At 33.9% G+C, this 288,358-nt stretch overlaps 14 protein-coding genes, 3 long non-coding RNA genes and 1 other non-coding gene across 31 annotated transcripts; 6 read left to right on the top strand and 12 right to left on the bottom strand.

Moving 5' to 3' along the window:
* Window positions 1–14,909: 14,909 nt before the first annotated feature.
* Window positions 14,910–15,865, bottom strand: LOC108475462 (uncharacterized). The gene is made up of 2 exons (XR_001869978.2): window positions 15,645–15,865; window positions 14,910–15,331 (listed from the first exon to the last, which is right to left on the bottom strand). It is a non-coding gene; the product is annotated as an uncharacterized LOC108475462 (long non-coding RNA).
* A 9,045-nt stretch (window positions 15,866–24,910) lies between these two features.
* LOC128290607 (uncharacterized) lies at window positions 24,911–26,010 on the top strand. Its single transcript, XM_053026324.1, has 3 exons — window positions 24,911–25,393; window positions 25,480–25,831; window positions 25,913–26,010. Exons 1-3 carry the CDS (start codon window positions 24,911–24,913, stop codon window positions 26,008–26,010), a joined length of 933 nt encoding a protein of 310 aa, XP_052882284.1.
* Window positions 26,011–33,148: 7,138 nt separating this feature from the next.
* Window positions 33,149–34,115, bottom strand: LOC108475841 (uncharacterized). Its single transcript, XM_017777814.2, has 3 exons — window positions 33,830–34,115; window positions 33,690–33,748; window positions 33,149–33,576 (listed from the first exon to the last, which is right to left on the bottom strand). The coding sequence occupies exons 1-3, from the start codon at window positions 33,893–33,895 to the stop codon at window positions 33,330–33,332; spliced, it is 372 nt and encodes a 123-aa protein (XP_017633303.1). The 5' UTR covers window positions 33,896–34,115; the 3' UTR covers window positions 33,149–33,329.
* A 5,553-nt stretch (window positions 34,116–39,668) lies between these two features.
* Window positions 39,669–43,209, bottom strand: LOC108474740 (uncharacterized). 3 transcript variants are annotated; one of them, XM_053025914.1, is made up of 9 exons: window positions 42,671–43,205; window positions 42,512–42,578; window positions 42,029–42,057; window positions 41,722–41,930; window positions 41,082–41,200; window positions 40,816–40,926; window positions 40,660–40,735; window positions 40,326–40,479; window positions 39,669–40,087 (listed from the first exon to the last, which is right to left on the bottom strand). In XM_053025914.1, exons 1-9 carry the CDS (start codon window positions 42,869–42,871, stop codon window positions 39,932–39,934), a joined length of 1,122 nt encoding a protein of 373 aa, XP_052881874.1. In that variant the 5' UTR covers window positions 42,872–43,205; the 3' UTR covers window positions 39,669–39,931. The 3 variants fall into 3 exon arrangements, with proteins under 3 accessions (XP_052881874.1, XP_017632240.1, XP_052881875.1); XM_017776751.2 differs by having other exon boundaries at window positions 40,816–40,911; XM_053025915.1 differs by having other exon boundaries at window positions 39,949–40,087; window positions 40,665–40,735; window positions 42,671–43,209.
* Window positions 43,210–63,029: 19,820 nt separating this feature from the next.
* Window positions 63,030–70,687, bottom strand: LOC108476294 (importin beta-like SAD2 homolog). The gene is made up of 21 exons (XM_017778466.2): window positions 70,319–70,687; window positions 70,003–70,178; window positions 69,738–69,908; window positions 69,444–69,554; window positions 69,258–69,335; window positions 68,749–68,945; window positions 68,605–68,665; window positions 68,309–68,383; window positions 68,029–68,106; window positions 67,851–67,913; window positions 67,650–67,733; window positions 67,394–67,569; window positions 67,044–67,083; window positions 66,792–66,935; window positions 66,485–66,604; window positions 66,177–66,392; window positions 65,758–65,928; window positions 64,645–65,320; window positions 64,143–64,357; window positions 63,836–63,965; window positions 63,030–63,363 (listed from the first exon to the last, which is right to left on the bottom strand). Exons 1-21 carry the CDS (start codon window positions 70,455–70,457, stop codon window positions 63,206–63,208), a joined length of 3,279 nt encoding a protein of 1,092 aa, XP_017633955.1. The 5' UTR covers window positions 70,458–70,687; the 3' UTR covers window positions 63,030–63,205.
* Window positions 70,688–77,017: 6,330 nt separating this feature from the next.
* On the bottom strand, window positions 77,018–79,395 carry LOC128290292 (uncharacterized). The gene is made up of 3 exons (XR_008279992.1): window positions 79,313–79,395; window positions 78,602–78,677; window positions 77,018–77,239 (listed from the first exon to the last, which is right to left on the bottom strand). It is a non-coding gene; the product is annotated as an uncharacterized LOC128290292 (long non-coding RNA).
* An 8,798-nt stretch (window positions 79,396–88,193) lies between these two features.
* LOC108474717 (uncharacterized) lies at window positions 88,194–90,928 on the bottom strand. The gene is made up of 9 exons (XM_017776718.2): window positions 90,569–90,928; window positions 90,365–90,478; window positions 90,200–90,268; window positions 90,089–90,108; window positions 89,948–90,000; window positions 89,685–89,715; window positions 89,451–89,529; window positions 88,566–88,705; window positions 88,194–88,408 (listed from the first exon to the last, which is right to left on the bottom strand). Exons 1-9 carry the CDS (start codon window positions 90,747–90,749, stop codon window positions 88,388–88,390), a joined length of 708 nt encoding a protein of 235 aa, XP_017632207.1. The 5' UTR covers window positions 90,750–90,928; the 3' UTR covers window positions 88,194–88,387.
* Window positions 90,929–92,161: 1,233 nt separating this feature from the next.
* LOC108475267 (BTB/POZ and MATH domain-containing protein 6) lies at window positions 92,162–94,142 on the top strand. The gene is made up of 6 exons (XM_017777241.2): window positions 92,162–92,334; window positions 92,405–92,534; window positions 92,610–92,782; window positions 92,911–93,202; window positions 93,499–93,665; window positions 93,771–94,142. The coding sequence occupies exons 1-6, from the start codon at window positions 92,304–92,306 to the stop codon at window positions 93,923–93,925; spliced, it is 948 nt and encodes a 315-aa protein (XP_017632730.1). The 5' UTR covers window positions 92,162–92,303; the 3' UTR covers window positions 93,926–94,142.
* On the bottom strand, window positions 94,031–96,151 carry LOC108475650 (autophagy-related protein 8i-like). Its single transcript, XM_017777635.2, has 5 exons — window positions 95,388–96,151; window positions 95,239–95,294; window positions 94,665–94,717; window positions 94,435–94,553; window positions 94,031–94,332 (listed from the first exon to the last, which is right to left on the bottom strand). The coding sequence occupies exons 1-5, from the start codon at window positions 95,425–95,427 to the stop codon at window positions 94,244–94,246; spliced, it is 357 nt and encodes a 118-aa protein (XP_017633124.1). The 5' UTR covers window positions 95,428–96,151; the 3' UTR covers window positions 94,031–94,243.
* Window positions 96,152–121,041: 24,890 nt separating this feature from the next.
* On the top strand, window positions 121,042–123,017 carry LOC108476119 (S-adenosylmethionine synthase). The gene is made up of 2 exons (XM_017778214.2): window positions 121,042–121,409; window positions 121,615–123,017. Exon 2 carries the CDS (start codon window positions 121,625–121,627, stop codon window positions 122,804–122,806), a length of 1,182 nt encoding a protein of 393 aa, XP_017633703.1. The 5' UTR covers window positions 121,042–121,409; window positions 121,615–121,624; the 3' UTR covers window positions 122,807–123,017.
* Window positions 123,018–132,221: 9,204 nt separating this feature from the next.
* Window positions 132,222–147,140, bottom strand: LOC108475975 (squamosa promoter-binding-like protein 1). 3 transcript variants are annotated; one of them, XM_017777997.2, is made up of 10 exons: window positions 145,485–147,140; window positions 145,019–145,200; window positions 143,210–143,850; window positions 142,652–142,726; window positions 142,456–142,563; window positions 142,248–142,365; window positions 134,645–134,786; window positions 134,333–134,483; window positions 133,210–133,848; window positions 132,222–132,921 (listed from the first exon to the last, which is right to left on the bottom strand). In XM_017777997.2, exons 1-10 carry the CDS (start codon window positions 146,105–146,107, stop codon window positions 132,466–132,468), a joined length of 3,135 nt encoding a protein of 1,044 aa, XP_017633486.1. In that variant the 5' UTR covers window positions 146,108–147,140; the 3' UTR covers window positions 132,222–132,465. The 3 variants fall into 3 exon arrangements, with proteins under 3 accessions (XP_017633486.1, XP_052881872.1, XP_052881873.1); XM_053025912.1 differs by having other exon boundaries at window positions 145,019–145,183; window positions 145,485–146,748; XM_053025913.1 differs by lacking the exon at window positions 133,210–133,848 and having other exon boundaries at window positions 145,485–147,138.
* Window positions 147,141–154,390: 7,250 nt separating this feature from the next.
* On the top strand, window positions 154,391–155,530 carry LOC128290647 (uncharacterized). The gene is made up of 2 exons (XR_008280430.1): window positions 154,391–154,698; window positions 155,323–155,530. It is a non-coding gene; the product is annotated as an uncharacterized LOC128290647 (long non-coding RNA).
* A 5,589-nt stretch (window positions 155,531–161,119) lies between these two features.
* On the top strand, window positions 161,120–164,516 carry LOC108475921 (pto-interacting protein 1). Of its 6 annotated transcripts, none has more exons than XM_017777918.2 (8): window positions 161,120–161,377; window positions 162,162–162,254; window positions 162,451–162,719; window positions 162,812–162,938; window positions 163,092–163,365; window positions 163,655–163,787; window positions 163,877–163,963; window positions 164,067–164,516. In XM_017777918.2, exons 1-8 carry the CDS (start codon window positions 161,266–161,268, stop codon window positions 164,202–164,204), a joined length of 1,233 nt encoding a protein of 410 aa, XP_017633407.1. In that variant the 5' UTR covers window positions 161,120–161,265; the 3' UTR covers window positions 164,205–164,516. The 6 variants fall into 6 exon arrangements, with proteins under 6 accessions (XP_017633407.1, XP_052881870.1, XP_017633408.1 ...); XM_017777919.2 differs by having other exon boundaries at window positions 161,122–161,377; window positions 162,463–162,719; XM_017777922.2 differs by having other exon boundaries at window positions 161,242–161,377; window positions 162,146–162,254; window positions 162,463–162,719.
* Window positions 164,517–164,956: 440 nt separating this feature from the next.
* Window positions 164,957–168,855, bottom strand: LOC108475920 (probable receptor-like protein kinase At5g18500). Of its 5 annotated transcripts, none has more exons than XM_017777917.2 (8): window positions 168,121–168,855; window positions 166,916–167,555; window positions 166,717–166,821; window positions 166,450–166,572; window positions 166,195–166,365; window positions 165,903–166,032; window positions 165,598–165,810; window positions 164,957–165,396 (listed from the first exon to the last, which is right to left on the bottom strand). In XM_017777917.2, the coding sequence occupies exons 2-8, from the start codon at window positions 167,533–167,535 to the stop codon at window positions 165,271–165,273; spliced, it is 1,488 nt and encodes a 495-aa protein (XP_017633406.1). In that variant the 5' UTR covers window positions 167,536–167,555; window positions 168,121–168,855; the 3' UTR covers window positions 164,957–165,270. The 5 variants fall into 5 exon arrangements, with proteins under 5 accessions (XP_017633406.1, XP_052881866.1, XP_052881867.1 ...); XM_053025906.1 differs by having other exon boundaries at window positions 168,396–168,855; XM_053025907.1 differs by having other exon boundaries at window positions 168,401–168,855.
* A 3,439-nt stretch (window positions 168,856–172,294) lies between these two features.
* Window positions 172,295–174,708, bottom strand: LOC108475922 (uncharacterized). The gene is made up of 2 exons (XM_017777923.2): window positions 174,511–174,708; window positions 172,295–173,204 (listed from the first exon to the last, which is right to left on the bottom strand). Exon 2 carries the CDS (start codon window positions 173,201–173,203, stop codon window positions 172,511–172,513), a length of 693 nt encoding a protein of 230 aa, XP_017633412.1. The 5' UTR covers window position 173,204; window positions 174,511–174,708; the 3' UTR covers window positions 172,295–172,510.
* A 2,029-nt stretch (window positions 174,709–176,737) lies between these two features.
* LOC108476436 (novel plant SNARE 13) lies at window positions 176,738–180,056 on the bottom strand. The gene is made up of 10 exons (XM_017778660.2): window positions 179,606–180,056; window positions 179,266–179,358; window positions 179,089–179,182; window positions 178,795–178,832; window positions 178,458–178,555; window positions 177,929–178,008; window positions 177,796–177,852; window positions 177,621–177,713; window positions 177,460–177,534; window positions 176,738–177,081 (listed from the first exon to the last, which is right to left on the bottom strand). The coding sequence occupies exons 1-10, from the start codon at window positions 179,683–179,685 to the stop codon at window positions 176,986–176,988; spliced, it is 804 nt and encodes a 267-aa protein (XP_017634149.1). The 5' UTR covers window positions 179,686–180,056; the 3' UTR covers window positions 176,738–176,985.
* A 10,520-nt stretch (window positions 180,057–190,576) lies between these two features.
* On the bottom strand, window positions 190,577–193,297 carry LOC108474798 (rRNA-processing protein fcf2). Its single transcript, XM_017776815.2, has 6 exons — window positions 193,099–193,297; window positions 192,505–192,760; window positions 192,359–192,419; window positions 191,501–191,575; window positions 191,245–191,360; window positions 190,577–190,868 (listed from the first exon to the last, which is right to left on the bottom strand). Exons 2-6 carry the CDS (start codon window positions 192,750–192,752, stop codon window positions 190,760–190,762), a joined length of 609 nt encoding a protein of 202 aa, XP_017632304.1. The 5' UTR covers window positions 192,753–192,760; window positions 193,099–193,297; the 3' UTR covers window positions 190,577–190,759.
* Window positions 193,298–237,881: 44,584 nt separating this feature from the next.
* On the top strand, window positions 237,882–237,988 carry LOC128291346 (small nucleolar RNA R71). The gene has a single exon (XR_008281122.1). It is a non-coding gene; the product is annotated as a small nucleolar RNA R71 (small nucleolar RNA).
* Window positions 237,989–288,358: the final 50,370 nt, after the last annotated feature.

Here is a 288,358-nt window from a genome sequence, read left to right as displayed (position 1 = left end):
ATATCATAAACTATTTTGAATAAAATACTACATGAATTTTCTTAAAATACCATTCTAACACACAAATAATCTATTTCGACATAATGAGTTGGAATTTTGTGTGTATTTTTATTTCACTCAGGCATTTTAACCGAAATAATTAAAGGTGTTCACTATTTATACCAACCAATAATATTATAAAAATTGAGGAAACCAATTATATTAAATTAAAATATAAAAATTAAATCTTAAATTTAAAGATAGTAGAGAGACCATAACAGAATTTAACCTAAAATAATTTATACCTGACGCAATAATTTGAAGACAACCTATGCTTTATTGAATGTATAACAAAAGTTAAATATTCAAAACTCTTCAATTTTTATTTTAAGGATTTATATATATTACATATTTGAGTATTAAATTTATTGTTTAGTATTGATTTATAGTACATATATGAATATATATCACTCAAATTTTCTTTTATCTTAAATCAAATATATTTTAGATATTTCATTTAGTTATTGAAATTTGAGTTATTTATAATAATATTTTTAAAAGAAAATTCTATTTATTTATTTCATAAATGGGATCATATAATTCGGTGGAGAAAAATAATCACCACCTGTTCTGTTGTAGATAATAAAGGACAAGTTTTATTAACATAACAAAGATTTTAGCCTTAGTATCAAGAGAACATTATGGTACGTTAACAACTGACACTAGTACAACTTGAGCACAACATATTTGGATTGATTGCAAGTACTTAACATGATAAATAAATTAGCCCCGAATGCTCTAAAGCAGTAAACAAAATTGGCAAAAAAACTGAGCATCCATCAAACTAGAGAGAACAACGAAAAAAATCATTCTTAAAATCATTTGCAAAAACAAGATTAGTGCATTTATAAATTGAATAACAATAATAAAAAAGAATGAATGAATGAAATTTGTTAAATCATTTAAAAGTGAAAATGCTTTAAGTTTTAAATTATTTTTTAATATATATTTTTAATGAAAATTTTATAAAATAGTTGAGTAAGAGAGTGTATGTGTGTGTGTGTCTCGCGTTGTTTATCGTTTCTAGCGGAATGGTTTAAAGAACCGGCCCACTAATCATTCCGATCGGACGAAGGCTTCTGTGGTCGCGCGCTGTTATTTTTTATTATTACTTTTTTGTTTATTTCGAAAGAATCGTACGACAAAATGGCCCGATCATCAGGTTTGGAGGCAGGGCCTAGAACAATGACGTAATTAGTGGGCCTTGCCTCCACTTCTTTTGCTTAAATGATCTTTCACATTTTACTTAGCTTTTCTTGTTTGTAATATAATATTCTTTCATGGCAATTATTTTCCCATCTTTTCAGAAAATTAAGTCTAGGATTTTTTTTTCTTTTAAATTTTGGATCAATTTATTATGAATTTAAAATTTATGTCTAACTTAAATATAGGAATATATCAAAAAATTTACTGCCCATATAGAGTTACATAAAATAGAATCTTATATCTATAACATCTTTAACTCTAAAGAAAAAAAACTAGTTGAAAATTATGGAATCAAAAGAGTAAATTCTTAGTATAGATTGAAAAAGAAATCCAAAAATGAAGTTTAGGATTTTTACTAATAAGGTTGTTGTATTTTTATTTCATCAATTTGCAATGGCTGGAGAATCTTCTTCAAGAAAAATATGAAGTTTGAATTTATTAAATATTTAAGAAGAAAACATAATTTATTTTTATAACATAAATAATGTTTAATTTACCGGATTACTCTTATTAATTAAAAACTAATTTTAACAGTTTCTTTTGTTATTTCATTTTTCTTGCATGTAATTTGTAAATGTATTTATATATTTCAATCATGCATATTGAAGAGTGAGAGAACAAATTTCATTTGATTTTTGCATGAATAGTGTATTATATATTTGTTGAAAACCTAAGCTTTAGGCAATGATACATATCCTTACACATGAAGAAACGAAAAAAAAAAAGATTTCAATTCGTATAGATTCAATCTCCCAGAAAATGGCGTATCAGAAGGTCGAGAATGATGTGAGCACGCCTGGGGCATCTTCGAGTGCAAACCAAGATGTAAACGAGCTGCCTAAAGGACCTATAACTCAAGCTCATGCTAAACATTTCCTAGAAGCTATTTTAGCTTCTAATGCAAAACCTTGGTTCAAACAAGGGCCAATGCTCACAAAATCAGCTCAAGCAACTATCCAAAGGACCTGCATTGTTGGCAAGTCGATCCTAGCTCATTTCCAGCTCCTCGAGCTCCGTCCAGCTCAACTCAGCTCATTTGAGCTCGTTTGAGCTCAACCGAGCTTACTTTCAGCTCCTTCTTTCTTCCTTTCAATAAACTAAGTCTTAATTTAGTTTATAATTAAGTTTGCTACAGCTCATGTCGAAACCCCTAGCTCAATTTCAGCTCATTAAGTGTTTTGACTATTTTTGAGCTAGCCGAATTTACTTCATAAGTTGACTTATAATTATTATGTTTGAATTTAGTTAATTTCATTAAATTGTTTAGTTATTAATTATTATGATTTTTATGAATAGTTATATTTTAATTAATTGTGTGTTAATTCATGTAGGTTAGTCGAATGTGGAACGTACATTCATGAAGAGATGCATGAACGGGAAAGTTCAACGAATGAGAAGATTCATGCACGGCCTGGTTCAATGCTTGGAGGGAATTAAGTTCATGTACATGAGAGGTTAATTACATGCATGTAGATTAAGAAGATACATTCACTTTGGACGGTACACATGCATGAATGAAGGCATTTATTGTATGTTCATGTACGGCCAGATTCAAGCTCCCTTCTAGTTCATGCATGGCCGAATGTATGTGGGTGAAATACATGAATTGTTTGCTGTCCAAATGACTTCCCTAAGCACCTATTCGGCCAAGAGACACTTTTTGATTGATTCATTCTTTCCATGCCCGAATCTAGACAAGCTATTGAGTTCCTAAGACTACACATTCATCCAAGATGCTTTGTTTACACATGAAGTTGTCCAATGGAGTTCCTATCAGCCGAATTTAGTCCTAGCACATTAAAGACTTGTTCTAGATTATTTTGGTGCATTCATAGCTGAATTTAATTAGTCTTTAAGTTATTAGTTTGACCATTTGGCTACTACTTATTAGCCTATAAATAGTTTGCACATTTCATTGTAGAGGGACCTTTTGCCAAATTTGTTAATGAACATTTGTTCTTGTGAGGTTGCTTCCTCTCATATCTCATACAAGTTTCGAAAGACTTATCTGGCTTGTGCTAGTGGCGTCAATTGTCTTGTTTGAACTTATCACCAATTTGGTGTGGCGTTCACCTATCCATCTATCTATCTTTTCACCTTAACAATATAGGAACTGGGGTGACACTTCTTAGTGTTAATCATTCCTGACGTTAAGTTCGTTTTCCACTCCCATCCTTCGAATTATTTTCTTGTAACCAAACCGACCCATTTATCCATCACCCATCTTTGCTACACATAACCGAACCTGTTACTAAACTTACCCTTCTTGAAACCTTCCGCTTATTCTAATCCATTATTTTACTTTTATTACTAAAATCCGAGGCACGAACGACTCTCTCGAACTACGATCGGGCAACTACGTGAATTCGACTCATCTTCCCGGGCCGGATCATATCAAAGAAGCTGTTGGTGACAAGAACGTTGGAATAAGAAGAGGGCGTTGAGCAGCCTTTGTTGATTGAGATTTTGTAAGACAGCTTCCAACTTAGTTTTATCTTCCCTTAGCAGTGTCTCTGGGCACTCGTCTCTTCCCTCTTCAATGTTATTTCTTCTCGAAGCTTTTTCATTTCCGCTCTCAGTCTCTTCGAGAAAACAAAATTAATGAATTAATCTTTCAACTAAACAAATAAAGGCATAGATCAAAATGGGAAATGATAAAATACCGTTTCTTGTCTCTTCCCTCTTCAGTCTTACTGACTCTTTTCGAATCTTTTTCGTTTCCACTTTCAATCGTTCAAATGATCTCTTTGAAAAAGAAAATTAATGAATTAATTTATCAACTAAACTAATAAAGGCATAGATCAAAATAGGGAATGATAATTACCGTTTCCTTTCTTTTTGATGCTTTCTTCCATTTCGCCTTCGTTATTAAATACATCATGGTCTTCATATTATCGAGTAAACGAGATTGGGTCTCGCGATGCTTACGCACTAAAGAAGTGGGCCCACTAATCATTGTCATGAAAGGGCTTTACCTCTTCCACCTTTATTTTTTATTTTTACTTTTTTGCTTAACCTATAAATTGCTATTCATTTTCCTTCTAACATCAATTAAATTTTTTTTAATAAATTACAAGAACAGGCAAAGCATGAAATAACAAACGCGACTAGCACGATTAGAACCTAGGCCATATTTGGAACGATAAACACTTTGATCATTAAACCATCACATCACATGGGATTCAAACTAATTATTATTTTTATCTATAATATAATATATATCAACATGAATTTAGAAATTTGAATCGACAAGAATACTTTTTACTTTTTATCATATTACTAAATTAACTTTAAGAATAATTATAATTTAATTTAAAATTATTAGTTTAAAAGTTGTATAATTTCAAAATAAAATTATTACTTGGATAAAACTCTAAACATAAAATAGCATTAAAAGGGTCTATTTCTCTATTTTTTTAAATGACATTTACCACTAATTTTTCCTATATTTATAAGTTTTAAAATAATTTTATAATTATATTGAGTCCCAGTCATTTTTAAATTTTGAAAATCTTAGTCCGTTCATTTAATTTTGCAATCAAAGAGTTACCTGAAACATTTTTCAACTACAAAGGTTCACTATCTTCCCATGAATTAGTAAATTAGGTAGGATTTTTTTTTTAGACAACGAATTAATCTTCATAAATTTGATTTCATCATAAATGCGAAATATTTATCTTATAAAAATGACAAATAAAAAAGAAAAGTGCAGGAGAGATAAAAAGATGCAGGGTCATTTGTCTGTTTGGCTAGTCAAACACGGGCTAGTTCATAGATAGAAAAGGTGAAATAATTTTTTTTAACTCTCAAACATTTACAGTTTTTTTTATTAATTTAGTCATTACCTTTTAAAAGTAAATACTTTTTAAAAATTGTTTTTTCATATTTTAAATAAAACATAATTTTTTAAAATAAAATTATGAAAAATAAAACTAATTAAAAATATAAAATAAAAATCATTTTAAATATAATAAGTTCACAATTTAATTTTGTCCATATCAAGCTTGATTGGCCAGTTAGACTATGAATTGACTGGTTGAATCAAGCTAAAAAATTGATTGAATCAGTAGTTGAATTAATTTTTATACTTTTTATTTTTTTTAATAATGTATTTGCTTTGAATTGGTTGGATCATTCGAACTGAGAATTAGTGAAGCTAATTTCAACCACTGGTCTGGTTCCATAAGAATTGCCAAAATTTAAAAAATAAAAATAAAAAATTTAAGGAGTAAATAACATTTCTTTTGAAATTTTGGCAATGTTTTTGGAATTAGATAAGTGGTTGAACTAATTAGACCACTTGATTCTTAGTTCGAACTGTTCAATTCAAAACAAATAAATTATTAAAAAAATAAAAAATAAAAAATTTTAAAACTTTATAAAAACTGGTCTAACTACCAATTCAACTGATTTATTAGTTTGATTCAACCAGTTCATACCGGTTGGTGAGAAATCGGTTTTTTTTACTTCTCATCAAACTAATACCCAGTCGATTCCTGGTTTTAATTAGTCTGATTGGTCGGTCCGGTCCAGTTTAGACAAAGATTGAATTTTAGAATTTTTTAATATTTAAAGTCTTTTTTTATTTTTTATTTTAATTATTATTTTTTACTTTTTTCATATTTTTTTATGTTTTTATTTAAAATATGGAAAAATAATAATTTTAATTTTTAAAAAATTATTTGCTTTTAATGGTAAGGACCAAATTGACAAAATGTAAATCTTGAAGGCTAAAGAAGTTATTCTATCTTATATATAACAATCACTAACGGAAAAATTAGACAAAGGGACCAAAATTTTAAATAAAAATACAAAAATTTAATGTATCAAAATTAAAATTTAAAATATAAATTTAAAATTTATATGCGTATAAAGATTTTTGTCATATTTAAACTATATAAAACTATCCTTAAAAGAGGAAGTAGCTAATAGTGCATTGATTTAAATAAATATGCAGAAATTATTTTAAATTTAAGGATTTGTGTTATTTTTTTATATTTATATATATACTATTTTTAGAGAGAAAGTGAAAATGCCCCCTATAGACGCGTTTTCACTAAAAATTGACAACTTAGTTTTTTTGGTCAGATAGTTAAATATTAATATTTTTGTCCTTGAATGTCAGGTTTGATTCCTCTCTTATTTACATTTAAGGTCTATTTGTTTACATGTAAAAAGTTTTACGGAAAATGTTGTCTGCATCTTCCTGTGTTTGTTTCACAGAAAATAGTTTAGTCAATAGAAAATGACTTACAGGTCAAGGTAAAATAAGCCCTTTTTTTATTGTAAAATGACTTACCATTTTAAAAGCGTAAGTCATTTTCCGGAAAAAACTCATCTATAGATAATTTTATTATAAAATTAACTTAAATCAAGCTTAATATTATTATATTGATAATAAATTTTATTTTTATTTTTAAAATATTTAAAATATTATATTTTTCAATATTATTAAATATACATATTTAAATATTTATATATATTTATATTTATTTATATAATAAATTATTAATATAATAAATATAATTTATTATTTTAATAAATTATTTAATATTTAAATTTTATTTTAATAATAATTTTTTAAAATAATTTTAAATAATATTATTCACATATTATTGAAAATTTTCAATATTAATATCTTAATAATAAATATTTATTACAATTATAAATATATAAATAATAAAATTTTGTAGTATAAAGGTTAAAATATGTCATAAGTCTATATACACTTCACAAATTTGTAATTTAGTATTTGTACTTTTATTTTCAAGAACTTAGTCTATTTACTTTTCAAATTTAAAAATCAAGTCCAATTGTTAACATCGTTAATTTTTTGTCAATCACATTTTTAAATAAAAATTCTCACTTAGCAGTCATGTAATTAAAAATGACGTTGTAATGAATTTGAATTTAACATAATATTTTTAATATATGTAAAAACAATGTAAAATATAAAATTATAGATAAAAATAAATTCAATTAAAAATTGAAAAATAAGAAAACCTCAAATGTATGTTTGTTTAATTGAAAACAACTTTTATGAAATATTTTAAGAAATCTACCAAACAACAGAAAATATTTTACACAGATTCATCTACACCAGAAAATATTAGTTTTTCCGGAAAAGTAAATCATTTTCCGTAAATCATTTTTGGAAGTCATTTTCAATGAAACAAATGGAGCTTTATATTTTTATTTCATGTTGTTTTAAGATTTTTTATTTTTAATTAATATTTTTAACATATTATATTTTTTGTTGGATGGTTAGATAATTGTGATTTCATTCTTAAGTACCAAATTCAATTCCTCTTCTAAGCATTTTTGTATTTTTATTTCATTTATTTAAAGCTTTTTCATTTTTAATTAATGTTTATAATTAGTAAATATATTGCTTTTAAGGTTTTTTTTAATTGTTATAATAAACGTCGATAATATCAATAGAATGGTAGCAAAGCAATAAGAAAAGAAAAGAAAAATAAAACACACAAATTTTACGTGGAAAATCTTTCGGGAATAAACCACAAGCAGAGGAGGAAAAATTCACTAATGTTGAAAACCGAATGATACAAGAGGAATTTTGACTATAAAAGTTGAAAAACCCTATTTTAATCAACGTCAAAAGAAGTGTAATTCTATACGGATTCTACTTATGCGGCATGGTCCGTACTGCAAAGGCCTTCGGCCCCCGCACCTCCGTTTGCAACCCTAGTCCAATTTTATGCTTAATGGGGATCTATGGCGGCCATTGGCCTTTCGCCCTCGCGTATCTCCTTATTTTGCCACTGTAGTTTATTTATTTAACAAATTATGGGATTCAGGTCAAACGAGTCTAACATTAATTAATAATTCTTGTACTTATAAAATTAAATAATAAATATGTAATTATTTTTAGAAAACATCAATTAATTCTTTTGATATGTTTTTCTTTATATATAATGTTTATATGTTAAATATTTATTTTCACCATCTATATTGTGGGTATGGTGATTTCAAATATGGATCGAAAAATAAATATTACACATATATAAATTATATTTACTAAAAATAATGATATTTGCAATAATTATTTGATTTTATAAAAAGAGTTATTAATTAAAAATACAAATTAAAATAAAAACTTGAAAACAATATATTTATTAATCATAAACATAAAAAATTTTAAAACTTGATAGCTAGTCGATTTAGGATTTATTCTTGATTTACTTATATTTTTTATTTGAAATGATGTATTTAAAATGGGATTAGTATTTCGTACATTAACTGTGTATTTTTTTCGAGAAAAGATTATATGAAATTGTGATTCTACATCATCCCTATCCATTTTCAATAGGAGAATGGTAAATTAGTTTTTTCCTCCTGATTTTTAGCATTTTTAGTTCAATTTGATTTTTTTTAAGGAGGAAAAAGCTGAAAATCATGAGAAAAAATCTGATTTGTCATTATCCTATTAAAAAGGGATAGAAATGACGTAGAATCATAGTTTTATACAATCCCTTCTTATTTTTTTATTCCACAAGCAATTTTAAAAAATTGTCACGTGTCTATTTTTTAATATTATACTATACCCTTATAAGACATTTGATAATCACCTAACCTTACTTATGGAGTAAAACTTTATTGGCGAGTGTATCAAATATTTTTTTAAAATGATTAATTTATATTTCACTTTTGGCTCAATTAAGAATATTAAGTATTCATATTTGCCCAAAAATAATTTTTTATTTAACTAGTTAATTGAAAATCCTTATCCACCCTAAATAAATAATAAATTAAAATTTCATAATTTTGAAAAATCAAGTAATTATAGTTTATTAAAATTTATTTTGAAATTAATTATTAAATAAAATTTATAGAAAATTAAAAATTCTAATAAATAAATATTTGAAAATTCGATAGTATATTAAAGAAAGCATTTGACAAAATGTAATTACATTATAATTCTTTATGTCATATTTGATAGTATATATTGTAATTAAACAATTATATAATTTTAAAATTTTAAAAATATATTATAAAATTATCAATAATACTTGATAATGAAAATTTATAAGCAAGTAACAAAATTTACAATCAAGTCATCTTATATAATATGTTAATTCAAAAAATTCGACAATATAATTAGTAACCAAAATAAGAAGAAAAATTAATATCTCGTACAATTCTATTTAAGTGCTCGTGTTCCATATTTATTGACTCATACTCTCTTTTAACATTAAACACATACTATTGTCATCACCTGTTGGTCTTTGGCCAAACTATTCATCATTTGAATCTAAATCTGAATCATTAAAATTATCAGAATTTGTTTCTTTCATGTCTTCTTCAAAGTATGGATTATCACAATTCCACTTACAGAAAAAATTATGAAATATGCAACATGCTAGCACGATCTAACTTTTTTTTATACGCTATATGAATGTAGTATCGTTAATATGAGAAATCTTGTATAGGTCAAAATGTATAAGAAATTATCTCTTATCAATAAAATTTTCATTAGTAAAATAACATATAATTATATTTTAAGAAATAAAACATATATGTCTTAAAATTAAAATATTCATTCTACTATTATTGTATTAAAGTAACCTATTGAACATAAATAATGTACCGATATGTTTTGAAAATTTTAAGGTAAATTGATTTGAGAGTAATTGCTTGTACTTGCATATTATCCCAATTAGAGAAATAGAGAGTATTGTAATTGGAAGGCTCAATTCAACGAGGTTTATTAATTACAATGATTACTCTTAGACATGTTATAAATATAAAATTATAAGGTTAAAATATATTGGAAGTCTTTTTAATTTTTATATATTTGAAATTTAGTCCTTCTACTTTTAGGATTTTAAAATACAAGTCTGATTATTAACATTGTTCTTTTATTAAATTTAGATTTATTATAACATTAATTTTTTGTTTTATGGCTATCAAGTAAATATTTTTTTTATTTCAAACTTCCACACTAGTGAATTTAATACAAAATTTTAAGTTGTTAACAATTATATCTAAATTTTAAATTTTGAAAATTAAGAAATTAAATTTCTAAAATAAAAATAAAAGTAAAAAACAAATTCCAAATATAAGAGAAATACAAAATCATTTCGATTTGGTTTAATGCACTTAATTATGATTTTAATTACCGCAAGGCAGGAAAAATTTGGAAAAGGAAAGTAAATAGATTTTAAAATGTAAAATATGATTTTTATCCTCCTTAATTTTTACATAATTATATTATAAAAAACTATGGTTGTAAAAAATCACTATATTTAATTACTTCATTTTCTTTCCACAGTTTATCCTAACAAAAATAGTTAAATTTACTTTCATTTCATTTTCCTTATTAATTTTAACAATCAAAACAAAATAATCATTTCCTAACCTTCTTTTCTTTTACTTTTTCTTTCTTTTCTTTTATTGTTAATTATTGTTAATTAATATGATATTAATTAATCCCAATTTTTAAATATGATATTAATTAAAATTCTAATTAAATTAATGAGACCCAGATGAGTTTGCCATTATTTTTCTTCACTTTTTGCTTATGCAACTTTAGTTTTTAGTAAGTAACAGATTGATTAAAACTTATACCTATGTATAAAAATGTTTAAATATATTAAAAACTCTTTAAAATTTTAAAGTTTAATTTCTACGCTTTAATTTTGAAACACTAAGTCTCGGTGCTTTTTTATTTAAAAATTTTAACCCTCCGTTTAATTTTGCACTTAGGGGTTATAGAAAAGGTGAAATAAATTTTAACTCTCAACATTTACAATTTTTATCAATTTGATCTTTACTCTTTAAAAGTAAATAAATTTTAAAAACTATTTTTCCATATTTTAAATAAAAACATAGAATATTTTGAAAAATAAAACTAATTACAAATAAAAACAAAATTCATTTTAAATATAAAAGATTCACAATTTAATTTTGTATAAATCAAACTTGATTGGCCAATTGGACTATGAATCGACTGGTTGAATTGGGCTAAAAAATTGGTTGAATCAGTAGTTGAATCGATTTTTATACTTTTTAATATTTTTTAGTTTTTATTTTGAATAATTTCTTTGCTTTGAACCGGTTGGATTTTTCAAACTGAGAATCGATTGGTCAAACTGGTCTGGTTCGTAAGCATTGCCAAAATTTCAAAAAAAAGATTCAAAAAATTTTGAGGAGTAAATAGCATTTCTTTTGAAATTTTAGTAATGTTTTTAGGATTAGATCAGTGGTCAAACTAGTTAGACCAATCGATTCTTAGTTCAAATAGTTTGACTAATTCAAATAGTTTGACCAGTTCAAAACAATTAAATTATTAAAAAAATTCAAAAATCAAAATATTTAAAATTTTATAAAAATCGATTCAACTACCTATTTAACCGATTTTTAGTTCGATTCAACTAGCTTGTACTAGTTCACAAGAAATAATAATTTTAAATTTAGAAAAAAGTTATATATATTTAAAGTCATTTTATAATATTGAATTTTAGAATTATTTTATATATTTAAATCCTTTTTTATTTTTGAATTTTAATTATTATTTTTTATTTTTATTTATTTAAAATATGGAAAATAATAATTTTAATTTCTTTAAAAATTATTTGCTTTTAAATGGTAAGGACCAAATTGACAAAATGTTGTAAATCTTGAGGGCTAAAAAGTTATTCCGTCTTATATATAACATTCACTAACGGCAAAATTAGACAGGGGACCAAAATTTTAAATAAAAAATACAAAAATTTAATGTCTCAAAATTAAAATATAAAATATAAATTAAATTTTATATGAGTAAAGAGATCTTTGTCATATTTAAACTATATAAAACTATTATTAAAAGAGGAAATAGCGCCAACAGTCCATTGATTTAAATAAATATATAGAAATAATTTTAAATTTAAGGATTTGTGTTTTTTTTTATATATTTATCGATATATACTGTTTTTGAAGAGAGAAAGTGAAAATGCGCCCTATAGGACATGTTTTCACTAAAAATTGACAATTTAGTTTTTTTGGTCAGACAGTTAAATGTTAATATTTTTGTCATTGAGTGTCAGGTTTGATTCTCTCTTATTCACATTTATATTTTTATTCCATGTTATTTTAAGATTTTTATTTTTAATTAATATTTTTAACATATTATATTTTTTGTTAGATAGTTAGATAATTGTGATTTCATTCTCGAGTACCAAACTCAATTCCTCTTATAAGCATTTTTTGTATTTTTATTTCATTTATTTAAAGATTTTTCATTTTTAATTAATGTTTATAATTAGTAAATATATTGTTTTTAAGGTTTTTTAATTGTTATAATAGATGTCGATAATGGCAATAGAATGGTCGCAAAGCAATAAGAAAAGAAAAGAAAAATAAAATACAAATTTTACATGAAAATTCTTTCGGGAAAAAACCACAGGCAGAGGAGGAAAAATTTACTAATATTGAAAACCGAATGATACAAGAGAAATTTCGATTAACAAAGTTGAAAAACCCTATTTTAATCAATGTCAAAAGAAGTGCAGTTTTATACGGATTCTACTTGTGCGGCATGGTTCATACTGCGAAGGCCTTCGGCCCCTGCACTTCCGTTCACAACCCCAGTCGAGTATTATGCTTAATGGGGATCTATGGTGACCCTTGACTTTTCGCCCTCACAGATCCCCTTATTTTGCCACTGTATTTTGTTTCTTTAACAAGTTATGGGACTCAGGTCAAATCACTCTAACATTAATTAATAATTATAGTATTTATAAAATCAAATAATAAATATGTAATTATTTTTAAAAACATCAACTAATTTTTTGATATGTTTTTCTTTATATATAATATTTATATGTTAAATATTTATTTTCTCCACCTATATTGTGGGTATGGTGATTTCTAATATGGATCGAAAAATAAATATTACATATATAAAAATTATATTTACTAAAATTAATGATATTTGCAATAATTATTTGATTTTATAAATAAAAGAGTTATTAATTAAAAATATGAAATAAAAATAAAAAATTTAAAAACAAAATATTTATTAATCATAAACATTAATTAAAAAGTTTAAAACAACATGAAAGAAAAATACATATTAAAATGCTTATAAGAAGAATTAAACTTGGGACTTAAAGCTGAAATTGCAATTATCTAATCATCTAACCAAAAAAGTAACATGTTAAAAATATTAATAAAAATAAAAAATTTGAAATAATATGAAATAAAAAATATAAATGTGAAAGAGAGGAATCAAACCCAAAATTTAAGGAGAAACATACTAATATTTAACTATCTGAGTAAAAGAGCTAAGTTTTTAATTTTTAGTGAAAACGCATTTTATAGGGCACGTTTTTAACTGACGTGGCTAAAGGACCCATTTTCAATGAAGACGCACCTGCAAAACGCGTTTTCACTTTCTCTCTCTCCAAAAACAGCATATATCAATCAATATAAAAAAAATTCAGCATATATCTTTAATTTTTTTAAAAGAATTCAGCATATTTATTTAAATCAACTACAAACAGTCCCTTTTTTCGATTACAAAATAATGGTCAATATTTTATTTCGGTACTTCTATTATATTTAAATTTAAATTTTAGTCTCTATACTTTGTTTTGACATAATTTAGTTCTCTTATTTTATAAATCATTAATTAGTTCAAATAATTAATATCATTAACTATTTTGATTAAAATACTACATGAATTTTCTTAAAATATCATTCTAACACACAAATAAAATCTATTTTGACATAATGAGTTAGAATTTGTATGTGTGTTTTTAATTCACTTAGACAATTTAACCAAAAGAATTAAAGGTGTTAACTATTTATACCAACCAATGGTATTATAAAAATTAAGGAACTAAATTATATCAAATTAAAATATAAAAATTAATCCCAAATTTAAACATAATAACCTAAAATAATTTATATCTTACACAATAATCCAAAGATAACCTATCCTTTTATTTATATAAATATCTAGTCATTGAATGTATGAAAAAAGTTAAATATTCAACAGTCTTCGATTTTTTATTTTAAGGATATATATATATATATATATATATATATATATATTACATTTTGAGTATTAAATCTATTGTTTAGTATCGGTTTATAGTACTTATATGAATCAAGGAATATATATCACTCAAATTCGCTTTGATTTTAATTATTTTTAGATATTTGAATTCCTTGTTGAAATTTGACTTATTCATAAGAGTACTTTTAAAAAATTAATTATTACTGGAATTATATAATTTGAGAGAAAAAATAACCATCACCTGTTGTAGACAGTAAAAGACAAGCTTCATTAATACAATAAAAGTTTTAACTTCAGCAAATATTATGACATGTTGACAACTAGAATTGTCACAACTTAAGTGCAATATATTTGAATTGATTGCAAGCACTAAACATGATAAGTAAATCATACCCGAATGCTCCAAAGTGGCGAATAAAATTGACAAAAAATTGAGCATCCACTAGACTGTAAAGAACGACAAGAAAACTATCTCTAAAATTATTTGTAAAAGCAAAATTACATGCATTTATAAATTGAATAATAATAAACGAATGAATGAAATTTATTAAATTATTTAAGAATGAAAACACTTTAACTTTTAAAAATAAAAAATTTATATTAATTTTTAATGAAAATTTTATAAATTAAATTAACCGTGTTTGCTTTCTAATTATTGTCATTTCTCACTCTCAATTTTTTAAGTTTTAATTGATAGTGTGTGTAGACAGCCCATTTCGCCCGGGGCCCAGAACACTACCAAAACCAAAACAAAAGCAGACCAAATAAAAAAAAAAACAAAGTCCAAATTACATACCCAACACAAAAACTAAAATAACACCTAATTTAATCAACCAAAACCAACCCAAAGCCTTAAACCCAATTACAATAGGCCCAAACCTGAAACCCAATCCAAACACCTAACACTAGCCCAAAATTTCAACCCAAAACTTTAACATTTTTGAAAAACCCTAGTATACCTAAAGGTCTCAGCCGCCGCACGCCTCCCTCGCGCACCAAACACCACCTCCATGTCGTACGCTCCTCCACTAAGCCACGTCAGAAACGTGCTCAGTTACGAACCTGCAAACAAGTGCAAAATGAACAATAAAGAAGTTTTTTTGTTTTTCCATTCGGCTATAAAACCGAATCAAACCGAATGTAAAGGGATCTTTTTTTTTTATAGATACGAATACAACAAAAAAACACAAAGAAAATCAATAGCAATCAGAAAAACACAAAGAAAATCAATAGCAATCAGAAATCTGATTCAAAGCTTAAAAGGTTGTTTTCCACTTTTTCCTTCGTTTTCACAGTTATTCCCTTATTACTTCTTTTCGTCCTTTTCTTTACAAACGATTTTAAATAACACAAGAGAGAGAGATGGGAGACTTACTGGGGTCGAGCTCGTTTTGTCGGTGGCTGGGCGCACTAGATCTCCGATGAAGGAGGCGTCGGCCAAATAGTGGAGGAAAGGAGAAAAGTTTAGGGTTTTTGTTTTTTAAATCAAAGGTTTCAAAAAGAAAAAGGAAAGGCTTTAGGTTTTCTAAAGTTTTTTTTTATGTTTCAAAAAATATAAAATAAAGGTTTTTATTAAACATTAAAACAACAGTATTGTGGGGGAGTCTACGCATTGATCCATAGGTTGGATTTGCGCATTCTCCCCTTTAAGGGGTTATTTCGCAGTTAGTCCCCCTTTTCTGTGTTGCTGTTCGATTGGGCCAATGTTTTCTCTTTTATTTTCTTTAAATTTTGCCTAGGAACTTTATATCAGTTTTGTTTTAATCCTCGCCTAAACAGTGTTTTGGGGTTTTGGGACATTTTTCGTTTTAAATCCCCAAATATTTGGGCGCATTTTGTTGGTCCCCGATCCTGTTCTAATAATTTGCTTTGTTTATGAATTATCCTTTTAATTTTACTTTTATTTCAATTAATTTTTTGGTTACTTTTATTTCAATTAATTTTTTTTGGTTATTCATTTTTTTAAAATAATACTATTTTAACATATTATTTTGACTTATTTTATTTCACACTGTTTTTTATTTTCATTTGAATATTTTTATATTTTATCTTATAACACACTTTTTTGAATTTTTTGTTATAAATATTCTTTGTTTTAATATTGCGCTATTATTTTTATTAAATTACTTGTATTATATATATTATCTGTTTTAGATTGATATACATATATATATTGTTTTGTATAATTCATTTTAACTTACTTCTCACGTGACATTTATTCTAAAATTAGTTTATATATTATTATTTTACATATTAATATTTTTTTCATTTCATGTGAATTATTTATTTATATGCATATTATTTACCTAGAGGGATTTATATTTTGTATATTATGTATTTTGTTTTTAGTACTTTTTTCAAGACTCCTTCATATATTACTCGTTTTTATTCTTACACGAAATTTGTTGTTTGTATATTGATGATTTCACATTTTTTATTTCTCACATTATTAATTTTTCTTTATTTTAAAACTTGCTACATTTCATTTGTGTTGATTTGCTTGGTACTCTTCTAAAAATTGCCTTGTAATTCATTGGCTTTTTTGTGTTAATATTAGTCTTTGCATAAGGTATGTAGCCATTGCATATACCTTCTTGTCATATGATTATGATTTATTTGTCTAGAACTTTTGCCATGTAATATTATGCATGTTCGTGATTATGTTTTTATCTCCTGCTATCATTGAGATTTAAACTCCAATCTATGTAGTCAACATTAGTGGTTTCATTTCTTCTCCAAACAAACCTAAATAAGTATATTTTGACTCGGCTTATACCATCGTTAATTCGAACCCTCCCAACTTAAGGAATTATTTCGTGTTTGAAGGTCTGAGAAATCGTGCCCAATCGTGCTGGGTTTCGATTTTTCGTTCAGCTAAAATACGGAATATCCTTTGGAAATTTCGTCCCTGTTTTTAAAAAAAATTAAAATGAGGCAATATTTCGTATTTGGGGAGTTTGAGAGATCATGCTCAATCGTACTGGGTTTCGTTTTTTCATTCGACTAAAATATGGAATATCCTTTTTTGAAATTTCATCCACGCTTTCTTAAACTAAAACGAGGCAATATTTCGTGTTTAGAAGTTTGGGAGATCGTGCCCAATCATGCTGGGTTTCGATTTTTCATTCGACTAAGATACGGAATATCCTCTCGACATTTCATCCATATTTTCTTAAATTAAAATGAGGCAATATTTCGTATTTAGAAATTCGATAAATCGTGCCCAATCGTGTTGGGTTGCGATTTACCGCTTGGTCAAATAACCAAATATCTTTTTGAAATTTCAAATGCATGAGTTTTGGAAGTTATAAAATGATCTTGTATTGAGGATTTGAAATATTGTGTCCAATCGTGCTGGACATGATATTTTATTCCTTTTGAACGAGAGAATCTCGGTATCCAATTCAAGTTATCTAAATGTTTTAAAGTAATTGAATTTCAAAATCTTTTTCAAATTTTCAGCATTAGGACAATAATTGATCAATACCGTACCAATTTTGGGCGTTGCGAGGGTGCTAATCCTTCCTCGCGTGTAGCCGACCTTCGAATCTGTCTTCTAGTTTTTTTCGTAGACCAAAAAATGTTGTTTTAATAAACCAAAAATGCTTTATTAAAATGATCGACCATAGGGTGACCCGATCACACCTAAACAAAAAAGATTGATGGCGACTCCATTTCCGTTTTAAAGTCGACCTTCGTTTTTCAAAATAAAAATGGTTTCGACAGCTTGGCGACTCCGCTGGGATCATAAGAGAGTCAAGCCGTAAAATTGATCATTTTCTATCTTTTTGTCGAACATTTAAAATTTGGTTTTTAACATACGATTCTTTCATCGCATTTCATGGGTTTTATGGTTCATCATTTTATTCATGTTTTGTACTTTGATTTTTATATCCCTTTGCATCATCTTGCATGACCATTGTGGCCGCAGCTTTAAGTGGGAGTGAGAATCCTTCGTGAGGTTTTCACCTCCGTGTAGGATAGTGGATCGCTTTCGGGATACATCCGTACCTATGTCTTCGTGAGGTTTTCACCTCCGTGTATCCATAGGAAAATGTATTCCCCTAAACTGAACTCGGTCCATATGAGCCTATAATGGGTGATGATCTAGGAATCTGTTGGTTCAAGTACCATTTTTTTTAGTACCAAACCGCATATAATGAGCCTTAAGAGCCCAACCCTAAGCAGAATTACTCCAAACCCTAGCAATCACCCAAATTGGTGCTTGGTTATTTTTTTCATTTACTTTGACTATTATATTTGGTATATTATATTGACTTGTTATGTTTTATTGTGGCCATAATTGCATGTCATTTCATTCAAAAGAGGTGTCGATTCACGTTCGATTACTCATTTAGGGAGCTTTTCATAAAGAATGAATTTCTTGATAAAATGGAAGATAATGCGGTTGTCCGTATATGGTCAGAGAAAACGGAATTAGAGAAAGGGGACAGTCTTGCCGAGGGGTATACATCAGAATTGTGTGATTACACCCGCATTAGTGTGACGCAAAATGATCTTTAAGAATTAAAAGAGATATGGGACCAGCGGGATGAAGAGACCAAGCGGTTGTTCTATGGTAGTTATGGGGATTTGCCTTACTTACTTGACATCAAGGTAGACGAACACTTATGCCGGGCTCTCGCTCAGTATTGGAATCCTGCCTACAGTTGTTTTACCTTTGGGAAGGTAGATTTGGTACCTACCGTAGAAGAATATACAACTTTACTTCATTGTCCGAAGGTTCAGGTCAATAGAGCTTATTCCAAGGCTGCTAATGCCCCACCTTTTGTAAAAAAATTGATGAATATTTCGGGGATGAGTGAGTAGTGGATTGCAGCAAGGGTCAAGCAAAAAGGGGAATATAATTACATCCCATGGAGGAGTTTGAGAGATCTGATTCTAGTGCATCCTGATGCGAAAAAGAGAGTTGACGTATTTGCCTTGAGCATCTATGGTTTAATAATTTTCCCTAGGGCATTAAGGTATGTAGACGAGATGGTCTTGGATCTCTTTGACCGACTTGACAAAGGAGTTACACCTGTTCTAGCAATCTTGGCTGAGATATTTAGATTTTTGAATGCATGTAGGAGAGCAGGAGAAGGCAGATTTATAGGGTGTGCGCAATTATTGTTGGTTTGGTTCCATGGCCATTTCTAGAAGGTGGATAAAGTTTCTTATCGGGTTTTCTCCGAGAACTACTCCCTGTTAAGAGAGATAGCGGTTACACCTAGAAGAGATGACATATTAGAAGAAAATTGGATCACACTCCTTCGAAGTCTCTAAGAGGAGGATGTTGAGTGGAGAGCTCTTTGGTTGGTTCTCGATGAGATCTTCTATCGGTGTGGGAGTTTTAATTGGGTACCTCTACCTAAAATTTGGGGAGCCGTGGGATATGTTCCTTTGCTCGTACTAAGGCAATATAGATCGAGACAGTTCATAACGGCAATACATGGGCTAGCTCAATCTGAATTCACGTATAGGGGAGTTAACTACAAGAAAAAGATTAAGGAGATTTCTAGTGCTTGGAGCCAGATTCGTCGAGTGAAAAGAGTTGCTGTAGGACCAATGGCGACCCCCGAATATGACAGTTGGTGAGGTAGAAGAGTTAATGATAATATCCCTAGACCAAAGCAAGAAAGTACTCGACCGATGCAAGAATACCTGCAAGTAGTCCTTTCCGGGTTAGAAACAATAAAACAGGACTTTGAAAAGAGAAATTTGAAGTTAGGGAAAAAGATAGAATAATTGGAGGAGGAAAAGATGCATTTGAGGTTAGATGTCGATGTTTAGAAACTCGAGGCCGAGAAGTTAAGAAAGGGAAAAAAGAAGGCCGAAGAAGACTTGGACAGTTTGAAGACTGATTACAAGAAGCTACATATGTCAATGAGAACAGTCGAATTGGGAAAGACATCGGAGCAATGGTGACAAGAAATTCAAGTAGAAAAGGCAAGAGCTGATCAATGGAAGAAGAGGTTCCATGATGCTTGAGTACGTGAAAGCGCCTTGAAGAAGAGTTTGGCTGAGGGCCAAGATGAGAAGCGGATGTTAGCGGCTCGGGTAGCAGAGTTAGAAAAGACACTACATCAGAGCCGTGGTCTCGGACATTGAACTAAGGGCAAGCCTGAGCAGGATCGAGGATTTGAAAGAAAAGGTAGAAGAACTTGAGACTGCGCTACGGAATTGTGAACTTCAAATTGAATTCCTTGAGTCGAATAATGAGCAGGGGAATGAGCTGCTCCGTCGATCATAGGACCAGGTCAGGGATAGAGATCATATTATGGGCAAAGCTGTGGCTCAGATTCGAGAAGTAGCTGATTATTTATAGACTTTGGCAGTTCAAGCTGATGTGTTAAGTGTGAAGTACGAGTCAGAGTCAGATCGGGATCGTGAGCTGGCTTGCCTTCTTAAGAGAGTTAAAACTCTGAGCATTAGAACAAAGCTGTATATATGATCTATTTTATGTAAAGATTTTTGTTTTTTAATAAAGTTTTCTAATTGAAATTAAATTAGAATCGACATCTCTTTAGTCTTGCATACATCTCATGCATTTGCATTGCATCACATTATGTGCACTAAACTTCAGAAAGGAACCCTAATTAAAAGTAATTATATTATAGTTACCCTGGAACATCAATACTACACACGGAAAAATACCAAAATTATGAATCAAAAGCTAGAAAGACTGGAACAAAAGCAGAAAGAAATACAAGAGCAGCTACAGACACAGATGCAAGAGCAACTGGCCAAGATTTAGCAGGATATGAAAGATCAGATGCAAGAATCGCAGAAGGACATGATGGATCAGCTAACTCAGTTGTTGCTCGGAGGGCCAAGAAAAGGGAAGAGCCCTGTGGTCAACCCAGAGGTTGATAGCGAGATCCTTGTTTACCTTCTAGGTTGCACCCTAGTGAATACCCCAGTACCACCACAAAGGGTGTCTATCAATATCAAACCTCAGTATTAGGCTGGTATTTCGGCACCGATGAATTTCCCGACAGGCTCGTGTTCTAAACCCTAGGACGATTGGGTAAATCCTTCAGTCCCCGACTTTGATGAGATGACAGAGGTGGAGAAGGCAAAAGGAAAACTCCCAAGGCAGTTGGAAGTCCGATACAAATTGCTAGAGGAGAAATTCAAGGTGCTAGAAAGCACAGATTATCAATGTGGTATGGATGCTAAAGAGTTGAGTTTGGTTCCAGATCTAGTGCTCCCTCCGAAGTTCAAAATGTCAGAGTTTGAGAAATATAACGGAACCAACTGCCCTAAGGCCCACATCACGATGTTTTGTCGGAGGATGATTGATCATGTCAATAATGATCAGTTGCTAGTTCACTGTTTCCAGGATAGTCTGAGTGGGGCTGCAGCCAAATAGTACTATCAACTGAGTCGCACCCAAATTAAATCGTGGAGAGACCTAGCATAGGCCTTCATGAAGCAGTATTTCCATGTGACGGACATAGCGCTTGATCGGATCACATTACAGAACATGGAGAAGAAGTCAAATGAGAGTTTCAGGCAGTATGCTCAGAGGTGGAGGGAAGTCGCTACGTAAGTTCAACCTCCACTGTTAGAAAAAGAAACAACCATGTTTTTCATTAATACTTTGAAGGCACCTTTTATTAACCACATGCTGGGAGGCGCGATAAATAGTTTCACGGACATAGTGATGTCCGATGAAATGATAGAGAATGCAATAAGGTGCGAAAAAATAGAGGCAGGGGAGAGCGCTAGGAGGTCAGCCCCAAAGAAGAGTGAAAATGAGGTCGGTAATGTGAGCATGGGTCATGTAAAACCAATCACAGTTAATCAACCAAAAACAATGGTCACGGGCCAGTAAGCTTTGACAAGGTAAGAGCCCAATACAAAGTAGAATATGGAGAAGCCTCAGTTTACACCCATTCTGATAACGTATCGGGAGCTTTACAAAATTTTATTCGATGCACACGTTGTATCCCCGTTCTACTTAAAACTATTACGACCCCCATCCCCCAAGTGGTACGATGCAAGTGCCTAATACGAATATCATACGGGCATTACGGGGCACTCGATAGAGAATTGTACCTCTTTCAAAAGAGTAGTCGAAAGGCTCATCAACATGGGTGTTGTGAAGTTCGATGATGCACTTGGTGTAGGAAACCTGTTACCTAATCATACTGTTACTGGGTGATTATTTCACGATCAAAAGTCGATGAAGCTGAAGCCAGAACGACGCTAAGAGTGGTGATTTAGAAACCCGTAGCTTTTCCTTACAAGGATAACAAAAGGATGCCTTGGAATTATAACTATAATGTGACGTCATTAGGAGAGGGGAGGCTGGTCAGTAAGCCAGATACAAAAGCCGAGCCTGTAAAAGAGAAATCTTTGATGTTTGAACAGAGGAAAGAGAGGACAAAACCACTGGTTAATGAATCAGTAACCGCGAATGAAGCAAACGAATTTTTGAAGTTCCTAAAACACAGTGAATATAGTGTTATGGAACAGTTGCACAAGCAGTCAGCACGCACCTCAGTACTAGCTTTGCTCCAAAATTTGGAGGTACACCGTAATACGTTGATGAAGGTGTTGAATGAAACTTATGTCGCTGAAGACATTTTAGTGAACAAGCTAGACCGTCTTATCAGCAATATAAGTGCCGATAACTTCATTTCTTTCAGCGATGATGAGATACCGCCAGGTGGCATGAGGTCCACCAATGCTCTGCACATCACCACCCGGTGCAAAGGGTATTGATTGACAATGGGTCGGCACTGAATGTCTTGCCGCTGCCCACATTGAATAGGTTACCTATAGATAGCTCTCATATGAAGACATGCTAGAACATAGTGAGAGCATTCGATGACACCGAGAGAAAAGTAATGGGTAGAATTAAGATTTCTCTTCTGATCGGATCCAACACGTACGAGGTAGACTTTCTCATGATGGACATTAGAACCTCTTATAATTGTTTACTAGGAAGGCTTTGGATTTCCTCAGCGGGAGTGGTACCATCATCATTGCACAAGAAGCTGAAGTTGGTAACGGAGGGTCGGCTGATAACCCTAAATACAGAGGAGGACATTATTGCCTCTGTTACTAGTGACGCGCCGTACATGGAGAATGATGATAAAGCAATTGAGTGTTCCTTTCAATCATTGCAATTTGTCAAAGCGACTTTCATTATCAAAGGAGGTAAATCCCAATGTCGAAAATATTCAAAGCTACGAGGATGAGCTTACGACTGATGGTAGAAAAATGGGCATTGCCTGGAAGGGGACTTGGAAAATACCTCCACGAATAGATTGAAGTGTCGAGTTTAGCTGGCAAGCAGGATCGTTTCAATTTGGGATATAGGCCAGACGCTAGACAAAAAAAGAAAGAGTTAGAGAGGAAACATGATAGACGAAGGGCACGATTAAGTGGGACAGAGGTCAGGTGGGAGTCAATGACCTTTCTCCACATATCCAATACATTCGTGTTAGGAGGAATTATTCATCTGGAATAAGAGATGACAAGAGAAAAGACAGCTAAAAATTTGATGGGCAATTTGAGCATCAATGCCTTATTCGAGGAAAGAATGATAGAAGAAGATTTATCAGGCATTCGCCCTTATGAGCCTGGCAGTGTTCTAAACAATTGGACTGTGGAAAAAATTCCTGAAGTTCTGAGAGCTAAGCAGAGTAATGTTCAGAATAAACTTATTGTTTTAAGCCTAGAAACAATAAGAATCGTTTGTGAAATAGGTTCATGTTCAAACATCTTTATTTTTAATAAGAAATGCATTTTTAATAAGAAAGATGGAAAAGTGCAGATGTGTGTGAATTACAGAGACCTAAACAAGGCTAGCCCAAAGGACAACTTCTTACTGCCCCATATAGACACTCTAGTGGATAATACGGCGGGTTACTCATTGTTCTCTTTTATGGACAGTTTTTCGAGATACAATCAGATAAAGATGCATCTTGCAGACATGGAAAAGATCACGTTCATAACCTTGTGGGGAACATTTTACTATAAGGTGATACCATTTAGGTTAAAAAATGCGGGAGTAACGTATCAAAGAGCCATGGTAACCTTGTTTCACGACAGGATGCACAAGGAGATTGAGGTTTACATCGACGATATGATTACAAAATCCCAAACAGAAAAAGAGCACATACATGTTTTGAGGAAATTTTTCTTGAGGCTGAGAAAGTTCCAGCTAAAACTCAATCCAACAAAATGTACTTTCAGAGCTAGATCAGAAAAGCTGTTCAGTTTTGTCGTCAGAGAAAAAGAAATCGAGGTCGACCCCAACAAATTCAAGGCCATACAACAATTACCTCCGCCATGTACTCAGAAAGAAGTTCGAGGTTTTCTGGGAAGACTAAACTACATCACTCGATTTATTTCGCAACTAATCGGGAAAGCGACCCCATATTTTGTCTTTTCAAGAAACACAACCCAGACGTGTGGAATGAAAAGTGCCAGAAGACCTTTGACAGGGTTAAATAATATCTGTCCAATCCCCCAGTGTTAATACCACCCAACCCGAGTAGACCATTGATATTATATTTGATAGTATTTGACTGCTCAATAGGATGTGTGTTTGGGCAACACGATGAGACAGGAAAGAAAGAAAAGACAATATACTACCTCAGTAAGAAATTCACTGAGTGTGAGATGGGATATTCGCCAATCGAGAAGCTACGTTGCGCTTTGGTCTGGACAACCCGGAGATTAAGGCATTACATGTTGTACCATACGATTTGGTTAATCTCGAAATTGGATCCTCTTAAGTACATGATAGAGTTAGCCGCTTTGAATGGAAGGATGACCCGATGGCAAATCCTGCTCTCTAAATTCGACATAGTTTATGTGAACCAGAAGGCTGTAAAAGGAAGTGCAATAGAAGATTTTCTAGCCAGTAGAGCTTTAGAGGATTACGAGTCTTTAAACTTTAATTTTTCCAATGAAGATCTAATGTATGTAGCAGCCGCCCAAGAAGATACTCTAGAAGATCATCCTTGGAAATTGAATTTCGACGAAGCGTCAAACGCCGTTGGTAATAGAATTGGGGCAGTCTTGATATCCTCAAAGGGAGGTCACTATCCATTCACTTGCAAATTGGATTTTGATTGTACAAATAGTATGGCAGAGTACGAGGTATGTATCATGGGCATCCATGCTGCCGCAGAGCGCCAAATCAAGGGTTAGAGGTATATGGGGATTTTGCACTAGTAATCTATCAGCTCAAGAGTGAATGGGAAACAAGAGACTCAAAATTGATCAATTACCGAGAGCTGGTTATGAATTTAATCAAGGTGTTTGACGATATCACTTTTCATTACCTTCCATGCGATGAAAATCAGATGGCTGATGCCTTGGCTACGTTAGCTTCCATGATCAAAGCAAATAAACAAGAGGATATAAAGCCGATCCAGATGAGTATTTGTGATGCTCCAGCATATTGCTACAATATCGACGAAGAGGAGGAGAGGGATAATCATCTTTGGTATCAAGATGTTCTACGATATGTGAAAAATCGTGTATATTCTGATCAGACAACTGAAAATGATAAAAGAACATTGAGGAGGCTGGCCGGTGACTATGTCTTAGACGGAGAAATCCTGTATAAAAGAAGGAAAGAAAAAGTACTGCTAAGATGTGTTAACGCTGTTAAAGCAAAGAAAATCCTAGAAGAAATCCATGAAGGTGTCTGCGGGACGCATGCCAATGGGTTCACAATGGCCAGGCAAATCATGAGATTCGGGTATTGCTAGTCTACAATGGAGGGAGATCGCATCAACTATGCCAAAAAATGCCATAAGTGCCAAATTTATGGTGACAAGATTCATGTGTCTCCTTCACCACTTCATGTTATGACCTCCCCATGGCCTTTCTCAATGTGGGGCATGGATGTTATTGGGTCGATTTTGCCAAAGGCTTCTAACGGATATCGTTTCATCTTTGTGGTCATTGATTATTTCACCAAGTGGGTGGAGGCTGCTACATACGCCAACGTCACGAAGTCGACAGTCAGTAAATTCTTGAAAAAGGAAATTATATGTCGATATGGCATGCCAGAGAGGATCATATCTGAAAATGCGTTAAATTTAAATAACAACATGATAGTGGAAGTCTACAGTCAATTCAAAATTAAACAACACAACTCATCACTGTATCGCCCAAAAATGAATGGGGCAGTTGAGGCGGCGAATAAAAATATAAAGAAGATCATGAGGAAAATGGTTGAAACCTATAAGGATTGGCATGAAAAGCTACCATTTGCTCTTTATGCCTATCGAACGTCGGTCAGAACTTCCACCGGAGCGAAACCTTTCTCGTTGGTTTATGGGATGGAGACAGTTTTGCCTATTGAAGTCAAGATTCCTTCTCTCTGAGTTTTATCAGAATTGAAGCTAGATGAAGCAGAATGGGTCCAATCCCGGTATGATCAGCTGAACTTGATTGAAGAAAAGAGGCTGAAGGCTATCCGTAATGGTCAAAGGTACCAAAAACGAATGATGCAAGCTTACAACAAGAAAGTTCGCCCAAGAGTATTCTAGGAAAGGGATTTGGTATTGAAAAAGATTCTCCCTATGCAAAAGGATCTCAGGGGGAAATGGATGCCAAACTGGAAAGGACCTTATGTAGTGAAGAAGGTTTTTTCTAGAGGGCCACTGATATTAGCAGAAATGGATAGTAAAAGCCTTCCCAACCCAGTAAATTCAAATTCGGTCAAGAAGTACTTCACCTGAAAAAGGAAAGGCCAAGGCGAAAACTCGAAAAGGGCGCTTTAAAAAAAATGGAGAGGCCAAGGCGAAAACCCGCAAAGGGCGCTTTGAGTTGAAAACCCAGAAAAGGGAAACTCAAATTGTGATCAAGGATGGGGCATGTTGCGGCCTTGTTTCTACCGGAATTAACAAGAAGGGGGAACATTACATCTTGGGGCATCGACGAAATACTTCAGACCTCCTAAATGCACATCTGGCTCCCAATGGTTTTCGAGCCGTCCGAATAGTGAAGCTCACACTGCGATATCTGGGGCACCTATTTTCCATCTTATACATTTTTTTGTACCTTAACAAAATTTATTATCATGATAAACTTTTTACCTCGAGCTTCGCTCTCAATAAAGTTTCACCTTGTCCATCTTGGCAATATTTTTCAAGCATTTCCTATTATTAATAGACTAATAACACTTTCATAAAAGGTGTCCTGTATATTACTCTAGAAGTTTCTAAGTAGTGCAAGAACCCGAAACAGGTCAATTATTCAGAACTTACCAACCTTAAGGGTTAGAGTTACTTGAGAAGTAAAAAGTTTTGGTTAAGACTATTGTTTTAGATAGTTGTTAAAGAAATCAGTTGAACAAGAAGAAATACGTCAATGACAAGCGGTGAGCAATAATAGCCTAAACGTAAAAAAGGGCATTTTCATGACATTCTGCATTCATACAAATGTCATCCATAATACATCTAGTTAGGAGCATTTGATTCATTTTGATCATAGCATCCTAGTCTTTTGGCATAACTATAGGCATATAAAACCAAGTCTATAAGACATGTTCCTCAGAGGATGGTGTAGCGACATCGGTGGAAGATATAGATCTCCTCTAAACAGTAGGAGAACAGATCGAAGGTAGCGAGCCTTAACCCCCTAAGCCGTAGGGTAATAGGCTGTAAATTAAAGCTCTTATCTCCATGTATCGGCTATGGAGCAAATCGAAAATGGCGAGTCTTATCTCCATGTATCGGCTGTGGAGCAGATTTTAGCCATCGACCTTATCTCTCTGAGGTAACAAGAGAGCAGGTTAAAGATACGAGCCTTGACCCCCTAAGCAGTAGGGTAACATGCTAAAAATTATAGATCTTATCTCTATGTATCGGTTGTGGAGCAGATTTTAGCCATCGACCTTATCTCTCTGAGGTAGCAAGAGAGCAGATTGAAGATACGAGCCTTAACCTCTTAAGCAGTAGGGTAACAGGCTACAAATTACAAATCTTATCTCCATGTATCGGCTATAGAGCAGATCAAAAATGGCAAGTCTTATATCTATATATCGGCTATGGAGTAGATTTTAGCCATCGACCTTATCTCTCTGAGGTAGCAAGAGAGCAGGTTGAAGATACGAGCCTTGACCCCCCTAAGCAGTAGGTAACAGGCTACAAATTACAGATCTTATCTCCATGTATCAGCTATGGAGCAGATTTTAGCCATCGACCTTATCTCTCTGAGGTAGCAAGAGAGCAGATTGAAGATACGAGCCTTAACCCTCTAAGTAGTAGGGTAACAGGCTGCAAATTACAGATCTTATCTCCATGTATCGGCTATGGAGCAGATCGGAAATGGTGAGTCTTATCTCTATGTATCGGCTATAGAGCAGATTTTAGTCACCGACCTTATCTCTCTGAGGTAGCAAGAGAGCAGTTTGAAGATATGAGCCTTAACCCCCTAAGCAGTAGGGTGACAGGCTGAAAATTGCAAATCTTATCTTCCAGAAGTCGTAATGAAGCAGGTTGAGGACGCGGAGTGGATTGAAAGCACAATTCCTATATCCCTGAAGATGCAGTGGGTTGAAGCGGGGCTACTTGAAAAAGATGAGCATAAAGAGGTCAAGATATGAGAAGAACGGGCAAAATAACCCTTTTAGGGTCTTTGCTCCATTCTCGTTACATGACAATGAGCAAAGAGGGGTAGCTGTAGACGGCCCATTTTGCCCGGGGCCCAGAACACTACCAAAACCAAAATAAAAGCAGACCAAATAAAAAAAAAACAAAGTCCAAATTACATACCCAACACAAAAACTAAAATAAAACCCAATTTAATCAACCAAAACTAACCCAAACCCTCAAACCCAATTACAATAGGCCCAAACCTGAAACCTAATCCAAACACCTAGCTCTAGCCCAAAATTCCAGCCTAAAACTTTAACATTTTTGAAAAACCCTAGTATACCTAAAGGTCTCAGCCGCCGCACGCCTCCCTCGCGTACCAAACACCAACTCCGTGTCATACGCTCCTCTATTAAGCCACGTCAGAAACATGCTCAGTCACGAACCTGCAAACAAGTGCAAAAGGAGCAGCAAAGAAGTTTTTTTGTTTTTCCATTCGGCTATAAAACCGAATCAAACCGAATGTAAAGGGATCTTTTTTTTTAATAGATACAAATACAACAGAAAAAACAAAGAAAATCAATAGCAATTAGAAATCAGATTCAAAGCTTAAAAGGTTGTTTTCCACTTTTTCCTTCGTTTTCACAGTTATTCCTTTATTACTTTTTCTCGTTCTTTTCTTTACAAACAGTTTTAAATAACACAAGAGAGAGAGAGAGGGGAGACTTACCGGGGTCGAGCTCGTGTCGTCGGCGGACTGGGCGCGCCGAATCTCCGATGAAGGAAGCGCCGACCGAATAGGGAAGGAAAGGAGAAAAGTTTAGGGGTTTTGTATTTTAAATCAAAGGTCTCAAAAAGAAAAAGGAAAGGCTTTGGGTTTCTAAAGTTTTTTTTTTATGTTTCAAAAAATATAAAATAAAGGTTTTTATTAAACTTTAAAACAGCAGTATTGTGAGAAGGGGGGAAAGCAGTTTGCGCGTTGATCCATAGGTTGGATTTGCGCATTCTCCACTTTAAGGGGTTATTTGCGCAGTTAGTCCCCCTTTTATGGGTTGCTGTTTGATTGGGCAAATGTTTTCTCTTTTATTTTCTTTAAATTTTGCCCAGGAACTTTATATCAGTTTTGTTTTAATCCTCGCCTAAACACAGTGTTTGGGGTTTTGGGATATTTTTCGTTTTAAATCCCTGAATATTTGGGCACATTTTGTTGGTCCCCGATCCTGTTCTAATAATTTGCTTTGTTTATGAATTATCCTTTTAATTTTACTTTTATTTCAATTAAATTTTTTTTGGTTATTCATTTTTTTTAAAAACAATACTATTTTAACATATTATTTTGAATTATTTTATTTCACACTGTTTTTTATTTTCATTTGAATATTTTTATATTTTATCTTATAACACACTTTTCTTGAATTTTTTTGTTATAAATATTCTTTGTTTTAATATTGCGCTATTATTTTTATTAAATTACTTGTATTATATATATTATCTGTTTTAGATTGATATACATATATATATATATTGTTTTGTATAATTCATTTTAACTTACTTCTCACGTGACATTTGTTCTAAAATTAGTTTATATATTATTATTTTACATATTAATATTTTTTTCATTTCATGTGAATTATTTATTTATATGCATATTATTTACCTAGAGGATTTATATTTTGTATATTATGCATTTTGTTTTTAGTACTTTTTCAAGACTCCTTCATATATTACTCGTTTTTATTCTTACATGAAATTTGTTGTTTGTATATCGATAATTTCACATTTTTCATTTCTCACATTATTAATTCTTCTTTATTTTAAAACTTGCTACATTTCATTTGTGTTGATTTGCTTGATACTTTTCTAAAAATTGCCTTGTAATTCATTGGCTTTTGTGTGTTAATATTAGTCTTTGCATAAGGTATGTAGCCATTGCATATACCTTCTTGTCATATGATTATGATTTATTTGTCTAGAACTTTTGCCATGTAATATTATGCATGTTCGTGATTATGTTTTTATCTCCTGCTATCATTGAGATTTAAACTCCAATCTATGTAGCCAGCATTAGTGGTTTCATTTCTTCTCCAAACAAACCTAAACAAGTATATTTTGACTCCGCTTATACCATCGTTAATTCGAACCCTCCCAACTTAATGAATTATTTCGTGTTTGAAGGTCTGAGAAATCGTGTTGGGTTTCGATTTTTCGTTCAGCTAAAATACAGAATATCCTTTGGAAATTTCGTCCATGTTTTTTTAAAAAAATTAAAATGAAGCAATATTTCATATTTGGGGAGTTTGAGAGATCATGCCCAATCGTGTTGGGTTTCGTTTTTTTCCTTTAACTAAAATATGGAATATCCTTTTTTGAAATTTCATCCACGCTTTCTTAAACTAAAATGAGGCAATATTTCGTGTTTAGAAGTTTGGGAGATCGTGCCCAATCGTGCATGGTTTCGATTTTTCATTTGACTAAGATACGAAATATCCTTTCGACATTTCATCCATGTTTTATTAAATTAAAATGAGGCAATATTTCGTATTTAGAAATTCGATAAATCGTGCCCAATCGTGCTGGGTTGCGATTTACCGCTTGGTCAAATAACCAAATATCCTTTTGAAATTTCAAATGCATGAGTTTTGGAAGTTACGAAATGATCTTGTATTGAGGATTTGAAATATTGTGTCCAATCGTGCTGGACATGATATTTTATTCCTTTTGAACGAGAGAATCTCGGCATCCAATTCAAGTTATCTAAATATTTTAAAGGAATTGAATTTCAAAATCTTTTTCAAATTTTCGGCATTAGGACAATAATTGATCAATACGGTACCAATTTTGGGCATTGTGAGGGTGCTAATCCTTCCTCGTGCGTAGCCGACTTCCAAATCCGTCTTCTAGTTTTTTTTCGTAGACCAAAAAACGTTGTTTTAATAAACCAAAAATGCTTTATTAAAATGATCGACCATAGGGTGACCCGATTACACTTAAACAAAAAGGATTGGTGACAACTTCATTTTTATTTTAAAGTCAACCTCCGATTTCAAAATAAAAATAGTTTCGACAGTGTGGAAAGAAAAAGAAAGATAAAAAATTGAAAAGTAAAAAATTAGTAGAATGAAAGATATAAGTTTTTTTATAAGTGTACTAGGTAAAAAATAGAAAAATAATTAATTTTATTTCTCTCTATTACTAAGTAGAATTGAAAAGTGAAAGAAAATATAATAAAATAATTGTAAAATATGAAAAATCTCGTGAATTAACTTGATGACTAGAATCTTTATCTTTTCAAATATAATTTAAATTTAAATTGCGCTAATCACTTTATGCCTCGGTTTCATCCCATCCACTTCATGAACTTTGCCCTTTTTATTATAAAATCATCATGATTGATTTGAGTAAGAGAGACAGAGTGTGTCTCGCGTTGTTTATCGTTTCAAGCGGGATCGTTTAAAGAATCGCGCCCACTAATCATTCCAATCGGACGAAGGCTTCTGTCGTCGCGCGCTGTTGTATTTTATTATTACTTTTTTGTCATTTCGAAAGAATCGTACCCATACAATGGCCTCATCATCAGGTTTGGACGCAGGGCCTAGAACAGTGGCGTAATTAGCGAGCCTTGCCTCTGCTTAAATGATCTTTCACATTTTACTTAGCTTTTCTTGTTTGTAATATAATATAGTTTCATGACAATTATTTTACCATATTTCCCCATCTTTATTACCTTTCAAAATAGTTTAAATACTGTAAAATCAAGAATATCAATATTATCTATGTTTATTATATGCCATGGATGTTTTGTTTTGTAATTTGATATTATATATTTATGTAGTTAAAACATTCATCTGATTTTGAAATAATGGAATATTTAAATTTATAATATTATAAAAATATTTGTTCAATTTAGTTTAGAAGTTTTAAATATATGATAAATTAATGTATTTTAATTTACTTTTTATAACATAAATAATGTTTAATTTATCTGATTACTCTTATTAATTAAAATTAATAGTTAACAGTTTCTTTGTTATTTCATTTTTCTTACATGTAAGATGTAAATGTGTATATATATATATATATATAATAAATCATGCATATTGAAGAGTGAGAGAACAAATTTCATTTGATTTTTGCATGAATAATGAAAGACATCGATTGGACTATTTTATTTTATTTTGAAAGAATAACTGTAGTTTTATAGTTTTATACTATCTACTAAAATATTAAAAGGTAGCCCATTTGATCATTTTAATATTCTACAAAATAGTAAATAATGGTTGTATATACATATTAAAATGAATGATAATTAAAATATGGTTATAAATAAAAATTTATATAAAAAAATATTCCTAATAACAACAACAACATTTATCATAAAAAAAAAAAAAGGCTGCTTTGCCAACTTCAAAGCCTAAGCTTTAGGCAATGATACATACCCGAACATTTATCATATTATGTACAGATTCAATCTCCGTAGAAGAATTTCAACCTAGAAAATGGGGTATCAGAAGGTCAAGAAGATGTTGGTTACATGAATGTTGGAGTAAGAAGCAGGCGTTGAGCAGCCTTTGTTGATTGAGATTTTGTAAGATAGCTTCCGCCATAGTTTCTTCCCTTAACTGCTGTTGTCTCAGGGCGCTTGTCTCTTCCCTCTTCAATGCTACCTCTTCTTGAAGCCTTTCCATTTCAGCCACAATTGAGCTACACTGCATCCTAGCAGCAGTTTTTGAACTGGAGGAGATCCATCAAGTTTTTTTTTTTTCAGAAGACCGTACATAATTTAGCATTTAATTCTTTTTTAATAATAATTAGTATGTAATTTTTTTCTTAAATATTAAACGAACCGTGTTTGTTGTCTGACTCTAATCATTCCCATCTCCGCTCTCATGCGTTCGCGGAATCTCTTTGAAAAAAAAAAAACTCATGAATTAATCATTCAACTAAACTAATAAAGGCATAGATCAAAATAGGAAATGATACTTACCTTTTCCTTCCTTTTTGATGATTTCTTCCATTTCGCCTTCGTTATTAAATAAATCATGCTCTTCATATTATCGAATTTGCTGGGATTTTAGTAAGTAAAAATTTCCTTTTCCTTTTCCATATACAAGAAGTAGACCTCCTTTTATAGACTTTTTTAGTAAATGAGATTGGGTCTCGCCATGCTTACGCGCTAAAGAATTGGGCCCACTAATCGTCCATGAAAGGCCTCTACCTCTACCTCTCCCACTTTTATTTTTTAACCTGTAAATTGCTATACATTTTCCATTAACACCAACTAAACTTTTTTTTATCTATAAATATAATATATAAGAGCAGCGTTTGGAAAAAAAATTGAACCAATCAGAATACTCTTTGCTTCTCATCATATTATTAAATTAATTTTAAAATAATTATAATTTAATTTAGAATTATTAATTTAAAAATTTGTACAATTTTAAAAATAAAATTATTACTTAAATAAAACTCTAAGTATAAAATATCGTTAAAAATAGTTTATTTCTTTTTTTAATAAAATAGCATTTACCACTAATTTTTTCTATATTTATAAGTTTTTAAATAATTTTATAATTATACAAAATTGTTGAAAGATGACTGCAAAGTTTGGGAAAATACAATGATGCGACTGGGAGGGAGGGAAGAAAAAAAGCAGAAAGAGAAAAAGAGGGATAAGAAAAGATGGGGAAAAAAAGACAATGAATTTAAACGGAAAGAAAGAAAGAAAGGGAGGAAAAATTATGCTTTTGTGTTTATATATAGATTTTACATAATAATAATATTTTGTGTATTTTAATTGTATTCATATTATTTTGTGTTATATATCAATTTATGTTCTTTTGAAAAAAACTTAGCATAAAATTAAAAAAAAAATCGTAATCATGAAGAAACCAAGAAATCAAGAAAAAAAGTCATAAAATTAACCTAAACTAATGAGCTTACTCTATAAACCCGTTCCTACGTCCTTCATCTTCATTGATACAATCAAATAAAATATTATGTGTTAAAATAAGAGAGTTCAGTAAATGGATCATCCTATTCAGTATGTTCGTATAAGATAAAGCTACCATCACAAGTAAATAGACTACTTCATAAATTGTATGATGTGTTCGATAAAAAGACAAATATTAAAATTAAGATTTAAAATTAATAATATCATACTAAAATTTGAGATAACAGTGTCACAAGCATAATCCACAATTCCTACTTGTAGCTAATGGTTCATATTGTGGGTGCACCTTTCAGGTTGTATAGAAAGTGCAACTCTAAGGTAAGGAAGGGATGATTTTCCAAATGAAGCCAAAAGAGTAGAAGCTTAAATTCCAATTCAATACATCATAGTCAATACAACAAACAAATAGATATCACCAATTAACTTCAGAAAAATAAATTAATATTCAAAAGTTTACATTAGAGTTTCACCGGTTTTTAATCCTTGTTTAACTAATTGACTTTAAATATTAAATCTCTTTCGACTCTTTCAAAATAAATATTAAAAAAATCCTCTCAAATTCATAACATGAAAATTTAAAAAATAAAAAAAAAATTACCAAAACGAAAGAAAGAAAGGCAAACTTGATGCGTTAAAAGCATGTGTTAAAGAACATAATATTGCAAACATCTTGAAAATGATCAATCTATGTCATCCATTTTGTGTTTGCGGTCATGGAAAGTGGCCGTGGTTAGAGCTTGGCCATTGCAAACAGATATTGGAAGTGGAAATTTAGGTGAGCAATTATTTCATATTTTGCAACATAATTAACTCCACAGTTTCTATTGTTTTTTAAAATTTTATTTTGTATTAACAATATCATATTTATATATTTTTTAATAATTTATAATTACACAATTATTCAACAACTAATGCAAAGCTCAAAAAAGCTACATGGAGGCAATTAGACCTGATCATGAGCTGAACCATTTGTCTAAGCTCGAAGGAGGGTTTGGGCAAAAATATAGACTCGAAAAATGAATTTAAATAAAAAAAATAATGCTCATTTTCTAAATGGGTCGGGCATTGGATAAGATTTTTTGGCCTAGACCTGGCCTAAAATTATCTCTTTTTTTTCATGTTGCTATTTTGTTGACATTTTGCTATTATATTATTACTATTTTGTTATTATTGTTTGGATATCATATGACTCTTGTTTTATTGTTAATTTCGTTACCATTTTAGAGACATTTACTTACTAAGTTGTAACTATCTTAATGTTATTTAAGTATAAATTTTTTAATATATTTTTAATTTGTTGAGAGACATTTATATTAATATTTTTAATATATTTGATGTATTATATAATTTTAAATTTATTTTATATAAAAATTAATATAAAAATTTAATACTGAATAGATCAGACTCAAGTTTAATTTTTTATCTAAATTGAATTTAGGTAAAATTTTAATCTAATTTTTAGATGCTGCCTAAACCTTAAAAATATCTAAATTTTACCATCCCCTCGGTCCGACCTGACCGTTATCAAATCTAGAGGCCGTCAACGTTGGGCTTCTTTTTTTGACTTTGTCAGGTGGGAGGAAAATGATGGAAGAATAGAAGTAGAGAAACACAAAGTGGGAGATGATAACGTGTGTTGGTAATTACTTGATTGAGTAGGGGCAGGGAGAACAAAAGAGAGATGAAAAGAGAAGGAACTAAAGTGGAAAGAAAGAGTGGCTTTTCATATTTATATATATTTTACATATTAAAATTTTTAATGTATTTTTTTATTTTTGTTTTCTCTTTTTGTCTTATATCTTAATTTAATTTATTTTCTAAGACATAACATTATAGAAAAATTATTTAAATAATTTATCTTGTCTAAAATTTTTTAATAATTTTTTATGTTATTTTATTCTCAAATGAAATTTTTAGATTGATTCGTTCGAGTTTGACTCGTAAATAAATTTAAATTTTACAGTTGATCAATTATAAAAAGAGTTAAAAATAAAATAATTTGAATAATTATTTTTTAATTTTTAATTATATATTTAAAAGATTTGATAGGCATATCCTTTCCATTTAGGATTTGTTCTTGATTTACTTATATTTTTGTTTATTTGAAATGATGTATTTAAAATGTGATTAGTATTTCGTACATTAGCAATGTGTTTTTGTTCGAGAAATAATTGTATAAAACTGTGATTCCACTCCCTATCTCTTTTTAATAGGAGAATAGTAAATTAGATTTTTCCTCCTAATTTTTAATATTTTTAGTTGAATTTAAATTTTTTTAAGAGAAAAAAAGCTAAAAATTAAGAGAAAAAAGTTGATTTGTCATTATCCTATTGCCTATTGGAAAGAGATCAGTTTCATATAATCTCTTCTCATTTTTTTATTCCACAAACAGTTTTAAAAATTGTCACATGTCTATTTTTTAATATTATACTATATTACTTGTGGAGTAAAACTTCATTGACAGTATATCAAATATTTTTCTTAAAATAATTAATTTATATTTCACTTTTGGCTCAATTAAGAACATTAACTATTTACATTTGACCAAAGATATATATTTTTTAAATTTTAAATGATATATTTAAAATTTAACTAGTTAATTGAAATTCCTTATCCAACCTAAATAAATAATAAATTAAAATTTCATAATTTTGAAAAATCAAGTAATTATAGTTTATTAAAATTTATTTTGAAATTAATTATTAAATAAAATTTATAGAAAATTAAAATTATCTACACAGGGAGATACAATAATAGTATAATAAAATTCTGATAAATAAATATTTGAAAATTTGAGAGTATATTAAAGAATGTATTTGACAAAATATAATTACATTATAATTCTTTATGTCATATTTGATAGCATAAATTGTAATTAAATAATTATATAATTTTAAATTTTAAAAATATATTGTAAAAATTATCAATAATACTTGATAATGAAAATTTATAAGTAACAACACTTATAATCAAATCATCTTATATAATATGTTTATTTAAAAAATTCGACAATATAACTAGTAACCAAAATAAGAAGAAAAATTAATATTTTGTACAATTCTATCTAATTGCTCTTGTGTTCCATATTTATTGACTCATACTCTCTTTAACATTAAACACATACTTATTGTCAACACCTGTTAGTCTTTGGCCAAATTTTTCGTCATTTGAATCTAAATCTGTATTATTAAAATTATCAAAATCTATTTCTTCCATGTCTTCTTTAAAGTATGGATCATCCCAATTCCACCCACAGATGAAATTATGAAATATGCAACATGCTAGCACGATCTAACCTTTTTTGTACGCTTATATGTTGTTAATATGAAAAATATTTAGTAGGTCAAAATGTATAACAAATTATCTCTTACCAATAAAATTTTCATTAGTAAAATAACATATACTTATATTTTAAGAAATAAAACATATATGTCTTAAAATTAAAATATTCTACTATTATTGTATTGAAGCCACTTCTTAAACATAAATAATGTACCAATATTTTTGAAAATTATAAGGTAAATTGATTTGGGAGTACTTGCATATTATCCCAATTCTCAACACCTTCATAAAAATAGAGAGTACTGTATTTAACGGGATTTATTAATTACAATGGTTACTCATACATGTTATAAATATAAAATTATAAGGTCAAAATATGTTAAAAGTCTTTGTACTTTTTATACATTTGAAATTTAGTCCTCTACTTTTAGGATTTTAAAATACAAGTTTGATTATTAACATTGTTCTCTTATTAAATTTAGATTCATCACAACATTAATTTTTTGGTTTTATGACTATCAAATGAGTATTTTTTTAATTTCAAATTTCCACAACAATAAATTTAATACAAGAATTTTAAGTTGATAACAGTTATATCTAAATTTTAATATTTGAAAAATAAGAAATTAAATTTATAAAAATAAAAGTAAAAATACAAATTCCAAATATAAGAGAAATACAAAATAATTTCGATTTGGTTTAGTGCACTTATAAAAATACATCAGAATCTATGTAATACTATATAGCTAAACTACTAAACAAGTTGTTGAATTGTTAAATTAATAAGCTTTGTACTTAATACAGCCATTATTTCAAAAGTATTTTTTAAAAGTTAAAACTAAATTAAAATATAATTACAATTATAAAAATATATATATATTCAAATAATTATAATCAAAATAAGTATAACTAGATTGTTAATTAAAATATATTCGGACTTAAAATGATAAAGATTTAAACCAAAATATATATGAACTAAAACTCACAATCAGACAAAAATATGAAATTTGAAACATCCATGGCTTAACCTAATTTCAAATGCTGATTTTATGTTAGGGGGGTATTGGCTCATTTGGATAGAAATAAAATTTAAGACTTTATTTGAGTGAAATAAATAAAAATAAGGGTTTATCTCAACAAAAAAACAAAGATTAATGGCCTATTCAGTATTTTAGCCGTTCTTCATTTAACAACCCACACTGCGTTCATTACATTTTCAAATTGACTATAGCTTGAATGGCTAGCTCATTTTGACGGTTTGGTGATGAATGGAACTCAAAGAGATAATACTTCCCATTCTACCATAAATGATGATTACTGAATTTGTCAAATATTCACAATTTCATATGAAAATATGTGCTTTTTAGAGTTTGATCATCCATTGGAACCATTAAGATATAGCCGATAAGAGTTGAGTATAATCATACCGTAAAACAAATATGAAGTATAACTTAATCATTAAAAAAAAAAAAAAAACCATGATTGACAATTAAGTTTTTTGATAAGAGACAGGGAGTAAAAATGTCTTGGGGATGAATCTAGAACTAATGTAACTGAAGATTTGAACACGAGTGCTTTACCGCTCCAAATGTAGTTCAGTGAATCGTAGAAAACTGAATTTTGATAAAATTCATTTGAATATGAATTAATGACAATTTTACTAAGGTTGAAACCCTTTCTAATCCATTGATCGAGTAAACCGAAACAACAAATGCCATGACAAATGGCCACAAGTATGTTTTCTGGTTCAAATATCAGTCAAAGTAGACGAGGGGGAAACCTTTTTCCTGGAAATCACCTTCACATTTCTTCCTCATGGTCTTGACTTCCTTTATTTTACAACCAATTATCTGACTAGGAGCTAGCTGTTTCTTTGAAATCAAGGCTTGCTTCCATGAACAAATTATCAGATATGTCCCAAAGTTCTTTTGCAAGTTTGGTATTGTGTGATAGCACTGATGAATCCACAGTCCTACCCTTTCCACCAAAAAAGTATACCCCAGAGGCTTCCTGAAATACCAAAGTCAGAAATCAATAGGTTCACTAAATCACCAGAGATATTTTTTTTTCCCTCTAGATATGATGCAATATTACCATCAGACAAGAATGGAGAAGGTTCATTACTCAAACTAAGTTGCAAATTTCAGCGTTGGAGACTAACAGTATAATTGGATTCATCATTTATGACTAGTTAATGTTAAGACTTTGGTAAGAAGAAACTATAATCATATATCTCAGATGAACTTACAGGTGGGGCAAGGGCTGCATCAATAAGAGAGCTAACCCCATTCTTTGGTGACTGCAAAAGGCCCAAAGACTTCAAAACTTGAAATGCCAAACTCGAAAGACATGAAGGGACTTCCCTCATGATGTTGGTTCTTACACTTCCAGGATCCGCAGCACTTCAAAAGCAAAACAAACCATATTACATACCATAAAGTGGAGAGATGCCTATTACAAATGCTTTTCAAGATGAAAAATAATAAAGATGTTCCATAGCCGTTATAAGACCATCAAAGTTAAAATGAATGTTGCTCTTTTCTTTAAGAGAAAAAGTTTAACAAAAACCACTTAAAATATACTTTACAGAGACATGATAAGGTTGATCCATCAAGCCAAGTTGCCGGTGGAGCTCATATGAGAAGAGAATCAAGAATACTGTTGAAACAAAATTACATGTCATGGATAGAATGGAAATGAAAGTCAATCACAATAATCTTTCATGTTAGATGAATTACATTTCGAGTACTCATAGAGACGGGCAAATGGATATTGTTCTGATCTCAAGAAACGTGTCCCAGAAACAGATTCCTTGTCAACCTGTACATCAAAAACTGAAGGAAAGTGCACTAATGTAGTTATATGAGGGTCTTTCCCCCCTATTTCTCAAACACTATGCTTGCCCCGAAGAATATACATATGTACATATATATATCTGTTATATATATATATATATGAATTACCTGAAGAATATATAATACACGGCATCTAGAAAGATACTCACCACTTCGATGTGTAAAGGACGTGACATTTACAATCCGAGAAGGAACAGGGCTTCTTTTAAGAAGAGGTAGTAGTAATTTGGTCAGACAGAACGGTCCTATGTAATTTGTACCCATCATCCTGAGGAACACGAGTGAACTTGTAAGAAGGAATTTGAGGACAGAAAAGGGACATTGTGACCACAAGAACAAATGGTGCGAAGGACAGGAAATACTCAAAACCAACGGCAGTTTGTGGTTAATCTGCACTAGCAAGTGGTAAGAACTTCTAGGTAAGGTTAAAATTCACTCGAAGAAAATGTAGCATATTAAACCTTTTCGCATTTGGGAGATTTGGGTTGTTAAGATTCAAGAATGGATCATGACAACCTGTTTGGTAGCTGAGAAAATATACCAAGAAAATGAAGATAACAAGAATCGTATATTGATGATTCTAAAAAGACTATTTGTTAATAACAACCATGCAGCTGTATGCACATGTAACAACCTTAACTAACATCGTAACCATCATTGTAGCAACCTAAGTACCTAACAGCTTGTAACTGACAGTATACACTAACACAGGTTACACATTTTCCAACCACTAAAGAATATTATACAGTTGTACCAATATGCAGCATCAAAGCTAGAGTAGTTAATTACTGATCATAGCCTTCAGGTGTGGTTCGCGATGATGTTGCCAGTATCCCAGCATTATTAATCAAGAGCTGCAAAGAACAATGCAGTTTGCAATCCAAAAGCCACTGCTGAAGTGAGCTTTTGAACTCCAAAATTGATTGGAATGATGCCAGGTTAACCACAAAAGCTTTGACATGGGCACCTTTATTCTGGGTTTTTATCTCTGTCATAATCTATAAACAACAAGAACCAAAAAGAAAAATAGGATAAACAGCATCATAAAACGAGAGGACACATGCAACAATAATTTACTGTGTATATATCTATATACCTTTGATAACAAATGCGATGATCGTCCAACTGCAGAAACAAAACGTAAATAGATGTCAAGTGAGATGCTCAATTTAAAGACACAAGCAGGTAAAGAGCCGTCACTGGACAGTTTATCACTGGATAGTTTATGTCATGACCCGACCCAGCCTGCTAGACCACGTGTGAGACACAAATCAAAATTGCCTGGTTTAGTTACTGGCAGGTCCTCAAGGTTTTGCCACCGCTTTGTGTGCACTCTGCAGAACATATACCTCTTATCTAGCTAGTTCAATTTGTATCCCTTCTACAAAACTATTATTATATGTAAGTATATGGGTTCGAATATGTGGTGGCTCGCTTAAGGGTGAAAACAAACCTTGAGAGGCTAGCAATGGGCATTCAAGCAAGGCAATTCCAGCTCGTGTCTCACGAGCCAAAATAGAACGAGATGCATCCAGAAAATTAAAAGCAAATGAAATAAGTTGTGGGCAGAGCAGGGTACCAAGAACAACAAAGAAGCCTTCCCGTGAAAGAGCGTGCGCAGCCGCAGCTCCCAGTCCTGATGTAGCCTGCAGCAATGAGGGAATGAAACAAAAAGGAAAGAAACCACAAACTAGTAATAATAATTCAGACTAGTGAGGTGAAAATAAAGAAGACTTACGCCTGTAATGATGCAAACAGGCGTCAGAGACTCAGAGATTGGAGGATGACATCGTGGGTAGGATTGGAGTCGGCGAGAAAAGATCCAGTTTGTGCGTAACTGGAAGTATGAGATGAAGAGTGAGATTGTCCAAAACACGGCCATTCTCCAAAAACTAATTGACGCAGCAAAGCGAAAAGCTTCTTTCAACTCCTTTATCATATTTTGCAGATTCAATAAATTCAGTAATAAGATACTAAAAACAGTAAACTGTGTAGATAGGCTGAGTTCCTTTGAGACAAACTGTCGAACACGTTATACTCAATAGCATAAATAGTTTATTATTACGCAGGTAATCGGTACAGCAATCTGGATGTACTAATTTGAGAGCTTTTTTTCCTTAAAGTCAACGGCCTACGACTTGCTGGTTGAAAACGAATGTTTTCGTTAAAGAGAAAAGAAAATGGAAGAGGAATTAAAAGAATAATAGTGAGCAGAAGTTTTTAACTTTATATGAATGTGTTTTGGGTGAAGATTTAGAAAGATTTTTTTAAAATTATTTGGATAAATAGAAGTTTAAAATTTTGACTTCAATTTTATAAATTTTATTTTAAATATAAAAATAATATATATATATATATATATAAAAGTTAAGCCTTATCATTATATATTTTTTATTTTTAATCATGGTCCTCACATATTTTATAATTTTAATCAATTTACGTTAATTTATCATTAACACTCATTTTAATCATCTAATTTTATCCCAAACCAATCTAAAATTTAAAGTTCATATCTTCTCGAATCAACCTTCCTTCAACTGAAACATAATCTACTACTCTCTACCTTCCTCCACGATCCCAAATCTCCCTTTCATCTCACAATCACTATATCCCAAAACAACTTATTCAAACCCATAAAAATGGTTGACTACACTGAGAATGTTACCTCATCCCTCCCTGGACGTATAAACATGGTTTAAAAATTCCTATTTAGAAAGCGTCAATGCAAGCAGAGTTTGATGCATTAAAATAAATGGAACTTGGGAATTGGTTCCACCTAATCTAACTTAATTGCCTAATCTAACTTAATTGTAAGGAGATATTTTTAAACCTGATAACTCTATTAATCGCTATAAAGCGAGATCGCAAGAATAGATTATTATTTTATATTCAACTCAATTGTTAAATCTACTATGATCCATTTGGTTCTTTTTATAGCTATGCCAAATCGTTGAAAACTTCATAAATCGATTTTCTTCGAGATTCTTTTAATGAATAAATCTTTATGAGACAACAATTAATATTTGAGGAATCAATCCATCCAAATTATATATGCAAATTATCTAAGATCATCTATGGGCTCAAACAAACCCCGCAACAATGGCATAAAGACCTCACCAAAGTTCTCTTGCAAATGGGGTTTCAACACTCTCTGTCATATGCCTCCTTGTTCATCAAATACATCAATGGCAACTGCATCTACTTCTTAGTTTATGCCAATGACATTGTTATAACCATTGTCGAAACCATTTTCAAATCGAGTTTTGGAAAATGAGAATCGATTTTAAAAACGAAAACGAGAGTCGCCACCAATCTTTTTAGGTGTGATTGGATCACCTTTAAAACATTTTGTTTTAAAATCATTAGTTTTGGTCCACGAAATAAAAGAACGGGTTCGGGAGTCGGTTACGTATGAGGAAGGATTAACACCCTCGTAACGCCCAAAAATTGGTACCTAATTGATTATCAAATGTTTTTAATGTCGAAAGAAAAAAATTTAAGATGTAGTCCTCTTTAAAATATTTTAACTTTGAAAATTAGGATTCACTAGCGTCAAAGTATTGACATTAAGTTATCCCTTTTTTGAAATTCCTATCTCGAAACAGTAAAACGCTATATCTAATAAGTTAGGACATATTGCTTTGAAATTCAAAGATAGTGGCTTGCATTTAGAAAACCTCTAAAAAAAACTTAGAAGGGTACTTAATTATTCTAATTCAACGAGAAAAGTGGCAACCCAATAAGTTAAGGCACTGCTTTCTCGAAATTTCCAAACACCAAGCATTGCCTTATTTGCAAAAAATCTTATTTCGAGGTAACAAATAAATGAATAAAACGAATAAAAAGACAATAACGAATAAGCTAGGAAATATTCGAGATTAAAAAAACTAGTAATAAATAAACAATCATTATGTAAGACTAACGAGCGATAGTATAGTGAAGATAATAATAATATTAATAGTAATATTACAAGTAAAAATTTTGGAATGATGTGTGAAATTATATATATGTATGTGAATATATAGATAAGTAAACAATATATATAGTGAGTAAAGAGTAAAAGGTAAAATAAGTGTATTTAAAGAGTAATGGGTAAAAATATAATAATAATATAATAGTAGTAATAACGTAATAGTATTAGAAATATACGATATATAATATTGAAGGTAAATACATAATATATACATATTAGAAATAATCATAATATTAGAAACAACTATTAATAATACTACATAAATAGATATATAGTAGTAGCATATACATGATATAGTTAAAAAATATAAAGTAAGATAATATGGGAAATAAAAAATATATATAAACGATATAATATTAGGGCATATGCAAAACAATAAAAATACAATATTAAAAGATATATATATATATATATATATAAAATGTATACATAATATAATATTAAAATATTTACATGGTATATACATAATAATGTAAAAATAAATTATTAGTAATATTATAAATATATACATATAGTAGTAATAATAATATAAAGGTATTTCATATAAGCAGTATGCACATAAAAAAAGAAGAGAAAATAATAATTACAAAAGTATGAAATCAAAATAATATGTAGAAACATGTTTATTCTAAAAGAATAACTGAAACTTAATTGAGAGAAGAAACAAAATCCAAGAGATAACTTACAAGTAAAACAAATTATTGAAATAGAATTTTGGGCTAAAATTAATTGCGTATAAATATCCGAGATTTAAAATTAAAAATGCCCCAAATCTTAAAATACCGCGCAAATGGGGCAAATCGAAATAGCACACAGACTGCAGGGCCAATTTAAAATAATATAAAAAACTTAAATATGGCCCGATTGAAGGCTAGCACAAAGGAGGGGATCAATTGCGTAAATTACCCAATTAAAGGTAACATGCATGGTCCCAAGCAAAAAGCTGATTCCACTCCCCCCATGCTACTTTGTTTTATTATTAATCAAAAACACTCCCCATGCTATTTTATTTTATTGTTAATTAAAACTATTTCCCCATACTATTTTGTTTTATTGTTAATTAAAACTACCTCCTCATACTATTTTGTTTTATTATTAATTAAAACCATACTTTATTTTCTTTTTTTTATCATAAAAAAACCTTTTTATAATAAAAAACATTTTTTTAAAAAAAAACAACAAAAAAAAGAGTTAAAACATCACCCTACCACCCTACATTCGTTTTTCAAAATAAAGAAGGCTCTCAACTCTCTCAACCCTTCCCTCTTTCTGTCATCGGACCGGCCATCAACAATCACATGGTCACCACCCACGACAACGGCGGCCGCCATCCATGGTGGCGAGGAAAATCTTCGAGGCCTTTTTCGCTTCTCTTCTCGAGTAGAGCCGGATTTGGGGTTAAAACAACCCAAAACCTTTAAAATTAATGAGAAGCGCCTAGAACTCAAGAATCCATTAGGTTTTGACCACCGATCTTGGTGGCTTCTTGATCATCCACGATGTTGGAAAAGCGAACACCAGTAAGTTCCTTCCCTCTTTCCCTTTTTATATTTTTTTTGCAAGTTTTTTTTTGTTAAAAATATTTGTAAAATAGATAAAACGAACGAATAGAAAGAAGATAAAAAAAAATAAATAAATAAAAAAAGGACAAACACCTTTTGAACTTGTTTTCTCCTTTTGATTTCTCCCAAACATCTCTGTAATACAATCTCTTCTCTCCAAAATACAATCGATTCCCCCCCTGGCACAAGGAACATAGGGCTTTTATATAGCCCAAAATCCAAAGAAAAAATACAAAGAAATTTATTTTTTGGTTTTTTTCTTTGTTGTCCTTTTTTGTCTTCTTTTGCAAGTATAGAGTGGTGGAGGCAAGTGGGTGTCTTGGTGGCGAACAAGCTGGTAGTGGCGTGGGTGGCCAAGGTGGGGTGTGGCTAGGGTTCATCACCACTTTTCTTTCTTTGAAAATTGCTTAGGTTTGGGTAGTTCTAATTTGAAATGGTTTTGGGTATTGGGTTTGGGTAGGTTTAGTTATTGTAATTGGTAGTTTTGATTTTTGGCATTTAACATTGTAAATGGACTTGGAATTTAGTTATGTGGATTTTATTTTTTGCTTGTTTGCTTGGGCCAAAAATTGGCCATTACAGCTGCCCCTCTTTGCTCATTGTCGTGTAATGAGAATGGAGCAAAGACTCCAAAATGGCCAATTTTTCTTAGTCTCGCCGAATTTTAATTTCTTGGTACTTGATCTTCTTTAAATGGCCTCTTGACGGCTTCAATTTGCTTCACTACAACTCAGGAAGACGATATCTGCTATCTTTGATCTGCCCCCCGTCTACTACAAAGACGCCAAATCTATTATCTTTGATCTGCTCCCCGTCTAATACAGATACGCCAAATTTGCTTCTTCAATCTGCTCATTGCAAACTTATGACTGTTATGTTGATATCTTCAATCTGCTCTCCGTCGAACACAGAAACGCCAAATCTGCTTCTTTGATTTGTTCCCTGACAATACAGAGATGCCAAATCATCTTAGGTTTGCTTTGACGTAAGCACGTGAAAGCCAAATCAACTATGATTCGATTTGCTCCTTGTAAGCATAAGGATGCCAAACCATCTTGGATCCACTTCAGCATAAACATCCGAAGGCGAGATCTGCTATGTGTCTGCTCTCCATCAAAGTGAAGATGTCAAACTTTGATTCGTTCTCTGACAATACAGAGACGACAAATCATCTTAGATTTGCTTCATCGAAAACACGTGAAAGCCAAATCAGCTATATCTTCGATCTGTTCCCTACCGAATACAGAGAGATAAGATCTGTCATCTTGGATCTGCTTCAGCGTAAACATCTGAAGGTAAGATCTGCAATGTGTCTGCCTTCCATCAAAGTGGAAATGCCAGACTTCGATTTGTTCCCTGACAATACAGAGACGACAAATCATCTTAGATTTGCTTCATCGTAAACACGTAAAAGCCAAATCAGCTATATCTTCGATCTGCTCCCTGCCGAATACAGAGAGATAAGATCATCATCTTGGATCTGCTTCAACGTAAACATCGAAGGTAAGATCTCGCTATGTGTCCGCCTTCCATCAAAGTGGAAATGCCAGACTTCGATTTGTTCTCTGACAATACAGAGACGACAAATCATCTTAGATTTGTTTCAACGTAAACACGTGAAAGCCAAATCAACTATGTCTTCGATTTGTTCCTTATAAACACAAGAATGCCAAACCATCTTGTATCCGCTTCAGCATAAACATCTGAAGGTCAGATCTGCTATGTGTCTGCTCTCTATCAAAGTGAAGATGCCAAACTTCGATTCGTTCTCTGACAATACAGAGACAACAAATCATCTTAGATTTGCTTCATCGTAAACACGTGAAAGCCAAATCAACTATATCTTTGATATGCTCCCCGCCGAATACAGAGAGATAAGATCTGTCATCTTAGATCTGCCCCGATGAAGGTCAGATCTGCTATGCCGTAGCCTATTACCCTACTGTTTTGGGTTTTAAAGCGCGCCGTCTCCGATAACCTGTAAAAATAATTATGCTTGATAATTTAGGATGCTATGCTCGAAGTGAGTCAAATGTTCCTAATTAAACATGTTATGATGCAAAATTTCATGAATATGAACCCTATCCTAGACGTCATCATTAATTCTTTCATTTGCCTTTCTTTTCTCAAAGCTTCATTCACGCTCAGCCTGTAGGCCTGTACCCTTCCTCCAATGCTACGATCCACTGAGGATGTTTGTAAAATAATCTTTTCTTAAAATTGAATCATTGATTTTGTTCATTTTCCCTTTAGACTGGACAAAAGAAATTCCTCGAGTTCCTTCATTCTTTACTTACGTGAATTTCTCGAACAATTGTCCTATTTTAGTTTCTTGTATTGTCTAGAAATTTCAGAGTAATATGCAAAAATTCGTTTGTAAACATATTTAGTTCATCTATAATTATTTCAATGCAACATGGAAGATGAATAAATCTTTAAGAATAATTGGATTTGAATGAATTAAGAAGAAAGAATACAAAGGAAATTAATCTAAAGGCCTATCTTTAGGAAGGAGTAGAATCTAAAGATGGAAAACAAGATAGAAGTTAGATCCTTTAGATATCACCGCTTAAGTGCCTATACACCAGCTCCATGAAGTCTTCCTTGAGTTCAAAATGTGTTTAAAAGATCCCAAGTACTCTGTTGATGCCTTAGTTTGTAGCATTCTTCGCTCTTTGTAACAAGATCACTGTGTACTCTTCAAAATTTGAGCTGCCCTTTCAGGTTTTCAACTCAAAACCCTTTTGGTCACAAGGTGCCCTTTGCGGGTTTTCACCTTGGCCTCTCCGTTTTTTATTTTTTTTTTCAAGGCGCCCTTTGCGGGTTTTCACCTTAGATTCTCTTCTTCTTTAGACAAAGTATTTTTTAACTGAGTCCGAGTTCACTGGTTTAGGTAAACTTTTCTCATCCATTTCTGCTAAGATCAATGCACCACCGGAGAAAGCTTTCTTCACGACATACGGCCCTTCCCAATTCGGCATCCATTTTCCTCTAAAATCCTTTTCAATAGGAAGGATCTTTTTCAGTACAAGGTCTCCCTCATGGAATTCTCTTGGTCAAAATTTCTTGTCATAAGCTCGCATCATTCGTTTCTGATACATCTGACCATGTCAAATGGCTTTTAACCTCTTTTCTTCAATCAAGTTCAACTGGTCATACCGAGATTGAACCCACTCAACTTCATCTAACTTTGCTTCTGTCAAAATTCAAAGAGAAGGTATTTCTACTTCAATAGGTAATACTGCTTCCATCCCATAGACTAACGAGAATGGAATTGCCCCAGTAGAGGTTCTGACAGATGTTCGGTAGGCTAAGAGTGCAAATGGCAACTTTTCATGCCAATCTCTATACGTCTCAGTCATCTTCCCTACTATTTTCTTAATATTCTTGTTGGCGGCCTCCACTACCCCATTCATTTTTGGACGATAAGGGGAAGAATTGTGATGCTTGATCTTGAACTGGTCGCAGACCTCTACTATCATTTTGTTGTTTAGGTTCAATGCATTGTCGGATATGATATTCTCAGGCATTCCATACCGACAAATGATCTTCTTCTTCAAGAATCGACTCACAGCTGACTTAGTAACATTCACATAAGAAGCAGCCTCTACCCATTTTGTGAAGTAGTCAATTACTACAAAGATAAACCGATGTCCATTCGAAGCTCTCGGTGATATTAGTCCAATAACATCCATGCCCCACATGGAAAAGGGCCATGGAGAAGTCATAATATGCAAAGGTGAAGGTGGTACATGAATTTTATCTCCATAAATCTGGCACTTATGGCATTTCTTGGTGTAACTGATGCAATCCCCTTCTATAGTGGCCCAATAATAGCCAAACCTCATGATTTGCCTTGCCATCGTGAACCCATTTGCATGCGTCCCGCATACACCTTCGTGAACTTCTTCTAGAATTAACTTAGCTTCCACAGCATCGACACATCTCAAAAGTACTTGGTCTTTTCGTTTTTTGTAAAGGATATCTCCGTCTAAAACATAGTCGCAAGCTAACCTCCTCAAGGTTCGTTTGTCATTTTCACTGGCCTGTTCAGGGTATTTACGATCTCTCACGTATCGCAATATATCTTGATACCAGGGGTTATTATCATTTCCCTCCCTCTCAATGTTACAACAATGAGCTGGAGCCTCGTAAACACTCATTTGAATTGGCTTCATTTCTTCTTCTTTATTTGCCTTGATCATTGAAGCCAAGGTTGCTAAAGCATCGGTCATCTGATTTTTGTCTCGTGGGAGATAATTGAAGGTGATGCTATCAAATTCCTCAAGTAACCCCAAAAATACCTTTCGATAACTAATCAATTTAGGGTCCCTTGTCTCCCATTCACCTCTAAGCTGATAAACAACCAACGCTGAATCCCCATATACTTCTAAAGTTTTTATACCTCGCTCTATAGCTGTTTGAAGTCTCATGATGCATGCTTCATATTCAGCCATATTGTTTGTGTAATCAAAGTCCAACTTGTACATAAAAGGATAATGATCGCCATTCGGAGATACCAAGACTGCCTCAATTCCATTTCCGATTGCATTAGAAGCCCCATCAAAATTGAGCCTCCAAGAAGAATTTTCAGTCATTGCTATACACATCAACTCCTCATTTGGAAAATCGAAGTTTCGTAGCTCATAATCCTCTAGAGCCCTACTAGCCAAGAAGTCCGCTACCGCACTTCCTTTTATAGCCTTCTGACTTATGTAGACTATATCAAACTCTGAAAGTAAAATTTGCCATCTTGCCATTCTCCCATTTAGAGCTGTTGACTCTATCATGTATTTCAACGGATCCAGTTTTGAGATGAGCCAAGTGGTATGGTATAACATGTCTTGTCTTAATCTTGAGTTGTCCAAATCAGACAACACAACTTTTTGATTGGTGAATATCTCATCTCACGGTCAGTGAACTTCTTCGAGATAATAAATTGCCTTCTCCTTTTCCCCGACTCATCATCTTTGGCCAAGCACACATCCCATAAATTCTTGAACAACGATAAGTACAGTATTAATGGTTTATCTGAAATTTGGGTAGAGACAATCTTGAAGCATTCAACAAATCTTGCTTGACCTTTTCAAAAGCACTCGGCATTCCCCATCCCAAATACCTTGATTGTTCTTTCTGAGGAGGCGAAAGATAGGATCACATTTCTCGGTTAGTTGTGAAATGAACCGAGCAATGTAATTCAACCTTCCTAAGAATCCTCGAACTTCTTTCTGAGTACGTGGTGGAGGTAATTCTCGTATGGCTTTGACCTTATGCGAGTCGACTTCAATTCCTTTTTCACGACTCTGAAGCCTAACAACTTTCCGGATCGGCTCCAAAGGTACACTTTCTTTGGATTAAGCTTCAATTTGAAATTTTCTCAACCTTACAAACAATCTCCTCAAGACCTCAATATGCTCTTTTTTACACGCGACTTGGCAATCATATCATCAACGTATACCTCGATATCCTTATGCATCATGTCGTGGAACAAGTTCACCATGGCCCTTTGATACGTTGCCCTGCGTTTTTAGTCCAAATGGCATTACTTTGTAGCAAAAGGTGCCCCACAAGGTTATAAAGGTGGTTTTATTCATGTCCTCTGGATGCATCTTTATCTGGTTGTATCCTGAGAAACCATCCATAAAGGAGAACAATGAATATCCCGCTGTGTTATCTACTAAAATGTCAATGTGGGGTAAAGGAAAATTATCTTTTGGGCTTGCTTTGTTCAAGTCTCTGTAATCAACACACATTCATACTTTTCCATCCTTTTTGAGGACTGGCACAAGTTAGCTACCCATTCGGAGTACTTCACTTCTTGCAAGAATCCTGCATCAAACTACTTCTTGACTTCATCCTTTATCTTCAAAACGATATCTGGCCTCATTCTTCGCAACTTCTGTTGGACTGGTTTACAATCTTGTATTATCGGAAGACGATGTACCACAATGTCAGTACTCAGTCCAGGCATATTCTGATATGACCAGGCGAAGATATTCTTGAACTCTCGAAGCAACTCAATCAGACCACGCCTTGTGTCCACGCCAATTAGGGTTCCGATTTTCAACTCCTTCCCTTCCTCTAGGGCTATATTCTCTATTGCCTCTTTCTCATGTGGCATGATTTGTTTCTCCTCCTACTTAGCCATTCTTAACAGATCGAGAGATACGTCACAATCCTGAACATCTTCAAAATCCTGAGGTTCCTCTAAACACATGTCTTGCTCGCTAGAGAAATTAGGAGCTGTAGTATCAGCGCTCATATCATTGATATCTAGAGACCTGTGGGGGTATGAAAGAATATAAAAGAATGAATGAATCAAAGAATGATTGTTTATGTGCTATGAATAAAAGAATAAAAATTGCTAGAATTTGAAGGAATATTGGTCGTTAAAAATAGAACGATATTCGTTTAAATTGATAAAAAGTTATGTTTTATTTAAATAATTATAGATGAACATAAGCCTATTTCACGAATATAATCTTACTACTCCTAGGCCCTAGAGTAACAGACATGTTTTGAGAATTACTCTGAAAAATTCCTAAAGACTACAGGAAGGTCTTCCGCAGTCCAATTATTCAGAGAGCTCCCCGGTTCGTAAGGGCGAATGCCCTCGAGGCTTCCTTGCTCCAATCCTTCATTGTGTACAGCATTAACTTGATGACTTTCCTCCTGATTTGAAGGATTTGGATATAAGTGGGAATGTCATCGGTTCCCACTCCACTTCTCTTCCATTCAAACGCGCATTTCTTCTCGCTTGGCGCTTATTTATTTCTTGCCTCTTGTGTTTGTGGTCTGGCGTGAAGCCTAAGCCAAAGCGGTCCTTCTTCTCAATCAGTTTTGGGATTTGAACCTCTCCTTGCAACTGTCTTCCTAGCCCTTTTCCCGGCAATGCTCCTTTCCCCATCATCATTTGTAAGGCCATCCTCATGGCTCCAGACATTTTGGGTACCGACACTTTGCTTCCCTCCAAAATAAAGGTGGCATTAATGACCTCTAAATAGCAGAAAGAACATTCAATAGCCTCTTCAATTGCCTCAACATAAGGGGCCTTGCTGGTAACTGCCGCTATGATGTCCTCTTCCGCATTGATGGTTATTAAGCGACCATCCATCGCTAACTTTAATTTTTGGTGCAATGAAGAGGGCACTGCTCCTAATAAGTGTATCCATGGTCTCCCTAATAAACAATTGTAGGAGGGCTTGATATCCATCACTAGGAAATCAACTTAATACGTATTCGGCCCAATCTCTAAAGGGATGTCGATTCGCCCCATTACTTTTCTTTCAGTTCCATCAAAGGCTCTTACCACACTATGACACGTTTTCATATGCGAACTGTCAATGGGCAATCTGTTCAAGGTGGATAGCGGCAGGACGTTCAAAGTAGACCCATTATCCACGAGTACACTTGAAAGTGTGTATCCTTTGCATCGAGTAATGATGTGTAGGGCTTTGGTTGACCCTATGCCCGCAGGTGGAATTTCATCATCATTAATATAAATGAAATTGTCAGCACTGATGTTGTTTACTAACCGGTCTAGCTTGTTAACGGATATGTCATGGGTAACATATGTTTCGTTAATCACCTTTAACAACGCATCTCGATGCACCTCAGAGCTCAAGAGTAGGGCTAACATCGATATCTGGCGCTTTTGCTTGCATATCGCTCGACCACACTATACTCGCTATGTTTCAGGAATTTTAGAAACTCCTTAGCCTCTTCCTCCTTTACTGGCTCATTCATGAGTACTTCAGTTTCATTTTCCCTTTTAGCATTGACATCTTTTGTCTTTGCGGGCTCTACTCTAATATTCCCCCCGTCATAACGTTTCCCACTTCGTGTATGAGAACCTTCATTTTGAGTGCCCCTGGGCGCGCTAGCTATACTCTCCCCCTCAGGTATTGTTATATTGCAGTCATAGCTCCATGGCACCCTCCTGTCATCCTTATAAGGGACAGGATTGGGTTTACGGATGACTATTTTAGGCCTAGTTTGCGACCCCTCCTCATTATTCCCTGGAAAAGAAATAATAATTCTCGGTTGGTTGGTTCTTTGTTGTTCATTCTCCAGCACACATATCTGTCCTTCATAAGAACTACCCTCAGAAACCTGCAACTCTTTGTTAACTATAAGGCCTTGTACCATGACCTTGAACTCTTCACAATTTTGGATCATATGACCCACCTCCTCATGGAACTCACAATGGTTCTCTATTCCTTCTCCTCATTTTCTAGAGGTCAGTATACCTCTCTTCACCATCTCCTCCCATATTACCTTCATAGGTGCCTTCACCTCAACAATGTCTTCCTTGATTTTTCTTTTCTTTGTTTCATCAATGGCATTCACTCCTTGATTGTCATGATCCGATAACGGGCTTTCAGTATCAGAGGTACTATCAAATTTCACAACCCCAATTTTGATGAGCTTCTCTACGACCTTCTTAAACCCAGTGCAGTTTTCAATTGAATGCCCCGATATTCCCGCGTGATATTCACATTTAGCATTTGCATTATACCATTTGGGGTAAGGTGGCTGCAGCGGTTTCAAGTGAAACAGAGCAACGGTATGTGCATCGTATAAGCTTTGATAAAGGTTACGATATATCACAGGGATAGGAGTGAATTGCATCCTCTCCGAATTACATCTCGTGCCGATTCTGTCTTTGAGTATTTTGTTGCTCACCAGAATCGCTTTTAGGTTGTCCAACCGTGATTGCCCTGGAATTGAAGCTATTCATGTTGTTTATCTCATTGTCTTTTCTCCTTGGGGCCGATCTTTTAGCCACTTCCCCTTCGATTTTACCGCCTCTCACAGCATTCTCAATCATCTCACCCGCCATAACTATATTCGCGAAACTTTTTGTGGTACTTCCAATCATATGTGTGATGAATGGCGCATTCAAAGTATTAATAAATAACATGGTGGTTTCCTTTTCCAACAATAGTGGTTGTACTTGCATTGCCACCTCCCTCCATCGTTGTGCATATTGCCTAAAACTCTTATTGGGTTTTTTCTTCATGTTTTGAAGTGTGATCCTATCTGGCGTCATATCAGTCACATGGTTATACTGTTGCATGAAAGCCTGTGCAAGATCTCTCCATGAACTGATTCTTGCACGGCTCAACTGATTGTACCACCTAGCTGCCGCTCCCACTAGGCTGTCCTGAAAACAATGGACCAATAGTTGATCGTTGTTCACATAACCAGTCATTCTTCTACAAAACATTGTTATGTGTGCCTCTGGGCAAGTAGTCCCATTGTACTTTTCAAACTCTGGCATCTTAAATTTATGAGGAAGCACCAAATCTGGAACCAAAATTAAGTCTTTGGCATCAATCTCATGATGATTGCCAGCGCCTTTTAAAACCCTAAACTTCTCCTCTAACCACCTGCAACGATCTTCCAATTGTTTTGAGGATTCAGTGGCCATTCTTTCCTTCTCCATTAAATCCAGATCAGGAGTAATAGGGTTGATCGAGCTATCACCCAAATTATTTCCCAACCCAGATGGGAAATTTATGGGGATTCCAGCATCCACTAGCCCATATTGAGGCTTTACTGTGACAGATGGCCTTCTAGGAGGTACCTCGGTTTACAGGGGCACATGAGGTGGAGTAAAACCCGGAGGAGGACCTTTATTCTCCTCCTCAGTGATCGCCATGGGAGCTTTTCCTTTATCAGTGGCTCTTAGCAGCTGAGCCATTTCAGCCATCATGTTTCTCTGAGCTTTTAGCATCTGCTCCCTTATTTCATTCTGTATTTTGGCCAACTGCTCTTGCATTTGATCTTGCATATCTTTTTGTAATTGCTCGAACCTTTGATCCATGTTCTTAGTTTTAGTACGAGTGCCGTAGGGGTGTGTGATTTCCAGATTTTCTTTTCTACCTCTCTCTTTTCTACCTCTTTGGAAAGTAAACTTTAACTAATCAGGGTCTTTCTATAACCTTGAATGCAAATGATTTGATGAAATGTTATGAGATGCAAATGCATGAATGCAAAAAGAATATCGATTCTGGTTCAACTTCATTTAGAAAATTTTATTTAGAAAAAGAATATCTTTACATATAAGAGGATTACAAATACGATTTCGCCCTAAGGCCTAAAGCTTTAACTCTATCTAATAAAAGGGCTAACTTTCGTCCTACATCCGACGAAGATGAATACATCAGACTCAATACGTCAGCTCGAATTGCCAAATCTTGCACATACTCAGCAACCTCTCAAATCTGAGCTATGGCTTCACCAATGACATGATCCCTTTTTCTGACCTGTTCTTTAGCCTGATGTAACTCTCCCCTCAGATAATCCTCTTGCACCTTGAGCTGCTCAACCCGGAGTTCACCGTCATGCAATGTCAGCTCCAAATCTTCAACCTTGCTTCTTAGCTCTTTTAATTCGACCGTAGAATTATGGTTTTGGTGCCAACGCAGGGATTTTCCAAGTTCAATTACCTTAGTCTTCAATCATTTATCCTCTTCCTCTAATGCCAAATGCTGCACCTGCATTTCTTGGAATTTCCTCTCCCAGTACTCGGCTCTAGCCTTTTCTTCTTGGACCTCCTTCTACCACTGATTCGAAGATCCTCCTATTTTCGCCCTCCTCAAGGCTACTTGTGCCTTTCTGTAATGTTCCCTTAGATCATCTCGATCTTCCTCATTCTTCCTTTTTTCTTTCCTCTCTTTCTTGACTTCCATCTTTTGAACATCAACGTCCAAACTCAAGTACATCTTTTTTTCTTCGAGCTTTGCTATCCTCCTCTCGAACTCCAAGCTTTGTCTCTCGAACTCCTGTTTCATAATTTCTAACTCTGAGGGTCTTACTTGTAAATATTCCTCCATTGGTCGAGCTCCTTCCATACTTGGCTTAGGGATATTATCATTAACTCTTATACCTCTCCATTCTATGTATTCCGGTGTCGTAGCGGGGCTAATAGCTTTTCCTCTCAATCGACAAGTCTTCTTCCAAGCACTAGAAACTTCACTAACTCTCCTCTTGTAATCGGCTCCTCTATATACAAACTCACTTTGAGCCAACCCCTGAGTCGCTGGTATGAACTGTCTCAATCCATGCTGTCTCAGTACGAGCAAAGGGGCATAGCCAATGACACCCCAAATCCCCAATAGGGGTACCCAATCAAAACTACCGTATCGGTAAAGAACCTCACCACGCATCATCCACGGAGCCCTCCATTCGACATCTTTCGACTGAATGTTCTGAAGTAACGCTATCCAATTCTCTTCTGGAATATCAACTCACCTGGTTGAAGCTACTATATCTTTCAACGGTGAATAATCCTCAAAGTAAACCCGACAAACCACCTTATCTATCAACCGAAAATGACTGTAGAACCAAGCCAAAAGTAATTGAGCACACCCTATAAACCTACCAGTACCAGCCCTCCTACATACACCTAAAGACCTAAATGTTTCCGCCAAAATTGCAAGGACAGAAATGACCTTTTTACTAAGTCGATGAAAAAGATCCGTGGTTACCTCATCCACATATCCCAAAGCCCTAGGGAAGACCATCAATCCATATAAACTTAGGGCAAAAACATCTATCTTCTTTGTCTCATCAGGGTGTGTCAAAATCAAATTTTTCAAAGCGCCCTACGAGAAGCACTTGCACTCACCTTTCTCTTTAATTCTGGCCGTGACCCACTGCTCGCTCATCCCCGTAATAATCATCAATTTCTTCCAAAAGGTAGGGACACAAGGAGCTCGGGAATAGATCCTATCATTTTGAAACCGGGGACAACGAAGTAAAGCAGTGTACTTTTCCACAGTAGGTATCATGTCTACCTCCCCAAAAGTAAAGCAAGCTGACACGGGTTCCAAAAGCGAGCAAGGGCTCGAATAAGTGCTCGTCTATCTGAACATCAAGCAAGTAAGGTAAGTCTCCATAGTTACCGTAGAATAATTGCTTAGTCTCTTTGTCCCACTGATCCCAAATTGCCTTAAGCTCCTGGAGACTATTCTGCGTGACGCTAATACGAGTGTAATCTGACAACTCCGATATGTATCCCTCAGCTATACTATCTCCCTTTTCTAGTTGAGTTTGCTCGGACCATCTGTGGACGTTAACGTTGCCTTCCACTTTATCAAGAAGTCCGTTCTCCATAATAAAACTTTCTAACTTAGAAACTGACCGTGAACCAATATCTTTGTAAATGCAAAATGACATGCAAGCAAAAAAAAGAGATAGTCAGTATCACATGATATCAATAAATTTCAACGATAACTTATAAAGGTAATGTCTAAGTTGGGCTTATATGGTCCTTCGACATGGGGTTGGTTCTAAAGTTTGAGGTATCCGAACCAGCAGATTCATCGATCCTCACCCATTATAGGCTCATTTGAATCGAGTTCATTCTGGGAATACATTTCCTATGGCTACGGAGATGAAAATCTCACGAAACCATAGGTACGGATGTATCCCGAAAGTGATCCACTATCTTGCACGGAGGCGAAAACCTCACGAAGGCGTAGCTTCTCACTCCCACTTAAGGGTGTGACCACAACGGTCATGCAAATGCAATGCGATCAAAATATAGCATGTAATAATACAAACACATGTAATGCAAAGAGGATTAAATTTTAAAATTTTTAATTTCTGACATTAAGACAAGAGATAATCAATTACATGGCCTGACTCTCTTATTTTTCCCCAGCGGAGTCGCCAAGCTGTCAAAACCATTTTCAAATCGAGTTTTGGAAAATGAGAATCGATTTTAAAAACGAAAACGGGAGTCACCACCAATCTTTTTAGGTGTGATTGGATCACCTTTAAAACATTTTGTTTTAAAATCATTAGTTTTGGTCCACGAAATAAAAGAACGGGTTCGGGAGTCGATTACGTACGAGGAAGGATTAGCACCCTCGTAACGCCCAAAAATTGGTACCTAATTGATTATCAAATGTCTTTAATGTCGAAAGAAAAAAATTTAAGATGTAGTCCTCTTTAAAATATTTTAACTTTGAAAATTGGGATTCACTAGCGTCAAAGTATTGACATTAAGTTATCCCTTTTTTAAAATTCCTATCTCGAAACAGCAAAACGCTATATCCAATAAGTTAGGATATTTTGCTTTGAAATTCAAAGATAGTGGCTTGCATTTAGAAAACCTCTAAAAAAAACTTAGAAGGGTACTTAATTATTCAAATTCAACGAGAAAAGTGGCAACCCAATAAGTTAGGACCTTTGCTTTCTCGAAATTTCCAAACACCAAGCATTGCCTTATTTGCAAAAATCTTATTTCGAGGTAACAAATAAATGAATAAAACGAATAAAAAGACAATAACGAATAAGCTAGGAAATATTCGAGATTAAAAAAACTAGTAATAAATAAACAACCATTATGTAAGACTAAAGAACGATAGTATAGTGAAGATAATAATAATATTAATAGTAATATTACAAGTAAAAATTTTGGAATGATGTGTGAAATTATATATATGTATGTGAATATATAGATAAGTAAACAATATATATAGTGAGTGAAGAGTAAAAGGTAAAATAAGTGTATTTAAAGAGTAATGGGTAAAAATATAATAATAATATAATAGTAGTAATAACGTAGTAGTATTAGAAATATACGATATATAATATTGAAGGTAAATACATAATATATACATATTAGAAATAATCATAATATTAGAAATAACTATTAATAATACTACATAAATAGATATATAGTAGTAGCATATACATGATATAGTTAAAAAATATAAAGTAAGATAATATGGGAAATAAAAAATATATATAAACGATATAATATTAGAGCATATGCAAAACAATAAAAATACAATATTAAAAGATATATATATATATATAAAATGTATACATAATATAATATTAAAATATTTACATGGTATATACATAATAATGTAAAAATAAACTATTAGTAATATTATAAATATATACATATAGTAGTAATAATAATATAAAGGTATTTCATATAAGCAGTATGCACGTAAAAAAAGAAAAGAAAAATAAAATTACAAAAGTATGAAATCAAAATAATATGTAGAAACATGTTTATTCTAAAAAGAATAACTGAAACTTAATTGAGAGAAGAAACAAAATCCAAGAGATAACTTGCAAGTAAAACAAATTATTGAAACAGAATTTTGGGCTAAAATTAATTGCGTATAAATGTCCGAGATTTAAAATTAAAAATGCCCCAAATCTTAAAATACCGCGCAAATGGGGCAAATCAAAATAGCACACAGACTGCAGGGCCAATTTAAAATAATATAAAAAACTTAAATATGGCCCGATTGAAGGCTAGCACAAAGGAGGGGATCAATTGCGTAAATTACCCAATTAAAGGTAACATGCATGGTCCCAAGCAAAAAGCTATTCCACTCCCCCCATGCTACTTTGTTTTATTATTAATAAAAAACACTCCCCATGCTATTTTGTTTTATTGTTAATTAAAACTATTTCCCCATACTATTTTGTTTTATTGTTAATTAAAACTACCTCCTCATACTATTTTGTTTTATTATTAATTAAAACCATACTTTATTTTCTTTTCTTTTTTATCATAAAAGAAAACCTTTTTTTAAAAAAAAAAAACAACAAAAAAAAGTTAAAACATTACCCTACCACCCTACATTCATTTTTCAAAATAGAGAGAAGGCTCTCAACTCTCTCAACCCTTCCCCTCCTCCGGTCATCGGACCGGCCATCAACCGTCACGTCGGTCACCGGCCACCGACGGTGGCGCCACCGTCCACGGTGGCCGAAAAATCTTCCGAGGCCTTTTTTTGCTTCTCTTCTCGAGTAGAGCCCGAATTTGGGGTTAAAATGACCTAAAAACCTTCAAAAATTAATGAGAAGCACCCTAGAACTCAATAATCCATTCGGTTTCCGGCCACCGATCTTCGGCGGTGGCTTCCTCAGTCGTCCACGATGTTGGAAAACTGAATACCGGTAAGTTCCTTCCCTATTTCTCTTTTTTATATTTTTTTTGCAAGTTTTTTTTTGTTAAAAATATTTGTAAAATAGATAAAACGAACGAATAGAAAGAAGATCAAAAATAAATAAATAAAAATAAGGACAAACCCCTTTTAACTTATTTTCTCCTTTTGATTTCTCCCAAAAATCTCTGTAATACAACCCCCTCTAATACAATCTCTTCTCTCCAAAATACAATCGATTCCCCCCCTGGCACAAGGAACATAAGGCTTTTATATAGCCCAAAATTTAAAGAAAAAATACAAAGAATTTTATTTTTTGGTGTTTTTCTTTGCTGTCCTTTTTTTTGTCTTCTTTTGCAGGTATAAAGTGGTGGAGGCAAGTGGGTGTGCTGGTGGCAGACAACTAGTAGTGGGTAGGTGGCCAAGGTGGGGTGACGGCTAGGGTTCATCACCACTTTTCTTTCTTGAAAATTGCTTAGGTTTGGGTAGTTCTAATTTGAAATTTGGTTTTGGGTATTGGGTTTGGGTAGGTTTAGTTATTGTAATTTGGTAGTTTTGATTTTTAAAACATTTAACATTGTAAATGGACTTGGAATTTGGTTATGTGGATTTTATTTTTTGCTTGTTTGCTTGGGCCAAAAATTGGCCATTACAACCATAAACATCACATTCCTCACAAAAAATCTCATTTTATCTATCTATAAAATTTCTAATTAAAAATTTTGGTGAGTTAAAGTGATTCATACTCCTAATGGCTTATTATTATCTCAATCCAAATGTATTTGTGAGACAAATATGCATGAGAGCAAAGGTGTTCAACCACCCATGAGGTTTTCAAAAGTTTTGGTCTCAATTGATGGAACTAGTTCCATTGATGCTGCAAAGTTTCAAAAAGTGCTTGGCAAACTACAATATTTGTTACTCTATCAATAAGTTATCACAATTTACGCACAATTCATCTGGATTACAATGAAGAGCAGTTAAATGACTTGCGATACTTTCAACATACAAAAAATTTTGGTCTTCAGATATTTTGGTTGTTGTGATTTTAATATCTAGACGAATAGTGATGTTGATTGGGTTGAACTCAATGATCATGTATATATTTTATTTTATGATCTCACTTTGTTCACAAGAAGAACCAGCATTTAAAAGTTTTTGTTCACTTTGTTGACTACTATACTGATCATAAGGAACTTAATGTTCATCATGTTTATGCCGCTGATCAAGTTGTTGATATACTCCCTAAGACACTTCCTAAAACAGCCTTTACTCTTAATACTTTCAAGTTAGGTGTTTGTTAATTAACCCAAATTTGAAGGGACATATTAAAGTGATTTATTATTGATTCTCTATTGACTCGATCTTCTAGTTACAAGATTGTTTTATTCTGAATTAGTCTTTGGTGTTTATTTCTTAGGATTCTCTTGTTAACATTTTCTAGATTTCAGTAATTATGATTTATAGAAATTTACCGTGTATAAATACTGAAGCTAATTAACTTCTTTTAACAACACCCCGAAGGCACGGTGCGCGTATAGCTATAATTTCCGACGCCTCAATCAAATCAGAGAAATCATCAATCAAGGTCCCAAGACGCATTGGGTATAAAACGGGGAAAAACAAATAGAGTAATTGTTAAGAACGCCATGATTGCAATTTGTATAGCAATTACTTCCCTCTCAAATCTCAATAACACCACAAATCAAAACTCATGCACACGCCACACCCAGTAAAAAGAATATATTAAAAATTACAAATTTCCACCCCATACAAACACCATATCATGTTTTATATAAAGTAAAAGAAGCCTACATGTATTGGTGGAAGAAGGAAGTAGAGTCGGGGAAGGCATTAATGAAACTTGAAACAAGCTCAGGAGATAACGCTTGGCCTTTAATAAGAACATGGTGGTATCTCTCTATCAATGATATCACCATTTTCTGCTCATCAGCTTCTTCCAAACTACCTGTTGTCACCCCCACCATATCACATGTTTACCAAAGCAAATTAATTCAATGGTCTAATTATGATTTCATCCCTCTAAAACTGAAAAGTTAGTCCTACTTTAATTTATCAAAATTTGATCATCCATCATGGAAACTGAAAAGTTGTCCAATTGGATAACATTGTTATACCTTATCGTTACATCGCTGACTTGAAAATAGATGGTCCAATTTATATGCAACAAATTAGCAAAATTCAACACTTTAAGTTTATGTGTTTACCAACAATTGGACTAAATTCTCAATTTTCATGAAGTATGAAGCCCAAAGTCTAACAAATTAAAGTAGAGTGATTAACTTCTCAGTTTTAAGTAAAGAGACAAAATTCAGAATTAGACCTAAATTCCGTAAGGCAAACTGCCTTTCTAACAATCATGGTTACCAAAATGTTAAGTAAGCATTTATAGAGAACAACAGTTCAACCCAAAGGCTTACCTAACTCGATCTCAACCTCTTGATCTTCGGCATCCCCTTCTTCAACAGTACCATTCTCCAGTGCAGAAGCCGCTTGCGCGTACCTTTCCAGAAACTGTTCTTCAGTTTCTTCATGTTCACTCTCAGATTCCTGTTCAAAAAAATGAAAAAACATATATTTGCTTTCAAATTAATGTATGCTGAATTCCTACACAACTCCCAACTTTCCAGCTCTATCTGTCATTTAGTTAGCTGTCATCCATTAGATCATGATAAAAAGATGCAATTGTATGGACTAAATAAAATCCATGTATCCTAAGAGTTGGACCTCATCATCAATTTCGATTTCATCATCATCCTCATCCTCATCATCATTATCATCATCTTCAGATTCTTCATCATTTTCTTCCTCTTCCATTTCTTCATCCAGTTCTTTCAATTGTATTGATGTCTTAATCAGTGAAGTAAAGCAATCTCGTAACAAGCCACCACTTGGATTACCTACTCCCAACAACCTTTCAGTCATCTTTAGCAGTGTCATCACTGAGCACAAAAAAATAATTAGAATTGATGTCAGTTAAATTTACTGGGGGGAAAACAGGACAAGGAGTGGAGGAAGTAGATACTGGAGCAGATGCGAGGGAGGGGAGTGACTGATTAAGGCCAACAAATATTTTGCTAAAGTCGTATATAAGACCTACCATTTCTCTATCACACTAGAGATGAGGAACAAATAGGTGAAAGCAACTATATAGATCATACTTACTAATGAATATAAAATAAAGTGAGAATTTTCCAAGTTCTACAGGAGTCATAAAATAGATACTTACCCATCAACTTTATCTCAGACTTTGCAGACAGACCGACTTCAGAAGAGTGAGTGCAGGCAAAAGCCATTGCAGATGCCCAGGTTGCAAAGCCTCCATCACCCTCCTTCTCCAGTATTGCCTCCACGGTATCAGGATGACATAAATAGCATGATGCAATAGCAAGCAAGAGAGGCTTCCATAGTGAAGAAGGCTTGCTTCTCACTCCTTTCAAATGAAAAAATGCTGCCCGACAGAAAACCGCTGCTAATGATAGCCGCACACCTTCTGTTTCACTTGAATACTTTGGGACATGTAATAGTATGTGAACACATGAAAAAGCTCTCCATGTCGCAGACGGGTATTGTAAAATGGCCTCACTGACAAATACACTTATTGCTTCAATAATGGATCTCTGTGGCACAGGTGGAGCAGGAGCAGGTGGAATCTGTCTAACAATAAAACTCTCCAGTCCATATTTACTGTGCAAACTAACTACTTCTTTGATGCAGTCAAAGACAGCCATATCCTCTGATTCTTCCCAAGCATGCCAATCTGAAATCATGTCAGCCCAAACTAGTAGTAATTCTGATAGTTTAAGCTCTACGATTACGCTGCTTCCAGTAACAGAGAGTATAATGGATCGAAGCAATGTTGATGAATGATCTATACATGATGCAGGGGGTGATGCCTCAGCTTCCTGATCATTACAATAATTTAAGGAGAAAGTAAATATGTCACGAATTTACACAAGTAAAATGGTAATCAGATAACTTTCAGTAGCAGGATATCATCATCTGATGAATAAAAAGCATAAGTAAAGCAACAGATAATGTAAACTATGAAGCAGATAACAAAAAAATTTCAATTCAATGCCAAGTTTGCACCAGGTACATAGGCTAGATGATGGTTTGAATATATATAAAGAGCAAAATCCAAAGCATTAAAGACGCTATAAATCAATATATTTTCTCTTCTAATAAAATTTAGAAATTTTATATGATTGCATACAAATTTTACCATCAGCAGTCAAACATGTTCATTCTATAACCCATTTAGACACACAATATGCTCAACTGCTCAAGCACCAGAGCAATTCTTAAAAAACGCAAATATTACAATGAGAAGAATACTAACCAATGGAACTGTGAGCCAAGCCTGTTGCAAAAGAGCTGATAAAGCTCTAGCAATGGCACCCTGACCAGATGCCTTCTTTTCACTTGAGTCATTCTGTTCAACCTTTTCGAGCATGAAGTCTTCCCAAGATTGAGCCATCACTGCTAATGCTTCAAAACCCAGTACAACCACCTATTACAAATGCAATTCACTTAATCAACTAAATCGGGATTGCCCAGTGACATTTAACAGTCCATTTTCAACCACAATAATGTTCCAAAATTAAAGCAAACACTTTAGGCATTGAACTGACAGAAACCCAAATGTTTAACATGACATGCTGTTTTTTCGCAATCATAGATGCAAATGCGAAACTTGCAGAGACTATAAATTTTAAGAAAGTAAAATGTACCAGCCTAGCTACAGGGATTCATACTTACATGGGGCCATGGCTCCACGCTAGGATGTATGGACTTTGAGATCACATCAACCAATGATGAAATAATATGAGGAATATGAATTGCTGTATTCTCATTTCCAGCCTCTACAATAGAATTGAGAAGCTGAAATAGAATAATGTTTTCTTCATCTTCATTACCAATCCTACTAATTACAACTTGAAGAAGAGGTAACCACTCTGGTGGCAGATACTCATTCTGAAAAGAACAAACATAAAAGATAGGTGAGTGAGACATTATAACCAAAATGAGAATGACTTCCAACACCACGGATTAATTAGGGGACCTACTTCAAGAAGCCCTGCGATTGCCCCTGCAGCAGCAACTCGCACAGGGTAACAAGAAGTATCCTTTTTATCAGGCATTGCCAATGCCTTGAGCAAGGAAGAATAGATGTCTACGCTCATCTCCTGAAAAGGATACAAACACAGAAAAGGAGATTTATTTAGTCACTGCATTTTATGAATGGTGTTCAAGCAAATTGAAAAACAGCATAATAGGGTAAGCAAATCAGTAGAATAATTGAATGCTTAAACTAACAAAAAACTTTGGTCTGATGAAAGAACAAGAGATGAAACTAGTGCAAAAATGACTCACTTCAGGAAGACATGAAGCAAGCTCCCCAAGCACCCAACTCGCGGCAGCAACCAAGTATGGTGGACAGAAGGAAAATGAGTACAATGGTAGCACCCGGGTTTTAACCAAAGTTGTTGTAAATGCAGGTTTTTTCTCCTTCAGAAACTGTTTTTTAGAATGAGCGATTACAAAAATTAATGGTAGATTTCATTATAAAAAAGATTTAAGGGTAAAATTTTTCAATAATGCAACAGAGGGGCCAGATTTGCTTACATCTTGCAGGCCACCATATGCCATCAGAACGCCAAAATAACTGCCACAGTTGACGAACAGAATACAATAAGAAAGATTTAAATGCATGTCAAGAACTACTGATGGGGAAGGATGGGTAAGTAGAAGAAAATTAAATAGTAACTTCCAGAAAGGAAAGGCAACTGGTCAGAAAATAAGAAATTTATCACAAATCCCTCCACTTCTCTCGCTGAGAAGACAAAGAAAAGGCAATAGATATCAGATAAATGAGAGAGGGAAAGAGAACATGATGTTTTAAAGGAAAACAGCCATTCAACTACAAAATTTCATTATTAACAAGACAAATATGTGAAATATGTTTATTAACTCACTCTTTCAAAATTTTTGGATTAGAAGCAGTAGCATCTGAAGGAATGGGAAATTTTGATAGACATGGAAGCACCAATAACTCTCCAATAGAACGCTGATTATTTTTCTTATTCTTTTCACCTTTCTTGCGCTTGGATGAAGCTGAAGATCCATTATTAGAACTCACAGTTGGAGGCCCCTGTATGCATTAAACAAATAGTAATTCTATCAAGATAAAAGTATCTCGAGATTATTTATCAAGGACTATCTATCACCGACCTTTGACATTGAAACAACACCAAGTAAGTTTATTGCACTTTTTCTGGCCGTAAATAAATCCTCCCTCCATCCAGAAATTTCTTCCTAGATACAAATTAAAAGTGTTGATATAAAAGCCAACAAATTGGTAAATATATCATTCAGTATGACCATGATAGATAAGAGGCAATGACAGATAGAAAAAACTATTAATGTACAAACAAGTTCAGATGGAAGATTCTTCCGGATGTACTCTTCTGGATCATCTTCCCACTCTGACATATCCTACTTGGGAGAAATCAAACACCAAAAATCCGTCAATTAACTCAACTTCTATTCTAAATTCAATTTACAAATAGTTGATGAAGATGCATTTCCTCAATTTAAAAAAAAAAAAAACCTTCTCATTCAACATCAATGCTGGTAAGATTGCAGATTCCAACAAAAATGAAAAGTGAGGTGAAACTAATCTCCATCCCTGTTTCCAAAGGACAAAAATGATGTTATGTTAAAGAAATAAATTATTGGATATAAAATTCGGAGCACCTAGCATGTAACTTCCTAAAAAATGAAAAATGGTAGACACACATTGAGTAAGCATTTGAAAGTAAAAAAAGCAACAAAGAAGGCACTGAAACTGATGGTGACTGGTGAAAGCAACAAATTTTGAAAGAACTTACAGGGCCTGTCTCCAGGACATGTGAAATCACATCGAAAGCTAGTGAAACAATCCTCTCAGATAGAAAATCAAGCTTCTAAAAAAGGAAAATCCATTCTTTTAGTGTTAACACAACCATAAAAGCATCAAATTATATAGAAGCACAAATCTATGTAAATTAAGTAGTATCATGGAGCTATGCTACGATATAACTCTACAGCAACTAGCTTATAGGCGATACACTTTTCTATGTTACCACGTGAATGGTCCCCAGACAGCCAAGGAAATAATAGCTGAAGAATTACATATGAAACTTACACTGATATTTGAGCTACATTTGCCTATCTTCAAAACACAGTTTATAATGTCTTGCATTAGCCTGAAAAATTAAGGGCATGGCATCAAACAATGCAGCAGATAGATTAACAGTAGAAAACTAGACAAGAAAAATCCGATTATTACTTATCACAATACTTGCGGTGCCGTGTTGTCAAAGAACAGAAAATTAGCAAAGCCCTCTTTCCAGTCTTCAACCTTAGCAAGTACTCATCTTCTGAAGTATCACCATGATCCAAACTCAATGAACCCAGAATGAAAATTAGATCATGGCAGAAGGAAGACAAAAGAGGAGCCACGGCAGACGGCATAAACGACCTCACCTATAAAGCTAACCATAATTTCAAAAGAGGTTCCAGTAGGAGGAAAATAGCATAACATGTAAAATAAACTCATGGGGCCTTTTCGATTAAGTAGCAACCAAAAGTAACTGCTACCATTTGGGGGCTTACAGCTACCACAGGTGCTATAACTAACATGACAAGGGGCAAACCGGGTTAAATTGTATGCAAATTCTTAATCAGGCCATTAAACTTCTGAAGTCTGTACAGCTACATGGTAATGAAATTTTTTTTAATAGACTAACAAATTCATCCAATGCTGTTTGAATTAATGAAATAAAAGATATTACTCACCGCAAAATATAAGCATTTGCATATAAGGAGAAGGATCTTCTCTGTTTCCAGATCTTTTCTACCATGGTTAGCTCTAGCCTGTATTACAGACCACATTATACTTTATGATGGAGATTCAAATATCTTTTCTTGAACAGATAAGGAGAATTAAGTCGAAAAAAAAAGAGAGAGTTTGAAGACAACAACCTTTTCAACAAGATGATGAAACACCGTCAGCAAAGGGGCAAGAATTTCTTTTGCAATTAGTTCCAGCTGTGGTGGTACTGGCTCCTTAGCAACTTTAGGATTCAAAAAGTACTGCCATAAAAAAGAAACAAAAATAGCTTAAACTCCAAATATATGTTACTTTAAGCTATTTTTGAGTTGACGTCACATTTACTTCAATAAAGAACAGACTCACGATTAGAAACCTTAAGCATCAAATCATATTTGTACTAAATTTACGTAGTAGTGGAAAAATAAAAAGTAACAAAAAAGCACCTGGAAAGGTCTAACGAGGGCATGAAGAACCGTAAGGGTATTGATGGTACTCAATTCACTGCTTGCACCATTGCTTATGACATTACTGCTTTGAATAGCAGATCTGAGATCAGGCACAAGTTCCGGCCAAGAATTCTGCTTAACAAACTCAGCAACTACAATGATCCGAAACTGCCGCGAGGAAGACAAAGGTATTCATATACTATTATAATTTATTTTAACATTAAGTAATATATATAATATAAAGATTGAAGAAAATCGGTACCGCTTCCACTAGAATTTTTAGAACTGACGCTTCGGCTTGAAGCAAAGTTCGCATCAGCTGGGACTTGAACTCCTGGCTGACTCTTGAAGACGATCCATTACTGACCTCAATGTTTCGCCTAGCAAAGTTTTTAAGATAAGTTGAAGCAGCGACTCTTTGACCTTGATTTTGACCTCCTACAAGAATCATTAAAAAGGATTACGCCAAAGTGAAATGATTCGCAAAATTGAAATTGATAGGAAGTGAGATAATTTGGAGTGAAATCAACGGTACACTGATTGGAAGCAGAAGATGAAGAAGAGGGAATTTGGCTTACCAGCGGCAATGGAGAGGAGAGCAAAAGGGAACTGTGGTAGCGAAGAGAGGCGATCGAGCGCTTCAGTTGATGCACGGACAACGTGGCCATCGGGGCTGAGCGTCTGGTCGAGTAGCTGAGCAATCTGAGTGAGGTCCATGGCTGACTGTTTGGATTTTCGTTTGAGTTCTTCAAAACCCTAAAAAGTTGCTAAAGAGGTGCGGAAAAGAATAAGGCGGGAAAAGTTTAGTTTTGGAGGGTAAGATGGATAAGGGGCTTCCACTGTCTAATCAGCTGAGTCGGCTCTTGCCCTTGCTCTCCTACTCCCTCTTATGAAAGAAATGGCGTAGATTTAGAGTTCTTTTGTAGCAATAGCCATGTGAGCGTTTCTTGTAATTAACATTTTTTAAATAAATTTTGCATTTAATAATAAATATTTGGTTAATACACTAAATTGTAAGTTTATGTTTTAATCCTTCAACCTTAAAAAATTACAAAATAGTCATTAAATTATTTGAAAATTTTTATATAAATCACTAAACTGTTAATTATTATTGTATGGCATTCTCTATTCACACCAAATGAAATCTCTTATCCCCCTTCTCTTTTATAATTCAGTTTTTTTCATGCAATATCTTTGAATATCATAAATTTACAAATTAAAATTCAAATAGCTTCCTTTATCGATCTGAGCATCGAATCGATTTGGATCTAAGATATGCACATCTACTCGTTGATGGGTACTGATCCACTGTACTAATAGTTGAACTGTCCATTGGAGCTCACTAGCTTAACATTAAAAAAAAAAGCACTTAACATTTTAGTGACTTAAATAAAAAACTTTTGCACATTTCAGTGGTTTAAATAAAAACTTTTGAATAGTCCAGTGATCATTTTATATTTTTTTTAAGTTGAATGATCAAAACGTAAACTTATTAATAGTTTAGTGACCTTGAGTGTAGTTTACCCTAACTTTTTTTTATTTGGTAATAAATTAATTAAGTTTTTTTTTCATATTTCAAATAAACTTTGACTTCTTTTCACAAATGGTACCAATCAAATGTTCAAAAATCCCTAAAATACAATAAGAGATAAACCCAAAAGAAATAAGGCAATCAAATTTTAACTAAATTCAACCAAAACTAGGTAAAGCAACTCTATTCATGATCAATGGTGGCAAAGGTTGGCATTAACCAATGACATCAAGGCTAACAGAGGAATCAAAGCCCTTCAAACATAACGCATCACTAGCCAACTTGGAATTCCCTTTGTTTCTGCCTTGAATCTCGATAGTGAAAGTAGTGTTCTCCTCGAAAAAATTATCAAACCCAAAGAGGGAAAAAGGTAGAGCACCATTAAAACAAAGAGACACTAAGTTAAAACCAACAACTTTCATGGGTGATCAAGCAAAATCGATCGTAGAGGTTGAATAAGGCCAACAATGGTGGCCATTCTAAAGGCTACCACATCGAGAGAGGTGGTTTTTTTGTTGAGGCAATTACGTGAGCAATGTGCCTAGAACGACAGAAATGTACAAGTGTACACAATCGCAACAAGTAATAAAGTGACAAGTAAATGTCGAGTTATCATACCCATAGCGACTGTGAAAAGAATTATTTATGAATGCAATTTTAAAAACACTTTGGTGAAGATTGATTTGAGGAGGTTATTAAAAACTAGGATTTTAACTAAGTAAAATAAATAAAAATAATAAAGTTCCAATGTACGATTTCAAAAGATGATTTTAATCAAGATGACATAGTTGTGTTAGATTAATACATTTCTTAACTTAGAATTACTAAACTCATGTTTATGTTGTTACGAATAAATTCACGGCAACTCGGTAATTTGCTAACTTATGAACATACTTACTTACCAAAATCCATTTATTTCTTGACTATATCTCTATGTCAATTCAACCGGTTAAACAAATTTTAATAACCAAATGTGTTAATGCACATACATACTTATGAAATCAAAACAATCTCTTGTACATATCTCTATGCCAATTCAAATAATTAATTCAATCTCATAAGCACATAAAAGATTACATGAGATAACAATGTATTTCTACCTTGAAACAGTTTAATCACAATAATCTTGCAAGTTATGCAAGGCTAATGTATCGTTAGATACCGTTGCTAATTTAACTCTCAGCTACCTTAAATGATTAAACATGCACTAATTAAGTATCGTGTCAATTAATTACAATTTCAATCCGTTTAAATAATTAATTCATTAGTTACATTACAATTGTAATGCAATAATAACTCAATCATGGTTTTACTTAATCAAACATCTTAACGAGGCCTATAACAACACAAACACAATTTTAATAAATTAAGTAGACGAAATGCAATTAACCTAACACGGATTAAATTTAAGCCATATTAATTAAATTAAACATATCAACATCATAAATATTCATAGACATGTTCATCATAACAACAAAATTAAAAGGATAGGGAACAAGAATCAAATCCGGTGATCCTCCGAGGTTTGACTAGTTTGCTCCGAGGCGTCCACGAACACTTGAATGCTACTCCAAATGGTGGTTGATTGACTCTTTTTCAAGAGGTGAAATCGGCAAGGGAATAGGGAAAGGAAATGAGGAAAAATGCAAGGGAATGAAAAGAGAAAAATGAGAAAGAAGTAAAGAGATGAGAAAGGTTGAGATTTGTTTGAAGTGAGCAACCAATGGGGTATTTATAGGTTGAGAAGGCTGCTAAAAATAGGCAAAATCAGCAGCCAAAAACATGCTATTTTTAGGTAGGGGTAAATCTTGAAAGGCATGAATAGTGAAGGGTTTGAATGCAAATTGAAAGAGTCTTTAAGGGCCATTTTGCAAGTCAAATAATCAAACAAACAAGCTGATTGGGTCAGCATGTAGGACAGTTTTGGGCTGCCCAGTGCTTGGTTGGATCGGCTTTCTCGGTTCAGCTCAACTAGGCTTCATAACTGATTAATAATAATTTATTTAACCCAAATTAAATTGGATTAAAAATAAAATTAATTATATTATGAATTAATATACATAATTTGGACTGTCTTAGGCTGAAAATTTAATTCAGCTTGATGCTTCAAAATTGCTTTTCGATTTTACGCTTCTAGTAGTATCTGCCAAGCAGTTTTTCGCCATTTATGCAAATCTGTCGAAAATAATTAAAATTAATCAAATTTTGATATAAAATTAATTAAAATTCAAGATATTCATAATTTGGGTGCAATTTAATTATTTTATAATTGTTATATATTTTTCGACAAGAATTTTACCGAAACTACATGAATTTGAGTTAAAAATGACATGAAAAAGTGTGTATATTTTCGTGTTTCCAGTGCCGCACGCAGTGCCACAATTAACACCCATTGCTCTTGGCACTACGAAAGTCACATAATTGCCATATTTAGTGTTAACAATATTTGGAAATAAGATCTTCAGGTTGTAATCATTGCTGGTATATTGGACGTGTGTTAGCCCATCTTTGAAGATTGATCTATTTGAAACAATGTATCTTAAGAAATGGTTTGGATCGAATCAAGCAATCTTAAGAAATGATTCGACCTATTTGTATCAAAATTTCATATTCTCAATCATTCTCGCAAAATTTACAAAACAAAATAATTCTTTAAAACTTCATTCATTAAACTTGTTTTCAAATTTCCTCGGGATTTCACTACATCAGATCCCAAAATAGTACCATTTACTATACTAGAAATTTAGCACATTACAGAAACCTACACAAGTTTTGTCATCGAGTCAGTGGCATAATCGGCAAAAAAAATATCTCGTACATTAAAAAACAAGGTCATCCATAAATGATTAAGGTAAATTGTTTTACCAATTAAAAATTAAAAAGATATTATTGGTTGGCCAAGTCATGTGGCACCTAAATTTCTTATTTGAAATTCTAACTTTAAATTTATTTGAATTAACTCCTCTTATTTAGGAGTTTTGTTAATAATTTATGTGTATAAATAAATGCTCATTCCATGAATAAATCACAACTAACTTTCATCTTTTACATAAACTTCTTTACTTCTTTATGGTATCAAAACAAAATTTTGAAGGAATATCTCACGATTAAGAAGCTTGTCGAATAGCTTTTCATAAACCAAAAGTTTCCATTGTTGTCACCATTGCTTAAAGGTCCACTTCCAATTCATCTTTTCTTAGCCCTAATAGTAGAAGAAACCAATCGCAACAACAATATCCATAGGGTTCCTAGTAGAACTGCCTCCCATTTCAATAGGATTGCTATAGCTACTTTAATTACCCAAAATTCATGGATATCGGAAAAGTAAATTATCGGGCCTCCGTCTTAACAAAATGGGTTCGTAAATAATTATTAGAAATATTTATGAGTCTAGTGGTGTGTTTAATTTGGTTTTAATTAAGTGAAATTAGCTTATTTTATAGTAGTTAGGGAAAATGACTAAATTGAATAAAGGGTAAAAGTTTAATAATAGATTAAAAGAAAATAATGAGGACCAAAATGGCAATTAAACTACTAAAGAGGAATGAGGCGGCATAAAAGTAATAAAAATCCAAGATTTTATGTATTAGCATATCTTATTATATTATTATTTTAATATTATTATGAAATAAAATATGATTTTGACAAATGGATGGTGATAAGAATATACAAATGTAATAATAATATATATATACAATTGTAACATATTTATTTAATTACTTTTATTAAAGTAAAAGATATTTATTATTATTTATAATTATTTAAATAGATATTTATTATAATTATATAATATTATAAGATTTTTTATATGACAAATAAATTAAATGGTGACAAGTGTAAGGTGATGATGAATCCAAGTGTACTAAAAAATATATACATTTGTAATTTACATATGTATTTACTTAATATCAAAGTAAATAGATATTTTTATTTTATTAAATTAAAAGATACATATTAATTAAATAATTATCTATAAGATTTTTATGAAATAATTAGATAAAATCATGATAAATGTATGGTATTGATCATGTACAAATGTAGAAAAGCAAATGTATATATTTGTATTATATTATTAATTATATGATAGATATTTATAATAATTAAATTATAATATATTAAGTTAATAAAATAAATAAAACAAATGAAATAATAAAACATTAAAAAGAAAGACAAAAGAAACAAAATTCGAAACAGAGCAGGGAAAGAAGAAAGAAAGAAGGAAAAGGGGAAAAAGAGAATTTGAAGCTTGGAGTTTAATTGGTAAGATTAATTAAGTCATTTTCATCTTAATTTTGATGTTTTAGAAGTTTTAAAACAAGGTTTTGATAAAATTAATTGATAGTTTAGAAGTTTATAGGTTTTCAAGTATAATTTATGTTGGACAAAAAGATGAATTAGGGATTTAATTGAAAAATTTTAAGTTAGAATTAATAATGGGATTAAATTGTGAAGTAAGCTATAAGTTTTATGTTGTAGGGACTAAATTTAGGAAAATTTGAAATTAGTGAAATATGCTGAAAATTTAGTAGTTAATTTTGAGTTTGAATGAAATTTGAATAGAAATAGAGTGTGAATTAAATTAGAAAAGTAGATAAATCTAGTTAGGACTAAATTGGAACTAAAATATAAATTGGATAGAAATTCAATTATTATTATAAATTAATGCTGTAATTAATGGTATAATTATTTTAATTTCCATAGCTAACGTAATACCGGAGACCTCGACAAAGAAAGGAAAGGAGAAAGTTGACGAAGAGTAATTCGAGAATTACGGTTTGTATTTCTATAAACCGAACTTAACATTTAAATTGTTGTTTTTATTATTATATGTGTATGGAAAGATATTAAGGGAAGTATTAGTGTTTTGATATTGAATTGAATGTATGTGAATTTGTGATTATTGTGAAATGGATATTGAAATGATTAATTACTGTGAATTGAGAAATGAATTGAATACTCTATTAACTGTATCGGACTGAGTCGGATATAATTGACATGCCATAAGATTGGAAGTGTTCAGGGATACTTCGACCTTGAGTCGATGAGGCACTATAAATGTCGTACTGTTACTTCGACTTCGAGTCGATGAGGCACCTTGTGTGTCGTACTGTTACTGTTACTTCGGTTTAATCCGACGAGGTACTAAGTACCGCACTACTACTGTTTACTTCGGCAAAGCCGATGAGGCACAATGTGCCGTACTGGTGTGTTGGTTGGATCCGTCTATCCGTCTAGGTCCGAGTTATGTTAATAGGGGTAAACTTGTAACACCCCCTAACCCCAAACCGTCACCGGAAGAGGGTTATGGAGCATTACCGGAGTTTACAGAATAATTACACACAATTCCATTATTTTTTTATGTTCATGTCAAAGCTGTCTTCTTGAGCAACAGTCACTAAAATATTTATATCTGGAGCTAAAAAACTCCAAATTAAGTTTGGTTAATTTTCCTTGAAACTAGACTCATTTACCTTTCTACTATAAAATTTTCAGATTTTTTTTGGTTTAGCCCATTAGTACAGTTTATTCTTCAAAGTTACCCCTGGTCTGTTGTCTGACAGCTTCGACCTTTCTTTACTAAAATTTAATTATCTCATAACACAGGACTCGGATGATGTTCCCATTTATTTTTCTTGAAAATAGACTCATTAAAGATTCTAAGCATATAAATTATAGCTCATAATTATTTTTATACAATTTTTAATAATTTTCCCAATTTAGAATAGGGAATTCTGAAATCAATCTGACATTGTCTCACACAAATTCAAATTCATACCAAATTAGTCAAATCCTATTTTATATCATAACCAACCTAAATTTATTTATTTCATCCTTACATTTACAATTTAATAATGACACACACATAAGACACCCTAGGTACATGCCATCACCCATAATTAACACACTTTACCTCATTGAATTCGAGATCGGCCTGGAATGCTGATTCAACGTTCTATCTTTACTTAACCTGCGCACGGAAACAAACAGTACGCTGAGTATAGATATACTCAGTGGTATTTCTATAATTCAAACATTTAATAATATAACAAATACTTAAGATCATAATAACAATTACAATTATTCAATTATTTATTTCATAGATAAATTTCAACTACTTACCATATAAATTTTATACAAATCACATAATAAACACAATAACATAATTGTTCAATTCTTAAATAAATCCATTATTACTTACTCCATTCTTCTCTTACTATTCGGTATAGCTTTCCTTAATTTATTCACAATTCAATATCAATAAACTATAAGTTATTCACAATTCAATATCAATAAACTATATTCAACTATGCACTTATCAATCATATTCCATTTTAATTCATTTCAATAACAGTCAATTTCATTTATATCATATCAACTTACTATCTCGATAGCTTTCACTATATACATATGATTCATATATCTCAAATCACATTTCAATTCATCAAGTGGCATCATATATCATCAATTCAAACTCCAATCATTTCATGAACCTTTGGTTCATATTTTCAATCTCATATCTCAATTCAATTTCTCATTTCATTCCAATAGCTCAATTAGTCAAATTCACTCGATTTATCTTTTCATTTATTTACCCCTATTAACAAACCCGGACTTTGACGGATACACAGATTCTAACCCAAACATACCAAGATCGGCACATTGTGCCTAAAAGCAGTACATAGTACGATCGATATCGACACATAAAGTGCCTAAAACGACACACGAGGTGCACGATATGACACACGAGGTGCCCGAAATATGACACATAAAGTGCCGATCGGTAAAGCTGGCAAATCCCGTACACTTCCAGATCCTATGGCATGCCAATTATATCCGACTCAGCCCGACTAGTTAATAGGGTATTTCATTCACTTTCTCAATTTAATAATTCTTTCATCAATATACCATTATGATAATCACATATATTTACCCATTTTCACAATTCATACAATTTCATTCAATTCAACAATATATTTCAATTATTCACATTAATTCATAATTCAATACAATTCAATTCACTTTTCAATATCAAATATTCAAATATCACAATCTCATATATTCATATCAATTTCCTCATATTTCCAATCAATATATTTTCAATATAACATTCATTCAATATTCAAATTTTTACATAAATCATATATATTATATAATTCAATCAATATAAATTCAATCAAAATAATTTCAATCAATATAAATTCAATAAATTCATCGCATACTAAAATCAATCCATTTCAATTGCAAAACATCATAATTCAATCACTAACAATTGCCATATGTATTTAAATGTAACAAATAATGACTAAGTTCAGATTATAGAAATACAAACCGTATTTTCTCGAGCTAACTCCCTTTGTCTTTGCCATTTTTCCTTGCTTAGCCGAGATTTTTCGAGACAACATTAGCTACGGGAATTAAAATAATTCATATTCGTTAATTCACTACTAATTTATATCTAATGAATACAAATTTTTATTCAATTTCTACTTTAATTTTAATTTAATCTTAACTAAATTTACTTACTTTTTCTATCTCAATTTATGGCTAATGTTCGTTTGGTTGCAACTCCCAAATTTTCTTCATACTTTATCCGAAATTATTACTTTATTGCTCTAGTTTCAACAAGAGCTTCATATTTCATCCGGATAACTTACTTCTATTTTTTCTTCCTGTGTGAAAAACCCAATAAAACTCTTGCTAGTTGAAAATTCATATATATATATATATTTATTTCATACTTCAATTCTATTCATTTTCTTCCATATTCATCCTAACTATCAAGTATTAATAATATAACTCTAATTTAAAATTTCTTTTAATCTAATCCTCTAATACAAAACTTATAGCTTAACTTACAATTTAATCCTTTATTAATTCTAACTTAAAATTTATTCAATTCCATCCCTAATTCATCTTTTTCTTCAACATGAACCATACTTAAAAATCTAATAACTTTCAGAATTTCCACTTAAAACAAGTAGTATTTATCTCTAGGATTTCAAAACTCAAAATCATAAGAAAATGGGCTAAATTGACTTACCAAATTAACTTGGAACCTTTAAAACCTTATTTTTCCTTTTCTTTTCTTCCTTTCTCCCTTCTCTGTTTCGTCCCCTGCTATTCTGTTTCTTTCCTTCTTTTTATTCTTTTGTTTCTTTTATATATATAATGGCAATAATAACTATAATAAAATATATTTAATAACAACTATTTATTTAACACTTGTACTAATCATTTTATACACTTGTTTTCTTTTCTTTTATATATATATTTAATAATTTAATAATATACATAATTCAAGAAAAATCTTGATTTTTCTTCTATTCACCGCCTCATTTCATGGGTATGGCTTAATTGCCATTTTGATCCTTTTATTTTCTATTACTTTAAAACTAAACTTTCACATTATATTCGATTTAATCTTTTATCCAATTATCCTTAATTAAGCTAAATTTACTTAATTAAACTTTAATTAATCACTCACTTAACTTCGTAATTATTGTTAATAAATATTTTCTAATCCATTTTTCAGAAACAGAGACCCGAAAATACACTTTTCCTATAACCTTAAAGTTCGGGTCGTTACAAAACTACTGTACTGAATAATTGATAGTTATTGAATAACTAAACTACTGCATTGAATATTTGATAGTTACTGAATGCCTAAATGACTATACTGAATAACTGATTGTTATTAATTGTTTGATACTGAATAACTGATTATTATTGAATAACAATAAACAAATAATTGTTATTGAAAAATAATGATTGATACTGAGTTTGAAATAAAATAGAGTACTAGATTGAAAGGTTAATATTTGAATAGTTATTGAATTTGAGTAGTGTTATATATGTATTTTATAATTATTTAAGTGTTGGTTTATAGAAATACCACTGAGTGCATACTCAGCGTACAGTTTATTTCTGTGTGCAAGTTAGGTACAAAAGTGACTAACGACTCGGCATCCAAGTCAATCCCGAACTGTAATATGTGGTGATGTACTTTTCTCTTTTGAAAATGACATGTACCTAGGTTGTAATTTGTTGTTATTTTGATACATAAATATTAATGATAAATGATGGTAATGGTTGTTCCATACAATTACATATGTCTTAAACATAGTTTATATCATAGCTTTGGGCAATTTTGTTGAATGGTAATTTAAATGAATCAATTAGACATCTTATGTTAGATTGTTATAAACATAAAAATGTTAGAACTTTATATTATTAGTTTGTTATAAGTAGAGATGTATAAATTCATGAATTGATTTGTTTAGATTGGTCTCGATTTGAATTTGCAAGGAAGGTTAGATATTTATAGAAGGGGTTATATTGAGTTCGCAAAAAAAAAAAATTTCGGAGTATCCGAACGAGTCTCGATTCGATTCTAACGTGTGATTTGGACCTCGAGGGTCCATTATAGGGACTTTATAATTAAATCAAGATATGTATGTCATTTATTTTGTAGTAATTGTAAATTGTCTGATAGGTCCGGTAATGCTTTATAACCTTGTTTCGGCGACGGTTTGGGGTTAGAGGGTGTTACAGCTACATTGCTCGTGTTTACAAATTTAGATCTTACAACCATCAAGAAGCAAAGGTTAACTTTGTATCCTGACAATGTGCTTCAGCATCATTATGGATCCTTGTCACTGGTGCATCCCATCATATCATAGGTGATCCTCGAAATCTCTAACTTGTAGAAAATTATCAGTATCCAAAATTGAATATTTTCTTTTTTGTAATGCTTGGTCAAGTAATAAAATTTATCAATTTCCTTTCTACCAAAAAACATTGTCAAGTGACATGCGCCTAAAAAGACTTTTTAGTGATTTAGGGACCATTTATAATATTATCAATTAAAAAAAAAGTTATACTATTATTTTTTTGTTGATCAAAACACCATATATATTTGCTATAAACCTTGAAATCTAAAAATAAGATCCAATTAATATTTTCAAATTTTCACCCTTTAGTAGAAATTTTTTTCAATAAGAAAAAAATTTCATTTTATACAAATGGTGGTGGTGAATTTCAAAGTTTAGAACTTTATCTTGCTTCTTAAGGTATAGAACATCTCAAACCCTCACCCTACACCCCACAGCGTGTCTTATTGTTGAACGTCGCCATAGACACATAATTAAAACATCCAAAACTTTATTACACCAAGAATTTGTCCCATCTATTTTTTGGAGCTCCATTTGTCATTAAGCAGTTTATCTTATAAATTGCCTACCTACAAAACTTCTTCAAAATGACTCCCCTATCGTAAATTGTTTGGTGATGAACCAAATTACAAAGCATTAAAAGTTTTTGGTTTCCTTTGTTACCTATGGCTTAAACCATATACTCAAAACAAACTTAAACCACATTATTTACCACTATCATCAGGGTTTCCATCTAAAGACATAATTTTTTCTAGAGATGTCAACATTTTTAAGATATTTTTCTTTTTGAAAATAGTTTTATCTAAAATTAAGAAAAAAAATGCTCAAATATTGAGTGCGATTTTAATTCCTTATCTAAAAATCTCTTGTCAATAATATCTAGCTCAAATGTCAATTCCTCTTAACCTGTTTCACTATATATTCGAAATTCATCCTCATTCCTTCAAGCACACAAACTTCAACAAGATATTAGACTCTGTCAGCTCTTGCCATGCTAATATGTCATAATTTGATATGTCAAATTAAACAATCTCAAGTACTTAACGGGCTTGTTTTCAAGTAGTTTACGAGTTTTTTTAATGTTTTTTAACGATTCTTAGATTTTAGTGTTAATGATAGCTTTACTTATATTTTACTTATTTTGAGACTCAAATTGGTAAAACTATATCATTGGGAGTCTAATTATTGATTTGAGCTTGTGTAAGGAGACAACGATGATCAAACCTTGAGGAAAACTACATTTGACATAGGTGTCGCAACATTGGTGTTAGGATTTTGCGACACGGAACCTCTATTATCTTGAGGGTGCAAGACTTCAATAATAAATTAACCTGAAGCTGATTGTTAAGAGTGTCATGACACTAAGGGTGTTGTGTCATGACATTAAGCCTAAAGTCACAACACCAAGCCTCCAAGGTCACAACATCACTAGTGGTTGTTGAAGTGATGAAATCATGACCACTACCGAGGATGTCGTAACACCAGCTAGTCAAGGTCGCAACATCGAGAATCCCCAAGCCAAGATTGTGCCTACTGTAGAGGATGTTGTGACACCCAAGCTTTGGTGTTGCGGCATTAAAGCTTGTCGAGGTGAAAAATTGTAGGGGCAATTTTGTGTCTAAACAAGCTTAAGTCACTTTTCATTTAAGGGCATAATTGTTGATGTTAGGTTAAATGTTAGTAGACTACAAATACTACTTTATAAGCTTGTGAAAGTAGATTTTGGTGGCTGATCATCTTTCTTTACTTTTGATTTTTTTGTTAGGTTTCTTTTCTTTTTATTTTCAGATTAGGATTTCTTTTTTATTTTTTTAAAATAGATTTCATTTTTGTTGTTTTCTTTTTTTTTTTCTTGTTGAAGACTTTTGTAAATAGAGATGGATCAAGCTTTTGGGTGCCATTGGTTTCACATCTAAATGAGCATTTCTTACCCTTACCTTTATGTTACACATATTAACTATTCAATGAAATGTCTATTTGGGTGTTAGGCTTTATTATGTGCTAATATTGTTTGCTAGTTAATTGATGAATTGATTGTTGGATTAAGTCCATGTCTATACTTGATTGTTTGGTTGTTCTTTTATATCGAAATGCTTCATACGCTAGAATTGATACATCTAGTGAAAATTTTAGATAAAGGAGATCAAAATGAGAGTTTAACATTAGATAGTTTAATATAATTGTACCGAATAATGAAACCAATAAGAGATCTATATGCATAGGTGAGACCGAGAGGAGAACTTAGGTGGTATGCTTTAGTCTAAGATAAGACCGAGAGGAGATTCCTAAGTAAGAGTGGCAGATAATATAATCGGTATAGGTTCATTAGTTTAATGGGTAATCGACTGATCAATCGACCATCATTTCATCATTTACATTATCTAAAACTATTTACATTTTGTTTATTTAGTTGATGATTTACATTTAGTTTATAAACAATTTATATTTGAATTTGCACCAATAATGTCCGAGTCAATTAGATTAGTAATTACTTAACTTGCAATTATCTTGATAAACACATTTACCAATTTAGCAATCTCTTGATTTCGATCCTTGAAATACTTAAAGTGTTTCATTGTAACACTTATAAATATTACAACTAACTTGTCACATTTGCAGTATACCACTATATTTCTGATTGTATTTGTGTTTATTCATAGCCTTAGTGCATACACGTTAGGGTGTGGTCAAGTTATTAAGCCATTGTTAGGGATTGTAACGGTGTAAATGTGTAGTCAAGTTAGTTGCTTTTGAAGTAGTATTAGTTAAAAGACAATGAAATTAGATAGTGTAACATCCCAGTTTCTAGGGTTAGAAGTTCTGAGATTTATAGGTAGGGTTAGTGGCTAGATCAGACAATTGGGTTTGTTGTTATATTTTAATGTCAAAATGGCTCAGCAGGTCTGATGGTTGGTTGTGTGTTAATTTAGCTTGGGTTCCTGGGTTCAAGTCTTTAGGTGCATTTTGAGAGACTATTTTTTATTTTGTTTTGTTTAAATATTTATTATTTTAAATTTTATTTTTATTTTGAAAGAAGTCAAATTCTTTTGCTTAAATTTTATTTTTATTTTTGTTCTTTTGATTCTACTCCATTTCTTTTGCTTTGTTTTGCAATTTCATCGACAGGGGTTCCAGAATTGGTGGATTTGAGGCGTCGATTGTTTTGGGCATTTTAATCGCAAATTAAGGTGTGGGTTCGAAAACTTTTCCTTTCCATTGTTGAATTCTGATCTGGCTACATGAAATTCGGCAATTACAGGTGTGTTTCTAAATTGTATAGTTTCGAGATTGGATTTTATGGAGTTTAGCTATTTCTTGTAGGTTACTGTAATTAAACTGTATGTTTTTAGGATTAAAGCGGATGTGAACCGTTTTTTATGATGGTTTATAATCAATTTCAAGGTGGGTTTTAGAGCTACTATTATTGGGAATACGTTTCAAGGAAGAAAGGCACATTGTACATTCTATTTTGGTGTGGTTTCGTGACCACACGGGTGGCCACAAAGGCGTGTGCTCTACACGGGCGGTTTGCACGGTCGTGTAGAATGGAAATTAGGGTTTTAGGGCCAATTTTGGTGCCACACGGCCTGGTCACACAACCGTGTGGCTAATTTGGGGATTTTTAGTCGATATTCATACAGACGTGTGTTCTGGACACACGGACATGTCCCTTGGGCACATAGGCGTGAGAGGTTTCCACACAGCAATGTCTGCCCTTCACTTTATTTTAGCCATTTTGGACAGAGAGTTACATAGACTACCTACATAACCGTGTGCCTCCTTTCACATGGGTGTGTGCTCCTTCACATTGGCATGAAGGCTTCCACACAGCCTAGACACTTTCACACGACCGAGGCACACGGTCGTGTGGCTCTGATTTGCAGATTTTTGTTTTGTGACGGATTTTGACTTGTTGGTGTTTCTGAGTGTTCCAACTCTCAGTTATGTCTTAGTAAAGTTGATAAAGACTTTGATGAGCTCAGATTTGTGCGTCTGTGTGCAATTAAAGTGTGAATTTATCAGTTTAATTATGTGTTATGTGATGTTACTAGTAAATAGCTACGAACATACTTGACTTCGTATCTGGTCGAATGAATATGTGCACCTTTGATTCTGTTTGACTGATGTGTGTTTTTCTGTGAGTTATTTACATTATTTCTGTGAGTCTATGAGTGATTTGTTTGCATGCATACATTTGCATAAAACTCTGGGTTTGGTTACGAAGAGAAGGAAGTTTGTTCGTTTTGGCAGTTTTAACTGCAACGCATTCGTACAACGGTTTACCATAATGTACTGAACATATGTCAGCTCAACTACATATTGAAATTAATGTGGCTCAGCTTCACAAGTGTGGTGTGTAGGGTGGATGGGCCTTTCAAGGTCCTATGTGGTGTGCAGGGTTGGTTAGGCTTGATATAGCTCATTCGTGGTGTGACGAGGATTTAAGTGGTGTTCGATTGGTTGGGTAGGTTTTGTATTATGCATACATTTCACATTCAGTCTGTCCGTAAGATTGCGTGATTAATTGCATAAGGGTTGTGTTGTTCGATATGTTCTGTACCAGTATGTTTTGGGTGACAACTTTGTGTTACGTTTTGCCATTTACCTGGTTGTTGAAATAGGTTATTTCGTACTCTGTCTGAGTTCTCTTTTAGTTAAATATATGTTTTGAAAGGTTTTCTTTTGTAGTTCTCTTCCAGTTCGAACTCACACTGAGCTTGCATAGCTCACCCCCTTAATTTCCTTTTTCAGGTACTCTTGTTTCTGAAGCTGGACTTGGCAAGACGGAGGTCTCGGATAGACACGTTTGAAAACAAGCCAATAGAATTTCTTTTTAACTCCTATTTTGATCAGTTGTTATGGACTGTAAATAATTATAAGAACTGTGGTATAAGTTTACTTTTAGTTTTTCGTAAACTACCATTTTAAATGAGATTATAAAAACCGTGGGTTTTTGTTCCTAATTGTTTATAACGACGCTTGATTATTATTTCAAAACTTACTTTGTCAAGCAGTTAAATTCGGATTTAGCAAACTGTTTTTTGACCGAGTAAATGGCTTTTAGATCACTTTAGTGATCAATGTAACCTCCAAAATTCGGTCTAAACTTCTTGGCCGAGTTTTTTTTTTCGTTGTATAGTTTTTATTTTAATTTGTCTTGTTAAAAAATTAGCTTAATCATGTTTAATAACAATGTATAGAGGTGGCTGGTGACCGATACAACTATTGGGAAACTCTAATATCTTTCTTTATGAGTCTTCATATTTTATTTGTTGTGAACAAACTTCCTCAGTTTATGCATGCTCCACTGTCCATATATTGAAAAGCAGTGAAACACATTCTTCAATATTTGAAAAAAACCTCCAACTATGGTCTTTGATTCACTCGTCATTTGGATCCAAATCTTTATATATACTCAAACACAGAATGGGTAAGTGATCACACCAATTGCGGTCTGACAATTGATTTTATTCTTTATTTTGATCAAATCCAATAAGTTAGTCCTCAAAGAAACAACCTACCATTGCTCGCTCCTCCAATGAAGCTAAATATCAAGCAATTGCAACCACTACCTTTAAAACTCTTTGGGTTATGAATCTGGTAAAAAAGCTCAGACTTCCACCGTCTCATCTTCTAAAAATCTTTTTTACAGTCGAGGTACAACATCTCATAGCTAGCATTTGGTTTTGCATAACAAAATGAAGCATCTTGAGGTGGATTTACATTTCATTTATAATCACTCACATTCTATGGCCAATCAAATTGTTAACCCACTTACAAAAGCACTCCCCAAAGCTGTCTTCATATCTAACCTCAACAAGTTAGGTGTTGTTCCAAGTCATGTGGCACCTAGACTTTTTGTTCGAACTTTAAACTTCAAATTTATTTGAATTAACTCTTCTTATTTAGGAGTTTTCTTGATAGTTTATGTATATAAATTGATATCACATATTTTTTATAAACTTCTTTACTTATTTAGATATTAGTTTTTATATAAATATTTACATATACTTGTAATTTAATTTAATTAAAATAATGTATTTATTTAGCCTTGTTCAAATTCATTAGTTATGTAGCAGGTAAACATTATTCCGGTCGACACGATTAGGCGAAACACACCGATATCATTAGCAACAGTCAAAACTTTTACCAGAACGAAAATGTAATTTGGAGTTCTGATATATTATCAAAACAGAACCTACGGATTGAAATGACTGGTACTAACTACCATGGATAAAACATGAAGCTTGGAAGCAGAATACAGGTAAGTGGTGCAGTGTCAAATAATTCAATTTTGAATCATGGAAGGTTTTTTTTATGGCTAACAGGCAACAGAATGGTTAAAATAATTAGCATTAGAAGCCCATGTTTCCTTTTCAATTCAGTTGCATTGAGTCGCAAAACACTTTTATAGTTTTCTTAGCTTGATATATTGTTGATGTGTATCAAGGAGTGGGATAAGGAAAAAGGGAATTAGAAGGTTGGAGAGAGAAAGGGGTGAGCTTCACATTAATAATGTCGAGAGCCACTCCTATTTAGACAAGTGCCATCTTTTTATATGTTCGAGGGATGAGTTTTGGACTCCTACGAACACGTATACTAGTTTGCGCTACTAAGCCACATGTTATCTTGTTAAACTAATTCAACCTCCATGATAATGGATTAACCAACTTTACATGCGATTTGTTTATCGTTTAATAGTTGGTCTTGACAAGGTGAACACTCAACAAGGCCTCCAATAGGGTAAGGCAAAACCTCACATATGGCACATTATTACTGGACGCTATTAACTTTTCGAAATAAAATGCGATGCGATGATAGTTTAAGTATCAAAATAGAAGATAAGTATACTTCAAAATATTAAGCCTTGCAAGGCTGCATTTTAGTTTAAAGACATACAAATAAAGAGAAGAAATAAACAAGTTCAACACAAAGCTGCAGTTTTGGTATCATTATTGAACTAATCCATAGTTGAATGAGCAACAAACACGATAATAAGAATTGTCCTTTTTGAGCACCTATAGACCTTCAAGGTGCATCTCATTTGGTTCGAACTAGAGATCTCTTCCTCAAGAGTCCTTTTACTAACATGAATATTGATTGAGCTAGTAAGTGCTGCAAGGAAAATAATCTGCCCTCTTTGTCACCTTAATTTATAGAACAACAATAAAGGCCATGCATCATATCAACATGTAAGGCCTAGATAAGGGTATAGCAGGTAATATTATAGGCAATGCCTGAAAGCAATAATAACAAAAACAACTGCTGTAATTGGTTCAGTTATTACAAAGTGCTTTTTAACATGTTACGGCCAGATTAAATCTGAATAGCTCATGGTATCATGACACAAACAACACAGAAACTAAAGCCTGCTACAATCAGGTACAGCAAAAAGAATTGCACAAAAGGTTCGACATCCTCGTCTTCTTTGATTGCTGTTTGCTTCAGTCCTTAGTCTTGGGTTCCTTTATAAATCAAAGCAAATGATTCACAGTTTCACATCATAGACAAGGCAAGCAACTCCTAGATGCACTTAAAAGCAAGACTTTTCATCCAAACCGGTTCTGAGTTTTAGCCGTTGGAGTATACCCAAAAGAAACGTTGAGTAGAAAATTTTCTAACCTTGGTACAAACATAGATGTAATGGACGTCAGGGTTTTTTCCAAGTACATCTTCCACTGAGCTTCCACTCTCATCCAACAGAATTGGGTCTGTCAATGCCCTTGTTGGCTGTTCGGAACTTCCCTCTGCTCCAAATTTCGCTGCATGATAAAGAGCTAGATTAAAACTATGTCATTCGTGCCAGGCTACTATACATGGAGGATGAAACTAGTTTTACAGGCTTCAAGAATCTAGTTACTCTCACGAATCAGGTTCTTATTCTGGAGTGATTTATGCTGTAAAGTAAGATAAATAGAAATATTTGCTGTTCTACTTATGTCAAGAGAGAAAATAAACACAGCACTCTTCTAAAACATTCATTTCATAGGAAGCATAAGGGAATATGCGATCTTATGCATCTTAACGGTTAACTAGATTCAAAAGTCACTCTTCCTTTTCGTTCAGATCAACTAAGTAATTCTACGGCATTTTCTTTTATTTGTCTAAGCATCATCATTCCTTAATAAGCTCGTTACATCTTGTGACAACTCAGCAGTATATGGTCAGCACCCAAGATTCTCGATTTGGGGTCTCAAGTTCAAACCTCAGGCAGAGAGGTGAAGATTATGGGATGGGAGATGGTTACCTACAATAAGAAACCCGATGCCTACCTAGGCCATCTGTTATATATCTGAAGTAATTACTTTACATGCTCTATAATATTCAAGTGATTGCAAATGACATTATATCAATTCTAGGCAAGATGTGATCATTCAGCTGTCACAAGTCAGTACCACCTAACCCCATAACAAAAGGATTATGGCAAGCATACAAAGTATTCCACATAAAAAAATGAAAAGTATAACGTATTGACAACATAGTAACCAGAATGGGAATTCAATCAACCTATCACATGCAGTTTTATGCTCCACATGCACGATTCTTTCAGCAAGCCAAGGCGATATACCGGAGCTCCATATGTAATCTGCAGCACTTGCAAGAACAGTTAGGGAAAAAAAATAACTGTACATACAGAGAGATTGCAATCTGAATGGGGGAAAATGCAAATAACTCAAAATCCATGCCACACAAGCAGAACAAATATTTTATGCAAAAGGAATAAAAGGTGAGTAAAGTTACCAGAATATAGACTCCTTTATCCTTGAGGACCCTATAGTGTGTTATCAACTGCTTCAATATATGGTGAACAGATCAAGAAAACCCATAAAAAGAAATTTCTAATGTAGGCAAGTCTAATAAACTATGTTGCTCAGACTCGAAGCACCATATCCAAAACATGGATATGGGAGGTTCCTTGGAAAGACTTGGAAATATCTAACCATATCTGACACTAACACCCGAGTCCAAGTATCATAGCTAGTTACTTTTAATGATTATTATACCTCCAGACTTCCCCAAGCATTTGAGTAGCATTCTGTCTAGAATTATTCCCACACTGCACAAAAAAGTTTCGCATCAGCTTATTATTGTCAAATCAGATCTCAACAAGAACATATATAAGCCACAAATTCATAAACACTCACCAAGATAGAATCAAGGGTCCCTGAAAAAATTCACCATTTTACAAATGAAAATCAGTAATGATTAAGGCCAAAAATAATTTAATTAACGAAATAAAAACAAAAAGCCAACACCTTTATCAATAACTGCTGCAAAGGAACCAGCTTGAAAAGGACTCATATCTCGTACATCCAATTTAATATCTACAAAAAACAGAAAAAGAAAGAAAAAATTGTCAAAAAAAAATCATTTCCTCGTATTTTATTTTGATTTGAATAAAGAACTCAAGCTATGAATACATTTTAGCTGCTGACAATTAGAGTACTTGGTTTGCATAGCTTCAATAACCACAGAAGATATATCAACGTTAACAACATCCTCGTAACCATCGTTCACCATGTCTTCACTAAACACTACAACAACAAAAAAAATATAGAGATTTGGTACATAAAACTAAGAGATCTGAAAAAGGGTATGCATTGATTTTGGAGAGGAGTAGGTACCTGAGTTGCCACAGCCGACAACGAGAATACGTTCATGGCGGTGAGGCACATAAAGGTGAATAAGAGATGCTAAGGCAGGGTATTTTTGGTACCAATCAAAAGGAGCTGATTCATGGGCATAGCGGTTATCCCAGTACCATGGCTCACCGTATGCTTGAGATGATGGTGTACCCAAGGTCATCTTCTTCTTTTTTTCTGCAACTCGGTTTATGATATATGTTTGTTGAATTGTAATGAGATTTGGGTTATGGATTTTATTGCAAAAAAATGTTGGCAGTTTCGGAGTTGGTGAAATAAATCAGGTTGTATCGCAGGTACACCGTGTGGAGCTTTTTCTTTTGTTGGGATTTAGCCATGTTTATCATCAAACACCAAAGTACTATGTATCTCTCTCTTACCAACACGTGTGTTTGTTTTAATCCACCCGATTAGGAACTTATTAAGGGTTATTTAATCATAATTATTATTAATAATCTTTTTTATTCATTGTCTTGAACTAACATTTTGGTCGTGTGTTTGTGAGAATCACAACAGGCTTTTTTTGCTTCACCATGTTTTTATGATAGGGAAAAAAAAAAAACAGACAGGGATAAAATATATGCTATGAATATTTCGTTCTTGTAAAGCACAGTGTCAATAACCATTGAAGTTTAGTTGCATAACCTGCTATATGTCTGTATGTACGTCGGCAGAATATGTCAGCTGACCCGGCGAACATAAATTGGAATTGTCTTTTTCTTTTGTACCCATAAGTCTCTTGAAGTTTGTTACATTCAAACTACATTTAAGTGTATTTTTAGATATTCTAACTCAATCACAACAAATAAATAAATTCACTCTACAGAATGGATGACAATTGATCTAGCTTAACTTGTAGGTGCCCAAAGAAGACAATTTTTGCTCATGTTCTTAGGACAAGACTTATGTTTTGCGGGTCAAGTTAGATCGTGACAAAAAAAAAAAAAATGATATTGGAATAAAAGTTGAGAAAACAAGTGAGCTCTTTCTTATAGCCTATAAACTAAATAAGTAAGCCCTTAAAGTTGGTTTTGAACCCTTAAATCTTCAGGTTTTGAAGGAGCATTAAAGTCCCATAGATAGAATCAATTAAAGGATTTTGAGAAATAACATGTAAGCAAACAATACCATAAATGGTTTCTGATCCTTTTACGAGGCAAAAGCCAAAAAGCCCAAAGAGGAGCATCATAATAGCCGAAAATAAAAGCAAACGGTAGTTCAAAATGGAATGCCTGTTATATTAACCGTAGAAAGGGGGGGGGGGGGTAAAGGATGTGACTGGGAACAACAAACACCTGTTGGCTCAAATAAAAAATTGATATTTAAAATGAAATCGAGTATGTATTAAACTTGTAGTTGTAAAAAAGCAAGTCATTAGACATATATGCACGTAAGAATTTTCAAACAACCATTTTTTCCCTGCTCTCATTTCAATGGATTGCAGAACCTGCGAGTAAAATAAAGGTACAATGGTCATGGTATATTCTCTAAAAGCTTTTACTTCAAATTTTAATTGCTTCTTTGGTTTTGGAAAATAAATTTCAATTGCTTGATACTCCATCTTTCATTAAGCAAGTTGAGAATAATAACAGCTTGTTGATTTATCACAACATTCCTCTCTAAGCTAAGGATGAGATTCTGTTTTACATATATACATACAGATACATAGCAAATTAGCTATATTTCTAAAGAAAGTTGTGTCCAAAAATTTGTTGCCATGGCAAACTTGGTCTATAGTAACCTAGAAGGTAGGTATCCTTTTGTGCATGCCTGGTTTAGTGTTTTTATGAGCTAATTATAAGCTTGTTCTCATTGCAGAAGTTGGAAGATGTATATCAGAAGCAGCACCTAGACATTACATATTAAAGATCATGTCATTTTCTTTACTTGCAAAGACTGGCATAGACAAGTATGAATCTGGAGAGTTTGAAGCTGGTGGATACAAATGGTATCATTAATTTCTTCAACACCGTGTATGTTTATTAGCTTAATTAGCCTTCTTTTAATTTGTGTATGGTCACAGGAAACTGGTGCTGTACCCACATGGAAACAAGAGTAGAAATGTAAAAGAGCACCTTTCTCTCTACTTGGTTTTTGCACATGTTGCTTCTCTGATTCGTCTTGATTCGGAAGTCCACGCTGTTTTCCGGTTTTTCCTGCTTGATCAGACCAAGGACAATTACTTGGTAGTTCATGGTATTATAATTTCCCTGCAAACAACATTACTGTTTTTATTGATATTTGCAATGAACACTACTTCAGATATATAGGTGGAATGGAGATGCTTTAAAAGAGAATTTTTTACCTCTGATTTTGATGCCTAGATGCCACGGGAAAAGAAAGGCCGTTTCATAGATCAATGCATCAGTGGGGATTTGATCAGTTGATACCAATTAGAAGTTTTAATGATGTTGGCAATGGATACCTACTGGATGACAGTTGTGTGTTTGGAGCTGAAGTGTTTGTTACCAAGGAAATGACCTCAGGGAAAGGAGAATGCTTATCAATGATAAAGGATGCCTTCAGTTCCAAGCATGTTTGGAAGATCGAAAACTTTTCCAATTTAGATTCAGAGTACAAGGAATCACAACAATTCTTTGCTGCCAACCATAAATGGTATATATCCACTTTATCTCCTACTCCTCTATGATATTTGTTAGAGCATATCGTGGTGATAACAGGAGCACCTTCAAGGTTTTGTCTCTCTCGGCTCTAAAGAGAGCTTAAGGGTGTCTCTTGATGCTTGAACAGGCAAAACCATGACTAAAGAAAAGCAATCACATGAGGACAAAACCTTGAGGGTGTGCCGGTTCTTCAACAACACCCAAAGAGGACGATACCTTCATATTATCTGTGACTGTGAGATATGCTGTAACGATATTCTAAGATTTTAATTGCAATTTATGATGCAGGAAAATACATCTTTTTCCCAGAGGAAGACGGCATGGATTAGGCACTCATATATCCATGTATTTGGCTTTGGCAGATTCTGCCACACTTTTGGATGGTTCTAAAATATTTGCAGAGTTCACCTTGCGTATTCTGAACCAACAGCAGAGCAGGCACATTGCTGGAAAAGGTATAAAAAGCTCAAATCATCTGTAAATAACATTCACTAAACATCCTTACAAAAATGAAAATCAAATGTACATTAAAAAGCATAATATTTTCATTTCTGTTGCAGTTAGTCACTGGTTTAGTAGCTCAAGCCAAGAAAGTGGGTGGGAAAAATTTGTTTCTCTGGCTTATTTCTATCATGCAAGTAGTGGGTGCCTAGTGAAAGATATATGCATGGTGGAAGCTGAGGTGACTGTCCACGCCGTTTCCAATACATTGTAACTAATGTTTTGCTATAATTAAACTCGGGGCTCGCATTAGACACTCGTGACCGATGCATATCTAGACACGAGTAAAAGGTATACAATCTTTCCTGGCATCACTGTATCTTACAATGTGCAGTGCCAATATGTTACATAAAAAAGGAAACATTAATATGCAAATACAAGTCATATAAACATTTTTTTAGTTAAATATAGTTACATCATTTACAGATCAATAGGGTGAATTGAGCTATAAACAATTACAACAATACATACATAGATATGTATATATATTTGCCAATGTTTTACATTGAAGATTAAAGATGCAGAGGAGAGTTTAGCCAAAAGTTTTCTCAGTGCTGTAACACATGTAGAGAAACCCATCATCATCTTTGAAAGAATTATAGACACACCCCATGAGACTTGCTGCGTAGTTGAGATAAAAAGAAAAAATGGGTCAGCAAGTTCTTGTTTAATGAATCAATTAGTAAGAATCATCAATGAGAGAAATGCAGATGGTTTTTTAACCTGTTTGAGGTAATGTATTGTGCACAAAAACAAAGAGAGCTTTTCCAGGACTCAAATGTAGCCTGCTACTTAAAATGTGAATGAACGGACCCACCAACATGTCTCGAGGAACCAGGAACCTTGAGAGCCAAGAAAACAGAAGAGTTAAAAGAAACCAATTAATAATATTTACCAAGTTTTATTAACTTTATATATATATAATGAGAATAAAAGGAAAAAGAAAACAATACTTATTCTTCTCTATATCTGGGAGGTCTGTCCTTGAATACCTTTCAATGATCACCTGGAATATAAACAAACATATAATAGACAAAAAAAAAAAGTGATCAATAACCATCATTTATGGTTGAGGCTGACACAATGTTTGAGCCTATAGCTGTAGTTAGCAGGTTAATAACTCAAAAATAAAGTGACCAAAAATTATTACATCCAAGAAAACCCTTCTCAGACCAAAATTCGATTAATCAGATACTGTAATAGAAAAGATCATATTGCAATTCATATGCCTAATATTTTTTAATAACAATTAGGAACCTTGGCCAGCTTAGTATAGGCAAACTACGCTCCTAGCCTCTTCCAAAAATTATTAACTTAATTTAAGCCCTTTAGCCCCTTAATTAAATGGTAAAATTACTACTCCAAAAATTTAATAATTTAATTGAAGTTTTTTTTAACAAATTTTTTTTAAACTTTTATCATCCAAAATTTTATCATTTTATGTCAGCCTCAACATAAAAATTTCTCCTATATAAATAAAATAATAAAAAAATCAATGAAATTAGAGATGCTGGTGATTAAACTTACAGGAATTCGATCTGGGTATTTGGCTAATATAGTTTTTGATTCTTCCAGTCGTTGCTCTGCAAAAACAAAAACAAAACAAAAACAAAAACAAAAAACCATAATCATAATCATAATCTAAAGGTAAAGAAAAAGGTACTCAAAATATTTACCTAGTGATTGCTCCTTTAGAAAAGGCTGACGCTTCATCATTGTTATTATATCTTTTGATAAACCAGAGTTTTTTCTGAGTAAGACAACAACAACAAAAAAAAGAAACCGAAGGAGAAAATGTGGCCTTTTTAGGTAGACATTTCAACCTAAGAGAGGACCTGTCTCATTGTGTTTTTGAGACCTGTTTCAACCAAGCTGTTAAGACGTTAGTTTTGAGGATGTTATTAATGTCGGTACCCAAAAGAAACAATGGTAAATAAAGTATAAAAGAATTATTCGACTAAAGAAGTAGTTAGAACCATTTTGCCTGGTTGTCTGATTGATGTATAAAAAGACAATAAAAGAAACGGTTGGGTGATGGTGAGATGTATGGGCGGCATAATTCCGGCTTCCTTTAGTAGCTCCTTCATGTCATTAGCATAGACGATTAAAATGGCAATGTTTCATGAGTTTGTGGCTGATTAAAGCCTCTCTTCTTCTTCTAAATCTCTGTTAAGGAAGGCCATTCAACATTTATCTCTAACTAGGTTTAATTTTGCCAAATGTGTCCTATAGGTTTGCGAAAATCCCTTGGCAAGGCAACAACGGTTTGGATCAGCCCACAATGATCATAGAACTGGATGAGGGCTTGTATGAGGTACCCCGTTAAAGTTTATGACTCTCATGTGGGTTACTATTTCGATGTGGGCAGCAGGAGAGATTAGATATTCAGATCCCACTATTAAAATATCTCAACTTGGTAGTTGATGATTCTTCATATAATATCTTAGTGAATTAGTATTAATTCATTTCATATTATATTTATATATTACTTTTTTAAATACAAATTAAGAATATATAATAAAATCCCAAGTGATTTGTGAAATTAAAAATTATACCATCGATGTAAGAAATAATTATCTTTTATTTATAGATTTATTCATTATATAGGATGCATAATTTTATTTTGATATTTTATGTTATTTTAATTAATTTTATTTTAATACGTGTTGAAAGTGGTTTTATGCCATACTCATTTTATTTTATTCATTTGTAATCTATTAAATTGATTGAATTATCCGTTCGATTTTCAAACATTAAAAAGGTGTTTTGTCGTAGGATATTTAGTTGGGAATGCAAAAAGTAAGAAATGCATAAAAAATTTTAGTGTGAAAAAGAATAGTTAGAATTTTAATATAACTTAATTTTAAGTATTTATATTTAATATAATAACAATATTAATAAACTAAATAATATCACCAACTAAAAAATTTTAAACTATGTTTGCCCTCTTGGCACGATTTTTTCTAATTTTTTCTTTGTTATTTCGTTTCTCTTATGTTGGTAGTGATAGTTGGTGCAGATTTATTGGAGTTATTAGCAAAAGTTATCAAGGCATAGATTGTTTATTCGAATCAATGGAAAAGGAGTTTGCCGGACTATCCCTTGATGAAGAGGAAGAAGCAGTTTTGCAATTACAAGCAGATCCGGGTTCGAGAAAGGGAAGAGGAGGATTTCTACTTGGTGGGGTGTTTTTTAACAGCCAATATCATACGTTTTCCAGCAATGAAGAGCACCATGGCTAATTTATGGCATCCCATTCGAGGGGTTCAGATTTGTGATATGGAGGAGAAAAGGTATTTATTCCAATTTATCATTCATGGATATAGAAAAGGTTTTAAAGCGATCACCATGATCTTTTAATAATCATTTATTGATTTTACACAAGTTGCAATGGGGGGAGGATCCATTAACAGTCCCTTTAATTTCTACACCCTTTTGGGTACAAGTTCATGACGTTCCCATAGGATTTTATTCTGAAAATTTGGCTGTACAATTAGGAAATTTCATAAGAAACTTTATGGAATATGAGTGTTCAAGTTTAGGAAAGGAAAATAGAAATTTTATGAGGATACGTGTTCGAGTTGATGTTCGAAGGCCTCTTAAAAGAAAGAAACAAATCATGGTTCGTGGTAAATATTCTTATGTCAGATTTAAATATGAAATATTGTCTTTATTCTATTTTTATTGTGGCAAGTTAGGGCATAGTGATTCCTTTTGTGAAGCAAAGATGATGTTAGGGATGGAAGCTGCTGAGATAGGCTGGGACCTAACTCTACATGCCCAATCAAGGAGAGCTTAAGCAATGAACAGTGTTTGGCTAAGAGAGGAAGGGAGAGTGTTTGGTAGGGTAAATGGTGGAGGACAACACCAAGGATTTACAGTAGGGGAATCGCTAAAGTAGATGAAAGTATAAAGGCAATTGACCTTATACTGGGTTTCAGTTTAGAAGGAAGAATGTCATCTCCACAGCTTGGGGTGAAACTTCGTATCTAGTCAAATCCAAAATGTTATGGATCATGACTTAGAAGATAATGTGTTAATGGGGGAAGAACACAAAAAAAGGGGGCTAGAGGAGATATTGAAGAGACTGGCACTCTGGCAAACATAAATAGGAGGATACTGGAAATCAACCACTTATCATCGACGGCTTCCAAAAGGCAAGCCGATCGGATGAAATAAAAATACTGAGTTGAAATATCCGTGGACTAGGGAATCCACGGACAATTCGAAGACTTCGACATACACTGAGGTTACAAAGTCCCTATATAGTCTTATTTATAGAGACAAAATTAAATAGTATTCAGATAGAGAAAGTTCGACGTAGTTGTGGTTTTCATTAAGGAGTGGAAGTAGATGCGGTTGGTTCCAAAGGAGGATTATGTTTAGCATGGCGAGGGGCTGTTGATATAACGCTTCAAAGTTATTCAATTCGATATATTGAGGTGTTAATTGATGATACAGATGATGGGAAAAATAGAGATTTGCAGGGTTCTATGGCTCTCTTTACACATATGATAGGGATGAATCATGGCATCTTTTGAGACGTTTATGGAATAATGGTGATTACCCTTGGCTGGTTTGTGGGGACTTTAATGAGATTCTATATGGGGTTGAAAAGAAAGATGGATTACCTAGAGATGAGAGAATAATGGAAGCTTTCCGTAAAGTGTTAGAAGATAGTAACTTGATTGATGTAGGATACTTAGGAAGATGGTTTACTTGGGAGAGGGGTAACTTGCCAGAAACGAATATTCAGAAGAGATTAGATAGGGGTGTAGTGACTGAAAAATGGATGTCTTTGTTTCCTGAATCGTCAATTCAACACTTTACTCATTCATTTTCAGATTATTGTCCTTTACTCATCTCTACAGATAGGGGAAAGAGAAGATAGATTGTTAAGAGTTTTAAGTTTGAAGCTTGGTGGATTTTGGAAGATATGTTTTTAGAGGAGGTCCGAAGTATTTGGGAAAATTCAACTGGAGATCTTTTACACAAGCTGGAGAATATAAGGAAAGATTTAGAGGGATGGGCAAAGCAGATTGGAAGAAGTAGAAAGTTTAAAAATGAGATATTAACCTTTAAATTGTCAACTTTATTGGAAGCTGATAGAAACGACGAAAATCTGGTAGACGTAATAGATACTAAAATTCAGTTAAATTTTGAAATTGAGAAAGATGAATATTACTGGTAATAGAAGGCTCAGATAAATTAGATGAAACTTGGAGACAAAAATACTGCATTTTTCCATAAACAAGCAACTCAGAGGAAAAGGAGAAATCTGATTCAAAAAATACAATTTGAAGATTGCAAGATAACAGAAGAAGATAAGGAGATGGGGGAAATCTCGAGAGCGTATTTTCAAAAATTATTCTCGACGGTTGCATAAGAAAATTTGGATCAAATTCTATCTGACATTGATTATTGTGTTTCCGAAGAAGACAATCGAAGATTAACATCAAGGTATACAAATGAGGAGATACGGGAAGTTTTATCAGAATTAGGTCCCACAAAAGCACTAGGAGAGGATGGATTTCCAACCTTATTTTATCAAAAGTGTTTGCCCATTATTGGAAAGGATGTTTCATAATTTTGCCTTCAGAAACTGAACAGAGATATGGACTTAGGCTTGATCATAAAACAAACATTGTGCACATACCAAAAATTTCTATCCCTACCAGTATTACTCAATTTAGACTTATAAGTTTATGCAATGTGCTGTATAAATTGATAGCTAAGGTGATTGCCAATTGGTTTCGGGTAGTGGTTGGAAAATGTATTGATTTAGCATAAAGTACTTTTGTACCAGGGAGATCGATTTTTGACAATGTATTACTTTCATATGAAATACTGCATACCTTAAAGCAAAAGAAGTTGGGAAGAAAGGATCTAATGGCGGTAAAGTTAGATATGAGCAAGACATATGACAGAGTTGAATAGAATTTTGTGGAAGAGATTATGAAGAAAATGGGGTTTCATGCAGAATGGGTCAAGTCTCTAATGAAAAGTGTGTCCACAGTTTCGTATTCTATTGTTCTTAATGGAAATATAAGGGAGAATTTTTATCCTTCTAGAGGTTTACGGTAAGGAGATCGCTTAAGTCTGTTTTTATTTTTATTCTGTGTGGAAGGTCTTTCTAGCCTGATGAGGATAGCAACTAAGAGGAAAATTCTTAAAGGAGTGAAAGCAAGTCGAAGTGGGCCATCTATTTCTCACTTACTCTTTGCGAACGATTGCATTCTGTTTACAGAAGCTACTGAAGGAGGAGTACAATCTCTCAAATCGATTTTAAAAGAATATAAAATATGCTCAGGACAGTGTGTTAATTATGAAAAGTCAACGGTTTGCTTTAGTTCAAATACACAATATGGGGTCAAAATATCAGAGTCAAGCATCCTTGGGGTACGAAGATCAACAAATCCAGAACGGTATTTAGGGCTTTCGAATTTGGTGGGAAGGAAGAAAAGATCGTCTTTCCAAGCTTTGAAAGATAGATTCAAACAAAGGATCGACAATTGGAGTATAATACATTTTTCAAAATGAGGAAAAGAAATTTTCATGAAAGTCATTCTACAATCTATCCCTACCTACACTATGGCTTGTTTTTTACTCCTTAAATCTTTGTGTACCGAGTTAGAGGGAATTATAGCTAAATTTTAGTGGCAAAGAGGTCGAAATAAAAAAGGCATTAATTGGTGCGTTTGGAAGGAATTATGTTTGTTAAAAGAAGATAGTGGACTTGGTTTTCATGATATTGCAAAATTTAATATAGTGCTGTTAGCAAAACAAGGTTAGAGTCTTGTTAATTTTCCAGATTCATTACTAGCACGTGTCTTGAAAGCAAAATATTATCCCAATTCAGATTTTTATAAAGCTCGGTTAGGGAATTTATATTCGCTTACTTGGAGAAGCGTTTGGGTGGCAAGAGGTCTCTTGGAGAAAGGCTTATGCTGGAGGGTTAGAACAGGTGATAAAATTTCTGTATTGGGAGATTTGTGGATATCAAGAAACGAAACAGATCGTTTGCAACATCATGGAAATCAAGAAAACATCAAGTTAGTATTGGATCTAATAGAAACCAATAATAGAACTTGGAACATAGATGTTGTAATGACTACTTTTCAGCCAAAAATTGTGAGGAAAATTTTGTAAATCCCACTGGCAGAGTTAGCACACGAGGACTTTCAAGTTTGGAGGGAGAGTTGTCTGGTGAGTTCTCGGTAAGGAGTGCCTATAAACTATTACAAGATATTAACGAGGATCCTAGTAATCTTAATTTACAGATCGAGACTAATAACTTTTACAGAAAATTATGGAAGCTATACATCCCTTCAAAAGTTACATTAACAATATGGAGAATATCTTGGAATTTTATCCCTTCATTAGTCAATCTCAAGCAGAAGGAAACAGTAGATAACGCTCTTTGCCCTCGATGCCGACAAAATGAGGAAGACAGTTATCATATTTTTCAGCAGTGTCCTACGACAAGAGAGGTTTGGAATCATTTAAAGCTCTCATAGGTACTTAACTATAATTACCAGAATGTGTGGGAATGGCTTACCTAGGTTTTTAATCAGGGAACGACTGAACAGATTCATTGTTTTTACTGCGGACTTTGGCTAGTCTGGTTCAACAGGAATCGGTTAATATATGATAAAATAAATGTGTCAGGGAGGGACATTGCGAAGCAAACTTACAATTATATTTTTTAGTTGAACGGGATCAAAGGGAAGAGACTTATTATTCAGTCTAATGGAGGTGCTGTACAGGAAAGAAGAAGATCAGGGGTCACAATTTATTTCGACGTGGCCTTTAACCAACAAGCCTTCAGATCGGCCTCAGGACTGTTAGTATGAGACACGGAAGGAAGAATTCTAGCATCAAAGACGACCATCCACTCCGAAATCGCAAATCCATTTGTGGCAGAGGCGCATGTAGGGTTACAAGCAGTCAAGTTAGGGTTATTCATGGGTCTTAATAAACTGGAAATTTTGGGAGATTCAAAGACTGTAATTAAAAAATGCCAGAACACAGAGATAGACAAATCGAACATCGGTGCGATCATCAGAGATATTCAGCATAAAAAAGGCAGATTTCAAGAGATAAAGTTTCATTTCATACCCAAAACAGAAAATTTCTACGCTCATACTCTGGCGAAAGAAGCGCTAAAGAAAGGAGATAGCTATTACCTTGTAGGAGGACTTCTGGAATTTGTTGGCCAAGCATCGAAGAAATGGAAGCCTAGAGAACCGGATTGAAAGAAAATGAAGATGAATAACTGTTTGGAAGAGGTAGTAGGAAAAATTAATTGCTTCCCTTGAAAACTGCTACCGTCATAATGTTGGAAAGGGCGTGAAAAGACGACACACTGAAGATCCAGTTGTCGATATGACTAGACAAGACTTATTAAGTTTCCTGTTTTGTTTTTTTAATTTTTTTGGTTCATAGACCATTTAATTTTATTAGGTCGGTTTTGCTATATGTGCAGGCGTTGCATTTTATTTGGGCTTTTATTTATGGACTTAACCCATTTTTGTTTAGCTTGTTTATTTTATTAATAAAATTTTGGTGAATCTTTTAGTAAAAAAATTAAAACTAAATTCACTTATCTTTATTTTTAATAATATACCATCATTTGATTGGTTGAAAATGCATTATACTACGTCAAATATTAACATAATTAGTAATGGCAATATTGATTGAATTCCATTAATTAATATTGTTTATTAGGAATGATAGGAGAGAGTAAGAGGGAATTGAAATAAGTTGGAGTTTATACATGTTTATGTTTGCCTTCAACAACAAATTAAATCTAATAATTTAAAAAATTTGAAATTGATGTGTCAAAATAAACAAAATAATCTCTCTCCCTCCTTTCAATGTTTTTTTAATGATTTAAAATAAGATAATGTGTCAAATCAGGTAAGATATGTTTGTTTATCTAATGTCAAGTCTTTTTGTTTACTATACCTGCCAACATTTTTTTTTCTTTAGCAAGGCTGCCGCACCTTAAAGTTTTTCAATCAAAATGGTAAATTTACATATCATGTCTTAAATATTTTAGATCACTATATTTCAGTTTGATATTATCGATTGATTAGGAAGCACTCATGAGAGCTTTCGCCTTATTTATTTATTTTATGCATTAAATAATTCAATTATTTGATGCAAAAAGCTGAAATGAGAAAAGTGTTGTATGGAATCTCTATTTGTCAAGAAAATTCGATAGTTCCTTATTTGATAGTTTTTTTTATCTTTTAAATTAGTATTTAAATATTAATTAAATTGATCATATTTTAGATATAAAATGGAACTAAATAAAAAGTAACACAAATTAAAGTTAGGAGTAATCCATGAATGTATCTATGTGTGTGTTTGTTTATATTAATAAAACCAACTATATGATGAGTTTTGATATTGTAAGTGATATGGTTGTTAGAATTTCCAAAGAGGTATTGGAATGTGACCTGATTCTTAGAGAAAATTAAAACTGCTGTCATTATCTCTCACCAACCCACCATGCCATACCTAAACCAACCTATTCATTGCACAAAAGGTTTTTTTTTTAACCCATGCCTTGGTGCATCATCATTATTATTTAATTTAAAATTATTTTATATTATTAAAAACTTAAAATATATAAATAAAAATAAAAATAAAACCGACATATAAAGTTCATGGAAATTGAAATTGGAATAAAAATTTTATTATTTAGAATGTAAAATAAATAATATTTAATGCATCGTTGATGTATAAGTATTATGCATCATCAATGAATAATAATATATATCATTATTAAATTAAATAAAATTATGGAGAATTTATAAATAAATATTACTAATTTTATTTAAACATAATTAAACATTAAACGTAACTATTATAAAAATATTAACAACACTCAAATTTAGTATATTGAATTTAAGGGTTTAGGATTTTAAGTCTCGAGTACAAAGTTGAGATTCTTGAGTTTAGGGTTTAGGCTTTTAATATTTATTTATAATTAATTATTATTTAAATATGTTTAAACAAAGTTATTAATATTTATTTATAAGTGTTTTACTATTTTTATTATATTTAATGATGAGTCATCATGTTATTATTTACCAATTGTGCAATAAATTTGTGTAGCAATAATGTATTAAATATTTTTGTTTTATAATTTTATTGATCCAAAATTGAACTATTTAAATTAATATAGACAGATTTATTGTTACTGATTTTTTTAAATTACACTAAAAGAATTACAAAACTATCTTATATTCTTAAATTATATTTTCAAAAATGAATATGTGATTTTTATTAATAGTAAAATTAAAAAAACTTCAACCCATTAATAATTCCATATTATGCAAAATGCATGTGATGAAGAAAGGAAATATATATTATATAAAAGGTAAACTATAAAAATAATCATTTTTTGTTTCAGATTATATTTTAGTTACTTATTTTTGAAATGTTACATTTTAGTTACTTATATTATTGTTTTGTTACAAAGTGATCGCTCTACGTTTGAGCTCCGTTACCTCCCTAACGCCAGTCCTACGTGGCAGTCCAAATGAGTTTTAAATGCCAACTTAGATGTCCTACGTGGTAGCCCAAATTAAAATTATTTAATTAAAAATTTATTTCCATCCTAGCAATTGGAAATCCATGTTGGCATTTAAAAGCCATTTGGACTGCCACATAGGAATGTCATTAGGGAGATAACGAAGTTTAATTGTAGAGTAACCACTTCGTAATAAAACGATAACTTAAGTGGCTAAAACGTAGCATTTCAAATATAAATAATTCTTTTTGTAGTTTATCTTATATAAAATTATATTTATAAAAGATATGTTGAATTGAATCAATTATCTTTATGTAACGCCCCAAAATTCTTATTTTGGCTTTTGTGAAAATGTGACACAAATGTGTATTTGCTTCAGTGGTTAAGTGTTCTGGGTGTGTGTGAGGTCCCAAGTTTAAGCCTTAGCTTGGGCAAATTTTGTTTCTTTTGGAAATTAAGCCCTACCTCTATTTAGTGGGCTTATATTTGATTGTCTGTAATTTTATATTAGAATAAGCTTGCTGGTTCAAGTGGTAAGGGGTTGGTGTGTTGGAGGTCTTGTGTTCGAATTTTTGCATTAATAAGGGTGGTATATTTTTGTTTGTTATCTGATAGAATTCTAGTTGTACTGAAAGTTTGAGGAGGTTAAGATAGTGAATTAATGAGAGGAAATCAAGGGATGAGTGGTTTATCCAGAATTTTGTTTTATTTTCATTTTTATTCCTTTTCCAAAATTTTCTCATTCTTCCAATCAACTGACATTAGCTTCTATTTTTCCCTGTCGTTTTCTTTTCCCCTCTTTTCTTCGATTTTGTTTTCTTCTTTACTGCTGTCGTCCCTTTATTCTCAAGATTTCGGTACTCGTGGTGCAACTCTTGTAAATGAATCTAGGACATTTTGTGATTGGTGTTATCTGTATGCGAATTGGAATTATAATCTTCTTTGGTTGGCATTCGAATGAGTAATGTGGGGGTTTAATTCTATATTTTTGTAGAGTAGAAGGAAATGGTAAACAGTGAAGTTGCGTGCTGATAGCCTTTATCGCACTAGGGTCGATCTTTACTTCGGTAAGTTACTTCGCTATTTTGGGTTCAGTTTTAGTTCAATTTTTAGTGACTAATCAAGTGCTTTGTGGGTCAATCTTAGGTGCTGGGTTGCTTGGGAATGATTCTGCATCGAAATAATACCAGGTGTGTACTAGAAATGCAGAAATCGAGCTTTCAGTAAAATTTAAAAAAGGCTACTGTCGACTCCACACGGGCATATGGTCACCCGTACGGTAGGCCGTATGTGTCAACACAGTCATGTGATCGACGAAGGCCAGGCTGTGTATAAGACACGACCGTGTGATGACTAGGGTATGGCCGTGTGGGCCACACGGGCTACGCCAAATTGGGCGTGTGAGCCTGCACAGACGTATGATATCTGGTCCAGGCTATGTGATCCACACGGGTAAGGCCAATCTAGGCGTGTGGGCCTACACGTGCAATCCACACAGGTATGTAGGCCCATTATACTGAAATTTTTTGTAGGGTCGCACGGGTCTTCCTAATCGACTGTGGACCTACCGTAGGGTCGGTAAAGGTTTGCTAAACCTTGAATCTATGTGTTCTGTTAGACTGATGTACTGTTGTGAGCATGCCTATATTTTTTATCTGTTATCAGTTATCTATTTGTAGAAGCATGGTTTATGAGTTAAATCTATATACATGTCTGTTAATGTGATTCTGGTGGGATGATATATATATATATATATATATATATATATATATATATGTTGGAGAAAGTGTTCTGAAAGGTAGATCATGCCTAATATCTGGCAGTACAGCTACATTATATCTGATATGTGTCGAATCGGTACAGCGTTGTGTGTAGGGCTAGGTGGTTGTTTTAAACTCTACATGGTGTGTAGAGATGGTCAGAGATGGTGTGTAGAGGCTGGGTGTAGGATTCTATTATCTGTTTGCATGTCTGTAGCTATATCTGTATCTGAAATGGGCTCTGGCCCGTATCTATAACTGTATCTGTATCTGACATGGGCTCAGGCCCGAATGTGAATCTGTTTGATTTGTTATATTCAGTATGTATACATGTTTAACTCTGATGGGTTACACACTGGGTTTACGTAAACTCACCCCCTTTCTGTTTATACTATACAGGTAATCCACAGTCTTAGGTGATTTAGTGCTGCGGAGTCCCTCGGTAATTACATGTTCGAACTGGTTATAGTTTTAACTAATTTTGTATGTTATGGTTTATTCTGGGTTTGTTTTATGTAATTTGGACTTTATGGACCGCTTTACTCTAAGTTGGGTTGGACTTCGATTTTATGATTTTATAACTACAAAACGTGACATAATTTGAATTTTACCAAAAGTAAGGGTTTTCTAAAAATGTGAACTGTTTTTCTTAAACACGATGATTTTCCTAAGCTTTCGCTAAATCGATATGTTTTAAGGTAAGTCGACTAATAAAATATATGTTTGAAAATTTACGAAAGAAATTAAAAGTTTATATGACTAAGGTTTTTATCGAGATAGCTCCGTTTTCGAAATCCCTTCCATGTGACATCACCAGATTCGGCCATAACGTTTAGGCTGGGTTTGGGGTGTTACATTTAGTGGTATCAGAGTCAAGTTACAAAACTCGGCTGTGGATTTTGGATTTCAAAATTTGATTTTAAATTGGTTTTCAAATTATTTTAGACATCCTAAAGTATGTATGTGGTATACCGAGTCTCCGGCGCCGATCCTGTAAGTATTTCTGATTTTTGATACAAAATTTTAAAAAAGTTATTGATTTTCTACTTGAAAAGACTATAGCTAGTATACTCTGAAACTGTAGTGAAACTGATTGAGACTAAAACTTTCGAAAACAACTCTGAATTTTTTATACTTTATGCATAAAATATCTGTTAATAAATATTGAAACTGATATATAAAATTTTAATGTAGATAAAACTTTTAAGTCACAATGAACGCACGAGGTATTTGTGGACGTGGTATTCGAGGCTGAGAGGTCGTAGGAGGGCTTGAGCTGAGTCCTAATCTCTGAGCAGCATGCCAAATCTGGACACGAGTGAGACACCTGTGTCACTTGCTATTTAGACTAGGTCTCAAAGTCGATCAGCTGGGGACGACACACTGTCCTAAACCATGCTGAGGATTTTAAATAGGGTTGCTGGGCCCAATTCTAGATCTGAGGGTCGAGGGTCGGTAACTGAGCGACTCTAGTCTAATGGAGCTGAATTATTTAATGGTGTCGCAGGAGTCGCCCCTAATGTGGCTGAATATTGGTTTGAGGCCACTGAGAGGATCATGGATAATCTGGACTGTACCTTTGAGCAGAAATTAAAGGGTGCAGTCTCCTTGCTTCGCGACAAAGCATATCAGTGGTGGTTGACAGTTAAGGAGGGCATTCAGCCTGACCGTCTGACTTGAAAGTTTTTTAAGACTACATTTCAGAGCAAATATGTGGTAGCTAGCTATGTTAATGCTCGTAGGCGTGAGTTTCTGAACCTCACATAAAGTGATCAATCTGTGGTCGAATATGAAGCTCAATTTATGAGGCTGAGCCGCTTTGCTTGAGGTATAGTGGTATCAGAGTATGAGTGATGTGTTAGGTTTGAGAACGGCCTAAGAGATAATTTGAGGGTTCTGATAGCTCCGTAAAGGGAGTGTGAGTTCGTGGTTTTGGTAGAGAAGGCAAAGATTGCTGAGGATGTTAAGTGCGCAGAGCACCAAAACAAAGACCGTGAGAGAGGTAAGAACAACAGGGATTCAGAGCCCTCGAATTCTGTACAGAGGCTTAAGAAAAATTTCAGATCTAATGGGCCAGTTAGAGTGGGGGTCCCTGTTTCTTCTGTTGCCCCTGTTGGGTTACAACCGTGCAGTGATTATGGTAGGTGCCATCCGGGCAAGTGTTGGAAGAGTATTGGGGCCTGTTTGAGATGTGGGACTCTTGAGCACCGCATTCGGGAGTGTTCACTGAGAGCTAATCAGGTACAAGCTCCGGCATCAAGTCCCGTACAGTCGCAGAGAGTAGTTCAGCAGCCACCTAAGGGCCGTGGTCAGGCTTGGGGTGGTAATGGTATAGGCTGAGGATAGAGAGTACCAGGAAAATGTGCTGGTTAGATTAAGGTGAGACAGCCTGCTTTGGTTTATGCTATACATCGCCGAGAGGACAGAGATGCTCCTGACATCATCACCGGTACGTTCTTTATATTTGATGTACCTTATTTGGTTTTGATAGATATAGGGTCTACTCACTCATACATAGCTAGCACTGTATCTGGAAACCTGGGGATCTCAGTTGAAAACACTACGAGTAAGGTTGCTATATTGAGTCTATTGGGGCAGTCTGTTCAAGTTAGTGAACTGTATAAGGATGTTCAGTTAGAGGTGCAAGGGGAGATATTTCTAGCTAATTTGATAGAGCTTTTGTTTGGGAAGTTCAACCTGATTTTGGGTATGGACTGGTTGGTGGAGTACCGAGTCAGTTTGCACAGCACATCTAAGAAGGTCGTTCTGAGGACTAAAGATAATGTGGAGATGGTTATGATTGGTGAGCGTCGAGATTATCTGTCATATGTGATCTCCACTATAGTAGTTGAGAAACTGATCCAGAAAGGATATAAGGCGTACTTAGCATATGTAAGTGTTTTAGATTCTGAGGACTCTTCTATTGAGAATATCAGAACAGTAAGAGATTTTTCGGACGTCTTTTCTGAGGAGTTATCGGGTCTACATACCGGTGTCTATCGCTCCCTATCGTATGGCACCGAAAAAGCTTACAGAGCCTAAGGCTCAACTGGAAGAGTTGTTGGACCGTGGTTTCATTCGTTCTAATGTGTCTCCATGGGGAGCACCAGTTCTATTTATTAAGAAGAATGAAACCATGAGGATGTGCATTAATTACCAGTAATTGAATAAGTTAACTGTGAAGAATAAGTATCCACTGTTGATGATAGACGACTTGTTTAATCAGTTCCGAGGGGCTTCTGTGTTCTCTAAGATCGATCTCCATTCAGGGTATCATCAGTTGAGGGTTAAGAAGGTGGATGTGCATAAAACGACATTTAGAACTCGTTATAAACATTACGAGTTCCTAGTTATATCTTCTAGGTTGACGAATGCACTGGCTGTATTCATAGATTTGAGGAATCGAATATTTCAGCCTTATCTAGATCAGTTCATTGTGGTCTTCATCGACGACACTCTGGTTTACTCTAAGACTGAAGAGGAGTATGATAAGCATCTTAGAGTAGTGCTTCAGATTCTGCGTGAGAAACAACTTTATGCTAAGCTAACAAGTGTGAGTTCTAGCTTCGGGAAGTGACTTTTTTGGGGCACGTAGTTTCTGCTGAGGGGATCTGAGTCGATTCCAGTAAGATTGAGGCTATGTTGGATTGGAAACAACCCAAAATTGTATCTGAGATATGTAGCTTTCTGGGTTTGGTGGGTTATTATCGTCGTTTTGTCGAGGGATTCTCCTTGATTACAGCTCCTCTTACTAAGCTTCTACGTAAGGGTGTCCCTTTTGTTTGGACGGGTGCACAGCAAGAGAGCTTTGAGAAGTTCAAGTCTATTCTGACTCAGGCTCCTATTCTGATACAACTTGAATCTGGAAAGGAGTTTGTAGTATACAGTGATGCATCGCATGTTGATTTGGGTTGCGTTCTGATGCAGGATGGTAAGGTTATAGCTTATGCGTCCCGTCAGCTTAAGACACACGAGGGGAACTATCCGACGAATGATCTTGAGTTGGCTGCAGTAGTCTTTGCATTGAAAATCTGGATACATTATCTGTATGGTGAGAGGTGTATCATTTACACCGATCACAAGAGTCTCAAGTACCTCATTACTCAAAAGGAGTTAGACCCTAGACAGCATAGATGTATTGAGCTACTCAAGGATTACGGCTGCATAATAGAGTATCATCCTAGAAAGGATAATGTGGTGGCTGATGCTCTAAGTCGTAGGGTGATGTTTGATTTGAAGGCAATGTTTGCACGCTTTAGTCTATTTGATGATGGGAGTCTGTTGTCTGAGTTGTAAGTTAAGCCGACTTGGATTGAGCAATTTCGAGATAAGCAATTGGGGGATAAGTCACTGGGTTCTCGGTTCCATCAGGTTGAGAGTGGCAACACTTCAAATTTTAGATTGAATAATGAGGGGGTACTCTATTTTCGTGGTCGAATTTGTGTACCAAACGATGAGGATCTAAGGCAGTCTATTACGAGGGAGGCGCATAATAGCCCTTATGCTATGCATCTTGACAGTAATAAGATATATCGCGACCTTCGTGAGTTGTACTGGTGGCCAGGATTGAAGCGTGAGGTTATCGATTTCATTGCTTGCTGTTTGACTTGTCAGTAAGTTAAGGCTGAGCATCAGTTGCCTTCGGGTTTGTTGCAGCCAGTTAATATTCCTTTGTGGAAATTGGTGCGAGTAACGATGGATTTCATTAGTGGGTTGCCCTTGACACCCACTAAGAAGGATTATGTTTGGGTTATCATGGATCGATTGACCAAGTCTGCTCACTTCATTCCAATTTGGATTGATTATTCTCTGCAGAAGTTAGCGAAGTTGTATATCTCTGAGATAGTTAGACTGCATGGGGTTTCAGTATCGATTATTTTTTACAGAGATTCTTGTTTCACGTCTCGATTCTGGAAGAAATTGTATGAAGCTTTGGGTTCAATGTTGGACTTTAATATTGCGTTCCATCCTCGGACCGATGGTCAATCTGAGAGGGTGATTTAGATACTGGATGATATGCTTCGGAGTTGCGTGATTGATTTCTGAAGTAGTTGAGAGGATTATCTGCCTCTAGTTGAGTTCGCCTACAACAACAGTTTCCAACCTAGTATTCAGATGGCACCTTACGAGGCTCTGTATGGTTGTAAGTGTCATACTCCTTTATGTTGGATTGAGATGGGCGAACGTCAAGTTTTGGGTCCTGAATTGGTTTTTGAGACAGAGGATAAGGTTAGGTTGATTCGGGATCGTCTGAAAATGACTTCTGACAAGTAGAAGTCTTATGCAGATATGAGAGACGTGAGATTGAGTATTCTGTAGGGGATTTTTTGTTTCTTAAGATCTTTTCGTGGAAGAAAGTTCTAAGGTTCGGTCGGAAGGGCAAGCTGAGCCCTAGGTTTATTGGACAGTATTAGATTCTAAAGCGTGTGCACTAGTTGCTTATCAGTTGGAGCTACACCCTGAGCTAGACCGTATTCATGTTGTGTTTCAAGTCTTGATGTTGAAGTGGTACCAATCCGATTCATCTCACATAGTTGCCATTGAGGATATTGAGGTTAGGCTAGATTTGACCTTTGAGGAAAGGCCGGTTCAGATTTTGGAACGAGACGCTAAGGTTCTAAGGAGGAAGTCCATTCCTTTAGTAAAGGTTCTGTGGCGGAGTCATAGTACTGAGGAGGCCACTTGGGAACCTGAGGACTCAATGCGACAGTAGTATCCTCATCTGTTCTAATCAGGTAAATTTCGAGGTCAAAATTTCTTTTAGGGGGTAGAGTTGTAACGCCCCAAAATTCTTATTTCAGCTTTTGTGAAAATGTGACACAAGTGTGTATCTGCTTCAGTAGTTAAGTGTGCTGGGTGTGTGTGTGAGGTCCCAAATTCAAGCACTAGCTTAGGCAAATTTTGTTTCTTTTGGAAATTAAGCCCTACCTCTATTTAGTGGGCTTATGTTTGATTGTCTGTAATTTCATATCAAAATGAGCCTGTTGGTTCAAGTGGTAAAGGGGTTGGTATGTTAGAGGTCTTGTATTCGAATCTCTGCGTCGGCAAGAGTGGTATATTTTTTTTCGGTTATCTGATAGAGTTTCAGTTGTACTGAAAGTCTGAGGAGTTTGAGATTACTGATTAGTGGGAGGAAATCAAGGGATAAGTGGTTTATCCAGGATTTTGTTTTATTTTCATTTTTATTCATTTTCCAAAATTTTCTCATTCTTCCAATTAACTGACATTAGCTTCTATTTTTCCCTGCCATTTCTTTTTCCCCATTTTTTTTGTTTTCTTCTTTACTGCTGTCGTAGCCCTTTATTCTCAAGATTTCAGTACTCGTGGTGCGACTTTGGTAAGTGACTCTCGGACATTTTGTGATTGGCGTTATCTATATGAAAATTGGGATTATAATCTTCTTTGGTTGGCATTCGGGTGAGTAATGTGGGGGGTTTAATTCTGTATTTTTGTGGATTAGGAGGAAGTAGTGAACAGTGAAGTCGTATTCTGATAACCTTTATTGCACTAGGGTCGATTTTTACTTCGGTAAGTTACTTGCGCTATTTGGGTTTGGTTTTAGTTCAATTTTTAGTGACTAATCAAGTGCTTTGTGGGTCAATCTTAGGTGTTGGGTTGCTTGGGAATGATTCTGCATCGAAATAGTACCTGGTGTCTACTTGAAACGTAGAAATCGAACTTTCAGTAAAATCTGAAAAAGGCCATTGTCAACGCCACACGGGCATGTGGTCACCCGTGTGGTAGGCTGTGTGCGTCAACACAGTCGTGTGATCGATGAAGGCCAGGCCGTGCGCAGGAGACTACCGTGTGATGACCAGGGTGTGGCCGTGTGAACTACACGGGCTACGCCAAATTGAGCGCGAGGGCCCACACGGGCGTATGATATCTAGTCCATACGGGCAAGGCCAATTTGGGCGTGTGGGCCCACACGTGCAGTCCACAATGGCATGTGGGCCTATTATACTGAAATTTTTTGTAGGGTCACACGGGTCGTCCTAATCGACTGTGGACCTACCATAGGGTTGGTAAAGGTTTACTAAACCCTAAATCTATGTGTTTTGTTAGACTGATGTACTGTTGTGAGCATGCCTATATTTGTTATATATTATTTGTTTGTAGAAGCATGGTTTATGAGTTAAATCTATATGCATGTCTGTTAATGTGATTTAGGTAGGATGATATATATATATATGTTGGAGAAAGTGTTCTGAAAGGTAGATCATGCCTAATATCTGGCAGTACAGCTGCATTATATCTAATATGTGCCGCATCGGTACAGCGTTGTGTGTAGGGCTAGATGGGTGTTTTAAACCCCACATGGTGTGTAGGGATGGTCGGAGATGGTGTGTAGAGGCTGGGGGTAGGATTCTGTTATCTGATTGCATATCTGTAACTATATCTGTATCTGAAATGGGCTCTAGCCCGTATCCATAACTGTATCTGTATCTGACATGGGCTCAGGCCCGAATGTGAATCTGTTTGATTTGTTATATTCTGTATGTATACATGTTTAACTCTGTTGGGTTACACACTGAGTTTACGTAAACTCATCCCCTTTTTTATTTATACTGTACAGGTAATCCACAGTCTTAGGCGATTCGGTGCTGCGGAGTCCCTCAGTGATCACATGTTTGAACTGGTTATAGTTTTAACTAATTTTGTATGTTATGGTTTATTCTGGGTTTGTTTTATGTAATTTGGACTTTATGGTCTGCTTTACTCTAAGTTGGGTTGGACTGCGATTTTATGATTTTATAACTACAAAATGTGACATAACTCGAATTTTACCAAAAGCACGGGTTTTCTAAAAATGTGAACTGTTTTTCTTAAACACGATGGTTTTCCTAAGCTTCCGCTAAATTGATATGTTTTAAGGTAAGTCGACTAATAAAATGTATGTTTGAAAATTTAAGAAAGAAGTTAAAGATTTATATGACTAAGGTTTTTAATGAGATAGCTCCGTTTTCGAAATCCCTTCTATGTGACATCGCTAGATTCGGCCATAACGTTTAGGCCAGGTTTAGGGTGCTATAATTTAAGTTATTATAATTAGTGCTTTTTTTTATATAAAAAAATCATAAAAGATAAAATGGTGCTGTAATAATATATAATTTTAAAATATGATATTGAAGTCATTTTCAAATTGGCTAGTAAGATGAAGAAAAGTGTATCGTTGAGTTTGAATTCAAAGTGGGGTTGGTATAATAGTAACTAGATTTTGACGCATGTGAAATGCATTCTTCAAATTAAAATCAAATTTCTCAAGTCAAAAAATTAAACTTTAAAATAAAATAATGGGAAGTAAATATTTAATAATTTGTTGTTAAATAAAATATATAAGTTGCATAATTTTAAATATATATTCTCACATATTTTATAATAAATATATTTTATTCATTTTGTAAACTTATTGTGTTGTTTATTTAATTTACGACGCTAATTGATAAATTGAAAAAATACTCATACACTAGAATCTACATCCTTCTAACAACAATGTCATTGAAAGTTTAAGTACTTAATTTAAGTTAAAAATTTATTCGATATATTACTTAAAATTAATTATCGACTATAACTAAATTGTTTGATAAATATTGATTTTAAATTGTAAAATTGTTATGAATATCTTATTAAGTAGATGTTCATCATTATTAAGATAAAGTTTTAATGTACTTTAAATTCTAATAGTTATCGAATTAAATCTCTACTTCTTTAATATTTCTTATGCATATAAATAGAGACTCGATGAAAATTGTAATCATTCATTTTGATCAATAAAGTACATTCTATATTACTTTCATGTTTTCTTTGTTCTTTATTCTCCCCATTTCTTTTTATTTTATAACACGTTATCAGCACGATCTTACTCAAAGTGATAGTTCATTTTATTGATGATCAAATTTATCCTTCATGATTTTTAATATTTTTTACGGACAAGATGCAAAATTTTTACAGGAAGTTTTTTTATTTAATGTTTCATATCTGATTATTATTTTTCATTCTTCTTTCATTATACATTATCATTGTTTTAATTAACTTATTTTACTTTTTGTTCTTAAGGATGGTGAAAGATTTGATGTCATTATCTATATGAAATCGAGAAGTAAGATTCACTCTCAAAGTTTGTTTTTGATATTTGCTTGGGGATGATCTCTTTCTCTTTATTACAAAGATATTTATAATCACTACTTCTCATCCATGGAAACGTAAGTTAATTTAATCAACTTATTTTGAAATTTGATTTGATTTCTATTAAAAATTAAATTTATATAATTCACTATTTGTATATCTATGAATTTATAAAACCTTTCACGCATTTAGTTATTGGGATTTTTATGTGGAGATAAATATTTTTAATAGAATTGATTAGTTTAATTTTGATTTTGATTAAGATATATGATTATTGCGAATGTGAGTAAAAATACTTGTCATGAACTTTGGGATATTCACCAGTCTATGATAATTTCATATCATTGTAAAATTTGAGATGAAATTATGTCATAAGAGGTAGAGGTTAAAAAATGTTTATGTTTAAACTTTTATAGCTATAAAATTATTTTAATTTGACATTATAATTTTCTGTATTTTGTTGTGGTATGATATATAATATATATTATCTAACCATAATGATTTCTTAATGACATGAATTTATTATTTGCTACTTTTAATATATGTTTTATTTATACCTATTCATTTTATTTTATATGAATAAATAAAATTTATTTAAAATAAATTAAGCATTCATTAAGGTTATACAATAAAATGATTATATGCTCTAAAGAGCTAATATTGCATCAAACGTAAAAAGCTCTTTAAGACCCTATATTTTAGCTCCTTATGATGCAAAATTTTATAAAATATAATATTGTTTTTCAGATAAAAAGATATATGTTGAATAAAACCTTCATGTGTTTTACATTAAAACTATATATATAAATAACATGAGATACTCACGTATTTGTATTATATATATTCCCCAAAGGAATACATTACACTATATGATTGAAATATCTAATGTGCTCTGCAGTAGCAATATTGTGAAAATCACTTTAACAATATTTTTAAACGATCTAATAACTTCTAATGGCTAAGCAAAATAATAAGTTACTAATGAAAAACTATGAAATTCTTCCCACTAGTTTTGCTTTATTCCCTGAAGTGAATGTAGCAGTACGTTATAATTATGAAAAAAATGAAAATATATAGATCATAATTGTTGTTGCAATTGAGAATGTTATTGGAGACTAATCGTGACAACATGAATAGATAGATTTTGATTTGAAATCCACGCATGTTTTGCAATAGTGATTATAAAATAAAGAATCAATGGAGGCATTTAGAAATTTATCCTACTAGATTTATTGCATTCCCTGAAGTGAATGCAAACATAAAGAAAATAAAAGATATAATAATGGACCACTAAAAGTGGGAACATAGTAATAAATTAGAGAACAATGAGAGTTCTCAAGATAACTCTTCAAAGGGTAAAGATAATTTATGTTATCAATGTGATATGAAAGATTACTGACCACATATGTGGCATATGCCTAAATATTTTGTTTCATTAATATTTTGTTTCTATTAATATTCTTTAATGAATGATATGAGAATGTAGTAATAAATTCTATTATTATAGATAGAAAGTATTTATCTTATTTGGTACTAAAACAAACAAATATTATTCCAATATTTGATAGTACAAAATTAGTCGAAAGCTCTATAAGAGTTAATATATTAATATATTGTGATGGTTAATCCATTGGTTTTAAAAGATATTTATAATGGATCTTATATTGAGATTGTGAATGAGGAAAATATTATATTTTATATGAATCACTATTTCTATAAATATCTATTTTGAAAAGATGAAAAGAGAGGATTGTGTTATTAATTTATATTTATTTTATAATCTCTGTGATCTTCATTTGTCATCATCCTTGTTAAGGGGTTAGAAGTAAAATATTTGATTGTGAAAGATCTATTTATGAGTAATAAAATATGATAATTCTATCTAAAGCTCGTTACGGTTAGATGCATCTGAAGTTGCAAATTTATTTATTTTAGATATTTGAAGATTTTAGCATATTCCTTGAAGTGAATATTGCATATAATTGTTTGAAAATTTTATTTATTTTGTTGACTTAGTGACATTATAATATTCACATTGATTTAGACATTTCCAGTAGTAAATGTCACAATAGCACTTATATGTGGATACAAAGTAAAAGGAATGATAGTAAAATTATTAATTTGTTACAATCTAGTACAATTGAAACACATGTTAAAGTAAACCAGAAGTTTATTGATACAAATGTATTTACTATTTGGCGTGACCAATTAGACCATACTGGATCATATATGATGCGAAAATTAATTAAAAATTCATATGGACATTCATTAAAGAACTAGAAAATTCTTTATTTTAAAGAATTATCATTTGTTACTTGTTCTCAATAAAAATTGGTTCTTAGAAATTCATTGGCTAAAGTTGAGATTTAATGTCTTGCATTTCTGAAATGAATATGGGTCCATTCATTCACCATGTGGATGGTTTTGATATTATATGATTTTGGTAGATGCATCTATAAAATAATCACATGCGTTATCAACTCGCAACCTGTCGTTTGAGAGATTGTTTATTTAAATAATTAATTTCAGATTATGCAACTAAAACAATTCATCTTGCTAATGTTGGTGAGTTTACATCCCAACTTTTCAATGATTATTGCATGTCAATTGGGATAAAAGTTGAACATCTTGTAGCTCATGTTCACACACAAAATGATTTAGCTAAATTATTTATTAAATGCCTCCAACTAATAACTAAATCATTACTTATGAGAACAAAACTTTCTATTTCAGCATGAGATTGTATTGATTTACATGTTGTATGCATCAAGCCAATAAATTATAAATACTCCTCATTACAATTGATTTTTAGTTAAGAGCTAAACATTTCCTATCTTACAATTTTTTAGATGTGCAGTATATGTTCCTACTGCTTCACCACAATGCACAAAGATGGGTCATTATAAGAGATTGAGAATCTTTATTTATATGAGTCTCTTTATAATATTTTTGAGCTATTAATTCGATATTTAGTTATGACAAGAGTTGTCAGTTTTCCCAACATTAGGGGGAGAGAATAAAAAGCTGGGTTAATAAAGTACTTGAAATGAATTATCAATGTCTAAGATCCTTTTATAAAGCAATGTGAACCAGAAGTTCAACAGATAATTCATTTTACAAATCAACTGCCATATTCATTAAATCTCACATACCAGCTGAAAATGCTCCAATATGAATTGATGTCCTAATAGGGTAAACTATTAATGCAAAAGAAAGTAATCCATGCATGAAGCGTGGAAGATCAGTCAGTTTTAAAAATAAAAATACTCGTAAAAGTAAAAGAGTAAACATTCAAGATGGTCATATAATGGAGGCGGGAGTTCTAGAAGAGACTCAAGACATAACTAATAAGTAAAACTCCAGAAGAGATTCAGGTACCTGAAACTGAATTTTAAAATAATGAAATAAGATATCTCGATAAGTTATATCAATTCGAGAAAATGTGGAACCGAATAATAAAAATGGTTGAAAATGATTTTGCTTGTAATATTATTATTGAAATAATGAAATAAAAGAAGGATCTAGAATAAATCTATTGAGAAATATAGATATGAAATAAATTGATCAAAATAGAAAGACGCAACTTAAGTATAATTAAATTCGTGGAGTTTTTGGACCAGTAGTCAAAATATCTAAAGGTATAAAGCCAATGAGGGTGCAATTGAAGTAGTTTTGCAAAAAGCGGAATAAAAATATGAAGTATTTCGCTAAGTCTTGGCATTGATTATGAAAAGGTATAATATTCTTTTTTGGTTGATGCAATAACCTTTAGGTATATTATTTTGACAATTCATAAAAGATTTAACTTGCGTCTAATAGTTATTATTACAACTTTTTATGAATCACTATATAGTAAAGTTTATATTAAAATCCTTGAAGGATTTAGGATGCTAGAAGCATATTGAAATCCTCGAGAAATTGTTCATTTATATGAATTGAAATAATTTGAACATATGTGGTAAATTTAACTTAGTGAATAGTAGTTGAAGGAGGATTACAAAATGATCCAAAATATCTATTTGTGTTTTTATAAAATAATCATGATTAAAGTTTGTTATAATTATTGTTGAATCTCTTGAAGAGATCAAATTATATATCCCCAAATTTCCTTCACTCATGACTTCTAAAAAAATGATAATATAAAGGCTTAGCAAATACATTCAAATAATCATTTGAAAAACTAGTATTCAAGATTGAATACGTAGAATATGAGAAAATATGTGATGTTTTCATGAGGGGAAGTAAATCCGCATTGCACTCTTTTTCCCTTAATCGAGGTTTTGTCCCATTGGGTTTTCCTGGTAAGGTTTTTAACGAGACAGCATATTATGCGTATCATAGATTGTGTACTCTTTTTCCTTCATTAGGTTTATATCCCACAGTGTTTATTCTAATAAGATTTTAACAAGACGTATTATCTATCAATGGACATCCAAAGGGGAGTATTATGAATATCTTATTAAGTAGATGCCCATCATGATTAAGAGAAAGTTTTAATATACTTTAAATTCTAATAGTTATTAGAATTAGATCTCTACTTCCTTTATACTTCTTATGCCTATAAATAGAGACTCGATAAAGATTGTAATCATCCTTTTGATCAATAAAGTACATTCTCTATTACTTTCATATTTTTTTGTTCTTTATTCTCCTCATCTCTCTTTATTTTATAACAAAATTATATTTTACATTTTATCCTTAATTTTCAAACATTTTATCTTATTTTAAATAAAAATCAAATTTCGAAAGTAAATTTTTATAGGATAATATAATATTACTACAAAATAAAATTGAATTAATTGAAAATATTTTTCATTAAGTGATAAATAGCTCTTATCTACTTATCATTTTCACACTTTTATAGAAAAATTCTATTGGATTGTTTTTATTTTGTTATTACCAAACATGTGTAAAAAATAAATCATTCAAAATATTAAATTTCAATTGATTTAATTTTTTCACAAATGCCAATTGAGTCTTAACTCGATTGGCATGAACATTATTGCTAATGTAAGAGGGTGTGGATTTGAGTGCGTTAAAGTGCATTATCTTCCTATTTATGGGTTGAGGAGAAGTTATAAGTAGTTCTAAACATTGTGTCAAAAAGAGTAAATATGATCAAAACTTATAATGAAATTGTTCAAAAAATTTTCCCACTTGTTATCAAATAAAGCCTAATTCAAAATTTTTTCAATATAATATACAAATGATTATGTTACAAATGAATATTTGTTGAATCTGTTGACAAAAAAGTTTAATATCTCTTAAATAATATTTCAAGTTCAAGACATGTAAATAGATAAAATAATATTAAAATAATTTAGGTTACATAACTCGATTTAACACAATAGGATATAGGGTGAAGCTAAAAAATTTTTGAGACTGAAATTAAATTATATATTTTTATAATAATAAAATATAATTTTATTATTTTAAAATTTTATAAATTTTAAAAGGTTAAATAAAATTTTATATTTTTTAAATTAGAAAGAAGGTAAATAAAAATTTTCTATTTTTTGAAGCGAGAGCCTACCAACCCCTGTTAGGATCCTTTTAGTAAAAAAAAAGAGAAAGGAAGTCAAAGATACAACAATGGACAGGCTGGGTGTTGGTTTGTGAGATTTGCATTTGGGAATTGGAATTAAAGCCTATACCCCCGAAGTTTTAAACCGCGTTGGTCTCATTGATTGTGTAAGATATTTTTTCACATCAGATATTATTATTAATTGATGTTTAGGTGTAGGAAAATTATCCGACAGACTGTTAGTGGACTGTAAAAATGAGGTATATGTTTGATGAAGACGGTGGTTAATTTTTTACTTTCATTTCTTACCCTCTTTAAAGTTAAAAAGGTAATGGTTTATACTATAAATAAAACACTTAATTGAATTGATTTAACCGGCGATCTTTTTGTCCCTAACTTTAACCATAATGAAAATCATTTTTCTGGAAAGATTAAAAAATCTCACCCACCGACACCGACTCACCACCTCCTTTTCAGCAATCCGAATAGATCGACAACACGTGCTTGATTCTCAGAAACGCGTTCTGGGGCTTCATCTCAGCCGTCAGATTGAAATTTCCACCCAACACCTCGATGAATCTAGCCTCAATCTCGTTTCCAGGGGGCTGCCAACTTCGGTTTCTCTTACATTTCCCCTCCCTATATATGCACTTTCTCCCCCACCTTGCCTATTTGCCTTACACCCCATCTCTCCTCTCATACTTCACTCTAACATTCCCTTCGAGGTTTTAGGAAAACAGCAGAGGTACCCAACGCTCCTCCTTTTTCTGTTTTAGTTCACTTCTTGTGATATTGGTATTAGTTTTTGTATGTGGGTCATTTCGTACTTCATGTTTTGCATATGAAATGCTATAAATCTTTGCTATTTCTGCTTTTGAGTTGCAGATCTGCTTGTCTTTTTAGCGTGTTTCTTTAGTGGAATAAAGGATTTATTGAATTGGGTTTTGCAGAAATTAAGGAATGGAGACCTTCCTATTTACCTCGGAGTCTGTGAACGAGGGACATCCCGACAAGCTATGTGATCAGATCTCTGATGCAGTCCTCGATGCCTGTTTGGCACAGGATCCTGAGAGCAAGGTGGCTTGCGAGACCTGCAGCAAGACAAACATGGTGATGGTGTTTGGTGAGATCACGACCAAAGCCAACGTAGACTACGAGAAGATCGTGCGTGACACCTGCCGTGGCATCGGTTTCACATCTGACGATGTGGGTCTGGATGCTGACAACTGCAAAGTGCTGGTTAACATAGAGCAACAAAGCCCTGATATTGCCCAAGGTGTCCATGGCCATCTCAGTAAGCGTCCCGAGGAAATCGGTGCTGGTGACCAGGGCCATATGTTTGGTTACGCCACAGATGAAACCCCTGAATTGATGCCTTTGACGCATGTTTTGGCAACCAGGCTTGGTGCTCGCCTCACTGAAGTTCGCAAGAACGGAACTTGCCCTTGGCTCAGGCCTGATGGCAAGACTCAAGTCACCGTCGAGTATTACAACGATAAGGGTGCCATGGTGCCTGTTCGTGTCCACACCGTGCTCATCTCCACTCAACATGACGAGACCGTGACTAACGATGAGATAGCTGCTGATTTGAAGGAGCATGTCATCAAGCCGGTTATACCCGAGAAGTACCTTGATGAGAAAACCATTTTCCACCTTAACCCGTCAGGCCGTTTCGTCATTGGAGGTCCCCATGGTGATGCTGGTCTCACTGGTCGCAAGATTATCATTGATACTTATGGAGGATGGGGTGCTCATGGTGGTGGGGCTTTCTCTGGTAAAGATCCTACCAAGGTGGATAGAAGCGGGGCTTACATTGTGAGGCAGGCTGCAAAGAGCATTGTTGCTAATGGACTAGCTAGGAGGTGCATCGTGCAAGTCTCCTACGCCATTGGTGTACCTGAACCATTGTCTGTATTTGTGGACACTTACGGTACTGGAAAGATCCAAGACAAGGAAATTCTCAAGATTGTGAAGGAGACCTTTGACTTCAGACCAGGAATGATTGCCATCAATCTTGATCTTAAGAGAGGGGGCAATAGCAGGTTCTTGAAGACTGCTGCGTATGGTCATTTTGGTCGGGATGACCAAGATTTCACTTGGGAGGTTGTCAAGCCACTCAAGTGGGACAAGGTCCAGGCTTAATTGGAGCTTCATCACATTGGTTCTATGTCTGATTTATTTGATCTGCTGTCTGCTACCATATGAGGCTGCTTTTCTTACAATTTCCTTTAATTTCTTTTTTGGGTTTGAAATTTGATTAAAATTTATATTTATGCATATGAATGATATGAGCGATAATGAATGTTATTATTATTACAATTTGAAAGATAATAACAGAAAGTGAATTAAAGCATTTTTCTTTGTCTTAATGGGTAGCATTTCTTTTGGAAGTAACTTGGAAATGGGTATTAGGCATTTATGATGGTGTAAATTTCAGCAGCATTAGCCTTTGGATGGATAAATGCTGCCAGTTGTTCATGTGAACTGTGTCGGTGGGATTTGTTCGGTGTGCGAAGGAAGGAATCATAAAAGTAGATGTGCGTCCTTTTTTGGTACCATACCCCCACCACATGGAATTGAAAGCTCAACCCAATCTAGGCAAAACAAGCATTGACATGGATTAGATTAAAATGAAAATTAAAAATTTGTTATATTCTTTTTGTCTAGTTGGATCTTCCGGTACAACTAGCCCTCCCTTTCTGCGGTTAAAGCCTTAGAGGTAATAATTTCGGGGGCCTTTTTAACAGTAATAATATAAAATAAATAATTATATATTAAATTGGTTTGTCAATTAAATTATATATTAAAATGATATACTAAAGGTTGTAGGAGTGATGTATAGGCGGTATGATTTTTTTTTCTTGAAAATTATTTCTTTAATGTTTTAAAAAAACAGTTTTATATTAGTGGTATTTTATTAGTAGGTGACACCACAAAAAAATACAGGTTTCGAGTTTTAACGCAGTATTAAATAAGCAACATAGGACAAGGAGAGTTGGTGCCATTTTACTGGTGGCACTAGTCACACCTCTCTGATAGATAGCATTGGTGCTAGCGGCACGTCCCCTCCGTCAGTTGCGCAATGCATTGCAAATGCAATGTTAAATCCAATCGAAGCATGGAAAGAAAAAGGGAGGAGTAGATGGGGGACCATAATTATAAGGTTCTCGTTGTAGAGAAGATTCGGCAGAGGAAAGAATAAAATAAAGGAAAGGAATGAGAAGAAAGAGAGAAAAAAGAGAAAATGTATGTTTGTTAATAATTAACTTTTTTAATTTAAAGGGATTAGTATTTTTTAAATAAAAAGAATTAATTATTTTTATGTTGTTTTTATTTATTGTAAAATTTTTTGGTTAGTAATTATTATAAATTGTTTGTGTTTAGTTTAGTGTTTTATTGTGATTTTTATGAATGTAATTTTTAAAAATTATTTTAAAGTTATTTTGTTAGTAGTTTATGATTAGGTTATAAATTGTTTGTGTTTAGTTTAGTGTTTATTGTGATTTTTATGAATGTAATATTTTTTTCTTTTTTAAATTATTTTAAAGTTATTTTGTTAGTAATTTATGATTAGGTTATAAATTATTTGTATTTAGTTTAGTGTTTATTATGATTTCTTATGAATGTAAATTTTTTGTTTGTTTTTAAAATTATTTTAAAGTTATTTTTGTTAGTAATTTATGATTAGGTTATAAAATGTTTGTATTTAGTTTAGTGTTTATTGTGATTTTGTATGAATTTAAATTTTTTAATTTTTTTAAAGTTATTTTGTTAGTAATTTATGATTAGGTTATAAATTATTTGTTTAGTTTAATGTGTATTGTGATTTGTTATAATGTAATTTTAATTTTTTTATTTATTTGATAATTTTTAATTTATTGAAATGTTGATTAAATTTATTTTATATAATTTTATAGGTTGTTTGTAAGAAATTAAAGCATGTATGTTTCTATTTATTTTTGTTGATTTGTATGTTTTTTATGTTTAGATAATTTATGTTTATTTTAATTATATTATTATTGTAAACTAACATAATTTTTAAGTAGGTAAAATGAGAATTTATTATATTTTTATTGTAATTATATTATTATTGTACTATATTTATCGTATTATTTCTTGTATGTATAATATTAATGTTTTTGATAATTATTAAAATAGACCCTCTAGAAATTAATTATCGAAATTTGTTATTCTCAACAAATTGTTAAGGTGTCTCAGTTTTGTATTTTAATATTGTTTCTTCTATTATTAGGATAAAAAGGCTCAAATCCAAATTATTTACCTACCGTACTGTGTTTTTTTGCAACAACCTAATTGATTTTTTTTTAATTGCAGATTTGCAACAAATGAGTTCTTTGATTAATAATGATGATCACATATCAAATACTATTAATGAGATGGTAATAAAATTGTTATTTGTTACGTCATTTACGGAATTAAATTAGGTTATATTAACTATTTCCCTAATTTAATAATCTCAGGGCCCGTAACGCGCATTGAGGGGTCATGTGAATGGTGTAGATTATCTGTCGGATGAACGCCTCATGCCACACTTGAAGTTAGCCGGATTCAGATCAACGACATTGATCTAGACCTTTGATTTGCGATACAACTTAATATTTGCTTTAGTAAAGCGATGGCGCCCGGAGACCCACACATTTCATTTGCCATATGGGGAATACACTATCACTCTGCAGGATGTTGCACTACAACTTGGGCTCCCCATTAACAGGAATGCGGTCACGGGCGTAAGTTCGATATCTAGGCTGGCAGCCCTTTGCTATAACTTGGATGCTCGCCCAGTGAGGGGAAATTTATGAGTTTAAGGTTTTCATGGATAAAAGCTAATTTCGAGCATTTATTGAGTACTGCCACTGAATGGAAGGTAATGTACGCTGTTCAAGCTTACATTATGCACATTATAGAGGGTGTACTCATGCCGAATGCAAACAACAACAAGGTCCATTTGATGTACTTGCCTCTATTATCTGATTTGCATAATATCCGTTTGTACAGTTGGGGGTCTGTAGTGTTAGTTATGTTGTATCGCAAACTTTGTCGGACGTCAAATCTTTCTGCCATGAACATAGGTGGATGCCTCATATTGTTGCAGTCTTGGACGCTTTACCGTATGCCATTCTTGGCATCGATTAGTCACCAATCATATGTATTTTCACTCGTGAATAGGTGATGAATTTTTACTCATTATAACAATTATTTGACATTTTTTTTGGATGATATTATTCTAACAATTTGTTTATGTAGTTGGAGTACTAATTCGGGTATCAGGAGATCATACACGGTTTTGATATACCATTTGATGATTGAGAATCATGCTGGAGAGGGAGTAAGTTTTTCCAATATTCATAATATTTTATTATTTTATCTTACTCGACCTGCGTTAATATAACCATGTTATTAATTGTACAGTTTATCTAGATGTCCTATTCTATCTTAGAAATTATGGCGGTTATTCCCTCATCTGTCCATGTCCACTCAGACTTATAGTGCATTAATGCACCCATTATCTATTTCTAATCAGTGAAGTGGTATCACATGGATTGAGTACTCTGGCAGTTTGGTTACAAATAGTATATCTCGACATTGCCAGTACAGTTGGGGGACATTTACAGGATTAACAAGAGGGGGAACCATTGAACTGATTGGGCAGTAGTGCATGAATAATATATTGCAGTTTGGAACAATAGGTTGGGGCGGATACCTCAGATGGATCGTCCTTTGGATCTGTAGCCCTTGTTAAAGTACATACATTGATATTTTGAGATGGGAAAATCTTCTTTATTTGGTGGGCAGTTGATGATTGTCCCTCCGCATATCACATGACTTGGGCAACCCTCCCATCCCCTTCCACATCTGCCTCCTGCACCCAAGCCAGAGCTACACTCTGGAGATAGTTCTTATCATCTAGACTTGGGTGTGATGATAACTTCTCGGGCTCGTTAAGCTACGAATATCATTTAGAGTTTGATATCTTCAGCCCACTACCACCGCATTACTGGCGTTTGAGGCATATGATTTTTCTTTTATGTTTCACACACCCCCACGTGCGGGTGAAGAGAACGTTGATTGCCACAATCATCCGCAACGTAAACGTCGACCTCCACAAAAATATACCCCTATGACCACACCATCAAATAATTAATTTTATGAGTTTTTACAATTTAAATAGTCAAGTTTGTATTTATTTAATTCTACAAAATATAAATGCAAAAATATAAACTTTGTAATTCAAATTAGATTAATTGCAACAAACTTTAGACAAAATTTGTATTTATTTAATTGAGATTTATTGCAACATTAAAACTTGAAAAAAAATTGTAATTTAAATTAGATTAATTTCAACATTAAAACGAGGAACAAACTTTATAATATAAATTAGATATATTGGAGTACATTAGTTCAATTCCTACCCAATCGAGATGATTGTCCAATATGGTAATTTCAGTGTGGGCATTTACTCTAATTATGACCAGTTAATCTGCATATGTCGCAAAGCTTCCCGTCGGATTTCTTCCTAATGTCTATTTCATTATGGATTTTGGATGATTGTGCATGACCTTTCGGATTCTTACGCAACCCTTTATCCGGGGCAAGCTCGAAAGTCGTCGGAGGTACCTCCTATGTGGACAGGTCAGGCAGGATGGGGAACTCGTTCTCCCAAACATGCAACGTCCGCTCGAGAGTGTACACCTCATCGATAAATTATTCAACATTGAGTGAGACTTTAGCGCAAGCTGCCATAACATACGCACATGGATAATGAAGTGTCTGAAACCTCTTGCAATTGCATTGTCTGTTTTAGAGATCAACTCCGTAAGACGTAGGTGGTATGCTGGGTCAACGACCGATAGTCTCCATAACTCAAAACGTTTCAAGAAGTCATGAATATACTTCTACATTTATCGACCTCGCCATCCAACAGTTTACAACCATTGTATCCCTGACATTTTCGACAAACACATGTCTCGTCTCCATCTGGTTAACTTGTTGCTGCCTCATTCTTAGCATCAAGGTAGCCAACCTGTAGAATGTAGCTGAGAACACAGATAAAATCAGAAGATGTCGTGTTTTCATCAACACGGAGTTAACCCACTCTGCCAAGTTGGTGGTCATATGACCATAGTGAAAGCCCTCATCGAAACTTTGTGCCTATTGTCACGGCTCCATCGTACCCAACCACTGTCGGAAATGTGTGTTCATTTCACCCCCCATGTCACTTTCAATTCAAGTCATCTTTTGCCAAAAAATGTGTGGTTTTAGCTCGTACGTTGTGTATGTATTAAGAAAAGATAAGTTCCAATCTCGCCTTAAAACATTAAAATGTATATTGAAAAGATAAAGTCATCCTTCACCCATTCTCACAACTTGTCTCCACCAGTCTATATTCTTATAATCTCAGTGAAAGTTAACTGCGATGTGCTGGATGCAATAAACGGATCTCTATGATACACCGGAATGCCTAATGGCTGTAATTAATCCTTTCTCTTTATTGGAGATGATGCAAATATTATTGTTATTAATAACATACCTCCGAAGGCTTGTCAGGAAGAATTCCAATGATTTTATGTTCTCTTTATCCAAAATGGAAAACACTATCAGGAGCAGGTTCTTATTCCCATCTTGAGCAACCCCAAGAAGCAATATCTGTATATATTTACTGTATAACCAGGTCCCATCTACTTGTACAAATAACTTGAAAAGGGGAAATGCGCACATGTATGGATCAAACGTCCAGAACATTTGTTAGAACATTCATTGAAAAATTCTTTTTCCCGGTTGTAATTAGTCATCCGGGTCGTAATAAGGCCATGTCTACAACTCAATTACAGTCTCTGGTACGTACTCTCGCATAGTGGTTATCCATCCCTATAGCTCATTGTACGATGTATCGAAATCTCTGTACAATTGCTCCATTTCCATATGTTTAGCTATTCATGTCTTTTGGAATAATACTCGATTCTGGAATCGTACCTACATTTCAAAAATCAATACCGAAACTTTAATAGTCAGCATGTCCTTCACCATTGGCATGATACACGTGCAGATAGTTTTGGAATCAAGGTTCTGATGATCTTCTATCATACGTGTTGAAATGTATGTGTGAGGGCCTAACAAATTTTTGTATCTCCCACATCTATGACTTATGGATAAATGCGGCTCGTACCTGCCAATTGCATCCTTCCGTTGACCTCCAACATTCCTCAATATATAATGTCAGTTTAAACACAGTGACTTTGTAGTCCACTGACACATTTATGCTATACAGCTTAATGGAAAATACGCACTCTTCCTTGCTTTTGAATCTCTGGCCCACGAACAACTCCTCAAGATTAGAATCTATGGCCATTTAGTGAGCAGGTAATATTTCAGGAACTCCAAGAACTAGGCTGCATGCGTTGCATTGGGGTTTATAAGCAACATGTATGTCTTAGGATTATTGTGTATCACAATACGTCAAATTTAGTTCCTGATTGAAGACACATTAATGTTTCTATTATCATTCACGCCTTCATCGTCAATATCATTCGGGACCTCATTCACATCGGGATCACTACCACTATCTCTATCGACCTCATAATCAGAATGATCACTATTATCGTATCCATCGTCACCAACCACATTAGTTTCGAGTGCAACAGTGAGATCGATGTCGATCCCACTTACAGTCTATTGACTATCAATGTACGATATCGGAACCACCACACACAACTCTTGAGCTCCATGTTCTTCACCTAATGGAGTGGGATCTTTAGTTGGCTTCACACCAACTAACTCAACAAATAACTGAATCGGTGCATTTTAGTCGCTTCAGTTCCCACAATAAAGAGCAACCATTGACTCCACGTCTTCATTGTCTACAAGTTCCATCTTGGTGAATTTGATGGGATCTATCGAAACTGGAAACTTGTAGAAAAGTTTTGAAATCCTTCTCCCACAATGTCTAACAATTTTTGCACTAATCATTTCCTTCATATAATCAAACGGGACATTTCTATTAAATCTCATTGCTATTTGTTGGCGACATTCAAATATACATCCAACTGTTGTTGTCAAAATTACTCCATCAAAATAAACGCATACGAAAAACTGATTATCCATCTTCAATACTAAATCTGTTAAAAAAGAAATAAAAATTCTCAAAATAATTTCGAACAGTAAAAAAATTACTTAAATAAAAAATTTAATGAAAAAAAAGACCAAAATTATATCAATATGCAAAACTTTTCATTCATAAGCTCAGACTTTTTTAGTTCTCATTTTTTACATGCACAACCATATTTACTCCTTTTTTTTACATTATCTACTCTCCAACGTTTACTTTATCTTTACATTTAACTACTTAAACTCCTTTCTACGTTTTCTTCCATCTCCGATTCTGTATCTTCCTCCGAGAAATTCTCTATATTAAATTTTGAATTCTTTTCAAATTCATCTTCTACAATCCAATTTGGAAGTTCTTTAGGATCTTCTTCCTCTTCAATCTTTACAATGGGTATTGAATTTATAAATTCTCTTGGTAATTTCCTAACAACTAATTTATCCATCCATGGCATGTCAAAGGCATTTTACTTCTCAGTCAACTTTCAAGAACCTACATTTTCTCTCGCTATTTTCTTTGCTCCATAAGAGATTATAAACTTCACGAAGTATATAACTATATTCCAATAGGTTCGTGGTACCAATGTCTTCCAAATTTGGTCTAAAATGATTTGATGCTCCGTTCTATTAATGTCCCTCTAAGGGTCAATTATTACACTTTATTCTTTCTAATCAGTTCATGATCCTTCCATAACACTTCTTGCATCTTTTGATTTACGACTATAAGGTGTTGAACTGTCTTCTTTTGGTTTCATTCTATAATCTTGCAATTCTCTCATCATCTTATCAACTTTCTCCCTTTATGCTGAAGTTGTTATCTCATCAGGTAATATAAGATTTATTGTCATTTCTACCAATATCCGTGACAGAAAATAATTTTTTTTCGAATTTCAGTATTTATCTATTTTCTCTCGTGTCATCACTAATTAACAATTAATAATAAATTTAAAATAAATTTAAAAATAATAAAAAGATTACATTCATAGCCTAACAAATCACAATAAACATGAAACTAAACAAACAATTAACCTAATCACAAAATTACTAACACAATAACGTAAAATAAATTAAAAATAAAAAAATTACATTCATAACCTAACAAATCACAATAAACATTAAATTAAACAAACAATTTATAATAGTTACTAACAAAATAAATTAAAAACAACATAAAAATAACAATAAACAAACTACACAATACTAATAAATATTTATCCTCATCATAATCCCTTATATTTAAAAAAAATAAAAATACATTATCCTTTCATTTTTCTTCTCCTTTTTTTTCTTTCTTTCTTCTCCTCTCTTTTTCTTCTCTTCTGCTATCTTTTTTTTTTTGTTAAACTATTTTTCTTCTTCATTGGGACCATTGAAAGGACCCCCAAATCTACTTCACCGGTGCTGCCTATCAGATAAGGGTCACTAGTGCTACCTATTGATATGGCACCACCCCTATATACCATTCCCCTATTTCTACGCGAGCACATACTAAACCTGAAACCCGTATTTTTTTGTGGTGCCTCCTACCAACAAGGCACTACTAATATAAAATTATTATTTTCATACATTAAAGAAATAATTTTAAGAAAAAAAATGGGTGATGCCACCTATGCACCACCCTCCACTGCCTCTGATATACCATTTTAATATATAATCTGGCTGACATGCTAATTTGGTATATAATTATTTATTTTATATTATTATTGTAAAAAAGCTAATTTCGGGCATGCCCAGCTCCATAGAGTGACAATCGTGTGTATAATACTCGAGAATTAATTCATCGTTGTATGACTGATCAAAGATTACTAGTGATTCCAACATTATGCAGGTAATTTAAAGCTTGCAACCCAAGCCAAAATTTTTGTTTTTGAGATGAAATTAAAAGATTTTTAGGGAACAAAACTAAAATTTGCGTTAAATGGCTTAAATTAAATAATTATTTTTAGGACAACTAAAATGTATTGATAATTCTCATATTTTGAATTATTTAAGTTTAATTTTCCTAGTATTTTAGGAATTTTAGCTTTATGTTAGTTTTTATTATATTTATAGTTATATTTTATTCATACTTTGTTTAATTTTCATCATTTTTGGAGTTACTTTGGATTAAGATGCAAATATCTTTTTCAATTGTAAGTTTAGAGTTAAGCGTGGAAGAATTGGATCTCCCGACCTCTCTTGGACTCAAACCTGAGCGGATATCAGAGGCAATAACTTGGATCAAAAGGGTTGGAAACACTGCTGGCTTGGGATCATAATGGTAGCTTGGTGGATGGATGGACTGATTTGGTTACCACAAAGGCCTATCAAGCCTGCTGAAGCTTCCCCCTTTTCCCCAAGCTGCATTTTTTTAGGCTAAAGATCGGACCCAATATTACTTGTAGTGCAAAGGCCACCATTATAGCAATCTGTAAATTAATGAGAAAGAATTTTAAAGTTCTTTTAAAGGCATTTTCGTGTTAGAATTAGGCAGACCCAGAGTTGGAATGTGGGTAAGAATAAGAGGTGATCTGGATTACTCCATCAAATACACCTCCATAATTGTAAACTCTCTCCCTATATTTAGCTGAAGTGAACTATCACAAGTACATTATATGGTGAAATTTCCACTTAGCTATGTAGATACAATTGGCGTATGTTTTTCAGCCTTTAATCAGAATCTGGTATCTTACCTAGCTACCTTAGCTGGACCCATACTTCAACAGTTCCCACCTGAATGGTCGGAATACATAAAGAACTTCAGGGGAGCTTTTGAAGAGCAGAGCCACACATACACACACAGCAGCAATAGCAACCATGGAGAGCATGGTCGGCCTATATACCAGGGATGTTGTTCTGTTTCCATAGGCCAGCTTCTTTTCACATGCCTTGCAACCATCCTGCCTCGGTTTCTTCTTAATCTTTTGAATCTCCAGACTGACGGCCATTGCCGATCTGGTTCCATCTGATAGTTTCTGCTTGGAGTTGCAGTCTAATGGGGTTCCAGGGATATCCAGCACAACATAACCACATTCTGATTTTTTGTTGATTTTTCTCTGAACCAAGTGGATGTAGCTGTAGTGACCTTGAAGGCGTGCATAATCATTAGGTGTCAAACCTGTGCAGTCTTGAGCACTTTTCCATGCTTCAATTGCCACCTGGAGAAGACACACAGTCAGGTCGGCACCGGAAGAGGAGCATTATTGCGGATCTTAACCCAAGAAAATCAAAAAACATTTTCACAAAGATAGAGATGGTCCAAAGATATCAATCAGCATTAGAGCAGTTCAAGTTCAGGAGTTAAGATCATAAATCAGTAAAATATAGAAAGAGGATGTGGAGGGGCAGGCACATAGGGATCATGATTATTATACTCAATAGGATGCCTGCCAATGACAAACATAATGCATTATGTTGAAAATACAAAGAGAGACATCAGGAGATACCAATCCAGGATCATCAGTTAATGCATCTAAAACATTCTCGCAGCCTTCCCGACTAGCTACCACGTGAAGAGGAGTCAACCCAGCAGGCCCGACAACATTTGGTTTAAACATAAATCCATAGTCGTTTCCATCCACTGATAGCTTCTGCTTAGATCCAGGCTTATCCAATACTTTATTAGGAACATATCTTAATAGTAATTCTACCATGGGCCTGCAGTTTCTTCGGACAGCTCTGTGGAGCAGACACATATCCAACAAAGCAAACTCCATAGAACTATGGTCCCCTAAATCAACTGTTCTGTCAAAGAGAATGCCCAGAAGTTTCTTAACTACGGCACACCAGTCATGGTCCATGGAGAATTCCATAAGCCACTTGAACCGCCTGAAAGGAAAGAGATTTAGATTGGGGTTCATGTCACCCAGCTTCCTGTTCAAGTGATTTCTATGAAGAAGCCATCCCATTTCATGTATAAAGTCCAGTGCTTGATTCCTGGTTTCCATTTTCTCCTCGTTTTTGTTAATGTCAACTGTTGGTACAGCTGTTTCTATCACTCCTTCCAGAGTACAAATCTCAGAACACACTTCTTGCTCTGCAACTATGAATGGGAAAAAGGTGCTGCTGAGTCCAAAGTCTTCAACCTGATAGAATCATATGACCAAAATCCATGCATTAGAGTGGAGAGGAAAAACACACTCCCATCTATGCAGAACACAAATAATTTGTGGATCCGCTATTTTCTTTTAAAAATCTAAGACCAAGTCTCAGCTCTCAACTAGCACTTAGTGGACTCCTTTCCAATGATATTTACCAAGTGACTGACTCGGTTGCTTGGTTTCAAAGCAGATGATATTATTTGATCAAGACAGTATGCATATCTAGTAACAATATTTCACAGGAAATGAGATGTTAAGGCCCATATCCAACCCCAACGCTATTCTCCCAAACAACCAAAACAGCACATCCACAACTGCATTACAAAGCTACATGGTTTTGTACTATAGATCTATCATCTTGAAATCTCAAACAAGCTTTCATCATAGATACTTAAGTAATTTACTATGTCTAATCAAATTTCATCATGAACAAAGAATATGATAGGAAAACACCAAACTATGACTGCACCTCAATAAATCCTCTTCCAGAAACATTTGGTATAGGGCATAGAAAACAAAGGTGTTGTAGTTTATCTTGTTCATTGATGGGATCAACAGCATCCATCAAGTCATAACAAGTTTCCTGCACCAGATATTTTCCTTCAACCGCACAGAGTAACCTGAACCAGAGGTAGTTGGATTTAGTACTTTTTCAGGTAAACTAACAGTATAACTCTTTTTTTATACTATTAGTCTTTTATTACGTCTGTCTGCGTACACATTCTACTGAATAAAGGATGAAAAGAAAGCATAGCTGGATTCAAAGATAATGAAGAAATACCTTGTGCTGGATTGATTAAGGTTAAAGCCTTTAACAACAAATTGAGCTCTCTCAGTTACTGATACAGCAATTGGCTTGATGCTTGAGATCTTACAATTTCGGTGGCTTTTCAGAGGTAAAGGAGCATCCAACACAACCCTTCCTGCAGCATAGATGGGGGCAAAAAAACATAGGCTAGTCTTTTGACAATGTCTATGCGAAGTACTAATTTGTTGGTAATTAAATGAGAAGAAGAATTTTAAAGTTGCTAATGAAAGCAGAAAGTCATGGCTTCAGTGGGATTATATTTCAGTCTTTGCAGCCTATAGAAAGATAAGCATATCACAATATGTGCAGATAAAGTCATCTGATTTCTTGGTATTTATCACACACTAAAACAGACAACTGTATCGGAGATACTGAGGCAGATGTGGAGAATCCAGTTCTTGAAGCTGAGATGTTTCGGTGATTGTATTGCCCTTTATGGATCTTTTTCTGTTTTCTGGCTTCTGATTTGTGGTGTTTCTGGTTTCTTTGTACTACTATGTCTTGCTTGCATATTGGTTTACGTGTTACCGTTTTCTGGTGATTGTAATGTATTAGAATTAGGAGTTATGGTTTTCTTTTTATTGTATGAAATGTTTTCAAGTATTGATAAATTTTTTCCCTAGCAACAAAAAAAAACGGAGCAACTGTAGCTGAGGAACTCTTTCAAGATCACAGACTGTTGAGAATCTTTTGATTATCTGATAGCATTAATTACCATCTTTAGAGATTACGACTGATTTTTAGATATTCTAATTAAGAAATATTCTTTCCTTAAGTTGAATTAAGAAATATTCTTTCCTTAAGTTGATTCAATCTTCATGTATATATAGTTGTACATATTTATAAGAAATATATACTTTTGAGATTTTTTTCTTTATTTTTTCCAAAAACCCTAGAAACACAGAATTGGTACTTTCCACCCTAGCATTATTTTTTTCCCTCACCGCCCCTACCATTGGAGTCAGCATACACTCACCGGCGAAACCAGTGACCAGAAGACCGCGCGTGGGCCTCACGTGCCGTTGCAAGCTGCTGCAGCTTTGTTTCACGCGCTGCGCGTGAGTTTGCTGCTTTGTTTTCAAGAACTTAGTTAGACTCTTTAGTTTGTGATGCTTGTGAGTTTGCTAAGCATACAAGAAACAGTTATCCTTTACGTAATAATAGAAGTATTGTTCCTTTTGAGACTATTCATTAGGATGTTTGGGGACTTACTTGCCTTATTTCTTTATTTGATAATCGTTGGTTTGTTACATTTATTGATTGTTGCACTCGGATGACATGAGTTTTTTTATTAAAGTCCAAAAGTAATGTTTTATCGTATTTTCATTCTTTCATAAATTGATTACTACTCAGTTTGATGCTAAGGTTAAGATTTTGTGAACTGATAATGGAACCGAGTATAACTTTAATGATTATTTAGATTCATATGGGATTTTGCATCAAACCAGTTGTCCAGGTACAAGTGCTCAGGATGGTCTTGCCGAAAGAAAAAAATCGGCATCTTTTGGAGCTTGCTAGATCACTTATATTCACTATGAACCTCCCAAAGCCTTATTGGGGGATGCAACCTTGGTTGTTGCTTATCTCATTAATCGGATGCCTCTTCGATTCCTTGATTTTAAAAGTCCCATAGAAACCTTACAGGGCAAGACGGATTACCCAATTTCACCGAAGGTCTTTGGCTGTGTTTGCTTCATTCATCTTCGATATGGGAGCAAACTGGATCGTCGAGCAGTCAAATGTGTTTTTATTGGATACTCCTCCAGACAGAAGAGTTACAAATGTTATCATCATCTATCTAGGAAGTATTATGTCAGTATGGATGTAACATTTCGTGAGGATGAACCCTACTTTACTTATAACAATCATCTCTTCGGGGGGAGATTGAAAATTAAGAGATGACACCTTATCCTGTTACTCTTTCGAGTGAGAATTTAGTTCTAATAGAGACTTCGCTTTAAGAGAAGACTAGCAAACGATTGTTGGATAGGCCTGATTTAAAGACTTACACTAGAGAAGGCAAGAAAAATTATGTCATCATACAATCTACTTTATGCCCTAACTCTTCACTATCAGGTGAGTCTTCTTTACCTAAGTTTGCTACTGAAAGGTGTTAGAACTTGCGTTTTACATCCTATTTCTAACTTTGTCTTGTATGATTCGTTATCCCCATCCTATTGAGCTTTTGTTTTATCTTTGTTCTCTATGTCTATTCCACATGATCAGAGAGATGCTGTCACTGATCCAAGATAGAAGAAGGCTATGATTGAAGAAATGAGGGCTTTAGCAAAAAATGAGACATGGGAACTGATTAATTCTCTTGAGGGGCAGAAAATGGTTGGCTGCAAATGGGTGTTTACTATCAAGTATAAGATTGATGGTTCAATTGAAAGACTCAAAGTTAGATTAGTAGCGCAAGGATTCACTCAAACATATGGAGTGGATTATCAAGAAACATTTGCTCCAATTGCTAAGTTGAACACGATTAGGATCCTTTTATCATGTGCAGCAAATCTCAACTGGGACTTACAGCAGCTTGATGTAAAAAATGCCTTCATACATGGAGACTTGGAAGAAGAAGTGTATATGAGAGTCCCTCTAGGATTCGAGGATAACGATACTCAAGGGAAGGTATGTAGATTGAAAAAGTCCATATATGGACTAAAGCAATCTCCTAAAGCCTGGTTTGACAAATTTAGTAAGGCTATGGTTTCGTTTGGCTATCGACAAAGTAATGCCGATCATACCCTCTTTATAAAACATCACAAGGATAAGATTACTCTCCTTATAGTTTATGTTGATGACATAATTATGACAGGAGATGAAAAGGAAGAAATGACCCGACTTAAGAAATAATTGGCTCAGGAATTTGAAATCAAAGACTTGGAAAAATTACAATATTTTGTTGAAATATGTATATATTTTAAATTTATTTAGGTAGATAAATCTTATTTAGGTAGATAAGTTTTATTCATATTATAAGAATATTTTTATTTTATCTTTTAGTAGTTTATTAGAATAAGGGAACTATTTTTTTTTATATTTTAATAGTTTATTAGAATAAGTGAACTATTTTCCTAATTAGGATTAGGACTCTTTTCTCTATTTAAGTTTAGTTCTTTAGTTAATAATAATAGAACAGTTTTATTAAAAGCTCTCGTGAAAACTTTTATGGCATCTGAGCTAGGTTAAATTTCTAGTAACATCATGGTTAAAACAACCTTCACTGGAGATAAGAGGTCCAGCAATCAAACAGAGGAAAAAAGTTGTACCGTTGAAACAACTACCGAGAGTACAATGACTCAAGGGACAGAGGCGTCTCACCTTTCTTTTCAACTGACATCTCACAAGTTGAATGGCAAGAATTATCTGGAATGGTCGCAGTTCGTAAAATTAGCAATTGATGGGCGCGACAAGCTAGGTCATTTAAATGGAGAAGTTGAGTAACCACAGGTGGACAATCCAAGCAAGTGGAGGTCAGAAAATTCTATGATAATTGCGTGGCTTATTAATTCCATGGAAGCATCCGTAAGTAAACCTTTTCTTTTTCTCCCAACTGCTAAAGATGTTTGGGACGCTGTGAAAGACACCTGTTCAGATTTAGAAAACGCTTCACAGATTTTTGAGTTAAAAATAAAACTATGAAAAGCTAGGCAAGGGGAAAAAGAAGTTACTCTTTATTATAACGAGATGATGTCTCTTTGGCAAGAACTGGATCAGTGTTATATGATGAATGGGAGTGTTTCGGAGATGGTGTAAAAGCTATGAAAAAAGAAGAGAATGAAAGAGCTTATTTGTTCCTGGCTGGTTTAAATAAAGAATTTGATGAAGTGAGATCTCGGATCCTAGGGAAAAAACCGCTTCCAAAACTTCGTGAGATTTTTTCTGAGGTTAGAAGAGAGGAGACAAGGAGAAAAGTAATGTTAAAGCTAGGGTTTGAAGCTAATGATGATAATTCTGCTCTTGTATCTATTAAAAATTATGATGATGGTGAAAAAAGGAAAAAACATTGGTGCAATCACTGCAAAAAATATTGGCACACTCGAGTTACCATGTTATAATAAAAAATGGTTACAAATGTTATAATCCAGTTGATAGGAAGATTATTGTTACCATGGATGACAAATTTGTTGAAACACAATCTTATTTTGATTCTAATATTCAGAGAGGGAATTATACTAAGGAAGATTCTATAATTGATCAAAAAAAGACTAGGAATATACAACATAGGGATTCTAATAATGGGGAAGGCGAATTTATGATTAACACAAAAATTAATAATGTTACTGTTAATGAAAAGAAGTATGAAGGTGTAGAGTCTGATCATGAGAATAAAGAACAAACAAAGGAGTTAATTGTTTACTCAAGAAGAAATCGAAATCAAGAAAGTGGAATCCACCAGATTCATCACCAAGAATCCGACCCGCAAGATCCTGTCAAAAGTCCAGGTAAAGCTCATAATCCAGCCAATGATTTTTCTGATTTAGATATTTCAATTGCCAAAAGAAAAGGTGTTAGAAATATTGTCAAATATCCCATGTCTAACTTTGTATCCTATAAAGCCTTGTCTTCGACATTCTCAACCTTTGTTTCGTGTCTCGATACTGTAAAAATACCCAAAAATGTGAAAGATGCTTTACAAGTTCCTGAGTGGAAGGAGGCTATTTTAGAGGAGATGTGCGCTCTTGAAAAAACAGGTACATAGGAAACAATGGAATTACCTGTAGGGAAAAAAACAGTAGGCCGCAAATGAGTGTTCACAACCAAATTCAAACAAGATGGATCTTTGGATAGATACAAAGCCCGGTTGGTGGCTAAAGGGTAGACTCAAACATACGGGATAGATTATCTTGAAACGTTTACTCCAGTGGCCAAATTAAATTCCGTTAGAGTTCTTTTCTCAATTGCTGTTAATCTTGACTGGTCTTTACAGCAGCTAGATGTGAAGAATGCTTTCCTAAATGAGAAACTTGAAGAAGAAGTTTACATGGATCCTGCTCCAGGTTTTGAAGAAAAATTTGGAACTCGAGTATGTAAACTCAAGAAATCTTTGTATGGTCTAAAGCAGTCTCCTCGAGCTTGGTTTGAACGATTCACTCAAGTTGTTAAAAAACAAGGTTACTCACAAGGGCAAGCTGATCACACAATGTTCTATCGACATTCACAAAAAGGTAGAATAGCAGTTATTATAGTTTATGTCGATGATATCATTCTTACAGGAGATGATGTGGATGAAATAAGGCGTCTCAAGGAGTATCTAGCATTGGAGTTTGAGATCAAAGACTTGGGTCCTTTGAAATACTTTCTTGGAATGGAAGTTGCTCGATCAAAGAAGGGTCTTATGGTCTCTCAGAAAAAATATGTGATTGATCTTTTAAAAGAGGCTGGGATGAGTGGTTGCCGCCCAACTGACACACCAATTGATCCAAATGTAAAATTCGGAAATAAAGAAGGTCGATTAGTGGCAGTACCAAAGATTAGTTGGTAAGTTAATTTACTTATCACATACAAGGCCAGACATAGCTTTTGCAGTGAGCTTAGTGAGTCAATTTATGCACTCACCAATGGAGGAACATGAAAAAGCAGTGTTTCGAATTCTAAGATACTTGAAGAGTTCACCTGGAAAGGGCTTATTCTTCAAGAAATCCGAACAAAGACGAATTGAAACTTATACATATACAGATTGGGCAGGCTCAATAACAAATAGAAGATCTACATCAGGATACTGTACATTTGTTTGGGGAAACCTTGTGACTTGGCGAAGCAAAAAACAAAGTGTTGTAGCAAGAAGTAGTCAGAGGTGAGTTTAGATCAATGGCTCAAGGAATTTGTGAAATGATGTGGTTAAAAGAATTATGGAAAAGTGAGAAACCAACAACTTCACCAATGAAGTTGTCTTTGTGATAGCAAAGTCGCCATTAGTATAGCTCACAACCTGGTCCAACATGACAAAACTAAACATGTTGAGATTGATAGACACTTTATCAAGGAGAAGATTGAAGAAGGCCAAGTGTGCATGCCGTTTGTTCCTTCAAAACAACAAATTGCTGACATACTCACCAAAGGACTCTCTAAAACGAGCTTTGATTTTTTTGTTAGCAAGTTGGGCATGATTGATATATATGCACCAACTTGAGGGAGGGTGTTGAAATATGTATATATTTTAAATTTATTTAGGTAGATAAATCTTATTTAGTTAAATAAGTTTTATTCATATTCTAGGAATATTTTTATTTTATCTTTTAGTAGTTTATTAGAATAAGGAACTATTTTCTTTTATGTTTTAGTAGTTTATTAGAATAAGGGAACTATTTTTCTAATTAGGATTAGGACTCTTTTCTCTATTTAAGTTCAATTCTTTAGTTAATAATAATAGAACAGTTTTATTAAAAACTCTCTTGAAAACTTTCATATTTCCTCGGAATAGAAGTGACCAGATCGAAAAAGGGAATCTTTATTTCCCAAAGAAAATATGTCTTAGATCTTCTGATAGAGACAGACATGTTAGGTTGCAAACCAACAGAATCACCTATTGAGAGTAATCACAAGTTATAAGCAAAGATCGATGAAATGGTGGATAAAGAGAGATATCAAAGACTCGTCGGAAGATTGATTTATCTTGCACATACTTGACCTAATATAGCCTATGCAATTAGTTTGGTAAGCCAGTTTATGCATGATCCTCGCGAAACTCGTATGCAGACAGTATTGCAAATTGTGCTATTTGAAGTCTGCACCAGGCAAAGATATTCTCTTCTCCAAAAATAGTCATCTCAAGATAAAAGTATTTACAGATGCAGATTGGGCTGGCTCTCTTAATGACAGAAGGTTTACAACGGGTTATTGTACTCTTGTGGGAGGAAAATTAGTCACTTAGAGGAGTAAGAAACACAGTGTCGTGACTCGATCAAGTGCAGAGGCTAAATATAGGGCCATGGCTCAAGGTGTTTGTGAGCTTTTATGGCTGCAAAAGGTATTGGAAAAGCTGAAGTTGTTGAATGAAAATGGAACAACCTTGTACTGTGACAACAAAGCGGCCATCAGTATAGCTCGAAATCCAATGCAACATGATAGAACCAAGCAAATCAAAATAGATCGTCATTTTATCAAGGAAAAAGTAGTCAATGTTGCCTTAAGTCTATCTTATCTAGGATCCGAAAAACAGCTGGCAGGTGTTTTTAATAAAGGGCTCAACTGTAAGACTTATCATAATCTTCTTTGCAAGTTGGGCATGCGAGACATCTATGCACCAGCTTGAGGAGGAGTATTGATAACCTTTTGATTATTTGTTAGCATTAATTAGTATCTTTAGTGATTACAACTGATTTTTAGATATTCTAATTAAGAGATATTCTTTCCTTAAGTTGATTCAATCTTCATGTATATATACATATTTTTAAGAAATATATACTTTTGAGTGAGTTTTTCCTCCATACATTAGAGTATTCATCTCTAATTTTATCATAGACAGACAAATAGACACATACAAGCACTAAAGCAGATGCATATATATATATTGTATATACACATATGTTTGTGTGTGCGTCTTTAGAGAGAGAGAGAGAGAGAGCGGAACCATTATAAATAAATGCTACAGAGTGCTGAACCCTAGCATACACCCATCCAGTTTTCCAGAAAGAGTCATTGGACACATCAACTAGCCTTCTCAAGCTGGAACCGAGATCATAGCATAGCTGCATGTAAAACAGTAAGAAAGAAGATCAGTAAGGCTTTTCCTGAATAATAGATGTAACTCCCACTTTACCATCTCCGACAAAGCATACCTCTTCCCAGGCAGACTCTCGTAAACAAAGATATATTGTTAATATTATGCAGCCAGGTCTTATGTAGCTTTCAATGTCGGTAGGACTGTGGGATAGCCACTCAAGGATCTGAAAAGTTCAATGATTTCCACAGAATGGAACCAACTCCATGAAGAATTATCAAAATACCTTTAAACTAAATAATTCTACAAGTTACCTGTCTACGTAGAGCAATAGGAAAATCATTTGGGTTCTTTCCAAAGAGCTTAAAAACGATTCGATCAGTGCGACTCTGAACATAGGCAAGAAAATTGCAGTCAAGTCAGAAAATGTTTTAACATCCCTAAGATAACTTCACATAATTCTGCTTTGATGCATTATGCTCTTTCAATCATAGAACAAAATATTAGAAAATAGAGAATGAGGCAGTGCCTTTCAAAATAATTTCTTCAAAACTGAAAAAACAAGTAAAACACAGTTGCATTGCACATGCATATTAGTTGATTGATTACATGAGAGTGTCTATCTCAGTGCAAAATACACTTAAGAGAAACAGATATAAAGAACGGAGAATATAACTTAAAAAGCTTTACATACTGTTAATGAATGGTAAATATCATGCGATCTAACAATATTCAATTGAACATAATGATAATAAATCTTTATAGAAGGTAATAAGTCGGCAAGCAATTTTTGTCTGTCCTAAAATATAGTTGGAAGGTGACAAAACTCAAGAAAATTGAGCTCTCTAAAAAGAAAAGAGATGGTAACACACCTGAGCCTCTCCACTAGAGGTAGATGGTGACTGACTAGGGGTTAAATCTGAGTTCTTACTCAGTTGAGGAGGACTTGACTTGAGTGATTCAGGCACACCCACAGAGCCATGCAAAGAACCATTTACAGGATTTTTAAGGACCAGAGATCTTTCTAAGTTCTCTACATAGTCTTGTGAGTCATCATAAACATTATTCAAGTCTATCTTATCAATTCTGATCCTCTCAACTGTATCCCCTGTTTCACTTGCTCTGGGTTGAAAGCCGGCCCCCGACCAAATCAGTGTTCTAGATGGCGAACCAGACAGAATTCCATCTTGAGCATCATTGTTAGCTCTTCTATGTGACAAATCAGAAGTAGGCACAGTCCGACAATAACCCATAGCCCCCTGCCACTCCGCGAGATTAGCACAGCCGTCTATTTTAGAGGCAGAACCAGAAGGCCTAACATGTTCAGTACTGCCAGAAACTACATCATTCGGCTTTTCAAGATTCCCAAGAGACCTCCCAGCATTTGCTGCACCATGGAAACCTTGAAGAAATCCAGATAAGTTTCTTCCATTAGTTGAACAAGCTACATTGGCCAGGCTCCTCAACAGATGAGCAAGTAGATCTTGATCCTTAGCTTGGTCAGAGTTGTTAGCTACAATTTTACAGAAGCCAAAAGTTCTTCAAGTGAAGGAAGAAGAGTGACAGAGGAAATTAGAGAGGAAGTGAGGAAAAACATATAATGATTAAACTAAAAACATATCAAAATGATTTGAGAAATATGAAGCAAGTTAATATAAGTGGCTCCATCTTCCAAGTATCCTGAAGAAATAAATTTAATGAGTTCTAAATAAGTGTAGGATTTGCCAAGGAACCAGTGATCAGTGACACTATACATAACCGCTGGCCAATCATCACCAGAAAATATGTCATCCACATCAGATCTAACATCTATTTCAGTTGTAAACTTCCATGTAATTTGATTGGGCAGGAAACATGCGTGTGAAGATACCTCAAAAACCATAAGTACAAAATACTGAAAATTTTAACCATTCTGTCGTTAGTAGGAAACATTAGGATTTGCAAAGTCACCAATCTCTTTCAAGCTTAATATGAAAACTCGTGGCTCCAAATTCCTTTATAAATTCAGTTACCAAAGTAAAACCAACATCTACCATAACTCATAGCTCCAAATTATATCCAGTTCCAAGTTTTAAAATTTACCATTACTACCTCTAAGATATATTTTCAAAATCTATTTAGAACCTGTACTCGGTCCCAAGTTTCGAAGTTTACCATTACTACACTTACGAATTCATTTTGCAATTCTAGTTATCAAAGTAAAATAATACTTTTACACCTATAAGCAATTTGTTTGTTTTTCCATTATCTTTATTTCCTATCAACTACTACCCTCCAGCACTCTAACTAAAAGAACTGACTTGCAAGAACTTATTCTATAGTAAGTCATTACGATTTAGGCCGCATTTCAAATGAGCTAGATGTATGGACAAGTCCTATCTACTCCAAGATTCAAGAGTCCTATGTTACGTGGTTCAATGCAAATCAATTTATCTGCAATGAAGACCATGTTAACCACAAGAACATTGTCAATCCATCTATTATTCTGTCACAAAGAGAAGTAGGTACTAATTTCATAGACCTATTGACAAGGAAAGTAAAAGGTAATGTGCATAAAGCAGAAAATCCAGGAGCCTTGATCTCATCTGTAGCTTTCAGTAGGTCATCTAAGCAAATTAATTGATGCCACTGTCATATTTAAGCAGCGACATGACTAATTTTGTGTTAGAGAAGATACTTACAATGCATACTGGAGAGAATCCTCAGAAGACTTATCAGCAAAAAACTACTATTCCTTTCATCATTCAGTGAATTAGCAGTAGGTAAATTATCAGGATGAGTCTTCCTCCTACGTCGGTTATGACCAGCCAAACGTCTACGACAGCTCCTCTTCCCTTCATCAAACTCTTGAAGAACATGAAACCTGCCCATAAGTTTTAAGCAAGTTGCATCTAAATGGAGAACAGAGAGTTTTCTGCAGCATGGGCTGATTTTAAGAGCATCTAAACTAAACCCGTAAGTAAACAAGAAGTTAAAGATGATAATATGTGAAATGCACTCACAAAGCAATATATAATGACCAAGGTCAGGATCATAGTCTATGTTCTTAAGATTCAGATTCTTAGTAGTATATATTTCACACGCGCACACACACACACACACACACGCACGCACACAAAAACACAAATGTAATAAAATATAACCCACCTACTACACTGTTGACAGAAGCGCTGCATAACATTTCCCACCAGTGCTTTAGTGGCCTTAGAATGCACATCACAAACTTTATGCCGTCGATGATAATCCTTGGCTTTGCTAAGATCAGCCCTACAATCCTCCACCTGACAAACTGCACGGCAAGGAGTCCCAGTAACCTTGGTTTTCTTCCCCCACTTAGCATCCTCATCCATGATAGGGTAAACCTGTCCTCCAAGTTGCAACTTAAGCGAACCAGCATCACCTTTTACCCCATCATCATCATCATCATCATTATCATCATCATCATCATCATCATCATCGAGAACAACGACAGCCCTTTTCTTATTCTGCATCTTTCTCTTTCCTTTCTCATTTCCAGGACTGCTGTGTTCTGAACAAGAAGATGAACTATGTGAGGGACCTGCATTTGGCGCATTTTCAGGCCCATCAGGAAACAACTGCCTACTCCTACAATCTGATGGCACCGGGTTTAATGGAGTAGCTGTAAAAAGATCACCGTCCCATTTCCAGTCATTCAAATCCCATTCTACACTCTTCTTTTCAGCTGCTTTCAAATCAGATACCGTTGGACCATAAAAATGATGAGGCTTGCCTCCAAATTTACCCTCCATTCATCTACTCAAAAACCCCTCAAAACTACCAAGTTGCAGAATTCCAATTGAATTAAGACAAGTTGAGAAATTAAACAAGAATCTATTATAAAAATGATGAAACTTTAAAGCGGGTGAATTGTCCAAAGACACAAAACCTGAAAATGATTAGCCTATCTACCATCCATTCACCGGCACTAGTCCATAAGCATTCACCCAAGGTATTCATGGACAAAAAGAAGGCTCACCCACATGTCCAAACTTGTCTAATCATCAGCTAATCACCTCAAAACAAATAACAAAATCATCCCTTTATTCAAATTCTGGAAAGTTTTTGAATTAGAGTTGATCACCAACAGCCACAACAAGCGTGATAAGCCAGCAGTTTCAATAAGCATCAAATTCATGAGAAAAAAAAAAGGAGAAAAAGTAAGCAATACAAAAAGAAAAAACTTGGGCAGAAAATGTTAAAAGGAGAAGTGGAACCCCAGGGGAAACAAGTTGAAGAAGGGAAAGGAACAGTGGTGTGCTTGGAAGCAAGGTGAAAAGAGAGGAAATTTATTTACCAAAAAAAAAAAGAGAGAGGAAATTTAGGAAAAGGTTAGGAGAGAGTTTGTGAGATTATAAATGTGGTTCATAGAGAGAAAGAGACAACACTTTTTCTGTTTATTAAAAAGTACTAGCATTTATTTTATAAGGAATCCAAGCCCCACATCCGTGTCTTTCGCTCTCAAACTCTCAAACTCACTGTAATAAAAATTAAACCGAAATGTTTGCTAGACTAGAATATTAACCCCCCCCCCCCAAAAAAAAAAAATTATGAAAAGTACTGTTCTTTGTGGAAACTGGAGGATCCCCCCCCCCTTCCCCCAAAAAAAAAAAACCTTTTCCTACTCTTTGGGAATGGCAATGACCTGTATTGTAGATTAGTAGTAGAAGTAAAATGGGACCCCAAAAGTTCCCAACTAGGCTGGTGTGTTCGCATGTCCATCTTTCTCTTTTATTTTTTTATTTGATCCTCAGTACCCAAAAGCTTCAAGGATTCACATTAAATTTGAAGTCATGCATGTGCATTTCTCAACTCATTGGACAGCAAATGTGAAAGCAAATGCAAATATAATTAGGTAGCATCAAAGAGAAGAATCTGGAGAAATTGATGGAGACCATTCAATGAGTGGACTCCCTTTGATTCTGTCGTCACCTTCCTTAATGGGGGAGCCGTTCGAGTTTTTGACTCACTATAACTATATTTTGAATTCCTTCTCCTTTCTTTGAACCTCCTAGAAATTTATTTTTGCTGAATCTCTAAATTTGGTGTAAAATATTGACAAATCTGTGTGAATCTAAACCTAAAACTTTACATGATTTTCAAAAAGAAAAAAAAAAGTGTTACATATACACATGTGACATGTGTAAGCAACATGTATGAACATTGTGATAGGAAAGCAGGTGTTGGTTTCGTATATGTAAACATTTTCAAAGTTGAAAGAGAGAGATGTGAAAAAAGGTAAAAGATAAATTAGGTAATTCATTTCCATGGATTTGATTCTTGGTATTTTGACCATAAGGAAAGGTTGTGAATGAATTGTGAGAAGCACAGCGGCTGGTAGTGGCTGTGATTGTGAACCTTAGTATTACTAACGTTATATTCTGTATGTTCCCAGCAGCCTGCTGTATGTATTGCACACTAAAATAGGCATAGGGAGAATGAGACGTAGTCAAGCTTGTCTGAGGTACAATGCATTTAAACTGCAGTTCATTCATAGAATTCTAGCAATGTGGATTCTATAAACTATAAAATCCAACATCTTTAGTAAATTAATAGATAATTAAAAAAAAAACCGTAGTCTGATCTATTTGGAGAAGCTTTTGAAGCGATGAAGATATTTTTTAGTTTATTTATTTATTCTCCATAGATAAAGAGCAAAAACATAACGAGTATAACTAGACCTGATCATGGTTTGAGTCGATGCAAAATTTTAGGCCTGTAAAAATGAGTTTAAATTCTATCCAAGTCCTGTCTAAATTAAAAATGTTAAACCCGAGTTTGACCCTTCCCTATTAATTTTTTCTATATTTTTTATGAAAACAAATTTAAAAAATATAATACATTAAAAACTTTGATTAATATAAATGTTTTCTAACAAATTGAAAATAAATTAAAAAAAAGTTACTTAAAAACACTAAACTTAACAAGTAAATGTCTCTAAAACAATAGCAAAATTAACAATAAAATAAGACTTATATAATATCTAAACAATAACAACAAAATAGTAGCAATATAGTAGTGAAATGACAACAAAACAGCAACAAAGCAACTTATTCAGACCGGGCTAGGTCGGGCCCAGGTAAAAAATCTTACCTGAGGCCCACCCCATTTAACAAACGGCCTTATTTTTTTGTTCAAATATATTTTTCGAGCCTATATTTTTACCCAAACACTTTCACTTCTCAAACGAACCTTCGAATATAAACAGATGACTCAAACCATAATCAAGTCTAACCATGAAAATATTTATATTAGGGTACATCAATAACAATTGAATCATTATTGAGTTTATAAACATATTATCCCATACAAAACTGAATGATGTTTCTATAAGCTCATTTAGCTTAATACCTTAGTAGACCAAATAACCGAGCTCCTTTAATTGATACCAAATTTATGCACATTTATATTAATATATATGCGAGTCTAATAAATAAAAAATTACAAACAATCTCCTGCTTATGTTTTCGAAGAATAATACATAGTTACGACTTTAGTGCACAAAAACTTGCTTTCATAATTTAAATATCACCAAACAATCTAAATGAATCATAAATGTTTGTATGTATCAACTAATACATTTAAAATATTTTCAATGATTACAAATACTCAAAAATAAGTTGTCAAAAAAGTTTTGATTTGTATTAAATGTTTTTGAGTTTATCCCGAGTCTTTTTTAAAGTGTTTAAAAATGATTTTAAGGCATTTTAGTGGTTTAGTATCAATATCTAACCTTTAAGTAATCAATACCTCAAAACAGTTTTCACAACCAATTCTAGAGGTTAATGTATTAATATTGATACCTACACTGAAGTATCAATACATCAAGAAGTCAGTAGCCACAACTATTTCTAAAAGGATAAAGTATTTATACATATTTTAAAGGAATCAATACTTTAAGGTATCAATACCTAACCCAAAAGTATTGATTCTGGGTTTCAAGGTATTGATATCTTTGTGTTTCTAATAGTTATTTTTCTTGGAATTATTGATACCTAGGTATCAATACCTCAAGTTGCAAGGTTATAATAACTCATGCATTTAATGCTCCAAATAGCTAGAAACTCCATGCGACTATCCCAAACGGCTAGAAATCAATGAGAGGATATAAATAGAGTTTTTCTTTATGCTCAAACGAAGATAAGAAAACAAGTTTCAAAGATCAAGAGCTTATATTTCAAGATTCCTTTTTTCATTCTTCTTATTCTCACGCCTTGTACGTAAACACTTGCTAGATTTAGTTTCGTTTCTTTGTTTAAGTGTTTATTTATAATTGAGACAGGTTACACTTTCTAAACACTCACCCTTACAAGGGTCCTTTGTTTACAATATTTCACCATTTTGTAAATTGAGAGGATTTTTAATTAGGCTTTGCAAAGCTAGCAAAAGATAGAAGTTGTAAATGTTATACCCTATCCTTGAAAGGTATTAACCATAAAAGAGAGAATTGAAAAAATCTTTAGCAAAAGGTGTAACACTCCCTAACCCTTATTCGTCGCCAGCATAGAGTTATGAAGCATTACTGTACTTTTCAGATTAAAAACAAATATTACTTAATCGTCCACACATAAACATCATAATTCAATTATATTGTCCTTTTTATGAGCCCTTGAGCCCAAAACACATGATAAAAACAAATCGAGTACTTCGAAATTTTTTCGTGAAATTTCAAAAATTTTCCTAGATCCAGGGCACACACGCCGGTGTGGTCAAAGGACACGCCCATGTGACCATAGGACACGCCCGTGCCGTAGGCCGTGTCCGACCTTGTGTAACTCTCTGACTTAGGCCACATGGCTGAAACACATGCCCATGTCTCTACCTGTGTGAAATTACCTGTGCATTCTGTTTTGAAATTTTAAAGTTGCAGGGGACACACAGCCGAACCACACGCCCATGTGATAGCTGTGTGTCTCACACAGTCCAGTTACACGCCCGTATGTCTTGCTATATGGACTCAAAATGAACCTTTTTCACCAAGTTTTCCCTTCCATGCAAACTTGAACACCAAGCAACTAAAAAACCAAATATTCAACCAGAATTCAACCAATCCAAAACACATTTAAATACATATAAAACATGCCCAAACAATCAATCCAATGACCTAACCAATGTACCCTCATAGGTATTTCACATATACTATTCAAATCAATCCAATTAATTTCATTCAAGCCAAATCTAATTTCATACCAAATAACAACTCAAATTTGCCTATGTTAAGTTCATTCATACTTCAACCAAAACATATCATTTTATAGCATCAAAATAACACATATACTTTTATATAATCAATCAATTTCAACTTATAATATCATTTACATTCATTTCCAAAATGACATACTTAAGACAGCCTACGTACATGCCGACACAAAAAGAAACCTATGTCAGCATGTTTTAAGTTCAGATTATAAATTTAATTTTCAATTGGTGTCGAAGCGGTGATTTGAGATCACTAAATCCGAAAAATGAGTAGGAAATATTATTAATTTAGTGAGTATAAGTTAAATGTAAAGTTAGGAAATATTTTGAAAAAGTGAATAGTGTACTAAAAATAAATATTAAAATAATTATAATCGAAAATGAGGTATCGAGACCTCGAGAATTTTAAATTGAGCCATAAATATTTTTATAAATATTTATGGAGTGTTAATATGTTAGTATTAAAGTTTCGTCAAGAAATTTTAAAGTTCTGATAGTTAATTGAACAAAAAGGACTAAATTATATCAAATGCAAAATTGTGGGAAATGATTAAATAGCTTAAATGATAAAAGAAAGAGGGTTTAAAAGGAAAACAGACCCAAGGTCTATTTGGGCTGGACGGCCAGGGCATGAAATCAGCAAGAAAATAAGGAGAATTAATGGCAAAATTGGAAAATTGCAAAATTTACTTAATAAAGCTAGGACTAAAGTAGAATTTTCTAGATTTCTCTTTATTTTTCTGCATTCTCACCAGCAAAAACGCCATGGAAGAGTTCCGTTAAGCTGGGTTTTCATATTTTTTTACTTCAAGTAAGTTCAATTCTTGATTATTTCTTGAATTTTTTGTGTTTTTGTGACTTTTACAACTAGGTCCACTTGTTGAATTCATTAGTTTTTGATTCTATGAAAGAAATTGAAAGTTGATATGAATATGTGCTAGAATTATATGATGATTTGGCATGGAATTATAGCTTTAACTTGTTTATATGCTGATTTTATTGAAAGAATTGAATAGAAAGTGAATGTTTGGGACCTAATTGTAAAAGAGTTTGAAGTTAGAGTTTTATGTAGAAATTCTGAATTTCAATAGTTATGAAATAACTTATAATGTCTAGGAAAAGTATCAATTGAGAAAATTATCTTAATTGAGGGGTTAATTGAGCAAGGACTGAATTGTATGAATTGTGAAATTTGGGGCAAAATAGAAATCAACATTTTGCACTAAAACTGTTTTGGACAGCAGCAGTAGTCTAACTTTGAAAAATCACCAAAAATTTTAGAAATGGAATTAGAGGATAAATAAAATATGAAATTAAAACTTATTGAGTCTAGTTTCTTATAGAAGAAATGATGTAAGCAATGGAATTGTAAATAATGAGATATGATAAATTTTGTGAGACAAGGTCAGAATGATTTCGGGTTCCCCTGTTCTGATTTTGTAAAATCATAAAAAATTGGATAAAAATAATTAGGGGCTTAAATTTATATGTTTAAAATCCTGAATGAGTCTATTTTCAAGAAAAACAAACGAAGACATCATTCAAATCCTGTACGAGGAGATAATTAATTTTTAGTGAAGAATGGTCGGAACTGTCAGATAGCAGATAAGGGGAGACTTCAATGAATAAACTGTATTAATTGGCCCAACCAAAAATTATGAAATTTTTATGGTAAGAATACATATGAGTCTAGTTTCTTGGAAAATTTATGGATCTTAATTTGGAGTTTTTTAGCTCAAGATAAAAATAATTTAATGACTATGACATAAATGGACAGCTTGAATATTTACATAAGTAAATAGTAAAAATTATGGACAATGTTAATTACAAGTGTGTTGATGTGGATGGAGAGGAGGAGGATGGTGAATGACTTGGGTATAAATTGATCACATGCCCGATTATAATCGATAAATGTTGAATAAGAAATAATATAATGTTTTATTTAAAATATTTATTATGAAATTATGATTATCGTTATAATATAAAAATCGTACTTGTGAGTTTGTATAGCTAAATTTTAGTGACCAATTGTTAATTTTATGAATTTCATGATGTGTTATTTCATATGAATTGATGATAAAATCGTGAATAATGTAAAAGCATGAAAATTGAATAAACGATCAAATTGAGCACTTTCAGTGACAATATGAATTGATGGAAAAGATAATGGTTGATCCATGGCAAAGTGCAAAATATAGGTATGGTATAACCATACCGAGTTGTGAAATATAGGTATGGCGTCGTCCATACTGAGCTATGATACGTGGGTATGGTATTAACCATACCGAGTTGTGAAACGTAGGTATGGTATTAACCATACCGAGATGTGAAACGTAGGTATGGTATCATCCATACCGAGTTGTGAAATGTAGGTATGGTATCATCCATACCGAGTTGAGAAATGTAGGTATGGTATTTCAATGAGGAAAACCATACTGAGTTATGAATCGTAGCACTGGGTAATGACGTACTCAATTTCATAAGACGTTCTCCAATTTGACAAAGTTTTGGTAATTATTATTTGAATTTATATGTAGGTATGGTATCATCCATACCGAGTTGAGAAATGTAGGTATGGTATCATCCATACTGAGTTGTGAAACGTAGGTATGGTATCATCCATACCGAGTTGAGAAATATAGGTATGGTATTATCCATACTGAGTTAAGAAGTGTAGGTATAGCATTTCCCATACCGAGTTGTGAAATGTAGGTATGGTATTTTAATGAGGAAAACCATATTGAGTTATGAATCGTAGCACTGAGTAACGACGTACTCAATTTCATAAGACGTTCTCCAATTTGACAAAGTTTTGGTAATTATTATTTGAATTTATATGACAGATTTTAGTGAACATTGAAATTTAGCTCAATTATGTGATTTCATCATTCAGAGATTGTGTTTGACAGGTTATGTTAGTAAATTTTGAGTATGTGAATCAAAGTGACAGAATTTAAACAGCTAATGAGGTTGAGCTCATTCACATGAATTTATCATTTGAAATTGTGATTGACAGGAAAAAACAATGAATTGCATGCTTATGAATGATTACACATAATTATCTGAAAAACAAGAAAAATAACGGTTATTGATATATGGAGACATGAGACATTGATATATGAATGTGGAATATGTGTAACATTCCGAAATAGGGCCTAAACGGAACAGTGGTTGCGAAACCACAAATTCAGGGTAAAAAAATATTTTATTATTATTTTGAGGTTCATGGTATGATTACATGATTGTGTGAAAATTTCGTGATAAAATTCTATGCATAAAGTGCTTAAATTGAGGTTAGGGACTAAATCGAATAATTTGCAAAACTTGCATTCTAGAAGTTTTTAGTATGAAATTATTTTGGAATATTAATTAGGAGATCTTAAATGGTAATTTGACCAATTTTAAGTTCATGGACAAAATTAGGATATGGAAGGAATTTTTGAAAGTTTAGTAAGGAGGTGCATTTTGGTCATTTGGTTATTAACATTAATAAAAAGGTAAAAAAGATGATAAAATTGTATCATCTTCTTCAAGTTACCAGCAGAACCTTACCTCTCTCCATAGCCGGGTTTCTTCAACTTTCAAGCTTCATAGTAAGTGATTCCAAGCCCGTTTTAATGATCTTTACGTTTTTGAAGTCCCTAGCTCGATAAAGCTTATGCTAGCAATAATTTAAGTTAGGAATCAAATTTGGAAAAATACCCATAGGTGAAATTTGTGTATTTTGATGTTTTATGATGGAATATGAGGTTTTAAATTATGTTAGACAACTTGTGCTACTTGGTTTTAAGTGAAAACGAGTAAAAGACTTAATCGGTAAAAATACCTAATAGTCATAAGTACATGTTAGTGTGTGAATTTGATGTTGCCATAGAAGGGAAAAATGATCAGCATGTCATAAAACATAAGAAAATAGGATGAAGTTTAATTTACGAGCCTTGGGGCAAAAGTGCAAATATGTGAAAGTTTAGGGGCAAAAATGTAATTTTGCCAAAGTTTGAGTAAAGGGTTGTTTTGATAAATGTTGATATTAAATAAGCTAAATTTGCTATTATAGATCAAGAAGAGCGAAATTCGAGAGTAGATCGGGGAAAAGAAAAAGTAAAGGACTAAATTGTAAAGTTTAGTCACATTTTGTATCGAGGTAAGTTTACAGTAAATAAATGCAATATTCTTTTATTTTACATTATTATTGTCAATTTCCAGCATTTATATATTTATGTTATGAAAATATTTAAAGTCGAATTTAAGGTGAAGTGATGAGAGGAAAAGTGTTAGAAAGCCGGTTGAACCCTAGGAATGTTAGGATATTAGGGTTGACAGGATGAACGAAATGAGCCACGTAAGTCCATATTAGAAATATGGCTTTGGAGACAGGATTGAGCCATGTAAGTCCATATTATATATGGCATTGGAGACAGGAATAATTCATGTAAGTCCATGTCAAAGACATGGCATTGGCAGGATATTGATAGACAGGAACGACCCTAGTATCCTTAGTATTCCGAGTGGTTCAACGGGTCAGGATACGAGTTAAATTACAGTGAATTAACAGCAAAGGAAAAGTAGATTATATTTATGAAAAAGGAAAGGTCAGGTAAGAAAGAAGGTAAGGGAATAAAGAAGAAGATAGAAATTGAGAAGTAAAGAAATTTATGATATTAGATGATATTATGCATAATTATCCATTATGTTGAATGTTTTGATTTATTTGCTTGTAAGCTTACTAAGCCTAGTGCTTAATCTCTTTATTTTCTTCTTCTTATAGTACTTATCTAGCCACTCGGGGATCGAAGGAAACGTCGGAGGCCGATCACACTATCAAAGAAATAACTCGGTATAATTAGACGTTTTGTTTTGTGTATGGCATGTATAGAAACTTAGCCACTTTTGGTATAATATGAACAATGAATGATGTGTAAATACTTGCTAGTGATTAGCTAATAAAAATGGCCGATGATATGCATGTTTATTAATATGTATGATTGAATGGTGATTATCACATGAAAATTATGAAAAATGTGAAAGTAACCTAAAAATAGATTCAAGTAACAGCAATGATGTAACTTTGAAAAATCACTAAAAATTGTATAAACATAGTTTGAAGATGAATAATATATGAAATTAAAGCTTATTATGTCTATTTTCTTATGGAATAAGAAAAATAGGTAAAGGTATTATATTTCATGATATATCTGAGTTTTAGTGAAACAGGGTCAGAGCGATTTCTGGAACCCCTGTTTCAACTTTGGAAATTCACCATAAATTGTAAAAAACTAATTAGAAGGTATACTTTATATGGTTATAATCCTTGTTGAGTGTAGTTTTAAGAAAAACAAACGGATTAGTGATATGAATTTTTTACAGGAAGAAACATGGTTCGTAGTAACAAGAGGTTAGTGCAGTCGAGTTTTGAAACAGGGGAAACTTTAACTAATAAACTGTACTAATTGGCCAAGTCAAAAATCTATGAAAAAAATTAGTAGATATATATATGAGTCTAGTTTCAGGAAAAATTTACGGATCTTAATTTCGAGTTTTGAAACTCAAGATATGAATTTTTAGGCGACTACGACGCAGAATGGCAGCACATTCCGAAATGCTTAAATAAACAATTTAAACCTATTTAAGGGATAGAATAAGTTTAGTAATGCCTCGTGCTCGATTCTGGCAACAGTCTCGGGTAAGGAGTGTTACAATATGTTTGATAAATGTGTTCATTCTTAATTATGGAATTATGTACCTCATGTGTGCTATTTGCATAAAGATGATATTTCAAATACTTTGGTGAGTAAAGCTTAAATATGAAATAGTATGAAATCGAGACAAGTTGTTATGAAAATATATTTAAATTATCTGTAAGTGTTTTGTACTCCTCGGTAATGCCTCGTACTCTATTCTGACGACGGATACGGGTAGGGGGTGTTACAGGGATTGCTGTAGATGTCGAATCGATGATCAACTTTAACATCTAACCTGCGCACGGAAAACAAGTTGTACGGGGAGTATGAACTCAGTGGTATTTCTATAATCCAAATGCTTAAAGGTAAATTAATATAACATATACATTTAAATCATACAATAATCAAAGTTATATAATTAATCTCACCATAACAAAGATTATTAAAATAATCAATTTCATAAATGCACCATTCATGGTATTTCCAATTCTCATCTCTTGCTATTTCAAATAGCTTTTCTCAATATATTACACAATTCATTTCCATTCCACATTCAATGTTTTTCAATACCATTCAAAGTACCTCTTTCTATATTTTCCCTTATTAACATAACTCGGACTCTGACGGATACACGGATCCAACCAAAACACACCAATTTGGCACCCAATGCCTCATCGGATAATTCGAAGCAATAAGTTGACATCCAGTGTCTCATCAGCCATGCCGAAGTAAATTGGTACCCAGTACCTCATCGAATTTATCCGAAGTAATAATGTGACACACAGTGTCTCATCAACTCGAAGTTGAAGTATCCCTGAACTCTTCCAATGCTATGGCATGCCATCTATACCCGACTCAACTTGATACAGTTAATAGGGTTTCAAATCATTTTTCAGTTGCCAAAATCATCCAATATTCAAATATCACATTAATCATAAATTCATATATATTCAATGCAATATCATAATACTATTTACTCACCTTATTCACTTACCATAAGCATTAAATAAAAAATACAACAATTAATATTTAATATATTTGGATTATAGAAATACAAACCAGAATTTCCTAGTTACTCCTTGTTGACTTTTTCTTTTCCCTTCTTAATCGAGGTTTTCTACACAACGTTAGCTACGAAATTGAAACAATTGAAATTCATTAATACAATACAATTTCACATTGAATATTTAAATTTTTATTCAACTTTTGCCTAAATTCCAATTTAGTCCTTAAACTGAGACTAACTTTATTTCTCCAAACTAATTCCATATTTTCATTCAATTTCCACTTTAGGCTAAATTCAACTCTCTAATTTCACTTAAATCTCTAAATTTTGAAATTTTCTCAATTTAGTCCCTATAACTCAAAACTTAATACTTTATTTTAAAATTCAATTCCCTTTTCATTTCTAACTTAAAATTCTATCAATTTAGTCCCAAATACTCAAATTATTCAACGTGAACACCATCTAAAAATTCAACATTTTCTAAATTTTCAACATAGATTAAATAGTATTTAACTCTAAGACTTTAAAAAACATAAAAATTACAAGAAAAAAGACTAAATTAAATTACCAATTGAGCTTTGAACCTTAAAACCCTAATTTTTCCTTCTTTCTTTCCTCCTTTCTTTTTCTTTCCTTTTTCGTTTTTGCTTGTCCGGTTCTATTCTATTTCTATTCTTTATTTGTTTTGTTTTATGTTTTAATATAATAATATAATAATATTTAAAATTTATAATATAATATAATTATATGAATATTAATTTTACACATCTCCTTTTTCAACACCAAACACTTGTAAATTTAGGTTTAATTCTCAATTAGTCCCTTTACTTTTCTTTAATCTGTAATTAAACTTTCATCTTTTATTTAATTTAATCTTTACACCTAATTTCCCTTAATCCAAGCTAATTCACCTAGCCAAAACCTAATTAACCACACAACTAACTTCATAAATATTTTTAATAAATATTTACGAGTCTGTTTTACGAAAACGGAGACCCTAAAATACACTTTTCGATACCCGTAACTATCGGGTCATTACAAAAGGAGCTAAAGTTGTCAAACTAGGTAATTGAGGTTGAATCACTATAAATCATTGTGTTAATTTATTTTCAGTTGTCCTACCTTTCATTTTGAAAATTTTTAAAACACCAATCTAGCCTCTCTTGATATTTTTTATCTAACAAACTCTAAAAGTTCTTTACTCCTATTGGCATATGTTTTCTTTATATTTGTTTAATTTTCCTTTACACATTCTATGAAGATTTTAAAATTTGCTAAATCAAATTAGGAATTAAGAATTCCTTTTGACACAATTCTTTTATATTATTTGTTTAAAAATATGACTCATATGCTACAACACTAAATTCTTGTTAATTTTTGCTTAGACTAAAATTTTTTGAACGTAGATTTTTAATATCATTTGATGTTTGGTTGTCTAATCTATATGATTTATCAATGTTGTTGAGTCAAGTTTTTGAAGTGGTCTATTCAGTGCCAATTGAAAGCGGCCATTAACCTTGCGTGGTAATTTATTGAAACAAAATCTATTGGCTGTGAATGGTGCTAATATTGTTGATATATGGAAGCCCAAATTTAAAGACCAATCCATTGCATGTTACTATCCTTAAAGATTGGATTGGTTTAGATTGATCATTTACACCCTTTGGATTATGGAGAATCTTTTGGGATTATATTGAAGATCTCATTAAAGATTGAATCTCCATTAATTCGCTTTATATTGGAGCCCTTTGCATCTTCTTCATGTTAGCATTAAGAGCATTCAACACTTGTCCCTTGAGCTCATTTTTCCTTGAATCCAGCTCTAAAGTGCGTCCCTCAACTATCTTGAGCGGAACCCTCAAGTTTGGCAACTTTCCCTTCCAAAACTGACATCATATCCCTCAATCTACTCGTTTTCCTGACCATTCCACGGGTATCTGTCGGGACATTCTAATCCTCTTCTTCTTTTGTCATCTCTAACAATGTCTTAATGAACCTTAACTCTGATACCAACTGCCATGAGGCTATAACTCTAGTCTGGTAAATTGTGCAGCCTTAGGTAATAACTTTACTTCAAATTTGCCTAAGTCAATCTAACTCTAAAAAATGCGAAAATTCTCAAAGAAATTTTCAAGGCATCAAAATTTCGTGGAAGTAAACACTCAAACGAAACTAGCAAAAAAAAAAAAAAAGACACTAGAAAATATTGCATACAAAGTGTTTGAGTAAATACTTTCAAAGTATTTGATTACTTAATGAATGAATAATTATAAATAAGAGGAAGACATTAATTTATAGCTAAACTCTCCTAGATCTAACAGTATAGTTTAAATTACATCGACAACTGAGATTAAAGCCTATCTATAATATGAGAGTACTAAGGGATTTAAACACTAACAATCTTATCCTTTTAAGATTACAAATATTTTCCCTGGTAAAATACAAGTTATTAGAGTATTAATTTACATTTTCTCCATGCTTCAAGTACATGTGCTTCCCTTTATGTTCCATGAATCGGGTCAATTCAAGTGAGTTAAATGAGCCTAATTTAATCAATTGAGCTTGTTGAATGATACTATGCACTTTAATCTGCAGTCCATAACACATCCACAGTAAATAAATAATAAAAGTTAGAATATCTCTCAATTATTCTCACTGTTCATTTTGAATTGAAAACAAATAATTAATTAATACATCAATTAATATATGTACATAAGTATTTATTGAAGGTGAAATGTATATAATGTGGCAATAATTGAGTTGTTGGTATTGTCCATCTTAAGTGACAGTGAGTGGTGTTAACTAATTCACCACAAGTCTCTTGATTTTGGGTTTGCTTTTGTATTGGTAAATGTAGTAATATATTACTTACAAAGTTGTGCTCCCCTCGCGGCCTCTAGCTAGAAAAAAACCAAAATGTTCCAACACAAACAAAAACGAGATGAAGGTAAGAAGCTAATGAAGGAAGGGAAAACGAAGGTTACCTTCACATCAAAATCAAGTACACTATTGTACCATGACAGGACCATGGTCCAATGTTGTAATAGATATGTGGGCTTGGACATTTAACTTGGCCCACTCCATCACCCAACGCCAACAATGAAAGCAATTGCATGCATATGAATTATATGATGATATATGAGAGAGAGACTACAATCAGCTAATGCATATGGCACATGGGATTCACCCCTTTTCCACCCAATTCCACCACAGCCACAGCCTTTTTCTATATATTCTTTTTCTTCTACTTTAAGTGTTTATTGCTATCATTTCTTCTTTTTTCTTATTTTGCTTTGCTTATGACATCATTCTAAATGTCTACTCCATTATTAAGGGGAAAAAAATTAATTCTTCGGTTTCATATTTATTTGCTCAACAAATATTTATGATATCGAGTCGAATTTTAGGGGAGATGGAGTAGCTTAGGCATTAAAAATGAAGCATAATGATTAAATTATAAACATGTATGCACATATTGTAACGATAGTTTTAGAATTGATACGTTAAAAAAATAATACTCTTAAATTTTGTTGTCATTGTTATTTTTAACACATCAAATCCAAAATATTTACACAAAAGTACATATATACTATAATTTGATCAAGTGTTTTAATTATGCTAAGCTTCAAATTTCAACAGGCATTAGTTGACGGAAAGACAGATCATTTGAGGACTCAATTAAAAAATTTTAAAGCATGAAGACTAATTTAAAATTTAGAAATAATTTGAGGACTTTTGACGGAATTAACCCTAAAGTTGGTATTGATATTTTGCGGTGAAATAAAAAAAAAAACAGAGAGAAAAGTCAAAAAAGAATTGAGAAAAAGTAGACAAGGCGGGACCAACGACCCTGAAATTTCGCATACCATATGGATTACAAGTGTGTGTCCTTGTTTTACTTCCTTATCAAAAGTTTTATCGTACGCCTCTCTGTACCATAGCCACCCTCTTCAGCCCTTATGTCTCCTGTCCTTGTCACATCATTATAATAATAATTAATGGCTGTAGTAAATGTAAATGGTACATGTCTGCCCTGCCTGGTAAACGAATCCAGTCTATTCTAAACTATGTTCAAGTCGCAAATTCAGACCAAACTCTGCAAACACACAGCCTTTACGTCTTCGCTGACTTTCAAGGTTTGTTATCTCTACTTCTATGGTGTCTTCTTTTTGGTGTTTAAAAGTCTTGTTTGTCAGAACTGGGTCTTGTTTTGTTGGTTCTTTTAGTTATGTTTGCTTGATGTTTGGATTAGAGCTGTTGTTTTGAGTAGCAGGGGATGAATGGTATGATAATATGATTGATGAGAGTTTAGGTTTTTTGTTGATTTATGTTAAACTTGGTCATATATTAAGAAAAATAACATTGGTTGGTTAGTTGATTGTTCTTGTATGGATAGGGGCTTTTCTGGTTTTGGTATTGAAGGAAATGGAAGGTTTTCTATACGTTTAGTACTTTTAGATGCCCACAAATTTATCATTTACACTCATCCTCATAAACCCTGTTTTATATAAAACGAATTGCTTTCATGAAAAAACCGTTGCGAAGCACCTCAAGGTTTTGTCCCCCGTCTCTAAAGAGAGCCTAGGGGCGCCTCATGATGCATAAACATTTGTAACCATGGCCATTGAAGAGCTTTGTGTGTGTAGAGACTTGAACATAAGACTATTAGGATAAGGAGGTCGCGTGGACAAGTATGGTGCCACCTGGCTAGTGTGATGTTTCTCACGTCAATAGATTCGTATAGATGCACAAGGATAGTTGCAAACCAGACCAAAGACTGTCTGAGAGAGAAACATTTGCAGTGAATTCCGCTCAAATTGCTTGCAAGAAGATGATGTTATTCAAAAATGCATAATAGTCTTTTAAAATGATCATATGTTTCATCCTTCATTTCTCGAGTCCAGTAATCTAAACTAGCAGGAAAAAGAAACATGAGTTGCTTTAGCTGTTGTGAAGAAGATGACATCCATAAAGCTTCTGGAAATGGGTCGTTCATGGCGAATACCCCCGCAAGTAATTCTACATTCTCTTATCTCTTTGTAAAGTTTCATGCTTAAGCAGGAAAAAGGAACATTAATGGATATGAGATGCTTTAGTTGCTAAGGATTGACATCTTTGCCACAAATATGTTCTTTTTTTGTTCTTTTACATTTGACAACATGATTAGCATCTGGTTAGTTTGCGTGGACGACTGGAACTAATTAAGTAGGTTCTCATGTAGGCAATACCGGAGGATATGGATATAAAGCAAGGGAAGCTGTAACAAGGGACCCACGGCCTGTTACTATTCAACCTATTGCCATCCCTGCAATAACGGTGGATGAGCTAAAGGAAATGACTGATAATTTCAGTATGAAATCCTTAATTGGTGAGGGCTCTTATGGAAGAGTATATTATGGCATTCTAAAGAGTGGGAAGGCTGCAGCCATCAAAAAGTTGGACTCGAGTAAGCAACCGGAACAAGAATTCTTAGCGCAGGTTGGACCTTTACAAATTTCGTTGCATAGTACAATGCTGGCATGTAATGCAGAATGTGTGACTTTGTTATTTTCAAATAACTTAACTAACAGGTCTCCATGGTTTCGAGATTAAAAGACGAAAATGTTGTTCAGCTTCTTGGTTATTGTGTTGATGGATCCCTCCGTTTCCTGGCGTATGAGTATGCCTCTAATGGATCACTCCATGATAGACTTCATGGTAAGTAACATACACGCATGAAATAGTTGTTTGAAAACTGATCTGTAACTAAGAGATTCTTTCCAGCTAGGAGGGACTGCTGATTTCTTCATAGTTTTATCGGTAATGAGTCGTCTGTCGGTGGTTTTATAGTGGATGTATGAACATATACAGGGAAGAAAGGTGTGAAAGGAGCTCAGCCAGGTCCAGTTCTATCATGGACACAGAGAGTTAAAATTGCTTATGGAGCCGCAAAAGGCCTCGAATATTTGCACGAAAAGGCACATCCTCATATAATCCACCGTGATATTAAGTCCAGCAATTTGCTTCTTTTTGATGATGATGTTGCTAAGATTGCTGATTTTGATTTGTCAAATCAAGCCCCCGACGCGACCGCTCGCCTCCATTCTACAAGGGTTCTTGGAACTTTCGGTTATCATGCTCCAGAGTAAGTTATTCCTTCAAATTCTATTATTTCACATCTTTCTCCTTTTAAGTTTCTTCCAGCAAAATAAGTCAGTATTGGTTCATTTCAAATAATGATCTTGTTAGTCAATCAGTTTAATCGAAATAACTAACAGGAAATGCAAGAAAAATGACTAGGAATTTAAAACTATGATGTCATGTGTTGGCATATGTGACGTATGCGTGCTCTGATCTCCTTTAGTTGCCCTTTGTCACATGATAGTTGACAGTATAACAGTGATCTAATTCCTACTTGTGGCATTGAATGGTAGATATGCAATGACAGGAACACTTAGTTCTAAGAGCGATGTTTACAGCTTCGGTGTCATCCTTCTAGAGCTCTTAACTGGTCGCAAACCGGTAGATCATACGTTGCCACGTGGACAGCAGAGTCTAGTGACATGGGTACTATTACTATTTAATATTTCATATTCACCATATCTTCACAATAATATCTGCTTTACATGTAATATCACCATTGTGGACTGCATTAGGCAACCCCAAAACTAAGTGAAGACAAGGTGAAGCAGTGTGTTGATGGTAGACTAAATGGAGAATACCCTCCCAAAGCACTTGCAAAGGTATTGTTGAATTTGGGACATGGGAATTGTTACTTTATTAGTGGGGTTGATGGAGCTTTGCTTCAAAGCATTAGCCTTATTGATGTTTGTTTGTTGACAACAGCTGGCTGCTGTGGCTGCATTGTGTGTTCAATATGAAGCTGATTTTCGACCTAATATGAGCATTGTAGTGAAAGCTCTTCAGCCTCTTTTGAATCCAACTCGTCCAGCAACAACATCCCGTGCCTACGGTGAAAGGTGACATCGTGAAGATGAGCCAATTAGTGGCTGGAAACTGAATCAAGACCAGTTGAAGTCGAAAAACCTGCCTGTCATTATGATTTGTTTTGTAAATAGGTAGCTTTGCTTGTATTCCACCCTAAAACCCCACAAGTTGAATTACTAGAGCTGCCACATAAAGAGTAGCTGTAGAATGTAGAGATATTTCATATAATTCATAAGCGTAGTCTGTCTGTATTTTATATTGGTTGTTTCCATGAATTCCAAAGAATGAGATTGTGACATTAGAGAGGAAAAGACAATGGAAATAGATGAAAATAGTATAGTTTGAAAATGGTTGCCTCAGCCTCATTCTCATTGGACCTAAAACCATGTGCTGGATGCATGCAGATGTCAATGCCATTGCACATGGACGTCGTGGTGGTGGTGGGCGCACTTATTGTTGTTGCCCCTCCTCTGCACATGCAATGCAAATCAACATTACCTTTCTGTTAAGGTACTCTTATCTGCAGTTTCAGGTCCTAACTCATTAATTCTTATCTCTAATGAGAAATAAATGATCAAGCAGACCTGGCCGAGCCCTACACATGGATCCATGGTCCTAATTTTCAGCTTCAAGTATTGCTATTACAGCATAAGTACAATCTCATCCTGTTTTGTTTTTTCAACATTCCTTAACAAAAGATATCCAACATAAACAAGGATGGAGTACTTATTGTCCCTGTATTAGCATCACATTCATTTTCATTTTCTCCATCCCAGCAACAACTAAAGTTAAGAATATAGCATCCGAATAACGAGGCAAAAAATTATATAGAATCCATATAGACCTGTACAGAAAATCTAGTGCCAATGCCCTTTTCAAGACAAGCTAATGTTTTCTACAATCTAGAAGAAGATATGTATGTATGCTCCACAAAAGAAAAAAAAAATTAAAAATAAAAAATAAAATAAAAAATCCCACAGTTTCCTGCATGTGCTGCAAATCTCAACTATATAGGGGTCATCTGAAGGCATTGGATAGTAACGAATGTAATGATGGTAGTTTCCCTTGTTCTCAGCTTCTAAAGCTCATTTTGTCCCCAAGTCTAAGGGTGATGGTGCATTCCGCTCTCCAACCTCAAATCTGGATCATCACTCCGGTCTGCATCAGAGTTTTTCCTCTGTGTATCGGCATCTGAATTAACTGATTGATTCCTTCTGCGTCTTCTATCCTGAAAATTCCGTGCACCATGCATATTAGGAACCAGACATTCTCCTGCAAGACAATTTATCTAAAAGCAACATGTTGCTAGCAACTCGCCTAGTTCTTCCAACAGTATTTACTATCATCATTTTGTTAGAAATAAAATGCAACTTCTACGATTTTCTTTGGAATACAATTTAACTAATAATGCAACGTATCAGAATCAAACCTCTCGAGGAAGAGGATACTCTTCTGCTTCAAGCATGCGAGCAACCTGACTCATCTTAGGTCTTTTATCAGCATCGGGATCAACACATCTCAAAGCAGTTAAAAGAGCCCGTTTAAGAGCACTAGTTGATGGTCTAGTCTCAATGTTTGGGTCAACTACTTCTTCTGAGCGTCTGAGTTGAACCATCATCTTTAACCACTCGACCATATTTACCTGAGATTTAACCGTGCAACTGATCATATGTAAAAAAGAACTTCATATTGTCTTTGTCAAACCTATGCTGATAAAAAAGTGTTCGTAAGTACCTCAGGCTGAGGGCGACCATAATCAATTGGGTATCTTCCAGTAATTGCTTCTAAGAGCACAACGCCAAAGCTATAAACATCACTCTTCTCATTCAGGAGCCCAGAGTTTGCATACTCTGGAGCAACATAACTGGAAGATTGTCCGAACAGGAGAAAAAGATGACATTAAACAATCACTTTTTTTAGTTTCTTGAATGATACAACTCCTTACTCGAGTAAAAACAATGCTAAAATAAAATGGAGAATGAATGATCTAGTAACAGTTGATTATAAAGGAATGCATAATTCTCACCCAAAGGTACCCATAACTCGAGTTGTGATAAAACTTTTCCCATCACCTAGCAATTTGGCCAGACCAAAATCGGATATCTTTGCATCAAAGTTGTCATCAATCAGTATATTACTTGATTTTATGTCCCTATGCACGACTTTTGGTTCAATGGCCTCGTGCAAATATGCCAGCCTGTAACATTTAGTTTTGAGTAACAATTAAGGTTAAAACCAAGGTAAGCATTAACGATCAAGATTTAGTTAATGGCAGACTTACGCCTTGGCGGTGCCAAGAAGAATCTTTATGCGAGCCTCCCAGGTAAGATATCCCTTGTCAGACATATCTCCACGGAGCCATTGCTCCAAATTGCCGTTATTGACGTATTCATAAACCAACAACCTGGATTTTATAGAAGAAAAATTTACAAAACAACGGTAAATATCTCTTTTTCTTTCTATTCTACGTATTATACGAACATTAACACATAGACATAACAAAACTTGCGGAACTCTTCAGAACTAGGGAGTACATAAAACATGGTACCTTTGTGTGCCCTCGATACAGTACCCAAGAAGACGAACTAAGTTTTTATGCCGCACGTGACCAATGGCTTCAACTTCCACCCTGAAATCCTTGTCAGCTTGTCCGCTAAAGAAAAAAAAAATAGAATCATTACCAGCCAACATTACAAGCTGTGGACAGCATAAAACTAACAAAAGGACTAATCTTCACTGCAACATACGGATTGTTAAGAAGCTTTTTGACGGCTACAGGAGTCCCGTTAATCAGATTGCCTCTATAAACAACTCCATATCCACCATCACCAATAATATTATCCTTTGAAAACCGGTTAGTTGCAAGGTGTAGGTCCCTGAGAGTGAACCAATGACCCCAGCCTAGGCGCGAAAATTCAGGCAGGCCAGACAAAGGTGAAGGAGCTGTCAAAGGATTTGAAGAAGGCCTGTATGTAGATACTGCCCCAGTAGCTCCGTCTTCTCCTGGTTGAGATCCTTTAACATCTTTATCTACATGATTAAAAGAACCTGACTGACCGCTATCCTCTCCATTATCTACATTAAACAAACCCTTCTCCGAACCTTTGTCACTAAATTTCTCATTAAGGGTGTTACCATTGTTTGCAGAAGCTTGATCAACTCTTATCTCTTTAATTTCCTCTGAAACATATGGAACTTGGGTGAGAGGAAGCATCACATTAGCCCTTCTCGATTTCTTCCGAAAACTAAGCCACAATGATATGCTAAGGATAACTAAGAATACCACTCCTAAGCAAATTACAATAAGAACCCACAATTGCAGACCAATGTACTCTTTTGACAGAGTTTTGTTCAGATCAGAGGCCATCTTCACCTACACCAAGATGCCTGAAAACATGTTTAAGTAAAATAACTTAGAACCACAACCATCTAATAAAAAAACTGTTACATATTTTGCATTTATTCAAAATACCAATTAATTTATGACATAAAAAGAGAAACAAATGGCTAAGTTTCACAGTAAACAAGTGCAGAGGGTAAAGCAAATATAGAAAGATAAGGAAAACTAAAGCAGACCTTGAACCACAATCAAGTTTCCAAAAAAAGAACCCCAAAAGAGAGCCCTCAATCAGAGAGAGAAGCTTGAAGGAAAGCAAAGAGTTTGTTCTTTAAATCAAAGTCCACCGACTACCAAAAACTTTATTTTTTTTTTCAAATAATAAACAAACATAAAAAATCAAATAGAATAAGAATAGGCATCACGTTTCCAACACACACTCTACATTTGACAAATCATCACACACACATAAAACTGAACCAGATATCTTATTTCCAACAAAAAAATGATAATAATTTCAGTCATTATTTGACAAGATCAACCAAAAAATAAAAATAAAAACAAAAACTTCAAGCATTAATAAACGCAATGAAGAACAAATGAATCACAACAGACCTTGTTGAGACAGTGCTGGGAAGAGACGAAAAGGGGGAAAAAAGAAAGAAAAGAAGTTAAATTTAAGAGCTTGGATGTTTGGAAAGACTATAGGAGGAAATCCCAGAAGAAACCATATTGAAAAGCTAGAAAAGGGGTTACTGCAATGTCAAAAAATGAAGGGATTTTTGTAGGGTTTCTATGTGAGAAGTGGGGATTTTGCGAAATGGGTATTGACCGGGGTAATGAGAAGAAGATGTGGAGTTGTCAGAGGTAGGTGATGAGGAAAGACATGCCTTACATTAACAGTGAAATGGAAGCAGCTTACACAACACAACAACTGGAAGCTTTTTTTTTTGTTTTTCTTTTGCTGTTTCTTCACTTTTCTTTTTTCATTGTCACAACTCAAAACACTGTATATTATTGGAAAACAATTTATAAATTGAGTCTCAGACTCTTCTTCTTGATGAATAAATAAAAAATAAAAAAGATCTTACAAATTAAGAACCCAATTGTGGAAAATGATTCTTTTTATTCTTTATTGTGCTTTCTGTAAATTTTAGTTTTTCAAGGTAGTAGTTTCATTTTTTAATCATTGAAAACTTTAACTTAAAAAATGAAAAGATAAACAAAACAAGTGGGTAATGGTATGGTTGAACTCAAAGGGAGAATGATCCAAAAAAGAAATGACCATAAATTTCATCCTTGATATTTATTTTAGTTTGAGATTTTAATTTTACAGTGTTTTTGAAATAAAGGTAAATTTCTTTTAATATAGATTAGTAGATCTGCATGCATAGTCAAAGAAACAGACTGGACTCCAATACCAACAGGCTTCTGATTGACATTGTCATTGTTTTTCCTTAAACACCCTTGCTTTAGTTTCAAAATATTTAAATTAATAACATACAATCCCTTTAATCTTTCTTCTAGAGAGTAGGGACCATCTTCATACTAAGATGGATGGTGTCATGTCTGTATGGGCATACATGGAGAGAAGATTGGGGAATCAAAGCATAGTCCCCCACAAAACAAAAAGATAAAAAAAAAGTAAAAAAACTTAAGCTGGGTTGGAATTACAAAGATTGCAGAAGCATTCATTCCAAGGCCAAATATCCCAAATCATAATAATAATATAAATAAAGAGAGGGTATAATTGGTGTAATAATGAAACCTTGGATGAATGAATGATGAACAGAGGAATGATGGGTTGTTTCTGAATTACATAAATGTAAGAAACAAGGAACATCCAAATTGGGTTTCAATGGATGTAATATCTGTGGCAGTGTTGAACTAATGAAAATGGTTTCAATGACAAACCTATTGTTTTCATCTTTCTCCCAACTCTCAACTTTTTTTTTTTAATCTCAAGATTACATACATGTATTTTTTTTCCTAATCCAATTCCATGTTTTATATATAAGTTGGGATAAAAAAAATATCTCCAATCCTTTCATTATTCAACAAATTAACTTTTTATTAAAATTAATCACTTTTATTTCTCTCCACGATTTATCTTACTTTTAATTGAAATAATAATTTTAAATATTTATATATTTTGTAAAATTTATTCTAATTTAAAAATTTAATTAATTTAACTTTTAATATTTACACCTTCTTTGAACTTGATCTTATTTCTAAATTTATTGATATCAAAATTATAAAATTTGTAATCGTTAAAGATTAAATTTATTATTATACCAATCAAAGGTAGGATAAATAGATGAACAAAAGTAAACTCGATAATTTATTACCCTTAGTTACTCGTATTTGAAAGAAAGATAAATTTGTTAAATATCAAGATTGACTGATATTAGGGATGTCTTTTCTTTTTATATATAATAAAAATTGAGTAGTGAGAGGATTGAAAATGAAACTTAGAAATTACCTACCAAATGAGACTGTGATAATTAACAAAGTATTAAGCAATTGAAGCGAGTATGGTATAAATATTGTAAACTCAAATAGATGGCACCCAAGGCAAGCCAAATCCAGATTGCTTCAGATAGCAGTTAGCAGCAGAGATGTGATTTCTTTTTCTTATTGTTGTTATTATTTATCAATTATCATTATCAGTGTTAGATTTATAAAGAATGGGGAGTGGTAAAAATCAATGATTATTTATTGCCACCTTGTTCATGCTTTGTGTATAAACAAACTAAAAGGTATCTCTATCTTATTCTTATCTACATATGCATTCACATTCTTCCCTCCACCCAACATTTTATGTACCTAGAAGACGTGGTGTCATTTTATGTTCACGTGTCTACCATTTGCACCTTACAATATAGAATAGAATAAATCTAAAAGCAAAGAAAATGGCTATTTAGGAGTCTGAGATGGCCACCACGTTCATCACCTCTCTTACAGTTTTAGCCTCTCATATGCATCCGTGGCCGTGAAGATGGAGAAACATGCCTTCATCACCACGTTGGATATTCCTTTCTGCTTTTTCATCCTACATGTTTAGGATTGTCCCTCCTAATAATGTTATTTACATTTACGATATGCGAATGAAAGTATTTATGTAATAAATTTATAAAAGAGTAAAATTGAGATAACTAATATTTTGATATCTTAAGTTTAAATCTCATTATTCATTCGTTAATATGCATATATATATATATATTTCTAAATTTTATAAAATAAAATGATATTTGATAATTTTCTAATTGAATTGAGCTCAAGTTGATGGTGACATCAACTCAATCAACCCTTAATTTATAGTATAGATTTCACATATTTAATTTTTACTTTTATAATACTATTAATAGATTCAAATTGACAACATCGATAAAGTGATTGACGTAAATATATTTGGCTAATATATAAATTTTAATATTAATTTAACATGATTATTATTTGGCTAATATATAAATTTTAATATTAATTTAACATGATTATTGAACTTTCTTGTGATCCTGATTAAGTAACCAAATAAGAATAGAAAATTCATTACTCTATCTACAAATAATATTATAAAATAAAGAGATCAAATTAAAATGATTAAATCTAAAATTTCCAAAACCATAATTAGACCTGGTTTTTCTATTGACTCAAATTTTGCCGCCTTTTAATTTATAGGATTGTTGATTCTGGAAGGAAGCCCCTTGATTTCAACAGATAATTGCTTCAAGAGTTGTGTTACATGTTGTAGTTGATCAGGCTTTTGTTATTTTCGTTGCACAATTAATGTAAGTAAAAGTGGTCCGTCCTTCAAACATGAAAGGTCAAACCTTTTATTCCATTTTAAACATCAAATGGTGGAGATAGCTATAGATTAGCTAGGCCCGGCCTCGCCCCAGAAGTCAAGGAAACCCCTCAAGTATACCCTGAGCTGTCTCAACTACAATATTTTATTAGTGTTCAAACAATCTGTTCAATTGGGGGATCCATAATCTTTATCATAGTTGAATGATTCAAGGTGTTTTAGGTAATCAACTAGACATTTTACCTACCTATTCCTCTACTTGCTGCTTGTAGACAACAGAACTAGTTGATATTATTTATAAATGCAACATCTTCAAATGCTCAATGCTTCAATGAAATTGAGGTTCTCAATTATTAATAACTGACTTAACCAAAACCGTCCAAATGTTTAAATGACTTTTGCTCGCCCCCTATAAATAAAATGGCAACTTCTGTATCTCACATTCATGGAAGCAAAAGAAGAAAATCTAATTTAAAACAATCTTGTACTAAAGCACAAGTGGGTAGCATTTACCTTGAAGGCTTTGATATGCTGAGGTAGTGGAAGGATGATTCTCTAAAGGGAAGTAAAAAAGAGGATTGCTCTCATCATCTTCTCAATTACAATCTCTGTTAGCAATACAAAATCTAACATCTGCTGTTTTCTAGTAACATGTCTAGAATATTTGACAAGTCTTGTTTGCTCTATACATACCACATTTGTATCATGTCCAACAGGCAATGGCAAATTATCCCACTTGTTCTCAGATGTTTCAACCTTACCAAAACTACAGTGTATGGTCACTAGTAGCACTTGTGAACCAAAAGCTAACCAAAGAAAGACGGAAAGACACCGAAAATATTCTTTTCCATATCTAGCATGTGCTTATGTAGTCTAATATATCTACCAGAAGCCATAATCAAATGTATATAACACCTATGAAACTTTTGAATTTCGACCTACAACAGTAGCAGTCTAGGCAACTCTCAAACATTGCAGAGCATGTTTTATCAAGGATCAGTTCACACTTGCAGAAATAATCAAATCACTGTATCATTCAAAGAAAGAAATAAAGAGTGATGCAAACAAGCAATAAGCAAGAACCAACAAACCAAATGAGCAATATATATCAGGCTAGACTTAAAAAACATTCAGGAATGTAAAATTTTGGCCAGCCACTCAAATCCATCAACCATCAACTATCTAAAATATGCAATCAAACTAAAACTCTAACCATTTCTTGTAATATTCACAGGTGATGGGAGAGATTATTCCATCAGGGGTGCAACGACTTATCTGTGGACAAACTCCACAAGGAATGGAAGCCAAGGCACCAAGCTTGGGTTCTCCTCCATAACCTCTCTTACCAGCACATTTATAGCAAGCTTTCCCAACTGGAATCGACGCAAACTCCCCCGTTCCAGTACTTCTCACTTCCATAACCTCATTATCCAAAACCAAAGCCTTCACAATCTCTTCAACCTGCTGTTTCGACAACTCAATCTGCGAAACATTGCTCCTCTTGATAGCATCCGCAATCCCTTCCAAAGTAGCAACTTTCAAACCATAAATCTTCCTCCAACACTGCTCTTTCAAAACATTAATGTACTCCTTGTCAAGGCTACCTTCAACATACCATGCCCCACCAGTTATTTCATTGGAAGGCTCAAACTCCGCGGACATATAATGCTTCTGTCTCCGGCTGTGGATGTTTTTCACTTCTTTTATGAGATTCTTAGATACCAGTGACTTAATACATTTGGCGATTAGGTTGCTGTGAAGATTAATTTCGCGTTTCATGTCTTGTTGCGATATTCCCATGTCTTGTTTGCTTCGGATTACTTCATGAACAATTCGTTCTTGTTCTGTTACAGAATCAGAAATCGTATCCGGGCGTTTCCTTTTCGCATTCATTCTAACATATAAAAAAAAAAGAAATTAATTGAATATTAAATTATCAGAAAAAATATATATACAAATTTTGTATAAATTTTTTATCCTTTTTGCAGTAGCAGCACTGTCCGCCACTGCTAAAGACCTCAGTAGCACATCAATAGTGGCAGATCCTGGCTGCGAATAGCAGCGTAATGGATCAATAAAGGTTCACTATTTCTGCTAAATTGACGGCTTTATAAAAACATTCACTTTCTCAACAAAGTAAACAGAGAGAAAGAAAATGAGATGAGGCAGAGTAACAAGCAGTATGATCAAAAAGGGAAAAAAGAACAAAATATAGCAGAGTGAAGCACTAGAAGCACGGACACACAATACGGGTATGGCAGGACACGGCAATAAAAAATATTTTTTATATACTTTTATTTATTATACTAAAAAAAGGTAGGGTTATATAAAGCTTCATTTTCAATTTCAAAATGAAATTTGATGAACTTTTAAGTATGGTAACTTTGATCAATTGGGTGGGGATTTTTCAAATGAGACAGGCTAGGCCAAAAGGCTGATAATGCAAGTGATCCTTAAGGTAAAATTCAATATAACAAGAACTTTAATGCTCAATATTCGAGTACGAGCAACTCTATTATATAGTTAAAACAAAAATTAAGACAGAACACAATTAAGATCCAAAAACGAACTGTGATGAGAAAAAATAGAAAAACACAGCAAAGACAAGAATCTAAACCTATAGAAAATTCCAAGCACCAAAATTACAGTTTATCACTCCCCTTTCTATCTCCTTTTGCTTACAGTGCTTACTTCAAAAGAGACAAATTCGAGTTTTAATATTAACATCGCGTACATTGTAACGTAAGCTTCGATTGTACCGAAAAAGAACACAGAGAAAACACATTTAGGTATAACTAATCCATGGAAATCATTGACCTATAATCTATATATTCATACTCAGATCATGTCAAGAAGCACTGAGCGTTGAATTTTAAATCACTGAACTTTGGCCCTGTTTGTATCTTCCCACAGCTTTATTGAACTGCAACAATGTACTCGTATGTATGAAGCGCCGTCAACGACAGCAACGAACAGGTTATCTGATTACACGAAATTGCAGTTCAAGAAAGCTGTGGAAGAATACGAATGGCTTATCGTATTCCGGCGTATCCGTGGCGTGTCGGACACCCGTACGACACCGGTACGAAGGCGGAATAGCCATGTCGTTGCTTCAAGGTGATGCATATAACTCAAAAGAAAAAAAAATCTCCAATGATTTTTTATAGAAATCTAATTCCTAACTTAAACCCTAAACTTACCTGAATTAATTTCGCCGGAAACTTGAAAGGCAAGAGAGGGGTTAGGAGGCAGTGACAGAGTGGTGGTGAGAGAGGTTTGTTTGGAGGCGGGGAACGAGTGAAGTGAAGACGGAATAGAGATGGTAGTTCTATGGGAAACTGTAATTAGGCTCTGCTTGGGAGGATTTTTTTTCCTCATATTTGAAAAAAAGGGTAAATTTTACAGATAGTCACCAAACTATTAAAATTTTCATTTTAGGTTCTAAAAAGCTTTGCAATTTAAGCACTCATATTACATAGTTTGTTCATTTTAATTAACGAGAAATTGACGTGGCAGTTAAAAAAATAGTATAATAATAAATTTAACCCTAAACTTTTATATATTATATCAATTTAATCATAATTTTAAAAATTAACCCTCAACTACATTTCTAACATTGCTTCTTTTATTTTATTTTTTATGTTATGCTAAGGTAATTTTGTTAATAAGGAAATATTTTCTTTTATAGTATTAAATATCGTCTCAACCACATTTTTAAGTTGTAATTAAAAATTTGCAAGTCAAATATTTTTTATAAATAAGTATATTTCGCTTATAATATATAGCATAGATATGTAAATAAGCAATCTCTATACTTTTTTTTCATATTTTTTTATAAATAAGTATATTATAACACTTTAGTCTTTTATAAAATGTAAATTCTTTTTATAATATAGTTTTTAATCGAACTTTAGAAAATTTCTAGATTTTAAATAATATAATTTGTGGTTATAATTTTATAAAATACACATAAATTATTTTTATAATATATTTTTTAAGATTTATAATATAAATTTAAAATTTTTCGTCATAATTATCTCAAATAGTTATACTCATTTATGCTTATAATATAACTTTTATAGTTTAAACTTATATAAAAATAATTTCTTAAATTTAAATAATTTATGAATGTTTTGAAAGCCATAAGGTAATTTGATTACCCAAATAAATTACTTTAATTTTCACCTTCCTCCTAAGAATCGGAAAATATAGTTGGGGTACTCTAATTATACTCAATTTAGTGATGCCCGTTAATTATTGTGTAATTACAATCAATTACACCAAAATTTAATTATTAGATGGTTTTTCAAACATTACCGAATTGCTGAGTGGGAGAATTTGAGTGAATTGATGAAAAGAGGAGTTTTAGTAGACAAAAAAATAAAGATGAAAAGGTTAATATAAAAAAAGAGGAAGTTTTAGTGTTACCTTAAAATAAAGATTGAGAAAGATTGCCCTGTAATTTTTGTTCTAAATTGGATAATATGTATGCGAATGAATGTTGCTTCATAAACATTTTGATCAGTTAAGCTAAAGTAAGAATCTGGAATAAGGGATAAAAAAAAAAAAAAAAACAGCAGAAAAATTATGAATGAAGAACCTTGGGAGATTATAGTAAACAATAAAATATTAAAAAAGAAAACTACCTTAAATTTGTAAAGAAGTGCAAGTAAAATCTATAAGAAAAATATTAGAATTATAAATAAAAGTAAGATATTTCTCCAAATGTGGTTTTCACATTAAAATTATTATTATCTCTTATAATTTAATATTTATAATTGTTATCTCTTAAAATTTTCAAAAATACTTTAAATTTTTTAAAAAGTAAATGTCCTTTTGAAACATGAAAAAAGATTTAAAAAATAAAAACACAAATGCCCAACTCGCTGGCAAAATTTAATGTACGTAGATCTTATTATATTATATATTAAGTGCAATATACCGGTGGCTGAAGGGTCAATGTTTGATCTCCCCTTTTTGCAGTTTGGTACTTCTTTTTGTGCCTTCAGCTGGAGAAGCCTAGGATTGCAGTTCCATATATACAATCGAATTACCGAATCTTTTTCTCCATTTCTCTTTCTGCATTGGGCTCTGAACTTGGAAGAACTGGAGCTGTCACCTTCAGGGTCGCTCGCTGGCGTTCTAAAGGACTGGTTACCGATTGCCCTTTCCTCTGTTGTTTTTTTGGAGTCTACAATAACTGGGCCCAATATTTGTCATTCACAAATGGTCACAGCAAGTATGTATTATGATATGTTCATTAAGTTGGCAGCTGAGCACTAGTTTTATGATAAGCTCCAGTTCTGGTTCTAGGCTAACCCGGTCCAGATACCTATTTTTGGTTGAGATGAGGTTGGCCACAAAATTCATACATGTATATCCCCCAAGGACATTTGAAAATTATATGGAATTCACTTCAGAGATGACTTATTTCTAACCCTACAATAATCTTCAAAGTTCATCATTCAAATAATTCAACTGCTCCCATAAAATTTACAAAGACAACAAACACCACCAACCGTATATGCACATCTCAGGCAAGAATCAATCATATAAAATCGAAAAGCGAAAAACCATCACATCCCTCAAATACCAACTTCCCAATACTCCCCACTCCTGTCTCTATTCAAGCATAAGCAGAACAAACCACTCACTTATTTGAAATGATCACCTTTTTACTGCGGGTCCCTTAGATATAACAATCTCCTCGAAGGTGCTGGAGGTGCCAATCCTGGAATATCTCTGACATCTTTGTTGTTCGGATTCACAATCTGAAATTTTTCCGCATTGCAATTAGAAAATGGAAATTTTTGCACGGTACCATCACAAACATTGTTAAGACTGCATCTGAATCTCTCTTAATGTACTTAAAAAAACACAGGTACTGAGTGGTTTAATTTACTATTTAACCGAAACTAGTGACAAACATTTGTCACCTTCAACACTTCCATCTAGTCATATCACAAAAGAGATGATAGAGCAGCTGTATATGTTTAGGGAAAATATCCCTGGAGGTCAAGTCCTCACAAATATCTCTTTAGAAAGGCTTTATTTTCATAAAAACACCATAGCACACCTCACACTTCCACTGTAATAAGTCATTAAGTTTAATAGACTACAAAATTGAAATCGATAAGGGAAAAGAATACCTTCACAACTATGATGGCTATAACACCGCATACGATAAGAAAAAGAAATAGCATGATGCATTTATCAGTGGCTACCTGGAGGACGAAGAAACATATTTAATATGGCATAAAATAGTCAAACCGAACAAAGGTAGAATTTAGAGTGCAAACAATCAACTAACCTGCCTACCAATCTCCTTCACCAGCTGGGAGGCCTTCTTAATTGAAAACTGAATTGTATCCAGCTCATTTACAATACGGCCCATTTGATCAGTCTGTATAACTTCTATCAGTATACACATGCAACACAACAGCTTGAAGAAACAAAAAATAATAAGACAGCTTAATCTAACTTACTTGTCCTTTTAGAGTACCAGCAGTTTGAGTTCCTACTTCAATTGTTTGTTCAACAACCTGTGAATCATAAAGTTAAGAAAACAAAAGATGGCCTGAGGACTGCACAACTGAACAAAAAGCTGTTTCAATTTACCTTTTTTGAGCGTTCAATGGCCTGATCAGTCTCATCCATTGTCTTCATCCCATGATCAACAAGCTCTTGGTTTGACATTGCTGTGCAAGTCATGCAATAGTAAGATAGTTTGATGAAAATGTACAGTAAACCTCTATGCTGAGATTCTGTTGTTATTAAGTTCATAACTTTCGGTAAAGATAATGGACTAGATCAATTTTCTTGTAGCATCCAAAGTCGAGAATGCTTAGCCTTGTTCCCAAACTTTCCAACATTCAAAGAAGACTTCACATCCCGGTTTTCTAGGCAGTAGTTGATTGAAAATGCATATAGCATGACAATATATAAAATCAACTAAATCGGCAAAATCATAATTGATATGAGATACTTTGGTATTAGAATATATTTAAATACATCAAATTAAAAGAAAAAACCAATGGCAGGTAATGAAAGCATACCCATCATTTTCAGAACTAAGAGTCTTTGATCCAAAGTAAATGTTCTATATAAATCAAAACTCAATGAAGGGTTAGAAGAAATAAGATCTTACATGATGCCATTTTAACATTTTCATCAGCTGTAGGTTCACTGACTCCAGCTCCCATATCAAAGAGTTCAATTTTCTTGTTACCAAGGGTATTCATGTATCTGCAGTTATACACAGAAAGACATTAAAACTACAAAAAGAAAAAAAAGGCAGCCACATCCGATTTTAAAGGCTGCACTCTATCACTTAAAAATTGGTTACACCCTACACTAGGAGTACCAATTTTCAGACTTGGATATTCCCCAAACTTCACACCTCAACTGGCATTATTATAAATAAATCAAATTGAATTTCAGAAAACTAAAAATCACCATATTCCCTTTAAAACAGGCAAACTTACGTTTTCCTCATAGCTACATACGAATTCAGTTCTTTGATCTGCCAAGAGAAAAATATGGATTAGAGGTCATAACACAAAAGGAATTTATATTAGGGGAGATAATTCAACAATAAACCAATATGACTACCCATTTAAACTCCCTCCACAAAGGGCAATCTTATTTCCTCAATTAAACCCTTTTAAGATATGATAACAAAAAACATTTGCTGACCTCCAGGCTACAAAAACACTCTATCATGCGTACTCCTTTTGTTGCCAACAGTAAGGAAAATAAAGGTTCGAAAAAAAACTTACCATAGACTGCTTCTCATCATTGAGTTGCTTGTTCACTTCGGGAGGATTTTTGCTTTCCTCATCTTTAATTTCACGATCAAACTCCTTGATTAATCTGCAACAACTCATTGAAGTTAGGAAATTAAATATCTCAAATACAATTAGCTTTCCTTGAAAAATGCAAAAACTAGGGCTTACCTTTTACATTCCCTCATCTTGCCAGTAAGCTCTTCCAGCTGTTTGCTTTGCCTATTGGAATCTTTCATCTTATCCAGTCTCTGGAAGCCATTTCTGAAAGCAGTACATCAAAGTTTTAAGACATTTATCAAAATTTTAGAGCATGAACGACAACTCAAAACAACAAAGTTGAAATCTTGTCAAACAAAAAAAAAAAAATACCGAAGTCAAACACTAGTATGCTGAGAAACTGATTGCAGATTTACATTACATGGTAATTAACAAAAATCCCCTTGTAGATTGGCTAAACCATTGGAGTAAGTAAACAAGTCAAAAGTAGAAGAAAGAGGGAGGAACATACGAAAGAGCACGGAAAAGATCCCGGATTTCGCCGTGGATCTGCTCCAACTGAGGACTCATCTGCAACTCCGTGGTGGCCATCTAATCCGCCGATTGAAGATTTTCAATTTCCCAAAAGTATTTCAGTTCTCCTCATTCAAAACCCCCCACAGTACAAAATTCAAAAAAAAACCCTAAACACTCACTCCCAAGCTGGGAATTTTTTTTCTTTTTTTCCCAAAATTTTCTCTATTTTTAGGGAAAAAAAAAAGGGGGAGAAATTTGGAAAGATAATGAAATTGAAAATTGAAGGGTTATAGAGAGAGAGAGAGAAAAAACAAAAGTTAGGATAAAAGCAACAAAGCGTGGAATGGAATTAAACTGTAACACAGAGATAGATATCAAGAGAATCGCTGTCTCTGTGTGTCTTTTATTATTTTATTGTTTTTAGATGATTTTATTTTTCTGTGAAAATATATTATATGATTATTATTGTAACTACCAACAGATAAAAACAAAGTATAATGTAGCAAATAAACTATAATATTTTAAAAAATTACTATTAGTATTATTATGTACTTCAATATTTGTATTTGTAATATACATACGTTAGTCGGCAGGTAAGGGCAATGTATTTGTATCTTTTTTCATTTTACTACTAATTTTATTTTCGTTAAAATTGACCTCAAGTTTTAAATAAATTAAATTAAATTATTAATTTAAAAGAAATTTTACTGTTATTTTTAAACAGAAATATTAACTAAAACTTTTGAAGTTTTTAAATATAAACTACAGTTTATATGATAATTTCATGTATTTCATTTTTTTAATTTTATGAACTTTTTATTTTTGAGTTTTTCTTTTTTTGAATATTTTAAAAATTTAAATTATTTGTTGACCTAATAAATTAAACAAATAGTGTTGGTTGTTATGTCATTGTCATTAAAGAAATTAATATTTTAATTAGTAATTTCGTTAAAAATGATACAACTTTTTTTGAAAAGATAATAACTAATTTTATTTTAAAAATAGAATAAAAATCAAATTAATAGAAAATATAAATATTGATGGCTAAAATTATTATTATGCATTTATTTTTTGTATGTATTCCTTTCCTAATTATTATTGGCTAAATTAACAAAATATGTCACTTTTTTTTATCTAACCTTTTAGGCCGTTTTTTTATTTATTTTGAGAAATTTACCCTTTTTGGAGAGAGAATATGTGGCAGTAAAACACATCCAACTAGACACACTATTCCTTTATCTCTCAAAAAATGACATTTATTATATTATTTTAATAAATAATATAATAAATGTCATTTTATCTCATTGTCACCATTGTGTCTTCTTAATGATTAATATGACCACTGTCAACAAATGGCTATAATAAATTGTTTGTTCGAGAACTAACAACCCGTGGTTACATTCCATATTTATCAATCCACACAATGCCAATGAGAGGATGTCGTTAACTCTTTAATTAAACTATGGATTCCAAGTAAAGTCATGTCATACACAAGTCATATACCCAACATACCGGCTATCGGCTCGATCATCTTTAGAGCTTAAGCCTCTATTTATATCAAAGCACATAAGTTACATATGCATGGTCAATGATTAACTCAGGATTTAGGTAAATCACACCATGAATGTTACAAGTGAATTAATTCACAAATGGATTAAGAATTAATTCATCTTGGGTCCAGTCTAATGTATCATTCTGCCAATGAATACATCTGTCTCTACCCGTGGAGTCAACTGCTCCGATAGCCAAGACTAGTCATCTCCTCAATTAGAATTGTAGACAGTATAATAATACGTCTTAGTATTTGAATCAAATGCTCACTTTGATTCTTTTATGGGATTACAAACTTATTTACATTATCTACTAAAGTAAGTTGTCTTCCTTGCAATGTAAATGTTCTTACAATGCCACTTATCATCTGTTTGAACTTCGACAATCAATGAGCTAATATTTGTTTTTCACAATTTCGCTATGCATGAAAAATATGAAAGAAAAAAATACAAAAGACATAACAATGAAACGTGAAATTTATTTATTCATCATTCAAATACATAGAAAACAGTTACATGTTTACTACGATATGGGTATATTTCCCAACAATAATGCGCCTCAGAACACATACATTTCATATGTCATGGCGGGATAGGACCATTACCCCAGAAACTCATCCTAAAAAAGTTAAGTTTTAGGGTGATAGTACTTGGTATAGTCATGGGTCGAAGTCTAGGTGGAGGTTTTAGTCGGTAGCTGTGATGCGGTCATGGGTTAGAGTATAATCGGGGAATAGTTGACGGCCGTTATACGGTCACGAATTCAAGCTTTTTGGATACCCATAAATAATGCCTTATGTATAACATACATAAGATTCATGTCTTATCATAGGGAAAAACGGAGGATTTCTTATGTAATCGATGTAATTTTTCTCTATTTCCAAAGTAACCAGTGTCTTTAACCTTTTATTCTTATCCGAAGGCTGACACCGAGATGGACACAAAAGGGCTCTTAGGTGAAGAGCAAATGTTCTGGTACAATAAATGTCAAACTCGGGTCGGCTAGGCAGCGGTTATTGTTATTAATGGATTGTTTAATAACGACAACTGTTGTCACTCCAAAAAGAGCATCATCTTTACTACACCGCAATAGCCACTCTCTGCCTAAGAGTCTTCATGAGTCCACGACAGTGCCGGCCTTTGGATAAGAATGTACCGATTGCTAACAAATAGAGAAAAAATTATATTAATTATAGCGGAAAACCTTACAGTTTTTCCCTATAATTATGCCCTTAAACTTCTGTATGGTATTTATAATGCAAAATTTTTGTGTATTCAAAAAGTTTGAGCTCATGGTTGTGTAACGACTGTCAACTGGCTCCCCCGTTATACCTCGAACCATGAGTGCATAACGATCGTCGATCGAGACCTTTACGTAGACTTCCACTCGTGATTATACAAAGAAAAATCGCCTCGAAACCCGACTTCTATTGGATAGGCTTGGGAGGTAATGGTCCTATCTCAGTAGGATAGATGAAATGTGTGAGTCTTAGAGTGATATCGCACCATTAACGACTAAAGAATACCTCAAATGGTCGAAATTTTATTAGTGACCGAAATTTTTAACACTGAGACATGTTTTATAATGAAGGGATGAAGAAGCTAAGAGAGAAGATGTTGGAGGGATGATGAAGTATGGAGTGGGAGACCCCTTTTATAAGTGCGGGAAAAGGTGGGTTTGCAAAGTAGAAAATTCCTATAGTTGAAAATGCGCCGCAAGACTAGTGTCTTCATCGAATATATTCATAACCTGCTTAAAATCTGCTAAAAATTCTTGGGGTTAGGTACTTGTTTTTCAGCTTTTGAAATGTTAAAGATGGCTCGTTTAGCGGGATGAGTTGCTATGCTGGCATAGCAAGAAAGCTCGCCTAGTGGATGAGCCTTCTCTAACATTTTTGAAAGCTAAAAAAAAGTTACATGACCCCGAGAATCTATGTGAAATTTGGTACACCTTCTAAGGCACTGAATACGCATTCTTCTAATTAAATTTACATGATGTCTGGCACACACTTTCAAGCACCGAATAACGTGTTATTATCGTTATTCAATGAAAGCGCGTATTAAGAAATGAATTTTGAATCACACATTAAAGCGTGTATTAAGAAATGAATTTTGAATCACAAATTCCCTTTCTCATTTGTCTATTATCCTATTAAAGTAACGAAATGTTCGTAACTTAGACACACAACAAATTCATATCAAACATTGAATAATTCAGTTGTGATAGGCATCTGCATAGATTTGGATAATCGTCGAAAGGTTTTCTTGAAACTTTTCATCCAGTTCACATATGATATTGGAATGAGTTGACGAGTGAAATTTGTCATTTACTACGACGGTCAAATATGTAATACAAAAATCGGGGTCGTATTCTATGAAACTTAGTCTGTGGAATTGGATTTCAACCATACAATTAAACTTCATGAGTTAAGACTAGAATTAGAAGGAAAGTAGAGGGTTTGACCCGAGAAAGGGTTTCAAGATCGTAATGTAGATTTCTTGCATCATATGACTTATTTAAGTATGATCTATTTGATGTGAAAGGCGAGGTTGAGTTAGAGGTGGTGATATTATCGCATTGCTTAAGTAAAAATGTTGTAATAAAGTTATATGTTGGGTTTGTTGAGGCTGACGAAGCTGACCCATCTTTAGTTACCATTGCGACTAATGTTGGAACTGAAGCCAAAGTAGAAAGTCCTACTATACTGTTATGTGGTGGGTTTATCAATTTGTTATAGAGCTCCTACTATAACATCCTCAAAATAGTAACAGGTAGACATTCTTCGGTTTTCGACACTAATATAAATTTCAGTGGCCACAATCAGTCGATGTTTAAGCGTAACCTGAACCTTGACACTTAGGCACGACATTTAATCAGTGCGTTTGATTTCAACTTCAGTGGATCGATGTCCTAGGGAAAAAATACTTATACCGAAGAGCACCGACATACACCAATTAGTAATCTGGTGCAGATTTTGACAAGCACTTGGGTTATAGAAGAACTGATAACTTACTTCTTACGACCAAGTTCGGCGATAATACATTGAACCCCTTGGTGGAAGATGACAATGAAGGCACAGATGATGAAGAATATGTAGTCGAGGAAGAAGGGGCAGCGAATGTGGTTGACGCAGTGCTGTCTGGATGGTTTAGATGTGACACTTTTCTGTGAACCAAAGCTAGTTCCAACGGAGCAAGAACCTTGTGGTTTTGATGACAATGGCTTAGATAATACTCCGGATCCAGATTTGTGATTTAGGGCATATGAACTTTCACCCCACATGACCAACATCGTCCTATTCGCCAATGGTGGTTTAGTGTTTCGGTAGCTACTGAAAAGAACACTTGGCATTGAAGTTTGGAATGGAATACCCAAACAACGATGCTTTCCTTGTTGCATTAAAGTGGTATAACTTTAAGAAAGATGTGAACTACCACATCACGGAATCCTATTCGTAGAAGTTCAAGAGAAAGTACACAATGTACGATGTGAGGTGAAAATGGAAAATCATGACATCTTTGTGGAAGAAAACCAGACTGTGGACAATAAAGAAATATTCCAGTCTACATACTTTTGTTGCGGCGAGTGCATAATGCGATCTTTACATTTTTTGACATAATAAGACCTGATCGAGGTTTTTATTTTTTTCAATTACGTAACTTTAACCCAAAATTTGCTGGTAAAAGTCAGGATCATCCTAGGCTAGACTCGAACATGATTTTTAACATCATTCTAACAATGGTGAATGCGATTCCAAAGATTCCCGTCCCGATTCTTATTCCAACATCCGTAGCCAGCATGGTTACACGCTCTCGTATTACAAAGCGTAGGTCGCAAAAAAGAGAGGCTATAGATAAGTTGCATCATAGCTAGGATAGTTCGTACAACTATTTATGGCAATAATGCCAGGTGCTAGAGCGGTATGTACCAGGTTCCATAACTGATTTGAAAAATGCACCAGACGTACTTCGGCGATCATCTGGTCCTTGGGGAAAATAATATTCCATCGATTCTTTTGGACCTTCGATTAATGTAAAGAAGTTTTCCAGTATTACAAGCCTTTTGTGCAAATTGATGGTATCTAGCTATACGGGAGGTATCAATATCGGTTGTTGATTGTCATTACTTAGGATGGTAATAAGAAGATTCTGCCCATTGCATTTGTAATAACTTCATCTAAAAAGGCAAATGACTTAGATTTCTTCCTTAGCCGATTACGTCACCACATTTGCTTGCAGCTCGATATATGTCATGTCGAATAGGGGATCGAGGATCTTGTTTGTTATTGAGTGACTGGGTAGCCTTTGGGACTGCACCTATCATAAGTACTACATACGACATGTTGACTCAAACTACTACCAAAAATGGCTTTCAAAAAGTGATTGAGATCAATGCATAGACATGGGTATGTAGTCGTTACTATTTTCCCAATTATGCATAACCATATTTTGTTTATTGTTTTCATTCATGGGTATGACTTTCTCAACAAGGTACGAGCTCATCCAACATCATTTCTATGAAATTTTGGAAAACCTGCATGCCACTAATAGATACGGTGTGGCATACCTAAGGAACATACACTTCAATCAGTAGAAGCAATCGTATGATAGGGGTCTACGGTACAGGCACATTACGACCAACTTAGTCGAATACAAAAAATCTGTACTGAAGGAGATGTGTTATTTGCCAATAATCTTGATTGTTAAAGAAATATACTTTCACCTAGTTGCCTTATTTCCAAAGCAATAGGCATCGTATGCTAGAAAGATAGCAAGCGACCATGTTTGGTGCTAGGATGTCATGAAAGAAATTAGACGGAATACAACGAAAGCGAACACTATATATGTAGTTTGCAACTCGCGTCGAAACTTGGAATTTCAAGTCATGGAGTACGTTAGGCTTGACCAGGACATGTTAGGGGCATCATATCGTGTTCACCTATTGGGAGGGACTTGTGATTGTGAGAGGTTTCAAGCACTTTGGTTCCCATGCATGCCTGTAATTGTCGTATATATGAACTTACAAATTGAATACATGCTTTATATCAACGATGTGTATAGACTTAAATGCATGCACAGTGTGTGGAGTTTTGAATTCTTAACTATCCCAGATGAGAGAACGTGGCCACCAATGTCCAGCATGCTGTATGAGTTATCACCAAACATGAACCTATGTCGAGTCCCAAAAGGTCGCTTAAATTCCACTCGGATATGCACCTATATGGATATTCAGGAGAGGGACAACCAACAAAGGCTATGTGTGTGCTATAAAAACCGAGTACATATGAAGACAACATGTTCTGTATTGAGGGGTACATTGGGGCCTCAAAGTCGGTAGCGTTCATTTTTTTTACGATATAAATTTGATTACAATGCTTACTTTTTTTGCTTAAAAAATTTGTTATTTTATTGAAACTTGCATTCCAATTGTATTTGCAATTGTATTTACCATTTTCAATTTATCAAGGATTTGAAATATTCAAATTTACGTATAATTTACATCACAATTTAAGAACGACAAATATGAGTTACAATATAAATATACCAAAATAATTTATCGTTTCTTTATTGATGTCTTTTATATTTATATCAAAACAAGTAAATTAAAAATACATCATTAGCATTGTTGAGTCGAATGTGTGCCACATGGTTGTGGTTAACTAGTGCGTATAGAATTTTTGCGTACAACTAGTAGTACTAGCTTTTCCACTGGATCGTGACCATCGTCCTCATCTACTTTGTCTTCACCTCTACCTTGTACTCATCTTCATCTTCATCGTTGTCTTAATCTTCATCTCCACACTCAACTTCATCTTCATCTTCATTGGCTTCCTCTGTGCTCAAGTACGGTGCCATCCTAGCCTCCCATTATGTATCCTCCACTCCACGAGAAGATGGTTTCGTTGATGACCCACCCCGATAAAACAATGATGCTGTGGATGTTTGTGACACTATTGACTTGTAGCCGTAAAGTGTCGTAAAACCCTAATATGTTGGCAATGACTAAGGCGTTATCACTAGCATTGATGATTGGATCAGTGTCGGCATCAGTGATGGGACATGCATCGACATCTGGCTTGACATTTGTGTCAACATTGATATCGACATGAGGGTGTAAAATGTAGGAGACATCAGTGCCTTGAAATATGTACCTACAAGAGAGGTAAAAATATGGATGTGCAGTGGTGTGTGGTGTGGTAATTGTGAAAAAAACACGGGGTCAGTGAAATGAACAAGAATAAGTGGAGTGAATTGACTGGGATGTGGAGTAGACAAATGCGATGCTTGTTTAATCGGAGTTGATGACAAACTCGACGTGTGACAGCGTTTGGACTTACGCTACTGGGGAGATCGTCGTTCCCTCTTCTGACAAAGTTGCCTACTACTTGCCTCAAGGGATAGCAGATATGGTTTCCTGCGAGTCCGAACCATGGCAAGTACTCAAAACAGGCCACCGTGTTCGATAAGAAAAATAGGCCGTGGATGGGTAAGAATTCCATCCTAGATCCTAAGTATCGATGTATTCCTTGTGAATGTCTCACCAATTATCATCGTTCTTTCCCTATAGGTCCACATTGTGCAGTTCATCCATGTTTCGTGGTTGCGACAAAATTTGCTGCCTCCACCCGAAATGGCGCATCACTTGATTCGATTCGTGCATTTCTATAGTCCCGTACACTATCAATTGACTCAGTATACAACATCTATTCAAATTATAGTGCACAATTATAAATTTTATTATGTATAGAATTTTATTTTACAAGTCATTGTGTAATTATTATAGGTTGGAAAGAATAAGTAACTAACATTGGCTTTCGAGCGTTGATCTAATAGCAGCCTGATATCTTCAAGCTGGTTAGGTAGTTCCACGTAACTGGGCCCATGGTTCCACCTATACAAGTGATATGTTAATTCAAACTTATAATAAATAAAAAACGTTTAATAGACAAACCACATATTTATTAAGAAATGATTTTTACCTTGTCACCAATAGGACATGTATGGGTTATTCACTCAAGGACGTAGAAATGGTAGTTGTCAGTAGGCCCACGACTGCAACAGGAGCAGGCAACCACTAATTGATATTTTATCCGATTTCGTTTCCCGACACAACTAATTGATATTTTATCCGATTTCGTTTCCCGACACAACTCTTGGTACAACCTGGCCAACATGGTTGATCCCTAACTCAGTCGTCCGTATTCATTAAAGTCGGCTAGGTGTAGTAGCCACCTTATGTGTACCAAAATTTGAGATTTATCGACATTAAAATGCCCACGATTAACCTTAGAATGAATGCTCGGGTGTATTGTTCTTTAATGACGTCGATTGCATTCGGAGGAAGCTCTTTGAAATTGGTTTCCAACTACTTAATCCCTATCCGGTCACCTTGAAACTTGTTCGGGACCTTCCTTAAAAATGCCTCGCAAATGTCCTTTTTACTGAGAACGACCGCTAACCTATTGACGTCTGGCCCTTTCATCGATAAACCGAGTTGTAGAGTTGCGTCCTCTAGTGTGATTGTATACTCCCTGCATGAAAGATGGAAAGAGTGTGTCTCCGACCTCCGTCCTTCCACCAACAAGCTGATGAGTGTAGGATCAAATTTTCAACCCTTGAGCATACGAGACGTATGCAAGAATCCCGCGTCTCACAAGTAACCACGAATTTCGATGATTGGAACCTTTGACAAATTGTGTATGAACCCCTTCAAAACACGATCATTCGCCTATTTATATCGACAAAAAAAGTAATTTAAAATATTTTAAAAATAAAAAAATTTAAATTTAACTTAATTGAAAATAATGAAATTTAAAATTTCGTCTTACCTATATCGCTTGAACAACAGAAACGTGCTTGTCATTGAAATGAATCATAGAAGTTTTCATTCGTGAAAATTTAATCGAAATGAATCTAATACGAAATAATTAAAAAATATATTTTTAAACCAGTATATTAGAAAATTTAGAACAGAACTTGAGAAAATTGAGAGAATTAAGAGAGTTGAGAGTTTAAAGAATTGAGAGAGTTGGATTTGAGTGATTTTTTTTTTAAAATGGGATGGTATTTATAGAAAAAAATTTGACCATTGGGCCTTTAAATTTTTTTACCTTTGCCAGCCAACGTTCAAAAAGCCGTTGGAATTGATCATTGTAGGAAAACGCGTCTAGTTGGACTCACTTTCCCTTTTTCTTTCCAAAAATTTATATTTACAATTAAATCAAAATCAAAATTTAATGTGTATAATTACAAAATAAAAACAAAAATTTATGTATCACATTACGTTTTATCAAGACTTGTGTAAATTTCATATTTATCCATAACAGTTGCAATTAGTATTGTTTCTCAAATGGCTTTTTAAGTGAAATATGAGTGATTTTATCCCCAAACAAATGTTAAGCAATCTTTTTAAAACTAGTTTAAGTTGCCTTTTAAAAGCTAGTTTCTCTTTGGCAAATTATAAATTTTACTCTTATTTATATAAATTATAAATATGGTTGATTTATTTATTTAAATTAAATTTTTCAATAACTTATATTAATTACTTAAAAATACTATAAAATATTTTTTATGTTTTATTATAATTTAAATTGAATATTTTATTAATACCAAAATAATAATAATGTGACATCATGGTAATAATAATGACATAAAAAGAAATATACTTTGAATTCGAGTCAATTATTCTTTCCATTATGAAAACTTTCACTAATTTATAATAGTTATTGTATGCTATTTTAATATCTAAAATATTATTTATATATTCAAATCAAATTTTACAAATAATTTATATTAATATTTAAAACTAATATTTTATGTATTAAAATATTAAAAATTTAAACATCATTTTCAATTAACTTATATTTTTACTTTAAACCACCATATTTAAAATGAATATTTTAAAATTTTACAAAAAAACTTATGAAGGCATTATTAAACCAGTTTAGCTTTATTTCATTCCATTCGGTATTCTTTTTTTTTTTTTGAGTATTTAGCATTAATAGTTTAGTTAAAATTATACTTTGCATTTCACAATAAAATTTGATAGAGTTTAACGGAAAAAGTAGACAGCAAAAGGGGATGATGAATTTGAGGATCATTAGGACATTGTCATTGAAAAATACTACATTTATATATAGGAAATTATTTTATTTATTTGTGAAGCATGGATCTGAGCTGGTTGGAAGATACAATAAAGTAGTCTACATGAAAATAATTTTGTATACCAAATTTTGGTTGGAATGCGCTGTCAGTATGACTTTTAACATCCAACAACAAACAAAACAAAGTCTAATCATTTTGCAGTTCTTTGTAATTCTAATCCAACAACAACAACAAATCAAAAACCAATGCAAATTTGCAAAGACTTCATGTTTAAGTGCAGAAAATGTTGGTAACTAGTAAATGATAGCAGATTACTCAAAACCCCTTTGCATTTTTGTATAAATAGCTCCCCACTATCAATCAAAATGCTAAAATATCTAGAATCAAGAAATCCATAGTTCAACTTGTTTCTTGGGACATTGGGCATAAAACTTTCCTTCCACTCTAGTACTACACAGGGTCAAAATTCCAAAACAAAATATAGTGTGGAAACATTAATGCCTTCGTTGCTTTGCTCGCTTGAACGTTTGAAGACCTTTTATCTTCCATTTCTCATTGCCGGCTGGTCGATTACGTTCTTCAATCTCCCGAACCTTGCGCTTCCTGTAAAATAGTTGACAGACAATGAGTGGTTCATCACTATCGTACAAAAGCATTATTGCCTAAATAATAATGATAATAATAAAAAGATAGCAACAATGTTTGACTAGGAAGAAGTTGATACATGGTACTCTCTTCCGTTTATGCATGCAGATTATGCTAGACACTTATCTAAGGCAGGCCACACTAACCAATTCAGTAGTTATGAGTTGTGACAATAGTTTATTCTTAGAACTTTATTTCTGCAACAGCGGAATCGGTAGTATTTCCAGGCCAAACACTTCTTATTCAATCACGGAACTAGGTCTTATATAATGCTATCAAGCATTTAACTGGAAATAAATGACATCTGAAGGAACTTATCAATCCAATATCTCACCTGTATTGCCTAACAGCAGGGTCAGAAAGCAGCTCATCAGCAAGGGTTGGCTTCTTCTCCTTCTTTGTCATTCTACCTGAGTAGTAGTCTGTCACAGATTCTACCACAGTTCCCACCTGCTTGATTGCCAAAGAGTTAAATATTGCAGATAAACCAATTATAGGATGCACATAAAATAGAAGGACAATAAAAACAATGCAAAGTCTCATCATGTCCTCGTGTATTGCTTTGCATTATACTATATTAGTGAACTTGCCTGGAAATACTTCGGCAGTGCTTTGGATTTTGATTCCTTTTTATAGTGTCTCTTGGGATCAATGGCTCCCCTCAACTGTATCACAAACAAACACAAGTAGCCAATGTCAAGAATTAGGTCCATTGGAAACCATGAACATTTAATATCCTAAAACAATAAACCCCTAGAATAAAAAAATCTAGTGAACTCAAATTCAAACTAAAAATCAAAGCAATTATCTTGGTAGGGTCATTAGTTTTGAACATGAACTGAAGATATAGCAATCAACCATTGGATATAAAACAACATGATCCACTTTTGTCAAGGAGTGCACCTAGGCGCACCTGCGCCTTAGCATTATACAACAAAAGTGCCTCAAACCCATTCAGGTGAGGCATATTTGACTAGATGCACATTTTTGTAAGGCAATAGGCATAGAAAAGATCCATATGATTGAAGTTCTCTTTAATTTCTTTTATTTTTCACTTTTTTCGTTTGATAAACCTTCAATTAGAAAAAGAATAATATCAAACCCTATACTTCTCAATATTTGAGCATTCAACAATAAAAATTGACCATGAGGAAATCATGCACATTGGACAAAAAAAAAAGTTCAAGTTTTTGTAAATAAACTAGACCATACTTTAGATTTCACTATATATCTTAAGCTATATATACACATGCAAAAACTCACACACATATAGAGCTTCACTTCACTTGGGTTAGCACTTGTTTTGTGCCTTGCTCCTAAGGTAACATAAGGGTTTTAGTGCTAAAGTGTGCCTTGCGCTCTAGACAAGGCTCAACATCTAAGAAGCGAATGCTGCAAAAGATAAAATTTACAAAAATGCATAAACAAAAGGGAATGCAAAAGGGCACCTTGAGTAATTGAAGATCTTTCTTCAACTCCGGGGTGAGAGTTGGGGCAGGCATATCAAACCTGTTTAAGTAAGAATTGGGAGTTATATGTGGGCGGGTAAAAAAAAAAAAAAAAAGAGGAAAAAAGGGGGAAATATGACGAATACCAGGCGGTGCCAGCAGTGTCTTTGACTTGCTTTCTGAGCAACTTGTTAACCTTAGAAGGATCATTAGGCGGTAGAAAAAGGCCATCGATGAGTTGTGGGTTGGGTTTCCAGAGGGAAGTGCTTTGGGGCTCATTCCCGGATTTAGAAACAGACCCAGAACCAGACATAGAGGCGGTTTTAGATTGGAAAGGCAATGCAGGGAGCTTGGGCTCCCATCTCAGACCAATCACCGCCTTGCTTTCTGGCATGTTTATCCCTGTCGCTCAAGTTGAAAGTATGAGATTTGAGGAAATAAAGCAATGTTCCAAGCAAGGTTTCAAAATAGAGGTGGCGAAGCTAGCGGCGCCGTTCGCCACCGCCAAACACATCAATAGCGGTGCAAATCAATTTACATCAATAGCATTGGATCCCGGCCGCAAATAACAGTCTAACAGACAATAGAGGGGATAACTGTTCGCTACTTCAGCTAAACCGATAGGTTTATATAAAATTCGATAACAAAAACTAACAAGCAATAGGATCAAAAACAGGAAACCAAATATAGGAGAGTGTAAATAGAAATCAATCTTCAAGTTTAGGGTTTCAAAAAATTACCTTACTTAATTTCGAGGCCAGTCGGAAATTTGAAGGTAAGAGAGGGTTTACGATGCTGTGACAGAGTGGCGAGAGGCTTGTTTGGCGGCGGGGGATGTGTGAAGAGGGTTGGACAGGGTCGGAAATTTTTAAGGAAATCTTTTATATTATAGTAGTCAATAGAGAGTTAGTTCGTCAAATAATAGGGGTAAATTATGTGTGATTTAAATTTATGTTTTTGGTGGTTGAATTTCCAAGAGTTATGACACGATGAGTAATATTATTAATTTGTTAATATTATTAATTTGTTATATTTTGGTCATTAAAGGTGTAGTGATTAAAATGTCAATAATTGATAATGATAGTGACTCAATCATAAATTTTTTAAAGTTTGATAAACAAAACGTAATTTAAATTATACATAAATGATTCAATTCATAGTTTACCCTAATAATAAGTGCAGGCTCGACCATTAGGTCGTCTATAGGTGCGGTCGTTTAGGGTCTAAGGCTAAAAGTAATTTAAAATATTATTTTCTAGTTTTTAATGGGTTAAAAAAAAATTTAACTTTTAAAAGTCAAATTTTTTTACCAAATTTTAAAGGGCAAATTTTTTTTTTAGCTTTTAAAGGCTTAAATTTTTTTTTACAACCTAACTTAAAATTTTTTTCTCCAACTTTTAAGGGACTTAAAACCCTATTTCATTGTTTTATTTAGGGCCCCCAAAATGTCAAGAACGGGACTAAATAAGTGGCCAAAATGTCAAGAATTGATAATCCTGGTGACCATATCATAACATTTTTAAAGTTTGATGAACAAAATGTAATTTAAACCAAACATAAGTGATTCAATTTGTAGTTTACCTAATAATAATAAGTTAAATTTATACTACTAATGAACTTTGTTACGAGGTACAAGGAATCAATTTAGGTTATAAAATGAAAAAATAATTGAAAAATAAATATTGAAAAAAAGTTATAAAATTTGTTTGGTAAATTATTTAAAATTAAATATAATTATATTGTTTAATATAGAATAATATAATCTTAAATGAAATACAATAAAATAAAAATATAATCAATTTATTCTCTCTTAAGTGATAAATATTTACTTATAATTTTCTACATTTTTTTGTCAAAAAATAATCTAGTAGTCTTCATGATGGATTATCCAACACATTTAAAAAATCAAATTGTTAAAAATATTATTTTTATATTAAACATGTTCTCAATTGAAAACAATTTAAAATTGAAAGAAAAAGTCAACTTTTTAAATGAATTTTATTATAAGAATATTTATGTCTCTCAATAATTTTATAATTTTTTAAAAATAATTGAAATTACAATTTTAAAATACATCTCAAAATGGATAATTGGTTAAGTTAAATATTTAAATTTCTCTGTATAGTTGAATCCTTAGTGTTGATTTTTAGTTTTTATATAATTTTTCTTCACTCATGGCGTATAACATAATTTAGTTTATATAATTTAGATATAATTAGTATAAACCTAACATAATTTTTAATAAATAATAAATATTTAATTTAATCAAATTAAATCATTCCATTTCAATTATTAACAAATTAGACCATTTACAAAAACACCATTAAATTACTTAACAAAAAAAATAATATCCTTACTTAACATATTTTTAACATATGAGCAAATTAATAACTAACTGGCATTTTAGATAATTTTCTAAACAAAATTATTAAGAAAATTAGTTTTTCAAATGTCGCAGGGTGCAAGGTACCTAATCTTGCAAAGTGTAGCATTTTTAGGGAGTGTAAGTATTTGAACTTAGGAAAAAAATTTAAGAACATTTTATGAGTTCAAAAGTTTGAAAACATTTGAAACTTGAGATAAATATTGATTTGATGGGAATATAGTTTAAGATAGAGCATGCTTTATAGTTGGTGTAATTGATGTGAGAGCTGATGATGGGTTACGTGTCACTTTCATATTAGTTTGAGGAGCGACTTATTTGGGAACACATTGTCATGTTTTTTTAGCATGTTTTACTCCTTAAACCTTTATAGGGTCATTGATGTTGAATTTCTTGATGAGTAGTAAACTAACTAAAAACCTAATTAAGGCAAGTGCACCTATCAATTAATAGTATAGTTACGATGAGCAAAGATATCGTTCTCATGAAGACTAAAAGTACTAGTAATTACCATATTTCTATTATTTAATCGATAAACTCGAGTGATTGATTAAAAACTAAAATTAACAAAATTAATTAACTACGAACACAACAAAGAACAATTTAGGAAATTAAATGATTAAAAACCAATAAGCGAAATAATAATCAGGAAAGAATTCACCTAGACTTCATCTGTCACTATCAATCTAAATTACGCAATTTATTTACTTAGTATTCTTTCTAATTAAATCCCTATTATCGCATTAACTCGATTTATGGATTCCCTTAGTAGATTTGACTCTAATATGGTAGATTTATGTTATCTTATTTCTAGGATTTCATGCAACTCCACTCAATTACGTTAGATCTACTCTTAAACAGGGTCTATTCCTCATCTGATTTAAGCACATCAAACATGGATCAATAGTCTAGAAATATCAAATAAAGAGTTAAACACACATAATTAAGAACATGATCTTAGTATTTATTATGTAAAAAAAAATCAAACGATAAAATTCATCATAGGGTTCATCTCCCCTAGGTGTTTAGAAAATTAGTTCGTGCTTGAAAATAAAAACATCCAAAATATAGTATATCCGAAAGGAATAAACTCATTATAATCTCCTAAGAAATCAATTGGGGGTCTTTAATCTTGACGGAAATCTTCTTCAGAATTGGCTTCAATGGTGTTTTTCGAGTTGTTTTCTTGAGTATTGTATGATGACTCACTCCTATCTTCATAATTTGTCATATATACGTTTGTTTTCTTGCAATTTAGGGTCCAAATTTGCGAAATTCACACGACCTGCCACATGACCGTGTGGCAGCTTGTGTGGCCAGGATGTGTGGAAAGGGTTAGCCTGTGTAGCTCCTATAACTCGCTCCGATTCTCGCTTCTTTTGCTTCCAAATACTTTCTTAAATATAAAAGCATGAATTTGAAGGATTAAGAGAATAAAATTCACCATTAACATCGAATAATCACCCAAAAACGCATTAAGAATGAGTTTAAAACATGTTACTTTTAACACTTATCATTTCCACACCTCAATAGTTTCCTTACTTTCTTTAAGATCTTCCTTTTTTCCTTGAAATTTATTCTCGCATTTAATGTATTGAGTTTGAAATTTCTTTAAGGTAAGGAGTTAATAAAAGAAAATTTTGGATGATGATGTTGCATTCAACTTTTTGGTAAGTTTTAGATTTCTTTTTCTTTGCTACTTATGAAATTCATTAATGATAATGGTTGGTCAGGGGAAAACCATTGGTGGGAGGAGAATTATAGTTCAGTAAGTATAAGCTTATGGGTTTGAAGTAGAAAAGGTCGGAAGATGTGGTGGTAAATGATTAAACTACTACAAGGTTGGAATTGAAAAGGTTATTGCAATGTTGCAGTTTGTATATCAACAAATATAAGCTTGAGTTCTTCCTTAGCCTATATACTACTTAGGCGACCTACCTCACAATCTTGATGGGAGTTCTAGCTTTTTTTTTCTTAATCATTTGATATCTTCGAGGTAGGGTTTCACTTGCCTCTACATCATTTTTTTGTGTGGTGCTAAAATCATATTGTATAGATTTCACAAAATTTGTAGGCATGCCTTGGAGGAATTTAACCACTTTCTTCTTAAATTATCATACTTATAAAGAGCTTTCATATCTAGCTTATTTTTAAAACCTCTTCAAACTTATGTCTAGAGTTCAAAGGGAGGACTAGTGTATGCAAGGGATGTTATATTTCACAAAATAACAAGGTAAAGAAAAGATGTTGATCGAGCATATCCTAAATAATCATTTGTTCAGATAAGGAAGAATATGTTTTGGTTAACCATTTATTTTCTAAAGAATTCCTTTTTCTTATAAGGTGGTCGTTTCTTGGTAATGCAACCTTAGATTGCCTTTGATCGATGAGTTTGCGATGAAGCAATCTTATAGGCTATGTTAGGGAAACCTCTTGGAGGTAGAAAAGTAGATCACACTAAGAATTCTTATTTACATGGCTTGGAAGGGAAGAGCCTAATAATTACAAGGATTAGAACTTGGTGAGGAGACTTAAAGAAGATGAGAAAGGCTCATGCATATTAGTATGTGGTTGAACTATCATGATGGATATAACATCATGTAGAAAATTTCTAATAGACCAGATAGAAGAATCAAGAAGATTCTTGGTGGTATATGCCCATTGCCTTGAATAAAAATAGATGTAACGAGGGGCTCATGGAGACGATTTATGTAACAACCCATTTTTTAGTGAAATCGGAACAGTAGTTTTGGGACCACAAATCCGATCCAAAAATAAAATTTATTTTCATTTTATTACATGGTCCATAATATGCTAGAAACATCATGTGAAAATTCTGATAATTAAATTTTATCAATTTAATGCTTAATTTCGGGATGGACAAAATCGCATAAAATGCAAAAGTTGAATTCTAGTAGCTAGAAGGATTAAATAACTAAGGAATTCAAAATTGAGGTCCTTATATGGTAATTAGACCATTAAAGAAAAGTATGTAGATATTTTGATGACTCATCCATGGAAATATAGAAAAAAGGGCAATGACTAAATTGGAAATTGAAAAATAATTAATTAATTAAAAAGATGATAAAATATATCATCTTATTTTTATGTCATCTTCAACCTAAAATACATGGAAACCCTAGGAGAGAGAGAATAAACTTTCATGGCTTAATTGGGTAAGTTTCCTTGTCCCGTTTTTAGTAATATTGATATTTTTGAAATCGGGATAGCTTAATCTATCTATTTGGGGGATCAATTTGAAAAGTTATCAAAGTATGAAATTTGGGTCATGGATGTATATGCTGAAAATTAAAAATTTATGGTAGAAAATGAAAGGTTGTTGATAGATAAACAACTTTTACAAAGTGATTTTTGGTGAAAACATGATTTAGGGACTAAAATGTAAAGTTGTGAAAATTGATGAAATTTTTTGAAACTTATAGAAAATATGTGCTATAAATTCTACTTTGAAATTTCGGTTAGACTTGGAACAGGGAGTAAATTGCATAAGTTTCATTTTCCAAGCCTAGGGATGAAATAAGAATTTATGGAAAAGTTAGGGGCATAATGGTAATTTTACCTAGGACGTAAATTGAGTCCAATGAGTATGAAATGTATGAAATTAATCAACATAAATTCAAGGTTAGATCGAGGAAAAGAAAAAGTTTCGGATTAGTAAATTATTTACGCGAACAAGTGTCGAGAGAAGTTCGTGTAACTTAATCGAGCATGTAAATATGTTAAATGGAATTTTGTGTTTGTATGGAATGTGACTTATATTTATGTGAATATTATAAATGTGTGAAATGATTACATCTTCGAAAATGTCGGAAAAAAGGGTAAAGTCTCGTTTGAATATTGAATTTCGATGAATATATGTGCTTCCCGAAATGAATGAGGTCCTGCATTTGTTATTGATGGGATTTAGCTAGGACGAGTAATCCTATTGTCCTAGTTATAGAAAGGATTTAGCCCGGACGGGTAATCTTGATATAATACCTCTCGAGTATACGTTACAATTAGGAATTAGCCTGGACTGGTAATTTTGTTATACGATATGTGGCTCGAGAATGTGTTCCTTGATTAAATGGCCTAATGGGTACTCTTGAATAAGAATTGACGGATTATTGAATCGTACACCTCGAGTGTACTACTTGAGCATTCATCGGAAATTCAATGATTAAACGGACAAAACTCTTGGCATGATGAGAGAATTACGAGATGAAATGATAAAGTCTTGAAATGATGTTGCATGATGAGCTCATCTATGTTTACTTGATGTATATGAAATTTTGTGACTAACATATTTGATTGAATGCATGTGTTTAGGCAATTTTTCCAAGTTGATGGAAAACATGATATTGTATGCTTAGATTTAATAAACGGGATTGGTAAGTTTAGTTTCTGTTATATGAACTTACTAAGCATGTAATGCTTACTTTGTTTTATTTTTGATCGCGTGATTCGTAACAAGTAATAAATATTTATAATGAAGATCAAACCTAGACTAACTATTATCACGACGAAAAGACAAGCGCACCTATCGAACAATCATATAGTAATGGCAAGACCAGGATATCATACCCAAGGGAACCAAAAATACTAGTAATAACTATCTTTTTATTATTTAACCTAGAAATAAAGGGGGGTTGTTTATTAAACTGATTAACTAAACTAATTAACTAATTAAACTAAGGCAAATAGAAGATTTGGAAAAAGACTTGAAGAAGAGTAATTGATAAAGACGACACCCAAAGAGGAATCCACCTATGATTTCACTTGTTATCTGACTCTGAACCAGACGATTTATTCACTTGACTTGATCCGTGAGACTCCCTAACCTATATTATTATCTCTTTCGAGACTAATAACGTCTAACCCTCAGTTGAATTAATTAAAATCTCTTTCTTAATTAAAACCCCTAGGGAAGCAGTAAATCACTCTATGGACTCCTATATTAGGTTTCACCCTAATTCGTCAAAATCTCGTAACCCTATGTTTAGGCATTCGATCAACTCTGCTTAATTATGAGAAATCTACTCTTAGACAGGGACTTTTGCTCCTCTGCATAAGCACATCAAATTATGAATTAATACCCAGAATATTAACTCAAGCATTAAGAACACATAATTAAGAACAAATCAAGTATTTATCATACAATTTAGATAATAATAACAAGATCCGTCATAGGTTTCAACCGCCTTAGGTATCTAAGGGGTTTAGTTCATAATAAAATAAGAGTACATCTCAAAAGTATGAAAATAACAAAACATAAAGAAAACTCTAAAACCTCTGAAGGAATTCTGAGAGAGATCTTCAGTCTTGGAGTAGCTCCGACTTTTGGGATGGATCGTCTAGCTTCCTTCAAGTAATTCCCGATGTATGGTTCTGTATTCCAGAAAAGTTCTGGAGGGGAGCCCTTTTAAGTCATACTTAGGGTGTTTATATAGGCTTTGGATTGGCTTTCTTCCTCCCTAAGTATCATTTTCAGTGTAAAATACAATTATTTGAAAAAGGGACACGCCCGTGTGCCACGGCCGTATGATGTGATTGCCAGGCCGTGTTCAATCTGTTAAATTGCACACGGTTGTGTGGGTCAATGGCTACGCCGTGTGAATCATAAAAGCCTTGGTCGACACCCTCGAAAGACACAGACGTGTGAGCTGCCCGTGTGGCAAGGCTTAGGCCGTGTCATCTTCTCGATTTGGTCCGTTTGTCCCTATTTTGCTCATTTTTGGCTCCGTTTGACTATTGGTGCTCTCCTGAGTACAAAACATGAAATAACCGGATTAAGAGCACCAAAATCCACAAATCTAGTAATAAACATCCATAAATATGCTAAGTATTTGGGGTAAAAATATGTATAATTTGGCGTTTATCAAATACCCCCACACTTAAGCATTTGCTTGTCCTCAAGCAAAACGCTCATTTACTGCTAGAATTCATTCTTTTCAATTACATAATCATTACTGATAATGTTACAAACTATTCCACGGAAAATCATACAGTGAGAATTCAACTTTAGGGGCATTAGAAACCTCAAACAATTTAAATCGAATATTTTGATAATAAAATCATAGGTAATCTCCTTTCTCTAAGTAATTAACTTTAGTCCTAATTATACAAGAGATGACGTCCTCACTAAAGATTCACTCAAATCACTCAAAGTGTTTAAGGTTCATGATTAAGCACTCGATTGTCTAACATGAGAAGTTATTACCATAGGCTTGCATGAAAATCAAATCTCCACCACTTGTAAATGATATGATACACAAATCAAAAGGTCTTTGCATGGCTGTAACGGGGTTTAGGTTATGGGTATGGATACAAGCTGAAGAGAAAAAGGTTAGAATCGAGATAATTTCAATATATTACCCTACTATAAAAAACTTAATTACTGAATCACAAACAAATATCTGGAACTATATTACATGAGCTTTCTTTTTTTTTTCATGACAAGTTTAGCTTGCTGAAGATTACAATAATAATACTGAGTTTTTTTTTTAAGAACAAATCAAGTCAATACAATATAGAAATCATAACAAATCAAGTCAATACAATATAAAAATCATACTTCATGATTCAGTAACAAAAAATGGTGAACATAGTGAGGTAACAATATTAAATTCAATCTCGATCAAAAGGGTCAAATTAAGTAAGAAGATTTCAACAATAATGGGTTAATGGGTTAATGATGAGGGTTAATCAATAAAAAGGGTTAGTAGGCTTAAGGGGGTTCACTAATGGTTTAATTATGTGGGAAGACTTTTTATGGAGTAAGTGGGTTAAATCCTAAGTGCATTTATCATCTCAGTATATCAAATCATACGTGATCTCGACATGTATAATCGAAGCAAGTTCTAGAATAACAGTTCAATATTGACACACTCAAACCACAAAAGAAGTGAGCAAGAAAGAAAGCTATATGCTCAAAAGGCTCAAAAATCTCATAAAAAATTTGGGTTATTGATGTCATTCCTGTATATTTAAGATTTCAAGATAATACCTCAATTCAGGACAATAACCTAAAAATTTTAGTTCTCAAAATATCAACTTATCATGCTCGATTCTCTAATGTCCTATAATCGAATAATCATGCATAACTCCCATGGTCTAATTCATGACATATCAACAATAATTATAGATCAATCAGAATTTATTCTATCAACATTATGAGAAAGCCACTTAAGCATAAGATCAAATTCAGGGATTTGAGAATAATGCAAAAAGTTAGGTATCATGTTCATGTTCACCCCCGACACTTAAGATGTACATTGCCCTCAATGTACAAAGATAGACTATTCAAAATAAAGAAAATCATAAGAGGGAAGGAGGTGAAACTCCCTATTATATGGATGCGGAGCTTGATTTTGAGGCTGGAGTGTTTGGGGAAAGTGGTAGCTGCTATTGTTCTTGGCTAGATGAAGAAATTGGGTCGTTGAACATGGCACTCGTGAGGTATTGTTCCCCATTTGTTTTCTTATTTCGTAAAATATTCCTAGTAGCTTTGCTTGGAAGCCTGTAGAATCATGAAGAGCTTATTAAGAGTTGGTGTGGAAGAGAGCGTAGTGGGATTACTTGTTAGAAATACCAGAAAAATGGAGAAAGTAAAATTTACTAATATAGATATGTCTTTCAAAAGAAAATAATTAAAATAAAAATAAAAATAAAAATAAAAATAAAAATAAAAATAAAAATAAAATAAAATAAAAATAAAAATAAAAATAAAAATAAAAAGATAAGAGGATTCAATGATCCTTGTCAGTGGGGCCCTCAGGTGGTGGCGTTGGAGTGGCGATGTGAAAGTGCTGGCACAATTGCTGGATCATGGCTTGCATGTCATCCATCTGTCTATCACGTCGCCGATCTCGCTCGTGGATCATTTCGAACTGGGTAGTGCAATATTGCTCGAAGTGAGCGAGTCGATCGGAAAGGTTGCCAATGAAGCAGCCGCATAAACTGGTCGTTCCCTAGGTGGCGTGGTAGAAGGCTTCTCGTGCTATGGGGGGACATCATCAGGAATGTCCTCAAGATCCTCCTTGTCAATAGCATGAGTAAGACGGTACTGAGGAGGATCGGTCCCACGTCAGCGCTCAATCATCCTCATGTGTAACATAGTCGTGATGCCCTGTGGGGACATCTGACCTATTAGTGTAAGCGCTGATGACTGGCCCACGGTGTTGAGGATACCGAAGTGTCTAGTAAGGCGCGTCACGTAGGGGCCGATAGAGATTACTTCCTTCCGATACCGCTCGGTCTGATGGCGAATGGCGAAAGCGACGAAGTATGCCAAGTCAGTCACGTGTGCATTCGCCATGCACCATAAATAGTAGGCATCGTGGGTGTTGACGACACCGGTGCTCTCTCTCTTTCCGGTCAAGGTGTGTGCCAATATGGCATAGAGATATCGTAAGGGGGCGAGAGCTGAGGCCTTCGAGCGGCTGGGGTTGTAGGTGGGAGAGAGTGGTGCCAAAACCTTCTAGCACAAGGAGGGAGAAATGTGGATATTGCGTGTTAGTGCATTCATGTCCTCCTCCTCCATAAACTCATCGGTGTAAAGTCCCAGAGCGACTCTAAACTTTGGGACACTCATCGTGCGAACTAGACCACCTAATCGGAAGTGAATGGTGATGGGGTCGTCATTGTTCGTCATTACCACCTGTAAATGAAAAGTAGAGCATAATTCTAAAGTTAGCTTTAAATAAGTGGGTTCGGTAATAGGGAAGAACCGTTCCTATGGGTCTGTGGACAGGAGGGTGCAGATGGCATCAGCTAGCTGGACTTGCTCTACGGCAGCCCAGTCGATACAGTGACCTGTAGTGAGGGGTCGCGTGTGTAGTATCTGAAATAGCTCCTTCTGCGAAGCTTGCGGAAACTTAAGGAATGGGTGCTGAACTTCGACTGTAGCACGTACCGAGGAAGAACTCAGTCCCCTACGTCTCTTTGAGGATGGAACTGCAGCCTTGTTGCCTCTCGATGATGATATAATGGACCTGAAAATGTATAAGCATTGATATCGTAGGTCCAAGATATGTTAACATTTAATGATATCAAGCGAGAGGTGAGAAATTTATATGATTATTCAGAAACATTTACTGGAATCAAAGATGCATCATTAGTTAAGCAAGAATCCTATAACTAGTATATGCTATTTAGTAACTTAAATAGTTCAAATATAGAAAATACTAAAGCAAATTCCTAAGGTATTCAGGTTGAGAAAGTGAACCAAAAGCTACTGTAGGGTGGCGCACGGGCGTGTTGGTGGCGAGCACGGGTGTGTGGCGTGGGGTTACAACCGTGTGGGGGAAAAATAGAGGGAAAAGAGAGGGGAAAGTGAGGATTAACGCAGGGGGAGTGGAGTTTAGGGTGGTTTGGGGGTTGAGGAAGTGAGAATCTGGGGAATGGCAGCTGGAATAAGGATTAGGGAGTGTAGAAGGGGAGATTTCGGCTAGGGTTTTGAAAGGAAGAAGAAAATGAACAGTGATTTGCTTATATAGGGGAGGGCCACACGGCCTAGGGCCACGCCCGTGTACTCTGAAGGTGAGCCCGTATCTTTCAAAATTTTCAATTTAGGTCGTGCCCGGCTACTATCCCACGCCCGTGTGTCTTGGGCGTGTGTGGCACATGGCCATATCGCACGACCATGCCTAGCCTTGTTCGCTTTTCCCACGCCCGTGTGTTAGGGTACCACGCCCATGTATTATTGTCCATGGCTTATCGGCACGGGCGTGTCGCACGCCCTTGTCAAAGAAACAGAATCAAGCCTTGCCCCTGGCACGCTCGTGTTTTTCTATTCCCACACCCGTGTTCACCTATCAAGTTCACCCACGGCCATGTCGCACGGCCGTGGGGATTTATCACATCCTGTGTTTTGGGGAAATCATGTCCTATTTCCACACGACAGTATCACACGGCTGTGTCTCTTCCCCTGTTTGGCCACGGCTTTAGGCACGCCCATGTCCCTGGCTGTGTGTACTGAGAAACTTTGTTATTCAAAGATAAATTTAATGATTTAAAGTGTTAGAAATAAAAAAAATAAAGAAATCTAAATATGTTAGTGCTCGGGTTGCCTCCCGAGAAGTGCTTATTTATAGTCTAAGCTCGACTTACCTCTCTAGTGAATGGTCAGGGTGGTTCGAGGAGTTTTTACTCCTCATTTCTGCTATCTATCTCATCAAGATAAGGTTTTAATCGGGTGTTGTTTACCTTAAAAGTGCCGAACTTGGGATGACTCACCTCCACCGTACTGAATGGAAAAATACTGAGTACCGTAAGAGGGATTTCCTCATTCGGTGTGGTAGTGACAATGTGGGGGTCTGCAGCATCTAGTAAGACTCTATCGCCAACCTTATGTTGATTTGGAGAGGTATCGGGCTTGTTTTGGCGTAGTTTCGATTTATCATGTGTTCTTGGTTTGTGTGGCGCCATTCATCTAGCTCCTCTATCCGCAGCCTTCGTTCTTCATGAATGTGGCCTCTATCATTACTAGAACATGGCTCACGAATTTCTTTCAAACTTAATTTCTGCAAAGCAGGTTGTGTCATATTGTCAGTTTTAGTAGACTGGTGTGGACTATTACCTTCATTGTTTGATGGGATGCCAAAAGTACGAGCTTGAAGGGTGATCGTTTTGTCTCCCACACGGAGTGTAAGCTCACCTGTGCCAACATCAATAATTGTTTTAGCAGTTGCTAAAAAGGGCCTCCCTAAAATCAAAGGGGTGTTATTATCTTCTTCTATGTCTAGAACAATGAAATCAACAGGAAATATGAACTTATCTACTTTCACTAGTACATCTTCAATAATACCCTTAGGGAATCTTATAGTTTTATCTGCCAATTGAATGCTCATCCTAGTTTGTTTAGGTTTCCCAAGACTTAGTTGCTTAAACATTTTGTAAGGCATTATGTTAATACTAGCCCCTAAATCAGCTAATGCATGACTTATATCTAAACTACCAATTAAGCAAGGAATTGTAAAACTCCTTGGATCTTTCAATTTGTGGGGTAGCTTATTCTGTAGAATAGCTGAGCAGACTTCGTTTAGCTCCACATGCGACGCTTCGTCTAACTTTCACTTATTTACTAAAAGCTTTTTTAAAAATTTCATTGCATTTGGCATCTGTGACAAAGCCTTAATAAACGGTAAGTTAATATGTAATTTTTTTAAAAGTTTAAGGAATTTACTAAATTGTTCGTTTGAGTGGTCTTTCCTTGTCGTGTTAGGGTATGGGATACGAGGCTTATATTCTTCATTCACCAGTTTGTTTGAATTTTGATCCACCTCACCTTGACTCTTGCTTACCACAGTTTCTTGCCTCGGTTCTGGGTAAGGCTCGACGACTCCTTCGTCATTTTGGATATTAATTGCGTTGAGCTGTTCTCTTGGGTTAGGTTCAGTGTTACTTGGCAAGCTACCTTGTGGTTGTTTGGAGATTAGTTTAGAAAGCTGGCCTATCTGAGTTTCGAGCCCTTGGATTGATGCTTGTTGATTCTTAAGTGCTATCTCAGTGTTCTGAAAGCGAGTTTCCGACACCGAAATAAACTTTGATAGCATCTCTTCAAGGTTTGGCTTCTTGTCTTGTTGATAAAGTGTTTATATAGGCTTTGGATTGGCTTTCTTCCTCCCTAAGTATCATTTTCCGTGTAAAATACAATTCTTTGAAAAAGGGACACGCCCGTGTGCCACGATCGTGTAACGTGATTGCCAGGCCGTGTTCAATCTGTTAAATTGCACACTGCCGTATGGGACAATGGCCACGCCGTGTGAATCGTGAAAGCCTTGGTCGACACCCTCGAAAGACACGGGCGTGTGAGCTGCCCGTGTGGCAAGGCTTAGGCCATGTCATCTTATAGATTTGGTATGTTTTGTCCCCATTTTGCTCATTTTTGGCTCCGTTTGACTCTTGGTGCTCTCCTGAGTACAAAACATGAAATAACCGGATTAAGAGCACCAAAATCCAAAAATCTAGTAATAAACATCCATAAATATGCTAAGTATTTGGGGTAAAAATATGTGTAATTTGGCATTTATCAATTTTCCCTTGTTTTATAGTGCTTGGAAGCTTGCGAAGGTTGGAGATCATTGGAGCATCATCACACTATCCACTAGCTTATTTTAGGTATATATATAGTAAAATCATTTTGGTATAATAGCATGTATAGGCTAACTTGGCCATAGATGGCTTAATTATATGGTTTCTAATCTAGACATTGGAATGATTAGTAATGGTTGTTTTTGATATACTTGTAATGTCATACTATGGTAGCTACATACATGTTAAATGGTTGTTCAAGTTATGCCTATCATATGAAATATACCAAAGGAAGATTATAAACATGTATGCATGCAATGGTATGCCTTGTTGAATGATGGAATTTGTTTAATTTGAATGCTTGAATTGGTTGGTATTGGATGTGAGTTTTAAGTGCAGGTCATTGGTGAGATTTTGGGTGAGAAATGAAGCTAGAAATAGCTTTATTTTGTCCACATAAGCGAACCTGCAGTAGTGTGTCTAGGCAAGTGTGTGACACTGACTTTAGTACATGGGCGTGTGGTTAGGTCGTGTGTCTCCTGCACCTTAAATTCGAGAAAATAGAATGCTCAGAATTGAGCCCACAGGCAGAGACACTGGCGTGTGCCTCAGCCGTATGTACTACACGGCCTAGAACACGGGCATGTGTCTTGGCCGTGTGAAACTTGGACCTAATTTCAAAAGAATTTAGTTAACCACACGGCCTAGCACACGGGCGTGTGGCATGGCTGTGTGCACAAGTCAGAGAGTTACACGGGCTCAAACACGACCTCTAGCACGGGCGTGTCCCTTGGACCACACGGGTGTGTGAGCCCTGTAACTTAGAAAAATTTTGAAATGTCATGAAAAATTCTTAGAGTTTCCGATTAAGTCCCGAATCGATTCTAATGTTCGTATTTGGGCCTCGAGAGTCCATTTAAGGGATGACATGAATAATCTCGGTTAATGAACAGTTACATGAGTTATCTGAAAGACGTTCTGAAAGTTTCGGTAATGCTCCATAGCCTTGTTTCGACGACGGATGCAGGTTAAGGGGTGTTACAGTGCAAGTTCTCTGATGTTGGTTGACATCACTAAAAGTGTTACACCCTAAAATTGGGCCTAGTAGTTTTGAGGGTAATTTATGGATTTTAGCTCAAAATGTGTTTGGAAATTTGAAGCATGGTAAACCAAAAATATATTCGATTATGGCTTTTTGGTAGTTAAATAGATTTTTGAAAAAAAATGTAGAAAAGACCTCTAATTTTACAAGAGGAATATTTCGTAAAAGGGATTAAATTAAGAGTAGTTTTAAAAAAATGTACTAACTTTTAAATCAGCCTAATTCTTTCCCCATTTTCACCTTATTTTGACGATTAAAAAAAGAGAGCATATTCGCCTATTTGTGTTGTCCATTGAAACCCCAAACCTCAATAATCTATATTGATCCACCAAAATCTAATCCTTTTGATTTTTATCAAATCTCGAACACCAAATCCCTTCCAAATACAAAGAGAAAAACCACAAATACCATTGATTTTACCATTGTTCAAACTCATGGGTTTTTTGAATTTTCAATAAAACACTAATTTTTCTCCCATTGAAGGTAATGATTCATTTTTTTATTAGTTTTTGATGATATTTAACCTTTTAAATTGAGTTTTTATCTATTTAATTGTCAAATTTGAATAAATTTCGAAATTTGGGTCGTTAATGGTGAAGTTCAAGATTTTGAATGAAAACGATGTTTCAAAGTAGTTTTTAACTTGTTTTGATGTGATTATAAGGTTTCTAAACCTTCCTAAAGTTTTGTTAAATAATTCTAAGGTTTTATTGAGTTTTCATGAAAATTGCCATTGTATGTTGAAATTTTGGAACCATGAATCTGTGTAGTTTTGTGTAGTTTGAAGGTTTAGAATTATTCTTAGATATATAATTAGATGATAGGAATCAGTTTTAAGCAATGGGAATGAGTAGGAGTTGAGATTTTTGCATTTCGGCTAAGCTAGTCGAAGTTTCAATTTCAAGAGGATCTAGCTTAGGCTTGTGTTTTTGGTTGCTTTAGGTGAGTTTGGGGCTGAATATTAATTATGTTTGTTGTGTGGTTAAATTTGTTAAAGATTCAAAACTGATGGAGCTTTTGACGAGCAAGACAAAAGGAAAGGAAAAGCTAGTTTAGGCTTTCGGCGACTGGGCGAAAGCGTGAACGGTGAGTGTTTGGTATCGTTGCTTGTAGACATGATTAATAGTGTTAAATGGGTGCTTAGGAGTTGGCCAAACCCCTATTGTAAGTTTTGAGTGTAAGCTTTATTATTCCTATCATTACTTTTCTGTGATATGTGATTATGCGAAGTGGATTGTGTATTATGATGTGTAAATGTGATATGAGATGTATGCTTGAGATAGCTAATGTGGAATATGTTAATTATGGGCATGTTAAACTTGCTGAATGAAAGTGACGATGTTGTGTTAATGATGTATATATGTAGTGAAAGAGTGCAGAAAACGGTAAGAAAATGTGTGTTTTAATTGTGGAAACTTTGGCCTTATGACCTTTTGGGACTATTGGATATAGTTGGCATGCCATAGGGTTGTGAGTACTCAACCATGTGTTGTGAATTTGAGGCATTGAGGCCTGGGACAGTTTGGAGAGATAAATGAATGAGAACTAAGCTCTGTTCAGCGGGATATGTTGGTGTACTGGAGAGTGTTAGCTAAATGCTAGACTTTTGGGATATGTTTGGCTCATCGAGTCATTGGTCTGTTGGAGATCCATGTATTCAATGTGTGGTGATAGAGCCCACTTCTATGTTTCATAGCCTCAAGTGCCAATTTATCATTAAATGTGACATTATAAATGTGATGTATGGTTAAATATATGATTAATAAGCTAGTTGAGTTGGTAAGAATTGCATGAATTTTTTAGTATGTCATTATAGTAAATTGTTTATGTAATTGTTCTTTGGTCGTTTTCATTTAACATGTGAATTCATTTTTATTTGGTGGTTATTTTGATCATTCACTGAGCTTGCTTAAGCTCACCCACTCTTCTCTAAACCTTTACAGATAGTTAGTGTTACTGGTGTGGGCGGTGCGAAAATTCCAAGGGAGTGGTCCAAGTTAGACTTAGTAATTGAGTAGGTGATTTTATAGCTATTATTTTGAACTGTGGGAATAAGGCCGTATGGTAGATTTTTTGATTGATTATTGCCATAATGTTTTAGCTAAATGTTTGATTTTATAACTCATAGAATTCATAGACGTTTGCTATTAGTTTGTTGGTTTGCTTGGCTTAAATATTTGATGACGCATTGAACTACAAATATGGACATTTTGTTGATGAATATTGAGGTTTTATAAACTTGTTGAAGTGGTATATGTCTAATTTTGTTGAATGCACTATTTTGTGCAGAGGTATCGTTAATCGGGTATTTAGTATTGATACCTCCATGTTGAAATGAATGTACAGGAAGTCAGTAGCTTAGTTTGTTATAGATACCTTTTTTCGAGTATCGATACGGGGTGAAAATATAGATACTTTTTGAATTGTATCGATAAATTGCTGGGTTTTAAATTTTGCTGAGAAACAAAATACTAAAAAGGTACCGATTTTCTAAACTGTATCGATACCCTTTAAGAGAAATACCGATACTAGATGTGAGTGCCGATACCTATGTGATTTATTCAGAAATTTTCGTTAAGTGGTCTTTAAGCTAGCTTCTAACTCGTTATAAGGTTATTTAATGTATGGTTAGTAATTTTAACCTCATCTAGGGTAATTTAGACTTAAACCTCCTATAATTATTTGATTATGATGATAAAAAAATGTCAATAAGATGTATTATGCTTTGTTGATGATGTGATATAAGTGTAGCATCTTCTTTCTCTGGATCAACGACTGAGCTAGGTATAGGGTGTTACTGAAAGGGTTGACAAGGGTGGAGTGCAACCTAATTTGATTTTTGAAGGTTTTGATGTGTGACTCGATGCTTTTGTTGATGATGATGTAAGGACATGTGATGAAGAGCACAAAATTATCGATCTTGTAGATAAGACTTTATGGCAAGCCCTTCCTCTATCCACATAATAAAAGTTAGATCTAATAAGGAGGTTCCTCTTAATGTGCCTCCTCTAAGGTAGTCCTGTCACATCTCAAAAATGGGGTTAGGAGAATCGGGTTTGTAAAAACTAAGAGTGGTCACGCCTCTATTTATAAAGTTAACTTTGTGTGTTTGTAAATAAACCGAGGGTTTGAAATAGATACCAAAATTAGGGTCTTAAATAATTAATTAAAGTATTAAAATAATATAATTAGGTTTTATCATATTAATCTAAAACGAAACTAGGTTAAGAGGTTTAATTTGAAAATAATGTGTTTTAATTCTATTAAAAAATATGTGAAAAAAATGTGAATTGATGAATATGAACAAAGGTTATGTGCATTAGAAAAATTAAATATGTATCGTTCAGTGACTAAATTATGCAAGAAAATAATAATAGGCTTGATGGTTAAATGTTACTATCTTATCCTAAAAGTCCTAAGTTCAAACTCCATTCCACTTATTTCCTCTCATTTTATTTTCAACAAGGTAGAATAAAAACCACATTAAAATATATACAATTAAGAGTAAAGGTTAAGCAAGAAATAGGCCGTCGGCCTAATGGTTAACATGCCACTCCTCTCCATTTATTGCCCAAGTTCTTGTCACTTCTTCTCCTTTAATTTTGTAATTTCAACAAAAACACCCTAAAACATTTCTATATGATTAAGCGTAAAAAATAAATAAGAAATGAGTGATAGCTCAATGGCTAAAGCGTTAGTTTCCCTATATGACCCTAGGTTCAAATCTTTCCTTCCCTTTTTATTTTAGGAACTCAACAAGTCGCCAAAAAGAAAACAATATGTACAATTAGGTTTGGACCACACCCTTCCCTTTCATTTTCTTTTGAAATTCAACCAGCTTTGGGGAAATTGCAAGTGATACCCCTAGGGTTACAAACCCCAAGAATTGACCCAATTCTTTCATAATTAGAATTTATATCTTGGCCTTCCTCAAAATTCTAATAGAGTCCATATCATTTTCTCATATTTTTCTAATTAAATTATCATATTGCCCATTTTCAAATCTTAATAGAATTTGCACTCTATTTTTTTATTTATTATTTATTTATTTAATTTCCCATTTCTTTACACCATATTTTCATATTAATTGTTAATAATTATTTTGCTTTCCCAAATCAAATCATCCTCTATACAATTGTTCTTTCTATCAGTTTTTTGGTAGTTTTCGTCAATAGAATCCCTATTCTTGTCAAGAATCGGTAAGTACATCTTGTTTCTAATGTTTAGATCCCGAATTTTCGTAAGATAATCCGATGCTAATCTTACATTTGATTAATTAATCTTTTACGGATCTTGTAGAATCTATTGTTAATTTTACGGTTCTTGCAGAACCTATTGTTAATCTTGATGAATCTTGAAATATATTATTAATTCGTGTATAAATGTCGTTTGAAAAACCCGATTTAGGTGAATTAGACCAAAAACGAGCATAAGAAATGTTAGTTGGAATCTTGGTGAAAGGTGCATGTTCTTTTACAAGTGAATCAGGACAAACCCTGTCTATGAGTAGGGCTACATGGTTTCCCACACAAGTGGAACACACGACCCCTCACATGACCATATACCTTTAAACCCTAGGCTAGTTTGTGAACTACATGGCCTGCCAGGCAACCGTGTCTCCCTTGTAGGTTAATTTTTGCATTTGCCATATGATCTACCACACGACCGTGTCTCCCTTATAGGCTTAAAGGAAGGCTAACACATTTAGTGTGTGTTCAGGACATCATTCGGAGGCATAGAAACACGAGACTAGATGCAGTGTTGCAATAGAGTTTCGATGTCGCAATATAGTGAGCAGAGCACTCAAAAGGAGCAAACTACCTTCAGTGTCATGGCATAGCCAGAGTGTGTCACGACACAACATTGTAATCAAGCCTCTGCTTGTAAACTGCCATCAGTGTCGTTGCATAGGCTAGAGGGTGTCGCGACACCTCATTGATGAGAAGAATTAAAAACCCAATGGCATTTTGATCCTCACAACAAACTTTAACGCAAAAATATTATCTAAATTAGGTTAATGGGTGACAACCAACTTGTAACATCTCGAAAGTAGGGGTTAGAAGGGTTGAGGTTTTGCATGTAAGTCAGAGACTTCGAGTAGGTTTGATTTTTTCTGAGCGATTTTGGAACAAGATGAGCATGTGTTTCTATGGTTAGATGTTCAGCTTACTCTTGGTCCTGAAATTGAATCTTGATGTGTGAATAAGGGAAATTTTGTTTTAATTTATGTAAATATTATTTTTACATCAAATTTTTTTATTCTTTTAACTTTATTTTATTTATTCTTTTTATTTTGTTTTGAAAATAGAAATTCCCATAAAAGTTGTACATTTTATTTTTCATCCCACGTTTTCTGTTTTCTTTTTAGTTTACATTCTTGTTTCCTTTCTCCAAATTTCAAAACTTAGTCTTTTGCTTCTAAAAAGTTGTTCTCTTGACATCAATTTTGTGTTATTTTTGCTACTCGAGTTATGCTTCTTGTTTGTTATTTGGTTACACTTTCATCGTCAAAAGTATCGGGTAAGTGTAGTCTTTTGGGGTTTATTGATTGATTTATTTTGTTAGTATTTTCTTTTTAATTAGTTTAATTCTTAGATTAGCATGTTTGTGGAGTTGATATTTTAGTTAGGTAGGTGGTGACATTCGATCTTTCGGGTGCTTTAGATCATGAAATCAGGTGTGTTTCTAAAACGACTTAATTTAGGTTTAGGAACTGTTGTTGAATTACATGAAATTTTGGTATTTTTTGAACTATCAAAGGTTTGATGAGAAAAACACAGTTTTTAGCCTGTTTCGGTGTGGTTTTGTGACCACACGGGTGGCTACATGGGCGTGTGCCACACATGAGCGGTCCACACGACCATGTGACATTTGGAATTTAGGGTTTTTGATGATTTTTGGTGCCACACAGTAGTGTAGCTACTATTTGGGGAGGTTTTTGTTGATTTCCACACGGGCGTGTGCCTTGGGCACAATGTCGTGTCCTTTAGCCACACGGGCATGTGAGATTTTCACACGGCCGTGTCTGCTTTGCTCCTTTATTTGACATGTTTGGACAGTGAGTTACACGGGCTACTTACACGACCATGTAACTCGGACACACAGGCATGTGTCTCCTCTACAAGGGTGTACGCTTCTTGCATACGGGATTTTTTTTACACATGGCCTAGACCGTTCCACATGGCCGGGGCACATAGCCGTATGGCCTTGTTTTGCAGATTTTTTTTTGTGACATTAATTATCCCGTTTCAATTCTTGTGTCTTCCAATGTTCGTTGTGGCCTCTGTATTTGTGTTTGGGACTCTGTTTCAGCTTAGACTCGTATGAGTATTTGTAATTATAGAGTTAATTTAACAATTTGTTAAACATGAACGTGATATGAATTATGAATTGAATATGTGTATTTCTGCTTCTGTATGACTGTTGTATGTGATGAACAATTTTGCATATGCATTAAATTTTGGATTTTGGATATGAAAAGAAGGAAGACTGTTCTGGGCAGTTAAACTGCATAACAATCTGATAGCTATACGTCTGCAAGATACACATGTCAGCATAGCTACATATTATTATTTAATTCGCTTAGTTGCACAATATGTGGTGTGTAGGGTGGTCATTGTAACCTCCGGGATCCAGTCTAAACTTCTAGGCCAGGTTTTGGGGTGTTACATAACCCTAAGCCTATATATAGACAACTTTATTTCTAGTTTATTTCTAGTTTATTTTACACTTAGGTTATTTTCATTCGTCATGGGACTCGATTTGTGGATTCATCAATTCTTTGTGGATTTTTATTCTCACAATTATCAATACATATCAGGATCCTTCTTAAACTTTATTCTTGATCTATTATTTATGCTTATCTTTTCAATCAAGTTTATAATGTTTATTAGATCTATGAGGAACTAATCCTTTTATGGGAGATTAACGAGTGGATGTGGGAGTAATTAACTTTTATGTAGGGTTTCTTACTGGATCAATTGGTTGGGATAGGAAGAACTTAAAACCACTTGGCTTGGCAACCCTAGGAAGTTATCTAGGTGAGAATGAACCCAAAATTGGTATTGCCTATTCGTGAACACCTTACCCCAATCTGGTTTGGACTTTGAGGTTGAGAGATAAGTAGTTCTTACTGACTCATTAATTTAATGGAAGATGAAGAGATCCTGTAACATCCCGAATTAGGGCCTAGTTAGAATAGTGGTTTCAGGACCACAAATTCGACGTTAAAATAAATTATTTTATGATCATTATGAGGTCTAGGATATGAAAATAAGCATGTGTTAAAGTTTCATGAAGAAATTCTAAGTGTAGTCAAATTGGAAATTAAGGACCAAATTGAATAAATTGAAAAACTTGGGTTCTAGAAGCAATTAGTATGAAATTGCTATAGAATATTATTTAGAGGTCCTTAAAGAGTAATTTTCCCAATTTCTAAGTTTTTGGACAAAAATGGGCATGCATGGAAAAATTTGGAAGTTTAGTAAGGAAGGGCATTTTGGTCATTTGGTAATATAATTAATAAAAAGGGAAAAAGGAAGCAAAATTTAGCCATTTCTTCTCCATGGCTGTCGAAAATTAAAGGGTCTCCATAGCTAGGGTTTTCAACATTTTCAAGCTCAATAGTAAGTGCTCCATAGCCCCGTTTTTAACATTCTTCGTATTTTTAAGATCCTCGTAACATGCTCTCTCTATTTCTACCCATATTTCAAGCTAGGGTTCATGCTCAAAAACTTACCCATGCATGAGATGTTTGTGTTTTGATGATTTATGGAGGGATATGAGAGTTTAAAGGATGGTAAACAACTTTTACTAAGTGGTTTTTCATGGAAATGGCTTAAAGGACTAAATTGTAAAAGTTGTGGAAAGGGGTAAGAAAATATAGAATGAAGGGAAAATATGGGCTGCTTTGAGTGTGAATAACATTCAGCTACGCTTGGGTAGCCAAGGAATTACATGCATTTCATTATACGAGCCTTAGGACTAAATTGTAAATATTATGAAAGGTTAGGGTCAAAATGGTCATTTTGCCCAGGGGTGAGTTTAGGCCTAAAACGAATAATGTGATGTATTAATAATCTAACCTTATTGATATAGACCCCAAGGAACCAATTTCGGAGGTCGACCGTGGAAAACGAAAGGTTTCAGAATAACCGTGACTTAAATCCGAAACGATTACTAGGTAAGTTTGCGTAACTCAAATGTAAACTATTTAAATTACATTAAAAATGTATATTCATGTATGCAGTATAACATTGATAATGGTTGTGAAACAATGCATGATAAATATTGTGTTGATAAATTTTGATATTCATTTTATGATAATCCATGAAATGTGGTAGTGTAAATGAAAAGATGATAAATATCCCGATTGAAATATAAAGAGAGATCCGATGGATAAATTATGGCTTACATGACATGAGATCCTGCATGTGTTGCAGAAAAGGATTTAGCCCGAACGGGTAATCCAATGATCTCAAAATAGAAAGGATCTAGCCGGACGGGTGTTCCTTGAGTGATCGAGCCTCCCAAAGAATATGGGTGCATTATGGATTTAGCCGAGACGGGTAATCCGATTAAGGACTGAATTTAGCATGAACTGGCAATTCAGATCCGAGCTTATGAGAGCAATTGTCGTAAAAAGGGATTTATCCTGGACTGGTAATCACGACATTGCTCTATGAGTTATTACTCTGGGGGATTTAACCTGGACTGGTAATCCCGCCGTAAGATGTAATGTTCGCGGGAGTGCATTCTTGAGATGATCACTTGTATGACTTGGCGATTATTGGGCTATCCATCAAGATATTCTGAGAAATTCAACGAGATTAACATAAGTAACAATGAATGGAAATATTGAATTGATGAGCTCATCTAAGATGAATGACATGATGCATTGTTATGAGACTAACTTGATGATTGAGTGCATGTGATAGGGAAACTATTTCTTGCTTGTTGGAATTATTGCCTGAATAGGGTTGGATGCTAATTAACCGGTAACTTTATTTTCCAGTTATCCGAACTTACTAAGCATATAAATGCTTACCCCCTTCTCTTTTCCCTGCCTTACAGAGCTCATGGACTCGTGAAGATTGGAAGGCGGTTGGAGAATCAACACACTATCGACTTGTCCTGCTTTGGTATATAGATACTTTCATTTTGTTTAATGACACGTATAGGATTTTTTTTGGTTATTTTGTTATATGTGTCATTTGGCTAGCCAATGTAAGGGCTTAATTGGTATACTTATTCTTTTGTATATGGCCATGAGATATGGCTCATATTGATATAGGTTGTAAACCTATTAAGGATGCATGTTTATGTTTAAAATGTTTCATGAGATATGATGATGAGGTTTATCACGGATGGATGCTTGAAATGGAACCTAATAAATTGAGAGTGGACATAGCACACAATGGTATATGGTTATAATATGGCCTAAGTGTAAAAGATAAAAATATGCAATATTAATCCCTAATGCAAAAAGGATAATGTAACATGTACTAAACCGATGAGATGAGGTTAACATGCAATGAATTATGTCAAGGTTGTTTAAGAGTATAATTAGGCCATGTTACCTACCATTGAAGTCTCTAAGTATGTAAAGATGATGAAGGGTGACCAAAGGCTTGGAAAACAGCCCTAAAAAGGTCCACACGGGTAGAGACACACGGGCATGTGTCTAGGCTGTATGTGACACACGGTCAGCCCCTATAAGCGTGTTGCCTGGCTGTGTGTCCCCTGCACTTAAAATTTTAGGTCAGTTTGCATGGTAGTAGACACATGGACAGAGAAATGACCGTGTGTCTCAATCGTGTGGAGGACACGGCTTAGCACAAGGGTGTGTGCCTCAAAGTGAATGATGATGTCATAAACAGAATGTCTGGGTTTTGGACACGGGCGATGACACGGGCATGTTTAGGCTATGTGTGGGACACAGGCGTGTGCTTGGCCGTGTGAAAACCCCTGTAGGTTCGAAATGAAAAATAAATTCAATTAATTCCACATGGGTAAGGGACACGGGCGTGTCCCTAAGCACACGGGCGTGTGCTTTGCCTCCACACAGGTGTGTGAGATATAACCTAGTAATTTTACTAAAATGTTCTATAGTTTTCGGTTTAGTCCCGAATTGCTCTCAATGTATGTTTTAGGCCTCGTAGGCCCCTAATAGGGACACTATGATGTTTTTGATTGGTTTTAAATTAGAACGAAATTTTATAACTCATATTTTTCGAAATGTCTGTATATGTTTCCGGTAATGCCCTGTATCTTGTCCTGGTCTCGGGTATGGGTAAGGGGTGTTACAGATCCTGCTAGGTTAATGACTAGTTGATTGAATAGAACCCAAAATAAGAGTTAGTTATGATCACCAAAGCAAGTTAGTCTTTCTTCCTTAGAATTGATAAAGTCTACAAATTATTTTCCCATCTTAATTTTTATGTTTTTTTTATAAAATATGATTTTTCATCACATTAGGATTTATCATAATATTGTTTAATTTAATACTAAGTAGATCTATTAACGTGGAAGTTAGAATTAGTTTAGTTTTGCCTCCCTTGGGTACGATTCTCGGGGTACTCTAATACTTCGTTGTATAAATCTATATTGCATAATGATTATATTTGGTTGCAAGATTTACACTCTAGACGTTAGTACATCCAAGGGTGGTCAAACAGCCTGACCATACGGTCGTGTAACCCTTCCACACGATCTATAACATCCTACATAGCCTGGCCACACGGCCGTGTGTCCCTTGCTTTACAGTTTCACCCATAATTTTGTGTATTATTCAATTTAGTCCCCAAATATTTTTTAGAGTTTTATTTCACTCAATTAAGTCCCTGATAATACAAATATTTTGGAATCCCTAATTTGATTAACTAAATTATTACTATATATGCATGATATGAAAATATTACATGTTTACTATCACTATAATTCTGATGATCAAACAATGTTTTCCATACCACAGTGTTACTAATTACATGACATACATGCCTACTTCTATCGTTAAACCAAATACATGTTAAGCAAGTTTATTGCTATTGTCATGATTTGTTATAAGGATGATAATTGCTACTGTATATATATATTTTATAAGCATGTTATTGCTGCTATATTTTTTATAAGCATGTTACAGCATGCCATGTTGTATTGCATGAGGTGGGACGATTTGAACGGAGGAAGTAGTCGGTAGTTTATCTTCTCAACCAGTGGTTCATCCAATGTATTTTAGCCGGCAGTCATCTGTTCACCTTAACTCATCCAAAATTCTAGTTATTATTCTCTAACCTAAATTTCACTTTCCTAAAATTTCTAAACTCGTATTTTCTCTTCTGCCACTTAATCGCATAAATTTTTTTCTTGTTTTATTTTTCTCTCTAACTTCTAGTCCTTACTTTGAGGGCATAACAGTTGTCCTAGAGTTCTACACTCACTTTTAGAAGGACATTGCTGATAAAGAGTCCAAAAATTATATAAAGGTTTATGTGAGAGGAGAGTATTTTGACTTTAATCCCTCTTGCATATGTGATTTCCTTGCCATTTTTTAGTAGAAAGATGAATTTGTTTCTAGTTGGGATAAAAATTTTACAGACCTAAATAGAGGAGTTTGAATAGGGATGGAAAAAAAACCCAAAACTGATAGGTTTCGAGCCGATTTGATCCATAGGGAGGGGTTTTTTTTCCAAAAAATTGAGTTTCTAGTCAAGTTTTTTTTATAAAAAATGGTCAGTGGGTAGGCCAAGATTAGGGTTAGCATGAAATTGGCCCGCCCTATGATATTTAGGGTTGGCATGATTAGGGTTATCTTTTAATATTAATTGGGTTATAACTCCCAAAAATTTATCACTGCAAGCATCATTTTGATTTCATTTACTCCCATTTTACACTACTTTAGTTCTTTCTCCTTTTAATTTATTTTTCCTAGTCTCCTCTCCCTCTTATTTTCATTCCTTAGTTTTTCTATGGTGTAAATTACTATACATATATACTACCATGTACATGGGTAAGCTTCTTTTATTCTTTATCTTCTTTATTATAAATTTGAGAAGGACTTATTCAAACTTTAATTTTAAATGATTGATTTTAAAATGTTTTTTTAAAGAGCACATTTATTTTATGAATGTATAAAATATTAATAATCTATTTAATTAATAAATTTTTTCACGTAGGAAGAAAATTCAAAATTTACCCTTCATTTAAATCAATTTTATGCGGCAATTGATATTAATGCATGGAAATTATCATTATTGAATGTGCAATCTAAGAGTTTGTTTCATGTTCATGATATTGTATTTCAATTATTTTTATATCATTATTGGAATTATTAGGTCAAATATACCATTGAAGTTCTAGTTAAAGTGACAAAGTTTTTGTTTGTTAGCAAACACAAACTGTTTGAGTTTGTGTCACTTGTAGGGGTGGATTTCAAAACATTTTTATCTGCAACATCGCCTATCCCTTCCCAAATTAGCAATGATAAAATAAATCTTATTTTTACAATAATCTTGACAAAATAGCATATGGCTTATTGCATATTCTACAAAAGATAAGTATCAATTATCTCATAACTACATTGACATATGATTTATTAGTTTATTTGAATGAAAATTACAAATTATCAAACACAATGACATTCATGGTGATCATCCGACATTAGTTTACAAACACCTCCTCTTTCAAAATCAACAATGCGATAATTCCATCATTTTCCATATTAGTTAGGGTTATCATCTTCCTCAAAAATACATTTCCCAAGTTCAAGATAGTTATTGAAACATTTTGATTTTGCATCTGATTTAGCCACCGCCTTGCCTCCTTCTACATCTATAGATATTAAAATTTAAACAACCACATTAGTTATTAATTTGAAATCAATCTCCATTTTTAATTAAGTTTCGTTAAAATAGCAAAGTCCCAATCTACAGTTAATTTGATGAAATCTTATAAACATATCAAGATAATATATTAAGTTATATACATAATATTATAGATTATTTACTAAACCTAATATTGATTTAACATTTAATTCATTTTTAAATATTTAAGATCTCGTTTGAATGAACCAATCAATTGAAAACCAAAGATCTAACAATTTTGATATATATATAGTATTATTTATTAACATCATTTCATTTTAAATACATTATCTAAGATGAATCATAGATTAAAAGCACACAATTTGAAATAAATTCGAAGTATTAATTTAGTCTATCCAAGACCTGAATTATTAATGCACGTGGAGAAAAAAAAATCTTTTGTAATATGTATCGAAGGTATATGAAAAAAAAAACTTACACATGGGTCCTGCATCATTGATATCATTGTAGAATGGTGAATTTCGATTAATAATTGGACTATCAATATGTATTTGTGTATCGACCATCATTGAAGTCAAGTAAATCATCAACATTAGAAATAAGAAGAAAAGCATAAGGATAACCATTGTTAGGGTAAATTGAAATGTTAAATTAAGATTTTTGTATAATAAAAGATAAAAAAACCCATGCCCAATAATTAGAATCTCTGTAGACCATTTTGCATCGGGATTGAGAAGATACATGCAATTTAAACTTATTGTTGTTATTAAATGGGCTATATTTTTTGATAGAATTGCATGGACAATTTTTTTCTCTGTTTGAAGTTGTATGGACAAAATTTGGATGTATGTAAAAAAAATTTAAATTTAGTGGTGATAAAATCATAACATAATTCCAAATAAATAAAAAATTGATCGAATTGAGATAGATTATAGGTTTAGTTGTTTTAAAAAAATAGATGAATACTTTTTGCATAAGTAATCACTATTATTTTTGGTAAGTAAATAACTACAAATTTTTTTGGTGACAGTGAAGAAAATAAAATAAACATAGATTACATAAACTATCCCGCTCCCCCAAACGGGGACACTTCAAATATTCTCAAACCATGGCTTCCCCCATGCACCAGTTTGACCAGACTATCATTCTCCTGATTGTCCCCTCTAGAAATATGCAAAATACTCCAATGATCAAATTGTAATAGTAGCTAAAGAAACCTCCTAATCGAGGTGGAATTAGATCCTTCCATAGGTCTCTTTTGAATAACCTTAGCTGTCTTAAGGCTATTGGTCTAGGTTAAGACGTGATCATAGCCCCGATCAATTAAAATGCCTAAACCATCCAAGATGCCCTAAAGTTTAACCTCAAACACTGAGCAACTCCCCAAGAATCTATTAAAATAAAAAAAATCCACTCCCTGTTTTAGTTTCTCACAATTCCCTATGCAATAGCAGAATCATTCCCATACCTTACAGAGTCATCAAAGTTCAAATAGGCCCAATTCCATAACAAATGTGTGCAAGGAGACGAAATCTGAGTTGAACATGTTAGGGCCCTACTAGATGAAGCAAAATGCTTGGCCCAACTATATGAAACCATAATAGAATCATTACTACTCCAAGAAACACCCTGAAATATAAAGAGATTATAGTTCTTCCAAGTACACCAAATAATAATCCCAAACAAACATTTCCAATTAGCCTCACTTAAGCAAAAATTATGAAGGTTTGTAAGTTTGAGGTGAGCTATTCATGTAGATTGTTAGAATAAAATTTGTCATGTTGATCAGTGGGGATTAAAAGATTCTAAATGTTACATGCCGTATTATAGTCTCTAATAGCATGTAACACATCTTAATAAATATGTCCACAAACCCCACACACTAAATTATGCCTAAGACCTTGACAACTCTTTCCATATTAATCAGCAACCTCTGCTTGAAGGCAAGCCAAATAAAGAATCTAACCTTTTGAGGTCATTGAAACTTCTAAGGAATCTGCCACACATCCTCCTTTGGCTTCTAAGATGTTTCTTGAAGTTTCCCATAGGTGCTTTTAATGGAAAATGAGCCTGTCGAAATGCTTCCCCAAATAATTCTTGTAATAGCCCGTTTTTATTCAAATTAGAATAGTAGTTTTAGGACCACAAATCCGAGGTCAAAATAATTATTTTTTTTATTATTTTAATGTTTACAGCATGATAATATGATAATGTAGTCGCGGATGCTTTGAGTAGAAAATCTTTGTTTGCGTTACGAGCGATGAATACGCAGTTAACTTTATCTGATGATGGTCTGATTTTAGCTGAGTTAAAAGCTAAATCATTATTTCTTCAACAAATTATGAAGCTAAAAAATGTGACAATGAATTGCAAGCTAAAAGAATGCAGTGCAAGTCGACTACTGATTCAGAGTATCAGATCGAATTTAATGATTGTTTGATGTTCCGAAATAGAATTTATGTACCAAAAAATTTCGAGCTTATTCAGAAAATTCTACAAAAAGCACACAGTGGTTTTTTATTTATTCATCTGAGGAGTACTAAAATGTACAATGATTTAAAACAATTGTACTAGTGGTCGGGCATGAAATGAGACATTTCAGAGTTTGTTCGAGATGCTTAGTTTGTTAACAAGTTAAAACTAAACATCAAGTGCCTTTGGGATTATTACAGCCTGTGATGATACCAAAGTGGAAATGGGATAGAGTTATGATGGATTTCGTATCAAGATTACCCCTATCTCCGAAAAAGAGAAAGATGCTATTTAGGTTGTTGTTGATCGTTTGACGAAATAGACACATTTCATTCCGGTACGTACAAACTTTTCACTTGATAGAATAGCTGAGTTGTACATCTTTGAGATCGTTAGATTGCATGGGGTGCCAATTTCTATTATTTCGGATAGAGATCTGAGGTTTACGTCGCGATTTTGGAAGAAGTTGCAAGAAGTTTTAGGTACGTGATTGCATTTTAGTACTGCTTTTCATCCTCAAACCGACGGTTAGTCTGAAAGAGTAATTCAGATTCTCGAAGATATGCTTCATTGTTGTGGTTTAGAGTTTGAAGGCAACTAGGAAAAATATTTATCGCTGGTTGAATTCACGTATAACAACAGTTTTCAATTGAGTATAAAGATGGCACCGTATGAAGCATTGTATGTTCGCAAATGTCGAAATCCGTTATGCTAGACCGAACTTAGTGAGAAAAAGATTCACAGGGTTGATTTGGTTAGAGAGACAAAAGAGATAGTGAAAGTAATTTGTGACAGTTTGAAAGCAGCTTCAGATCAACAAAAATCTTAGGCGGATTTGAAACGTAAAGACATGGAGTTTCAAATCGGCGACAAAGTATTTTTCAAAATATCTCCGTGGAAAAAGATTCATCGATTTGGTCGCAAAGGAAAATTGAGTTCGCAATTTATCAGGCCGTATGTGATTATTAAAAGAATAAGCCCAGTAGCATATCAACTAACTTTATCGTCAGAGTTAGAAAAGATTCACAATGTATTTCATGTTTCGATGTTGCATCGATATAGATCAGATCTGTCACACATAATTTCTCCGGTAGAGATTGAAATTCAACTTGATATGACGTATAACGAAGAACCGATCAGAATTTTAGCTCGAGAGGTTAAAGAGTTGAAAAAGAAAAACATAGCTTTAGGGAAAGTTTTGTGGCAACGTCATGGGGTTGAAGAAGCTACGTGGGAACCTGACGAAGCTATGGGAAAATAGTACCCTAACCTCTTTTTTGGTAAGATTTTTGGGGATGAAAATTCCTAAAGGGGAAGAGTTGTAACATCCTGTTTTTAGTCAAATCGAAATAGTGGTTTTGAAAAAAAATTTGAGGTTAAAATCATTTATTATTATTATTTTAATGTTTACAGCATGATAATATGATTGTGTGAAAATTTTGTTAAGAAATTTTATCGTTTGAGTGCTTAATTTGATAAAAAGGACTAAATCGCGTAAAGTGTAAAACTTGAGTTCTATTAGCTAAAGGTGCCTAATAGATATAGAACTTTAAAGTAAATGTCCTTAAGTGGTAGTTAGCCCATTTATATCGTTAGTGGACAAAGATGGACTTAAATTAGGTGATTTTTAAGGTTAATTAAAAAGGTTATTAAAGTAATTTGTTAAATAATTGAATATGTAAAAGAATTAAAAGATGAAAAGGTTGTCATCTTTCTTGTTTCCTTCAACCATGGCCGAAATACACCATTACAGGGGAAGATAAGTTCGGTCAAGCTACTTCTTTGCATGTAAGTGTTATTTTGTCCATTTTTAATGATTTCTATGTTTTTGAGATCGTTGCAGCTTAATCTAGATAACCCAAGGACTATTTTGCAAAATTTTTAAAGGTTTAGGGTTTTTCCATTGATGAACCTATGTGTATTTTGATGTTTGATGATAGAAACTGTATGCTTGTTGTTAGATAAACAACATTTGTAAAATGATTTTTGACAAAATTGTCAATTAGGGATTTAATTGTGAAATGTGTAAATTTTGTGGTTAAGTTGTGAAATAAATGAAAAATATGTGCTGCTATGGGGCTATATAAAAATTGACTAGCATGGCTAGGGACCTAATTGCATGAATTTGTGTTTTTATGAGATAAGGACTAAATTATAAAAATATTGAAATATTACGAGAAAAAGTGTAAAGTTGCCATAATATGCATTGTGGGCTAAATTGAATAGATTGATAATTAAATAAGTTAATTTTATTACATATAGATCGAGAAAAGCAAAATTCAGATTTAGATCGGGGGAAAGACAAAGTGTTGGACTAATCGACTCATTTTGTCGTTTTTGCATTCGAGGTAAGTTTGTATGTTAAGAAGCATTAATATAATTGTGTTTTAAATGCTTACAATTAAATTATTTTTGAAATGAGATCTTGTGGATATAATCAACGAAGATTTGGCATTGAAAAATCTCAGTTGAACCTTAATAGATTAGGATACAAATGACATGTCATTAGGGTTATTTGTTTTGGGCGCTGGTCCGTACATCCTACCAGTGGTTGAGTTATCCGACATGTGTTACGGATTCTTGTCAGCTTGTGTGAGTAGCACCGTGTAGCTACGTCATGACCGTCAACTTGTGTGAGGAGACCCATTGATAGCTCGAGAGTGAGCATTATATGTGATATGAGATTGTGATCGCTTCGGTTATGTTTTGGCACTTAGGGTGCGAGATTCCTGAGTCTCTGATAGTATTTCGAATGGTTCAACGGATATATCGAAGATATGAAATGGTGAGAAATAGATACGTATCAGTATATATATATATATAGTATAGTGAAGAGCGGATCCGGATTTTAGCTCGAGAAATCAAAGAGCTGAAAAACAAAAGAATAGCGTTACTAAAAGTATTCTTTTTGTATCGGCACAGGATTGAAGAGATTTCCTCATGATTTGAATAGTTTATGAAAAAAAAGAAAAAACAACAACAATACTTTGATCTGTTTCTTAGTAAGATTTTCGGGGACGAAAATCCCTAAGGGGGGAGAGTTGAACAGCCTATTTTTTGGGTTAATCAGAACAGTGATTTCGGGACCATAGCCCGAAGTCAAAATATTTATTTTATTATTTTATTAAGATTTACAGTATGATAGAATGTTTGTGTGAAAATTTCGTAGAGAAATTTTACCGTTTGAGTAATTAATTCGGTAAAAAGGACTAAATCGCGTAAAGTGTAAAAGTTAAATTCTATAAGTTAAAGGTATTAAATGGCTATGAAATTAAATAGTGGGAGTTCTTAAGTGGTAATTATCCCATAGTTGTTGATAGTGGAATTCTATGTCTTGGTATTGTTGAAATTTATGATATTATATAAGGTTAAAATGGTAAAATGGTTGAAATGTTAATAATAAAATAAAATAAAACAAAACTAATTATCATCATCTTCCATCTATTTCTCTACCGAAAATGCATGAATAAAATAGCCATGGATGAAGCTACATTCGGCCAAGCTGTGAAGATTAATTGGTGAGTGGTTTTTGCTCGATTTTTAATTATTTCTAAATTTTTGAGCTCGTTGCAACTTAATTTAGCTAGCCCATACCTTCGTTTTCAAAACCGCTCTAGATTTTGAATGATTCCATTTTTGAATTCTTGGTTGTTTAGATTTTTTATGATAGATTAGTAATGTTTGAAGCTAGATTAACAAGTTTTATAAAGTAATTTTTGAAGCTGCTTGTAGAAGGTGTAAAATTTGGCTAGCATGGGTTTTCCTTAAATTGCATGAATTTGCAATTTTACGTGATAATGACTAAATTATAAAAATGTAAAACATTAGGGGCAAAAGCGTAATTTTGCCAAAATACGTATTATATGTTAAATTGAAAATTTGGAAGTTAATATATTTAATTTGATATTATATCTAGATCATGATAAGCCATTACGAGAACTAGATCGGGGAAAACGAAAAGTGGACGAATAGCCAATAGTTTTATCCGAGGTTACGAGGTAAGTTCGTATAATTAGAATCAAACTTTTCTATACTTGTAATTGTTGAATTAAGTGTATATAATTGATAAACTTGAAATATGAATGTTTTAATGATATATTGTATTCGTTACTAAGCCCCATTTGAACTATAAGAACTCATTGGATACGAGTAACATGTTACTGGGGTTACCGTAATGGTCGAGCTCCTGCATTTGTTGCGGACTCACCACAGCTCGTATGAGCTTACCGATTCAGCTCGTAAGAGCTTACTCCGTTTCATCTCATTGGAGCTTACTAATTCAGCTCGATAGAGCTTACTGTTCAGCTCGATAGAGGTTTCCGTTTCAGCTCATAGGAGCTTACTGTCCATCAGCTTAGGAGGAGCTTACTGACCATGACTCGAAAGAGCATGTATGATGATGAGTTGATGGATTACTGACATTGTTCACTCGACTATCCTTTGAAGTTCTAATAGGTTCAACGGGCCTAAATAATGTTATACAGATGAGTTACGGTTTATAAATGTTATTAATGTTATACATGATATATGAAATTGGAATGATAATAAGCTATGTTGAAAAGTTGAAATGAATAAATTACAGTTTATACGAATAAAAATGAATTGCCATAATGTTATGTGAATTACATGGTATTGATGTTATTTGATGAATTAAATATGGAATGAAGTTATATGTACTTGAGATTGAATAATTATTATTTTCATGATATGGTGACTTAATGTTTACATCTATATAATGATACTAATCTATTGATGATTTTATATGCTTATGCATTCGGAAAATTTGGTTGGATTGTATTGAAGTGAAAATATAGGTTATTGTGACGTACGAATAAATGTTATATGTGAAATGAGATATAGGTGGTTTAACCCCATATATGCCCATTAGTGTGCAAACTATAGAATGTTTGATGTTATCTCTATGGTTCAATGGATAAGATAATGGTACGAGAATTGAAATGATAATATGAATCAGTTTAGGTATACGAGACACACTCGACATGTAAGTAATATTTAATAATTTCATATGATATGTAAGTGAAAACCGATGAATACATACAAGAATTATCAAGTTATTATTGTAATATGTGTTAATTTTGATGGAACTGATGTATATGTATTCATGCTTATCTAATTGTGAATTAATTGTTAAATGGTATATAGTACATACTAGTCATACGAGCTTACTAAGCTTATTAGTTTGCTTTATTTATTTCTCGTATTTTACAGTGATTTGAAAGCTTGCTCGGGTTGGAAGTCATCTAAGATTTCATCACACTATCCAAGAGTTGAATTGGTATTTTTGAACTCTTTGAAATTGATAATATGACATGTATAGGCTAGTCAATTGTATGAGATATATGAGTTATTTTAGCTATTGAAACTTATATGCATTGATATTTTTAAGCCATGTGATTTGGCTTAACTTGGCTAAATATTAGTTATGTATATGTGTTTAAATATGATATGTTTTGGTAAGGTAATGTTTGAATGAAAGTATGAAAGTGAGGTATTAAATAGGTAATTGAATGTCAAGTTGAATTGATATATATTGTATATGAAATGGCTATGAAATGTTTGACAACTAAGTTGCGAGATGTGGTCATTTATGCTTATAAATGTTTGTGTTTATCTGGTGGCAAAATGGTTTTGCAAATAGCCTATTTTTGTCCACACGGGTAGGGACATGGATGTGTGTCTCAGCCGTGTGTGACACATGGTCATGTTGTACGGCCGTGTGTCCCCTAGTGTTGAAATATAATTAAATTTAGTATGCTCCACACGACCTCACACACGGGAGTGTGACTAGCCGTGTGTTCAAGTCAGTATACCCCTTAAATGACACACGGCCTAACACACGGGCGTGTGACTTGGCTGTGTTGATAAGTCAATATACTCTCCAGTTTTCACACGGTCATGGCACACGGACGTGTCCCCAGCCTTGTGACACAAGTCAATATGTATGCCCTGTTTTCACATGATCCAAGACACTAGCGTGTCTACTAGCCGTGTGAGGCATACGGCCTGTTCACACGAGCGTGTGGCACTTGAAATGTTGAAATTTTTCTAAGTATCTAAAATTTTAATATGTTACCGATTTAAACCTAAATGCATGATTTAAGCTTTGTATGCTTGATTTAAGTAGATATATTGAATGTGAATAGATAGTATTGACTGTATTGAGAAGATTTTTGATAAATGATTGTTCTGAACTGAGTTACAAGTTCGGTAATGCCTCTTAACCTATTCCGGCAATGGTTATGGGTTAAGGGTGTTCACAGCCTGTGTGGACCACACGGTTTAATGCATGCCCGTGTGGCCTACACAGCCCAGTTAACCTAGCTAGTGTGACCCACATGACCTGGCACACGATTGTGTGGCTCACACGGTCTGCCAAATGGCCTGCGAACGACCTTGAGACGTCAAAAGTAGGCCTTCCGATATCATGCCGTTTGTTGTTTTTCATGTTTCTCATTACACCTGATCAATTTTCAATGCCAACTCTCCAACCACAATAACACTGCACAAAAGTTGTTCGAAACTGTCAACTAACACGAATTAATATGATCGAACTTAACATTCAACTCAAACTCAAATAACAAATTAACCAAACATAAAGGAACATTCGACTTTTGCCAAAATTCACCACCAGCCACAAACTGAGGTGATTAGCCACTTACCCAAAGTATAAATAGTCCTTAAATCCTAAATTTTCTAGAGAAACACCCGTCCCTCAAACTTTTCCTCATCGAAAACAAAAAATTTATAATCAACACACAATTTATCGCTTAACCAACACATTCCCCAAAACTCCTTTCTAGAAATTGAAATCAAGACGAAAATAATAACATAACTGTCCCGTAAAAAGAGAAACATGGCACTTACCAAATAATGTACCCACAACACTAAAACCCCCAAATCTCGCTTAATTAGAACCGATCAAATAGAAATGACACAAGTCTAATGTAGCAACAGAGTAGAAAATAGAAGAAGTAGCAACAAATGAATCAAATCGGACTAACTTCCATTTAAAAAAAAAAGGAACGTGAAAGAGATAGGAAAACAGAAGAAATGACAGAGAGAAAATCCCAAAAAGTAATTAACGTGAAGGAGAAATGTGGAGAAACTGGGAAAATGGGAAAAAAAGTGTAAAGAAATGTCAAAATAGAATCCTGAATAATTTTTAGGAGCTAAAATTTTAAAATAAAATAAAATAAAATAAAATAGAATAAATATCCTAGCCTATCAGTTTTTTTTCTTTCCAGAAAGAAGAATTTGAATTAAATTCAAATTCTAACAATATGGACGACACAAACAAGGAATAGCAAAAATACTTTCACTTTGCACACACAGGATTCAAACACAAGATCAAAGGGTAAGCTAAAACATTACCACTAAGCCAACAGGCTCATTTTTGACATTAATTAAGCAAAATTAATATATAAACCAAATGCTCAAAGATAGGGTTTAAGACAAAAAAAAATCAAAGGAAGGGATTTGAACATAGGATCTCACACACACAAACACAATACTTTTTCTAAACTGATCACACCACACTATCACTGCACGACTCTGATTTTAATGCAATGCAATCAATATTTCACTCCCAATCCAGACAATATATCTAATGAAATTTCTATTCACTATCTCGAATTGTTTTAAGAAACTTTTTACTAAAATATCACTAATGATTCCTCCACCCCCAAAATCTCAGATACATAATTGACAGTAGACACTTTAGTACTACCAATCCTCAATCAATATAAAGTAAAATTGAAATGAATCACAAAAGTACATATATCGCTTCTAGATGCATCTTGATCCTCTCGATACCTGGTTGCATAACTCAATCTCTGATTCCTTTTTTAGCCAAAGCTTACATCCGAATAAGAGAGTGTAGTGAACCATCCCTAATTCGGTGCTTAACAAACCCACATCTGAAACACACTCTTTTTTTCCTCCAACACTCGCTCGGATGGCGCATATAGCAAAGAGCACAAATCAGATCCTAATTCACACTCATAGATGCCCCACCCACTTAGGTTTGTCCATTCTAGCTCGCTTCCAAGGTCGCGAATTTGAGCCAGTAGGACAAAAATCCCTGTTATTCAACAATTTATTCCTTTCCTTATTCTTGCCCTCTAAGTGATCACTCTCTTCTGTTAACTTGGTTTCATTCGTTTGAAATTGCTCAATCACAGACTCTTGGTCCACATATCCAAATTGGGGCTCGACAACCCTATTCAAAATTCTTGGTAGCTCTTCGTCCCCAGCTTACTGATTGCTACCCTAAAAAACAAGCATGTTCACAATCTCACTTATTTCCAGATTAGGCATGTTACCCGATGAAGAGGACTCAGCGTGAGCCACTTAACTACGCTCATCGCGCCTTCGCACACTACAATCACGCACACCACGAGCACTCATAATATTTATCTACAATTCAAAAATCTAATATTTAGCTTAGATTATTAAAAATCCTAAGTTTAATGTTTAACATAAATAACTCAATCTCTTTTCCTAAAGTAGGAAAGTTTTACTCTATAGTTTCTAAAGTTCAACAATTTTACTAAAATACTAATGTAAAAATAACTAAAGTAACTAAAGTATAGGGTTTCTTACTTGGATCGATGCCAGAAACTTGAATTTACATTTTATAACCAGATATCAATTATTTTCCGAATTCCAAATTCCAAATTAAAACAATTTTCATAAAGGAAAATTTGGAACCCAAAAATCACAGCTCGAGTTTTACAACCTGTCTCTGACACCACTAAATGTAACACCCCAAACTAGGCCTAGGAATTATAGTTGAATCTGGAGAAATTACATTCGTTTGTTTAAAAACCCAAAAAAATTAAATCTAGCTTTAGAAATCGTGAATTTTGAAAATATTATTTACGTCAAAACACTTACAAGTTTATTATGAAATCACATGCAGAATGTATTTGTTTTACAAAAATACGCTTAATTTGATGCCAAGATTTGCAGCGGAAATTTCGATGTAGCTGATTCGAAAACCATGATATAGATTAGAGGAAACATATAGTTACCTATTGTGCCTGATCTAAAGCTTCCGTTGTTGACTTTTTTAAAACTTATTTCAAATTTGCAGCTAAAAAATCTATATTTGTTTAATTTTAAAAATCAAGCCTTCTTTAACTTAACAGGAACCATGCAGAAAACTTAAGGAAATAACAAAACCTAAAACCAAAATCGAAAACTTAGTCCAAAAATCAAAAGTCTAGAAAACTTAACTAAAAATAATTCAAACCATCTTAAGCGAGAAACCAATTCGAGTTCCTGCACCCCTCCGGTCCTAAATTTGCTTATTACTTGAAAGATCAAATTTAGAAGGGTGAGCTAACAAGTTCAGTGTGTAACTAAACCCAATAAAAAAACACATATAACATAATAACCAATACAACATTACAGAGAATTTCAACAAATTTGTATGACAAAATCATGCTGCATGATTATGTCGATGCATCATTTTCAGAAAACAAAATGCATAATTTTTTTCAGAAAACTTCTTATTCAACTTCGTTACACACCAAAATTTGAGTTCCCCAGAACTCATCCATCCAAACACACACTAACAAATGGTTGTGGACAAAGCCACCAGAGTTGCAGTTAAACCTTCCATATTGTAGCCAAGTTGCCAAAATAGGTATGCGATTAAACCACCATATAGTGCAAATCATTAAACTGCCTGAACTTCTTCCTTACCATATTAGCCCAATCCCATGCAATGTGACATGGCATGAATATATAGAAATAAAATGATAAGCATGTTGAACATGCATCCATATTTTTAACAGAAACTAGTAAGCAAGCAATTGCATGCTTTACAGATAGATATATCATATTAAAAATCACTTTAACCTAAAAAGCGAAAATGTCACATGCTATGGAATGAAACAACACATAGCTCACCATTAATCAGATATACCTTGCTAAACAAAAAACAGGAAAACAGAACTCCCAAATTTACAACTCAGATATGAATCACACACTACTGACATGCTTGCAGATGTTACACATGCGATATCACTTTCAAATATCAAATATCAAACTCACACATACGATACACATCAGGCTTACAGAAATCATATTAGCAAAAGTAAAATGTCATATCTCACATTTTATAGTATCATTTATATACTATGGACCCTACAGAATGCCTAAATTCAATTCCCACATAAAAAATGGGCCTAGGATAAATTTTCAAAAAATGGGCCCACATGCTCGTGTGGCCCACACGACCTAACTGGCCCAGCCTGTTTGGCCCACACAGTCAAATGTAAACCCGTGTGGCCCACACGGCTGAGTTAACCCAACTCGTGTGACCTATAGGCTCTAGCAGGTGCTCTGGCCTCAGATCTCATAGTGAAGTCCCTAGTCACACCTCTGCAACCAGACATAGTCCCCATATTTCACGGTGGTCTCCCTCTCGCAATAGTATTGCTTGGTATTGCATTTTGTAATTTAGCTTTCTTGGATAACTCTAGGAAATCTCTATTAAAATGATCTGGCGAACCATATTTGAAGCAAGCTTTAACACTCTTATTCTAGCACTCTCTAAAATGTCTTCTCCCACGTTGTTGACACTCGAGTTTGTTGTTTTTCGCACTACCAATACTCGAGACAGAAGTTGCTTGAGCTTTAGGACTCACATATTGATTTCCATGATCTCTAATTTGATATCCCACTGAAGCATTGGATCGGTTATAAAAATCTCGTGATTTCTTTGAAGAAGAATGATAAGGTTTATTCATTGATCTTTTTCTTGAATCTCTAACCTCTGAATTAACTTTCCTCTTTTCTCGACTACAATTTTTGGCTTTACAAGCTCGATCAACCGACACAATGAATTCTTTTAAATTTAATATTCTGACTAGAAGTTTAATATCTTCATTCAGTCCGTCAACAAACCGCTTGCACATAATCTCTCCAGTAGAAACATACTCCCGAGCATATTTACTCAACCGTACAAATTCTCTCTCATACTCGGTTACAGTCATACGACCCTGTTTCAATTCTAAAAACTCTTTATTTTTTTGATCCACAAACCTTGGCTTATATATTTCTTCCGAAACTCGGTCTGAAAGAACTCCCTAGTGACACTCTTTCGGCACCACTAATATTAATGTATTCCACCACTGATATGCGGTGTCTCTCAGAAGTGATATAAGATATTTTAAACATTTAGTCAGTGTGCAAGAAAGCTCATCAAACACTCGAATCATATTTTCAAGCTAAAACTTGACTCTCTCAAGATCATCATCAACATTAGCTCTGAACTCTTCAGCCCAGTTTTTATGAATCTTGTCAACTAGAGGCTTATTCAATCTTAAAAGCTGAACACCTTGAAGAGCTATAGGAACCAGTTGGGGATTAAGAGGGGGTGAAGGTTGTTGAGTAGCTGGGTTCATTCAAATATGTTGTGTGAACTACTTGTTCATCATTTGGAAGAAGGCTTCTCTAGCTTTTCCTCCCTACCTACTCGACACGGGTTTAGAATTAGACGACACTGTCCTTTGAGCGAGAGCGGGCACATTACTTTCAACCTCATCGGCTATAGCTCAATTGGGATCTATTTACTATATGAAAACACATTTTAAAATGTCAGGAGCCATCACACTATCACAATTTATATATGGCATGTATAGCTAGACTCTCACATACGCTACGTTAGTCCTAGAATTAACTAAACCGTAGCTCTGATACTAATAAATGTAACACCACTCACCTGTATTCAATGCCAGAATAGGGTTACGGAGTGTTACTTAACTTATAAAATAATTAAATAACCATTTAGCAAACATTTTCTCAATTCAAGCATTCATCATTCAATCTCGAATAATTTGTCCCTAATACGAGCCTACGAAGCCTTAAACATTCTTTGGGAATGGTTTGGGACTAAACCAATAACTCAAGAAATTTTTATGAAACTTAGAAAATTTTTCTCAAATAGTGGACATACGCCAGTGTGGCCGGGCCATGTGTCTCACACGGCCACCAGACACGCCCGTGTCACAGGCCGTGTGGACATTCGAAATGGGAGCACATGGCCATGTCCCAGCCTGTGTCCTACCCTGTGTCCAAACAAGTGAGCTTACTGACTTACGTCACATGGCCAACCACACGCCCGTATGTCTAGCCTATGTGCCTTTCGAAGTGGCCTCACACGCCCGTGTGCCAGGCCGTGTGTTAGGTCATGCCAAACCTGTAGGGTATACTGACTTAGACCACACGACCAAGTCACACGTCCATTTGAGGCCGTGTGGAGCATACTGACTTGATTTCAATTTCAACACCAAGTGACACATGGTTGTGTAATTGACCGTGTGTCATACATGGCTGAGACACATGTCTATGTCTTTGTCCGTGTGGACAAAAATAGGCTATTTACCAAGCGAATTTGCCACCCAAATATGCATATACCTACACAACCAAAATGGCACCAAATCATAGCGTAATTGGACATCCAAATCAACCACAACCAAGACTAAAATGTGCCATTTCAATATCAATAACTAACATACTTATAATACCATAATTTGGCCTATTCAAATCATGCCATTTCACATTTCCAAAACATTAATATGCACCACTTCAACTAAATATTTCTTAGCCTATAACCATAAGCACAACCATCCACAATTCATCAACCATTAGCTACCTAGAATGTTGTACTCAACAATTTATTACCAAGGAAGCATGAACCACATCACTAGGAGGTATTGAAACATATATATATATATACACATCACATAATTGCCAAAATAAGCCAACTTACATGGCTATCACAAAACCAAACACTTAATATTTACAAACCAACACAAATGGCCAAAATCATGCCACATATACCAAAATAATCAAAGTCCTTATACATGCCATATACCTAATTTACCAAAGTTCAAAGGTACCAAAAGATAGGTGGATAGTGTGATGCAATCTTCGACAATCCTCGAATCTGAGCTAGCTTTGATAACACTATAAAACACAGGAAAAATAAATCAGGTAAGCTGTAAAGCTTAGTAAGCTCGTATGAAATAAACTTGATAAAATCATAAACACATAATTCAACAATTGATTATAGATACATAAATTCATATCAACTAACAAACGTTTCAATTACTCATTCACAAAGTTATAAACTTTCTTCACCATTTCTTCAATTCAAAACTAATATGGTTTAAGTACATACCTGTACCTACTTGTAACAATCTCATACATATTCTTGTCTTTCATTTACTCATTGAACCATTTGAAATAGAAGCCAGATACCCAAGGGTCTTACACGATAAGTACCTATACCATGGCCCCGAAGCCAAATCAAGGTAATTTATCCGAAATACTGATATCATGGCCCGAAGCCAAATCGGTTTATCTCACACCTGAAGTGCTGTATCATGGCCCGAAGCCAACTCATTGTATGTTAACTAAATGCTCATCCTAGTTTGTTTGGGTTTCCCAAGACCTAGTTGTTTAAACATTTTATAAAGCATGACATTGATACTAGCCCCTAAATCAACCAAATCATTATTAACATCTAAGATACCAATTAAACAAGGAATTGTAAAACTCCCTGGATCTTTTAATTTGTTGGCCAGCTTATTCTGTAGTATGGCTGAGCAAACTACATTTAACTCCACATGCGACGCCTCATCCAACTTCCACTTATTTGTTAAAAGTTCCTTTAAGAATTTCACCGCGTTTGGCATCTACGAAAGGGCTTCAATAAACGGTAAGTTAATATGTAGTTTTTTTAATAATTTAAGAAATTTACCGAATTGTTCATCTGTGCGGTCTTTCCTTGTTGCATTGGGGTATGGCACACAAGGTTTGTACTCTTTACTTACCGGTGTTTGTTCACTGTGTTCTACCTCACCTTTGCTTTTACTTACCACAATTCCTTGCCTCGATTCTGGTTCAGGTTCGACTAAATCTTCCTTATCTTGAATGGTAATTGCATTGAGCTGTTCCCTTGGGTTAGATTCAGTGTTACTCGGCTGGCTACCTTGTGGTCGTTCAGAAATCAATTTGGCGAGTTGGCCGATCTGAGTTTCGAGCCCTTGGATCGACGCTTGTTGATCATTAAGTGCTGTTTCAGTATTCTAAAAGCGAGTTTTCGACACCGAGATAAACTTAGTTAGCATCTCCTCAAGGTTCGGCTTCTTTTCCTGTTGGTAAAGTGGTTGTTGAAAACCCGAAGGATGTTGTGGCCTTTGATTCCCTTGACCACCCCACGAGAAGTTGGGATGGTTCCTCCAACCTGCACTATATGTGTTATTATATGGGTTATTTTAAGATCTAGAATTATTATTACCCATAAATTGAACTTGTTCTTCCTCGGTGTTAGGGTTGAAGGGTTGATATTCTGTGTATGCTCCTCCTCCATTTGAATCGCACCTCAACACTAGATGTGCCTGAGTAGAACCACACAAACCACCAATCTTTTTATTTAAGAGTTCTACCTGGTTAGATAGCATAGTAACCGCATCGAGGTTGAAAACACCAGCTACTTTCGTCAGCTTTATTCTCATGACTTACCACTGATAGTTATTCAGTGACATCTCTTCAATAAATTTGTAAGCCACTTCAGGTGTTTTTTTATTGATAGTCCCACCAGTAGTTGCATTGATAAGTTGTCTTGTTAAGGGGTTCACGCCGTTGTAAAACGTTTAAGCCTACAACCATAAAGGTAACCCATGGTGAAGACACCTTCTCAATAGGTCCTTGTATCTCTCCCATGCATAATAGAGTGTCTCTAGATCCATCTACAAAAAAGAAGAGATATCATTCCTCAACTTAGCCATTTTAGCTTGCGAAAAATATTTAAGTTAAAATTTTTCGGTCATTTGTTCCCAAGTAGTGATTGACCCTCGTGGTAACAAGTTCAACCACTGTTTAGCTTTGTTCCTCAACGAAAAGGGAAACAACCGAAGGCGAATGGCATCATCAGAAATGCCATTGATTTTAAAAGTGTTGCAAAACTCTAAAAAATTCATCAAATGAGCGTTTGGGTCCTAGTCCTGCAAGCCATCAAACTGAATAAACTGTTGGATCATTTGAATTGTGTAACACCCCTTACCCGTATCCGATGCCGGAACAGGGTATGAGGTATTACCGGACTTGAGTACTTGTAATCATTTAAAATCGAGACATAAAATTTCATCAAATTTTAAAATTTTCAAACATATTCAAGCTGTCCCTTAAAAAAAAAGCTTACAAGGCCCATATCATGCTTTAAAACCTTTATATATCGATCAATAGTTTGATAGTGTGATATAACCTCCGGCGACCTCCAACTCGAGCTAACATCTGCGACACTATAGGAAAAAGGAAAGGGAGTGAGTAAGCATTATAGCTTAGTAAGTAAATATGTAAATAATAATAAACAATACATTATAATACATTAAACAAAGTCACAATATGTTCCCGGAATATTACCATCACAAACACACATACTTTCACTATTACAATTATAAACAGGTTCAAAATAAGCTGTCTAGCAGAGTACCAGTAGCTAAATTATTTATTTCTGGAGCTATAGAACTCCAAATTACAAATCGTAAATTTTCCTTGAAACCAGATTCATGTATATTCTTACCATAAAATTTTCATAATTTTTGGTCTATCCAATTAGTGCAGTTTATTCATTGAAGTTACCCTTATTTCACTACTCAACTACCCTGACCACTCTTCACTACAAATAAATTTTCTCTTCGTACAGAACTCATATGATGTTATCGTTTATTTTATTTGAAACTAGACTCATCAAGGATTTCAAAAATACAAATTATATCCCATAATTATTTTTTTACAATTTTAATGATTTTTCAAAGTCAGAACAGGGGATCACGTAGTCATTCTGAACCAGTCTCATAGAAACTTAAATATCTCAGAATATAGAATTCCTTTGCTTACTTTGTTTTTGTTATATGAAAATAGACTCGTTAAGCTTTAATTTGATATCTCATTCAGTCTCTGATTCAATTTATACTATTTTTGGTAAATTTTTAGATTCTCATCACTGCAACTATCCAGAACAGTTTTATTGTCAATTTTGATCTTTCACACTTCAATTGTATTCATCACTTACCCATAACAATCTTTCCAATTTCCAATCACACATCGAGCATATTGCTCATAAGTTACACACGTATATACTTACACTTATCATCACAAAGTCATACACAATTTCATTTAATCAATTTCCCAGTTAAACGCTTCGGAATAATAATAGATACGCGATGGTATCGCACATGGCCCACCTTTAAAATCGAAGCTCTCTTGTACACATAGTGGCCTTCACTTAGCACCAATCATGTGACCTAGCTTGATTGTACACATAATTTTGGCTTTCTTGTACACATGGTGAACACTTAGTACCACCCATGTGACCTAGCCACTTTATCTCATAGCTCTCTTGTTTACATGGTGTCCTTCACTTGGAACCACACATGCAACCTAGCTACATTTATCTCGTAGCTCTCTTGTCTACATGGTGTATACATAGTATCACCCATGCGACCTAGCTACATATATCCCGTAGCTCTCTTGTCTACATGGTGTACACATAGTATCACCCATGCGACCTAGCTACCTTATAATGTCTCGTAGCTCTCTTGTACACATGGTATACATCCCGTATTACACATGTGACCTAGCTACATACCATCTGTATCTTTCGATTCCGAAGGTTCAAACGGGAAGTATCACACTTTCTAATACTTTATTCCATTCTTCTAATAGTCAATTATGATTCAAAAATTAGCTACAATACATAAAATATGCTGAAATATAAAAACGTAATAAAGATAATGTATTATTTACATACAAACTTACATACTTTCTCATTTCCATGTCGAATTAATATTGAACATTTAAATCATCATAATTATACTTACTTTCAACACCTCGGAAATCATAGTAAATATATCAATTTTACATTGAAACATTCATAAATTAATGCTTATTATACATATGAACTTACCTCGATACTAAAACGGCTATTTTACCAACTTTCCCGATTTTTGATTTTTCTCCCATTCTAGGTTCAAATATCGTTTTTCGGGATTATTGAGCTTGGAAAGCTTGAAAACCCTAGCCATGGCTTCCCCCATGCTAATTTCAGCCTGCATGAAAAAGTTGAGTCAATTTTGGCTTTATTTTCTCTTTTTATTTCTTTTAATTACCAAATGACTAAAATGCCCTTAAGGCCTTTCTTTAAAATTTTGTCCTATTCATGCCCATTTTTGTCCAAACAAAATATAATGGTCTAATTACCATTTAAGGGCATCCTCTTTGAAACCCCATTTCAATCAAGTACTTATGAATTAGAACACATATTTTGCAACTTTTGCAATTTAGTCCTAAAAGTCCAATTAAGCACTTTATCAGTAAAATTTCTTAACGATATTTTTACACAATATTTAATCAATAAATAAACCTTAAAACTTAATCGGAATAAATTTTTTGACTTTGAATTCGTGGTTCTAAAACCATCGTTCTGTTTAGGCCTTAAATCGGGCTGTTATAGCAACTTTTGCAAATAAGCCCTAATAGGCAAATTAAACATGCATTCTATAAAATTTCTTATCAATACTCTAACATATGCATCTAATCACTCGGTAAATCATAAAAATTAATTGAAATAAACTCTTCTATCTCAAATTTGTGGTTTCGCAACCACTATTCCATTTAGGCCCTATTTCGAGATGTTACAAATTGTGTTAGGTTTCAGTTCAAAATTATTTGCAGCAACAGTAGGCCTAACTATACTTGACTCAGTTCCTATTAAAGTAGGTTTAGCATAATCATACATAGTGCGTGGAGCAGGATACTGATTTACTGGATCAGCAACTATCGTAGGAGGTAGCAGGTTTTCCTAATTTTCAGCCATCTCCTCGGTTGTGGTGGAAATATCGTCCTCTTGCTCTTTCTCTTTCTCTGTGTATCTTAGGCTTCGCGTTATTTCTCTTTGGTTTCTGTGAACTGTGCGATTGATCTCACTGTCAAAAAGTAATGGCCCTGACGGGTTTCTTCTGGTCATAAATTATAAAAACCTACCAGAAGCGAATAAATGAAAAATTAGAAAAGAAGATAAAAATTTAAATTTCAATAAAAGTAAAATGGCTAAAGTAATAAAAATTGAGTGTTCCTAACATCTTAGCTCCCCGGAAACGACGCCAAAACTTGATGTGATGTGAATCGTGATAAGTTTTATAATTTATGAATGTTCATTCTTGAAAACTAACTATTATCACAACAAAGGCAAGCGCACCTTATCGAACAGTAGTATAGCTTATCAGGATGTCGAACCCAAAGGAACTAAAAGTACTAGTATTAACTTTCTTTTTATTAGCTAGCCTTAAAATAAAGGGGTTTTTTTTATCTAAACTAATAACTAAACTAAGAATGCATAGGAAGTAAATTGGGGAAATAAATTGTGGGAAAACTGAATGATTTGGACAATACTTAAGGGAAAAATCCACCTAGACTTCACTTGTTATTTACTCTGAATCAGACGATTTATTCACTTGACTTGATCCGTAAAAATCCTTAAGTTATATTATTATCTCTCTCGAGACTAACAACATCTAACCTTAGGTTGATTAATTTAAATCTCTTTCTATTTAAAAACCCTAGTGTTGCATTAACTCGATTTATGGATTCCCTTATTAGGTTTCACCCTAATCCAGCAAAATTATGTCACCCTATCTCTAGGCGTGCAATCAACTCCACTTAATTTTGTTAGATCTACTCTTAGACAGAGACTTTTGCTCCTTTGAATAAGCACATCAACACTTGAATCAATATCCTGGAATATTAAAGCAAGAATTAAGAACTCATAATTAAGAACAAGTCAAATATTTATCATATAATTCAGATAATAATAACAAGATCCATCTTAGGTTTCATTCCCCTTAGGTATTTAGGGGGTTTAGTTCATATTCATGAAAGAAAACATCTCAAAAGAATAATGATAACAAAACATAAAGAAAATCCAAGAACTCTTGAAGGGAATTGAAGGGAGATCTTCAGTCTTGAAGGTGAATCCGGCTTCTGAGATGGATCAATCGGCTTTTCTTTAGTAATTCCTTTCCTCCTACTCCGTGTGTCCCCTTTAATCCTCCTCTAGTGTGTTTAAATAGGCTTTAGAATGCCTAAAAGCCCTCAAGAGTGGCCTTTTCCGAATAGGACTAAACTTAGGCTCGACAGGGACACGCCTGTGTCACGCCCGTGTTCGATTTCTTCAATTTGTGTTTAAGGCTATTAAATAGACATGGGTGTGTGGTCTACCCGTGTAATTCGTGCTTGATTCTACTAAAAGGACACGGATGTGTAATCTGCCCGTGTACGAAAGTCCAGGCCTTGTTGATTTCACATGTTGGTCCATTTTCTCCGTTTTTGGCTCGTTTGTCGCTCTTTTTACTCTCCTATGCTCACCTAAGTATAAAACATGAAATTAAAGGATTAGGAGCATCAAATTCACCAAATATAAGGATAATTCATCCAAAAATATGCTAAGCATGGGGTAAAAATATGTATAAATTACGGTTTATCAGAACCATGTTGTTATCTGTGCTAGTTGTCGGTAAGTGTTATGCGTTAATTCAGGATTTGGTATCTTTTCCTAATTGACTGCTAATTGGGCATTTGAACACTACGTTTTAGGTTCTGGTGGTTTTAGGATTGCAAGTGTTCCAATATCAAACTAGGTGTGTACCCAAAATGCAAAAATCATGCTTTCGATAAAAGCCGAAAAAGGCCACTATAGGCTTTACACGAGCGTATAGTCACTCGTGTGGTAGGCTGTGTGCTTCAACACGGCTGTGTGATTGATGAAGGTCAGGCCATGCATAAGACACGGCCGTGCATAAGACACGGCCGTGCGCAAGACACGGTCTTGTGATGGTCGGGGTGTGGTCGTGTGGGCTACACGGGCTAAATTGAACTGGGCATGTGAGCCCATATAGACACGCCACAGGGGCGTGTGATAACTAGGCCAGGCTGTGTAATCTACACGGGAATGGCCAATCTGGGCGTGTGGGCCCAGACGGGTAAACCACATGGGTGTGTGGGCCCATTTAGCTACAATATTTTCTAGGGTTGCATAGGTCGCCCAAGTCGATTGTGAACCTACTGTAGGGTCGGTAAGTGCTACTTAGACCCTAAATCATGTGACCTGAATATATATAATGTATGTATTGAGCATGTTAAAATGTATGCATGTTTACTAATCCATATGTATGACTGATAACTGAGTTCTAGCATGTGAGCATGTATTTCTGTATGTCTGCATTGAGCATGTTTAGTTGCATCTGCATTGTGGTGGAATGATTGATTACTGGAGGAAGTGTACTGAAAGGCTTTCATGCCTATTATCTGGTAGCTCAGCTGTAATATTACTGATATGTGCTGCATTCGATACGACTTGGTGTGTAGGGCTAGGTGGGTGTTTTAAACCCCACATAGTGTGTAAAGGTTAGTGGATAGGATACTAATTTTCCGTTACTATATGTATACTGTATCTGAGATGGGCTAAGGCCCTTATTTATACCTGAAACTGTATCTGAATGGGCTAAGGCCTAAATCAGATCTGAATCAGTAATGGGCTTAGGCCCTGCATCGTATTTGTTGATAAGCTGTTGTTTGACTGTATGCATGTCTTCTGTGGGGATTACACACTGAGTTTACGTAAACTCACCCCTTTCTATTTTATCTATATAGGAAATCCCCCGACTTAGACAGATCGGTGCGACAGAGGACTCCACGGTGGCCACATGTGTTTTGAACAGCTTTAATTTCATTTACGGTTTTTATTTCCTATTTTTGATGTAATTTGGGACTTTTGGACTATTTTCCTTTATTTGGATTTTAACTGTTTTCATGGACTTTTAAACTGCAAAACTCAATGAAAACTCAGTTTAATTAAAACAACATTTTTCCTAAACACGAACGGTTTCCTTTAAATATCACGGTTTTAAAAGCTTCCGCCACGGAGTATGTTTTAAACGAATCAAATTAACAAGAAGATAAATTTGAAATGGACAAGAGACAAATAGAAGCTAATAAACAGAAACAGTTTAACTTGATAAATTTGAATTCAAATCCCATTCCATGTGACATTGCCAGATTCGACCATAACGTCTAGGCCGAGTTTGGGGTGTTACATTTAAAATGAAAAGACATTGGATTTCAGATCGGTGACAAAGTGTTTCTGAAAGTAACTCTGTGGAAGAAAATCCTTCGATTTGGTCGTAAAGGTAAATTGAGGTCGCGTTTCATCGGGCCATATGAGATTATTAAATGAATAGGGCCAGTGGCATATCGACTAGCATTAGTAGTTGAGATAGAGAAGATTCATAACGTATTTCATGTGTCGATGTTGCGTTGATATAGATTAGATCCATCACATGTGATTTCTCTGTCTGAAATTAAAATTCAACTCAATATGACATACAACAAAAAACTGATCATAATTTTAGCTCGAGAGATCAAAGAGTTAAGAAATAAATGCATAGCATTAGTAAAAGTCTTGTGGCATCGTCACGATATCAAATCGGCTATGTGGGAACCTGAGGAAGCTATGAGAAAACAATACCCTAACCTATTCATTGGTAAGATTTTCAGGGATGAAAATCCCTAAGGGGGGAGAGTTGTAACAGGTCATTTTTAGTCAAATTGGACTAGTGATTTCGGGACCACAAATATGAGGTCATAAAATTATTTTAATAGTATTTTAAGTGTTTACATCATGATAGTATGTATGTGTGAAAGTTTCGTTTAAAAATTTTATCGTTTGAGTGTTTAATTTGTTAAAAAAGACTAAATCACGTAAAGTGTAAAATTAGTGTTCTAATAGCTAAAGGTGTTTAATAGCTATATAACTTAAAAGTAAGGGTCTTTATGTGGTAATTATCCATTTATGGGATAGTGGATGATAATGGCATGACACTATTGAAATTTTGAATTAGTAATAAGGTTAAAAAGGTAAATGAGTAATTAAGTTATAATTTAATAAAACAAAAACATAAAATTTGATTCATTCATCTTCATTAGCCGAATTTATCAAGAAGAAATAGCTATTTTGGAAGCTAGGGTTTGGCCAAGCTGATTTGTGCAATTGGTGAGTGATTTTTTGTCCCGTTTTTAATGATTTCTACGTTTTTGAGATTGTTGCAGCTTAATCTAACTAGCCTAAGAACTATTTTTCAAAACTGTTAAAGGTTTAGGGTTTTTCCATTGATGAATGTTGAAGTATTTTGATGTTTAATAGTAAAAAATGCATGCTTGTTGTTAGATAAACAACATTTGTAAAGTGATTTTTTGACAAAATTGTCAATTAGGGGTTAAATTGTGAAATGTGTAAATATGGTAGTTAAATTGTGAAATAAATGAAAATTATGGGCTGCTAGGGGCATTATGATAATTCATCTAGCATGGGTCTATTGTAAATTTCATTAATTTGTGATTTTATGAAATAAGGACTAAATTGGAAAAGATGTGAAATATTAGTGGCAAATATGTAAAAATGCCTTAAGTGAAGTTTGGATTAAATTGAATAAATAGATGATTAAATGAGTGAATTTGATATTATATAGATCAAGAAAAGCGAAATACAAACTTAGATCGAGGTAAGAACAAGGTGTCAGATTAATTGATTCTCGTTATCGTTTTTACATCTGAGGTAAGTTTGTATGTGATAAGCATTGTTACAATTATGCTTTAAATGCATTGATATTGCATAAATTGTGTATATGAGATTATATTCATGGTTGAAAATGATTTATATATATATATATATATATATATATATATATGGCACTTAGTGTGCGATTCGAGATAGCTTCGGCTATATATGGCACTTAGTCTGCAATTCGAAATAGCTTCGGCTATATATGACACTTAGTGTGTGAGACCGAGATATCTTCGAGTATATAAGGCACTTAGTGTGTGGGATTATAATAGCTTTGACTATGTATTAGAACTTAGTGTGCGAGATATTGAATACTCGACAACATTCCGGAAAGGTATGAGTTCATTACGAAATTGTATAGGTATGTACATATAAAGTATGAGATTCAAATAGAAGAAGTTATGAATTTGCATATAAGCATATGATTAAACATATGGAAGGTTTGTTGCTATCATGAATTATATATTATATAGTTCAAATCGATGATTTGTTGAGTATACTTCATACGATCTTACTAAGCTTTATAGCTTACTTTGTTTATTTTTCCCATGTTTTATAGTGATTTCAAGGCTAGCTCGGATTCAGGGATCATCGAAGACTACGTCACACTATCCAACTATCATTTTGGTATTTTTGAGCTTATGGTTTGGTCATATGACATGTATACGATTATGTTCATGTTGGTTATGTTTTGGTAGTGAGTTTTGCCATTTGAGATGGTTTGTGAATGGTTATGTTTTGGTTTGTATCTATGTATAGTTATGAGACTTGGCTTAATTTGGCTAGTTTTCTTATATATATAAGTGTGCTTATGGCTTATATTGTGAGGTTTGTGGAATTGGTATCATGCTTGTGAATTGGAACAAAATGATGTATGTTTGGTAAATGTTTTTAGATGTGCTAATGCCATTTTGTGATGTGTTTTATGTTACTTGGAAATGGTTGATGAATTGTTGATGTTTGTGATTGAGGTTTAGGCGAAGAAATTCTTAGATGAAATGGTAGGAATTATGTTTGATTTGGTAGTTTTGGGTTGCCTACTATGTTTTGTTTTGGTGCCATATGTGTAGGTGAAGTGTGTATCAAATGGGGTGGCAAATTGGCTTGGTAAATAGCCTATTTTGTCCACACGGGCAGAGACACGGGCGTGTGTCTCAGCGTGTTTGACACACGGTCATGTTACATAGCCATGTGTCCCCTGGTGTTGAAATTGAAATGAAGTCAGTATACTCCACACGGTCTCACACACGGGCGTGTAATCGGCTGTGTGGTACAAGTCTGTATACCCTATAATTTGCACACATCCTAGCACAAGGGCGTTTGACTTGCCCATGTTGCATAAGTCATTATACCTTATAGTTTTGGCACGGCTTAGCACATGACCTGGCACATGGGTGTGTGTGGTGACTTTTGATGGGCACACGGGCTAGACACACGGGCGTGTGGTTGGCAATGTGACCCAAGTTAGTAACCTCATTTGTTTGGAGACGAGGTAGGACATGGGCTGGGAGACGACCATGTACTCCCATTTTGAATGTCCACATGGCCTGTGACACGGGTGTGTCTGGTGGCCGTGTGAGACACACAGCTTGGCCACACGGGCATGTGTCCCCTGTTTTGAGAAAAAAATTACTAAGTGTTGAAAAATTTCCCAAGTATTCAGTTTAGTCTCGAACCACTCTCAATGCATGTTTAATGCTTTGTAGCCTTATTTAAGGGACACTATGATTGTTTATGTTTGAATTGTATTTGAATTTATAAATTGTATATGAAATGTATGTTTAAAAGTGTTGTAAGTCTGATAATGCTTCATAACCCTATTCCGACATTGAGTACGGGTGAGGGATGTTACATGAATCAAATGAGACTAAATAACATTTCAGAAAAAGGAAGGGAAAGAGATACGAAAGCAGAAGAAATGATAAAGAGAAAATCCCAAAAAGTAACTAACATGAAGGAGAAATGTGGAGAAACTGGGAAAATAGGAAAAAATTGTAATGAAACGTCAAAATAAAATCCTAGAGAATTTTTAGGAGCTAAAATTTTAAAATAGAAATAAAAAATAATATTGAATAAATATCCTAACCTATCTATTTTTTTCTTTCCATAATTTTAACTTAACCCAAATTCTAACCATATGGACGACACAACAGGGAATAGTAAAAATACATTCACTTTACACGCATAGGATTCTAACACAATATCACTAAACTAACAGGCTTATTCTTGACATCAATTTAGAAAAAAATTATATATAAACTAGATGTTCAAAGATAGGAGTTAAGACAAAAATAATAAAAATTCAAGGGAAGGGTTGTGAACACAGGATCTCTCACACAAAAACACAACAACTAACCAATGAACAAATCATTCACTTTTTAAAATTTTCACAACCTTAACTCAAAAACAAAACGTGACTACTCTCGATCTCACTAACCCAATTTCTACTAACCCGGTTTTTGGGATGTGACATACGAAGTTCCCCTTTTATGTATTTAATATTAATTGGGTTAAAAATCCTAAAAATTTATCACTACAAGCATTATTTTGACTTCCTTTACTCCCATTTTACACTAGTATCTTTCTCTCTCTTTATTTATTTATTTTCCCAAGTCTCATCTCCCTTTTATTTTCATTCCTTAGTTTTTCTATGGTGTAAATCACTATACATATCTTCTTCTTCTTCTTCTTCCATGGAAGTAAGTCATACGATTCACAAACCTCAACTAACGGATTCCCACACCAAGGAGAGTCATCAAATGCAATTATCACCGACTAAAAAGTCCTCAAATAACAAATACTCAAAAACAACCCTCTTGAAATGAAGGAAGAACCACACTTACCCAGAGAAATAACAGAGATTTAACAGCTTGCAAATGGAATAACACAAGAGACAATAGTAGGGAAAAAAAGAGAAAGAAAAACAACAAAACTTATAAAGCAAAAAGAACGGAAAAAAAATAAAAAAAATGACAAGAACAGTATGGCAAGAAGTGGACGGCAGAAAAAGGAGGATTTTGAAGAAAAATTTTAGGAAATTTCAAAAATAAGAATTTTTAAAAACTTACCACTTCCCCTACCAATCCCACTGTAATATACCTTATCCTTATTGAATTTTTTCCCAGAGTTTAAAACAAAAATAATTCAACTTTGCACACATAGGGATTCGAACATAGGACCAAAATATAAGCTAAAGACTTACCATTAAACCAACAAGTTCATTCTTATCATTAGTTGAACAAAAATAATATATAACTCTAATATCCAAAGTTAGGGGTTGGGAAAAAATTAACAAAAATGAAAGGAAAAGGATTTGAACTCAAAGCCTCTGATACACAAGCACAACACTTAAACACTGAACCAAATTAATTTGCTAAACATAAATTTCACAATCATAACTGAAAATCAGGATGTGAACACTCTTGGTTCCAATAACCTAATTTTTTCTAAACTAATTTTTAGAATGTGACATTTAGTCTTCGTGGGAACGATATTTGTGCTCACCATAGCTATAGTATTAATTAATTCGTGGTAATGCATCAACCATGTACTGCTTCTTTTTCTTCTTCTTTTTTTTAAAAAAAAATTGAGAACAACTTATTCAAACTTTAACTTTAAATGATGGAGTATTACAATATTCTTTTTTTTTCAAAAGCATATTTATTATATGAATGTATAAAATTTAATCATCTATTTAATTAATATTTTTTCACGTAGCAAGAAAATTTCAAAATTTACCCTTCATTTAAATAAAATTTATGCGTTGATTGATATTAATGATTGGAAATCATCATTATTGAATATAAAATTTATGAGTTTGTGTCATGTTCATGATATTGTATTTTAATTATTTTTATTTTATCCTTGGAATTATTAGGTCAAATATACCATTGAAGTTATAGTTTGTTAGGATTTTAACCCGATTAAGTAACGAACAAGAAAATAGCAGAATAAATTGAGAAATTGAACACACAAATTTAACGTGGAAAAACCCCTCCAAAGAGGATAAAAAACCACGGGCAAAGATAATTTTACTATAATGGAAAAAGAACGAAGAGTACAAAGATGGAGATAAAAACTAAACCCCGAAAACCCGAAAACAAAGAACCCACAAAACGTAAACACAAAATTCTCTAAATGTGTTATGAGTTCTAATCTCTAATGGGTGTATTTTCTAAGGCTGTAAAAGAGCCTATTTATAGGCTAGATTCATAGATCAAATAATAATAAAATAATCTAAACTAACTAGTGTTTGATTAAAATAAGTAAACAGAGTTTAACTGAAAGACTATTTTTCAAATTTGACTGAAAATAGAGTTATATTTAACAAATCTCCACCTTGACTCGTATTTCCACAACACCATCTTTGCCAAAGCCCGCCACGAGCCTATCTTGAACTATGAAGGGAATTAACTGAGTCGAATTTATGCTTAGAAACTGGAAGACTTCTAGCCTTCAACTTGTATACTGCCAAATCAAAAACTAACCCGGGTTTGATTTTTACGAACACAGTGCCCTAACTTTTAAAAACCTGCATCCAAAAGAGAACCTCTCTTCAACGAAATAGTCATACCTTTTTCCCTCCTATGACCAAGTTGCCTCCACTCCAAACAAGTTGACTTCAACTCCGTAACGGACGAGGGACGTCCGATTTCACCGGTCACTGTATAACCTTCCAGAATATAAAGACTGCCGGTTCTTTTACCTTTTAACAAAATGAGAGCTCCACGAGATACTTTAATACCACTCGACTCTATATTGATTTTGCATCCTTTCATGTCTAAAATACTTAAGGAGATGGTGTTCTTTCGTAAATCAGGTACATACCTGACATTTGAGAGTGTCCTAATCGTCCCATCGTGCATCTTAATTTTAACAGTACCAATACCAATTACCTTACTAGATGAATTGTTTCCCATGTGCACAACTCCACCTTCAATCGAACTGTATGTGGAGAACCATTCTCTATTGGGACACATGTGGAAAGAACATCCTGAATCTAGGATCCACTCGGACGTGAGCTTGGTGTTATCATTTGTTGACACTAACAAGAAATCATCCCCATTTTCATCGGCCAAATTGGCACCAGCTACATCTTCCTCGTTACTCTCAGCAGCTTTTTTATTTTGCAGTTTATAACAATCTGCTTTGACGTGACCTAACTTTTTACAATAGCAACACCTTTTATCTCGTTTCTTTGATGCTACCAAAACGGAAGCTTGCCTATCTGTCTTGCTATCCAAATGAAGCCCATTGTCGAGTTTGTCTCTACTTAACAAATGACCCTTCACATTTTCGAATGAGAGTTTGTCTCTGCCATAAATCAGGGTCTCCCTAAAAGACTTGTATGAAGGGGATAAAGAGCACAATAATAGCATAGCTTGATCTTCATCATCAATATGAACCTCAACATTCTTTAAATCATTTAAAAGAGTAATGAATTGACTGATGTGATCTCTAACAAGCTCACCTTCGTTCATGCGAAACGTAAATAGACGTTGTTTCAACACTAAACTGTTAGCCAGAGACTTAGTCACATAAAGAGTTTCTAACCTTTTCCACAAGGCGGATGAGTTTCTAACTGTATTCGCGAGGCACAACTGGATTGCAGACAAAGCCTTTTCATCAAGCTCTTCCTATTTTGTTTTATTTAGATTTTCAGGCTTTTTCCCGATAACAACCTTTTTCAAGCCCGATTGAACTAGAATTGCCATCATCCAAACTTGCCACAGATTGAAATTTGTCTCACCATCGAACTTCTCAGTTTCAAACCTTGTTGTTGCCATATCTGAACGGGCTGATCTATGAAAATTAAACTAGCTCTGATACCATTTGTTAGGATTTTAACCCGATTAAGTAACGAACAAGAAAATAGCAGAATAAATTGAGAAATTGAACACACAAATTTAACGTGGAAAAACCCCTCCAAAGAGGATAAAAAACCACGGGCAAAGATAATTTTACTATAATGGCAAAAGAACGAAGAGTACAAAAGATGGAGATAAAAACTAAACCCCGAAAATCCGAAAACAAAGAACCCACAAAACGTAAACACAAAATTCTCTAAATGTGTTATGAGTTCTAATCTCTAATGGGTGTATTTTCTAAGGCTGTAAAAGAGCCTATTTATAGGCTAGATTCATAGATCAAATAATAATAAAATAATCTAAACTAATCAGTGTTTGATTGAAATAAGTAAATAGAGTTTAACTGAAAGACTATTTTTCAAATTTGACTGAAAATAGGAGTCATATTTAACATAGTTGAAGTGATAAAGTCATTGTTTGTTAGCAAACACAAACTGTTTGAGTTTGTGTCACTTGTAGGGCGGGATTTCAAAACATTTTTATCTGCAACATTGCCTATCCCCTCCCAAATTTGAAATGATAAAAAAAACTTATTTTTAACATAGTTTTCACAAAATAGTGTATGGCTTCTTACATATTCTACAAAATATAAGCATCAATTATCTCATAACTACATCAATACATGATTTATTAGTTTATTTGGATGAAAATAGGAAATTAACAAGCACAATGACATTCATGGTGACCATCCGACATTAGTTTACAAACACCTCCTCTCTCACAATCAACAATGCAGTAATTCAAACATTTTCCATCTTTGTCAGGGTTATCATCTTCCCCAGGAATACATTTCCCAAGTTCAAGATGGTTATTGCAACATTTTGATTTTGCATCTGATTTAGCCACCGGCTTGTCTCCTTCTACATCTATAGATATTAAAATTAAACAACCACATTAGTTATTATTTCGAAATCAATTTCCATTTTTAATTATGTCTCGTTAAAATAGCAAAGTCCCAATCTAAAGTTAATTTGATTACATTTTGTATACGTATTAAGTTATATACATATTATTATATATTATTTACTAAATCTAATTTTGATTTAACATTTAAATCATTCTTTAAATATTTAAGATCTCGTTTAAATGAACCAATCAATTGAAAACCAAAGATTTAACAATTTTGACCTATATAGTTTTATTTATTAACATCACCGCATTTTAAATACATCACCTAAGATGAGTCATAACTTAAAAGCACACAATTTGAAATAAATTTAGAAGTATTAATTTAGTTTATCCAAGACCTGAATTATTAATGCATGTGGAGAAAAAAAATCTTTTGTAATATGTGTCAAAGGTATATGCAAAAAAATTATATATACAGTTACACATGGGCCTGCACCATTGATATCATCGTAGAATGGTGAATTTTGGTAAGTGATTGAACTATCAATGTGTATTTGCATATCGGTCATCACTGAAGTCAAGTAAATCATCAACATTAGAAATGAGAAGAAATGCTTAAGGAAAGCCATTGTTAAGGTAAACTAAAATGTTAAATTAAGATATTTGTAAAATAAAAGTTAAAAAAACCCATGCCCAATTAGAATGTATAAATAGGTCTGGTTGAGATCTAAAACGGAATATAAGACAATTAATTCACCATTTAAGATTTTGTTAAGTATAACGGAAAATTTAAAGAAAAACAAGAGTACTTTATAATAATCTAAAAAGGTGTACTTAATGATATTGAAATATATTTTATTTATAAAATGAACATGTTAATAAATTTAATAACTCTATAAAAATACAAGTTACCAATAAAACGGAAGTTAATATAAGACGATTAATTCACCATTTAAGATTTTGTTAGGTATAACAGAAAATTTAAAGAAAAACAAGTGTACTTTATAATAATCTAAAAAGGTGTACTTAATGATATTGAAAATAAATTTTATTTAGTTTAATTATAAAAACGATCATATTAATATATTTAATAAGTCCTGTAAAAATACAAGATACCAATAAGGATTAAACATCATGTTAATATCTCTCACAACCATTTTGCATAGGGATTGATAAAATACATGGAATTTAAATTTATTGTTGTTATTTTACAGATTATATTTTTTGATAGAATTGCATGAACAATTTTTTTTTCTGTTTGAAGTTGTACGAACAAAATAATTCAAAGATACATAACAAAAATAAATAATCGAGCTCCTGCTGCACTAACCCGCCTAAGTATAAGGATTACCTGAGAATCAAACAAATAGAGAAAGAACTTACAAGCTCAGTGTGTAACATATAATAATAAAATTCATCAGATACAATTTTATATATGTTTTCATATTTCAGCCCGACATATTTCATAAACAGAAAAAAAATCAGAGCATATCAGATACATAATTAAAATCCTACCCCATTCACTACACACCATCTCCAATCATCCCTACACGCCATCTCTGATCATCCCTACACACCATATAGGGTATTTAATACCCATCCAACCCTACACACCGCTAAATGACTATATGTCACTTTTCAGAATATTTGCAGTCTAGCTTCCAGATCATTAGGCGGTAATCCGCTAGAAACAAATATATATATATATATACATATATATACATATTTATATACATATATATACATATATATATATATATGTATATATGGCTGAGCCACCAAATATGACAGATAGATTAAATTGCCCACACTTCCTCCATAAACATAATTCCCACCCCAATGTAGATGCAGAACTAACAAATATGAGAAATGCATATGACATAGATGCTTTTTATAGCAGATTCAGATCATCCTTAACAAATAACAGATCATACTTAGCATTCAACTTATTAATCATGCATAAATAAATCGTATTTAATGCTAACAAAACATTAGAAATCATGGTTTATAGCATAATTTGTATCATATGTACCCTAGAAAAGGCCTACATTCAACTCATACGATGAATACGATCCTAGGGGAAAATATTAGAATTTAGGCCCACACGGCCTGGCATAGGGTCTCACACACGTTCATGTGGCCCATATGGCCTAATTGCCCCAGACTGTGTGGTTCACACGACCGTGTGTGTAACACCCCTAATTTGTATCCGTTGTCGGAATAGGGTTACGAGGCATTACCAATCAATACACAACATAAATCATACATTTATGCAATCATAATTCTAACCCATTCATCACAATCATTTTGTCCCTTATAAGGTCCTACGAGACCTTAAAACATGCTTAAATGAAGTTCGGGACTAAACCGATAAATTTTGTAAACTTTAAGAAACATAGAAAATTTTCAAGTTTTTAAGAGTCGCATGCTCATGTGAACAGGCCGTGTGCCTCACACGACCACCAAACACACCCATCACAGGCCGTGTGAAAACAAGGCATATATACTAACTTGTACCACACGGCCGAGGACATGCCCGTGTGCCATGGCCGTGGGAAAACTGGGGAGGTTACTGACTTGGATCACACGGCCGGCCACATGCCCATGTGCTAGCCCATGTGCCATACACTACCAGTAGACATGCCTATGTGTCTAGGCCATGTCAAAACTGTAGGGTATACTGACCTTAATTCAAAGGGTACCCTAGGGGACACACAGCCGTGTAACATGATCGTGTGTCACACACGGTTGAGACACACACCTGAGTCTCTGTCTGTGTGGACCAAAATAGGCCATTTGAAAATCCAATTTGCCCACCTTTTTCTCATGCAGATAAATTAACCTAAATGGTACCATTTCAACACACATATAAACAACCAAAACCAACCAATTTGTGCATATATTATGTCATCTATACACAACCATCTCAATTACTCAATTCCATAACCAAAACATATCATTTCAATATGCTAAAATCATTAAGTTTGCATAACTTCTAAATGTATTTCATCTTTATCATCTTAACACCTATATCATGCCATAAAACTTGCCATTTCAACATCCCATAACCAAGCCATCACATAAGCATTATATACATCATAAAACTTACCAAATACATAATTCAACCCAACTTATATTGTAACACCCCGAATTTGGGCCTAGAAGTATTGGGCCTTAAGTGGGGGTCCGTAAGGAGGTTGTATATAGGTATTTAATTGTGCAATGAAATGACACAATTAAATGTCCGCTTTGGTGGTTAATGGCCCTGAGAAGTGTTAGAGAAATCTTGGGTTCAAACTTGGGCTTTAGCAAAAATTTTGGTATTAAGTGAAAAAAAACCTGGATGCTTGGATGAGGGTTTTTAAATTATTGTGTTAAATAAATGACACAAGGAAGCTTGTAGTCTAGTGGTTGTGGCGTCATTAAGGTTGTATGGGAGCCTGGGTTCAAGCCTTGGCTCTTGCAATTTATTTTGTTTTTTTAAAGGGAACACGGACTTTGGCCTTTAGACCTTATAATTAATTGGGGATAAAATATGACACAAAAAGCCTTGTGGCTTAGTGGCAAGTAGCGTGTGGAGCATTTAAGGAAGGCATAGGTTCGAATCCCATGGCAAGCAAAGAGCATTTATTTTGCTAATGGGGCGGCAAGAGTTGGTGTTGAATTTAAACTCTAATGTTGGAGGATCCCACATCGGAAGTTAACATAAGAGTGGATGCTGGTGGCTTTAAATAGAGAGAACCATGAGGAGAGTAGAGGTACCTTTCTTGGTGATCCCTTTCATTTGTATGGCGTGCTCGTTTGGGTTGGGCGTCATTAAGAGTGCTCGGGCGTGGATTAACTCGATCTCCTATCGTGTGTATTTCTCAATACTCTAGGCTGTAGGATGGCTACTTCGGGTCGCGATGGGCTGAAAGGAGCCATGTGGGCCCAACGGGCCTACGGGCCCAATTGGATAAGTTGTTTGATTGTGTAGTAAATATTAGACTAGGCTAGGTGAATCTCATATTTGTGGCTAGATTTGGGCTAAAAGGGCCACACGAGCGTGTGGGCCCATTTGGGCTGAGAAAGGGCTTTAGGCCCATTCGTATTTTTATCCCTATTTAAAATACTTTGGTTTACAAAATTACCAAAATACTCTACTTTGTAAAATTACTAAAATACCCTTGGTTTATAAAATTACCAAAATACCCCTAGTTTGTAAAATTATCAAAATACCCCTAGTTTGTAAAATTACCAAAATACCCCTAATTTGTGAAATTACTGAAATACCCTCGACCTGTAAAATTATTGAAATACCCTCGACTTGTACAATTACCAAAGTACCCTCGATTTATAGAATTACCGTTTTACCCCTAATTTACATAATTACCGTTTTACCCCCGATTTACATAATTATCGTTTTACCCTCGATTTACAGAATTACCGTTTCACCCTCAATTTACAGAATTACTATTTTACCCCCGATTTACATAATTATCGTTTTACCCTCGATTTGAATTACTGCTTTCACCCTCGATTTGAATTACCATTTTACCTCGATTTATAAATTCTTGTTTTACCCTTGATTTACAAAATTCTTGTTTTACCTCGATTTACAAAATTACTAAAATACCCTTGGTTTGTGAAATTACCATAATACCCTCAATTTGTAAAATTACCAAAATACCTCGTATGGTAAAATGACGAATATGCCCTTATGTTCAGTATGGTGATGTGCTTAGGATTTACATATATTGATATTGGAATAGTTAAGTTTGAGTGACGGTGGTGGTTATCGTAGGTGATTGATTATGGAAAATTTCAACTTCAACTCGTAATGGTGTGTACTAACGCTCGTAATAGCTTAGATTAATATTTCTTTGAAAAGTGAAAGCTTCATACTTTAGTGATTAGGAATTAATATTTAGATCTATTTTCACGCATGTTTAAGTTGGATTCACACAGATATGGGGTAGGAAGGTATTTGGAACGTTCTTCAACGAGTAGATCTCTTGGTAAGTATTGAACCTTCTTTCCATTTGTATCTTGTGGTTTAAGAAAAGTGAAAACCCTCTCGTCGACTAAGGCTAAAAGGGTTTTGGTGTTATTTGGTTTGTTGGTGCTAGTGAGGATTAAAGGCTACCGATCGAGGAGTGTGTGAAAAGCTTGGATCATCGGAGTGACTAAATCTAGTCATCAACTTGGCAAAGGTATGAACTCAAGGGCCATTGTGGATGGTGGCGAATGTGTAAGTGATGATAATAGGTAGTTTTCGATTTGGTTTAATAATAACATGGTCTAATCTATAAGTGGTTGATTATAGGAAAAATCGCATAGGAGATCTCGTCAAGGAATATCGCAAATCGGTGTGTAACGAACCCTTTCATAGCTTAAAGCGATAAAATGCGAAAAGTCAAATGCCAAATTCGGCATTTCGAGGACTTATGAGCAAGCTTAACGCTCACTAGTTAGTTAGAATCGATGAGGCGGTGATCGAGAACGATGGAAACGGTAAGAATGTGATTTTTGGCGTTCTTGGTAAGTTGGGCCTCGAGGGGCCGAAGTGGGGCCCATTGGGCTTTCGGGCCCATTTGGGAAAAAATTGGTAGAAAACGGAAATCTGTTATATGGCATGATAAGACTGTTAAAACCGTTATGGAATATAGGCTAAATGGGCCTAGATGACGAAATTGGCTAAGTAGGGCCCATTAGGGGTTTTAGGCCCAATAACTCGATTTCGCTAAAAATGGGCCAGAATCACTGTTTGCACCCATGGATTGTTAGTAATCGTTAATGAACATGGAAACCCTAATTTTTGGTAAAATTATGAGATTACCCTTATACCATGAAAATGACCGTTTTGCCCCTAGGTAAAAATGACCATTATACCCCTAGGGTTTATGTATGATTTTAATACATGGGATTTTGATAAATATGGTATGTATGAGATGCACATGACATGTATGATATGCACATGATATGTATGATATGCACATGATGTAATCATAACTGCATTGGGTTGGGTTTTTATATGGATGGAGGAAGTGAAAAAGGGCTTATGCCCCAGTTATCAAAAGGGCTTATGCCCCAGTTATCAAAAGGGCTTATGCCCCAGTTATAAAAGGGCTTATGCCCCAGTTATTGAAAGGGCTTTTGCCCCAGTTATTAAAAGAGGCTAGGCCTCCAGTTATATGATAAAGCAGCTATGCTGCCAGTGGAGAGTTTGGCGGGGTGGGTCGAGTTAATCCCCACATGGTGTGTTGGTTGGTACGGTGGAGAGGAGCGGATGGCGGGTTGAGTAGTCTCCCAAATGGGTTGCATTCTTTCATTGAAATTATATGTGACATTGAAATGGGCCTAAGGGCCATACTGCTTTCTGATAAAGGCTTTGCCCAGTAATATGAAATATGAAAAGGCTTCGGCCCAGTGTTATGGAATATGAAACATGAAAAGGGCTATGGCCCAGTATATGTTGAGATTGGATTTGGGCTTAGACCCAACAGTCATTATTGTTTTGGGCTCTGAAATGGGCTTGTTGCACATCGAGTTTCCAAACTCACCCCCTTTCCTTAACCTTGCGGTGAGCCTTGATGTGGGGACTTGGTAGGAGAGGATTGAGTGGCCACGGTGATCATCTTTGGGCTTTTAAATAAGTGTTGGTTTTCATTTAATTTCCTTTAATTATTATTTATTTTTGGGTTGTAATAAGGCCAATTTTAACTTTCCTTTTATTTCTTTTCGGAATTATTTTAATTTTAATAACTTTAAAAAAATTGATTAATAATTATTCAAATGGGCTAGACTTAGGACGTGTTTTCAAAATGATACTTGTTTTCAAAATATCTCAACACCATGATTAATCGATTTATCAAAGACGTCCACTTAAACAAATTTAAACTCGATATAACAAAGTGTGGCTATGGTTGTGGGCATGTCTAGGATTGGATCCAATTAAAGAGCTTGGTACTTAGCGACCTTCATGGCTCACCTCCTCTGTCTCGGATACCTACACGGTGCCCACTTCCATACACTTTGTTAACTCAATAAAATGTATGGTTTTAAAACACTAAAACGGGCGTGGGTTTTCAACTCCAATGTGGCACGTCGATTCGGCCATAACGTCTGGCCGGGTTTGGGGTGTTACATTTAGTGGTATCGAGCTAAGTTGCAACAACTCGGTGTGGATCGGGTCCAAAATTTTTCAAAATTTAGGCTTAAGAAGGGTATTTTGGAAATGGTTTTTGAAAAGTTCATTTTAAAGATGTTTTGTGGAGTATATATGTTAAAATGGTCCAAGTTTTTTTGTTTTAAATCAAGAGTTTCAAAATAAAGGGTGTTTTCAAATCAAAGTTTTTAAATTTCTATTTTCGGTGATCAAAATATGGTTTTCGAGTTTTAAATGGATTGAGAAAGAAGTGGCGACATGAATCCCGGCACCAAGTCTGTAAGTATTTACATTCCTCATATTACTCTATATTAAGATATTCTTGTAGATAGAATCGAGACCATATCATGACATTTTGACTAGGGCAACCCTAAAAACTCTAGAATACCAAGACTGTAGCTAGGCTATGATTCTGTGAAAATAGAAACTTTAAAATACTATCTCTGCATAAGACATGTAAATAAATAGTAAATTTTTTGAGATCTTTGTAGTTAATTGATATGTGTCGGTAATGTAGAGTATTGATATGGATTACGAGGGTAAGCAAAGTCCGCCAACTTCGGTAAATGGTAACTCTGAGCTTGGTACCGAGGCTTGGCCGAGTTAGTAAGGAAAATGGTAGAGGAAGTATTGGATACCAAAATTAAGGAAATTAGGGTAACGCTTCAAGTAGGGTGCTTGGAGTGTAAGAAAAGGAAACAGGAGCATGTCTTAGATGTGGGTCCAAGGAGCATCGAGCTCGGGATCACCAAGTTTATTTTATTTAAATATGTGTTATGAATTGTATGCGTGCTTGATAAATGTTTCTTTACTTTGGTAATTAGATGTTCTGGGTCGTACTAAGAATTATTTTTAATTAGAGTGCGTAGCGGAAGCATAGAGGTTTGACTTGAGTAATACGGTTAGTTGATAGTTGGAAATTTCGAGGACGAAATTTCTTTAAGGGGAGTAGAATTGTAACACCCCGAATTTGGGCCTAGAAGTATTGGGCCTTAAGTGGGGGTCCGTAAGGAGGTTGTATATAGGTATTTAATGTGCAATGAAATGACACAATTAAATGTCCGCTTTGGTGGTTAATGGCCCTGAGAAATGTTAGAGAAATCTTGGGTTCAAACTTGGGCTTTAGCAAAAATTTTGGTATTAAGTGAAAAAAAACCTGGATCCTTGGATGAGGGTTTTTAAATTATTGTGTTAAATAAATGACACAAGGAAGCTTGTAGTCTAGTGGTTGTGGCGTCATTAAGGTTGTATGGGAGCACGGGTTCAAGCCTTGGCTCTTGCAATTTATTTTGTTTTTTTGAAGGAACACGGACTTTGGCCTTTAGACCTTATAATTAATTGGGGATAAAATATGACACAAAAAGCCTTGTGGCTTAGTGGCAAGTAGCGTGTGGAGCATTTAAGGGAGGCATAGGTTGAATCCCATGGCAAGCAAAGAGCATTTATTTTGCTAACAGGGGTGGCAAGAGTTGGTGTTGAATTTAAACTCTAATGTTGGAGGATCCCACATCGGAAGCTAACATAAGAGTGGATCTGTCGGCTTTAAATAGAGAGAACCATGAGGAGAGTAGAGGTACCTTTCTTGGTGATCCCTTTCATTTGTATGGCGTGCTCGTTTGGGTTGGGCGTCGGCTAAGAGTGCTCGGAGCGTGGATTAACTCCGTCTCCTATCGGTGTGTATTTCTCAATACTCTAGGTGTAGGATGGCTACTTGGTCATGATGGTAGAAAGGAGCCATATGGGCCCAACAGCCTACAGCCCAATTGGATAAGTTGTTTGATTGTGTAGTAAATATTAGACTAGGCTAGGTGAATCTCATATCGTGGCTAGATTTGGGCTAAAAGGGCCACACGAGCGTGTGGGCCCATTTAATGAGAAAGGGCTTTAGGCCCATTCGTATTTTATCCCTATTTAAAATACTTTGGTTTACAAAATTACCAAAATACTACGCTTTGTAAAATTACTAAAATACCCTTGGTTTATAAAATTACCAAAATACCCCTAGTTTGTAAAATTATCAAAATACCCTAGTTTGTAAAATTACCAAAATACCCCTAATTTGTGAAATTCTTGAAATACCCTCGACCAGTAAAATTATTGAAATACCTCGACTTGTAAAATTACCAAAGTACCCTCGATTTATAGAATTCTTGTTTTACCCTAATTTACATAATTATCGTTTTACCCCGATTTACATAATTATCGTTTTACCCTCGATTTACGTAATTACCGTTTCACCCTCGATTCTGTAATTACCATTTTACCTCGATTTACATAATTATCGTTTTACCCTCGATTACGTAATTTACCGTTTCACCCTCGATTCTGTAATTACCATTTTACCCTCGATTTATAGAATTCTTGTTTTACCCTTGATTTACAAAATTCTTGTTTTACCTCGATTTACAAAATTACTAAAATACCCTTGGTTTGTGAAATTACCATAATACCCTTAATTTGTAAAACTACCAAAATACCCTGTATGGTAAAATGACGAATATGCCCTTATGTTAGTATGGTGATGTGCTTAGGATTTACATATATTGATATTGGAATAGTTAAGTTTGAGTGCGGTGGTGGTTATCGAGGTGATTGATTATGGAAACATTTCAACTTCAACCCGTAATGTGTGTACTAACGCTCGTAATAGCTTAGATTAATATTTCTTTGAAAAGTCAAGGCTTCATACTTTAGTGATTCGGAATTAATATTTAGATCTATTTTCTACGCATGTTTAAGTTGGATTCACAATGATATGGGGTAGGAAGGTATTTGGAACGTTCTTCAACGAGTAGATCTCTTGGTAAGTATTGAACCTTCTTTCCATTTGTATCTTGTGGTTTAAGAAAAGCTAAAACCCTACGTCGACTAAGGCTAAAAGGGTTTTGGTGTTATTTGGTTTGTTGGTGCTAGTGAGGATTAAAGGCTACCGATCGAGGTGTGTGAAAAGCTTGGATCATCGGAGTGACTAAATCTAGTCATCAACTTGCAAAGGTATGAACTCAAGGGCCATTGTGGATGGTGGCGAATGTGTAAGTGATGATAATAGGTAGTTTTCGATTTGGTTTAATAATAACATGGTCTAATCTATAAGTGGTTGATTATAGGACAAATCGCATAGGAGATCTCGTCAAGGAATATCGCAAATCAGGTGTGTAACGAACCCTTTCATAGCTTAAAGCGATAAAATGCCGAAAAGCAAATGCCAAATTTCGGCATTTCGAGGACTTGTGAGCAAGTTTAACGCTCACTAGTTAGTTAGAATTGATGAGACGGTGATCGAAAACGATGGAAATGGTAAGAATGTGATTTTTGGCGTTCTTGGTAAGTTGGGCCTCGAGGGGCCGAAGTGGGGCCCATTGGGCTTTCGGGCCCATTTGGGAAAAAAATTAGTAGAAAACAGAAATCTGTTATATGGCATGATAAGACTGTTAAAACCGTTATGGAATATAGGCTAAATGGGCCTAGATGACGAAATTGGCTAAGTAGGGCCCATTAGGGGTTTTAGGCCCAATAACTCGATTTCGCTAAAAATGGGCCAGAATCACTGTTTGCACCCATGGATTGTTAGTAATCGTTAATGAACATGGAAACCCTAATTTTTGGTAAAATTATGAGATTACCCTTATACCATGAAAATGACCGTTTTGCCTCTAGGTAAAATGACCATTATACCCCTAGGGTTTATGTATGATTTTAATACATGGGATTTTGATAAATATGGTATGTATGAGATGCACATGACATGTATGATATGCACATGATATGTATGATATGCACATGATGTAATCATAACGCATTGGGTTGGGTTTTATATGGATGGAGGAAGTGAAAAGGGCTTATGCCCGCTTATCAAAAGGGCTTATGCCCCCGCTTATCAAAAGGGCTTATGCCCCGATTATAAAAGGGCTTATGCCCCGATTATTGAAAGGGCTTTTGCCCGATTATTAAAAAGAGGCTAGGCCTCGGTTATATGATAAAGCACTATCTTGCCGATTGGAGAGTTTGGCGGGGTGGGTCGAGTTAATCCCACATGGTGTGTTGGTTGGTACGGTGGAGAGTAGCGGATGGTGGGTTGAGTAGTCTCCCCAAATGGGTTGCATTCTTTCATTGAAATTATATGTGACATTGAAATGGGCCTAAGGGCCATACTGTTTGATGAAAGGCTTCGCCCAAGAATATGAAATATGAAAAGGCTTGACCCGGTGTTATGGAATATGAAACATGAAAAGGGCTATGGCCCAATATATGTTGAGATTGGATTTGGGCTTAGACCCAACAGTGTTATTGTTTTGGGCTCGAAAGGGCTTGCTGCACACTGAGTTTCCAAACTCACCCCCTTTCCTTAACCTTGCGGGTGAGCCTTGATGTGGGGACTTGGGTAGGAGAGGATTGAGTGGCCACGGTGATCATCTTTGGGCTTTTAAATAAGTGTTGGTTTTCATTTAATTTCCTTTAATTATTATTTATTTTTGGGTTGTAATAAGGCCAATTTTAACTTTCCTTTTATTTCTTTTGAATTATTTTAATTTTAATAACTTTAAAAAATTGATTAATAATTATTCAAATGGGCTAGACTTAGGGCGTGTTTTCAAAATGATACTTGTTTTCAAAATATCTCAACACCACGATTAATCGATTTATCAAAGACGCCCACTTAAACAAATTTAAACTCGATATAACAAAGTGTGGCTATGGTTGTGGGCATGTCTAGGATTGGATCCAATTAAAGAGCTTGGTACTTAGCGACCTTCATGGCTCACCTCCTCTGTCTCGGATACCTACACGGTGCCCACTTCCATACACTTTGTTAACTCAATAAAATGTATGGTTTTAAAACACTAAAACGGAACGTGGGTTTTCAACTCCAATGTGGCACGTCAGATTCGGCCATAACGTCTGGGCCGGGTTTGGGGTGTTACATATATAGCTATACCTACCACATTTACAAGTCAAATATCAAGGCTAATATCATGACTCAAAACATACCAAAACATCACTAGCTTATACATGCCATATACCATATATACAAGGCTACCAAAAGTACCAACAAGATGATCGATAGTGTGATGACGTATTCCTGATGATCTTCGAGTCTAAGCTAGCTTCGATAATCTATAAAACACAGACAAATAACACACAGTAAGCTTCACAGCTTAGTAAGTTCGTACCAAAAATACTCAACAGTTCATAGTATACAAACCATCAATTTATAAACACTTAGTAGTTCTCATATCAACATTCAATTCTAATCCATGGCCATTTATCATATATATATATTCATCAAGCTTCATACACATAGTATCATCTACAACATAGGTATCGTACGTACCTGTACTTTCCCATATTTATGTCTTTTATTCTCACTTCTTCATTCAATACATCAAATCGTTTGGATATCTTTCAATGCTTTAAGAACTCGCACACTTAGTGCATAATTGTTTAGCCGAAGCTATAACAATAGACACTTAGTTCCATCACATTAAACCGAAGCTATTTCAGTATCGCGCACTTAGTGCCACATAACACCGAAGTTATTCCAATTCGCACACTAAATGCTAAACACAGTCGATTTGTCGTCGTACGTAATTGTAGTCATATTTATACAATTTATGCAATATTAAAGCATTACAAACATAATTGTAACAATGTCTATTACGCACGAACTTACCTCATACTCAGAATTGATGAATCGGATCGATTACTCGATAAACTTCGATTTTTCCTGGTCTAAATCCGATTCCTTTCTTTCTCGATCTATATAAATTCAAAATTAACTCATTTAATCTCCTATTCATTCAATTTCATCCAAAAATATACATTTGGGCACTTTTGCACTTTAGCCCCTAAATTTTCATATTTATTCAATTTAGTCCTTATTTAACAAAAATCACAAATTACACAATTTCTTTCTAATTCCATGCTAGCCGAATTTTCATAGTAAACATATTAGTCCATATTTATCATTTATTCACACATTTAACCCAAATTTTACATTTTCTCAAATTAACCCTTTTTTTTGCAATTTCACTAAAAATCGCTTTACAAAACATAATAATCTATCAACAAATACTCATTTTCCATCATCAAACATTCAAGAACTCAAGCATTCATCAATGGAAACTTTAAAAATCATCAACACTTTCAAAAATTGAAGCATGGTCTAGCTAGAACATGAAGCAATGATCACAAAAACGTAGAAATCATCAAAAACCGAGCAAAATACATAACTTAATCAAGCCACACAAGTGCCGAATGTTTTAAGCATTCCAAACCCTATTTCTTTCTTCAATTTCAGTTTAAAATATGAGAATATAAGCTTTAATTTGTTTTTCTTTTATTTATTTTAACTTAATACTATGTTTACCATTTTACCTTTGATTAATAAACCATTTAATCATCAAATATAAGGTCATATATGTCCTTATCCACTAAAAATGGTTTATTTACAACATAAGGACCTCAAATTTAATAAGCCTTATCAAATAGACACCTTTCTCAAATAGAATGCAACTTTTGCATTTTACGCGATTTAGTCATTTTCTCAAATTAACCACTTAAACGATAAAATTTTCACACGAAACTTTCACACATATATAATCACATACTGTAAACACCAAAAATAATATTAAAATAAATTCATGACCACTGATTTATGGTCCTGAAACCACTGTTCTGTTTTAGCTAAAATCGGGCTATTACAGTGTGGCATTGACAGTCCCTAATTTCAACTTTTGTCGTTAATTGTTTTTTCGGGTTCCGGTTACATATCTGATCTGATTTTGATGTGAAACTATACACGAGCCTTCCCAAAAAAAATAGTATTTAGATTGTTCCAATGGGTAACGAACTCCTAATTAAGCCATTTAAACGACCAAAACATCACATGATATAACCTTAACCTCACCAAACAACATTCAACTACTTACCCAATTCGAACAACAACTTCCAAAGTGAAGTAATTCACCGGAGGAATGCTAACTTCGATATTCTCACCTAAATTAATAGATTTCACAATGATTAAACCCTTGTCACAAGAAGAAAAAACAACACATTCACAAAGCCCTTCATAATCTTAGTATAAAACACTTACCCACTTGATCAAAAAACCTAATCGGCACAATGAAACTCAGATTTGAATGGAGTGATTTAATATAGAATAAGAGAAGAGAAATCAAATTAAAGTAGAAGAACTAAAAAATAGATAAGAAAAACAATGCAAAATAAGGAGGCTTCAAGGACGACAAAAATAGTCAAAATTGAGGGAATTTTGGATAAAACCAAAAATAATTTTTTTAAGAAAAATAAATTGGAACTCCCCACTTCCATCAACTACCCGCTAAATCCTAAAAAAGCCGGTATACTACTACCATCCAACTTCTCCATAATTCAAATTCCATCAAACCACTACTACATATGCGGCACACATATCGGGAAGCAAAAATATTACCATTTTGCTTACTTAGGAACTCGAACACAAGACTAATGTGTATGCTAACACCTTACACCACTGTCCAGTAGGCTTATTCTGTTACAAGTTGATCGAAAATAATATTTAAATCAAATAAACAGAGATAGGCCTAGGAACAAAAATAACAAAATTTTCCCAAAAGAGAGATTTGAATCCAGGACTTCAAACACACAATCAAGACCCTTAACCACTGAAACATATACTTAATTATGAAAAGAAAATTAACAAATCAAATATTCAAATCTTTGGGGCGTTACAACTCTCCTCCTTAAAAGAAAATTCAGCCTTCAAATTTTTCCTAATTCAAACATATGTGGGTATTGCTATCGAATCGAGTCCTTAGGTTCCCAAGTGGCTTCCTTAGTGCCATGATTTCGTCATAGAACCTTAATCGAAGGAATGGTCTTCCTCCTCAAGACCTTAACGTCTCAACCTAGAATCTAAACCAGCTCCTCCTTGAACGTCAAATCTGGTCTTACCTTAATCTCCTTATCAAATACAATATGAGATGGGTCAGATCGATATCAGAATCTAAACATAGAAACATGGAACACATCGTGTATACAATCTAGGAGGTAGCTTTAACTGATAGGTGATTGACCCAACACGTTTAAGAATTTGTTAAGGCCCAATGAACTTAGGGCTCAACTTACCTTTACGTCCAAACTGAAGAACTTTCTTCCATGGAGATACTTTTAGAAAAACTTGGTCAGCCACAAAAAAACTCGACATCTCTCCTCTTCAAACCCGAATATGACTTCTATTTGTTAGAAGCTGCCTTAAGACGATCTTAAATCAGTCTAACCTTGTCCTTAGTCTTAGAAACCAACTTAGAACCCAAAATCCATCTCTCACCGAACTCAGTCCAACACAAAGGTGTATGACACTTACGATTATACAGAGCCTCGTAAGGTGCCATCTGAATACTAGAATAGAAGTTGTTATTTTAAGCGAACTTAGCTAGTGGCAAAAACTCTTCCTAACTACCTCAGAAGTTAATTACACAACTTCGTAACATATTCTCTAGAATCTGAATCACTCTCTCAGATTGCCCATCAATCTGAGGATGAAATGTATTACTGAAGTCCAATCAAGTACCTAGAGCTCCATAAAGTTTCTTTCAAAATTGAAAAATGAAACGTGGGTCCCTATCAGAGATAATCAAGACTGGAAACTTATAAAGTCTAACGATATCAGAAATGTATAGTTTAGCAAATTTTTGCAAAGAATAGTTAGCCCTGACCAAAGTAAAATGAGTAGACTTGGTTAAACAATCCACGATAACCCAAACATAATCCTTGTTAGTGGGTGTCAAGGGCAACCCACTAATAAAGTCTATAGTCACCCATTTCTATTTCCAAAAAGGGAATCTTAACGGATTGAAGCAAAGCCGAAGGTAGTTGGTGCTCAGCCTTAACTTGCTGGCATGTCAAGTAATGAGAGACAAAATTAGTCACCTCCCGTTTCAAATTGGGTCACCAATATAACTCTCGAAGATCTCGATACATCTTATTTCCACTAGGATGCATAGCATAGGGGTTACTATGCAATTGTCGTAAAATAGATTACCTAAACTCAGCATCATTAGGCATACAACCCCGACCTCTAAAACACAAACCCCATCATTATTCAGCCCAAAATCAGAAATCTCACATTTTTTAACCTTTTAAAACCGTAGAATCAAAGAATCATCCACTAACTACTTAACTTGAATCTGAACAATCCAAGTCAGCTTAACTTGTAACTCAGCTAACAGACTACCATCATCAAACAGACTTAGGCGTGCAAACATCGCCCTCAAATTAGGCACCAACCTACGACTAAGAGCATCGAGCCTAATATGGGCCTTACCAGAATAATACTTAATGGTACAGTCGTAATCCTTAAGCAACTCAATCCATCTATGTTGCCTAAGGTTAAACTCCTTCTAGTAAGGAGATACTTAAGGCTCTTGTGATCGGTGTAAATGATACACCTCTCACCATACACATAGTGCCTCTAAATTTCAAAGTGAATACAATAATAGCCAACTCAAGATCATGTGTGGGATAGTTGCCTTTGTGTGACTTAAGCTATCGGGACGTGTAAGCCACTACCTTACCATCTTGCATCAGAACACAACCCAACTCGAATTGAGAAGCATCATTGTAAACCACAAACTCTTTACCAGATTCAGGTTGTATCAGAATAGATGCCTGAGTCAAAACAGACTTGAGCTTTTCAAAAGCTTGATTGATACTCATCAATCCACACAAAAGGTGTTTTTTTTTATGTAAATACTTCGTTAGACGAATTGCGATAAGCGAGAACCCCTCAACAAATCTCCGTTAATACCCCACTAAATTGAGAAAGCTTCAAATTTCAAACATATTACTAGGTTGTTTCCATTCAAGCACAGCCTCGATCTTTTTAGGTTCGACTCGGGTTCCCTCAGCAGAAACCGCATGTCCCAGAAAAGTGACATTCCTTAACCAAAACTCACATTTTCTCAACTTAGCATAGAGCTTTTTCTCACGTAGTATCTACAGAACTACTTTAAGATGTTCATCATGATCATCCTCTGTCTTAGAGTATACCAGAATATTGTCGATGAAAATCATGATGAGCTGATCCAAATACTGATGGAAAACTTGATTCATAAGATCCATGAATGCAGCTGGAGCATTTGTTAAACCAAAGGGTATGATAAGGAACTCGTAGTGCCCATAATGAGTCCTAAAGGCGATCTTATATACATCAGCCTCTTTACCTTTTAGCTAATGGCACCCAAAACGAAGATCAATCTTCGAGAATACAAATGTCCCACTAAACTGATCAAACAAGTCGTCAATCATTGGAAGTGGTACTTATTCTTTACTATCAATCTATTCAGCTAGTGGTAATCCACACACTTATAGTACCATATTTTTTTCTTTACAAAAAGAACTCATGCTCCCCACGGAGACACACTAGGCCTAATGAACCCTCGATCGACAAGTTTCTGAAGCTGAGCTTTAAATTCCATATGCTCCTTCAGTGCCATGTTGTAAGGAGCAATAGACGCTAGAGTTGTACCAGGCAAAATCTCAATGCCAAACTCAACCTCCCCATCTGAAGGCGACCCCAACAATTCCTCGAGAAAATATTACAAAACTATCTAACTATCTAAATAACCCCAACATAACATTCCACGAAACTTAAGTCTTGCACATAAGCCAAAAATGCCTTACACCCTGTTCACACTAACTTTTCGGCTACTAGAGCGGAGATCACATTGGAGAAGTAATCTTGAAGTTCACGATTATGATAATCTCCATATCATTCTTAGATCTCAAAGTTACCCTCTTAGTAGCATAGTCTAAGCTAACTTGATGCTCTACGAGCCAGTTCATTCCCAGTATCAAATTAAACTCCCCGAACGGTAATTCTATCAAATTAGCCAGAAACACAACTCTTTGTATCTCTAGTGGGCACCTCTTATAAATCTTATTAATCCATACCGACTGACCTAATGGACTAATTATAGAAACCTCACCAGAAGTACTCTCAATAGGAATTCTCATATTTAGAGAAATAGAACTAGCTATATAAGAGTAAGTTGAGCCAATATCTATCAGTGCAAAATATAGAACAAAATTAATAAAGAACGTACCAGCTATCATATTAGCGACGTCTCTTTCCTCGCAGCACCTTGCCGCATATACCAAAGCAGGCTGTCTAGGCAGCCCTCAATCTAATTTGCACCTCTCTCCGATGGTCTCTAGCACTTACCCAAACAATTACCACCTCTGGCTTGCCTACTATGGTTGAACCAAACCCGGAGCTAGAGCTTGCACCTGATCAGAATAGAGCGAACAATCACTCATATAGTGCTCCATAGGCCTGCATCGTAAACAAGTTTCCAATCTTCTCCAACACTCGCACGGATGACGCTTATCACAATCCCTATATAATTGAATCTCAGACGTAGCAACCGGTGCCTCAATCTCTGGAGGCTTATCAAGCTTGGCCCATTTGTTAGGCCATTGAACAGTTCTAGAAGGACTCGAATCAGTCTTAATTTTACTTTAGTCCTTCTCTTTCTCTCTCTTTTCTCGTTTTGCGCGGTTAATATCCTCAATGATATTAGCCTTTTCCACTAAAGTTTCGAATATTCGCTCCCTCTGTGGAACCACCAACACCTTAATATCATATCTCAAGCCCTCCTCAAATAGGATACTTTTATTATAGTCAGCCGCTACTAACCCACAAGCATACCTACACAGCCTAAAAAATTCAGCCTCAAACTCGGCCACGGTCCTATCTCCCTGAGTTAGCCCCATAAACTTGCATCTATAAGCTTTAACATAACTCGTCCCCACGTACTTGTTCTGGAAGGCGTTTCAAAAATAATCCCAAGTTATCCGTTTGGGTTGAGTACCTTTCTCAATGGTCAGCCACCACTGATAGGCTTCATCGCGAAGCAATGGCACGACACCTTTTAGTTTCTGCTCAGGAGTGTAGTCTAAATCGTTTATGATCCTTTTTGTGGCCAATAAGCAATACTCAGCCACAGTCAAGGCGACCCTAATAATGCCCCTAAATAACTCTACTCCATTATACCGGATTCGTTCAGTTACCGACCTTTAACTCCCAGATCCAGAATGGGTCCCAACGACCATCTCAAGAACTTTTAACATGGATTAGGATAATGCATTGTCCCCAGCCATATAAGTTTGAGACCCTGTCTCGGCAGTAGGCGTACCCATAGTCTTGCTCATATCAGATTAGGCATAGTGCCCATTGAGAATGGCTCAGCTTGAGCCTTTTTTCGGTGCTCACCGCCCCCACGAGAACCTCGTCCATGAGTTCCACGCGTACTTATAGTAAATTATCTACATTACCAAAATTTTATGTATCAGTTTTGAAGTTTGTTATCAGATATTTTATGTCCAAAATTTTATCAGAAGATTTTATAGAGTTATTATAGTCTCTAACTACAATAAACTAATTCTAATATCACAATATTTTTCTAAACTAAAAGTTTAGATAAGGCAGAAGAACTTATAGGATTGGCGCTAGAGATTCAGTATTTTATGAACTCATTTTTCAGTTTTAAATAGAAATAAATACACTTTTCACAAAAATTTAAACCCAGAATCACAGCCTGAGTTTTGAACCTAGGCTCTGATACCATCAAATATAACAACCTAAACCTAGCCTAGACGTTATGGCCAGATCGGGAGAAGTTACTACAAATCATTTGAAAACCCAGAAACCATTTGAGATTTGTAAAAACGAAGCTAAATTTTGCTAAGCAAAAGTCTAGTTGTTAGGGAATTTCCATTCTTAACTAATTAGGTAAATTTGTTGATTATCTATACTTTTAAAACATATAAGTTTGCAACCGAATTCTTAATCAAGTTCAATTTTGGAAAATACGGTTTATTGTTGAAAATTCAACGTTTTGTAAATAAAATGTATACCATCAGAAAAACGTTTAAATAATTAAAAACGAAAAATAAAATCCAAACTTTAAAAACAATTCAAAAATAGTCCATGAGAAACCAGATTAAATACAAATAAATCAAATATATGCAATAGAAATAAATAACTGAGCTCCCATTGCACCGACTCACCTAAGTATGAGGATTACCTAAGAATGAAAAAACAGAAAATAAGCTTACAAGCTTAGTGTGTAACATATAATAATAAAATTCATCAGATATGATTTCAGACATAGTTTCATATTTCAACCATACAAATTTCATAAACAAAAATGGAATTAGAACATATCAACTACAGATTTAAAATCCTACCCCCATCCCCTATACACCATTTTCGACCATCCCTACACACCATATAGGGTATTTAATACCCATCCAGCTCTACACACCGCTAAGTGACTTTACGTCACTTTTCAGAATATTTGTAGTCTACTTGCCAGATCATTAAGCAGTAATCCGCTAGAAATAAATATATATGTGGCTGAGCTACCAAATACGACAAATAGATTAAACTGCCCACACTCCCTCCATAAACATATTTCTCACTCCAATGTACATGCACAATTAACAGATATAAAAAATGTATATGACATACATGCTCTTTATAGCAGATTCAGATCATGCTTAACAAATAATAGATCGTATTTAACATAATACAAATTATACTTAGCATAAAACTTATTAATCATTCATACTTAAATCATATTTAAAACTAATAAAACATCAGAAATCATGGTTTATAGCTTAATTTGTATCATACGGACCCTACAGAAGGCCTACGTTTGACTCGTATGACGTATACAATCTTAGGTAAAAATTTGGAATTTGAGCCCACACAGTTTGGCACACGACCTGTCACACGGTCATGTGTCACAAACGACTTGCCACACGGTCATGTGTCACAAACGACCTGCCACACCGCCATGTGGCATTTGTAGTCTCTAATTTCAGCTTTTGCTATTCACTATTTTATTGGGTTTTTGTTACACACCTGATCTGATTTTGATGCGAAACCAAACAGGAGCCTTCCTGAACCTAAAATCAGTATTCAGAATGTTCCAATTAGTAACAAACTCCTAATTAAAATGTTTAAATGGCAAAATCATCAAATGATACAACCTTAACCTCACAAAAAAAAAAAATCAACTACTTACCCAATTTGAACAGAGATTTCCAACAAGAATTGATTTGCAAGAGGAACGTTAACTTCAGGATTCTCACCTAAATCAACAGATTTCACAACGATTAAACCCCTGACACAAGAAGAAAAAAACAACACTCACAAAACCCTTCATAATCTTAGTATAAAATAGTTATCCACTTGATCGAAAAAACTAATCAGCGCAACAAAAATCAAATTTGAAAGGACTGAAAAGACAAGGGTAAAATTAATATAGAATAAGAGAAGAGAAAATAAATTGAAGCAAAAGAACCAAAGAACATAAAACAAAAAAAATCGTAAAATAGGGAGGCTTGAAAGACGGCAAAAACAATCAAAATTGAGGGAATTTTACATAAAACTAAAAATAAATTCGAACACCCCACTAAATTTGGTACACTACTACCATCTAACTTCCCCAAAATTCAAATTTCATCCAACCACTACTACATATACCACAAACACATGGATAACCAAAAATATTACCATTTTGCTCACACTAAGACTTGAACACAATATCAAAGGGTAAGTTAACACCTTACCATTAAACTAGTAGGCTCATTCAATCATAAATTGATAAAAAATAATATTTAAGCTGAATAAATAGAGTTAGGCCTAAGAACAAAAATAATTAAATTTTCCCAAAAAAGAGATTTAAACCCATGACCTCAAACACACAATTAATGCCTTTAACCATTGAAACAAATACTTAATTATAACAAAATTTAAAAAATTCAAATATTCAATTTTTTGGGCCAATAAAATTTATCACTACAAGCATCATTTTGACTTCCTTTACTCCTATTTTACACTAGTATCTTTCTCTATCACGAATACATAAACAGTTTTATGAGCAACCACAAGAAAATAACGTTTTACAAGTAAACGCTAGTACACAGCTATTTTAAAAAGCTTTTGCTACAAACGAGATTTTGAAATTAATAATGTTTTAAAGTAAATACTTTTTGATAGCGACGCGAGTTTTAAAATCATCTTTTAGATCGCATAAAGAGGCTTAATAAAGATTGGGCTTTTCAAGCGATATTACGCTTTACGAGAAATACTTCAATGTGACATCGCCAGATTTGGCCATAACGTCCTGGCCGGGTTTGGGGTGTTACAAAACTTTAATATCTCATACTTATACATAGCATGTGGCCAAATATACTTCACAAATACACTTATATTTACATTAGCATCATGCATATTTTGCGTCACATATCAAATAACCAACTTACCTTATTTTCAAACAGGTAATCAACTATCACATACCTCTTCACTTAGCTCAATTTACACATTCGATCACAACTTATCAGTGCCTGTTGAACCATTCGGAATTGAATAGGATACTCGGATAATCACACATATTGTACGATGCCAACGTCCTAAATGTGGTCTTACATGTAATCACATATCGATGCCACTGTTCCAGACAGGGTCTACACGAATCAAATACGATGCCGATGTCCCAGACATGGTCTTACACGTAATCACATATCGATGCCAATGTACCAGACGTGGTCTTACACGAGAACACATATCAGAAATCCTATGTCATGACATATGTATCCTAGATATTCCTAAGGTTCATACGGGGCTTTCGGACGTCATAACTTAGTCAAATCGAACTCGTACACATAGATGTCAAGCATATTCACATTTGGCTATGATATATATTTTCATATAATTCATTTCAGCATATAAAACTCGTATTTATTTAAAATTAACAACATCTATTTGCTTATAAACTTACCTTGGACAACAGTAATCGGAATAGAACGACCAATCGACAACTTTAGTTTTCCCCCGATCCAAATCAGATTTCTTTGGTTCTTGATCTAAACATATTCAAATTAAACTCATTCAAATATAATTTCATTCAATTTAGTCCAAAAACACATAAATAGGAAAATTACCATTTTACCCCTGACATTTTACACTTTTTACAATTAGTCCAAATTGCACAAAACACAAAACATGCAAGATTTGTACACACCATGCTTAGGATGAATCTTCCTTATGCTCATACAAGTCCATAAATTTCATTTATTTCATATTTTAGTCCCTTAATTTATTATTTTTGCAATTTAGCCCTAATTACTCAAAATCATCAAAAAATCCAATATAAAACATATTAATCCAAAACATATCTTTCATAATTCATCAACTAACATCACAAAGCCCAATTATTCATCAATGGAATAACTCTAAATATTCATCAAAATTAGAAATTCAAACATGGGTTTTGTACATTACACTGCAACGATCTCAAAAACTTAAAAATTATGAAAAATTGAGCTAGTTACGTACCTTGATTAAGCTTAACAATGGTCGAATATGGCTTTCTTTTCTTTTTATTTTCCTTTAGCTAATTTTGGCTATCAAAATATAAACATGCATGGCTTTTAATTATTTTATGTTTTATATTATATAACATTATTATTCATTTTACATATATAACCTTTATTAATTAATATAAAACCATTATAAAATAAGGTCACAACCGTCCATATCATGTTCTCATGGTCAAATTGCATTATAAAAACTTCAAACTATGAAGACACATTCAATTTGGCCCTTACACATTAAACCATTAAATTTTCATTTTACGCGATTAAGCCTTTTTATTAAATCCAGCACTCAAACGATAAAATTTTGCAAATGAAATTTTCATACACATAAATTCACACATAATAAACATAGAAAATAATTTTTAAATATTTTTCTAACTCGAATTCGTGGTCCCAAAACCACCATTCTGAATAGGGTCTAAATTGGGTTGTTAGAAGAATACTTACAGGATCGGCGTTGGAGACTCGGTGTACCACATACTAAGTCAAATCATTTAAAATAATTTCAAGATTAATTCTTGAAAAAGCAATTTTTGAAACCCAAAGTTCATAGCCGAGTTTTGCAACCTGGATCTGATACCACTAAATGTAACACCCCAAACCCGGCCTAGACGTTATGCCGAATCTCGCAATGTCACATGATAGGGTGTTTGAAAACTATTTGTAACACCCCGAATTTGGGCCTAGAAGTATTGGGCCTTGAGTGCGGGTCCGTAAGGAGGTTGTATATAGGTATTTAATTGTGTAATGAAATGACACAATTAAATGTCTGCTTTGGTGGTTAATAGCTTTGAGAAGTGTTAGAGAAATCTCGGGTTCAAACTTGGGCTTTAGCAAAAATTTTGGTATTAAGTGAAAAAAAAAACATAGATGCTTGGATGAGGGCCTTTTAAATTATTGTGTTAAATAAATGACACAAGGAAGCTTGTAGTCTAGTGGTTGTGGCGTCATTAAGGTTGTATGGGAGCCTGGGTTCAAGCCTTGGCTCTTGTAATTTATTTTGGTTTTTTTAAGGGAACCTGGACTTTGGCCTTTAGACTTTATAATTAATTGGGGATAAAATATGACACAAAAAGCCTTGTGGCTTAATGGCAAGTAGCGTGTGGAGCATCTGAGGGGAGGCATGGGTTCGAATCCCATGGTAAGCAAGGAGCATTTATTTTGCTAACAGGGGGCGGCAAGAGTTGGTGTTGAATTTAAACTCTGATGTTGGAAGGATCCCACATCGGGAAGCTAACATAAAAGGGGATGCGAAGCTGGCTTTAAATAGAGAGAACCATGAGGAGAGTAGAGGTACCTTTCTTGGCTGATCCCTTTCGCTTTATGGCGTGCTCGTTTGGGTTGGGCGTCGGCTAAGAGTGCTCGGAGCGTGGATTAACTCCAGTCTCCAATCAAGTGTGTATTTCTCACTACTCTAGCTATAGGATGGCTACTTTGGGCAGCGATGGGCCGAAAGGGGTCATGTGGGCCCAATGGGCCTACGAGCCCAGTTGGATAAGTTGTTTGATTGTGTAGTAAATATTGGACTAGGCTAGGTGAATCTCATATTTGTGGCTAGATTTGGGCTAAAAGGGCCACACGATCGTGTGGGCCCATTTGTGCCAAGAATAGGCTTTAAGCCCATTCGTATTGTTATCCCTATTTAGAATACTTTAGTTTACCAAATTACTGAAATGCCCTCAAATTGTAAAATTACCAAAGTACCCTCGATTTATAGAATTACCATTTTACCCTCGATTTATAGAATTACCATTTTACCATCGATTTATAGAATTACTGTTTTACCCTCGATTTACAGAATTAACATTTTACCCTCGATTTATAGAATTACCATTTTACCCTCGATTTATAGAATACTGTTTTACCCTCGATTTATAGAATTTCCATTTTACCCCTAATTTATAGAATTACCATTTTACCCTTGATTTATAGAATTACCGTTTTACCCTCGATTTACAGAATTATCGTTTTACCCTCGATTTACAAAATTACTAAAATACCTTTAGTTTACAAAATTACCAAAATACCCTCGATCAGTAAAATTACCAAAATACCCCTGGTTTGTAAAATTATTAAAATACCCCTGGTTTGTAAAATTACCAAAATACCCTTAGCTTGTAAAATTACCAAAATACCCCTGATTTGTGAAATTATCGAAATACTCTCGATTTGTAGAATTATCGAAATACCCCTGTAGGGTAGAATTACCGAAATACCTCTGTAGGGTAGAATTACTGAAATAACCCTGTAGGGTAGAATTACCGAAATACCCCTGTAGGGTAGAATTACCGAAATACCCCTGTAGGGTAGAATTATTGAAATACCCCTGTAGGGTAGAATTACTGAAATACCCTTGTAGGGTAGAATTACCGAGATACCTTGGTGGGGTAAAATTACCATTTTTCCCCTAGGGTGTTAAATGACTGTTTTGCCCTTGTGGGCAAGTGACTGACTTGGACTGTGTGGTTGATGGATTTGATTGTGAATATATGTTGGTGATATGAATGACTTGACTGTGATTGTTTGATTCAAATATGGGCATGACATTCTGCATACATGACATGTTGCATGGGTTGGGTTTTATAAATGGAGGAAGTGCTAAAAGGGCTATGCCCCAGTTTATCGAAAAGGGCTTTGCCCCAGTTTATCAAAAAGGGCTTTGCCCCAGTTATTAAAAGAGGCTAGGCCTCTAGTTATATGATAAAGCATCTATGCTACCAGTGGAGAGTTTGGTTGGGTGGGTTGAGTTATTCCCCACATGGTGTGTTGGTTGGTACGGGTGGAGAGTAGCAGATGGTGGGTTGAGTAGTCTCCCCAAATGGGCTTGCATACACTCATTGATATTATATGTGATATTGAAATGGGCCTATGGGCCATACTGCTTACAGTAAAAGCTTCGGCCAGTGATATGATTTATGAAAAGGCTTTGGCCCAGTGATATGATTTATGAAAAGGTTTCGGCCCAGTATATGTCGAGACTGAATTAGGGCTTAGGCCCATATTGCTACAGTTTAAGGGCTTCGCCCTGCATCTTATTCTATGAATAGGGCTTTGGCCCGATTGTCTTGACATCGTGTTATTCATGTTTGTTTTTTGTTGGGCATTACACACTGAGTTTTCGTAAACTCACCCCGTTTCTAACTGTGCAAGTAATCCCTAAGCTTAGATGGTTTGGAGTTGCGAGGGACTCGGAGATGGCCACACTACTGTTTTTGTTTCTTTTAATTGCAACAAATAGCCGATTTATTTCTTTATAAGTTTTATCTTATTAATATTATTATTTGGTTTTGGGTTGTAATAAGGCCATTTTAATTATTTTTCTGGGATTATTTTATTTTATACCCTATATTTTTCTGATAACAATATGAGTTAGACCTAGGCTGCGTTTCCAAAATGATAATTGTTTTCAAAATAACATAACGATACAATTAATCGGTTTATCAAAAATATCTACTTAAATGAATTCCAACTCGTTTTTCTCAAAACCTAACCTAGCGCCAAAGTGTGGCAATGGTTGTGGGCATGTCTAAGATTGGATCCAATCAAGAGCTTGGTACTTAAGCAGCCTTCATGGCTCACCTCCTCTGTTTCGAATACCTACCTGGTGCACAACTTCCATTCACTTTATTAACTTAGCAAAGACTATCTTTTAAAACACTAAGAAGGACGTTGAAAGAGGCATGGGTTTTCTTAAAAACTTTAATGTGACACGTCGGATCCGGCCATAACGTTTGGGCCGGGTTTGGGGTGTTACACTATGTTTCTACGATAAATCTATTTCCATTTAATTACTTTTATTATCTCTTATTAATTCAAAAATTCTTACTCATTTAATCGATTGTTTTAAATATAATTCGTTGTGGAAGCTTTTAAAACCGTTTTTAGTAAATCGTGTGTTTAGAGAAAACTTTGCCTTTTCGAAAACTGAGTTTTCCTATGTTTAGCAGTTATAAATACATAAAATTAAATAAAAACAAAATTTAAGAAAAATTCCCAAAAAGTCCCTAAATTACATCCAAATAAACCACGGTAACTAAAACCATAAATCATAAATTATAAATCGTAAAAGTCCAAAAACTGTGGTCACCATCGAATCCTCCGCTGTCCGATCTGTTTAGGTCTGGGGATTGCCTGTGCACATTAAATAGAGAGGGGTGAGCTTACGTAAACTCAGTGTGTAATCCCATAGAAAATAAACAATAGTAAACACAGTGCACCGTAAAAAACAGTCTTGGGCCTAAGCCCCCTTTCAGTATCAGTATCAGTATCAGTATGCACAAGGGCCTTAGCCCATCACAGTATCAATAACAGATATATAATATTCAGTAACAAAGTCTTTCTCAACTAGCCTCTACACACCATCTCTGCCCAACCCTACACTCCATGTGGGGGTTAAATCAACCCACCCATCCCTGAACTCCAGGCAGTAGTTTGCAGCTGAGTTACCAGTATATTAGGCTTAAGAGTCTTTCAGTACACTTCCTTCAAATAAAATCAACCCAACCTTATGCAATGCAACATACAATACATGACATGCTATCTCATGATATCAGTACATATAATCAGTAAATGTATACATGCATACTATCATCATACTCAATATATATCCATTAATCAGTCAGTCAACACAATTAGGGGTCAAAGTAATACTTACTGACCCTACAATAGGTACACAGTCGACTTGGGTGACCCGTGCAACCTTAGTAATCAATTCAGTGAAAATGGGCTTACACGCCCATGTGACTTGCCGTGTGGCCCACACGGCCTAAATTGGCCTTGACCGTGTGGATCACATCGCCTGGCCCAGAATTCTACACGCCCGTGTGGACTACCTGTGTGGACCCACACGCCCATGTGGCTTACACGGCCCAACTTAGTCCGTGTGTCGCACACGGCCTACTTGGTTATCAAACGACCATGTCTTGTGCGTACGACCTAGCTTCATTGATCACACACCTGTGTTAGGGCACACGGCCTACCACAGAGGCTAGCACACGCTTGTGTGGCGTCTACAGTGGGGTTTTTCAACTATTCGTCGAACCTCATTTTCTGTGTTTCAGGTACACACCTGGTCTTGATTAATGCTAAAATGATTCCCGAGGCTGTCGATACCTTAAGACGAGTGAAAATATCTCCAACGTTTACGTAGTAATTGGAAAGCCCCAGCACTCCGATCTTCACCTAACATAGAGTTCAACAATAATCCATTATTAACTATCACTACTAGAGCCCAAACCACGGGAAAAGGTTGAAGAAGATCACTTACCAGTTGAAAAAAATCCACGAATACAATAGCGATGATTCATCAAATGACCCAACCAAAAGCCGCGAAAAATTAGAGACAAAGAGATAGCAAAACGACATTAGAAGTTTGAGAGGGGGAAAAGACTGCCGAAATTTTGCAAAAAGATAATCAAAAGAAAGCTTTTGATAACTCCCTATCCCAATTCCCCTTATTTTTCTCCAGCAAACTCTCCACTATTCAGAATCCAACTTCGGCACAACTCTTTACCAGAACCGAACAAAAATATTGACATCCCCAGGATTCAAACACAAGACCTTTAGCAGACTAACACTCTATTTAACCACCAAACCAGCAGGCCTATTCTGATATGAAATTACAAGTAATTAAATATAAGCTTGTTGGACTAGCACAAGGCTTAAGTCAGAAAAATACCAAACTTTGCCAAATCCAGGCCTTAAACCCAAGACCTCTCAAACACTACCAGAACACTTAACCACTTAAGCAGATACACATTTATCAATTAATTACAAAGGTAGAAACGCAAAATTTGGTACGTTACATGTCACATTTCGAGTCTTATTTAAGCCAAACGAACCTCACAAAAGGTTTTATTATGAATTTCTAAAAATAACCAAAATAATTAATTAATCAAGAAAATATTTAACAATTCAAAACATTAACATAATTAATTGAGGCATAAATGAAATAAAAATAGTTGGACACAAAACCAAAATTTTAAGAACAATTAATCGAAAAATTATAAAAATAATTGATTAAAACATCAAGATAATTACATTAAGCAATTTTTAAAGAACAATTAATTAAAATTTAAAATATGTTGATGTTTAAAACATAATTACAATTAATTTGGGCATAAATGAAAATGAATTAATTGTTTTTAAAAGAAAAATTCAAAGAACAATAAATTACAATATAATGTTGAAACATAGATAATAATATAATTAAATATCAACATGTGTTCAGTATACTAGTAAGTCACTTCGTAATCTTAAAGAGAGAAAGTAGATTCAGATCTTGGAAATGACGTTGCTGGGAGTGGAACTTGAACATCGACCGTAATTGTAACAACTCGATTTAGACCCTAATCAGAATGGTGGTTTCGGGACCAAGAATTCGAGTTATAAAAATATTTTAAAATTATTTCCTGTGCTTATTATGTGTGAATTAGCATGTGTGAAATTTTTGTGATTTAATTTTGTCGTTTGAGTGTCCGATTAAATAAAAGAACTTAATCACGTATAATGAAAATTTGGTGGTTAGTTGTGAAAGGGCTGAATAGTGCTTGTTCTTTTAATATGGAGGCTTTATGTTGCAATTAAACAATTTACATAATGGGTGGACGACAATAGCCAAGGTTTATAATGGTTTTATATTATATTATTAAGGTTATATAAGTAATTTAGTTAATAAACATATAATAGTTAAAATAAAGTCATCATATTCATTTTTCTCACTTTTTTCATCAATCGAATACTAAAGAAAATAAAATGAAATAAAGAAGCTTAGGGTTTGGCACTTTGAAAGCTAAATTCAAGGTAAGTTCTAGTTCAGTTTTTGATGATTTTTATGTTTTTGAGATCGTTGCTCCGAATACTACTCGACCCATGCTTGAATTTTTTATTTTGATGTATATTTTTAGTTTTATCATTGTCGATAGCTTGGTGAATTTTGTGTTTGATGATGTTAAATAAAAGTTATGTGATGGATTAACAAGTTTTTGTATTGGAATTTTGATGAAATTGAGTAATAGGGTTAAATTGCAAAGTGTTTAATTAAGGGACTAAATTGTGAAATAAACGAAATGTGGAGACTTGTATGTGTATGGGGAATATTAGGCCTAAGCATGGCATGGGTAAATTATGCTTGTTTTGTGTTTTGTGAATTTTGGATTAAATTGGTAAAAGTGTAAAATGTCTGGGGAAAAAGTGCAATTTGTCTATTTATGTGTTTTGAATGAATTTGATTAAAAATTTGATTAAATAAGTTTAATTTATATCAATTTAGATCAAGAAAAGAGAAAATCAGATTTGGATCAGGGGAAGACCAAAATAGTCGAATAATCGATTAATACTGTTCATTGATATCCGAACAATTAATAAGGCCTACCTGTGACAGCCCTTACTTTTTCTAAAATAAAAACTCACATTTGCGCACGCAGGGAATCGAACCCCTGCTCCCTTCCTACTACTTAACACGCCTAACCACTAGGCCAGATTCCTCCTTATATCCAGTTTTAGCCCAACTTATTAATAAACCTTACTGCCCAGATCCCCTAAAGAAACAAAAATAATAATTTTTGCTAGAGTCTTGGACTGAATCTTTCCCACACTTTAAATACTTCTAAATTTATTTAAAAACTAAAATAATAATAATAATAACCATAATAATGAAAATTTCAAATACGATAATATATATATATATATTTTCCTAATAATAATTATAATTTCCATAAATCAATAAAAATAGATACAGTAAAATTTTCTAATAATATGTTAATGGTTAGAATATGTATGTAAACTCTAGAATAGTAAATTTTATTAAACTACCCCTAAGTATGAAAATTATCGTTTTACCCCTAGGTGCAAAATGACCGTCATACCCCTGGGGTTAATTTTGACTGAAATGTATGATATTCTGATTCTATTTGTTATATGCCATGACATGTATATCTATTGCATGGGGTTGGGTTTTGTTATGGAGGAAGAACCCGTTCTGGTGGCTGTGCCACATATTTTGATATAAGCAGCTTTGCTGTGGATTATAGTTAGAGCCGCAATCGGTGCTAACACTGTAAGTGTAGGAATGGCGTGGGTGATTTATTCCCCACAGGAAGTGTAGGGATGGACGGAGGCAAGTGTAGGGTTGGATGGGGTTATCATGCATTAATCATATGAGACTGTTTTATTATGGGCCAACTGTATTGAAATGGGCCCAACTGTGTTAATATGGGCAAGGCCCATTATATCTCGACTTGTAATAGGGCTACGGCCCAGACTGATACTGATATGGGCTAGGCCCAGTATGCTTTGATATTGTAATAGGGCTTTGGCCCAGATTAATACTGATATGGGCTAAGGCCTAGTTAACACTAAATTCTGAATAGGGCTTAGGCCAGTAAAGCTTGAACCGATTTGGGCTCTGGTTGGGATACTTTACACACTGAGTTCTCCAAACTCACCCCCCGTTTTCCCATCTTTGTAGGTGAGCCTTAGATCGATGGACTTGGAGCTGGGCGGGATTCAGAGTGACCACGAAGATTAAGTTTTGTTTTGTTTAAAATAAGTTTTGCATTTATTATTTTGATTATTTTTATTCGGTTTAAGTTGTAATAAGGTGCTCTTTTTATTATTTTTAATATTTTGGGTTATTAAATTGGTTAGCTCTAGGCTGCTTTTATAAAAGTTACTTATTTTCAAAATATCACGACACGAGCAAAGCTTTCAACGTAAATGTTTTCAAAGGAAATAAATATTTTAAATAGACTTAAACTTAATTTGTTGTTCGTGGACAAGCAATATGCTTTAAGTGTGGCAATGGATGTGTGCATGTCTAGGATTGGATCCATGAAGAGCTTGGTACTTAAGCAGTCCAATAGACTCACCTCCTCTTTTCTGGCTTCCTACCTGGTGCACAGCTTCCATTCACTTTAATCTATAATGAAAATATTCTTTTCAAAGATTTTTAATTAAAACATGAGTTTTACAATAACACTCCAATGAGTTTTACATCAAGAAGGGTTTTCAATGAAAATACGGTTTTCGAAAAACACTTCAATGTGACATGTTGAATTCGGCCATAACGTCTGGGCCGGGTTTGGGGTGTTACATTTAATATGCTAATTTGGAATTCACAGATTTATAGTAGAGTAAGCCGAATATGATTAAGCATGGAAATAATGTATTTGAGTTTAATTCGACTGAGTTATAACATTTGAAAGCCCGTATGAGCTATATGAAATATCTGGAATTTTTGATATATGAATTGTTTTTGAGACAGCTTTATAATAGAGATATTCAGGCTTTGAGCCTAGCAAGCCTTGTGCTGGTGAATTAAATTGGGCTTATGCCTAGCAGGCTTATTGCTGGTGTATAAAATTAGACTTTGAGTTTAGCAGGCCTTGTGCCAGTGTGTGATACAGGCTTAGGCCTAGTAGGCTTTATGTTGGTGAATTATTATAAGTTTATGCCTAAAAGACTTCATGCTGATGTGGTAATTGAATACGTTAAACAAGCTAAAACGATCAGGTACGTGATAGTTGGTTACCTATTTGAAAATAGGATGAATTGATTTCCTGATATGTGATGAAAAAAGATATATGAAGTTGATGTATACATGTGCTAATATGAGAAATATATTTGGCATTATAGTTGTATACGGATGTAATGTTAAAGTTTGAGTGATGAATATATGTCTATAAATCTATATGTATATTCAATTATATAAGACAATATGGCTTTGAAATTTGAGAATATATTGATGATGTATACATATATATTTGGCCAAAGAGAAATTGTCCTATGAAAGTATATGTTATATGTGTGTGGAATTAAAAGCTTGAAATTAAATGTGATTACAAATGCATATGTTGATTTATTTAATTGAAATGATTAGTAATTGAGATGTTATTATGTATTAATTGTTTAATTTGCTTAAGGCTTACTAAGCTAAGTTAGCTTACTCTATGTGTTTTTGTTTACTCCGTTTTATAGATTATTAAGCAAGTTACGAGCTCAAGGATTGTCAGTAAAGTTCATCACACTATCCACTGTTTCGGTAATTTATATAGTTAAACCTAAACTATGGCATTTATAGGTTGGAACATACTTTTGAAATGTTGATTTTGAATTTGTATAAAGGCCATGCGAAAATGGCTTAATTTTCTATGCTTGATTTTGGTTATGTTTGGTTGTGACTTGAAACTATTTTGGTTATATTACTATGTGATATAAAGTGATATTGTTCATGATGGGTATTTTTATGTTTTGGAAATGGTTAACGATCTTGAATGAATATATGTGTGATTTGGCTAATGATTATAAAAATGATCAAATGAATAGTGATTTTAGTTTTATAAGGTTTAAATGGTTTGCATGCAAATTTGGTTTATGTACTCTTTGATATTTCATGCTTATCATAATCGATTTAAGTTATTTTATAAAGACTTTGATATGTGCATATGATTTGTAACAAAATGATATAGTTGACATTATTTGTTTATGATGTAATATTAGATACAAGTTGATTAATATGTTATAAATTGTTCGTAAAAAGATTAAATTGATTATTTAAGTTAATATATTTGATTTGAAATGTAATTACAATCTGAACATGTTTGTGATTGTCTAAAAGCTATGTCTCCTTTGGTAATATCTCATAACCTATTTCGGCGGCGGATACGGGTTAGGGGTGATACATTTTATTGGTATAAGAGCTACGGTTTAATCGGTTCTAGGACTAACGTAGCGTGTGTGAGTCTAGCTATACATGCCATATTATATACTGCGATAGTGTGATGACTTTTGACATTTTAAAATGTGTTTTTATATAGTAAATGGATCCCGACAGAGCTATAGCTGATGATTTCGAGTGTAGTATACTCGTCACAAGCAAGGGGGCGCCAATTGATTCTCGACCGACCTCGAGTAACCAAAAGGGGGAGGCTAAGCAAGCTTTTAACCAAATGATGAATGATTGGTTTACTCAATATATCTGAACTAACCCGGCTACACAACAACCTCTACCCCTGATTAATCTATCTTTCGTACCTGTTATACCTCAAGTAAGTGATCCGTTGAGATTGCTTAAGCCACTTATTGATAAAATCAGAAAACACGGGGCTGAAGAATTCAGAGCTACTAATGATGATGATGCTGAGTGAGCTAAATTTTGGCTTGGTAATACTATTCGTGTGTTTGATGGTTATCTTGTACCCCAGATGAGTGCTTAAAATATGCCATATCCTTGTTACGAGACACTGCATATCACTGGTGGAATACACTAGTATGGTGGTTCTGAAAGAGCGAGTGACCTGGGAATTCTTTCAGACTGAGTTCTGTAAGAAATATATCAGCTAGAGATTCATTAATCAGAAGCACAAGGAATTTCTCGAATTAAAACAAGGTCGTATGGCTGTGATAGAATATGAGCTAAAATTTGTGAAACTCAGTCGATATGCCCGTGACTGTGTTTCAACTGAAGCTATCATGTGTAAAAGATTCGAAGACGGTTTGAACGAAGATATTAAATTGCTTGTTGGTATACTTGAAATCAAAGAGTTAGTGGTACTTGTTTAGCGAGCTTGCAAAGCTGAAGAGCTCGAGAAAGAGAAAAGAAAAGCTAATTTTGAAGCCAGAGATTCCCGTAAAAGATCATCGGGTAAGACATTTCACTCAACATCGAAGAAGTTCAGAGATGATTTTGGTCGATCTAAGGATACTGTGGGCTTTTCTAGATGAGATCGAGATCGACCCCTTGTGAGTTCACGAGTCACTTCGATAGCTAGTGTTGGCAATGTTCGACAGAACAGAGTCGAGTGCAAGCATTGTGGTGAATGGCATTTTGAAGATTGTAGATTGCATGGTTGGTCTTGTTTTAAATATGGATTGATGGATCATTCTATTCGAGATTGCCCGATGTTAGCCGAGTAAAACATTGTTCAGAATGCAAGATTGAGTAATATGTCAGTACGAGGCAGACCACTTAGGCATTCGCGTAATGTAAGTGGAAGTCAGAGAGGTAAGATACATCAGTTCAATCTGAGGCTCGTGCACCTGCGAGAGCCTATGCTATTCGCGCACACGAGGAGGCTTCATCCCCAGTTGTTATTACTGGTACATTCACTCTCTATGATACTGGTGTAATTGCATTGATTGATCCTAGTTCGACTCATTTTTATGTGTG

Source organism: Gossypium arboreum, chromosome 3 (assembly GCF_025698485.1).
Source record: "Gossypium arboreum isolate Shixiya-1 chromosome 3, ASM2569848v2, whole genome shotgun sequence".
NCBI classification, from domain to species: Eukaryota; Viridiplantae; Streptophyta; class Magnoliopsida; order Malvales; family Malvaceae; genus Gossypium; species Gossypium arboreum.
The sequence above is the reverse complement of the archived record's forward strand: the minus strand, read 5'-3'. Positions and strand labels throughout refer to the sequence as shown.

What these genes read in the sequence shown, in the direction of transcription:
- LOC128290607 (XM_053026324.1), top strand. Translation starts at nt 24,911, where the DNA reads ATGGGATATTCGCCAATCGAGAAGCTACGTTGCGCTTTGGTCTGGACA. An exon ending in ATAGTATGGCAGAGTACGAG is followed by an intron (nt 25,394 to 25,479) that starts GTATGTATCATG and finishes GTAATCTATCAG; the next exon opens with CTCAAGAGTGAATGGGAAAC. An exon ending in AACATTGAGGAGGCTGGCCG is followed by an intron (nt 25,832 to 25,912) that starts GTGACTATGTCT and finishes ACGCTGTTAAAG; the next exon opens with CAAAGAAAATCCTAGAAGAA.
- LOC108475841 (XM_017777814.2), bottom strand. Translation starts at nt 33,895, where the DNA reads ATGAAGAGCATGATTTATTTAATAACGAAGGCGAAATGGAAGAAATCA. An exon ending in CATCAAAAAGGAAGGAAAAG is followed by an intron (nt 33,749 to 33,829) that starts GTAAGTATCATT and finishes TTTTTTTCAAAG; the next exon opens with AGATTCCGCGAACGCATGAG. An exon ending in AGAGTCAGACAACAAACACG is followed by an intron (nt 33,577 to 33,689) that starts GTTCGTTTAATA and finishes GATCTCCTCCAG; the next exon opens with TTCAAAAACTGCTGCTAGGA.
- LOC108474740 (XM_053025914.1), bottom strand. Translation starts at nt 42,871, where the DNA reads ATGATAAAGGAGTTGAAAGAAGCTTTTCGCTTTGCTGCGTCAATTAGT. An exon ending in TCTCTATGAGTACTCGAAAT is followed by an intron (nt 40,736 to 40,815) that starts GTAATTCATCTA and finishes TTGTTTCAACAG; the next exon opens with TATTCTTGATTCTCTTCTCA. An exon ending in CCTTATCATGTCTCTGTAAA is followed by an intron (nt 40,480 to 40,659) that starts GTATATTTTAAG and finishes TTGCTTTTGAAG; the next exon opens with TGCTGCGGATCCTGGAAGTG.
- LOC108476294 (XM_017778466.2), bottom strand. Translation starts at nt 70,457, where the DNA reads ATGGACCTCACTCAGATTGCTCAGCTACTCGACCAGACGCTCAGCCCC. An exon ending in CACCGCAAGTATTGTGATAA is followed by an intron (nt 68,666 to 68,748) that starts GTAATAATCGGA and finishes TTAATTTTTCAG; the next exon opens with GCTAATGCAAGACATTATAA. An exon ending in AATGTAGCTCAAATATCAGT is followed by an intron (nt 68,384 to 68,604) that starts GTAAGTTTCATA and finishes TTCCTTTTTTAG; the next exon opens with AAGCTTGATTTTCTATCTGA.
- LOC108474717 (XM_017776718.2), bottom strand. Translation starts at nt 90,749, where the DNA reads ATGACCTTGGGTACACCATCATCTCAAGCATACGGTGAGCCATGGTAC. An exon ending in GGACCCTTGATTCTATCTTG is followed by an intron (nt 90,001 to 90,088) that starts GTGAGTGTTTAT and finishes TTTTTTGTGCAG; the next exon opens with TGTGGGAATAATTCTAGACA. An exon ending in ACATCTATGTTTGTACCAAG is followed by an intron (nt 88,409 to 88,565) that starts GTTAGAAAATTT and finishes TGATTTATAAAG; the next exon opens with GAACCCAAGACTAAGGACTG.
- LOC108475267 (XM_017777241.2), top strand. Translation starts at nt 92,304, where the DNA reads ATGGCAAACTTGGTCTATAGTAACCTAGAAG. An exon ending in GGTCTATAGTAACCTAGAAG is followed by an intron (nt 92,335 to 92,404) that starts GTAGGTATCCTT and finishes TTCTCATTGCAG; the next exon opens with AAGTTGGAAGATGTATATCA. An exon ending in GAAGCTGGTGGATACAAATG is followed by an intron (nt 92,535 to 92,609) that starts GTATCATTAATT and finishes GTATGGTCACAG; the next exon opens with GAAACTGGTGCTGTACCCAC.
- LOC108475650 (XM_017777635.2), bottom strand. Translation starts at nt 95,427, where the DNA reads ATGATGAAGCGTCAGCCTTTTCTAAAGGAGCAATCACTAG. An exon ending in CCAGATATAGAGAAGAATAA is followed by an intron (nt 94,554 to 94,664) that starts GTATTGTTTTCT and finishes TTGGCTCTCAAG; the next exon opens with GTTCCTGGTTCCTCGAGACA. An exon ending in CAATACATTACCTCAAACAG is followed by an intron (nt 94,333 to 94,434) that starts GTTAAAAAACCA and finishes TCAACTACGCAG; the next exon opens with CAAGTCTCATGGGGTGTGTC.
- LOC108476119 (XM_017778214.2), top strand. Translation starts at nt 121,625, where the DNA reads ATGGAGACCTTCCTATTTACCTCGGAGTCTGTGAACGAGGGACATCCC.
- LOC108475975 (XM_017777997.2), bottom strand. Translation starts at nt 146,107, where the DNA reads ATGGAGGGTAAATTTGGAGGCAAGCCTCATCATTTTTATGGTCCAACG. An exon ending in CTTAATCAATCCAGCACAAG is followed by an intron (nt 134,484 to 134,644) that starts GTATTTCTTCAT and finishes CCTCTGGTTCAG; the next exon opens with GTTACTCTGTGCGGTTGAAG. An exon ending in CTGGAAGAGGATTTATTGAG is followed by an intron (nt 133,849 to 134,332) that starts GTGCAGTCATAG and finishes TGATTCTATCAG; the next exon opens with GTTGAAGACTTTGGACTCAG.
- LOC108475921 (XM_017777918.2), top strand. Translation starts at nt 161,266, where the DNA reads ATGTCTGCCCTGCCTGGTAAACGAATCCAGTCTATTCTAAACTATGTT. An exon ending in CATGGCGAATACCCCCGCAA is followed by an intron (nt 162,255 to 162,450) that starts GTAATTCTACAT and finishes CTAATTAAGTAG; the next exon opens with GTTCTCATGTAGGCAATACC. An exon ending in AGCAGAGTCTAGTGACATGG is followed by an intron (nt 163,788 to 163,876) that starts GTACTATTACTA and finishes GGACTGCATTAG; the next exon opens with GCAACCCCAAAACTAAGTGA.
- LOC108475920 (XM_017777917.2), bottom strand. Translation starts at nt 167,535, where the DNA reads ATGGCCTCTGATCTGAACAAAACTCTGTCAAAAGAGTACATTGGTCTG. An exon ending in CTTCTTGGCACCGCCAAGGC is followed by an intron (nt 166,366 to 166,449) that starts GTAAGTCTGCCA and finishes TAAATGTTACAG; the next exon opens with GCTGGCATATTTGCACGAGG. An exon ending in AGTATCCTCTTCCTCGAGAG is followed by an intron (nt 165,397 to 165,597) that starts GTTTGATTCTGA and finishes CGGAATTTTCAG; the next exon opens with GATAGAAGACGCAGAAGGAA.
- LOC108475922 (XM_017777923.2), bottom strand. Translation starts at nt 173,203, where the DNA reads ATGAATGCGAAAAGGAAACGCCCGGATACGATTTCTGATTCTGTAACA.
- LOC108476436 (XM_017778660.2), bottom strand. Translation starts at nt 179,685, where the DNA reads ATGGCCACCACGGAGTTGCAGATGAGTCCTCAGTTGGAGCAGATCCAC. An exon ending in TATGTAGCTATGAGGAAAAC is followed by an intron (nt 178,556 to 178,794) that starts GTAAGTTTGCCT and finishes GTATAACTGCAG; the next exon opens with ATACATGAATACCCTTGGTA. An exon ending in TGAAGGAGATTGGTAGGCAG is followed by an intron (nt 177,535 to 177,620) that starts GTTAGTTGATTG and finishes TTCGTCCTCCAG; the next exon opens with GTAGCCACTGATAAATGCAT.
- LOC108474798 (XM_017776815.2), bottom strand. Translation starts at nt 192,752, where the DNA reads ATGCCAGAAAGCAAGGCGGTGATTGGTCTGAGATGGGAGCCCAAGCTC. An exon ending in CACTGCCGAAGTATTTCCAG is followed by an intron (nt 191,361 to 191,500) that starts GCAAGTTCACTA and finishes GCAATCAAGCAG; the next exon opens with GTGGGAACTGTGGTAGAATC. An exon ending in CCTGCTGTTAGGCAATACAG is followed by an intron (nt 190,869 to 191,244) that starts GTGAGATATTGG and finishes ACTATTTTACAG; the next exon opens with GAAGCGCAAGGTTCGGGAGA.